The sequence below is a fragment of the Bacillus rossius genome, chromosome 3 (genome assembly GCF_032445375.1).
Source record: "Bacillus rossius redtenbacheri isolate Brsri chromosome 3, Brsri_v3, whole genome shotgun sequence".
NCBI lineage: Eukaryota > Metazoa > Arthropoda > Insecta > Phasmatodea > Bacillidae > Bacillus > Bacillus rossius.
Window position 1 is genome coordinate 119244345 of NC_086332.1, and position 288358 is coordinate 119532702.

At 37.7% G+C, this 288358-nt stretch overlaps 1 protein-coding gene across 14 annotated transcripts; it reads right to left on the reverse strand.

Moving 5' to 3' along the window:
• Positions 1-8484: 8484 nt before the first annotated feature.
• On the reverse strand, positions 8485-197731 carry LOC134531200 (alpha-tocopherol transfer protein-like). Of its 14 annotated transcripts, XM_063366846.1 has the most exons (10): positions 196797-197731; positions 194090-194242; positions 189641-189743; positions 185641-185797; positions 174913-175062; positions 150330-150458; positions 149647-149902; positions 100227-100337; positions 50393-50495; positions 8489-8826 (listed from the first exon to the last, which is right to left on the reverse strand). In XM_063366846.1, the coding sequence occupies exons 2-10, from the start codon at positions 194240-194242 to the stop codon at positions 8735-8737; spliced, it is 1254 nt and encodes a 417-aa protein (XP_063222916.1). In that variant the 5' UTR covers positions 196797-197731; the 3' UTR covers positions 8489-8734. The 14 variants fall into 14 exon arrangements, 13 of the variants coding, with proteins under 13 accessions (XP_063222917.1, XP_063222913.1, XP_063222916.1 ...); XM_063366843.1 differs by lacking the exon at positions 196797-197731 and having other exon boundaries at positions 8487-8826; positions 189641-189935; positions 194101-196782; XM_063366844.1 differs by lacking the exon at positions 196797-197731 and having other exon boundaries at positions 194090-196782.
• Positions 197732-288358: the final 90627 nt, after the last annotated feature.

Here is a 288358-nt window from a genome sequence, read left to right on the forward strand (position 1 = left end):
AAAAATTATTAAGCAATAAACATATGAACACAAATAGTAACAAGGCTTTAAACAAACCTTCATTAAAAATTTTTGGGCCAAAATTCCATGCTTTATCTAAAAAATTGGTTATCACAAACGTAACGAAGCAGCTATTCGGGAGTACTAACATGGAGTCGATAAGTGGATTCAAAACACATGTTCTGCTCTACCGGTGCTGCGATCTGTGTGGGAGTGCAGTAACTACCAAGGGTGCGGCATCTTACCTACCGCGGCTTCTATCATGGAATTACCGTAAATTTTACTCATACAAGAAACATTTTGCAATTAGTACATATTCTGGCCAACATATGTCGTATTATGTGGTTTGTGGTAAATAATATTTATTTTTTATGTAAAATGCGGGATGCTCACTCACAATCGCAATAGTAGGGCTTTGCTAGACATTAAGAAGAAGGAATTTGTTCTTGCATTATAGCAATCTGATAATAAAAATGTATTGTAAGTTTTGATTTGGTAACAGGAATCCACTAAGTAAGATAAACTCTAAATAATATTGCTTTTCTAATTAAAAAAAAATTCATGCACAACATTATTCTCAGAAATAAGCAGCAGCAGCACACGGAGAACACCAACAGAAGACTTTTGGAGCCAAATACAGTTTTAGCCAAGGACAGTTTGGGTCAAATACTGTAGGAACGAAAGAATATTGGAGCCAAAGACAGTTGTAGACAAAGACTGTTGAAGGCATTAATTATATATTATCGCATCTTGCATCCGATCGTAACATAGTGATTTGATCGTATCCTGCTTAGTAGAATGTACGTGTGAATGTGCCTCCAAATGTGCTTCATCTTTGTGAATGTACTTCATTTTTGTAGAATGTGCTTCCAAATTGGTTTTTTTTAAGGCTTTTCAAATGATCTTTTATTTTTAAGTCTTTTTACTCGTTTGTTAATGTAAATGGTTGTTGTTTTGACTCGCATATTATTTGATGACTTAGTATATAAGCAAGGCCTGGACGACGCAACTCATAGTTTGTGACTAACTACAAAGGTGTTAGGATCACCCAGTTTGACTCATATGAAACAAAAGACACGTAATTACACAATCGAAGTATCCACGTGGCTCCCAATAGTAGCAGGTGTTCCTCAGGGTTCAATTCTTGGGCCACTTTTATTTACTTTATTCATAAATGATCTACCTAAATGCTTAAAACATTGCCAATACCACATGTATTCCGATGATGTGCAAATATATATTCACGCAAAAGCAACCGATATCAATTAGTCAATTTGTTCTGTCAATGATGATCTCGATTCTGTCTCTAAGTGGGCAAAAGTTAATAAACTCAGGATGAATGCAAATAAAACCCAAGCAATATTAATTGGTTCTCCTCATAAGCTCACTGAATAAATTCCTAACAAATGCTGTAACTAACGCTCCAAAGAGTTGATATTCAGTTCTCTAACGTCGTAAGAAATATGGGAGTCCTGATAAACACAACCTTAACCTGGAGGGAGCAGATAATGCAAATATGTAAGAAGGTACATTTTTCCCTTCACTGCTTACGACGGTTAAAAAATTTTCTTCCACTTAGTATTAAAACCATGCTTGTTCAAACATTAATTATGCCCCACTTTGATTACTGCGATGTCCTCTTTACTGATCTAACTGATAAACTAGCTAAGCGACTACAGAAGCTCCAAAACTGCTGCGTAAGATACATTTTTAACCTTAAATTACGTGATCATCTAACCAAATACTACCAGCAGTTAAAATGGCTCACTCTCGCACAAAGACGCAAAATGCACATACTTATCCTTGCTTATAAGGTGCTGCAGCAGGTATCACCTCATTATATGACAGCCAGTATTAATTACCTACATAGTTACCATAGCCATGACACGCGATCCACACACAACCCAATGCTATCTATCCCAGTGCACTCATCCAAATGTCTGTCGGGATCTTTTGCAACCGTGAGTAGCAGGCTCTGTAATAAATTAGACCAAGCGACAAGGCAAACAAAAAATCTAGCATCCTTTAAGCACAGACTGAAAAAACATCTTTGTAACAACTGCTTACCATGACCACTTCGCTGCTACCCTACTGCTTGATTCTGTGTGTGAATGTGCGAGTGACTGGTTTTAATGTAGTAGCACCTAATGTTTTTTTTTTTCGGTTTTGATACTATTTGCTGTATGTTTAATTACTTTCCTTTTTATGTATGCCTATGCTTAGTTTTTAATTATTTTAAATTAGTTATGGTTGAATCTTTTGTAATAGTTAATATTTGAACATTAAGTTAAAATTTTAATTTGTTCTCTTAATATTAAGTTTATATCATGCTTAGTTGTAATATTCAACTCTTTGATGTAATTGCAGAAAAGTGGTTAAGTGTAAGAGAAGGCGTACCGCCTTAACTTCGCGACCAATAAATACGATAAATAAATAAATAAATAAATAAATAAATAATGGCACATTTACCATTCTTTAACACCGTACTTGACGAAAGATGTCCTATCGTCGTCGGGAACCGTGATGCAGCGACTACGATGGTGACGAATATTCCATTGGCATCGCAAACGACCACTTTGAGACATCAATAAAATGTGCCCCATCGTCACTGACAACACTAGAGAAAACTTCAACAGGCATGGTTCCATCAACAGAATAAACGTTGAAAAATGCAAGTGTTAGCTGCAGAAGGAACTTCGGTGAATAACATTCTACTAGCGAAAGATATTAGGTGATTCACCAACGACTAGTTGTCATTACTGAGACAAGATTTTTTGAAACAATGGTAATGTTCACCGACATGAGAAGAGAGAATGTGCTAATAATCTTTCTCGCAAAATTATTAGGTGTTAAAAGTTCCGCAATCAATTTCCAAGAAATGATAATTTGAAAAGACACTTCAAGATAAGTTAAGGCAGAAGTAAAGATTTCACTACAACAGCAAATGTTTGATTCGCTTAAGAGTACACCTTTAAATAATACTACAGCCGTTACATCAGCAACTGGTTTGAACCTGAAAGATTCGTCTCCATCAACTTAGCAACTTTGAAACTACTGCGAAAAGTCTTTTGCCATTTCTTATGATGCACGAAGACACGAGAGGAGCGAATGTATGATAAATCCTTCTCGTATGAAGTTTCGCTGCGATGAATGTAATGCCAGGTTTACACAGTTTGATAATTTGAGACGACATGCAAAATAACTGTAAAGGTGAAGCCCGTGTGCTTACTATTGAAATACCTGCATAAGTTTTGAAACCTCGCATTAGATTGGAGAATTGTATGCTCAGAAGCACATAAATATCTGTTCAGCAACGGATTGCTTTAATCCCTGGATATGAAACCTTATCTAAAACTGGTTGGTGGATTACAGGTAAATGAATGATAATGGATTCCACTTACGAAATCTGCATTTCGTAAGTCTTTGAAAAGACTACCATTATCTAAATACATTTAGTGAGTGAAAAAAAAAAAGTACTTTTCTTGACGATATCAAGCAGAACATTATCAATCAGCTTACAGATGAAGTAGCAACACACATATATTTAAAATATAACTTGTGGTTTGACATTTTGTACAGTAAGCATATCCGTTCGACGACGAAGTGAAAAAGTGCATATTTATGACAGTGAATACTCTTATTTATAATTCCAACGATGTGAAGCAATCTGTCAAACACAGTATCGAGAAAATCTGTCGGGAAGAAAAAGACTATGTGGGTAAAGTATCCGGCTGGTCTCTGTCTTCAGTAAACCGATTGGAGCTAGGAATGAGTCAGTTCAAGACAATGCAGAATTAAATGTTTATGAGATTCCTAACTTTAGTATGTGTTCTTTTAGTAGTGTAGGATTTATGTAAGAAATGTTTTGTTTGTAAATTTGATATTTTATTTGTGAACCTGTCACATTTTTTTATAAATTGAAGTGATATTTAAATAAATTGGTATTTATTTTCATTGACCATTTTCGAAGCAAGGACTTAATAATAGAATTTATCAGTAATATTATGAGTATTTTTCTAAAGAATTTTGGTATTTGTTTTTCAAATTTCAAACTAAAAAATTATTTAATTTTAAAATAGGATTTAATATGACATCATCGATTTAATCTGGGCTCGTAGTGGAGGAATTTAAGAATCTTTCAGGAGTTTCCACCCTGTTTTATTAGTAAAGATAGATTTATCAAAACTATATATTTTTTTGCAACGATAACTTATCGTACCAAGGTGATGAACCGATCGAATCAATGAGTATGTGCACTACGTGAAACTAACGCTCCTGTTAGATCTAATATGGCGGCCTCTAGGAGTCGAAAACCAGATAGCGGTTGTTACTTCTTTATCCAAGATTATGACCTCCACCATGGGAAAACAAGATGGTGGATCTAACATGGTTTGCTCTAGCAGACGAAAACAAAATGGCGACATGACAACATAATCCTTTATGACAGCCTCCAGCAGACAAAAACAAGATGGCAGATGTTACTTAATACTACCTGCCGTAATATATATATATACATTGTTATTAGTGGTGGGAGGTCAGTCTCTCAGTTGCCTCCATGCCGAAAGTATCCGTCGTCAATTTTATTTTGTCCTTACCGGGTTTTAACTGACTATTCCATGATGTAAGTGCCTTTTAAAATTAAAATTTTACTAAATTTGTAGTTAAAATTTTTTACTATATTAAAATGTGTTTTCTAATTTTGGGATAATATTTTAAGAATTCTAAGATAGCGGCCTTAGCAAAAATTACAAAGATGATGTTATTATTCAAAATGGTAGATCATTTTTATTATATGTGTCTAATATATAAAGATCTGTGTTTGTTTGCTTATATTCTATGCGTTCACGCATCGCTAATTCGATTGAGTTGAAACTTTGCCCACTTGACCTTCGAAACAAAGGGAATTTCACTAAGTGGTATTCCGATAAAACCAACTTTCAAAGGAGAATTTAATTATTTTTGATGAAACGTCATCATTTTATTGGTGGCGCTTTATTATTGTGCATGGCAGTGGGCTTTTTCATTGTTTTGGCCTTCTGCATGTCCATGGAAATTTAATATGACGCGTGAGTAGTATCGGATTATTACCAGTAAGTATTTTATTACAGTTCCTCTTTTCTATGACCCGAATACTAATTGTGTCATGCGTGTCAAGAGAGACATAAAGATAGATAGAGAAATATAGAGGGATAGAGTTACATATATTGAGATAGAGAAATAGCGAGAGATAGAAAGACATACAGAGATAGAGGTAGAGATGGAGAGATATAGAGGATAGATATAGAGGGAGAAATGGAGCGATATAGGGAGAGAGATAAAGAGATACATTATAGAAAGAGATAGTGTTATGGAGAGCTATATAGATAGAGTGATATTGTTTTAGATTTGGAGGGATATATACAAGGAAAGTTAGAGCGATATATAGAGAGATATATAGATGCTTTGTGTATGTATACTTACTTAAAACTAATTACAAAAATTTTAATGAGGTATTGCAATGCATGCCGGGGGTGAGTTATTTTTTATTAATTTTAAATTTTTTCCAAATTTTTTCCGATAATAATTACTGATTTTCAAGATGGTGGCCGTAACGAAAATTGCAACGATGGCATCATAATTCAATATTGGTGTCATGACATACTATTGGATGAGGGAAAATGTCCTCAGAGGTTTACTGGAGAATTGTAGATTAAGAATTTAAGCTTCTTTAAGGATATTTCAGGCCTCTGTAATTTTTTTGAGAAAAAAAACTGGAAAATATTTTCCTCAAAACGGGAATTTATCCCTTGAAATAGGAAAATTGTTATTTTTCCATTTTTTGATTTAGGGTGATTTAGTTTCCCTAAAACTGGAAATTGTGGCTAATTTTGGCAAATCTTTGGCCAATTTTGGGTAATTTTTGGCACATTTTTAATGTTAAGGTCAAAAGTCAAGGTCATGTTAATCCAAAATGGTCACCGTTACGTCACAATCTAAGATGGCGGACACCGACACCAACACTTACGCCTACTCCTGTCGCAGTTCCTACTTTATATTCTACTTACCTTGAAGGCTAAAAAAATCGTTGTAAAAGACTTCTTTTTTTTCATTTTTGCCAGTCTGTATATTAGTTATTAATTACTTCATTAAAAAACATTGGGCGTTCCTTGCCATCCTGTGAACTTTATCTATCACCAAATTTAATACTAAATCAATTTCAACATTTACATCACCTAATAAAAGTAAATATTTTAAAGTCAACGTATTCAAATGCGACTTTTTACTATAGCTGTTTCTTACACATTCACTAAAGAAAAATGGAAAGTTTAACATACATATCAAAATTAGTACATTACATTGAAACATACGCATATTAGCTTGAAAATAGTGCATACTTTATTTTTCCCATACTTACAATCAACATACACTGTTACATTGACATATTTTATGTATCTTAAAATGCTTCATTTGTATGCTCTTAAAGTAATATTTTATTTAATTTTACAAAATGACCTATTATAACACGTATTTTAAAAATGTGTTGCATACTGCAGAGATAACTAATAACTAGTTTAAGCTGATTACAGGGTGAATGTTTCTGAAGAAAGTCTGGAACATTACATGCGGGACAATTTCTGTGGGATGTGACACACTGTTAGACAGATAAAGAGTTTTAAGTGAGTGAGAGAAGATTAACGAGATAAATAAATTATAAGTGAATTTTAACAACTAGGTAAAAATCCATATGATGATATGTACACGAATATGAGGGCATTCTGAAAAATGAAATCCGTCGAATTCTCGTTAGATTTTTGCTTCGTTCAAAATATAGTCCCTAATTTATGTATCTTCGGCAACCCGCGATACAGCCAAGATTTGCGTGTTGCATACACACTCCGGCTGCCCTACTTCTGTGGGCTTTATTAATGCATCGTATTATTCCTTACACATTTAATAAAAAATCACGTATTTTTCATACATATAACAGTAACCATGTGAATCTTCAACTACGATTATAGTATTCTCTATTCATCCTGAAGATGCCTAGCTCAGTTTTACAATTGACCACTGATACCTGCTGTGATCCCCGACCCATAAGAGCAATAGGTCGCAACAAGAGTACTAGTGTCAGTTCGCAGAGTCGTCGGTTGTAGTTGGTATAATTTGGTTGCACATACAAGCTTACGTATTGCGACTACGACTGTAACGAAATACCACTCAGAATGAGGAAACGCTATGAGGATAAAAAACTTCTACTAAAAATGTTTTTTTTATAGGTTTATTAACATTTGCAAATTTAATAAGTTTAGTATTTTGTAAAATATGGAGTTTCTGGTGATTCTTAGTCTCAATGTCTTTTATAACTTTTACACTCTGCTAATTCATATTTTGACCATGTGTACAAGATGTTTTAAAAACATGAAGGAAACTGAAGCATGAATAACAACTCAAACAATAAAAACAATTAACTATGTACAATGTCAACTCCTTACATCCCAGGTATTAGATATTGTTTTATGGTGACGCCAACGTTTTCGTTGTGAGGTCTCGCCTTTTCGTAATTACGTTTCGTATTGGGCAATTAAAATGTTCACATTACGAATTGGAAATCAGCACATAATGAAACTATTGCAGTTATTTTTCAAAAGGAATATCGTTCCTGTAAAATGTTAAATGTCGTTACCAATTTATCTTTGTAAAAATGCTACTCGCAAACAGCTTTCAGATTATTATTAAAAAATCATCCCAAGACATCCGTACCTTCATAGATTATAGTGACTTAAATGTACAACTTTTCTACTCCTCTGGTTACATTGTGGTTTGCTAGTAACAGAGGCCGAGATTCCTACTATATTTAATCAGGTTATATCACTGTAAAAATAGTTTTCAGTTAAAAAATAAATTATAGTATTGAACATCACTAGCAATATATGCATTAAAGATCAGAAAAAAATTCGGTAAAGCGCTCAGAAGAATCGTGAAAAAAGAAAACACTTCTTTTACTTTGTTGTTTATGAATTTCTCTCTAATGCATTGCAGGGTTTGGAAGTAAGGTGTTTATCATGGTCAGAATTATATAGTATTTCCCTTTAGTTTTTTATATACAACATATTTACTTTTATGTAGTCAGTATATTTGCACGCAAACTTCACGCTGTCAAGAGGAAGTGTGTGTATTTTCTTCAAGCTCAGTCCACTCGTCACATAATTTCAAAAAAAATTTCGAACTCAAAATTATTATAAAATTTGAAAATGTTTATTAAGTTCAAATTATATGTATTGCATAGTAAAACAAAAATATAAAAAAAAATCTTTTAAGTATTTATGAAGTAGAAAAAGACTTATTTATGATCACTGGTCAACATTTACTTTAAAAAAAGTTGAAATCTTAAAACATGCATTTGACGAACAAATTTTTCAACAAAAAGTAAAACATTTTATAGTAATAAATTCGTGGTATTTGAAACATTACCAAAACGAATGGCCTCAAATGTAAAAACCATAAATTAAAAAAAATTATTTTTCTTCACTTTTAAAATAAAAATTTTCAGGAAAACAGAAAACTAATTTCAGTGAAGTAACAGCTCTTGTTCCAGTTTGCTTATAATATATTTCTTTCATCCTGATATATATATATATATATATATATATATATAGAGGTCGATGAGATTTTATAAGTTATATTATTCATGAAAAATATAAATAATTTATAACACATTAACTCTACACCATCTTTACAAACACATCGCACAAAATTACTTAAGCCTTTTTGACTCGTCGGATCTCACGTCTTCTCCTTGTCTGAACCACTCCCCGTACTCCGTCTCAAACTTGTATTTCTGTTCATCTGCAATCAAATGCAATCAGGGTGTCGTCAATCAACAAGTATGTAACACAGCTGAGACAATTGAACATGCAACTTTTTCTTATATGTTTGTAAAAGCTGAATTTATGTTATATATTTAAAAAAAAAAATATGTTGTGATAAGATTGACATTTTTCATCAGCAGTCTGCAAAAAAAAAGATTCCAAGCTACAAACCGCATTTTGAAACACACTGTTCAATAATACTTAATGTAACCCTCCCCACAGCCTTCAAGAACACAACATTCGCAATCGAGCTGTAAAGGTGCTGGTCAGATATATAGGTTAATTTTACGTCATAGATATATTGTATTGATATTTTCATAAAAAAGGTTCATTGAAGAACGCGTGTTAAACTTTATGACTAAGTGGAAACTTACACGAGACGTGTATGGAAAGTATCATTTGGTCATTATATAATATAAAACTTGTGAAAAAAAGGTTTTATTGAAAGTTTTAGTTTACTACATATCAACATCACATTTTCACTTAGTCGCCAATCAGTTCCAAACACTTTTCGCAACGCTCTACCAGTTTATTTAACCTCTCTGCATATAAGTACGCCACCTGGGAATGGAACGGACGCCTCGGCAAAGGAATCATGGACTTCGAATAAGCTACGTGTAGTCTACCTGGCTAGCATAGGCTACCTGTACTTAGGCTACTACATATAGGCTACCTGTACTGCCGTAGGCTACTACAGGTTACCTGAACTTAGGCTACACGCATTGCGTGTAGCCTAAGTATAGGCGCTTATTAAACATCTCTGGAAAAAGTTTTAGCGATATCCGTACTGTTTTTTTGGGATGAAAAGGGTTTCATTTTGGTTGATTTAATGAAATGTGAGTCAGCAATTACAGCAAAATGTACCAAATTACGATTGTCAACTGGTAGAGCATTGCGAAAAGTGCTTGGAATTGAATGGCGATTATGTGAAAATGTGATGTAGATATTTAATAAACTAAAACATTCAAATAAAACCTTTTTTCATTTATTTTTTATTTTTTTATGACCAAACGGTACTAACTTTCCGGAAACGCCTCGTATTTTCATCTATGTAAAGAAAAGAAGGCCTCAGAAGTAGCGACACCAATAATATCCATGTCGAAAATATGAAATCCGAAATAAAAACGACCATGCTCACTCAATACCTACCCACATATAAAGTGTCTGGTTTTTCTCCCTTTAGTTTTTCAAAACGTTTTAATTTTGATTCGAACGATCATTGAATTAATTACATTAATTCAATAAATAATTAAATGGGTCATGGCATTTTATCGCATTTGTGGTCATTTAAGTCCGTCAGAGGTTCATGATATGAGACTGAATAAATGACGAAATGAAAAGAAATCAGGAGCACCACAAGAAATGTCCACCACACTTTCCAAATTGCTGTATGTCCGGGTGAACCCAGCAGGAGTGCGACCAGGTCTCACTGGTAGGAGACGGGCCACCGAGGCCCTGCCAGCCGCGAGACAGCGGACCTGACTGATTGGTGTGCGTGGGAAACTACACCAAGTTCAGTATAATAGTAGTGGGCAGCTGACAATACTAATGAGGTGATATTTTGAATAAATATTCTTGACCTTGAATGACAGCCATTGTGTATCAGGAAGGAGGAGGTGGCATTGTTTACTTCCAACCAGTGGGAAGGGCGTGTAATGCAGGCAGTAGTTAGTGGGACTTATTAAATTCCAGGCAACGACGAACATATATAAACAGTTAGGATAAAGGGAGACTCTAGAGTTAACATGAACCACACAATAGAGAGAGACTTGACTGTTGCTCTACATAGTCCCAATTTCTAAGGTGGGTGAATTTTTACTAATTAAGGGTGGCCATCTTTGATTCGGATTCAAAGGTTTGAAAGTAAGGAGAAACATTAGTTAGTCCTTTGAGAAGCCCGGAGTGGATCTGTCTCACCAAATGTGCTAACTGGGCAATCACTAAGGCTGGGAGTAGATTAATGCTGTAGAGACCTTAATGAATCCTTGGCCCTGCGGAGCAACCAGGGGATTTTTGAATGATCTCGGAAGAAAGAGTCTCGTCCACTTTTACATCAACACAGGCAAAGTAGAACCAATCCGGCAGTCACTTAGATGGCCAAATTTAGGAAAACAAAAAGATTTGAAGATTATGTTTTATTTATAACTTTGTAACAAAATTAAACAAAGTTTTGTAATAGAGCTACCAGTGGGTTATTTTTCATACGTAGTCGTTCTGGTATCGAAGAAATATGCAAATCTAAAGTTCTGTGTGGACTACTGGAAGCTAAGTGACACCATAAAAATCGACAACTACCCCTTCCATGTATCAATGAGAATTAATACACTTGCTGGCATAATGTACTTTACAACACTGGTTTTAAAGAGGGCAACTGACAAGTGTAACTTCGCTCTAAGGATAAGAAGATTGCTTTCTAAATAGAAAGCGGATTATTTCAGTACAATTTGCTTCTGTTTGGTTTGTGTAATGATCATGCAGCTTTGTAAAGAATGATAGAAATTGTATTTCACGGCTTGGCTTGACAAACATGCTTAGTGTACCTAGGCGACATTATAATGGTAAGAAATATTGTTAGGAAACCTTAATAAAAATACCAAAAAAGTATTGTACAGTTCTCTTCTTACACAACTGAAGTTATGCACCAAAAAGTGCTTTATATTAAAGCATGAAGCAACCTTTCAATTTGTCAAATAATAGTCTTAACCTCAGAGAGGTAAGTAGTTTCCTAGGTCTCTGTGCAAACTAAAAGGCAGTTATTGCCTATATTCCCATTCATTGCCGAACATCTACACCAGTTGACAGGAGAGACAATTTTTATTGATGTTGCAGTGTGAAATGGCCTTTCAAGATTTCAATAACGATGTAGTTTAGTCCCATACTCGCCTACCTCCACCAGCTTGGAAAGTGTATCCCCAATAAAAATGCAAACAAAGATTGTTTGGATGCTGCATTTTCCCATGTTCAAATGGAAATGAACGCATTTTAGGCTACAATATCAACGTTTTATCCAGGCTTGAATGTCATTACTTTATGGCAAGAAGATAACTTTTAACTGTAGTGAAATCCATACAACTTTTATATTAGTATTAATGTAGGAGAAATTTATTTTTGCTTACTGAACATGGTGTACTAAGGTTATTGTTACAGTTTAGATGCCCAGATGAGCAACTCGCAATGTGGATTGAACAGGAATAGCCATATGATTGTCATACAGAGCCCAAAAGGTCATGGATTAATGGAAATGCGACGACCTGCACATTACAAAATGACAGAGAAGAATGAGGGATCCGAAGATATCCGATGCACAACTATCATCAACAGAAAAGAGAAATGTGGTAAAGCCATTTGGAAGGTGGCACAACAACAAGAATCTGACCTAGGACCTGTTATGGGCTAGTTAGAAAAAGGTACCAGGCATCCATTTTGGCATGAGATATATGCTTACCAATGGTCTGTAAAGTCCTATTGGGCCCAATGTAATACCTCAAGGATGGTGGATGGATTTTTTAAGAAGGTATGAGAAAGCCCAAATTGTAAAATTGTCACCCTGAACTACACCTCCCTAAAACTTAGTACCGTATTTGCTAAGAGACATAAATAATAGGACTTCTGGTGGCCAAATATGTATAAACAAGACACCAGCCAAGATTCGTCAATTTTATAACTAGTTAGAGTGTAGAAACTTGGTGCAGACAATCTTAAATATGCTCATTTAGAGAAGGGTCACATTAACAGAGATTTGAAAAATGATGGCATAGAAAATGAGTGGGGCTATTTTTGTGATTGCAATCGCACATCACTGGACCAGTCAATAAGAGTAAAGATGGTAACTGGTAGTTATGTCTGTCAAGGATTATTTCAGAAAGTAGCCAGAGACTTACCCTTAACCAAATCCCTTAGCAGATATGTTCATTAACAATCTAATTTGAAGATTTGGGATCCTAATATCATAGGCTGTTATTTCAAATTAACTGTATTTTGGAAATATATGCTGGGTGTTGGGATTAAAGAAAACAATAAGTACAACCTTAAAACCATAGTCTGGTGACATGATGGAAAAGCACAACAAACCCCTAGAGGAACATCTTGCCAAGGTTGTATCTGATCATCAAATGATTGAGATCGGCACATAAAATTATTTCTGATGGTATCCAGAGCTTTTATTCATGAAAAACTGTACATACTCTTGCAAATATTATATTAAGGTAGATGCTAAGTTTTCCTTGCGATGTTAAATTTGGCTCTCCCCGACATGATCTAAAAAGTACCCATTACCATGGCTACCAGTTGGAGGAGTGGATGGCACTCACACATGATAAATACTGTAGAAACCTTCGACTTGTGGCAGACCTGGTAAAGACGAGGTATAACCTAAAGGCAAACTTGACTGAATTCCTAGAGGGAGATTTGGCAAAAAAAGGCATCTGCCCTTAATTTAAAGCACAATAAAAAAGGCCATTTTAAGTTACGAAACTACTAAATTACATAGTCTGCCGCATTTCAAATAGAGAGAACAAGCTAAAGTTTTACAGCTGGGTAGATTAAAGGAATATATTGAAAGAGACATAATTACTGTTCAGGGCGAACATGTTTAAAATTGAGGCAGTTGTATGAAACAGCAAGCACTACCCATTGTCTAACATGGCTCTCAAGGAAAATCTCCTTCACTAATTTCCACTCAAACCCTTCTGCTCGTGCCTCTGAAATGAAGCACATTCTGAGGCCTACTGCTCAATTCTACCTCTCGTCACAGTACATATGTAAGCATTTATACCAACACATCTCCAGCTGACCCAGCTTGCAATGTGGCACGTTCATAATTTGGTGGCACCAATACATCCCTGTGGTGTCAATACATCTGTAAGGGTCCCTGTCATTGCCCTTTGTGTGATGAGGGTAAATTAATATTTCAGCGGGACTTCGCTGAGGACATATAAAGCCCTGGCCGACAAGTGCCCTGCAGTTGCGTTAGTAGTGAGACCAGTGAGTTCCATGGAGCGATATGAACTAATTGTTCGTCGACAAGCAACTTAGAGGACCCAAGATGATGTCAGTGAGGTGAATAAGTGTTGTGGGCCTGTGAGTAGTGGCGAAGAGTGTACACGAATTACAAGAGAGCAGTGAATTTATTGAATTAATCAATTTTTAACTTTTTTTCAGATAAACATAACACTGTTAATACCATCTTTTCTTCAGTACTTGCAATCAGGAGCTCTAGTTAAAACACATGGCGTCTTATAGAGAGTGCTGTCGCAATTTTGTTTTCAGTAATCGACAAAAGGAGTGCTAATGTCATGTAGTACACATGCCATCTGCTGGAGTGCGTTACCATCATATTAGTATATATTTTACCTGCCATAGAGCAGTACCCATTTATTGTTACTGTGGCACCCGCTAACTGGACTTTTGGGCGCCATCTGGGAAATTCGTAATTATTTAGATATCAATTAGGAAAAATTCCAAAATTCATCAAAAATTCACTTATTAAAATAATGATCGAAGCTATAGATTTCCGTCCTTGGTTTGAATCTCGGCCAGCGGTAAGAATAAATAAGCTTAAAAAATGGGAACTATTACTTAAATATAATTTTTTTTAAAAACTCTCAGTAAACATCTCGTATTAGTCTCAGTTACTAACATGAATTTTTGTTCAATGTCTGTAGCTGTATCGACTGAACGCAGGTGTCAGTTTTGCAGCAAGGAATTTATCTCGAGAAAAAAAGGTAAACAACATGATAAGAATCACTGCGTTTAAAATCCGCTACGCCAAATGATAAATTCTGATAGATGTAGCAAGTTGTTTACACGAACAGAGAGCTTAAAAAGAAACGATAGTACTTGTAACGCCAAGCCTGCTTACAAGCTGGAGAACAACAATGGATCAACTAATCTAAAGAAGAGTGTTCTGCATTACGACAATAATTTTCCTTGTCTTTAACGAGATAATGTTCATAGCTCTTCCGATCTCGACAAAGAACTTAAATTGAAGGGCGTTGATCATTTATGCACGAATGAAGACAATAACAGAATCCTTGAAATGAAAAGTGAGAATACATTCAAGCCTATTTCATATAGATCCTCTGTACTTTGAAAAAAAAAAGGACACTTAAAAGGAAAGCTTGAAGACGATGAAGAAGTTACGACATCAACGATTTCAAATTCTTACAGTAATATGGGTGAAGACATAGTGACTTAGAGGCTGATGACAAAACCAACGACTGTAAAGAAGCACCTAAAGCTGTCAGGATCGAAAGCTGTGATGAATCCCTGAAACGATGGAAACATCGTGATAAAATAAATAATTCTGATCAAGCTTATGATGAATACTGGGATGAAAGTGATCTTAATTAAATTAAGAACCGACATTCCCGGAAGATGGTGATACCAGAAGAGGTCATAGGAAGATCCTAACATATTAGTTGATCGCCTGAGACTGTTGGTGGCATCTGTTCGTAGAGGAAACTATATGCACATCGATGAAGTAGCGTACATACTTGAAGAACTGAGGGAAGCTGGCTACATACAATATTAACTTGTTTAACTTTCATTTGTATGATATTGAAAAAAAATATTATTTAGATTTAAAATATTTAAATGTTTTATTTATTGTTAATTGATTTTTAACTATGACTGATATCTCGTAATACAGCAACCTCTTAATTTAATTGTGCTTCTAGTTGTGCTTACTTTTCGTTGATTCTGCTTCTTATTGTGCTAATTCTTTGTCAAATGTGTTTCCGATTGTGCTTTCTTTAGTAGATTGTGCTTCCTTTTCGTTGATTAAGCTTCCTATTGTGCTTCCTTTTCGATGATTGTGCTTCCGATTCTGTTTCCTATTTGTTGATTGTACTTCATTTTCGTTGATTGTGCTTCCAAATGTGCTTCCTCTTTGTCAAATGTGTTTCTGAATGTACTTCCTTAGCGTTGATTGTACTCAATTTTCGTTGATTATGCTTTAAAATGTTCTCTATTTTTTGGTTTGTGCTTCCAAATGTGCTTTCTTTCGTTGATTGAGCTTCCGATTGTGCTTCCAAATGTGCTATAACTTTGCCAAATGTACTTCCTATTGGGCTTCCTTTTTTATTGTGGTTCGATTGTGCTTCCTTTCGATGATTGAGCTTCCGATCGTGCTTCCTTTTCGTTGTTTGTGCTTCCAACTGTGCTTCCTTTAAAGTTTATTGTGCTTCTGATCGTGGTTTCTTTTTTTTTATTGTGCTTCCGATTGTGCTTCCTTTTCGTTGATTGTGCTTGAAAATGTGCTTCCTTTTCGTTTATTGTACTACCGATTGTGCTTTCTTTTCTTTGGTTATTCTTCTAATTGTTATTTGTGGTTTTTATTTCTTTATCCTGTCATTTTTTATTTAATTTTTGATGAGGTATCGGACCAAGACGATCGAATCAATCAGTAAGTTAAAGAGTTATTGTTTTGATGATTTTTTTAATTTTCCATATTTTCTATGTTAATCGTTACGAATTATTAAATGGCGGACATATAGGCGCTCTGAAGGCGCTCAGGTTGAAAGGAAAAAAAGATTACTGGAACAAGGAACCAAAATTACTTTTTACCTTACAAGAGAAAATAGTCTGATACCATTCTTCTCTCAAGAAGAAAATCTCGTATTTTGTTCCGATATTATAAACATATAGCACCATAGCTTTGGTCTTGGAGAAGGTAAGGTATCGTGAACATCAATGGGTGATTTGTGTGTAGTTAAAAATAGTAAATTTTCTCCTCGGACAGCAAAGGGACCACACCAAATATCCTTGTTTCTTGTGCCTCTGGGATAGCAGAGACAAAACACACCACTGGGTTAGACAAGAGTGGTCTAAGATAAAATAAATGGTCGTTGGAGAAAAAAAAATTTGAATAACGAACCCTTAGTTGAACGAGAGAAAATCATCTTTCCTCCACAGCATATCAAGCTGGGCCTTATGAAGCAGTTGGTAAAGGTTCTTTTATAAAGACGGATAATGATTTGGATATATATGGGGAAATGCCTCACTTGAGTAAGGAAAAATTTATAGCAGGAATATTTAACGGCCAGAAATAAGGAAATTCATTTAGGATCAAGCCTTCGTATATTCCATGAATGAGGCTGAGCGAACATCCTGGACTTCATTTGTTGCAGTTGCCGGAAATTTTATAGGCCAACTAAATGCAGAAAACTATGTTGAACTGGAAAACGATACTTTTAAAAATTTCAAATCCCTTGGGTGCAAAATCAGTATTAATGTGCACTAATAATAGAGCTACCTGGATATAAAGTTGCCAGACTTATCTATATGACCGTGGTCACAATGCTATGAGGATCAGGTTAGCAAAGAGCAATAAGAATTATATAGCTTACAGCATTACGCTTTTCATTAAGACAGTAATGAGCGTAACTATATATAGGATTTACATCTATATTATTGGAGTGAAGTACTTTCGTTACTAATAAGCTGAATATACAGAAAGATACTGTATGTAATAGTCCGTGATTGCTGACTTCATACTAACAGTCATAAATATACTTGAGGTTCGTTAATTTCATAAAGGTGTTTATGCTATAAAATCTAAGTTATTATCAAATAATTATACCTATGCATGCACGATGTACTTTAAATATTAACGTTATAGAAAATACGCGCTGTAAGTCTTTCAAATTGAGTTTAGGAGTAATTTTTTTTAATTAGTGTATGTTTATGGTGCTCAAAATTATAGGATTTTCTTTGCATGAGTTGGAGATTAATTTGTTCTTTAATAATTAAAGTGATATGGTTTATGCAAGATAGTATTTAACTGTTTCGATCTACCAGTTTTCATAAAACACCAAGGTTAGGCCTGATACAAGGTTGGCCGCACTTTATGATTACTAGAGTCTAACAACAAGTAGGTATACATGTCAAGAGTCTCGAAACACAAGGCATTCTTTTTCGATACTTGGCATTTCTTTCAACCAAGTCATTTCCATTGTAAGGTATATAAACCAAGTTTACCCAAATCACTATGTCAGGCAAATAGGCCAACTGTCTCTGAACTATGCCTTATTTTTCGATACTTGGCATACATTACAAACAAGTCATGTACATTGTCAGACATACTGGTAAAGGCCAAGCGTATACCAAACACTTGACCTTCTTTATCTATACTTGTCAAACTTTTTTAAAAAAAGCCATGGCCTATTTAAGCAAACAACAAAATATTCTCAGAACTGCTAGACTTACATTATTGTGATAAACTATTTCAACCATTAAAACAAATTAAGTGATCATGTTTTATGACAGGTTTAAATATCACTGAAAAATATTTTAGGCCTACTATAAAAAGAATAGGTTTTAACAAGTAAATCTTTAGTCCTGACTAAATATTTGACTAAGAGCATTAATTTAGTACACACATTTAACTCACATCATCTAGGACACACATTAGGACACAATTCTTCATCTGGTGCACACAGTAGTACACATTTTTATTATCTAGGACATGCAGTTGGATACAAATTTGTTCATCTCAGACACAGAATAGGAACACTTTCGTCATTTCGGACACACAATTGAACTCACTCACGTTATCTAAAACACACATTGGACTCATTCGAGAAAAAATTCACACATTTGACATCTAGGAGACACAATTGGACATGCTCTTGTCAAATAGAACATTTAATTTGACAAATTTTCGTAATCTCAGACAGATAGTGGACACACTCTCGTAATCTAGGACACATATTGAACAAAAATTCCACTAAATGGACACACATTTGTCATTTAAGTCATATATCTGGAGACACATTCATCATCAATAAAAATATTTGGTCACACATTAGTTATCTAAGACACACATAAGTCATCATGGAGAAGCATTATATTTAAGTAGGTCACGAAAAAATATTGGAATACATATTTTTTATTTGAATCACGAATTAAAAAAAAATCTATATAATTGCTCAAGCAAGACCTTAATATATATTTAAAATGAATTACGCTTCTCTCAGGATTTCATGTATGGATATCTCATCCGTGCGAGAATAATCTCTCGCACAAAGATAAGAAATCAAATTCGTCAGCTCTCAACCATTCTATTTAGTTCACTCCTTGATAAGTAATATGTCTTTTCTGCTATTTCTTTCATCTTTCTTTCACCTTTGCTGTCCATATTCAGGAAATCTCGACAATCTTCTTTTGCATCACCAGCTTGAAAGTCGCTATCACCATCGTAGCTATCAGCATATACATTTAGATTACTTTAAGAATTAAGAATATTTGATGTTGAAGCATCTTCATCTGCTACAAGCATCTTTTCTGGTTGTCCATAAGTTTGATATGGTGTGAAGTGAATCCCCCATAACTTGCTTTAATGTGTCCCTTACTGTGTCGCTAGAGCCAGCTTTAGCGATGCCGAAGCCTGTGGTGTAGGCAATCCTCGGCGCTCCACCTGAGGTAAAGGCAACCCGGTGCGCACCAAAGAAAAAATTGTCAAGTGTAACAAAAGCTCTCCGATACAAACAGCGGATATGACGCCATCACAGGTATGCCATAGCCCTGAACAACCAAATGTTTGTAAGAGAATATTCTAGACCTTGATAGCTGCTACACGGGTATATAAGGGCCTGATTTCAAAAAGCAGTCACAGTTGCCCACCGGAAGATCGTGATTTTGCCTCCCTGACTCACCATACAACGTCATGTTCTACCGCTTACACTTACTGTTAAAAAAAATTACCGAAGCTCTATAAAACCTTTATTTTGGTGAAAGGGTTATTTGTAGAAACAAAGACTGACTGGTCGTGCACATATAAAAACAAAAAAAAAGAAGTAAATTCTTTACACCAATTAACCATAATTGCATTAAATACTATTTCAAAAGGAGTATCTTTGTTACAGAGTATTAAAAATTCATTTCTTTAAGTTTGTTAACATTTTTAAGACAACAGTTAAAACATATACTTGAATATGGTATTTGGGGCACCACGAAGTTAACCTTTACATTTAATTGACACTTAATACATTATCTGTAAATATAAAACCTTTTTATTATTAATTAAATTAATTAACTTAAGTAATTTCGAGGTTCCATTCCGACGGTAAACAAAATAACATTTTAGTCACGTAAAGAAAGTGTCTTTTTTTGTTTTTTGCCAATGTGAATTTTCCATGCCAAATCGGGGGGCACGGGAGTGCCCCCGCCAAGTCAAGCGCGAAGCAATCACTGCCGTACCATCCTTTACTGGAACCATTTCGCCGCATTTTCAGACCCCTATTGAGAACCTCTGGATAAGACCAGAACGCAGAAATTTGCGTCATCCAGAAAGCTATAAAATCACATACTTAAAATATAATTTCCAGTCTGTAGGTCATTTAGTTCCGAAGTTAAGCGAAAGCAAAGTTTCGCATTTATGACACTCACACACTCACTCATGATCTTCAGAATATAACTAGTACTTCCCATAAACTTAGAGAGCTGAAATTTGGTACAGAGTTAGGGTTTAATGGACACATAAAGGGAAAACTATAAAAACTAGGATAATCGAATATCTGGAGTACTGATTACCCTTATTTGAAAACACAAGAGCCCAACCAAACTATTAGAGATCGACATACTGCCTTTACAAAAAATATTCAACTTTGTTTGCCTTTTCATTTAAAGTCAAAAATCGAAGGTCTGAAGTATATGATGAAGAACCTTCAGCATTTCTCAGCTGTATTAGAGATATGGTAATGCCCCCTTCTACTATTGGTACATAAAAAAATTGTCTGTCATTGCAAAAATCCAGCGTAGTGGGATACATCTTCTAATTTAATCTAGACTATTGCTTCCCACTGATGGCGAATGCCTCCCCTTCTGCTTTTAATACGCATATAAATAAAATTAAAGGAAAACTCTGGATAAGACTAGACTGGCTTTTATACTTATACTTACAAGTTTACAAGAAGAAATAGTCGAATGATTAATTTTTTTCTACTCGAACATTACACAAATTAAATAAACAAATAACACTAAAATATTAATTAATTTCGCTCAAAATTTGTTCAAAATATAATTCATTGGACTAAGAGTGGCGGTGATACCCGCACACGTCGCTAGATGGCGCTGACTGTATTTTAAAATGCGCTTACGTTTTTTTCCGATAACCTTATATGGCGAAGTGGCAACCGGCCGCGTTACAGTCGTTTACGACATTCTTCTACTGCGCTTGAAAACGTTTGCTAGGGATTAGGAGGGATTATTTGCATTTCGTTGATTTCGCTTATTATTTCGTGAGGTTTGCTAAGGTTAATTAGCAGGTTGTTATTATAACAATTTGAAGATTTTAATAGGTTAGGAAATTTATAATTAGTGATGGATTACTGATTATTACTTAATTAATATATTTAAAAGTACTTTTAATTGCATACTTTATTTAATTGTTAGTTATTTAGTACTCTTAGTTTTCTAGGATTAATTTACAGTTAGGCAGTACTTCGAATCGCGTTCGTGTTTATAAGTAAGTACTTTTCTAGTATTCTAGGTTTAGTTTATTTAGGTAGATATTACTTCGTTTCGTTTAAAAATAGCTGTATTTCAGTACTAGGTAGGTAATACCTTTGGTACAAAGTTCATTGATAATTAATTATATTGATACTTGTCTAATAATTAAGAGTTAACGTTTTGTTTATAGTTTGTATAGATTGAGTAGGCTAAATATAATATTATCTTTGAGATTTATTTATTAAGACAAAAGAAGTCTTAAAGATATAGGTTATTATTGTTTTAGTCTAAATATTATCGGTATTTCTGATTTGTTGTCCATATACTAAAGGTCGTTGAGTTTATTTGTGATTGATTTCGCAAGATAATATCGTAAAAAATGTCGATAACATTAAAAGACGACGATGAACTTAGTGGCTACCAAGTAGTTGGTATGCCCAAAGACGGTTCTTGTCTCTTCCATTCAATATCTTTCTTGGTGTATGGTAGAACTGACTCAACTTGCAGTATCATATCTGCTATAGTTGCATACGTTGCTGAACATTGGGACGAAATGCAAATGTACACGTGTGATGCTGTTGGTAACGTATAAACGAGCGCGCAATCCTACACGAGCGATATGATGAAACCCACTACCTACGGCTCAGCTTCTGAGCTTATGGCTGCTGTAAAAGTCTTTCCCTTCACTTTTGAAGTGTATGAGAACGGTATACTAAGAAGTTCCTTTGGCGATGCTGGCCAAAAAAAGTGTTTACGTTTTACCGGTAGTTACTTAAGCGGCCACTAGGCGTAAATACCGCGCTGATATTTCAGAAACTAAACGGTCTATACCGTCTAAAATAATAAATAATGAACGCGAATGGGCAATACGAAAAACTGTTGCTACTGCACAAGAATCAGAACCGGAAAAAAAACAAAAGAAATATTTATAGTAATAAAAATCCTCTCTTAAAAAAAACTTTGACAAATAACAAAATCTAATAAAATAAATCAATATGCCCACGTTTCTACAGAAAGAAGTGAAATCCCACCAAAAACATTCTGTAAAAAAATTAGCTAAGTCTCGATGGAGCTGCTTGTTTATCTCTAAAAAGTAATGAAATCTAGACAAAGTCGTGCCAAGTCTTAGGTTCCTTACTGCGATTTCTTTATTATTATAGTTAATGTTGTGTGACTTGGCCGTTGAAGGTTACACAAGGGTACAAAACCAGGTGCTCCATGACACAATTGCACCAATCTGTCGCCAGAACCGCTACCCATTGACGATGGAAAATTGCCACTTGGAAAACGTTGATTCAATAACCAGTCAATTGTAGGCTTGATAAAGATGCGTTTTTCAATAATACTTATGTGTAGGCGAGCCTGAAACAAACAGTATAAAAAATTATTTCCAGTACAGACTGACTTCTAATCATTGATAGAAGTCCGTCTGTACGTCTATTTTATGTTAGATCGGTGGTCGATTTTACGCTCCAAAAAGAAGAGAGCAGAAGCCAGCATCTTTGAATATATATACTGTATAGAAGTCGCGAGTGGATAGGATTTACTCTACGTTTTTCAGAATCGTATGATGAGCAGCTTGGGAACTTCACCGCTGCAGTGCGCTGCCGTAACGCCCCGTATCGTCTTAGTTGTTATTTACACGTTAGAGCGCAGCGCTGTCGCCCGCTGTCATTCCCCGCACCCCTCATCCATCATTCACTGCAGCTCAACGTCGTTCTGCGGAAGGGGGAAGGGGTGTTTGAAGAGTTAGACACTTGTCCGCTAGGGACCACCACAAGTCGATGCCCTAGAGATGGTGGCGATTGCAGCGGTGAATTAACCAACTACCTCAAAACCGTATTAGAAATTTTAACCTGGGCTGGCGACTTCTATACAGTATATATATTCAAAGCCAGCATTGTCAATGCTGAATGCATGTGTTGCACAATCAACAACAGCCTAAAATGATACACTAGCGTCCAATTACCTATACCAATATGGGCTATTATCTCGCTTAACAAACAGATATAACATTACGTGTAAACAAAATTGACTTGTACCCACTAACGTATAAAGAATGTTCAACGGCCAAGTCACACAACATTAACAGATTTCATTACTTTTTAGAGATAAACAAGCAGCTCCATCGAGACTTGGCTAATTTTTTTACAGAATGATTTTGGTGGGATGTATTTGACAAGAGAGCTTTCCTGAAAACGGTGCTGTCACCCCATGGTTGCTGGTAAGGCAAGGACACTCCTCATACTCCAGACAGCTGACAGGTATTCACATAGTGAACCGTGTGGCTGGTAACAGGAACCACTAAGAAACAGAATATAACCAGAAGGATAACATCCCTAGCATTACAAATATTTACAGATGATCCTCGGTAAAAATACATTGATAACTTACCACTTGCGGTGGTAAGCGATGTTTTAAAGCATAATAATGCTGAAATTAAAGACATCGAACCAAATTGAGAAGCTGCCTTCTGGCGAGGTTACAAGAAGAAGGTCGTTCTGACCTAAGCATTAAACTAAGGACACGGATGATAGTTCAGAAAGACTGTAACTACAGCGCAAGACGCTTATGCACAAAGAGTGAAGATACAACAAACATAAAAAAAATGTAATTATCTAGATATTTTCTTAGCAATAACACATTTTGTTAATTCTTTTTCCAAAGAATTCTTGAGGTTAGATTAAAATAATTTGAACATAATATGTAAATAACAAAATAAGCTACACTGATGTTGCAGTGAGGTTACAATAAAAGTATACATAGTGTCATCACACTGCTATAAAATACAAGGTTGAAACATACAAATTTAAGAAATAAAAATTACAATAAATAAATTAAACCCAAATAAAAATGTGGAGACCTGTTCGTCAAAATAAAGGAAATTAGAAAAGATAAACAAATTCGAAAATGCCACACAACAGCTGTGTTGTGGCACAATGCTGCTCTTAAACGCTGACCTTCAAAATTGGTATGACCGCCCAAAACAAAGTTAAGTTTGGTGATAGAATATTTAGCCGAGTTCTGAATGTGATAGGAAATATTCACAAGCGATCGCTGCTGACAGATTTGGAAATTATTCTTAAACCATTTCGGAAATTAAATTTTGTGGTCAGGCAGCACTACTTGCGACTTTGCGTATACGCTATTGCGTACGAACTTTGGCGAAGTTTGTACTTCTGATAGTGGTCGATGTCGCAGATCTTGTCAGCATTGGACGGCTATCACCCTGGATTGGATTTTGATACTTTCAGGATAAACTATAGCCATACGTACAGATACGTATGTTACCTAACAAGTGAAATGAAAGTCACTATGCTGGAATCTACTCAGCACACGAGGGCACTAAAGGAAATAAGGTTCTTTATGTAAATTTCAAAGTGGCAACTACTGGGTTTACAATTGGTTAGTGTCCTACGAGGCACTCGTCCCATGAAGAATATGAGTGCACAGAAGCGACCCTCTATGGATTTCCCGTACACTTCGCTGTACATGACCAAGCGTGTGTGTGACAAAGGTGTTTTGAAAGTGACTGGTGTTTGAAATGCAAGTGCTTACGTAGAAGCTCGTCCTTACGCAACGTAACATCGGGAGAAGCTGGGATAAGTTAAGCACGGGAAGACTCGCCCGGCGGGATCGAGACTGCGGATCTACTCGTTGCTGAACTCGCCCGCGGACCGCCAGGCGCGGCACGAGTTACAGCACCGCACTACGTCTGCGAGAAACAGCGAAGGAACTCCCTGCTCTACTGTGGAGCAGGCAAGAGCCGGTGTGTTCTCTGTACCACATGAACCCGACTCTCAGGTACAGCCCTTATGTAAAAATTTTACGAGTAACACTTTTTGTTGATAAACAATTGGTGATTTTGAATTATTGGTTAAATAAAGTTGTGAATATGTACTAACTGAATCAAAAAATTATTTGAGGTAGTATATAATAAATAATAAATTATATAATTCTTGTTTGATCAATCTAATGAATAAAATTTTTATTTATTAAGATCCAAGCTTTTAACAGGTTAAACAAATGTTATATTTTTTTTACTGTGGTAAATGGTAGATGGTAATCTTTTAAAGGTACCAGTTTTAGAAATTCAATGTTAAAAAATATTTTGATAACCTATAGTTTGCATTCCTTATGTTCCTTATTAATTGTATGTTTAGTTAATGTTTTTATTGCTTAGGTATTAATGAAATAATTCTAAGTGTTACAGTAGCCATCATACATATGGTGCGATCGTAGCGAGTGTTGGTCAGCCTTTAATTAATGTGAAGAAAAACTATTGCTTTAATTTATGTTTGATATTAAGGGTTTCATGCTGGTTACATTAGTAAAATAAATTGTGTTTGTAGCTCAACGCACCTGCTCTTTATGTTCATGAATTCTCCCCAAAATCGTCCAGTTGTCGGGATAGGTAACAAGTTTTCAAAGTGTGGAGGCTCCAGTTAAAACATACTGGTTCGTCGCCTGCAACGGTATCAAAAATTCACTGGTGTAGTCAAATATTTCGAATTCTTACAGATCTCTAGCTGTTTATGCTGATAGCTACGATGATGATGAACCTAACTTTCAACCTGATGATAAAACAGAAATCTGTAGAGATGTACTAAATAATGACAGTAAAAATTAAAAGTAGAAAGAAGCAACAGCAGAAAAGACATATTACCCATCAAAGGCGATCCTAATAGAATGATTGACAATCTGAGACTTTTGATTTCGTATCTATGTGCGGAAGACTATTCTTGCACGGATGTAATATCCACCATACTTGAAGTGAAGTCCTAAGAAAAGCGGGATACATAGAATAAAAATATAAATATGTTGGTTGAACAATTTTATTAATATTTTTTTTATATTTGTGACATATAAAATTAAATCAGACTTCCAAAATAGTTTCGTTACCTAATGAAACTTAATGCTTACCCATAATAACAAATATGGTTAAAATGTGCATCTTTTAATTGATGTTTGTCCAAATATGAGTCACTTCTGTTGAATGAGTGTCTAATGTGTGTCCTAAATAACGACTGTGTGAACAAAGTGTGTTCTCGATGATGAATGTGTGTCTTGCATGACGAATGTATGCCACTTTTCTTAAATTTGCCCAATGTGTGTCCTAGACGATGAATGAGTGTATCCACTGTGTGTCCGAATGATAAAAGTGTGTACAACTGCGTGTCCTAGATTACGAATGTGTGTCTAAATGTGTTCTTAAATGAATGTTAGTAGTCAAGTCTTAAATCAGGACTGAATATTGAATGGTTCAGAATCTATTGTTTATGTGGTATGGATAAAATATTTTTCAGGGATGCTTATACTTATAATAATCGTAAAACATGCCTACTTAATAGGTTTTAATGCTTGTAATAGGTTATTACCTTAATGTAGGTCTAGATGTTCGGAGACTTTTTTCTTGTTTGCTTGAGATAGGCCAGAGCTTTTTTGGAAAGTTAGAAAAGTATAGATAAAGAAGGTCGCGTTTTTTGACTTTGTTTGAACAAAACTTCAGAAATTATACATGACTTGTTTGAAAGGTATGCCAAGTATAAAAAAATAAGGCAATATACACTTTGCCTGTTTGCCTGACATTGGACATAACCTGGCCTCATGGTCTGATACACTTGATTATATATATTACTTTGAATATTACTTGGTTGAAAGAAATTCTTAATATCGAAAAAGATGGCTTCGTGGTCTATGTGCTTGTAGTTTTAATCTTGTAATCATAAGGTGCTCCAAATACAGCCTCCATGTTAGGTATATTGTTAATGGTTTGTTTTTATTTCAGCTGGACTGGTTTCTTTTATGGAGTAATATTTCGTAGTGATATTGATTAATAAACTCAATAGAAGCTAGTGGAAAATATAATTAATTTAAACAATGTCACTTTTAATTACACTTAGCAGTGCCCAAGAATCGAACAAAGGGCGGAAATCAATTGAGTGAATTATTATATTAATAATAAACAATTTTAATGACCTTAAAATTTTTTTTTAATAGTTGTATGTTAATAATAACATATGTTCAAGTTGGATTTCAGTATGTCGTCAGCTACCTACTAAAGGAATTAGAGCCTTTTAGGACATTTTTTCATAATTAATTTAATAAGTTTTTTTAGGAGAAATTGTTTTTTTAGCATCAGTCAAGGAATTAAGCAAAGACAGGAATCGAACGAATCAATCATTGTTTTAATAACTGATTTGTAATGACATTTGGAAATTTTTAATTTTTGGGTTAATAATTACAGATTATTATTATTGTGGCCAAGATGGCTGACAAGATTGCGGACGATTTAATTATCAAGTAATAAATACTACTTCACCCTATCGGGTTGAAAAAAATTATGATGGCAACGATTTCTTGATCACTCCTAGTTACAAGTATTGAAAACAAAAATGGCTGCAGCACTCTCTAGCAGATGGTGTGTACACTATGCGACACAAGCGCTCCTAATAAAACGTATTTTAAACAAAGAGGGTGACTTGGACTTCAACCGGTTCTGCTATTATTCATTCATATTAAAAATTATTAATTCAAATATATGCAATTTTTATATATAGATTATTTAATTCTCAGTCTGGTAAATGTATCAATGGTTATATGGTCAAAAGTATATGTTTTCCTTTCAAAAATTTGAGCTGTCATGATCGTGTTCCTTCACATTGAATGTATTTTAATAAAAAATATTATTTAATATTTCTATAAGAGACATGGCACAGATTGGTAATGGATCATTACCTATAAGATAAAGTGATTCTAACACTATTTAGGAAAAAATTGCGGAAACAAAGATGGTGAACATAATGTCATCTTAGATGGTTATCTCCAGCAGAAAAAACAACATGGTGGCTGTAACTACAGGAGAGAAGAAAGTGGCTGTGATGTTTGAATCCAATATTGATGCTATAACGTCAGAAACCATGATGGTGAAAGTGATGTCAAAATTCAAGATGGCGGACATTACTAGATAATTAAAAGAAATGAAATTCAAGATAACGGCAGTCATGGTGCTGATGTCACCATAACAAAAATTGCAACGTTTGGAGTGGGGCACTTCATCCCAAGATGGTGGGAATGACATCATGATGAAATATGGCGGAATACAATATGGAGGAATACAATACGGCGGAATACAATATGGCCGAAAATTTTAGAAAACAAATGGTGAAATCAGAGATGGCCATCGTGACGTCACAATCCAAGATGGCGGACCATCTCCTTGGTGTGCTGGAGGAACTATTATATTTTACTTGTAACTGTAATAATTTAAACTGATATAGTAAATGTTTTTCAATGTATTGTTTTGTTATTGGAAATCACAGATCAATTTGTATTTAAATTGGTTAAATGTGAGAAATCTCGCTAGTAGTATATAATAGGGGCTACTGGCACACGGGTTCTGGGTGTGGATTGTGATTGTCGGTCCGCCATATTGGATTGTGACGTCGCGGCGGCCATCTTGGATGAGCGTAACGGGACACAGCGTAACGGGACACCGCGTAACGGGACATAACGTAACGGGACAAGTAGATCACGGCAGCCATCTTGGATCCGCCATTTTGGATGACGTCATTGTGTTCTCGAACATTCCGGCGATGTGTTTTCCGCCATATTGGATGATGATGTCACCGTTGCAATTTCCATTACGGCCGCCATCATTAACTTTTTTATTTATTATCCGATTTTAACGAAAAATTTTTTAAAATTTATAAAAAAAATCCAATAATAAAATTTTAATAAATTATTAATAAAAAATGTACTTTTACGACATGGAGCTCGGAGTCCTCGGTTCGAACCCGACGAGTGCAAAAAAAAAAAATGGCGACCGATCCTTCCTCAATGGTGACTGCAGACAGACTGACTCCCACCACTTTTTTTAAAGCATATATATCGTCACCTAGTATGACGTCATGTACGCCATCTTGAAAATCTTTATTTATTATCCGATTTTAATGAAACAAATTCCAAAATTCATCAAAAAATTAACGTATTTGAATTCTGTTTGATTATATCGATGTACGTCCTTGGTTCGATTCCCGGCGAGAGTAAACGGTCGATCCTTCCTCCATGAAAGCTACCTAGACTGATCTACCACCAACAATACCAAGGTATATATTGTCAACTGGTATGACATCATGTCCGCCATCTTGTCTTCATCCGCTGGAGACAACCATCTTGTTTTCGTCTGCTAGAGTGTGCCGATAACATGTAGTATAATTATCTGGTCACCATACTATTGTCCTCAACTGTTGACACTGAACATTGACCTTGAACTTTGACCTTGACCTTGAACTTTGACCTTGACCTTGAACGTTGACCTTGACCTTGAAATTTGACCTTGACTTTGAAATTTGACCTTGACCTTGAAATTTGACCTTGACCTTGAACTTTGACCTTGACCTTGAAATTTGACCTTGACCTTGAAATTTGACCTTGACCTTGAAATTTGACCTTGACCTTGAAATTTGGCCTTGACCTTGAAATTTGCCCTTGACCTTGAAATTTGACTTTGTCCTTGTCGACCATCACGGACCCGACATTTTACGTTCAGTAGATGCTACCAGGAGCTACCACCTGCTGGAGTATGCCATCTTGTGTGTGTGTGTACTCGTATTATAGAGTACATTTCCATCTGGATAATTTTATTCTAACCCGCTACAGTGCAGTAATCATTTATTACTGTGACACACGCCATCTTGAAATTTGGACACCATCTTGAAAATCCGTAATTCTAATGCTAGAAATTCGGGAAAAAGTTCAAAATTCATTAAATAATTCACTCATTAAAGTAATGATTGATTAGATCGATTCCCGTCCTTGGTTCGACCCCTGACCGATACCAAACAACTTTTATTTTAAAAAATACCACAAAAGCGACAGGTTTGAGATAATAAAAACACAGCAAGTTCTTTTAAAAAATACTTTTATTACATACATACTACACTACTACAAGTACATAAAAAACACAGACAAATTACCAAAGCCTTTTGGATTCCTCGATTCAAACAGTCTTCTTATTGTACGGACTAAGCCTTTTACATGACTTTAAATGTCTATCCGATCCGTTCATCACCACAGCCAGAGACGGACTGAAATTCATAGCACTTATATATAGTCTTATTAGCCGGTACAACACATGAGTCAAATCAATAACCATGTTCATTATACGTCTCGGTGCATTTTTTATAATGACGATGTAAACTATCGAGACGCGAAAAAAGTTTATTGCACTTATTGCACTGAAATTGTATTCTTTGAACATTATTAGAACAACCGCTTCTTTCATGTCTGCGAGCATTTGAGGTGATAGTAAATGATGCACCACAGTATTTGCACTGATGCGAAGTACGCTCTTCATTAATTGAAGTATTCAATGCTGATGTAACTTCAGCTGATGGTGGAACAGCACATATCGAAGTCTCCTCCAGTGTTGTCAGAGGCGTTGCCAACGGGATCTGCTCCAACATAGTCGGCGCCGAGGTCATGATTCCCGTAGTCGATGGTACATCCTCCATCGAGTACGACGTTAAAGTCGGTAAAGATGCCATCGAAGTCTCAAGAACAGGCAATTACGCGACTTATGCACCAGAAGAAACAAACTAGGTGATCCGTACACCGTCGACGACAGTAACAAACTGAGCGTCCTGCTGTCTAGGACTCGTTTATATACATTAACCGGTTTGAATAATACGCTAGTCAAATCAAGAACAATTTACTAAAATACTAGAGTCAAAACAACATTAAAAAAATAGAAGCACCATCAAAAAAAAAAAGGAAGCACATTTGGAAGCACCGACTACGAAAAGGTAGCACATTTGGAAGCACCGACAACGAAAAGGCAGCACATTTGGAAGCACCGACTACGAAAAGGCAGCACATTTGGCAGCACCGACAACGAAAAGGCAGCACATTTGGCAGCACCGACTACGAAAAGGCAGCACATTTGGAAGCACCGACAACGAAAAGGCAGCACATTTGGCAGCACCGATAACGAAAAGGCAGCACATTTGGCAGCACCGACAACGAAAAGGCAGCACATTTGGCAGCACCGACAACGAAAAGACAGCACATTTGGAAGCACCGACTACGAAAAGGCAGCACATTTGGCAGCACCGACAACGAAAAGGCAGCACATTTGGCAGCACCGACAACGAAAAGGCAGCACATTTGGAAGCACCGACAACGAAAAGGCTGCACATTTGGAAGCACCGACTACGAAAAGGCAGCACATTTGGAAGCACCGACAACGAAAAGGCAGCACATTTGGAAGCACCATCATCGAAAAGGCAGCACATTTGGAAGCTCCATCAACAAAAAAAAAGGCAAAAAGGAAGCACAATTTACGAGATCTAAGTCTTAGTTAGAAATAAGAAAACAAGAAATAAAAAAGTCTTAGCCGGTCAACCAATATGTTTGGATCTTTCCACGATGTGTAATCAATCTCTTCTACCACCATCTTCCTTGCACCTTTATAAATATTATGATCTCTGGTGTCTTCCGTTTTACCACCAACCTCAGGGTAACTTTCATGTTTGAGACGGTGATCATCACAAGCTTGATCAGATTTATTTAATATATCACGTCGTTTCCACCGTTTCGGTCTCAGGACACCGCCACATTCTTCGATCTTGGCAGCTTTAGGTGCTTCATCATAGTCTATGTCTTTGTCAACAGCCTCAGAGTCACTGTAACAATCACCGTAGAAGGAATCGTCTTCACCCAATTTACCGTAATAATTCGATGATGATGATGTTGAAGTGTCTTCATCGTCTTCGTGCTTCCTTTTTAGGAGTCCATCATTTTTACAAAGTAGGAAAGATCTACTTGAATTCGGCTGGAATATATTCTCACTTTTCACGTTAAGGATTCTTCCATTGTCTTCATTCTTCCGTAAATCATCAACCTCCTTCAATTTAAGTTCTTTGTCAAGATCGGAAGAGCCAAGAAAATTATTGTCGTAATGCAGATCACTCTTCCTTAGGCTAGTAGATTCATCGTTGTCCTCTAGCTTGTACGCAGGCTTGGCGCTACAAGTTCTGCCATGTCTTTTTAGGCTCTCTCTCCGCGTAAACGACTTGCTACATCGAACACAACTTATCATATTGCGCAGTGGATTTTTAACACAGTCATTCTTCTCGTGTTGTCTTTTATTCTTTCTCAAGATAAACTCTTTACTGCAAAACTTACACCTATGTTCTTTCGATACAGCGTCAGATCCCAAATCAGAATTCATATTAGTTACTGAGACTAATGCCAGATACCAATTGAGTGTTTTAAATTAGATCCAATACTTAAATAGAAATTTTTTCATATTTCATCAGCGAGAATTAATATATCTCATGCAAAAGTACTTTATGCATGTAGTTCTGCTTTTCAACAACAGATGTCGCCACATGTTGCTTGCAGGTAAATAATATTTAGTTCTTTTATGCGGGATGCGGGATGCTCACTAACGATCGCAAAAGAAGGATGGCTTCGCTAGACTCCAAGGAAAAGGAAGTTCGTCTTGCATGTTGGTGCTCCACAGATGTCTCATGGCATAATATTAATTTGACTGTGTAATTATATGTGTTAATTCCACCTTATAAAAATATTGCAAGTTTTGATTTAGTAGCAGAAATTATCGAATTAAATGTAACTCCAAATAAAATGACATGTCTCATTAGACAAAAAAAATCCATGCAGAGAGCGGTTTCTCAGAATAGTCAGAAACACTTGAAGAAACCACAGGAATGATTGCAAGAACACGGGAAAACCCATCAAAATATTGACAAGAATAATCAGGAGCACACGGAGAAAACCATCAAAATATTGACAAGAATATTCAGGAGCACTCGGAGAAATCCATCAGATGTCTAGTTAGGTATAATCAGAAGCACCCGGAGAAAACCACCATAATATTGTCAAGAATAATCAGGAGCACACGGAGAAAACCACCATAATATTAACAATAATAATCGGAAGCGCACGGAGAAAACCACCATAATATCGACAAGAATAATCGGAAGCACACAGAGAAAACCACCACAAGTTTTCTTTGATATCATAAAAATACAGAAAAAAAATATTTAAAAATAAAAATAAATTAATCAAAAATTTTAAATGACAAAAAAAAAATTAAAAAAAATAAACAGATTCTGCTAGCTTGTGAACTTCTCATTGTTGAGCAAAGATATAGTTCTAGTACAAGCCAGAATTTTATTTTTTTTTTTTAATTTTTTTTTTGTCATTTAAAATTTTTGATTAATTTATTTTTATTTTTAAATATTTTTTTTCTGTATTTTTATGATATCAAAGAAAACTTGTGGTGGTTTTCTCTGTGTGCTTCCGATTATTCTTGTCGATATTATGGTGGTTTTCTCCGTGCGCTTCCGATTATTATTGTTAATATTATGGTGGTTTTCTCCGTGTGCTCCTGATTATTCTTGACAATATTATGGTGGTTTTCTCCGGGTGCTTCTGATTATACCTAACTAGACATCTGATGGATTTCTCCGAGTGCTCCTGAATATTCTTGTCAATATTTTGATGGTTTTCTCCGTGTGCTCCTGATTATTCTTGTCAATATTTTGATGGGTTTTCCCGTGTTCTTGCAATCATTCCTGTGGTTTCTTCAAGTGTTTCTGACTATTCTGAGAAACCGCTCTCTGCATGGATTTTTTTTGTCTAATGAGACATGTCATTTTATTTGGAGTTACATTTAATTCGATAATTTCTGCTACTAAATCAAAACTTGCAATATTTTTATAAGGTGGAATTAACACATATAATTACACAGTCAAATTAATATTATGCCATGAGACATCTGTGGAGCACCAACATGCAAGACGAACTTCCTTTTCCTTGGAGTCTAGCGAAGCCATCCTTCTTTTGCGATCGTTAGTGAGCATCCCGCATCCCGCATAAAAGAACTAAATATTATTTACCTGCAAGCAACATGTGGCGACATCTGTTGTTGAAAAGCAGAACTACATGCATAAAGTACTTTTGCATGAGATATATTAATTCTCGCTGATGAAATATGAAAAAATTTCTATTTAAGTATTGGATCTAATTTAAAACACTCAATTGGTATCTGGCATTAGTCTCAGTAACTAATATGAATTCTGATTTGGGATCTGACGCTGTATCGAAAGAACATAGGTGTAAGTTTTGCAGTAAAGAGTTTATCTTGAGAAAGAATAAAAGACAACACGAGAAGAATGACTGTGTTAAAAATCCACTGCGCAATATGATAAGTTGTGTTCGATGTAGCAAGTCGTTTACGCGGAGAGAGAGCCTAAAAAGACATGGCAGAACTTGTAGCGCCAAGCCTGCGTACAAGCTAGAGGACAACGATGAATCTACTAGCCTAAGGAAGAGTGATCTGCATTACGACAATAATTTTCTTGGCTCTTCCGATCTTGACAAAGAACTTAAATTGAAGGAGGTTGATGATTTACGGAAGAATGAAGACAATGGAAGAATCCTTAACGTGAAAAGTGAGAATATATTCCAGCCGAATTCAAGTAGATCTTTCCTACTTTGTAAAAATGATGGACTCCTAAAAAGGAAGCACGAAGACGATGAAGACACTTCAACATCATCATCATCGAATTATTACGGTAAATTGGGTGAAGACGATTCCTTCTACGGTGATTGTTACAGTGACTCTGAGGCTGTTGACAAAGACATAGACTATGATGAAGCACCTAAAGCTGCCAAGATCGAAGAATGTGGCGGTGTCCTGAGACCGAAACGGTGGAAACGACGTGATATATTAAATAAATCTGATCAAGCTTGTGATGATCACCGTCTCAAACATGAAAGTTACCCTGAGGTTGGTGGTAAAACGGAAGACACCAGAGATCATAATATTTATAAAGGTGCAAGGAAGATGGTGGTAGAAGAGATTGATTACACATCGTGGAAAGATCCAAACATATTGGTTGACCGGCTAAGACTTCTACATGGTTCGCTTTGTGCAGGAAACTATTCGTGCATCAAAGAAATATCCTTCATACTCAAGGAACTGAGGAATGCTGGCTACATACAATAATAGCTTGTTTTACTTGCATTTGTATAATGTAAAGCAATAAAATAAATAATTTAAATTACACGAATTTAATGTTTTTATTTCTTGTTTTCTTATTTCTAACTAAGACTTAGATCTCGTAAATTGTGCTTCCTTTTTGCCTTTTTTTTTGTTGATGGAGCTTCCAAATGTGCTGCCTTTTCGATGATGGTGCTTCCAAATGTGCTGCCTTTTCGTTGTCGGTGCTTCCAAATGTGTTGCCTTTTCGTAGTCGGTGCTTCCAAATGTGCAGCCTTTTCGTTGTCGGTGCTTCCAAATGTGCTGCCTTTTCGTTGTCGGTGCTGCCAAATGTGCTGCCTTTTCGTTGTCGGTGCTGCCAAATGTGCTGCCTTTTCGTAGTCGGTGCTTCCAAATGTGCTGTCTTTTCGTTGTCGGTGCTGCCAAATGTGCTGCCTTTTCGTTGTCGGTGCTGCCAAATGTGCTGCCTTTTCGTTATCGGTGCTGCCAAATGTGCTGCCTTTTCGTTGTCGGTGCTTCCAAATGTGCTGCCTTTTCGTTGTCGGTGCTTCCAAATGTGCTGCCTTTTCGTAGTCGGTGCTTCCAAATGTGCTGCCTTTTCGTTGTCGGTGCTGCCAAATGTGCTGCCTTTTCGTAGTCGGTGCTTCCAAATGTGCTGCCTTTTCGTTGTCGGTGCTTCCAAATGTGCTGCCTTTTCGTAGTCGGTGCTTCCAAATGTGCTGCCTTTTCGTAGTCGGTGCTTCCAAATGTGCTGCCTTTTCGATGACGGTGCTTCCAAATGTGCTGTTTTTTCGTAGTCGGTGCTTCCTATTGTTTTTCCTTTTTTGAAGGTGCTTTCAAATGTGCTTCCTTTTTTTTTTTGATGGTGCTTCTATTTTTTTAATGTTGTTTTGACTCTAGTATTTTAGTAAATTGTTCTTGATTTGACTAGCGTATTATTCAAACCGGTTAATGTATATATACGAGTCCTAGACAGCAGGACGCTGAGTTTGTTACTGTCGTCGACGGTGTACGGATCACCTAGTTTGTTTCTTCTGGTGCATAAGTCGCGTAATTGCCTGTTCTTGAGACTTCGATGGCATCTTTACCGACTTTAACGTCGTACTTGATGGAGGATGTACCATCGACTACGGGAATCATGACCTCGGCGCCGACGATGTTGGAGCAGATCCCGTTGGCAACGCCTCTGACAACACTGGAGGAGACTTTGATATGTGCTGTTCCACCATCAGCTGAAGTTACATCAGCATTGAATACTTCAATTAATGAAGAGCGTACTTCGCATCAGTGCAAATACTGTGGTGCATCATTTACTATCACCTCAAATGCTCGCAGACATGAAAGAAGCGGTTGTTCTAAAAATGTTCAAAGAATACAATTTCAGTGCAATAAGTGCAATAAACTATTTTCGCGTCTCGATAGTTTACATCGTCATTATAAAAAATGCACCGAGACGTATAATGAACATGGTTATTGATTTGACTCATGTGTTGTACCGGCTAATAAGACTATATATAAGTGCTATGAATTTCAGTCCGTATCTGGCTGTGGTGATGAACGGATCGGATAGACATTTAAAGTCATGTAAAAGGCTTAGTCCGTACAATAAGAAGACTGTTTGAATCGAGGAATCCAAAAGGCTTTGGTAATTTGTCTGTGTTTTTTATGTACTTGTAGTAGTGTAGTATGTATGTAATAAAAGTATTTTTTAAAAGAACTTGCTGTGTTTTTATTATCTCAAACCTGTCGCTTTTGTGGTATTTTTTAAAATTAAAGTTGTTTGGTATCGGTCAGGGGTCGAACCAAGGACGGGAATCGATCTAATCAATCATTACTTTAATGAGTGAATTATTTAATGAATTTTGAACTTTTTCCCGAATTTCTAGCATTAGAATTACGGATTTTCAAGATGGTGTCCAAATTTCAAGATGGCGTGTGTCACAGTAATAAATGATTACTGCACTGTAGCGGGTTAGAATAAAATTATCCAGATGGAAATGTACTCTATAGTACGAGTACACACACACACAAGATGGCATACTCCAGCAGGTGGTAGCTCCTGGTAGCATCTACTGAACGTAAAATGTCGGGTCCGTGATGGTCGACAAGGACAAAGTCAAATTTAAAGGTCAAGGGCAAATTTCAAGGTCAAGGCCAAATTTCAAGGTCAAGGTCAAATTTCAAGGTCAAGGTCAAATTTCAAGGTCAAGGTCAAAGTTCAAGGTCAAGGTCATAGTTCAAGGTCAATGTTCAGTGTCAACAGTTGAGGACAATAGTATGGTGACCATATAATTATACTACATGTTATCGGCACACTCTAGCAGACGAAAACAAGATGGTTGTCTCCAGCGGATGAAGACAAGATGGCGGACATGATGTCATACCAGTTGACGATATATACCTTGGTATTGTTGGTGGTAGATCAGTCTAGGTAGCTTTCATGGAGGAAGGATCGACCGTTTACTCTCGCCGGGAATCGAACCAAGGACGTTCATCGATATAATCAAACAGAATTCAAATACGTTAATTTTTTGATGAATTTTGGAATTTTTTTCATTAAAATCGGATAATAAATAAAGATTTTCAAGATGGCGTCCAAATTTCAAGATGGCGTACATGACGTCATACTAGGTGACGATATATATGCTTTAAAAAAAGTGGTGGGAGTCAGTCTGTCTGCAGTCACCATTGAGGAAGGATCGGTCGCCATTTTTATTTTTTTTTGCACTCGTCGGGTTCGAACCGAGGACTCCGAGCTCCATGTCGTAAAAGTACATTTTTTATTAATAATTTATTAAAATTTTATTATTGGATTTTTTTTATAAATTTTAAAAAAAATTTCATTAAAATCGGATAATAAATAAAAAAGTTAAAGATGGCGGCCGTAACGGAAATTGCAACGGTGACGTCATCATCGAATATGGCGGAAAACACATCGCCGGAATGTTCGAGAACACAATGACGTCATCCAAAATGGCGGATCCAAGATGGCTGCCGTGATCTACTTGTCCCGTTACGTTATGTCCCGTTACGCGGTGTCCTGTTACGCTGTGTCCCGTTACGCTCATCCAAGATGGCCGCCGTGACGTCACAATCCAATATGGCGGACCGACAATCACAATCCACACCCAGAACCCGTGTGCCAGTAGCCCCTATTATATACTACTCTCGCTCACACATTTTCAATACCAAAAGTCAATTGCTGCTCTTGTCTTGTGAACCATTTCAATTCACTATTTAAATATAGTAATATAATATAATTATATAGGAGTAGTATAGGAAAGTATTTCCTGGCACACGGGTTCTGGGTGTGGTGCCGGTGCCGGTGTCCGCCATATTGGATTGTGACGTCATGGCGGCCATCTTGGATGGTTGTGACCTTGACCTTTGACCTCGACCTTGACCCCGGCGGCCATATTGGATCCGCCATCTTGGATCCGCCATTTTGGATGACGTCATGTGTTCTCGAACTTTCCGCCATTTTGTTTTCCGCCATATTGGATGATGACGTCACCGTTGCAATTTCCGTTACGGCCGCCATCTTTAACATTTTGTTATTTATTATCCGATTTTAATGAATTTTTTTTTAAAAATTATAAAAATATTCAATTAATAAAATTTTAATAAAAAATAATTTAAAAATTTACAATTACGACACGGAGTTTGGAGTCATCGGTTCGAACCCGGTGAGTGCAAAAAAAATTAAAAATGACGACCGATCCTTTTCCCGTGGTAGGTGCTGGCAGACTGACTCCCACCACTTTTTTTCAAAGCATATATATCGTCACCTAGTATGACGTCATGTTCTCCATGTTGTCTTCGATGCTGGAAGCCATCATCATTGTATCGTCGGCTAGAGTGCGCTGACGCCATGTTAGTTTAACTCTTACCCGCTAGAGTGCAGTAATCATTTATTACTAAGGTGCCCGCCATCTTGAAATTTGGACGCCATCTTAAAAAACCGTAATTATTTAGCTAGAAATTCGGGAAAAGTTCCAAAATTCATTAAATAAATCACTCGTTAATTTACATATTGATTCGATGGATTCCTGTCCTCGGTTCGATACCCGATCGATGCAATAATGTTTGATTTTATGTAAAAAATAATAATTTCAATAAACCATGTTCAACATTAGTAAAGAGACTCTAAATCCTCTACGACCATCATCCTATCAGACATCAAGACCGCCATATTGGAAATTCGTAATTTTAATGCTAGCGATTCGGGAAAAAGTCCAAAATTCATTAAATAAATTTGTAATCTATATACTGACTGATTAGATCGACTAAGCTCCTTGGTTCGATCCCTGGATGATACAAAACAACTTTAATTTTTAAAAAGTACCACTAAAGTGTCATGTTTGAGAAAATAAAAAAACACCAAAAGTTCTTTTAAAAAAACCTTTATTACATACATACTACACTACTACAAGTACAAAAAATACACAGACAAATTACTAAAGTTTTGTGGATTTCTCGATTTCCGCATCAGCCACCCACGAATTAAAGCGAGGTGGAAAGCCCCACCACTTGACGTAGGACCGTCCTTTCTTCGTTTTATAATCTTCTCCACCAAGTACGTATCGGGATACAACGTAGGCTGAATCTCTTCGGCATAGAAGCCTCCATGGATAGGTTTGTGGTCTAAATCTTCGAGGTAGTAGGTCCTAGGCTCTGATTCACGAACATGTGTCACACGGAAAAGTTCGGGACTCCAGTTCGCAGTGAAACCTTTCTCGAAGATACCTTTCTGCTTGGAGATTCGCACAATGTCGTCGACGTTAGCTTTACGCTTTCGTGGATCTTTCTTCTTCGTGTTGGAAAACACTGTTTGAAGAAGGCGATTGTCCTTTACGTCCTTTGGCTTCATTTTCGTGGTAGAATGCACAGTGGAATTATACTCGCTTATTAGTTTCGGCAAGATGTCAAACCACTTGTAATTTCCGTTAGCCGTGAACTGTCGCCACATCTTGGAACGCAAAGTTCTGTTAAACCTTTCGACAACGGAGGCTTTGACGTTACTAAATGTAGAGTAGTGTTTGATGCCATACTTCTTCATCAAAGCCTTGAAGGTTGCATTGTAGAATTCTTTCCCGAGGTCCGTTTGCAGGTGCGACGGTACACGTCCATCACGCAAAATATTGTTCATGGCCTTGGCTACGTCAGTTGCAGTCTTTGATTTGACAGGTCTAGCCCAAGCGAACTTGCTATAAACATCGATGACTGTCAACATGTACTTGAAACCTTTATTCAATCGGGAATACGGTATCATCTCAACAAGGTCCGCCTGGAATAAATCGTCAATTCCACGAACTATGACTTTGCGACGAAGGTATTTCCGTCTAGCAGGAGCATGAAGTTCGCGAGCGATTCCGGTTCGACTCATTGTATGTAGCCGGCTTCCCTCAGTTCTTCAAGTATGGAGACTATTTCGTTGATGTGCGAATAGTTTCCTACGCTAAGCGAAGCATGTAGAATTCTAAGACGATCAACTAATTCATTAGGGTCGTCCCAATATACATAGTCAAATATCTGACCACTTTCTAGCTTTTTTAAACCTTCGCCATGTATTGTTAGTTCACTGAAGAGATTAGTGAGAATGTCGATTTTTTCATGATCTACGTCTTTATATACACCACTATCTGGATCGTTATCGCGAAAATGTGCATTGGTTAGCTCTAGCAGTTTTTTGTACTCTTGTAAGTCGTTGTGAGAATATCCTTTAGGCTCCCTGCGAAACAGCAATTCGTACAGACCCGGAGTCCCGCGCGTTTTGAACTCTGATACGCGCACGATATTTCCTGGTAGAAAGTCTATTTCTTTAGCACCGAGGAACCATTTATTATGTTTTCTGTACACTCCGTAGGTCGTGTCATTATTCCGGCTCGTAAACGATATCAGGTATGGTCGGACCATTGCATTAACTTGATGTCCCTTTTTCGGTATTTTTTTCTTGTGCATGGACTCTGTACTTGTTAAGTCCTCTTCTTCTCGATCTGGTTCATACTTTCTCTTCTTTACAGTCGGCATTTCATCTTCAACTTCTGTCTTCACAATGAAGGCTGGTTCTTCCTCGTTTTTAAGTTCGTCGAGGCGACTAGTGATTGGTTTAAATATCTCCTCATTTTCCATCTCACGTGCAAGTCTGGTTCGTCTAGCAAGTAAATATTTTTCGCGAACAGACTGTATAGCTCGATGAAGGTCACTGGCCAGGTCCGACATTGTACTGGCTGAAAACTTATTGCAAGACCTCCTTATATACTTTTTTATTCGTTCGCAGAAACTTCTTTCTTGTGTTTGGCCAAATCTGAATTTGTTGACAAGTGAGACAGTGATGCTTTCAGACTACTTTAAAAAGTCCTCAGATCGTCCCGTCTTTGTGCATTCGTTACTTCGATCATGTCGCGAATGCGAGAATCCGAAGCTTCCACGCGCTGGTCTATGGCTACGAGGTACTCAAGTAATTCCTTTTTCACCCCGTCTATTTTATGAGCCAGTAGCGAAATGTATTTGCGGATAACGTCGTCATGAGACTTGAGAGCAGTACGTAAGTCTCGACTGCTACGACCGAATTTCGAAATGCTATGACTCATGTTTGGCGATAAACTGATCGAAACCTCGTCTGTACCTGCCCTTATATAGAGGCCAGTCTTTGACTATAACTAGGAATCCGTGTTCTTCTTTCCAACACAAGGAACAAATGTCTTTGAATTCCTGGAATGTCATGTCGGTGTTTACATGATCATCGTAAGCGTGGCGCAAATTAAGTTCGTCCATACGAAACAAAACTATGACATTTGCGTTGTCTCGTAGGAGATGTTTTGGAATACGACTGTACGTCTGACACAGGTAAACGCAGTCTACCTTGGCGTGTCTGCCCATGGAAAAGTACTCTTGTATTATGCCTTGTTTCTCGCACATTACATCGTCGAAAACAAACACGGAATTGGCTTTTGCTTCGCTTGGAGGTACAACATCGGTATTATCGCTAAACGGAAAATACTCCAGACCATCCACAGATCGTAGAACAGTTGCTAGGCGCTGGTACTTTGGCTGTTGCAACGACTTGGAATACAAGTAAACGTTCTCGAACCGAAGACCATTTGGTTCCTCCAGTAAACTCAGTAAAACACATGTTTTACCGCAGTTGGACAGACCCGCCATTATGCAACGTACGGCAGAAGGCAACAGTAAGCCATGTCGTGATTCACGCGCACTAAATACATCGTCTTGCGTAATGCGCACGGGCAAACACACGTCTTGCTTGACGACCTGCATTGTACTAAAGTAATTGTATAAAATCAAACACATTTATACTTTCTGGTCAGTTGTGCGTAATGACTCGAAGAGGTAAGAACAAAAAACACATCGGCGCAGGACTCGTGAACTCTCTGATAAACAATCTACCATTCGAGCTACACATTCCCGGCTACAGATTTTGCGGCCCCGGCACGAAACTAGCGAAAAGGTTAGCTCGTGGTGACGTGGGCATTAATTCTCTCGACGAAAAGTGCAAGCAGCACGATATCGCATATTCATTAAGCAAGGATCTGGAATCCAGGCACCGGGCCGACGAGATATTGGCACAGGAAGCCGAAGATATAAGTAAATCGTCGAACGCGGGACTAGGAGAGAAAATCGCAGCGTGGGGCGTATCTAAGATCATGAAGGCAAAGACAAAATTAGGACTGGGTGCTCGTCTAGCCAGCTCCATCAAGTCAAAGACTAACTCACGCAAGACCAAGAAGCGCAAGATCGGTGCAGGCGTGCAAAAAGCCAAGCAAAAACTACAGACTCTCGACAAGAAGATTATAGGAGGATTTCTTCCTTTGCTTTTGCCTGCATTGGGTGCTCTCGGAGGCCTTATCGGTGCAACGAGCGGTATAGTGCGGGCAGTCAACACTTCGAAGAATGAGCGCAAGCAGTTAAAAGAAGCACAGCGACACAATGCCAGCATGGAAGCCATTGCCATCGGTAAAAAAAACGGCGCAGGACTGTACTTACATCCTCACAAGACAGGACGAGGCATGAGGAAGAAACGAATGAAAAAATCCTAAGTTCCCTACCGAAACGACCGCTCACCAACGTAGATTTAATAAAGTACGCACGCAAACTGAAAATACCAAATTTCCGCGGCGTGTTTATGCGAGACACTTTGCCCAGCAAGCCAAAGACATGTGAGTGCGCCATAATTAATTTAGACACGTCGGCGGGTCGCGGCACGCACTGGGTAGCCTATGTAAAGACTGGAAACATGGCCGAGTACTACGATAGTTTTGGAAATTTACGGCCTCCGCCCGAACTGCGACAGTACCTGGACCGGTCCACTACATTGTTTTACAATTACGAAACGGAACAGAGGCCTAATCAAACAAACTGCGGACACTTGTGTCTTCACTTTTTAACAAATAAAAATTAGCTGACAAATAAAAAAATCGCTACTTAAGGGTTGTGCAGTGACGATAATTTATTAGTCATGTCGATAACACTTACCTTGACAGGTCACGCATCTGAGCTGCGGGCGGTTCATTTCCCGCCTCTGGATTTAGACGGAGAATGGTGTATCGGACTCGTAGATTTTCAAACGTATAATGCCATACCTAATATCGACGAAGAAAATTGCAAGATCTGCTTCCTGAAAAGTGATGGGACCGCTCATGAAATACGGTTACCTGTTGGCTCTTACGAAATTGATGATATTGCAAATTACTTCAGGGATATGTTACCACAGGATGTAGACTTTTAACTGCGTGGAAATCCAAACACTCAAAAAAGCATTCTAACATGCAGTGAAAATGTCGACTTTACGAAACCTGGCACCATAGGTACGATGCTCGGATTCGAATCAAAGGTTTATGATACGGGAAGAACGTACGAATCTACGCGCGCAGTAAACATTTTACCTGTGAATGTCATAAGAATAAACTGTAATTTGGCAAGTGGAACGTATCTCAACGGAAGACTAAGCAACATGCTGCACGAGTTTTCGCCGATGGTCCCGCCAGGATATAAACTGGTCGAAGTACCGCAAAGTATCATTTACGTTCCAGTCGTCGTGAAGTGCGCACACGAAGTCGTCGTCCGAATCGTTGACCAGCGAGGACGATTGGTGAATTTTCAAGACGAAGAAATTACATTACGTCTGCACTTGAAGCGATGGGCATAAAGTTCGTAACACCGAACAGTTATAAAAGAAATCGTATTGGTGTGAACAAGAACAGTTCTCTACCAGACATCGGTGCATTAACACCTGACAACATAAAGTATCTTCTCAGTATTGGACAAGTGCCGAATAAATATGGAAGACGAAATCCTCAACGTGGAAGATCCGGTCATTTTTGATGACAGCATTACGAAAATGGAATTGCACGAGTACCAGCCTTTCCTGCTCGGACCGTACGCACTACCATCGGAAGTACGCATTGCAGTACAGCACCAAGATATTTGTACTTTACCTTCGCAGTCATTTCTACGTATAAGAGGCACGCTTACAAAAGCGGATGGTACGCATCCGACAACGACATCAATATCCTGCAATGGTAGTCTACACCTAATCGAGCGCATTACATATGTACTCAATGGCGTCGAGGTAGACCAGACGAGAGATGTAGGCATAACATCTGCTATGAAAAATTACCTTTCGCTCACGCCAAATGAACTGTCTGCTGCAAAGATGGCCGGTTGGGCTCTCGAGGATGAATATAAGCTTCCGGTTTATGCCGAAGGGAAGTTCGAAGTTTGTGTTCCTCTGTCCATGCTTCTTGGATTCGCTGAGGACTACAAGCATATAATCATTAATTCGAAACAAGAGCTCGTACTGCTTCTAGCCAACACGCACATTAATGCAATTGTCGCCGCTGCAGAAAACCCTTAAGATGTCTCGCTAACACTACAGTCTATCGAGTGGATGCTGCCCCACATCCAAGTGAGCACCGTTGAACGAGTCAAGATGTTGAAGAACATAGAAAATGGCAAGAATTTCGATGTGCCATTCCGATCCTGGAGCCTGGAAACTTATCCTGGCTTGCCTCATAGTCAGCGTATCAATTGGATAGTAAAGTCCAGCTTCGCTACGGAAAAACCAAGATACATCATCGTCGGTCTTCAGACCGGAAGACAGCTCAATGCAGGAGTAAGTCGCTCCGTATTCGATAACTGTCAAATACGTAATTTAAAAATATTTTTAAACAGCGAAAGTTATCCGTACGTTGACATGAACATGGATTTTAAATGTGGAAGATTTCTTCTAGCATATCAAATGTATGCCAAGTTTCAGCAAGCTTACTACGGGCGGAGACAGTCACCGATACTGAGTCCCGACAGTTTCAAGAACAAGGCTCCGTTAATGGTGTTTGACGTTTCCAAACAGGATGATCGTATAAATTCAAACATCATCGACTGTAGGATCGAGATAACGACTAGCGGAAATATTCCACCAAACACCTATGCTTTTTGTCTGATACTTCATGATCGGCTTGCTTCGTACAATTGTCGAGACAAACTTGTGAAAATTTTGACATAAATACTGTTTCGTTTTCGATAATAATTTAGTTACGACCGAGCATTGCTAGCGACAAGATGTATTGCAACCTGCAAGGTTTCCAGAGTCAAAATGGATTCGTGCTCAAGGAAATTGGCGTCACTCACGACGGTCGGACTCGAACCCGAAGCTTCCGCCCCCCGTATCCTTGGAAACTACTAGACGAAAAAAGTAAACGATCGAACGAAAGGCTATGTAAATACTACCATGGCCTGGAGTGGGACGAAGGAAAAATTCTGTACCACCAAGTGAAAAACACTATTGGAGATTTACTAGTTCAAAACGAAATAATCTACGTTGCCGGACCTGAACAGAAGAAATGGCTGAGCAAGTTGTGTGACGACGGAGCAGCTGAAATCGTAGATATACAGACCAACTACGGCTGTCCTTCCCTGCGCAAGCTTAGTGCAATATACGACATGCAGCCATGTGACAAGTTTGAACGTGTCTCTACCTGTACAAACTCGCAGTTAATGCAGAAATGGCACACACAGTGTTAGTAGGAGCCTGCATATATAAATGTCGTACCTACGTACGTGTCTTCAGGTGACGTTCGACCTGCAAGAAGATGTTTACGTTTCATCCTGCTAACGTGTACGTGAGCGCAAGACCTAGCTTCAGCAGTGTCGAGTACAGCTACTGGGATTCCGGGTATCTACGTACATATACAGAAACCTGCGATGGAGGCGCTCAGCATTGGCGGTTTGCACACTTTCCTGTGTCCTACGAACCGACTCAGCAGCTGGTAGATTGTTGCGAACCTGGAAACTGTGCCGTCTATCACATGAGACCACACACAATCCTTCCTGCTAGCATCGCTGAGGTAGTCGCCTCGTCTGCATGTGCAACACCAAACATGAGCGTGTTGCAACCTGTTGCGACCTGTGATGCTTCTACGCAGACGTCCAAACGGAGTGTGTCTCGTCGTCGCAGTTCAGGCAGTGAATCTGTCCCAACTAGCACTGAGCCAAAGCCCAGGCGTAGACGTGGTCACAGACGTCACCGACCATGTCTTGTCGGAGTTGTCAACGTCGCAGAAGATGACCAGCTGGAAACCTGTGTTCCTGATCCTGTGGCCTGCGAACCAGTTGGAACCGGAGTCGACGAACCAGTTGGAACCGGAGTCGACGAACCAGTTGGAACCGGAGTCGACAAACCAGTTGGAACCGGAGTCGACGAGTCAGTTCGTGCGACATTAAAGACTTTGCTTGTGAAAATGCTTGATTCCTTAACCTAATATGTATTTGTGAATTTTTTGTAAATAAATGTGTAAAACTTGAACTCGTGTGTTTTTTATTTCTACAATTTTTAGATACCTAATAAATAATTTTCAAAACAGACAATATTTTGACTCATGTAGTATACCAGTAGACCACGGGTATATAAGCGAGGTTCAGACGACTGGGCCCACAGTTCACCTCTGGCCGCGGTGCAGTACGGACGTGCTCTCTCCATTAAGTTTTGTGAGATTTAGTTATGTCGACCGGAATAGAATGTTTACCGACAGCAGCGGGGACCTCGATGGCAGCAACGATGATGGAGACGGAGATCCCGATACCATTTGCAGAGGAGACCACAGCAGCGGAGAGCTCAATGGCTGAGGTGTCGACAGCTGTGGAGATCCCGATACCGACTGCAGAGGAGACAACGATACGTGCTGTTCCACCATCAACTGAAGTTTCATTATCAGCAATGGATTCTTCAACTAATGAAGAGCGTACATCGCATCAATGCAAATATTGTGGTGCATCAATAACCTGCAGTAGGTCTCTGACAATCTCTCGAGAGACATATAAGTGCGGCAAATGCGATAAGGTTTCTTCGCATTGTAACAGTCTGGACAGTCACAAGATTATGTGCATAGGAAACGAATCAATTGATAGTATGCTTCCATACCATCAGACATCATCATTTATTGCCTTACCTGAGACGATAGTCAACAAAAGAGCAGTAGTTAATTGCCAAAACTTTAAGGACAAGTTTTGTTTTAAATGGAGTATTTTGGCAAGATTTGTCGAGGGAAGTCATCAAAACCGTGTTGATAAGAGGTACTATGCTTTGGAGAATAAGTACAACTTCGATGGACTATGCTATCCGCCACCATTAAATCAGATAAAAGTTTTTGAGAAAAATAACCCTGAAGTCTCAGTTAATGTGTATGCGCTAAATGACGATAATAAAGTGTGTCCGATTCGTGTAACCAAACAAGAAAGAAAAAATCATTTCGATTTGTTGCTTGTGACAAATGAAAGCGGTGCTGCACACTACTGCTACATCAAAAACTTCTCCCGACTTGTGAGACCCCAGGTTACAAAACATCAACAGAAGATTTATGTGTGTAAGGTGTGCTTTAAGTATTTCGCTAATCAACCTCGAAAATCAGGACTCACAGCTATACAGTGTCTTGAACAGCACAAGATTAAATGCGGAAATAAATCTTAACCAAGACTTTAGTAATTTGTCTGTGTATTTTTTGTACTTGTAGTAGTGTAGTATGTATGTAATAAAGGTTTTTTTAAAAGAACTTGTGGTGTTTTTTTATTTTCTCAAACATGACACTTTAGTGGTACTTTTTAAAAATTAAAGTTGTTTTGTATCATCCAGGGATCGAACCAAGGAGCTTAGTCGATCTAATCAGTCAGTATATAGATTACAAATTTATTTAATGAATTTTGGACTTTTTCCCGAATCGCTAGCATTAAAATTACGAATTTCCAATATGGCGGTCTTGATGTCTGATAGGATGATGGTCGTAGAGGATTTAGAGTCTCTTTACTAATGTTGAACATGGTTTATTGAAATTATTATTTTTTACATAAAATTAAACATTATTGCATCGATCGGGTATCGAACCGAGGACAGGAATCCATCGAATCAATATGTAAATTAACGAGTGATTTATTTAATGAATTTTGGAACTTTTCCCGAATTTCTAGCTAAATAATTACGGATTTTCAAGATGGCGTCCAAATTTAAAGATGGCGGGCACCTTAGTAATAAATGATTACTGCACTCTAGCGGGTAAGAGTTAAACTAACATGGCGTCAGCGCACTCTAGCCGACGATACAATGATGATGGCTTCCAGCATCGAAGACAACATGGAGAACATGACGTCATACTAGGTGACGATATATATGCTTTGAAAAAAAGTGGTGGGAGTCAGTCTGCCAGCACCTACCACGGGGGAAGGATCGGTCGTCATTTTTAATTTTTTTTGCACTCACCGGTTTCGAACCGAGGACTCCAAACTCCGTGTCGTAATTGTAAATTTTTAAATTATTTTTTATTAAAATTTTATTAATTGAATATTTTTATAATTTAAAAAAAAAATTCATTAAAATCGGATAATAAATAACAAAATGTTAAAGATGGCGGCCGTAACGGAAATTGCAACGGTGACGTCATCATCCAATATGGCGGAAAACAAAATGGCGGAAAGTTCGAGAACACATGACGTCATCCAAAATGGCGGATCCAAGATGGCTGATCCAATATGGCCGCCGGGGTCAAGGTCGAGGTCAAAGGTCAAGGTCACAACCATCCAGATGGCCGCCGTGACGTCACAATCCAATATGGCGGACACCGGCACCGGCACCACACCCAGAACCCGTGTGCCAGGAAATACTTTCCTATACTACTTATAGGTAAAAAATAACGTTTTTCTAGCTGTCATATCTCTTTTTAGTCAAAGCCATTACAAAATCATTCGAAGATAAAAAAATATATTTATTCCTAAATTATGTTATAAAATAAACCCAACCTATTTAACTAGCTCAGCAACAAAACCTAATAAACAAGCTTAAGTAAAACAATAGGTTTTGATACTCACATACTTTACCATAACTTAGACACTTTAAAAAATAGTAAAAAAAAAACATTGCTCTCACTTATCAGACGCGGATCCCAGCAATAAAATTATTGAATGTATACACTTATACATAATTTCATTTGACAAAATTATCACGAGCTTGGGGTAATGGTTAATATGCTTATAAACCCAAAAATGTCTTATTCCTGTTATATAATCGTAACTGTGCTTACTCGTTCCGGAGAATGTAATACATGATGTGGTTCGTATTAAAAAATTAAACATGTATTATTTTACCTCATACTCTTTCGGATATATACACACACACAGAAAGTTATAAGTTATGGTACGTACCCTTAATAGACGAATTAGGCTTTATCATGCTGCTGTACCCGCTCGGCAGAATTACTTACAAGTCATCGAACGTACCATATATCCGAGACAGGTTTTGTCTTTTAGCCGTGCTTGCTAGACAGTAAGTTCTTCGAGTTATACGGTATGAACCGACGACATGGACTCTGCCTTACCACATAGGGATATACACAAAGTCACCTAAACTAAATTTGGTTTGCGAAATGGACTCTTGTCTCAACGAAACTTTTTTAGCAGGATGTCCAACAAGTTATGGTAAATACCACATATATCTGCGATATGGACGGTGTCTTGCCACCATACTCTCTAAGCAGGATGTATAGTAAGTTATGCTACTCACCATAAAGTCGCGTCATGGACTCTGTCTGACCGCCATACTCGCTCGGCAGAATGTCCAGCGGCAGGAATTCACGTAACCCTTCTACCGAGGAGTGGACATGTATCTGGAAAACACCACGCCAATTCACGCTTGGTCACTCGTGGCGATTGGGTCGCATTTTATTATAAAAAGAAAAGAAACACCTAGGTAAATTGTATTTGACCGCTTTAATCGCTCAAGCATCACTCTTACTTGGAGATGCTTATGAGTTAAATCCTAACTCCCTGGCACTACGTAATTAAAAGCACCGAGTTGGTGTACAAATTATCCAGAGGCCTCTTTATCTCGAAGGTACCACTGTGTGACAAAAACCGCCATGAAAAAATTTTACACCAAATTCTAGTTACCTCTGCGAAATTGAGAAAATTATAGAAGCAACTGAAGCTGACCATTTAGAAGACTTTTATCCATCTCGAAGACCAAAATGAAGGAAAGGATCCATTTGATTAAATATAAATGATCATTTTAGTTATGATGAAGTCGATCACTGTTATCACGACGATTATTGTGACTACGAGACCAGTTGTAGTAATAATTAAAAATCTAGAGATTTTAAAAATATTAATCATATAAAAATGCCAGCACAAGAGTTATATAACACGTCATGGAAAGATCTAAACATATTGGTCGAAATGTAAACACTTCTGCTTGCTACGCAAAATGCGAAAATTTATATATAATTAAAAAAAACATGAAATACATTTAGTGACTGGAAAATTTTGCGGATTCATTCTGCAATATGCTAAAGTGCAAATAATTATGATATTAGGATAATGGTAATATTAATTGGCTCATGGTTTATCTGGAGGACTCTGGGCCAATGGGAAATTCTCAGTCAAAAAAGTATCGAATCAAGGGAAAACTGGTTGTGACGTCTCACACGTCAGTAGCTAATGAGGGCGTCCTGTATTGACTCAAGCATGCAGATAACCTTGGAGTCTATCCTGGAAGTCTTCGAAATCACGAATTTTTGCGCCACAAACTATACTTCATGAACTAAGAGGCTTGGGCTAAATAGAACGAATGACTTTCATAACCTGAATATGTATAAAATTAAAAATAATTTATATTATTAATTGAAAAAAAAGTTATTTTTGTAACCTTAATCTTAGGGCTGTAAAATAAAAAAGATAACCAATGACTTATAAAATGGAGATTACTGTAAAAGCCATTCGAAACATTGCAATCAGTTGGAGCTAAATGCAATTGAAGTATTTGAGCTACATGGAGACAAGTGCGAACGAAAACAGCTGGAGCAGCTGTAGCAGTTGGTTCAGTTTGGTCAGTTGGAACAGTTGGAGAAATTGGTGCAATTGGAGCAATTAAAGCATTTTGAGCTATAGGAGAAATTGGAGTAGTTTTGAGCAGTTAGAGCAGTGTAGTATTTGAAGTATTTGGAGATATTGGAGTTGTTGGGGCAATTGAAGCCATTGAGCATTGGAGCCAATTTAAATGGGAGTAATTGGGGCAATTGGTGCAACTGGAGCAATTGTGTATATTGAAACTACATAGTTATAGTCAAATGAAATTGGAGCAATTTAAACAAATGGGAGACTTTGAAACCAGTTGCAACCGAGGAGGTAATTGGATCTAGGTGGAGGCAAATTCGATTTGAACGAGTGAAAATAATTGCACGATTCATACTACGATGATAATTAAGTCTAAAGAGGGAAAGGATGATCATCTGTTTGGAATCGTGTTTCCCAAGATTTACAAAAGCAGAAAGCAAATTTCCATTCATCGTGTGAATCTCTAAGCAGAAAGGCAACTTCAAGAAAGGTTTCACAGGGCATATTGCAGTCCAGAACGTTTCCGTGTGAACCACGTTTGCGAATCGGAGCAAAAGACCTTCTACTTGGAATATTTAGACCATGTGCCTATTCGCGGCGACTTTTACGCCAAAGATATTCAGCTTAAGATGTATCCCGACTCGTATTTAGAAAAGCAGATACTCACACGAAGAAACAGACGATCCTATGTTAAATCGTGGGGCTTACCATCTCGCTTTAAGGGGTATTGATCCCTAAGTTAAATGTGCTCAAATAATGCTTGCCTTGCGTTCAAGTGTTTCTTACATTAAAAGTGTATGTTCTTTTAACAAAAAAAATTATTAGCATTTTTTTATATATTTTTTAAGCATTTTGGTTGTTATTTGACTCATATTTTGCTGGAAACTCCAGCTTTAAGCGGGTTAAAAATTTTCTTGTAGAAACTTGATTTTTATTAAGAATAAAGTATATGGAATGCCATGAGATAATGATTTTTTTTTAAATTGTGCTTTAAAATGTAAAAATATCTAGTTTTAAATGCCGTTTTAAATCTCCTTTTTCAAGTTGAGAATCAACAACTTTCAACACTAAATTAAAACAAGTTATGTATCAAAATGGTAGAAAAACTTTAGCTCAGAGTATTCTTCATCATTTAACGAATACATATATTCATGGATTCTGAAGTTTAATTCCTTCAATTACTTGCTGGAGATGCTAAGATAAAAGATTGCATTCTTCAAACAGATCTAACATTCAAATACCGTGCAGTGCAGCCCTTTCGCGCCAAAGAGAAGAACTACTTGGACTCGCCATGCCTTCACCCTCTGCCCCCTCATCTTGGTTGTTTGAATGGAGCCAGACTGTAACATGACGCGCTTTCGGTGTTGGTGAATCACTTGGTCTGTTCGCTTGCGATAATGTGTGGACGGGTTGGAGGGAGGGGTGGAAGGTAGGGAATGCACAGAACAGCGTTGCCTGATGTCCTTGTAGTGGGACAGCTCAGTCACGAGCCTGTACGGCCGAGGGCTAGACTGCTGAAAGGCAAGCGGCAGTTCCGAGCGATACTGGGCACGGGGCGTTGTGCATATAAAATAGTTTTTACTAATCTTGTGTGAGGTCGTAATTTGCAACGGGTAATGAGAAGAGTTCATAATGAACTAATTAACAAGTCAAATATGTGTGGTATTGCGAAAACTTACAGCTTACACCAAACAATTAACTAAATAAACACCAATTAAATTTTTGTATCAGTAATTGCGTTCATTACTTAGGTTATCGATTGAAGTTCAAAAACAAACAAAAAATAAGTTTATGAAGGAAAAGCAATGGTTTTTTTCTTGCTTCGATAATTTTATCGTCTTTTGTATTTGCTTAGAGTCGTTTTATGTTTTACATTGCTGTAAGAGTTATTTTTTTTACATATTGTGATAAGTAGTAATGACATGTCTGATATCGAGATATTGTTAACTACAAACTTGTACGGGTCCGTCTGGAGGGGGAATGGGAAGAGACAAACGCCCAAAAACTGTAAATAAATAAATGTATTTATTGGTTAAATTTCAAACTATAGGCCTAATGCTAAGCAAAATCTGAAATGTCTTCGTCAGATATACATGGTTATGAGATGAATTAGTTATACTAAAAGTGTAATACATTCAATACAAAAATATGTACTAATCAGTTTAAATATGTCAGTTTGGAAACGACATTTTTTCTTTGCAGATTTTCAAATGACTCGAGTCACTCCATGCGCCATCTTTCAAAGTGAAAAACAACCTCAGAACTCTTAATGCAAAAAAATAGCAGTAAACTTTTCTTGATTCATCATAGCTGTGTTCTTGATTGAGTACAGTGTTTTTTAATTAAGTATTATTTATGATTAGCATTGACACAGGGAAGGGAAGGTGGTGTGTATATGATATATATATATTATATATATATATATTGTAAAATTTTAATAGAACAAAGAAGTAAGAATGTTCACGACTTAAGCCCGTATCACACGATGGCAGTTTCCTTGGAAGGTCATCCATGCCAGCTAGTATGGATGGTTTAGGAGTTGAAATAGCAGAGCGCTGGCCGTTTTCATGGATGTTTTTGTAATCGGCCGTGTTCGAATTTATGTGGATGGTTTCGTACTTGATGAATATTTTAACCAATCAGAATGAATGCCCCTAGTTTTGAAATCTGTAATTAACTTTGTAGGAACTGAAATGTTTTGATTGTTTTAAAATAATGGTAAACATAAATTTCTAATGAATTCTGAGCAGTTACGGCAAGCATTATTCGAAAACTTTTGTTGTTGAAACTTGTAATGTAAATGCTCACCCATTTTCGATCGTTTTATGAATGTTAATAAGAGTATTTGAAGTGAATTTTAAATACTCAACTAGTTGGACCATCGTATAGTTATACATAGGCCTATATTAAAATTTCCAGATGTGTTGTAGGTAGAAGATAAAACATAGTTTATATATTTTTAAAACGTGATGGCTTTTGAACATTATTTAATTTCATTTCAATTAAATTTCACTACGAGTGAATTAGGCCGTGTGTGTGATAGTTTCTTTCAGAGAAACATACCTTTCTAGCTGCCAGCTAGCAGTTTTGTTGGAAGCTTCTAGCGGAATCCAAACGAAATTTTCCATCGTCTGATACGGGCTTTACACTATGCGCGCATGATGTTACACGCCACCGAAACATTGTTGCTAATTAAAGGGGAATGTTACCAATTGGCAAAGTGGGAAAAATATAGCTCGAGAACGCACAGATTTAGGTGTTGTGCGAGTTGTTTGAAAAAGTTTGACAAGATATATAAAGTAATAAGCTAATGTGAAATAGTGGAATTATGTGGAAAAAATAATTCGATAACTATTTTATATTAGGTAACATTACTGTAAACTTTTAAAAATGAATTTATTTCTTAAAAATAAATTATTTAGGAATCCAAAAAATATATATAAATTATTTCATGATTTGCCTATTATTAAATTGTACGTAACAGGTTGTAACTTGTACTCAAGAACAATTGGTACAAAATTTTTGTTGAAATAATTTAATAGTACCCAATGAAAGTAAATTTTATACGACTCGTACACAATACGAATATAATTGGTTCAGACAAAACTTACATTATTTAAATATTTTAAGATAGGGTCTAAGTACATTATTTCATTTGTGCACACAGCTACGCTATTATTTGATACTTCCTTATCTATCGTTTGGAATCAGGACAATATTTCCAAACTTTCGCAAAGTTGCTGACGACTAGTGAAGAAATTTAAAAGTTTCGAACTAACAAAACGGAATAGGTTAACGACTCTAGCCACAAGTGAATGTTCTCAAAATTGTATTTCAATGAAAAAAATTCAAAAATGTTGGTTAAAATATGATAAGCAAAACACTAGCGAAACTATGAAACAGCGATATAGCATGAAATTTCGTATTCTCAACGGAAATAGTTATTTACAAACAGTAAGGTACAACCGAGCATACACACACACACACACACACTTATTATTGCAAATATAATTTTAAAGAATTAAATGCGTAATAAGTACCTACATGCTTGTTGCATAAGATATTGATAACTGGCAGCATTAATTAACAAACACAAAATGTATAAACGTGGAACCATTGAAATTTCAAAACACTGAACTATTAGAACAATACCTTTGTTATTTCTTAATACCAAATTGCAACTCTTTCATAATATTATCTTACGTAATGTTACTATATTATAGATAATGTAATAAACAAAACATCTATGTTTGCTTTTGCGTACTGGCGTGAATTGCGCGGGCGTTCTGTGATATTACTTTTCCTTATTTTTTTATTACCGCCTGTACCTGTGCTCGGCGCGCCAGATAAATTCAGCCTATCACTTGCTGACGCGGCGGGCGCAGTAATACAGCGGTGTTTGTTTACTTCGAAACTCAGCTAAGAGTGAACAGAGAAACGTTGTTTGTTTGTCCTTTTGCAAGGGCCTGGATTCAGTTGTCTTTTGACAGTAGCAATGAGCAGGTCGCGCATGACGCTAGTAGGCTGCGTTTTTACGAGTCAAAATGTTTTCTATAACTAGGATTGAGTTGTACAAAGTCATTAAAGAGCAAACAAAATGAATTTAAAGCATTATCACGCGTTTACCTTCGTCGAGCGAGCCACGGGCATAGAAGATAAATCGGAGAAGGTACGAGCACAAATTAAAAAGGATGTAGCCCGCGAAGTCTCTAAAAATAAATCTAAGCTGGACAGCGTTCAGAGAGGAGAAGAAAAGTTCCTGTCGAAATTTGCAATCACTGCCTTCAGCCTAATCACATCCGGTTTTTGTTCGTCAGTCTTATGCTTTTCAATATTTCAAATCAATTTCCAAATGACCACTTCACATTTAAAGGTAAAAACTGCGAGCTAAAAATAAGTTTTATGGTATTTGAATTAAGCAGCCTCAAAAACCCCGAGGCTCTACTTTTTACGTGCAAATAATGTTTTGACACTTCCGAAGTTATTCCGAACAAATTGCGGAGAAGTCATGTCGAATTTTGAAAGCAACATTAACAGATTTGCTATCAGTTTTGTTGGGAACCCAACCAAATCCCGTTTTCTGCGTCAAACGCTTCTTTTTGGCTGTTTCAAAGTAGTTTCGAAGTAACTAGTTCGAATTTTATGTAAAAATAAACAAATTGAATTCAGCGACCTCGAAATCATTCAGGGGACAATTTCTTAACGCTACTATCAATGTTGTGGTATTTTCGAAGTAATTTTGATTAAAATTCTAAGTAATGTTATTAAATTTTGACGTAACATTTAAAGATGTACAATTAGGGACCTCAGAAACCCAGCAAATACACAGTTTTCTGCGTCAAAGGCATATATTCGCCGTTTTCGAAGTAATTTCGAAGTAAATATTTCGAATTTCGATGTAACAACAATGGATTTGAACTCAGCGACCCCGAAAACCCCCGAGTACGATCATTCGCGCCAACCGTCAAACCTATTTGACTTTTGGCCAGGGAATTCGGATTTGGCCCCACTGTGCGGCGTCCAGTTATATGAGCGGTCCAGGCAAGATATGGAGATAAATAAATGGATTTATTAGTTACTTCGGGTAATATAATAACATCCAAAATGACATGAATTAGTTATACAAGTGTAAGGCATTCAATACAATGTGTACTAAGCAGTTTAATTATAGTGACGCACTGTGAAATGACCTTTTTATTTTGTAGATTTTCAACTGACTCAAGTTTTTCTATGCACCATCTTTCAAAGTGAGATACAATCTTAGATACCTCAATTCAAAAAATATTTGCAATAAATTTTATCTTTGGCAATGCATGAAATAATTTTGTTCTTTATTGAATACATTGCGTTTAAAGTTTGTTTATGAAAAACGTTTGACCGGCGATGGGATAGGGGGGTATTAAGGACATAAAGGGAGTCAATGTAACGCATTTGTGTAAACAGAAAATTATTAATGACTTTCATTCGAACGAATATTAAAATATGTAGTACTGAATTAATAGGACAAAGATTAAGAAAGTTCGTGGATTATGCCATTAACGTATTACGTCACACACCACCGAAACATCGCCGCTAATTTTTTGAGGAATATTGTCACGTGCACCTAGCCGGTGCCACCGCCATTTCTGTCACGATCCACCTTCAGAGGGGGGGGCGAGAATCGTAGCTCTTTACATAGAAACAACTCGCTTGGCATCAACTAGTCTTAACTTCATAAAATACTTTACTGTACCTAGGATCATAGGTTCGTCATCCCGTACAGGATGTCTGGTGAGAGCTGAACTAAGGAGATTTTGCAAAATAACATAATACTTAATTAAAATTATTTTATTCTTAAAGTCAAATACTCAACATCATTTTAAAGAACATTTAAATAGCGGGATTACAATTTAAAACAATAATCTCTTTACTTCCTTAACGATTGAACGACCTTACAAGAGAGAGAATGAGAGAACTTCACTAAACACTTCCCTAGTCCTTCCGAATACCTCAAATCATAATTACTACTTAAAATTAAAACAAAGATAAGTCCATACTCACATTTTCCGAAAAGCCTTTCTTGATCGATTACTTTAAAAAAATAACGTAGGGGCCTCTCCTGCCCTTGAAATCCCGAACGAACATTACATTTTAAAAACTATGACGCGTGACCCCTGACGAGGGCCATAGCCTCCGCCCGAAAGCTTGACGACTACATTATGACCTAACTTAAACTACATCACGAACGAACTAACTAAACAACTCGTGACCACAGGTGAGACGCATAGCCTCCGCCTGAGTGAGCCCCGAGTCACCACTCACTTGCGCTTAAATTCGCGCGCCCTGCCGCGCCTACCATAACAAAAGCTCGTTATTGAAGTCAAATTTACTAAACAACTAACTAGAACATCTGGGAAGACTACCCCCCCTCTACCCCAATGTGCAGGCCACACCGCGCGGCTTGTTACGACAGCGCGCCCCAGTAACTGCGGCCCGTGGCTGCGCCAGCGCGCGGCCAACCAAACAAACAAAATTCTGCAAGCCCGCAGCGCGCCGCGCCGGCCCCGTGCCCCAATTACATGGTCACGCCACTTGCGCTGACGAGTGAACAGAGCAGCCAGCCCAGAGTCCCGTCAGTAAAGTCCCTAAATTTGATTTCAACAACCCTGCAAAATTTCAACCCGCGACATAACCCTCCCCTCACAGAGCTCGAGCCCCATCGAGCTACCTCAAAATTACAAATTGTCTTTTTCCATTAAACCATAACTATAAATTCCTCATTTCACAAAAATAATAATTTTCTTAGTTCCTTGCTGTCTGAACATACATCTAGATTCTGCATAAGATTTATTTTAAAACAACAAGTATTCATAAAATTAAATGTAAAACTTTTATCTGGTTTGTTCTCACAGGAACCTTCAGAGGCTCGAGTTCTCAATTCTAAAAAAATTGTTCTGTTAGTGAAGCTCTCTTTACAAATTAAATTACTGTTCTTAGTTTCTCAGTATTCGTTAAACAATGTGCAAATTCTTGATAATTATTATTATTTTTTTTTTTCGGTTTCCGTTTATTACCATACTTCTTTCGTTCTTCAAAAAAAAATAAGTGTCCTTACAGTGTTTCAATTAATTAAACTCTTATCTCGTGAAGGTTGGTGCAACTCCTCGAAGTCAGTGTTGTCGAGAAGAGTAGCTCCCTGGGCTGGTCATCAGCAAACACCACTCAACTCCAACAGCTACTGGACTGGCTTCCAGGGCAGCTCACAACTTCTCCCCACATCTGCTTCGGAGTTGTGCCATCCTCATCACGAACAGATTACAATTCTGAAACATCATCAACAGGCATTACCATCACGCCTGACAAATACAAAACTAACTACTAAACTGCAATCGATGGGCAAGGATGCAAACACACAAAAAAATAAAATTAATTAATTCAACTGCTAACATAAAGTATCCCACCCTTAGCATAATCTAATCAGGCAAATAATTTGATAGGAAAAACTTAAGGAAGGGAAACATGACCTCCAATGATTTTCCCTAACTCTTGAGTCTTGATCTTCTCTATACAGCAAATAGTCCCCACGAAGTAACTGGGTTGAAGGTCAGTTCACATGACCCACCCATAACCTCTTCTACTCTTCTTTTCTTCTGGGGGCAACCACAATGCCCACCAATCTCTCTCCATGGTGCCGAACCAGCTATCCCATGAGAGTAAACAACGTAGTCAATAGAAGCGCAGAGGGGAAACACCAATCTCTGGCTTGTCGAGTCATAAAACTGCTTTATCTTCTTCTTCTTCTGAGTAAAAATATCTGACTAACCTTGCTTCTATTCTTCCAAACAGTAAAAGTTCATCAGGTATCTTCATGAAAGAAACATTCTAACTAATAATTCTTCATTTTTCTTCTTCTTTATTTCTGTTAGTTGTAATAGAAGGCCATGTTAGGGAGGTTATAGGGAAAAAGAGTGGCCAATTCCCACCCCATCACCCACCTAGATCATGACTAATTAACTTTTAAACTTTCTATTTCAAACAAATAAAAAAAAAACATTTTTTTTTATTCAAACTTTTAAACTATAATTACTTTTACTTCATAACCTCAAAAGCTAATCAATAATTCTAAATGAAATTGTGATTTACTGCATCCTTGTTCCATCCGATCTGTTTGTTTATAACCTTTCTTGTAAAGTATAAAATTTTCAAACATTACTAATTCAAAAAAAAAATTAAATTCTGGTGTCCTTTGAGTTACAATTAAATTTACTATTTCTTAGCTTGAAATAATTTAAGTTTTCAAAACTATTTCATTGTCTAATTCACAACACCTAAAAATCAACTCAAAACAACAAATCATCAAAATCAATAAGATCATCTGACCTACCTATCAGTACGGTGAACTTGAACTGTTCGTACACATTTATAATAAGCTATTGTATTGAAATTCCAACCTAAATAAGGTTTTAAAAAAAACTACTAATCCCTCTGTAAATTAAGAAAATTAACTTTAAAAATTAAACTTAAGGTATTAGTTCTTTTTGACAGCTACCACAACTCACTAGTTCCATTACATTACTATAACCTAAAAAGTTCTGTAAATAATGTTTATAACAAAAAAAACTCCAGTTACTGTCTTCCATAAAAAAAAATAAAACTTTACATGACCTTATTAATCTCCACTTGTAAGTCCATGGCTGCCAGCTTTCTCTTCTCTTGAATCTTCAGTCTTGGCTCTTGTTTCAGTGATCTTGTATCTTGTCTCTCGAACTCTTGTCATCTTGTAAACTGGACTGCTGCTCAGCTCATCTTAAGGAATCTGTAACAGTTTCAAAAATACATGTTAATTTAAATTACATAATTCCTGTTCTTTGGTCCTAAAAAAAATTGTATTATTAGTACACATTACCCTGAAACAACATTATTATTCATTGTTTATTACTTAAAAAAAAATGCTTTACCATAAAATCCTTTTTTGTTCTTTTCATTAGGCCTATTTATTTTCCTTCTTCTTAATTAAATTCTGCTTCAAATGTTAATCCTAACTTAAGACCTACCATCTATTTATTATTCATTACCTACATTATTTATGTTACCCTAAAATTCCCATAAGTTTCTAATACTTCCTATCAAAGACATTCTCTCTAAAAAAAAATTTACTTGTGACTCTTAACTTAACAAACTTAAAAAAAACTTTTACACTAGACTTAACTTATTATTCATTCTTAGTTACTAAATTTCTATATGTAAACTTTAGTACTTACAAACAAAAACTGCCTATTTCTCTCTACCTCTTAATCTCTTTCAATTATTACAATAATAATGTTACCTTGCATCTTTAAACTTTCTTCTTTTCAATTAAATTAGACATCTCATAACAATAAAAATTCTGCCTATACTCTTCTTATGGGTGTACAAACCAACAACAAAATTTCAAATTCTCAAGTTTCCTTATATTTAAATTATGCAATACAAATAACCTCTGTGGTGCCTGTACCCTTTTAGGCCTACCACCTTCTCCTCTCACATCATGACAACTCTTATTCCTCGGGGTCTGTATTCACTGTTACAAATCAAATATCTCAAAAAAAATTAAAAACAAATTTATTATTTTAAGAAAACAAAAATTTACATTGAATTTACTATGGAGCCTGGAAATCTTAATGTCTCACAGCAGCTAACATGACTAAATCCCATGGAACCCCAGGTTTACATAACCTGTGCCCAAAAATTTAAGCATACCAGGCTTTCCCTGCACTGGTTTTACAGCATCACACACTATTTAGGGCCCCTGATCTGCCATCAGTCCCAAGGAGTTTTCCCACAACCCCTCTCTACACAAGCGCCTACCGCATTCCTCTCAATTGGCTATCGGTTTTACGGCATTCTTTTGGGATCCGACCATCAAGTTAGGGCTAATCGAACACTAAACCTCCATACTTTCAAACTAATGTAAATCAATTAAATTTTCTCTGTAAATTCTAAAAATCAAAAAAAATTATTCCAACATGCCAAAGAAACTTCCAAAAAAAATTCATAATCTTATCTTCAAACCATTAAAATAAAAATAAATAGATTACTCTGTTTTCTCCTTAATAACTGTAAACTGTCAACAAATATCATGTCGTAAATTTTTAACTATGCTTACTGACTCTTAATCATAAAATCTCATTTGTCCTAATTAATAAACAACCGATTTCCTTAAAATCTCACTGTATCTCTCAAACTCCACTGGCTGAATATCTCAATAAATTCAAAAACAAGTATCTAAACTCTTAAAGAAACTCCTCCCCAATTATTCAAATTACTTCACCTTATTTTATTTCATTACTTAAAACACCTTACTCAAAAAAAATTAATTAATTATCTAGCTATCTTCCATTATTATTTATTTACCGAACAAAACTTTCTCCTAAATTAATTTAGTAAAATTCAATTTCACATTAGGCAAGTACACTAACTCTCTACAGCAATGTTTCTCATTTCCCTCCTTCCTAACTGAATCCAATCTTACTTAACCTCCAGGGAATTTACCTCACAAAATAACCAAAAATTTCACTGTAGTGCCTATCTGCTATAGGCCCACTACACAGGGGGCTCTAACCCCACCAACAAACTTCATTGAAATGGTACCCTATCCCATACAGGATAGCCACTTCGGTACTACCATGGGGAACTCCTGCCCCAAACTACTCACAACTCTCAGGATTCTCCTGACCCTTAATTCCGTAGTCAGCCCATCTCCTATGGTCTGCGCTACAATTCCCTTTCTTCCCAGGGACACAACGCCTCACCTTAGGGTCCCTCGCCCTAATGAAAACATTAATTTTGTCTCTCTGTTCTTTTGGAGTAAATTCCCTCTACACACAAAATCTAGCCTTCCCAGTTTTCTCAATGCTTATCGATTTTATAGTGTACCTCCTTAATAATGTTTACAAATCCCAAAAAAATATTTTTAAAACCGAGGTAGGATTTAACTAACAAAACATAAACAACTTACAACGAAACACTTCTAGCCTATACATCATACCATTCTTAAAATAAATTACTTACATACTGAAAATTCCTCTTCTCCTAAAACACACTTAAATTTAAATTTATTAAACCAATAGTCTATTTTCTTATCGCTAAGTTACCGTACAGCTGATCAAAACAAGGTCACGGCCTGTCCACGTCTCCGTATGAGCCCGTGACGTCACCGAATTCCATCAGGTGCGCCAACCCTCGCTTGCGGTTCCTCCGTTCTCCGCTAGGTCTCAGCACCTCCCCGTCACGTGTTCACTCTGCCACGTCCACTGACGTGTCGTTCTGAAACAACTCTCAACATTTTTCTAATTAAAACAAAACATCACTATAAATTCTATAACTCTCTTTTACATAAACTCTCGTTTTCTCTTTAATTCCTTTCTAACGTTTATCCTTCCCTCGACTGATTTAATTCGTACGTCTCGTCTCCTACGCGCACGAAAACAAAACAAACTTCTCTTGAAAATAATTCCTATTTACGACAAAAAACTTTATTTTAAATTATAATTCTCTTAACCTACAATCTTAAAATGAACTTCAATTAAATTAAACCACTTGCATTATCTCTAATAAGCATTTAACTTATAACGTATTCTCGTCATGTAATAATCCCCGATATAAATCTACAATAAATTCAACGACTTAAAACAACTTATCACTATAAACTTTATCCTTACAACTATCCTCAAATAAACATCTGTTACGTCAAAAAAAAATCTCAAAGACTTCCTCCACTATAGACTAAAATTCCGTAATCCTCTCCTCAAGTAAACTCTTAATAACCTGCTATCAGAAGCTGAAACTAACTTAATAATAAACATAAAAATCTACCTCTCTCTCTCTCCAGAAATAGAACCTACCCGGCGCCTCCACCATTTCTGTCACGTGCACCTAGCCGGTGCCACCGCCATTTCTGTCACGATCCACCTTCAGAGGGGGGGGCGAGAATCGTAGCTCTTTACATAGAAACAACTCGCTTGGCATCAACTAGTCTTAACTTCATAAAATACTTTACTGTACCTAGGATCATAGGTTCGTCATCCCGTACAGGATGTCTGGTGAGAGCTGAACTAAGGAGATTTTGCAAAATAACATAATACTTAATTAAAATTATTTTATTCTTAAAGTCAAATACTCAACATCATTTTAAAGAACATTTAAATAGCGGGATTACAATTTAAAACAATAATCTCTTTACTTCCTTAACGATTGAACGACCTTACAAGAGAGAGAATGAGAGAACTTCACTAAACACTTCCCTAGTCCTTCCGAATACCTCAAATCATAATTACTACTTAAAATTAAAACAAAGATAAGTCCATACTCACATTTTCCGAAAAGCCTTTCTTGATCGATTACTTTAAAAAAATAACGTAGGGGCCTCTCCTGCCCTTGAAATCCCGAACGAACATTACATTTTAAAAACTATGACGCGTGACCCCTGACGAGGGCCATAGCCTCCGCCCGAAAGCTTGACGACTACATTATGACCTAACTTAAACTACATCACGAACGAACTAACTAAACAACTCGTGGCCACAGGTGAGACGCATAGCCTCCGCCTGAGTGAGCCTGAATTCCTACATCACGAACGAACTAACAACTCGTGACCACAGGTGAGACGCATAGCCTCCGCCTGAGTGAGCCCCGAGTCACCACTCACTTGCGCTTAAATTCGCGCGCCCTGCCGCGCCTACCATAACAAAAGCTCGTTATTGAAGTCAAATTTACTAAACAACTAACTAGAACATCTGGGAAGACTACCCCCCCTCTACCCCAATGTGCAGGCCACACCGCGCGGCTTGTTACGACAGCGCGCCCCAGTAACTGCGGCCCGTGGCTGCGCCAGCGCGCGGCCAACCAAACAAACAAAATTCTGCAAGCCCGCAGCGCGCCGCGCCGGCCCCGTGCCCCAATTACATGGTCACGCCACTTGCGCTGACGAGTGAACAGAGCAGCCAGCCCAGAGTCCCGTCAGTAAAGTCCCTAAATTTGATTTCAACAACCCTGCAAAATTTCAACCCGCGACAATATTACCAAATGGGTGAGCGGAAAAAAATATAACTCAAAAACGCTTAGGCATAGGGTTTGGTGCAAGTTGTGTTAAAACGTTTGACAAGTTGTATGTAGTAATAATGAAAATAATGACAATAATGAAAACAAGTCAAAAATTGTTTCCGTTAACGAGTTGAGCTTAGGTAACATTAATGTAAAATTTTAAAAATTCCTTTTTTTAAAAAATATGAAAGAGATATTAAAATATATATATAAATAAATACCTGAATCGGCCTATCATTAAATTGAAAACATGTTTTAAATTGTACTCAATAACATTTACTGCAAACTTTTGGTTGAAACCATTTAAAAGTACCACAACGAAAGGAATTCTCTAGGAACACTCGTGCAAAACACACAAATAACTGGTTATAACTGAACTAATATTCTTTATAGTTACATATATTTACATATTTTATATTAACATAATTATATTAAACAGCCCTCATGTGGGCACACAGCTACACTATTTATAAATTACTTCCTTACCTATTGTCAGGAAAGTAGAAATCGGATAGTAACATTTAGGAATTAAGAAAATATTTGCAATTTCACGCAAAGTTGTTGACATAAACCATCATAGAAAAAAACGAATAGCATGAGAAATACTGTATGTTTTCACATTTGTAGGTATTGCCATGAAAACAAGTTTTGAACGTTGGTTAAAAATGATCCAGCACAGCAATAGCGAAACAATGAAATAACCTAACATAAAATTTCGTATTCTCCACGGAAAAGTTATTTATTTGAGGTATAACCCAAGCAACACACAGTCTAATTATTACAAGTGAATTTCACAAAATTTAATTTGAAATTAGTACGCGCTAGTTTGGATAAAACATTAATAATTTAGCAGCATGATTGTAATTTTAACACTTCAATGCATATAAACGATTTATCATAATTACTTTACTACCAGAAATAATAGATGTATTGAAGTGGCACAAACGAAATTTCAAAACACTAAACTCGTAGAACGACACTTTTTTTTTTATAAATTCTTAATACTGTAACAAAAACTACAGTATTATACAAACATAACTTGTAGAACATTAAACAAAAAATGCATTAGCCCTACATTTATCTTAATATGATAATACATCCACACACACTTTACAAATTTTTTATTATCTTATTATTTATTTTGTTACACTGTTAACACAATACCACTCACTGGTTGTGGTGTCTAGTGCACTGCACTATGCACATTATTTGCAAAATGATAAAATATCAATTAGTGAAAAAAATAAATATTTGTAATAATATACACAACCCATGAATAGCTGACATTTACTTTTGGTAGAATCATAAATAGGAATACAAAATAATAAAATTATTTTAAAACTAATATATAAATTAAACACAAATAAATAAATACCATGTATTCCTAAATTCAGTATTTACGTTTAACCGAAATAACATTCAGGTTTTTCCTATCTATCTTGGCGAGATACGATGAGCACACCGTTACAAATTTACAAATAAATTTACGTTTCGAATGTTTGCTAGCTCATAAATTAAATCAATTGTCCGGTAGAACTTGAGATCTATATAGTCTTAATACCTGTAAGTCAGTTGTGTATTTGAATGTTCGTATGATTGTGCCATTTAACACTTCAAAGAGGCTAATGAAATTATTCAATATAATATTTAAGAGCAGCGGCTTAATGTTTATTAATGTAATGTCAATGCATTCAAAATATCGATCGCAAATGTTAATATGTTACGTGGCGTCGGTATAGGCTAGCGTTAGTGACAAAGCATTAACAAAATGGCCATACCTGGACGGACGATTTATTCTTACGATAATAACGTAAAATTTCGAATGCTGGTTCGCAATTTATTATATCACCAGTCTTATGATGATATCAGGTATCTTTTTTTAAATCTAAAAATAGCAATCATTAATTATATTTTAATAGTGCAGAAATACTAAGTTTATCTTCATCACTTCCTTATTAATAAGAGCATGCATTTTCTGCGAAAAGATTTCGAGACTAGCTGAGAGTTAAAACACTAGTATTGTCTATGTTTCGTGACTGGTTCAGTTTCGTTCAAGCAGATGCTTACTATTAGTACATGAAACACAGCCATCCAGTGCGGGAGAAAACGCGTTGTGATATTACATTTCACATAATTGACTATTTTATTTTGTTTCTCCCAACCATAAATAATAATTCTTTGTAAAATAACATTTATATTAATTGCTCTATGCAATAGTGCTTTGAATTTATGACGTAGGGGAAGGTCGGGCAGTACCGGACACCTTAGGTTTTCTTTTAATAAAAATATAACTTACTGCAAAAAATGAAATGTACATATGTCTCTGGAATTGTACTTTAATTATTTATAATGCCTAATAAAGAAAATGGGCCAAAACATTTAGAAATATTAGTATTTTACATTTGAACAAACAGTGGTATTTGGAAGTTTCAGTAAACTGGAGGGTTATATCGGACAGTCATTTCCCCTTCAGATTTTTACAAAATACCGCCTGTAAATAACATTTAGGTTTTCTTACAAACATCACACTTATAAAATACAGCATCCCCTTCAAGGTCAGCACAGTTTTCATGTGCCCATCCTTTACATATGGTACATTGTATCCAATCCTCACTGAAATTTTCACCGCAAATGATACAGTCAGTAGTCTCTTCGTTTGTTGCACATGGAACTTTTGGTTGGGGTGTTCTATGCATTGATGTTTTTCTGAGATGTTTCCCTTTTAGTTTCTTAGTGGTTTGCGACTTTTGATTCACATTCAACTTGCATCTTTTTGCTTCAAGCTCATTTTTGTATGGGCTAGATGTTAGAACTTCACTTCTGTCTCCCCGTCGTTTTCGTGAGGCCAACTTGGCAACTGCACTGCTAGGAAGTGGAGAAATTTGTTCTACTACATTGAAGGCTGAAGTGTGCAGTACAGTGCTTTCAGAACCTTCCATTCTGGAGCATGATGGAGTTGACATTTGCTGTGTTGTTAGACCTACTGCTTGATCTGAAGTTGAAGGCTCTGGTGAACTCTGTCTTCGAACACACGGTGGAGATTCTTCTTGAACAGTGATTGGTAAGTCATTCAAACTAGTATGGAAATCCAAGTCTGTGAATATGCTACGGTTGAGTGGGTAAATTCCAGTGCACATGAATGCTGATTGAGCGAGTTCCATTCTGCAGACTTTTGCTAATGCATAGTTAACCAGTCCAGCTATGTCCTTGAGAGCAATTTTCAGCTTTGGATATTTTCGCATCCACAAAGAACATGCTTCATTGAAAGCATTCTTAAATGGCTTCATAACTACTCTGTCCAGTGGTTGCATTTTGTGAGTTGTATGAGGTGGTAAACTCAGGATATGGACGTGGTGGGAACGAGCAAACAGAATCACTTCTAAGTCCTTGTGACTTGAATGACCATCAACAATTAACAGTGTAGGGTTCTTTTCACTTGGCACAACTCGTTCAACAAATAATTTGAACCATTTTAGGAATCCATCTTTGGTTATCCAACCACTTTGTTGTCCGTCAAACACACTTCCAACAGGAGCATCTTTAGTGAGATCCTTATCGATGCGAACTCTGGGGAAAACAAAGAGTGGGGGAACAAACATGTCTCCAGAAGCATTGATGCATAAGAGAACAGTTACATTTCTTCCTCTTTCGCCTGATGTTAATTTCCCCACTTGTTTCTTTCCCTTTATTGTCATGACTTTCAGTTGATTGTTGTGAACACAGGATACCCCAGTTTCATCTGCATTAAAGATCCGCGATGGACTAAATGAATATTTGTCCATTAATTCAGTCAGCTTTTCATAAAACCGATCAACTTGTTCTTTATTAAACCCTGCAGCTCGCTGCAAACTTGTGGATTCTGCAGACCTTAGGCTCAAATCGGGGTGCCTCTTCATGAACTCATAATAGAAGTCTTTCCCAGCCCTCTCTTTTTGCTTATTGAAGCGATGATCAATATTTAGGTGTTCTGCCAAGTCAAAAGATAATTTAAGAAATTCATCTCGAGTTAATGGCATGAGTTGTCTATCTAAAGCTTTAACATGGTTGTATAACTGCTCCTCGTGTGCATCACTGAATGTATTACTGAAAGTACCCATGTGTGGTTTCATAATTGCCTCATTTCCCGAACCAAGTTTAATGAGTCGATCACCTAGTGTACTCTTCGGAACAGAAAATTGTTCACTTGCTTCTCTAATGCTCATTTCTTTATTTATAACATGCTCTACTGCTAATTTCATATCTTCTTCTTTCCACCTTCCCCTTCTTTTCTCCATTTTCTGCAAATAGAAAGAATACTTGAATCAGAATAGACGGGAAATTACTCTACCATTGTGTCCGATACCACCCGCAACCGTCCGATATAACCCTCCAGCAGGTTGTCCGATATTACCCGACGGACATGCCATCGAAATTACGTCATAAAATATTTAGTATTTGTCGCACACAGATGTTACACTGTATGGTAATATATAAATGGTTAGTACACAAGTTACTATACTTAAACTTATAAATATCTTACTTGTTATGTTGTAACAACCCGGCAAAGTTATCTTCGTGCAGAAGATCTTGGCCTAAAATCAATAAAACGTAGCACTACTCAACAAGCAGACAACGCACGAACTCATAATGGCGACACTGCGTGTCCTTCACAGAGACCTACGAGACAAACGACCGACTGGTGCTGCCCCTAGCGCGCACCTCTGGAAACTGGTACTGTCCGGTATCACCCGCTGTCCGGTATTACCCGACCTTCCCCTAAACGAAAAATACAATCTGTTGATTGGAATTCTTTATTGTAAGAAAATTTTATTAATGGTAAAACGTTTTTATGATATCAGAAGTGTAATGAAAATGAATTACTGTTAATAAGACATTGAGGTAATGAAATAAAATATTATTTAAAAGTACTGACTACGCAATTAAATATGAATGCACATTAAGAAATTGTGAAATACCATTATAGTTTGCTACGATGTGATATATGAAACTAGTTGGAACTGAAGATATATTGAAGTTAGTCAACTAGCTATGTTTTAAGGAGTTGAACTACAAAGACTTTTAATTCAAATTCGACGGAGAACTTGGAAAAGGAGCTGATAAACTTTGAACTACACCGATTTAACTGCGTTCTACAAGAGATGGTACTACTATTGTCTTTGAAGAGAAGTCGCAGCAATCGTCTGGAACCAGTCTGCAATGCAAAGAACACGCCCGACGAGGACTGCTGCCGACGATTCCACTTTCTTCCATCGTGCTGTGAGCTGTTTCAACTCAGCTTGTACAGCGACGCATCTTTTTGTACGTGATGTTTGAACAGCATCGTACAAAATCGTCGATATATCCTTTGATTAATTTATTGTCCAATTTTATGTATTATCAAACGGTGTGTACTCAAGTTAGTGTATTGTGTATGTAAATGTTTACTTTGAAAGTGTTTATGTAATTTTGTGATATTCCCAATTCCATCTCCACACATTGATATTATTCCTTCCCATATTACTTAATATTTACTTGTCTTGAACTAACTTAAATTGGCTTGTTGAATGCTTTGTTTGACCAATTTTAATGTCAATCTTCGGTTCATTTCTGTACTAACTAAAAGCCTATTAGAGTACTCTAGAGAGAAAGAGATTCTTGCAATTGCTTTACTCACACTGAGCTTAGTCAGAATAATATTGTTTGACTTAATTATATGATATATATCTATTAACTTATTCAATTTATCACAAACTGAAACTGGCTAATCTCCACTGATGGAAATCGGAATATAAAATCTTATATTAGTATTATCTTAAAAAGTTATATAAATAAGTATATATGTGTTAAGCTATGCTGATCGACTATGATGCAGGAATTTGTATTCATATGGTTGTAATGAAACCTGGCCAGATAGTTGTTAAAAATATAGATCTGACAAAGTAAATATTTATATTTCATGGTAGATTTTGCTGGACAGGACAATGATAAACAGTTTATGAAGGTAAATTGGCGCCCTAGAATCCGGAAGTAATTTATTACCCTATACTCAAATTTTAATATTCAGAGTACATTTAAATATTGCATTAAACCGACCAAGTATATGTTAGAAGTAGGTGTTTGTTTCTATGGGCTTTGACTTTTCAACTTTGATATGAATCGATATCAAAGTTGAAGGTGCGGAGTAACATAGAGTTCTGAACGGCACGGTGAAATAGGGCTGTCTTCTCTTGCAGGCGGCCACCAGTCACAAGGAGGAAACCGTTGGCGTGGGCATACCTTCTTGCGGTCTAATGGACATTAGAATTTTTTAGCGAACTTCATGGCCCTACTTATTAATCGTGAATAAATTATTTTGACGTGGCAACGTCTAATAAATCGATGAACGCCGGCTGCACGCACGAAAAAAAAGGCCCGTAACGCACATTGTCCCGTTTCGCTATGTCCCGTTACGCTCAATGTACGCTTGCGCCGCATCTATCTCTATTCCACTCGATCGGAACAATCATCGATTTAACTTTTTTGAGGCACATTAAACTTGAAACACTCACATTCGTTTCCTACTTTTACTTTTCCTATCATCGTTCTATCCTTAACAGAATAACACAGATTGGAAGAAGTTAAATAGCAAACATGTATAAAAGTTATAGTTAAAATACTCTCTTCGTTAAAGTAATAAACATATTTGAATTAATGAGTGCAAATAAAAGTAAATTTATCAATTAAATTGTATATTTCATTTCACTCCTTTTTGTATCCATACAAAATAGTGATAATTCAATAAAAATGATTCAATTTTATTCATAAAAGTATGCAATCATTTCATCAATATTTTGTTATGACGTCACGTTAAACTATCGTCCGTAAACAGACTTTACAGACAACCAATTTGTTTTGGATATGCGATTGTTCTCCGGAAATGTGTCTTTTTGTTACGCATTAAGAAACATTTAAATACAATGTTCCTGAGACCTTTACCCATTTGTCTAACTGTTTTTAATAATAGGTGTTGCTTAACTCACCCGTGTTTCTCCACTCTTGATGTCTGTACCAAATTTGCCAACGATTTCTTACTTTTAACACCGTTTATCAGTTTCTTGATATAAAAAAAAAGGTTGGTTGTCTAGACCAAGCGACAAGGTAAACAAAAAATCTAGCTTCCTTTAAGTACAGGCTGAAAAAACATCTTTGTAACACCTGCTTACTATGACCACTTCGGCGCTACCCTATTGCTTGAATCTGTGTGTGAATGTGCGAGTGACTGGTTTTAATGTAGTAGCACCTTTTTTTTTAAAAAATTCTATTTGCTGTATGTTTAATCACTTCCCTTTTTATGTATGTCTATGCTTGATTTTTAATTACTTTAAATTAGTTATGGTTAAATCTTTGGTAATAGTTAATATTTGAACATTAAGTTAAAATTTTAATTTTTTCTCTTAATATTTAGTCAACATCTGCTTATATAAAGCTTAATTTATAATATTCCACTATTTGATGTAATTGCAGAAAAGTGGTTAAGTGTAACTTCGCCACCAATAAAGACGATAAATAAATAACTAAATAAATAAATTTGCGCCACTTTGGCATTTTGACAGAACCGAAAATGCCGTAGACTGCACTCCAACTCTATCGCTCCGTCTGCAGTTTGGCAACAACGTAGAGGACGACAACCAAGGATGGGACGAGCTCAGCATTTCTGAGAATCGGGTATCAACACGAGTGTTTGGTGTCAAAGATAAAGATTAGACCCGGGAGTGATGGGAGGTGGGGAGGAGGAAAGGTTCGACTGACGCGCTGTCATACGGACAACAGTTAAACTTTTTTCTCATTCTTGCTCTGTGTTTCTGAAAACGACCAACAGATGTGTTAGCATCGGAAATTTATCCTCGTAGCCGAGGGCCTAATAAGCCTTAATTCCTGGATAGCAGATGCCGAAATCGAGAAAAGGTAAAGTAATCGGTTATACATATAATAGAGTAGATTTTATATAAATAATTGTTCGTAAACTTGTTTTGTTTTAGTCTTCATATAATTAAACCCAAAAAACACAAAGTGAAGTGTTATTCAATTTATAGGTTTTTTGAGCTAAAGTTCCATTTTATACCTACCCAAGATCGAATCAAGGATATTAATGATTCGAATCAATAAATATATTAATCGATACATGTTTTATGATTATTTAAACTTTTTAAGTCATTTTTTATTAATTTTATATGGCGGCCAATATGGACGACAATATGATGGATAGTATGAGATCTGACGGTTTGGTGATTAATAGTACTACACCTAAAACCGAAATGACGGCAGCCCATTCTAGCACAAAGTAAGAATAATTGACTATGAAGTATCCAGGATGGATGTAATGACATAATACTGGCAAAGTAATATACATTTAATTATAGTAAGAGTGAGGGTCAGTTTGCTTGTGAGTAGTATGTTTTGGCCGGTCCGGTCCGGGCACAGGCTTCAGGTTGTGGTGCCTGTGGTGCCGACCGACATATTGGATTGTGACGTCACGGCGGCCATCTTGGATAGTTGTGACCTTGACCGTTGACCTTGACCTTGACCCCGACGGCCATTTTGGATCCGCCATCTTGGATCCGCCATTTTGGATGACGTAATTGTGTGTTCTCGAACATTCCAGCGATGTGTTTTCCGCCATATGGGATGATGACGTCACCGTTGCAATTTCCGTTACGGCCGCCATCTTTAACTTTTTTATTTATTATCCGATTTTAACGAAATTTTTTTTTAAAAATTATAAAAAAATTCAAATAATAAAATTTTAATAAAAAATATTTAAAAATTGTACTTTTACGACACGGAGTTCGGAGTCCTCGGTTCGAAACCGGCGAGGGCAAAAAAAAATTAAAAATGGCGACCGATCCTTCCCTCGTGGTGGGTGCTGGCAGACTGACTCCCACCACTTTTTTTCAAAGCATATATAACATCATCTAGTATGACGTCATGACCGCCATCTTGTCTGCGATGCTGGAAGCCATCATCATTGTATCGTCGGCTAGAGTGCACCGACGCCATGCTAGTTTAATTCTTACCTGCTAGAGTGCAGTAATCATTTATTATTGCTGTGACACCCATCATCTTGTCATTTGGCCGCCATCTTGTCATTTGGCCGCCATCTTGAAAATCCGCAATTATTTAGCTAGAAATTCGGGAAAAGTTCCAAAATTCATTAAATAAATTTGTAATCTATATACTGATTGATTAGATCGAATAAGGTCCTTGGTTCGATCCCTGGCCGATACAAAACAACTTTAATTTTAAAAAATACCACAAAAGCGACAGATTTGAGAAAATAAAAACACCGCAAGTTCTTTTAAAAACTTTTATTACACAAATTCAGTACACTACTACAAGTACAAAAAAATACACAGACAAATTACTAAAGCCTTGTGGATTTCTCGACGTCTGCATCTGCCACCCACGAATTAAAGCGAGGTGGAAAGCCCCACCACTTGACGTAGGACAGTCCATTTCTTCGTTTTATAATCTTCTCCACCAAGTACGTATCGGGATACAACGTAGGCTGAATCTCTTCGGCATAGAAGCCACCATGGATAGGTTTGTGGTCCAAATCTTCGAGGTAGTAGGTCCTAGGCTCTGATTCACGAACATGTGTCACACGGAAAAGTTCGGGACTCCAGTTCGCAGTGAAACCTTTCTCGAAGATACCTTTCTGCTTGGAGATTCGCACAATGTCGCCGACGTTAGCTTTACGCTTTCGTGGATCTTTCTTCTTCGTGTTGGAAAACACTGTTTGAAGCAGGCGATTGTCCTTTACGTCCTTTGGCTTCATTTTCGTGGTAGAATGCACAGTGGAATTATACTCGCTTATTAGTTTTGGCAAGATGTCAAGCCACTTGTAATTTCCGTTAGCCGTGAACTGTCGCCACATCTTGGAACGCAAAGTTCTGTTAAACCTTTCGACAACAGAGGCTTTGACGTTACTAAATGTAGAGTAGTGTTTGATGCCATACTTCTTCATCAAAGCCTTGAAGGTCGCATTGTAGAATTCTTTCCCGAGGTCTGTTTGCAGGTGCGACGGTACACGTCCATCACGCAAAATATTGTTCATGGCCTTGGCTACGTCAGTTGCAGTCTTTGATTTGACAGGTCTAGCCCAAGCGAACTTGCTATAAACATTGATGACTGTCAACCTGTACTTGAAACCTTTATTCAATCGGGAATACGGTATCATCTCAACAAGGTCCGCCTGGAATAAATCATCAATTCCACGAACTATGACTTTGCGACGAAGGTATTTCCGTCTAGCAGGAGCATGAAGTTCGCGAGCGATTCCGGTTCGACTCATTGTATGTATCCGGCTTCCTTCAGTTCTTCAAGTATTGAGACTATTTCGTTGATGTGCGAATAGTTTCCTACACTACGCGATGCATGTAGAATTCTAAGGCGATCAACTAATTCATTAGGGTCGTCCCAATATACATAGTCAAATGTCTGACCACTTTCTAGCTTTTTTAAACCTTCGCCATGTATTGTTAGTTCACTGAAGAGATTAGCGAGAATGTCGATTTTTTCATGATCTACCTTTTTATATACACCACTATCTGGATCGTTATCGCGAAAATGTGCATTGGTTAGCTCTAGCAGATTTTTGTACTCTTGTAAGTCGTTGTGAGAATATCCTTTAGGCTCCCTGCGAAACAGCAATTCGTACAGACCCGGAGTCCCGCGCGTTTTGAACTCTGCTACGCGCACGATATTTCCTGGTAGAAAGTCTATTTCTTTAGCACCGAGGAACCATTTATTATGTTTTCTGTACACTCCGTAGGTCGTGTCATTATTCCGGCTCGTAAACGATATCAGGTATGGTCAGACCATTGCATTAACTTGATGTCCCTTTTTCGGTATTTTTTTGTTGTGCATGGACTCTGTACTTGTTAAGTCCTCTTCTTCTCGATCTGGTTCATACTTTCTCTTCTTTACAGTCGGCATTTCATCTTCAACTTCTGTCTTCACAATGAAGGCTGGTTCTTCCTTGTTTTTAAGTTCGTCGAGGCGACTAGTGATTGGTTTAAATATCTCCTCATTTTCCATCTCACGTGCAAGTCTGGTTCGTCTAGCAAGTAAATATTTTTCGCGAACAGACTGTATAACTCGATGAAGGTCACTGGCCAGGTCCGACATTGTACTGGCTGATAACTTATTGCAAGACCTCCTTTTATACTTTTTTATTCGTTCGCAGAAACTTCTTTCTTGTGTTTGGCCAAATCTGAATTTGTTGACGATTGAGATAGTGATGCTTTCAGACTACTTTGAAAAGTCCTCAGATCGTCCCGTCTTTGTGCATTCGATACTTCGATCATGTCGCGAATGCGAGAATCCGAAGCTTCCGCGCGCTGGTCTATGGCTACGAGGTACTCAAGTAATTCCTTTTTCACCCCGTCAATTTTTGAGCCAGTAGCGAAATGTATTTGCGGATAACGTCGTCATGAGACTTGAGAGCAGTACGTAAGTCTCGACTGCTACGACCGAATTTCGAAATGCTATGACTCATGTTTGGCGATAAACTGATCGAAACCTCGTCTGTACCTGCCCTTATATAGAGGCCAGTCTTTGACTATAACTAGGAATCCGTGTTCTTCTTTCCAACACAAGGAGCACATGTCTTTGAATTCCTGGAATGTCATGTCGGTGTTTACGTGATCATCATAAGCGTGGCGTAAATTAAGTTCGTCCATGCGAAACAAAACTATGACATTTGCGTTGTCTCGTAGGAGATGTTTTGGAATGCGACTGTACGTCTGACACAGGTAAACGCAGTCTACCTTGGCGTGTCTGCCCATGGAAAAGTACTCTTGTATTATGCCTTGTTTCTCGCACATTACATCGTCGAAAACAAACACGGAATTGGCTTTTGCTTCGCTTGGAGGTACAACATCGGTATTATCGCTAAACGGAAAATACTCCAGACCATCCACAGAACGTAGAACAGTTGCTAGGCGCTGGTACTTTGGCTGTTGCAACGACTTGGAATACAAGTAGACGTTCTCGAACCGAAGACCATTTGGTTCCTCCAGTAAACTCAGTAAAACACACGTCTTGCTACAGTTTGACGGGCCCGCCATTATGCATCGTACAGCAGAAGCCAACAGTAAGCCATGTCTTGATTCACGTGCACTAAATACATCGTCTTGCGTAATGCGCACGGGCAAACACACGTCTTGCTTGACGACCTGCATTGTACTAAAGTATTTGTATAAAAGAAGCGTATTTATACTTTCTGGTCAGTTGTGCGTAATGACTCGAAGAGGTAAGAACAAAAAACACATCGGTGCGGGACTCGTAAACTCGCTGATAAACAACCTACCATTCGAGCTACACATTCCCGGCTACAGATTTTGCGGCCCCGGCACGAAACTAGCGAAAAGGTTAGCTCGCGGTGACGTGGGCATTAATTCACTCGACGAAAAGTGCAAGCAGCACGATATCGCATATTCATTAAGCAAGGACCTGGAATCCAGACACCGGGCCGACGAGATATTGGCACAGGAAGCCGAAGATATAAGCAAATCGTCGAACGCGGGACTAGGAGAGAAAATCGCAGCGTGGGGCGTTTCTAAAATCATGAAGGCAAATACGAAATTAGGACTGGTTGCTCGTCGAGCCAGCTCCATCAAGTCAAAGACTAACTCACGCAAGACCAAACGCAAGATCGGTGCAGGCGTGCAAAAAACCAAGCAAAAATTACAGACTCTCGACAAGAAGATTATAGGAGGATTTCTTCCTTTGCTTTTGCCTGCATTGGGTGCTCTCGGTGGCCTCATCGGTGCAACGAGCGGTATAGTGCGGGCAGTCAACACTTCGAAGAATGAGCGCAAGCAGTTAAAAGAAGCACAGCGACACAATGCCGGCATGGAAGCCATTGCCATCGGTAAAAAAAACGGCGCAGGACTCTACTTGCGACCTCACAAGACAGGCCGAGGCATGAGAAAGAAACGAATGAAAAAATCCTAAGTTCCCTACCGAAACGACCGCTCACCAACGTAGATTTAATAAAGTACGCACGCAAACTGAAAATACCAAATTTCCGCGGTGTGTTTGTGCGAGACACTTTGCCCAGCAAGCCAAAGACACGTGAGCGCGCCATAATTAATTTAGACACGTCGTCGGGTCGAGGCACGCACTGGGTGGTGTACATAAAGTCTGGAAAAAAAAGCCACTTACTATGACAGTTACGGATATTTACGGCCTTCGCCAGAACTGCGACAGTACCTGGGCCGGTCCACTACGTTGTTTTACAATTACGAAACGGAACAGAATCCTAATCAAACAAACTGCGGACACTTGTGTCTTCGCTTTTTAACAAACAAAAATTAGCTGACAAACATAAATTGCTACTCAAAGGTTGTGCAGTGATGATAATTTATTAGTCATGTCGATAACACTTACCTTGACAGGTCACGCATCTGAGCTGCGGGCTGTTCATTTCCCGCCTCTGGATTTAGACGGAGAATGGTGTATCGGTCTCGTAGATTTTCAAACGTATAATGCCATACCTAATATCGACGAAGAAAATTGCAAGATCTGCTTCCTGAAAAGCGATGGGACCTCTCATGAAATACGGTTACCTGTTGGCTCTTACGAAATTGACGACATTGCAAATTACATCAGGGATATGTTACAACAGGATGTAGACTTTCAACTGCGTGGAAATCCAAACACTCAAAAAAGCATTCTAACATGCAGTGAAAATGTCGACTTTACGAAACCTGGCACCATAGGTACGATGCTCGGATTCGAATCAAAGGTTTATGATACGGGAAGAACGTACGAATCTACGCGCGCAGTAAACATTTTACCTGTGAATGTCATAAGAATAAACTGTAATTTGGCAAGTGGAATGTATCTCAACGGAAGACTAAGCAACATGCTGCACGAGTTTTCGCCGATGGTCCCGCCAGGATATAAACTTGTAGAAGTACCGCAAAGTATCATTTACCTTCCAGTCGTCGTGAAGTGCGCACACGAAGTCGTCGTCCGAATCGTTGACCAGCGAGGACGATTGGTGAATTTTCAAGACGAAAAAATTACATTACGTCTGCACTTGAAGCGATGGGCATAATGTTCGTAACACCGAACAATTATAAAAGAAATCGTATTGCAGTGAATAAGAACAGTTCTCTACCAGACATCGGTGCATTAACACCTGACAACATAAAGTATCTTCTCAGTATTGGACAAGTGCCGAATAAATATGGAAGACGAAATCCTCAACGTGGAAGATCTGGTCATTTTTGATGACACCATTACGAAAATGGAATTGCACGAGTACCAGCCTTTCCTGCTCGGACCGTACGCACTACCATCAGAAGTACGCATTGCAGTACAGCACCAAGATATTTGTACTTTACCTTCGCAGTCATTTCTACGTATAAGAGGCACTCTTACAAAAGCAGATGGTACGCATCCGACAACGACGTCAATATCCTGCAATGGTATTCTACACCTTATCGAGCGCATTACGTATGTACTCAATGGCGTCGAGGTAGACCAGACGAGAGATGTAGGCATAACATCTGCTATGAAAAATTACCTTTCGCTCACTCCAAATGAACTGTCTGCTGCAAAGATGGCCGGTTGGGCTCTCGAGGATGAATATAAGCTTCCGGTTTATGCCGAAGGGAAGTTCGAAGTTTGTGTTCCTCTGTCCATGCTTCTCGGATTCGCTGAGGACTACAAGCATATAATCATTAATTCGAAACAAGAGCTCGTACTGCTTCTAGCCAACACGCAAATTAATGCAATTGTCGCCGCTGCAGAAAACCCTCAAGATGTCTCGCTAACACTACAGTCTATCGAGTGGATGCTGCCCCACATCCAAGTGAGCACCGTTGAACGAGTCAAGATGTTGAAGAACATAGAAAATGGCAAGAATTTCGATGTACCATTCCGATCCTGGAGCCTGGAAACTTATCCTGGCTTGCCTCATAGTCAGCGTATCAATTGGATAGTAAAGTCCAGCTTCGCTACGGAAAAACCAAGATACATCATCGTCGGGCTTCAGACCGGAAGACAGCTCAATGCAGGAGTAAGTCGCTCCGTATTCGATAACTGTCAAATACGTAATGTAAAAATATTTTAAACAGCGAAAGTTATCCGTACGTTGACATGAACATGGACTTTGAAAGTGGAAGATTTCTTCTCGCATATCAAATGTATGCCAAGTTTCAGCAAGCTTACTATGGGCGGAGACAGTCACCGATAATGAGTCCCGACAGTTTCAAGAACAAGGCTCCGTTAATGGTGTTTGACGTTTCCAAACAGGATGATCGAATAAATTCAAACATCATCGACTGTAGGATCGAGATAACGACTAGCGGAAATATTCCGCCAAACACCTACGCTTTTTGTCTGATACTTCACGATCGGCTTGCTTCGTACAATTGTCGAGACAAACTTGTGAAAATTCTGACATAAATACTGTTTCGTTTCCGATAGTAATTTAGTCACGACCGAGCATTGCTAGCGACAAGATGTACTGCAACCTGCAAGGTTTCCAGAGCCAAAATGGGTTCGTGCTCAAGGAAATTAGCGTCACCTCCGGAGACAAGACTCAAACACGCACTTCCCGACGTCCGTATCCTTGGAAACTACTAGACGAAAAAAGTAAACGGTCGAATGAATGGCTATGTAAATATTACCATGGCCTGGAGTGGGACGAAGGAAAAATTCCGTACCACCAAGTGAAAAACACTATTGAAGATTTACTACTGCAAAACGAAATAATCTACGTCGCCGGACCTGAACAGAAGAAATGGCTGAGCAAGTTGTGTGACGAAGGAGCAGCTGAAATCCTAGATATACAGACCGACTACGGCTGTCCTTCCCTGCGCAAGCTTTGTGCAATATATGACATGCAGCCATGTGACAAGTTTGAACGTGTCTGTGTCTGTACAAACTCGCAGTTAATGCAGAAATGGCACACACAATGTTAGTAGGAGCCTGCATATATAAATGGCGTACCTACGTAATTGCCTTCAGTTGACGTTCGACCTGCAAGAAGATGTTTACGTTTCATCCTGCTAACGTGTACGTGAGCGCAAGACCTAGCTTCAGCAGTGTCGAGTACAGCTACTGGGATTCCGGATATCTACGTACATATACAGAAACCTGTGATGGAGGTGCTCAGCATTGGCGGTTTGCTCACTTTCCTGTGTCCTACGAACCGACTCAGCAGCTGGTAGCTTGTTGCGAACCTGGAAACTGTGCCGTCTATCACATGAGACCACACACAATCCTTCCTGCTAGCATTGCTGAGGTAGTCGCCTCGTCTGCATGTGCAACACCAAACATGGACGTGTTGCAACCTGTTGCGACCTGTGATACATCTACGCAGACGTCCAAACGGTGTGCGTCTCGTCATCGCAGTTCAGGCAGTGAATCTGTCCCAATAGCACTGAGCCAAAGCCAAGGCGTAGATGTGGTTACAGACGTCATCGACCATGTCTTGTCGGAGTTGTCAACGTCGCAGAAGATGACCAGCTGGAAACCTGTGTTCCTGATCCTGTGGCCTGCGAACCGGTTGGAACCGGAGTCAACGAACCAGTTGGAACCGGAGTCGACGTGTCAGTTCGTGCGGCATTAAAGACTGCGCTTGTGAAAATGCTTGATTCCTTAACCTAATATGTATTTGTGTAATTTTTATAAATAAATGTGTAAAACTTGAACTCGTATGCTTTTTATTTCTACAATTTTTAGGTACCTAATAGGAAAAAAAATTTTTAAATACAGACATTATTTTGACTCATGAAGTATACCAGTAGACCACGGGTATATAAGCGAGGTTCAGACGACTGGACCCGCAGTTCACCTGTGGTCGCGGTGCAGTACGGACGTGCTCTCTCCATTAAGTTTCGTGAGGTTTAGTTATGTCGACCGGAATAGAATGTTTACCGACAGCAGCGGGGACCTCGATGGCAGCAACGATGATGGAGTCGGAGATCCCGATACCGACTGCAGAGGAGACCACGGCGGCGGTGGAGATCCCGATACCTGCTGCAGAGGAGACAACGATACGTGCAGTTCCACCATCAGCTGACGTTTCATCATATGCATTCCAGACATCAAGTAATGAAGAGCATACATCGCATCAATGCAAATATTGTGACGCATCATTTACTTTCACTTCAAATCCGCGCAGACATGAAAGAAGCTGCTGTCAGAATAATGCTCAAAGAATACTGTTTCAGTGCAAAAAGTGCAATAAACTAATTTCACGTCTCGATAGCTTACATCGTCATTATAAAAAATGCTCCGTGACGTATAATGAACATGGTTATTGATTTGACTCATGTGTTGTACCGGCTAATGAGACTATATAAGTGAGACCCCAGGTGAGGGTTTTCCCTGTGTCTATGCAGGTTTTACCTGGGCCCAACTTAACTAGTAGCTTAGAGTAGAGATAAGAGTGAGGGGAGTTAGTCATGGCAACAATCGCTGCCATGGCTGGCCAATCCCTTCCTAGCACACGATGCATGTGACCCTCTCCCAGCATGGCTAATCCCAGCATGACTAAGGCGTGATAGGCTTCGGCCTGAGACGCACTTAGGTCCCTCCCTAACCCGGACCCCTCCCAAACACACTTAGTTTTTAGTTAGGTTAGGAAAAAAAAATATATATATATATGGACTTCAGTCCGTCTCTGGCTGCGGTGATGAACGGCTCGGATAGTTAGACTTGTGTAACATAATGGACCAGTATCTATCTATTCTTGAGAACTCGATGGCATCATTACCAGTATCAACACCAACCTGGATCGAAGGTCTACCATCATCAGTGCAGAGCCCGATGACAACGATGTCTACAGCTACACCTGCTCTCTCAGCACAGCGGGAGATTTCGACGCGTGCAACATCTTCTGCAGAGCAGACCTCAACGGCTTCAGAAGTTAACATGTCAGCAGTGTTACAATGGTTGTCAACAGTTCCAGTGTCATTGATGAAGGAAGGTGCATCCAACGGTGTTCCATCATCCGGCTGCACGTACTGCGAGAAGATCAAAAACTTGAAATTACGTGATTATGTAATACACAATTGTAGTAATAACTCTGAACGTATTAAATATCAGTGCAACAGATGTTTAAGCAAGTTTGTACAATATGGAAGATTAAAATGGCACCTCAGGAATTGTGATAGACTGGCTGTACATTCATCGGAATCAAGCTGTATATTTTGTAACAAAACATTGGTAAATATTCAGAGTGCACAACGACACGAAATATATCACTGTCCTTTTAATGAAGTCGATAATTCGGCTTTGTGTGAAAATTGTAGTGTACCAATATGTCGACCTGATAAACTGAATAGACATTTAAAGTCATGTAAAGGACTTAGTCCGTATAGTAAGAAGACTGTTTCAATCGAGAAATCCACAAGGCTTTAGTAATTTGTCTGTGTATTTTTTTGTACTTGTAGTAGTGTACTGAATTTGTGTAATAAAAGTTTTTAAATGAACTTGCGATGTTTTTATTTTCTCAAACCTGTCGCTTTTGTGGTATTTTTTAAAATTAAAGTTGTTTTGTATCGGCCAGGGATCGAACCAAGGACCTTATTCGATCTAATCAATCAGTATATAGATTACAAATTTATTTAATGAATTTTGAAACTTTTCCCGAATTTCTAGCTAAATAATTGCGGAATTTCAAGATGGCGGCCAAATGACAAGATGGCGGCCAAATGACAAGATGGCGGGTGTCACAGCAATAATAAATGATTACTGCACTCTAGCGGGTAAGAATTAAACTAGCATGGCGTCGGTGCACTCTAGCCGACAATACAATGATTATGGCTTCCAGCATCGCAGACAAGATGGCGGTCATGACGTCATACTAGATGATGTTATATATGCTTTGAAAAAAAGTGGTGGGAGTCAGTCTGCCAGCACCCACCACGAGGGAAGGATCGGTCGCCATTTTTGATTTTTTTTTTGCCCTCGCCGGGTTCGAACCGAGGACGCCGAACTCCGTGTCGTAAAAGTACAATTTTTAAATATTTTTTATTAAAATGTTATTATTTGAATTTTTTTATAATTTTTAAAAAAAATTTTCGTTAAAATCGGATAATAAATAAAAAAGTTAAAGATGGCGGCCGTAACGGAAATTGCAACGGTGACGTCATCATCCCATATGGCGGAAAACACATCGCCGGAATGTTCGAGAACACACAATTACGTCATCCAAAATGGCGTATCCAAGATGGCGGATCCAAAATGGCCGTCGGGGTCAAGGTCAAGGTCAACGGTCAAGGTCACAACCATCCAAGATGGCCGCCGTGACGTCACAATCCAATATGTCGGTCGGCACCACAGGCACCACAGCCTGAAGCCTGTGCCCGGACCGGCCAAAACATACTACTCTTGTGGGCTCGATGGATGAAGTATTATTTAAATTGGTACTTGTTGTGTTCGAACCGATCACATGAGAGCTTTATTAATTTTATTACTGTTTATATTTAAATCTTACTATTGTTTTTTTATATTTTTTAAATTACACGGGTTATTTATTTGATAAATATGGATTTCCAAGACGGCGGCCAAAACAGCGGTCGTATCCCAATTTGGCAGAATGTTCGACAATCAAAGATGGTGGTATTCAAAATGGTTAAAATGTTTTTTAAATAAAGATGGTAGTCATGACATCATCCAATATGACGGCTGTAGTCGGTAATTTAATATAGCAGCTGGGATAGGTCATCCAAGATGGCGACTGTGGTCAAGGATGAAGTCAAGGTGATTCAATATGGTGACCGAGATTTCACATTCCAAGATGGCGGACTCGACAAGCATAATCCAGACCCTGGACCCTGCTACCGGACATTTATAAATTTAATAATTATATTCTCGTTTTACATCTAATCTAATATCAGATTGCTTTGTATGGCTTAGATCAGGTTAAACTAAGGTACCAAATTGATTAGTACGGTAAAAGAAAATAATGCCAATGATAGTAAATTTTTTCGGGTAGGTGAATGCAGTGTATTTGGTTGCAAGAAAATATTTGATAGAATATATTGGGGTCTCCGAGCTCTGGATCCTGGGTCCATATTGTTGATTTTCGAATACCATCTTGGATTGTGACGTCACGGCGGCCATCTTGGATTTAGACATCACCATTGCAATTTTAATACGGCCACCTTATTAATTACATCACAGCGGCAATATTTGATGATAACATCAATAATGCAATTTTCATTATGGTCACCAACTTGAATTCTGAAATCACAGTTGTCATTTCGAATAATGGAGTCACTGTAGCACGTTTCGTTAAAAACGCCATATTGAATTCTGATGTCATGGCAGCCATATTGGATGACAATGACTTTGACCTTTATATTTAACCTTAAACGTGACTAAGGTTCTGACCTTGACTTTTGATCTTCGAAATTGACGTTTTCCTTTGACTTATACCTTGACTTTTGGCCTTGAATTTGAGTTTTACTTTAACCTTAACATTTGACATTGACCTCGATTTCAACCTTTGCCCTCGATTTTTGACCCTTTATATTGACCTTGACCATGACTTTGACCATTACCTGGACCTAGACCTCAACTGCCATCTTGGATTATTAAGAAATTACCGACATTTTGAAAATAATTTACGCGTAGCCACGTACAGAGTCTTTCCTCAAAACAATATTTAATTTTTGTAATTATTAGTGTTTCAGATTTTTATTCGTGTATCACATCCATGAATAATTATCTATTACTCTTTGGACTCTGAAGTTTGTTTATTTTTGTTCATGTGGGCTATATCATATAGCCTAAATGTGAATTTAATTTTCTTTCTGTGCACAATTTTTACACATAGTTTGTTTTGAATGTTAATGTGGAGGACAGGTATTTAAATAATTTTTATAATTAAAATTAGTCAGTTTACAATATTATGTTTATTGGTTTATGTATTTTTCATTGTTATACTGAGTATCCTTTATTGGTATTAATTACTGCCATATTGTAATAAGTTTGTTTATTTAGGCTAAAATGAATGTTTAAATTTTGTAACAATTAAATTGATGAATTTTGTATGAGTGCAGGGACGCTAAAAAAAAGAAAAAATGTCTTGGTGGAACCATTGATTAAGTATGGCATGATCTAGGCTTGATGCCTACTTAAAAAGTCTTTAACGTCAGGAGATGGCCTAATATCATCAAGATTTGTACTTGAGGAGAATCCTGTGACGTTTGGCTACGAATGTAAAGATAAATCATACCAATCAGGTTTGATTTTGGCTTGATTTGGCCAGTTACAGAATTGGTAAGGTCTCAGGCTTTATTTTGTCAGAGAAGTCTTCAGGTAAACCTGAAATACCTGAATAATTCCGAGCATCGTAACAAGTTTTGGATTTATTTCTGATATTTATTTGACAAAGCCTTGAAAATTAGTTTTTGGTGACTGTTAATTTGGTTGTAAGGTGTCCAAGTAATTAAACCAATGACTTACGTTACGCGTGGAATTTTTTTGTTTGAAGTTCACCATATTATTATTGGCGCAGACTAAACCGATATTAAAATCTACATAAGAATGTATACTTTGTCGACAAACCCAGAGGTTAAGGATGAGAATCTCAGTGTGACCGACTGAAGCTAGTTTTAGTAAATATAAACATGTTAGATGGTTTTCGTACAAACTGACGTGTACCATGAAAGTTTTGCAGTCATGATTATATTCAATCATAAAAATATTAATCTCAGTCATTTTTAAAACTGACTCTCCTATAGCTATGTTATAGGTTATTTTTATTACAAGGAAATGTTTGAGTAAGGTTTGTTTCAACATAATTGAGTAATGTTAATTGGTGTATTTTTCACGTACCTATATAAAATTTTTCAACCATGGTTTTATGTACAAGAAGGTATTATGAATGATGTAATCTGATGGTTTTGTTTATGTGTTATGTTGATGGAAGTATTTTGTTGCATGGTAATTCGATTTAACGGCACTATTACAATTATTTTTTGTTGAATATTTTGGGTGATTTGCATATAATAGGTGTTTAAACAGTATGATAGTGCAATTTCACAGGTACCTGTTTGTATATATATATTTGTTGCAATTAATTTTGATTACATGAATAATAGTAGGAACATGGCGCCCGTTTTTTTCTTAGTTCTGACTACAAATATTAGAAATGTATCACACTCAGATCACATAAAAACACACTCTACACTTTGTAAGTAAACGTAATTGATTTATCGAGGTGGTAGCAGTTGTGGATCACAAGTGTAGGTCTACAATAAGATGTCACTGTTCCAATTATGTTATAGCCACCACCTTGAAAATCTGTAATGTTATAGCTGGAAATTCGTAGTAAAAGTAAAATTCATTAAAAAATTATTGATTCAATCGAGTTCAGTTCTTAGTTTGAACCTTGACCAATGCAAAAAAAGGTAAGTTCAAGTTACAAAAAACTAACTTAAGTATTCATGTTCTAAACCTCAATGGTTTAGTTCCTCATCTATCAACCTCCAGTAAACTGATGATGACATAATGACCGCCATTTTGTAAACTTGTATTAATTGACCTAGATTATAAAAAAATTAACAACAATTTTTGCCTTGCGTATAAATAACTTCCATTATATGTGAAGTTAAAAGTATTTACATACGACTAGTCAAAGAACCTTAATTAAAGGGTGTTAACCAAAAAGTATTTAAAAGTGTTGGCGATGCTGGACGAAGCCGACCCGGCATGCGCGAGAGTTGCAACAAGCAGAAGCGTGAACTCCGCTGAAACCATAACCCAGTACTTGTAAAGTAGGTAGGCTACTTGTTGGAATCGCCTCAAAGTACGAAAAACGGAACGAGATTATAAAATGAATCTACCAAAGTAACATTTGAGCCCACAAAAATTTTGTACTGCAAATACCACAGTCGAACCCAGAACATATATCACAAAAAACATCACGAAATATAAGAAACAAAAATCTTCATACAGAACCACGAAACCCTCTTTTTAGGATTGTATGCGAACAATTTAAACAGGCCATGTCCAATGTCAGGCGTTTAGACCAGGCATGTCCGAACCACGAGTCCAATGATCTCTCGAGTACAGACTAAAATATCCACAAGCAACGAAAAGGAAGCGTATTTGGTAAAACATTCGTGAAAGGAAGCACAACTGGAATTACAATAAAAATAAGAAAGCACATTTGAAAGAACATTTCCAAGCACATTCGTCAAAAAGGAAGAACAGTTAGAAGCATATCCGACAAAAAGGAAACACAATTGGAAACACACTCGTCAAAAAGGAAGCACATGCACATTCGACAAAAATATGAACATTTGAAATCACATTCGGCAAAAAAGAAAGCATATTTGAAAGCGCATTCGACAAAAAAGAAAAACTTTCGTCAAAACTGAAGCACATCAAAAAGGAAGAAAATTTAACTTTAAGTACGCAAATTTTTCAATAAAGAAGCACATTTGTCAAAAAAAGCATATATGGAAGACCCGAAAAATAACACATTAAAAAAGGAAGCACATTTAACGAAAAGGACACATATTTGGACGAAAATTGAACTTGGTATAATACTGTTTCGTCAGAGGGATACAATCTCGTCACAGGGATATGACACATTATTATTATAATATTTACAAAAAAAATACAAAAATTTCTGGTTTATGTTAGAACACTATCCTTGCCGGACAAACGAGAAGATCACAAGCCTACAGAAGTTTATATTTTTTCAAGATTCACAAACTGGATTTTTAATAATTTTGTTGATTTTTTTCGTGTGCTCCTGGTTATTCGTGCCAATATTTTATTGCTTTTCTCCAGGTGCTTCTGGTTAATAATGCCAATATTTTGCTGGTTTTCTCCGTGTGCTCCTGGTTTTTTCCGTTAGGACTTTTGCAAATATTCTCCAAGGGTTTCTAGTTATTCCTGAGAAAACAATACTTGAATTAAATTTTGTATTTCGTAATGAGACAAGCAATTTTATTGAAAGTTTTGTTTGGTTATTGAATTCCTGTTACAAAATCAGCAATTAAAGTACTATTAATCATGTGGAAATCGAACAAAAATTTCATTAGTCAGGCGACTACTTTGTCATAAAACAACTGAAAATCTCTGTCATACAAGATTTCCTTTCCCTTTGAGGACTAGCGAAGTCCTCCTCTTGCGATCGTGAGTAACCATCCCGCTTTCCACAAAGAGAGAAAGAAAGAGAGAGAGAGAGAGATTGTCTGTACAACATATCAAACAAATATATTAATTACCGAGTCGAATGTCTTGTAGTCATGTAGTATTTTAGCCATGTAACCTCGTAGACTTGTAGCTTAGTAGCCAAGTAGCCTTATAGCCAGTTGGAGCTTTGCTAATTTGTATCTTTGTAGCCAAGAAGACATGTAGCCTCGTAGTCATAGAGCCAATTTGAGCCTTCTAGACTAGTTTTCTCGTAGACTTGTAGCTTCATAGCCAAGTAGTCTTGTAGTAATGTAGTCTCGTGATCTTGTAGCCTCGTAGCCATGTAGCCAGTTGGAGCCTTCTGAAATCGTAGTCTCGTAGCCTTGTAGCAGCGAAGCTTTTTAGCCTTGTAGCCAAATGCTGTTGAAGCAATTGGAGCTAAAGACAGTTGAAGTAGTTGAAGCCTATTGTATATTGGCGAATGAATCATACTGATAGCATCACATCTTACTGAGTTAAATGTTTGTGTAAATGTACTCCCTTCTTGTTAAAAGCGCATAGTGATGAGATTGTATATATGTGCCATATTCCTGTTATGAGATCTGAATAGATTGAATCCATCTGAAGAGATTGTATCCCTGCGATGAGATCGTATCCCTCTGATAAAATCATATTCCTCAGATAGAATCGTATCATACTATGATAAATTTTCGTCCAATTGTGTGTCCATTTCTATAAATGTGCTTCCTTTATTATAGTGCTTCCTATTTGATGTACTTCCAAACTTGCCTCTCTTTTTGTCGAATGTGCTTTCTTTACAGTAGATGTGATTTTTTTTTATTTGATTCCAAATGTGCTTCTCTTAAATAAAATGTGCTTTCTTTTGTCAAATGAGCTTCCAAATGTACTTCCTACATTTTTTTAATGTTCTTCATTTTTGTCAAATGTACTTCCAAATTTGATTTTTCCAATGTGCTTCCAAATACGATTCCGTTTGTAAAATGTGTTTCCAAATGTGCTTAATTTTTTTGGTGTTTTTACATAAGTCTTCCTATTTTCCATTGTGTTTCCAAATGTGACTCCTTTTTTCATTGCATTTCATAATGTGCTTCCAAAGGTGTTTCCTTTTTGTCGAATGTTTTTAAATATGAGCTTACTTTTTTATGATGGTTTTCCAAATGTGCTTACTTTTTTTCGTTTTTCTTCCAAATGTGATTCCTTTTTTATTTTACTTCAAAATGTTCTTCTAAATATGATTCCTTATTTTAATATTGTTGCAATTTGCTTATTTTTTTATCGAGGATGCTTCAAAATTATCCTCCTTTTTGTAATAAATAATTCCAAATGTGCTCTATCGTTGATTATGCTTTGAAATGTGCTTCCTTTTTGTCGAATATACTTTCAAATATGCTTTATTTATGTTCTTCCAGTTGTGCTTTCTTTTTGATTGTGCTTCAATTTTGCATCATTTTTTAATGTGCTTCCTTTTCGTTCATTGTGGATCACTAAGTCTGTACTCACACATGATTTAACTCGTGGTTCGGAGATGCCTGATCTAAATGTCTGACGTTGAACATGGCCTGTTTAAATTTTTCGTCTAGTATCGTCTAAAAATACCTTTGGTTCGGAGATTCTTGGTATATGCGCATGACTTTGTACATGACCTGTTTAAATTATTCGCATAGAATCGAAAAAAATAGTGTCTCTGGGTTCCGATTCACTTGGTCTATATGAATATTTTTATTTTTTTTTATTTCGTGATGTATTTTGTGATATATATCGTTAGTCCGGAAGAACAGAGACACAACTCAAAAAACCCGGATTTTGAGTTATGCATTGAAACACATTCCTAATCATTCATACTTTTCGCGAGAAAAACGTCACAAAACTACAGGCAGTAACCGCTCACCAGATGGTAGTAGTGCCACCTTTCTTTTGAGCAGATGAGTTTCAGGCGGGGCAAGAAGAGCGTCACATTTCGTTGTGAGTCACGACGTTCACAGAGTAAGACTGTGTTTTAAACAAGAAGAACGACATATCTCAAAAAGTTGCTGTGCAGGAGTTGTGATTTGTTCAAGAAGAGTGACACTTTATGATTTGTGTCACTGGTCGTTGAAAGTGAGTAAAAATATTACACTATTTTAAATAAAGTATACTGTTAATTAGAGATGTGTCTGTTTATGTGATTGAATTTCCTTACGGTATCTGCATCTTTTAACACGGTATTTGTATGTATTAAGAAGTTGTCACTGTTCCTGAAAATTTTACATTATTTGTCTCCCGGAATCACTCACTGGTTTAAAGTGGTTCTGTAAACATAAACTCAATTCTAAATAAAGATCATGGATGGAAGAACTTTTTAATATGTGTAGATTTTTTTTAGCGATCCGTTTTCAATTTCTATCTTGTTCGAATCTCACTTTCATATTTTATAATTTAGAATTATTGCAATGACTCTGTTGAGTTAAGCTCATTAAAACCTACTTATGAACAAATTATAATCCTGCATTTTTAATTGTGTCAGTCCTATAACATTACTAAACTGATATCATCCAATTATTAAATGAAATATATTAACATATGATATTAAAGTTAAAAGGTTCGGAAAAAAGCTATGTGCCCAATGATGTGTAGCTATTGTAATTTTTGTTTTATGGCAATGAGTGTGAGCCTAGATTGTATGTTCGTTCATCAATTGTAACAATGGCATTTCATGATTGTGTTAAGATATTTCTATCATAATTAGCATACTGTAGACTTGCAATGATATGCTTGACACTAAATTTGATTGTTTATTTCAGATAACAATGTCCAGTAACAGTCGCTGTTATTTAATACTCAGACTCTGCAAAGAGCGTGATAATGACAAATAAGAGGAAAGAGCTACATCTGGCCGTGTTTGTATGTGTCACATCGCTATAAACAAAAAAGGTGATATACAAGAAAGCATGTCCGATATTAATACGACTGATAAACATCCTGAAAAAACTTATGACGCCAAAAATACAAACTTAGGTACGTAATTATTTTTGTAATGTTTTAACTATAATTATTGACAAGAATTTATAATCAATAAAATAAAAAATTTTGTGCATTTTTTCCCGGACAATATTGGAAGGGACAGTGTGTGTAACCCTCCAGCAAATGCTTCTGGCCACAATGAACTTTACAGCAGTGATTCTGTATCAGACTGTCAAGTAATGACAGCGTGGCTGATCCAGACTGCAATGCCTTAGATCCTACAGTCTCTACATCTGACGAAACATCGAATGTTAAATCACTACAAATAAAGGGATCTGAAAATGCTGATCCCAGTAGGCTACGTCAACAAGTGGAAAAGCTACAAGGTGTGTTTTGAGACCCAGCGAAAATAAGCAGAGGGGTAGAAAAAAAGGTTACTTAATCCAGACGAGTGACAAAATAATTGAGCTAAAAGAGCGAGAAATGCTGGTGAAAGTTATACATCATTTTCTAACAGCCAAAAGGTTGTTGCAGGTAGAGAATTACAACCACCATGCAACGAAAAATGCAGACTAAAATGTTTTAGTAAGTTCACTGAAGATCAGCGTAGGAATATTTTCAATGATTACTGGGGCTTCAAAGACTTGCAAAGGCAACGTGAATTCCTGTTGGCTAGTATGTCAGAGGTAAAACTGAAATATCAGTACCTCAAAGGGGACAGTAATAGGCTTCCTAATAATGCATTTTATTTTGTTACTGAGGGTTTTCGTGGATACAAAGTATAACACATATTTTTCTCATAACCGGACACAGTCAAAATGAAGGGGACGGTGCTCATTCGGTGATAGACACATCACTTGAGCCCTAAAGTCAGGGCCAATTTATGTTCCTGAACAGTACGTGTCCCTTATACGATGCGCAAAGAAAACCGGAAAGCCCTGCAGAGTGCATGAAAACTGCCATGAAGACATAAACGATATGAAAGCTTTATCAGCTGAACTTGGCCTTCGGATAATAAAAAATACTGATGGAGAACAATTCAAGATTTCGGAAGTTAAAGTGCTCAGGGTGAAGAAGGATCAGTTTGGACAACTCTTCTACAAGACTTCCTATGAAGAAAGTGAATTCAAACAAGTTGATGTTTTGCAGTTTAGAAGAGATAATAAACTTAGCAAGGTGTCAAACATTCAGTTGCAGAAAGCGTACCAAAGAAAACAAGGGATTTCCGAAAAGAAAAAAGATTGTCTATTGTCTCTGTTGAGGAAAAAATGTATTCCAAATTGCTATGCGACATTTTATTCTAATTTGTAAATGAAAAGTCTCAATTTGTATAACAAAATAATAATTAGTAATATTTTTTGGTCTGCAGTCTGAATTGATAGTGTGGAATTTCTGAAAGTGTTTTATTAAAACTTAATTCTTAGTTTCTAGATAAAACTGTTCTTGGCATACCTTTACTTTAATAAGAAGGGAAAATAAATGTATTAGAGTATAATTCATTGTGTATGCTACTTGAAAGTTTTGACTATAGATGTGTAAGTGTTAATTGTTAATTTTTGTAATTCAAAACTGTCAGCTTATGTAGTTTGAAAATGCGTAGTTACATAATAATAATGATAATAATAATAATGTCTGCAATCAGTACATAATATTTCAAAGACTAATAAAGCAATTTAAGTTTAAATTTCTATCAAAACATTCTTTGTGGCATTTTTTTTTATTTTGCATATATTACTTAACTCAAAAACTTAACAATACCTATCGCAAGAAAAGTGTCATAAGTCAAAATAATTTTTTTAAATATTATTTTAAAAAGTATATAAACAGTTCTTCTGAAAAAATCCGACTGTAAAATAAATACAAGATATTAAATTCATAATAGGGCTTGTTATAGAAAACCTACCGTTCCAAAATTGTGAGAGAAAACATATCAAAATTAGGTAAAATTTTCAATTTCGTTTCCTGAAAAACTTACTTTTTTGAGTTGTGTCACTGTTCTTCCGGACTAACAATATATTCTGGGTGCGACTGTGATATTTGCAATACAAAATTTTTGTTGGCACAAATGTTACTTTGGGAGGCTGGTTTTCTACTCTCGTTCCGTTTTTCGTACTTTGAGGCGATTCCAACAAGTACCTACTTTACAAGTACTGGGTTATGATTTCAGCGGAGTGTTCACTGCAAGTGAGACGGCCAGGACGCGAGGCCTGCGTGCCTCGAGCGAGCAGGGACGGCCACCCACGCTTCTGCTATTCGGCTTCGTCCAGCATCGCCAACACTGTTAATACTTATTGGTTAACACGCTTTTATTAAGGTTCTTTGACTAGTCGTAAGTGAATACTTATAACTTCACATATATGGGAATTTATTTATACGCAAGGCAAAAAGTGATATTGATCTTTTTTTGTTACTGTATCCCAGACATTGGACTGTTTAATTTATAATAATCAATTTAATTACTCTGTCTTCCTGATATCGAACTGTGCACGAAAATCTATAAAATCATCCATTACATTTATTTGTGATTCTTTTGATAAATTGTGGAATTTTTTCTGAATTTCTAGGTCAATGAATACAAATTTTCAAAATGGCTGATATATGAGGATCTTAAGTGACTTTAGGCTTTTCAACGTGATTTATAAATAAGTGTGTTTAACCTAAAGTTATCTTTTTTTTATCGGCCAATTTTCGAACCAAGCACTGTAATCGATTGAATCAATTATTTTAACACCTGATTATTCTATGATTTTTTGGAAACGTCTCCGAATTTCTAGCTAAAAAACACAGAGTTTCAAGATTGTGGCCATAACGAAAATTTCCACAGTGGCATATTATTTTCAAAATGCTTGTAATTGCTTAATAATGAAAGATGGTGGTCGAGGTCGATGTCAAGGTCAAGGCCAAAGACATGGTCAAGATTAAAAGGTCATGTTCTAGGTCATAGGTCAAATTTAAAGGTCAAAGTTTAAGGTCAATGTCAAAGGTTAAGGTCAAGGACAAATGTCAAGGTCAAGTTTGTTTAGTTCAAGGTTAAAGGTAAGGTCAAGATCAAAGTTTAAGTTTAATAGGAAGTTCCAAGATCAAGATAAATGTCAAAGTTCTAGGTTAAAGGTCAATGTGAGGGTCATAGGACAAGGTGAAATGTCATCGTCGTTATCTAATATGGCTGCTGTGACTTCAGAATTTAATATGGCGGGCGTAATGGAGACATCATATCCAATACGGCCGTCCTGACGTCACAATTTAAGATGCCGGTCGACAATAAACAATCCTAACCCAGAACTCTGAGCTCGGAGCTCCTAATACATACTCCTCTTAATGATTCTAAAAATGTCCACATTGTCGTTAATACTTAATAAAATTAAAACATATTTATTTGTTTCGTACTTAACATAAATAACAATTAGGGGAAGGTTGCTATCAATGGGCCAGTTAAACGAAACTGTTCATAAAATCGTTAAATTAAATAAACTTTCCAAGTTTTATAAGTAAATGTGAACTCTGTCTATTGATAAACACTTTATAAACATGACAAGCCAAAATGATGTAAATGTCAATACATATTTAAAAAACTAAAAAAGGTGTAAACGGCTCAACGAAGGAAACCCATCTCCATCATTGGGCCAGGCAGTTGCCATGAATGGGCTGTTGTATAACAACTGTTTAACACGAAACACCTGTTAATATATTCCATTGTCAGTATTTATAGTCACATTTGGGACCTCTGTTAATTGACTGGTCCCCGCCTGAGCCAATTGGTTACTGTTAAAACTCTTTGGAAAATGCATGAACAAAATTTTATGACCAAACATAGCCTAACTATTTCGTCATTAATACATAAAAGCTATAGGCCTACATAGTCATGCAGATACTGTTTTCTGCAGATAAATACATTGAAAATATTAATACAAAACAATTACCATCAAAACCATTCTAGAAAACAGGCAAGGCGATATTCTTTTACAAATTAGTCACAGTTTTTACAAAAGAATACTTTTACCCCTTTCTTAACACCAGCACAACTTTCATGCACCCACTCCTTGCACCCTAAACACTGAAACATATCTTCCTTTATGTCCTGGGAACAGATTGCACAAAACCATGACTCTTCCTTAGAATGGGACTTTGCTGACAAAGGTGAAGGAAAACAGAGTTTGGATCTTGCTGACTTGCCGGAAATATGAAATTGGAGACGCCGTTTCTTGGTAGTCTGATTTTTCTTGGGCATTCGTTTCCTTATTTCAGTGTCTTCCAGAGTCTGTTTATAAGGACTGCTTGTAATGACTATCGCTTTCTGTGCCTTTTTATTTGAACCTCGTCTAGCGTAACTTTTTTTGGAAATGGAGATATTTTATCTAAGGAATCATGCACTTGTGATGCCAGTGTTTCAACTAATGGAGGTGATTCTTGATCATCGTTACTGGTAGAGGGTACAGCTTCTTCAGCTGAAAATGTAGTAGGATGAATGTGTCTACTGAGTGGTAAGACTGTTTCTGGAGTTTCAGTAATGGGGATGTCATCTGTTTCAAATTACATTGCTGCTACAAAATGGCAATCCTGAAACACATCCCTGTTGACTGGCCAAACTCCAGTTTTCGGAAACCCATTCACTGCAGTCCCTACTGCCGCAGCTTGTCCATATGCTTTTCCAAATAATCGAGCTATATGAAACTGAGTGACAACTTCAGGTTTGCCTTCGCTGCGTTTTTGGCGAAGGAACTTTTCAATTTCATTTATGTAATAGCTACTCAGCGGCTTAAAAAAAGACACATCAAGGGGCTGGAGCTTGTGTGTGGTGTGGCCTGGAAGCGACAGCATTATTATTCCGTTTTCACGAGCAATCTCTAATGCACTGAGGTTTTTAGTGTGGCTACAATGACCATCTAAGAGGAGCAAAACTTTCCTTTCTTTTGTAGGGTTGATAGTCTTGATGAAATGTTGCAACCAAACTACAAAAATATCTTTGTTTATGTATCCACTTTCTGGGTTATATGCAAATATAGTTCCTGGTGGAGCTCCTTCTTCCAGCCCGTTAGCAGTGCGAGAACGCTTATATATTATTAACGGCGGGACATACTGGCCAGCAGCACTCGCGCAACAAACTGCCGTGGTAGTTGACCCCCGTTCTCCACTGGCTATCGAACCTACTACCCTTTTACCTTTTTCAGCTACCACTTTCCTTGGTTTCTTTTGTACTGTTGACAGACCAGTCTCATCAACGTTAAACACTCGCGTTGCATCCAGCTGGTTTTCATCAACGGTCCTCTCTAGAATGTCATAAAAATGATGCACATTCTCCTTATTAAAACCTTTCGTTCGAGCAAAAGAAGTTGACTCTGGCTGTCGCAAACTGAGTTCGGGATGTCTCTTATAAATGCATAATACCATTTTTCCCTGCTATTTCTTTTTCTGTATTAAACCTGTGTGGGATTTCATTTGTCGCAGCAATTTCAAACGCCAATTTACGCAGATCTGTAGGTGTTATGCCAAACATGGATTCCTCTAATTTTAGCACATGTGAAACTAGTTCGTGTTCTACTTCTGCAGGTAGATCAGCAGTACTGCCTATCATTTTTTTCTGTTCAACGGCAAAACTATTCCTACCTGCCAAATGTCTCTGCAGTGTTGCCCGTGGTATGCTGTACGTTCTGGCAGCCTCATTGACGCTCATATCATGATTCCGCGCTGCAGCTAACCCGCGACTCATATCATCCTCCTCCCACCGACCGTATTTCCTCCGTACAGCCATCTACAACAGAAAAATAGGTGTTTTTGTGTGAAAATATACCTAAAACGGTTTATTAACTCCAGCATTAAATTAACGGACGCAATTGAGTATTCTACAGCTCAAATTAATCGTTGTGATCGCCAGCAAACACAGTTACCTTCATTGAGCCAGTGTTTCCTTGATTGGGCCAGTGGCCCATTCATGGTGACTCGATTTAGCTCATTGGAGGCAACTCGCACTATCCTAACCTACACGGCCATTTCTATACTTGTAAAACATTCGTTTAAACATCAATATGGTAACATAATGGGCATGAAACATGCTTTCAGTGAATGTAAGTGAAGAATAAATCATAATGAACATTTCCCTTATATTCTTGTTTCTGTAACACTAATAAATTACAATTGATATGTTTAAAACTTACCTTCGCTTATATGTGCCGTGCAGCTGCATGGAACAACTCGTGACAACTATGGCGCGTGTTTGCCTTCAAGTAGTTCACGTTACAATCAACAGAGCGCACCACTTGGCTATACGTGTGGCGATTTCGAGGAGGCCCGATCAAGGAGCCGGCCCAACGATAGCAACCTTCCCCTATTGTTTTACCAATAGGATACCTATACCATTGTATTTTAGTGCACACACAAGAAGGTGTGCTTTTAAAGGAGCGATGTTGCGTTTAAATTTTAACTATATTTAAATAATTTATTTAAAGTATTTAGCAATTTTAAAGCCATACTACATGTTGATAACCGGTCGCTTTACATCACCGTAAGGACAAGTGAGTGTATAAAAATGCAAGAACAAATAAATTTAATATTAAATGGGTTAAAAAAAATATATAATTTTTATAAAATTTAAATTATCATAAAAATTAAAATATTTGGCAAAATATATACTGTCAAAATTTTAACATTAAAAAATTATACTACATAAAATTTAGTTGATGTGTATTTTGGAGGTTTATTTAGATTTTATACTGTAACTCCATCATCAGTTGTAATTACTATTGCAAATGAAAACAAAACTGAAAATATATATTATTTAATATTGTTTCTACACACACATGCCTCTATTTGCTTAAATTAGGTCTAAATTTTAATATTACTAAGATATTTTGAACAAAGCTCTTGTAAAAAATATTACAGAACATTTTAACTATGACACAACCCAGCTAATTCCTAACTCAGATACATTGAAGTTCAGAAGAAAATCTATTTATATTTTTAGGGTTTACCACAACAATGAAATTTTCATAAAACTGAATTTTCAGTTTTTTACCTATACAGAACAGCACAGGTATTTCATATTTAACAAATCGAACGCTGTTCTGACACTTTGTCTTAATAAATGTTTGAAATATACTGTCCAAAATGTTGATTAAAAATTTATATAAGAAATTATTCACAATTAAAACATTTTACGAATAAATTAATTTTATATATTCAAACCTAGTTAAAAGTTTTTTGTTTATATTTTATTTGTGTGTTATGTGTTTTTATCATTGTATATCGTCTTCTGTTGACTGTTTGAATGTGCTTACAAATAAAAAAAAAACATTTTAGTACTTACTAGTGATGTGTAACATCTAACTCCGTTAACGAGCAAATTAGTGTGTTCTCATGTTGCAAAAACAATTATGATACGAAACTTGAACACAAAATTTGACAAAATCACACGTAGATTCTTCGCAACCGCCGCTAGAATTGGCTGCCTGAGCAGCTACGTCGACTATAAACTATATAATGTAATGGCTCCGATAAAAGTGAAAACGACTTGAAAAAATAAGAAATCACGGCTTTGGACCAGATTTTCAACAAGGAATTTTATTAAAATACTGTCCATGATGTTAAAATTCCTTACACAGATAATATAATAAAGTTTCCCTTTGGCTTTGTGAACTCTTGTCTACGCCATCCGCCGCAAATGGCCGCACCACGGTTAAATATTTCCGTTCCATAGGTACGACTTCTGTTTCATTTATGAAATTACTCCTACCAAATGCCGTATACGGAGAGCTAAGATTGTACACATCCATAAATAAATTATTGTTAGTAAACAATCATATATTCAAGATTTAAACAGCCATAAATATACAAACAAAAATTATATTTACCATTTCTGCCAACTCTTTCTTCAAAAACGGCTTAATAAGGGCCAGCAATTTTCCCGCCAGAAATATTGCATTGATGAGGTGGATACTTTTGACTCTGACTGGGAGGCAGTCCTAAAAAGAAAAATATCACAAAAAAATTTACTCTAGTAAACTCTAAATTAGAAACACTCAGTTATAACACACATATTTCCAAAATTTATTTAGGTTTTCCTTAAGTAAAAACACATGGCAACATTATACATTTTATTTTATTTATTTATTTATTTGAAATTTTTTACAGCGGTGTCAAAAGGGACAGTGAATACATAATGCAAAATTTAGGAGAAACTTAGAAAACATCCAAAATGACCTTTATGAAAGGACCAATCCAACATATGTTTGTGTGTTTTTGTGAAACAATGGAAAATATTAATCCCGTTGCCTGGGGTAGTATTCCACAGGAGTCCTATTAAATGTGATTCCATGTTTTTACCACTTCCACTATCTTGATCTTGGTGTGGAAGATAGTATGCAAACCCTTGACCATTAAGCATTACGGGAACATTAAGATAATTGTGTAAGCCGATTTTTTAAAATATGAAATTAAATTTAGTTAAACGTATGCATAAAATTTATTTGTATTCTACCCAATTTGCACCTAGGTATGCATGAACATGTCTACGACATAATTTTTTTTGCTAAGTATGTAAGTAGTATATCTCGGTATGTCCTGCGCCTGGAGTCGTAGTGTGGAGCTAGGGCCGATGTCCCCCATCTTGAATTGGGACGTCAGGCGGACATCTTGTATTACCTTGACCTAGACCTTTGATATTGAACTTGACATTCAAGATTTGCAAAAAAATTACTTAAAATTCTCCAAAAGTATCATTTTATTTTCAAAAAAATTCCTCCAAAATATCTAAAAAAATCTCAAAAATTTAAAAGTTCCATATTTCAAGGAAATATTCCCAGTTTTGAGAGAAAATTTTCCTATAAGAGTCCTCAAAATTTTCAGAAGATGGGAAAGTCAGCAAAATGGCTTAAGGTCCGCATTTACAAGCATCCATAAGTTGCTGAGTTCATGATGTTGGCAATAAGGATGCAAAGTCCACTATTTTAAATTGTTATGTAAACTTTGCAATTTCCGGCACGGCTACCAACGTAAAAAAATATTAATTATTTTGTTTTTAATAATGGCAAATATTTTAAAATTAATATAAAGATTAAATAATTTAAAATTTAAAAAATAAATCTGGCATCTTTTATTATGACGTTATGGCCGCCATCTTGAAGATTTGTAACTATCTAGTTGAAAAAAGGGAAAAAATTTATATTTATAAAAAATAAATAATAAAATTTAAATAAAATTTAAATCAAAAAATGCACTTACGTCATAATGTCCTAGCTTCGAACCCGGTAAAGGCAAAAATAAAAATGGCGACGGATCCTTTCCCCATGGAAGCCACCGGCAGTCTGACCTCCCACAACTAATTCCAGGGCATATAAATCGCCGGCTAGTGTGATGTCATGTTCACCATCTTGTTCTTGTCAACTGGAGGCCGTCATCTTAGATCCAACATATTGTGACGGACGTGAGCATGGCCGCGGTTCGCGCAGGTTTGTAGCTGGCTGGCGGCGCCGCACGGCCACTGATGTCACGTGGCAGCCGCTGACGTAAGACGTGCCGCGCGCGCCTGGTGGATTGCGGGGGCGTCGCTTCCCCCCTCCTAACCAACTATCCCCGCGTGGCGCTCCGTCTCGGCGAAGTTACCTGAGACCTGACAACTTTGGGAATTCCGCGGATCGTCACGCGAGCTGCCGACGACTTTCTCGACAATTCTGGCGTCGGGTCGGCCCGGGATGACGCGGCCTGTCACGTCAAACTTTCTCGACGTTTTAGGGCGTCGGGACGGCGCGGGGTAGCGCGACTGGCCCCGACCACTCTCGTGACTTCTAGAAGTGGCGCCTGGGTCTATATAAGCCCAGGACGCTGGCCTCGAGCGGGGTTTTACCGGGCCGACAGTGTCGCGGGTGCGGCGGAGTCTCCGGGGAGGCAAAGTCCCTGGGCGATGGTTCGGGCAGGGAGTATTTCTGGGGCGAGAGTTTCCCGGCGATAGTGCCGCGTGTGCGGTGGAGTTCCTGGGCGAGGAGTTTCTCGGCGAGTGAGTTCCTCGGCGATAGTTGAGGGGCGAGAGTGCTGCGGGTGTGGCGAGAGTCCCGAGTGAAGTTCCAAGCGAAGTGTCGAGTGTAACCTCGGCGAAGGGAAGTGCGACGGCGACGGCGGAGTGCGGCGACGGAGGTCCACGAGGGGTGCTGCGGCGAGAGTTGCGCCAGAGGTGCGGCCCAGCGAGGTGTGTGGTGTGTGAAAATCGAGGGACTGGGGAATAAACTTTTTTAATTGTAATAGATTATTAGGCATTTTTTAGAAGATTATTTGTTAATGATGTAAATATTGGCAATCAATAAAACTGTGTAGCAAAATCTTTAATTGGGCTATTAACTTACGAACCCAGTATTTTTCCCACGATGATTATTGTTTTAATAATCTTAACTATATTGTTTTCGTCTGCTAGAGAATGCTTCCGCCATATTAGTTTAATTTTTACTCACAAGAGTGTAGTAATCATTGATTACTGTTGTGCCGGCCATCTTGAAATTTGGGTGCCAACATAGAAATTCGTAAATATTTTGCTATAAATTCGGGAAAATTTCCAGGATTCATCAAAAAAATGCAATCAATATACTGATTGATTCGAGCTGTTGCTGTCCTTGTTTCCATACTTTATGGAATCAAAAAAAAAAATTACATAAAAATGGTTATTCAATTCTAGGAGCTTAGGTTTCTAGTCTACCAGCCTCCAGTAAGACGATGATGAAATATTGGCTGCCATACTGGAAATTTGCATTTATTGACCTAAGAATTTAGAAAAATGTTTCCAAAATACATTTAAAAAAATCACGTATTAAAATAATAATTGGCTCGAAGGATTTCCGTCCTAGGTTAGATTCTCGGCCAGTGGTAAGAGAAACTAAAGCTTAAAATAAACATGAATTCTGTTTTTAATAACTTTCGTGAAGTTTATGAATCAGGCTCTCTAGGAAAAAGACTGTATACAAGATAACTGTCCGTCAAAATTAATATGTTGTCATTGTGCTTACCATGGAAGACTAATTTTTCGATCCTTGGAATACCGTCCATCCAGGTCTTGTACTAGTTAGGCGTATAGTCCAAATGTCTTCGAACCACAAGGTCATGCCATTTGAAATTGTCATTCGTACATACCGGACGTCTCCGCACCACAATGTCTTCTTCGTCAATAACAAATATAACATATATTTTAAGCAGTCAAGACAAAGTCTTTAAACTGTCAGACCTAAAGTATTAAAAAAATCAATTACAAGCAATTATACAAAAGGAACATGTTTTTTGCTTATTAAAGAATCTAGAATTCCTGAAAAATGTTTAATCATGACCATGAATATTTTAATTAGTAAATTAATATTCAGAGCTACTACAGATTCGAATACGCACATTTAACGAAAGGACACACAATCACCAAAGAAAAGAACACAATACACACACAATGTGGACACAATATACACACAGTACATACAGTGAACACACAGTATACACACACGACACATAATAAATACACTGAACAAACAGCTCACACACTGGACATGCGATTAACACACTGTACACACACAATGAACATCCATTACACACACAGAACACGCAATGGACACATAATGCACACATTGAACATGCAGTCGCGAGAACTCAATCTTAATTAGAAATCATATTTCGTGAAATAAAAAATCATTTTACTTTTAAAATCCAAAAAAAAGTATTTATGAAATTATTTATTTAATTGACAGGTATAACAAGTCAGTATTGTATGTAGCCAGCTTTCCTCAGTTATTTGAGTACGAAGGCTAATTCTTTGATGTGGAAATAGTTTTCTGCACAAAGCGAACCATCAAGTAGTCTTAACCTGTCTAGCAATATGTTATGATCTTTCGATGATGCGTAATCAATCTCTTCTGCTGTCATCTTATTTGCATGTTTATTATAATTTTTGACGTGACAACGTCTAATAAATCGATGAACGCTGGCTGCACGCACGAAATTGTCCCACTACGGATGTCCCGCTACCGATGTCCCACTACATGCGTGGCATCTCTCTGGTATGTTGCGGACGGTACAGAGAACTCGGCATGTGGTGGCGTACTGGTTCGAGATTATTGTTGTGCACCGCGCCACGGGAGTATATTCGCAAGGAAATGGCGTTCTTACAAGTACGTATTATTTTAATTACTAGTGTAAATCAGTATATTTAAACAGTGTTGTATGAGTATTGTTTTAGCTGTGCAAGTAAATATTTATTGCTGGTATGATACTTTTCACGCTTTAGTTTGAATTTGTTAATTATTTGTCATGAGTTATTATTTGATCAACAAAATCACACATCGTATTATAGTTATGAGCCCACGAGCGTGTAAATATTTCGAGTCCAACAGAAAATATGCCAGTGAAAAGAAATTCAAACAAATATCGTGCGTGGATATTATAAATTTACACCATCTAAAACTATTATTCTCAAAATGGACTCGTGGCTGTGTGGTTAGCGTGGATGACTTTCAATCCAAAGGTAATCGGTTCGTATCTCGGCAGCTGCAAATTATTTTATTACTGGAAAAAATAAATACGTCGCACGCAACATTTCGAAAGTAATAAATATATTTAAATTAATGAAAGCAAATAAAAGTAAATTTATTAATTAAATTGTACATTTTATTTCACTCCTTTGTATCCATACAAAATAGTGATAATTAAAAAAAATTGATTCAATTTTATTCATAAAAGTATGCAGAAGTAGATTTTATCATACAAAAGATAGAAAAATTAAAAAAATTCTTCCTCAAAGAATATAACATTTTTAATGCCTAAATGGTTTGGTTGCAAAAACCTTTTACGACTCAGTCTCAGGCCGAATATGATATTTCCTTTTCTTCTGGATCAATAATTTCATTAATGTTTTGTTATGTTGTCACGTTAAACTATCATCCGTTAACCGACTTTACAGACAACCAATTTTTTTTTAATATAACTATCGCCCAAGTGATCATTTGAAGCTTTATTAGAATCATTTATTTTATCACGACGTTTCCTTCGTTTTGGTCTCAGGGTTTCATCACAGTCTTCAATATTGAATGTTTCAGTACAGTTCTTTGATAGCGTCACCAGCCACAGAGAAAATGTCTCCGTCATAGAAGCCAGCATCTTCACCTGCATTACTATAATAACTCGAAATCGCTGATGTCGATTCTTCTTCTTTGTCTTAAAGCTTCCTTTTTAAGCGTCCATAATTATTCCAAAGTATGGAGGATCTACTTGATTTGGGCTAGAATTAATTCCCACTTTTCACGGTGATGATACTGCCATTGGATTCAGTTTTCCCTAAACAATTAACATCCTTCAATTTAAGTTCTTTGTTGAGATCAGGAAAGCTATGACTATAATAAATTACTTTCAAGACAAGGAAAATTATTTACATCATGCAGCACACTCTTCCTTAATGTAGTGGCTTTAACGATGTCCTTTATCTTGTAAGTGGGCATAGGTTGACAAGTTCTGCCGTGTCTTTTTAAACTATCAATTTGTGTAAATGTCATTTTTTTCGTGAAGTCCAGCTTTCTTTCTCAGGACAAATTTCATGCTGCAGTATCTACAGCGGTGTTTTTCCGATTCAGTTGCAGACAACATTACATTAGCTTCTGTAACTATTGCAAAATGATTATTAAAAGTTCTAAACTGGATTAATTACTTAAATATAATTTTTAATATTTCGTCAGCAAGAGTTAATTTATCTAATTAAATAACTTGTGTCAAGTAGGTACTATTACTGCCAACAGATGGCAGCACATGATGTGTTCAGTTAAATATTATTTAATTTTTATGCGGTATGCGGGATGCGTGAATATAGCTTATACCTTGAAATTAGTTGTGGGATGTGCCTTCCATGAAGGAAGGATACGTCGCCGTTTTTATTTTTGCCCTTACCGAGTTTCAATCGAGGACATCATGATATAATAGTATTTTAATTGAAATTATATTAATATTTTATTACTTAATTTTTTTTAGCAATTTTAAAATTATTTCCGATTTTTTAACTAAATAATCACGGTTCCTTTAGGATGGTGATCGTGAAATAATAATCCACGATATCGTTTTTTTATTATTCAATATTTTTTTATTTTAAAATTTTTTCCATTAAAATCAGATAAATATTATAAATTTTCAAGATGGAAACCGCAAAGAAAATAGCAAAGTTTACGTAACAATTCAAAATGGTGGCCATGGCAGCCTAATTGTCACGGTCAAGACCTCAGCGGCTTACGGCGGCTGAAGATGCTGACTTTAACCGTTAAACTTAGTTTTTAATCAACTTGAAATTTTTAAGAAAATTTTGAAATTTTCTTTGAAAACGGTAATTTTTTTCTCGAAACTGGCAATTTTTTTTTATATTTCTTGAGATTTTTTGTGGAATTTTTTTCCCTTAAAACTGGGAATTTTTATTTAGTATTTCTTGTAAATTTTGAGTAATTTTGAGTAATTTATTTTCATATTATGAAGGTTAGGGTCAAGGTAAAGGTTATGCAAGAAAGCCGAAATTACGTCATCATTCAAGATGGTGGACATTTACCCTAGCTCCACACTTCTACTCCAGGTGCAGGACATACCAAGATATACTACTCATGTTTAGAAAAGGTAAATGCATTTATATAGAAAATATAATAATATAATTGTCTAAATGTTTAACTCACAGAGCATGAGATTGTTATACTTCTGTTGGTTTTCTCCGTGTTCACCAGTTACTCTTGAGTGAGCAATAATCTATTTACCTTCTTTTTCAACATGAGTTTTATTGAGAGTTTTGTTTTGTTATGTAAATATTGATACCTAAAGAATACGTTTATAATTTTAGTAATGTGGTGATAAAAAGGAGTCCAGTTGATATCTACGCTTAAAAATAAGATATAACATAATACAAGTGAGACTACAAGCCTTGTTCAAACTTTAAGTACTATTAGTAGTATAGGAGAATATTAACTGCACTAGGCTACAGGCTGAGTAACCAGGAGCCGACCACCATATTGGATTGTGACTTCACTGCGGCCAAAATGGATGGCCCTGACCTGTTTTTTGACCTTTAACCTTGATCTTGATCTTAACCCCGGCGACCATCTTAGATCGGCCATTTTGTTTTATAGAACTTTCTACCCTACTGGAATCGAATGCCCCACTCAATAATGTTGAAATTTTCGTTACGACCACCATCTTGAAAATCCCAATTTTTTATGGCAAAATATCGGGGGGGAAATTTACAATTTTTAACAATTAGTTAATCAAATTTTAATAAAATAATATTTAAAAACACAATTGCAATTTTCGTTCCGACAGCCATCTTGAAAATTCGTAATTATTATCAGAAAAATTTGGATTATTTTATATTATAAAAAATAATAAATTTTTTTATAAAACACTTCAACAACTTAAATTATGTCACGGCCGTCATCTTGATAAACCGTTATTATTTGGCTACAAAATAGGGAAAAATTTAGATTTATAAAACAATAATGTAAATAAAATTTTAATGATTATTAACTGAAAAACGAAATTACATCCTTGTTTCAAACCTGGTGAGAGCAAATATAAAAAAGTCGTTGGATACTTCCTCCACTGAAGCCGCCGACAGAGTGAATTTCCACCACTAATTCCAGGGTACATATCGGCAGATAGTATGTCGTCATGACCGCCATCTTGTTTCGTCTTCTGGAGGCCACCGTCCTGTTTTCGTCTGCTACAGTGCACTACCGGCCTGTTAGTTTAATTTTTACCCACTAGAGTGCCATAATCATTTATTATTACTGTGACACCCACCATCTTGACATTTGGATGCCATATTGGAAATTAATAATTATTTAGCTAGTAATTATGAAAAATTCTAAAAGTTCGTCAAAGATCAACTACTACTAAACTGATTGATTCAATAGATTCATGTTCTATGTTCGATAGTTGATCGATGCAAAAAAAAATTTATGTAAAAAATTTCAATAAATATGGTAGAAAGTCCTAAAAGAAGCTTAAAATACTCATATCAAACTTCTAGAAAGTTGATGATAACATTTGGCCAACATTTGAAAATTAAAAATAAATAACATATAAAATTAGAAAATTTCAAAAATCATCGAAAAAATCACTCATTGATATAATGACTAATTTGATTGATATCTGTCCTTGGTTCCATACAATATTAAAGCAAAAAAAATAATTAAAGCCAAAAAATATTATTAAATAAATCATGTTCCAAATAATAAAAACAGTTTAAGTTCCTTATATAAAAGCCACCTACAAGCCGATATGACCGCCATCTTTAGAATTTGTATTTATTTACCTAGAAAATTACAAAAAAAAATCAAAAATCCATCAAAAAATTGACTTATTAAAGTAATGATTGACGCAGTAGATTTCCATCTTTGGTATAATTCTCGGCCAGTGATGAGTGTAACTAAATCTTAAAATAAATATTAAATTCTGTTTCCCGTTACCTTGACGTCGATCCAAGTGTCTCCCCGGCTCCTTCAGGCCGTTATGCCTCGCCAGTGCCATCTCTTGCGTGTTAGTGCGACGCAAGTGTAGGTGACGTGCGACATATGTTTCCTATACAGGATATGACTTATTATTTTATTATAAATATATTTTTGTTTTACGTTTTTGTACATATTTTTGCTTATATTTTATTTTAATTAATTTTGTATTGAAAGGTTTTGTATTTTGAAAGTTTTTATTTGTTCACCGGGCGCCAAGGCCGTGGCTTCCGCCTGTGACCAATCAGCGCGTTCAACGGGCTCGCGGAGAGGGGAGAGACGCGGGTGCTCCGGCACGCCAGGCGGGGGAGGGAGTTAGTCGCCGCCAGGACTCGGCAGACAGCGGTCACGCGAGTGTCATCGCTCCGCGCTTGTGTGAAGGGAGTCGTGGACCCGGCACGAGAGGCGAGGGACGTGTTCGTGACGGCGCTCCGGGACGGTGAGATTGAGCGGGAGCGGTATTTGCCGTAGCTCTAGACTTTGCCATGCGGAAGTGTTTTCAGCCTTGCAGTCGAATTTGTTACTTTGTCATTCAGTTGCGTGCTCTTATCTTGTCATTTTGTCTCACGTGTGTTCTGTTGTCAATTCGGGCGAGTCGCGATTCTTTGTTTCATCCTGGTCATTCGCAGTCTTAGGTTCTGTGTTATTTTTTTCTTTTAATTTCTTTCTGGCCTGTGCAGAATACAGTCAGACAGACATCCTATCACGCGCGGGTCTTAAGGAGTATATTCTTTACCGTGGGAGTGATAGTCATCACGGGCGGGACGTCCCGTAATTTCCTTAACTGGATCAGTGCGCGGAACCGGGTTTCGACCCACCTCGAATTAGTCACAGGCGGAAACGTGGCAGACCCATGTAAAGTGTTCGGGGTCTTGTACATAAAGGACCATCAAACTTTATTAGAATTGTTTTCATTTAATCTCTGGAGACTAAGTTCCTCGGCCACGTGGCCTGAACCCCCTCTCTACCGAACCCTGAGTAGCCGGCAGTACAGCAGCATTGTCAGGAACTAGTCGACCAGACCACGACAACCTGTAGTGGAGTTTATTAATCATTCATTTTACGAAACACAACACTAGACAAGATTCCTGTCGAACAAAATAGATATGTTGCCGCGCTTCCTAGCATGGAGGTCTATTTTATTTTCAATGCATAAAATAGATTCCACCTAGTTTATGTACAATGCTATACATATTGGCCACGTGTCTTCGGGCCACAGGTCAAAACAATTTCAGGCTTATAGACCAGACATTTCCGAATCTCAAGATTTTCTTCGTCGATAGCTGATATAACATTTTTAAGCAGTCAAGACAAAATAAATGAACTGGTAGACCTAAAGTATCGATAAAATCAATTACAAGCATTTAGACCAACGTAAAAAGTCATACGGTTTTTAAAGGACCAAAAATTCCTGAAAAATGTTTTATCAAAACTGAAAGGTGGTCCGGAGATACTTGGCCCGTATGTATGGCTTTGTACATGAACGGTTTAGAGGTTATTCGGTTTATCGAAAAACTAGACTTACATGTTATGTAATGCGACAATGTATTTAATTCGTGGGACAGGTATATTGTACTGCGTTTTATTTTTTAAGAGAGAATGATTAATAAACTCCTCGAAAGGTAAAAGAAAACAGAATCGAAAATTGATTAAATATTTAGTTACACTTGCCAGTGTTAAAGTATCAAATCAATTTGTAAATTTATTGCGAATTTTTTTGGTGAATTAAGAAATTTCTCTCAAATTTCAAGCTAAATAATTACCCGATTCCATGATGGCGTCCAAATATCCGGATGATGGACACCTCAGTAATAAATTATTACTGCACTCTAGCAGGATAGAATAAAACTAGCATGATTGTAATGCACACTGTAAGACGAGTACACACACACGATAATGACCTCCAGCAGACGAAAACAAAATGGTGGCAATGTCCTCTAGCAGGTGGTAGCTCCTGGTAGCATGTACTGAACACAAAATGTCAGATCCATGATGGTCAAGGTCAATATAAAATTTCAAGGTCTAGGTAAAATTTCAAGGCCAATGTAAAATTGCAAGGTTAAGGTCAAAGTTCAAGGTCAAGGTCAAAGTTCAAATTAAATGCCAAAATTCAAGGTAAAGGTCAATGTTAAATGTCAAGTTCATTGTTCAAGGTCGAGGTCAAAGGTAGGTGGCTTCTGTGGAGGAAGGATCTTTCGTTTTTTATTTTTTGCTCTTACCGGTTTAGAACCAGAAAGGGAATCGGTCTAATCAATCAGTATTCTAATTAGTTAATTTTTTGTGAATTTTGAACTTTTTTTTCATTAAAATCGGATAGTAAATAAAGATTTTCAAGATGGCGCCTTTAACGATACTTGATACAAGAGGTGACATAATTCAAAATGACGGGTATGGTGTAAAACATTTTTATTAAATTTATTTTGAGATTTTTTTAAATATATTATTAAATTACTCTTTCACTCTCGTTAGGAATCGAACCGAGAACCGAAATCGATTTAATAACTATAGATTTGAAATAGGCAATTTTTTTTAAATTTTTTTTGGAATTTTTTCGGAATTTCTAACATAAAATTTTCAGATTTTTAAGATGGCGGCTGTAACGATAATTGCAACGGTGACGTCTTAATACAAGATGGTGGTACTCTCTCAAAAAGGTGATGATATTATTACTTCCAATAAAAAATTAATTACAAGTCCGAATATCCATGTTATTTTTATATATGGTACCTTATATAGTTCTCAGTCTGGTAAATGTCTCGATGGCCGTGCGGTTAATGGCGTATGTTTTATAACCTAGAGATAAGAGCTGTGATGGTTCGATCACAGCGCTTCCAATGTATTTTGCATAAAAAATTAGATTTAATATGCCGATAAGGAGCATAATAGCTATGGTAGGTAATGGAACATCGACCTTATGTGATGAGACAGAGCGACGCTGGCGCTCTCTAGGAACAAACAGCAGAAACAAAGTCGACGGTATCTAAGATGGCAGCCTCTGATGGAACAGAAAAAAAAATCAAGAGCGACGCTGGCACTCTCTAGGAAAAAAAAACTGAAACAAAGTCGACGGTATGCAGATGGCGGCCTCCAGCAGAACAGAAAAAAATAATAATATGGCAGCTGCGACGAAAATTTCATCATGAGTGAGTGGGGTGCTCGATTTAAAGATGGCGGATCCAAGATGGCCGCCAGGGTCAAGGCTCAAGGTCAAGGTCAAAGGTCAAGGTTACGGTCATCCAGGATGGCCGCCGTGACGTCATCGGAGATGTAGGTTCCAAGGCAGCAGAAACCGCCACAAACCACCGCCTGGCGCCTGTGCCCGGACACCCATTTACATACTACTGCTATGTGTTATGTTAAGGCTAAAATTATTTATTTATTTTAGTGGGATGCGGAGTAATCTCTAACGATTGCAAAACAAGTAAGTCTTCGCTAACATCAAGGAGAAGGAAGTGGTTTTGTATGATAGTGCACCTGAGCTGTCTCAAGGCATATTATTTTAATGATTAATGGATGTTTTTTTGTTTGAATTCCGCTGGATTAAAAATATTTTTATTGATAATTTGGTAGCAGAAATTAACAAATTAAATTTAACTCTGAATTATATTGCGTAATTTATTACATAAAAGATTGTGCAGAGATCGATTTCTCAGAAACAACCGGAAGCACTCGGAGAACATCAGCAGAAGTCTCAATAGGAATAATGGGCATATGAAGAATACCATCAATATTTTGCCAGGAATAATCAGGACATGGAGTAAACTTACGCACCTTTTCCTTAATCAATATCAGCAAATCACAGATAAATATTTAAAAATTAAAATTAAAATCTTAAAAGTATGTAAAATTTTAAAATAAAAAAAATCAAATCAAAAAATGAAAAATATTACAATAACCGCTTCTGCTAGGTTGTGAACTAATCCTTTGTTGAACAATAATAGAGTTCTAGAACAAGCCAGAATATTTTAATACATTTTTATTTTTGTTGTTTTATTATTTTTGTTATTTTGCAATTTTTTAAAGTGATTTGCTGATATTTGTTATGGAAAACGTGTGTTAGTCTCCAAAGTGCTTCTGGTTATTTTTGAGAAAACATTCTCTCCGGGAATTTTTTTACTTGATGAGTTATGCAATTTTATACAGAGTTAATTTAAATTTGTAAATTTCTGCTACCAAGTTATCAATAAAATAATTTTTTTCCAGGTGAATTTAAACAAAAAAACATCCATTATTTAGTCAAATAATATGCCTTGGGACAGCTGAGAAGCACCATAATGGAAGACGAACTTTCGTCACCTTGATATCTAGCGAAGCCTTCCTTCCTTGTGGTCGTTAGTGAGCATTCCGCATCTCACTTAAAAGAAATACATAATTTTTAGCTCAGCACAACTAGTAGCTTTATCTGTTTGGCAAGAATCGGTACTACTTACAAGTTCTTTTAAATGAGATAAATTAACATTCGCAACTCATTGTAGTCAACGACAGTTAGCGCAAAAAGTCTCTTAGACTCACAGAATTGTACCCTCGAAGCATCGTAGAATTTTAGCCTAGTAGTCTTGTAGCCTTGTGACCAGATGAAGCCTTGCAGTATTGTATGCAAGTAGCGAAGTAGACTTGTAGACTCGTAGAATTGATGCCTAGTAAAATTGAAGCCTCGTAGCCTCGTAGACTTGTAGATAAATAGGCGTGTAGACGCGTAGACGTGTAGCTTAGTAGCCGTGTAGCCTCGTTGCCCGTTAAAGCCTTGTAGTCTTGTCGTTCTGTAGTCTCGCAGCTTCGTAGCCTCCCAGTCTTGTAGCCAAATAGCAGCTAGGCCTAAGCCAGCTGGAGACAAAGACAGCTGGAGCCAAATACTTTTGCCGCAAAAGAATTTTCGGAGTCAAAGACTGCAGGAGCCAAAGTCTTTTAGAGCCCAAGACTGTTGGAGAAAAAATAATTTTTTTGGAGCCAAATACTTTTTGATTCAAAGGCTTTTTCGAGTCAAAGATTGTTGGAGCCAAAAGACTGTTGGAGCCATAGACTGTTGGTGCCAATGACTTCCTTGTGACTGAATAGACGTGACTGGCCAACGACTGGACGTACCTTGCCACTAACTTGATGTGTCTAGCTAGCAACTGGTTGAGTCTTGTCGCTGACTGGACATGCCAAGCTGATAACTGAACATGTCAACCATACCTTGCCCCTGACTTGACATGTTGGCCTAGCCAAATGTGGTCACCAATCGAATGTGTCTGGCCACTGATTGGACGTGCGCAGTTAATCAAATGTCATGTAGAACTGTCTTAAAAACACATGTCAAAGCATGGAAGACTTGCTTCGCTTTCTAAGAAGAGTGTAGAAATCCGGAAACTCTAGTAATTTACGTCATGTATTTGTTCAATTACAAATAAAAAAATTAATCTTTTATTTGTAATTTTGTTGTTTTATTGCTCGAACATGCCATTTTTTAGTAATTTTGATAAAATTATTTTTGTTTGTCTTCAGTAAAGCTCAAACCAAGGTCGGATATCGAAAAAATCAAACATTATTTAAACAAATGCCTTTTTTATGACTTTTCAAATTTCTGGGATAATAATTACGAATTCCCAAGGTGGTGGCCAAGATAGCATCGGTAACTTACTGACAACTGTTGGATGAGGAATTTTTACATTTTTTGAGGAATTTTTACCATATTTTTATTAAATAGATTAAATAAACATTTTACAATTACAAAGGATCGAACTAAGGACAGGAATCTATTTAATCAATTGGAGGCTGGTAGGTGAGGAATTTATACTTATTTTATGATTTTTCACGAACATTTTAAAATTAGATTTTACTTAAAATTACTTTTTTTGTACTAAGCAAAGTTCGAATCAAGGACAAAATTCGATTGAACTATTGCCGTCTGGTAGATGAGGGATGAATATATAATTATTTTTAGGAATTTTTATTATACTTTTTTTAATAAATATTTTTTACCTTATATTTTAATTACTGCATCGGGCAAGGCTAGAACTGAGGAGAGAAATAAATCTAATCAATACTTATTTAAATGACCGAAATTTTTGATGCTTTTTGGTTTTATTTCTGATTTTCTAGCTAAATATTACAGATTTAAATATATTGAAGGCTCCAAGTTGTTTGAAGTGGAGTCATCTAAAATTTCCTAAGAAATCGCGATCATTGACATCGAGAGGTAATATTGTCACGTTCCAGAAATTTCTCGGTGTGGCCGGGTTCAGATTTCTGTCTTTCATGGCGCGAGCTGTGGGCGGGTCGCTGCGCCCGTGCGAGAAGCGGCCTCGTTTCGTCAGCGACCGGCCGGCGGCGTGTGGTTGCCCTCGCTGCACATTCCTCATGAGTCGCGTGGGTCATCGGCCCTCGCGAGGCGGCGGTCTGCTGGCGTAACTAGGTCGCAGCGCGGTGCTCGTTCAGCGGGCTCGGGCCCTGATTGCGAAATTGGGGGGCGGTGGCCGAGATTCTCTGGAAACGTCGGCGGGGCCGAGAGGGTTTATAAGCAGCCGCTGGAGGTAGCTCGGGGCTCACTCAGGGGGAGGCTATGCTTCTCTCCTGTGGTAACGAGTCGGTTAGGATTTTAGGGATGTTTGGTTCACTCTGGGGGAGGCTATGCCTCTCGCCAGTGGCAACAAGTCGGTTAGGGTTTAGGGAAGTTAGGCTCATTGAGGCGGAAGATATGCCCCGGAACAGCAATACGTTCACGTAAAATTGGTTGGGGTCGCGGAAGTAATGTTTGAGTTGTTTTTGAAGAGGCCGGACCTCCTGAGCTGTTGTTGTTGACCTAATGCTGGACGTATAGTTTTACGTTTTGACCCTAGATAATTTAAAATAATGTGTAAGTTGTCTTTAAGGACTTAGAATGTGTTTTAACTTCGTAGAAGATTTTGATACCCTCTAGCTGCTCGTAGATCAAAGCGTTTGTAAATCAAGATCCCCTTTTAGTTCATTCAAGTTATAGTACCTAATTGTAGAGCAACTAATAAGACTTATTTTCAGATTTTCGTAGATTTTATTTATTTAGTTTAAATGTTAAAGTTAATACTTTTGTATGAGTTTAAGATCTCGTGTTATAAACGTACATTCTTTAGAATTAAGTTTTAACTCATTTAAAGTAATTCCTTCTCTCTCCAGACCTCCTGTACAGGGGGCGGAACCTATAATTTTTATATCCCGATTTGTTAATAGTTTTGATTACAAAATACCCTATTTTTATTGCCAAGGGAGTGTAGGTTTTAAGAGTTACGGAATCCCCCCCCCCCTTATTATTTGGTTTAAACACCGAGTATGTCTCACGTACATTTGGGTGGAGTTTGCCGGGTAGGATATACATGCTCCATTTGGTGGATTCATCGGGTATGTCCTACCGTTACACATTGGGTGGAGGCACCGGATATGATTGTCATACGTTACAATATTTCCGAACATAGCCGATTCCTCACGACTGGCAAGCCAACAAGCCTTCAAGCCATTAATCTGTGGTCCCATAATATTAATCTCGGACCAGCTTCCATATGTGCTTCCGTTTTTTAATTTAGTTTTGACTAGCATATTATTTGACTGGTTGCGGGTACAAAAGCGATTCCTAGGCGACAGGACTTTCAGTTTGATACTGACTACGACGGTGTAATAATCACCTAGATTGTCTCGTCTGATACATTAAGTCCTATAGCCTTGTTAACTCGATGGCATCTTTACCGTCTTTAACGACAGTCTCGATGGATGTTGTACCATCCACGGAGACCTCGATGGTTGCGACGACGATGGCGACGCCCTTAATGGACGGTTTACCACCAGCAGTGCAGTACGTGGTGGCAGAGACGACGATGACAGCTGAGACCTTGGCGACAACGGAGACCTCGATGGCGGGTCTGCTTCTACGCAGTACTCGATGGACTGTGTGTCATCGCCAGCGTCAACATTAAAAAAGACTTAAAAAGTCATTGTACCGCCAGCAGAAGAGACTTAAATTCCTGTAGTAATGTCTGCAGCAGCGACTTCCCAGCATCTGTTCCAAAACTGCGACAAGAGTTTCTCGAACAACAGTAATGTTCGTCGACATGAGAAGAGAGAATGTGCTAAAAATCCTCCTCGCAAAATGATTGGTTGAGAGAAATATTGGCCAAAAAAGTTAATATAAAAACGCACATGAAGACATGCAGAGATAGTGCTGTACGGCAGAAAGTATGGGTTTCGCTTCAAAACCGATGCATTGAAGTTCATAAGAGTATTCCAGGAATTGGCAAAACTGCAGCAACCTCTGTATCTGGTTCGGGTCAGAATGGGTCGTCTTTATCACCGCTGTATCCTTGTAGCTACTGTGATATGTCGTTCGCATTTTCACATGATGCACGAAGACATGAGTGAAGCAAATGTGTAATGAATTCTACTCGTACGAAGTTTCGCTGCGATAAGTCCAGTAGTATATAATAGGGCATCCGGGCGCAGGCTTCAGGCTGTGGTGCCTGTGGTGCCGCCCGCCATCTTGAATTGTGACGTCACGGCAACCATCTTGGATGACCGTGACCTTGACCTGTGAACTTGTACTATGATCATCAAAATTTGGAAAATTGGTCAAAATTTGTCAAATTTTGCCTAAAATCGCCCATTTACATTTTTTTGGAAAATAAATTAGTAGTTTGTAAATGGGGCTACTGAAACAGGCTTCAGGCTGTGGAGCCGGAGCCGATACCACCACCTAGGATTTGTGACACCGCGGCGGCCATCTTGGACTCAAAAATTCCTCAAAATTCCTCAAAAATGACTCAAAATGACTTAAAAATTCCCGTTTGGAAGAAAAATTTCCCGTTTTTGAGGGAAAAATTCCCGTTGCGAGGGAAAAATTAGGATTTCGAAAAATCACATTAGTCGTTTTGCCTTAGAAACCACGAAATTCCTGATATAGGCTTAAGCATCCATGTCTACAGCCTACGATAAGCCTCTGACGTCATCTAGGAGTATGATGTCAAGGTTGCAATTTCCGTTACGCCCGCAATCTTGAAAATCTGTAATTTTTATGTTAGAAAATCGGAATTTTTTTTAAAAATAATTAAAAAAATTAAATAATCGAATTAATTAATAAAAATCTTAAAAAACACTGTTGCACTTATCGTTACGGTTGCCATCTTGGATTAAATAAATGTTGCATATTTCGTTACACCCGCCATCTTGGTTGAGTACTATGTCATCGTTACACTTTATGTTATGACCGTCATATTAGATCCTATTAATGTTGCAATTACCGTTATGGTCGCCATCTTTAAATTTAGACGCCATCTTGGAAATCCGTAATTTTTTGTTAGAAAATCGGATAAATTCCAAAATTCATCAAAAAATAACTTAATAGAATTCTGATAGATTATATCGATTTCCGTCCTTGGTTCGAAACCGCTAAGAGCAAAAAAACACCAGATCCTTCCTCCACAGAAGCCACATACAGAAATACCTACCTCCACCAATAACAAGGTATTTACCATCAGCTGGTATGACGTCATGTTCGCCATCTTGTCTTCGTCTGCTGGAGATCAACACTTGTTTTCGTCCGCTAGAGTGTGCAGGCGACTTGTTAGTATAATTTTCTTTTCACCTTACCTTTAACCTCGACTGTTGGCATTGAACTTTGTCATTGAACTTGACCTTTGTCATTGACCTTGAACTTGAAATATGACCTTGACCTTGGATTTTGACTTGACCTTGAACTTTGACCTTGACCTTGAAATTTGACCTTGAAATATAACATTGACCTTGAAATTTGACCTTGACATTGAAATTTGACCCTGACCTTGACATTGAACTTTGACTTTGACCTTGACGTCCATCATGGATCCGTCATTTTATGTTCAGTACATGCTGCCAGGAGCTACCGCCTGCTAGTGGTCATTGCCACCATCATGTTTTCGTCTGCTGGAGGACACCATCTTGTGCGTACTCGTCTTACAGTCATGCTAGTTTTATTATAACCTGCTGCAGTGCAGTTATCATGTATTATATCTGAGGTGCCCAGCATCTTGAAATTTGGCCGCCATCTTGAAATCATGTAATTACTTAGCTAGAAATGCGGGGAAAATTCGAAAAGTCTCCGAAAAAATTAATTATTAATTTAAAAATTTAATCGATGGATTCCTGTCCGCGGTTCGATACTTGACCAGTGACAGTTGTAACTAATTATCAAATAAATTTTAGATCCTGTTCTTCATTACCTTTCGCGGAATTTATTTATCAATCACTCTACGAAAAACAATTCAAGTTAATATACCTAACCAACGAATTAATACAGTGCCGATTAGCCTATTATGAAAGTCTAATTTTTCAATAATCTGAATAACCTATAAGCCATGCATTTACAAAGCCACACATATAGAACAATTGTCTTCAGTCCACGAGACCGAGTCATGATATTATCAGACGTATAGGCTAGTCATTTCAGGACCGCATGTCCTTCGTCGTTAGCTAATTATATTCAATTAATCCATCGTGACATTTTTTATACAAACGAAAGGACCAAGTGACCCTGAAAAATATTTTAGTAACACCAAGAGGTTTTAAACTAGTAAATATTCAATCACTACATTTTGTACTACGCGCAATCAACAAAAAGGAACCACCGACAACGAAAAGGCAGCACCGCCAACGAAAAGGCAGCACATTTGGAAGCACCGACAACGAAATGGCAGCACCGCCAAAGAAAATTCAGCACATTTGGAAGCACCGACAACGAAAAGGCAGTACCCCGAACGAAAAGGCAGCTCATTTGGAAGCACTCACAACGAAAAGGCACACCGCCAACCAAAAGGCAGCACATTTGGAAGCACTTTAATCGAAAAGGCGGCACATTTGGAAGCACTGACAACGAACAGGCAGCACCATCAACGAAAAAGCACCACATTTGTCATTGACTCGAATATTCATTGGCTCCAACATTCATTGGCTCCATTAATTCGCTCGCTCCAATATTCATTGGCTCCAATATTTATTGGCTCCAATATTCATTGACTCCAATATTCATCGGCTCCAACAGGCTTTTGGCTCCAATATCAATTGGCTCTAATTGCTCCAAATGATCCAACAGGCTCCAAAAGGCTTCAATATTCATTGGCTCCCTTAATTTGCTCGCTCCAATATTCATTGGCTCCAATATTCATTGACTCCAATATTCATTGACTCCAATATTCATTAGCTCAAATATTCATCGGCTCCCATATTCATGGGCTTTAATATCAATGGGCTTCAATTGCTCCAAATGCTCCAACAGGCTCCATCAGTCTTTTGGCTTTAACAGTCTTTTGGCTCCTATAGTCATTTGCTCCAATAGTCATTGGCTACAATATTCATTGGTTCCAATATTCATTGGCTCCAAATATTTATTGGCTCCAATATTCATTAGCTCCAATATCATTGGCTCCAATATTCATTGGCTCCAATATTCATTAGCTCCAATATCATTGGCTCCAATATTCATTGGCTCCAATATTCATGGGCTCCAATATTCATGGGCTCTAATATCAATGGGCTCCAATTGCTCCAAATGCTCCAACAGGCTGCATCAGTCTTTTGGCTCCTATAGTCATTTGCTCCAATTGTCATTGGCTACAATATTCATTGGCTGCAATAATTGTTGGCTACAATATTCATTGGCTCCAATATTCATTGGCTCCAATTTTCATTGGCTCCAATATTCATGGGCTCCAATATAATTGGCTCCAATTGCTCCAAATGCTCCAACAGGCTCCAAAAGGCTCCATCAGTTTTTTATGCTGCAACAGGCTCTTGGTTTCTATAGTCATTGGCTCCAATAGTCATTGGCTACAATATTCATAGGCTCCAATATTCATTGGCTCCAATATTCATTGGCTCCAATATTCATTGGCTCCATCAGTTATTGACACCATCAGTCTTTTGGTTAAAAAAGTCTTTTGGCTCCAAATATATTTTGCTAGAATTCTTCGAGTCTACGAGACTACGAACCATGAGGTTACGAGTCTATGCGATTGCGAGTCTTCAAGGTTACGTGATCGCGAGGCTATAGGACTACATAGCTTCCAGAACGCATAGTTACGAGACTGCGAGGCTACAATTCTACGAGGTGCCAAGACATCATGTCTATGCGACTACGAGCCATGAGGTTAAGAGATTACGTGACTACGAATCTTCAAGTTTTCGAAACTGCGAGGCTACAGAGCTAAGAAGCCTCTAAAAAAACAAGTTTACGTGACTGGGAGGATAGAGGTTTACAAGTCTGCATAAATTACGAAGCTACTCGTCTACAAGGCTCCAATTGCCGCATATGTCTTCGACGGAATTTTCTCTTTTGCTCCAACTGCACCACCAGCTTTATGTTATAAGATTACATAGCTACTTGCTTATGTAGCTTCAAGTCTACGAGGCTACTTGGATACGTAGCTACAATTCTACGAGGTCCCAAGACTTCATGACTACGCGACTTCGAGCCATGAGGTAACGAGATTACGTGACTACGAATCTTCAAGTTTACGAGAATGCGAGGCTACAGAGCTACGAAGCTTTTAGAACACAAGTTTACGTGACTGCGTGGATAGAGGAATACAAGTCTGCATGAGTTCTTGACTACGAAGCTACTCGTCTAAAAGGCTCCAATTGTCACATACGTCTTCGACGGAATTTTCTCTTTTGCTACATCTGCACCATCAGCATTATGTTATAAGATTACAAGGTTACTTGCTTACGTAGCTTCAAGTTTACGAGGCTCCAATGCATCATGACTACGAGACTACGAGCCATGAGGGTACGAGACTATGCGATTGCAAGTCTTCAAGGTTACGTGATCGCGAGGCTATAGGACTACGAAGCTTCTAGAACGCATGGTTACGAGACTGCATGACTAATTGGCCGCGTGGCTACGAAACTTCATGTCTCTAACTGACTACAATAGCACTATTCAGTAGTGAGAGTTAATTTATCGCATGCAAAGGTACTTCCTGCAAGTAGTTCCGCTTTTCATCATCAGATGAGGTCACGTGTAGTATGCTGGCAAATAATATTTATTTCTTTTATGCGGGATGCGGCATGCTCACTATCGATCGCATAAGAAGGATGGCTTCGATAGTCTCCAAGGAGAAGGAAGTTCGTCCTTCCTGCTAGTGCTTCTCAGATTTCTCACGGTCCGCCATCTTGGATTACGACGTCACGGCAGTCATCTTGGATGGGTGTGACCTTTACCTTTGACCGAAACCGTAGGAAAGATCGCAAGCACACGGATTTACCATCAAAATATTGTTAAGAATAATCAGGAGCACAAGGAGAAAACCACCATAATATTGACAAAAATAATCAGAAGCACACGGAGAAAAACGACCTATGTTTTTTATATCATAAAATTACAGGAAAAAAATACATTTAAAAATAAAAAAATAATAAAAAAATAAAAAAAATAAAAAATACATAAACAGATTCAGGCTTGTACTAGAACTCTATCTTTGCTCAACAATGATAAGTTTACTAGCTTTCAGAGTCTTTTTATGTAATTTTTATAACTTTTTTTAAATATTTTATTATTATTTTTATTTGTAAATATACTTTTTCCTGTAATTTAATGATATCAAAGAAAACGTGTGTCATTTTTCTCCGTGTGCTCCTGATTAATCTTGCCAATATTATGATGGTTTCTCCGTGTACTCCTGATTATTTTTAACAATATTTTGATGGTTAATCCGTGTAATTGCGATCAATTCCTGCGGTTTCGGTCAAAGGTAAAGGTCACACCCATCCAAGATGACTGCCGTGACGTCCCAATCCAAGATGGCGGACCGTGAGAAATCTGAGAAGCACTAGTAGGAAGGACGAACTTCCTTCTCCTTGGAGACTATCGAAGTCGTCCTTATTATGCGATCGATAGTGAGCATACCGCATCCCACAAAAAAGAAATAAATATTATTTGCCTGCAAGCAACACGTGACGACATCTGATGTTGAAAAGCGGAACTACTTGCAGCAAGTACCTTTGCATGAGATAAATTAACTCTCACCACTAAATAGTGCTATTGTAGTCAGTTAGAGACATGAAGTTTCGTAGCCACGGGGCCAATTAGTCATGCAGTCTCGTAACCATGCATTCTAAAAGCTTCGTAGTCCTATAGCCTCGCGATCACGTAACCTTAAAGAATTGCAATCGCATAGACTCGTAACCTCATGGCTCGAAGTCTCGTAGACTCTAAGAATTCTAGCAAAATATATTTGGAGCCAAAATACTTTTTTAACCAAAAGACTGATGGTGTCAATAACTGATGGAGCCAATGAATATTAGAGCCAATAAATATTGGAGCCAATGAACATTGTAGCCAATGACTATTAGAGCCAATGACTATAGAAGCCAAAAGCCTGTTGCAGCCAAAAGACTTATGGAGCCTTTTGGAGCCTGTTAGAGCATTTGGAGCAATTGGAGCCAATTTATATTGGAGCCCATGAATATTGGAGCCAATGAATATTGGAGCCAATGAGTATTGGAGCCAATGAATATTGTAGCCAACGACTATTGGAGCCAATGAATATTGTAGCTAATGACTATTGGAGCCAATGACTATAGGAGCCAAAAGACTGATGGAGCCTGTTGGAGCATTTGGAGCAATTGGAGCCCATTGATATTAGAGCCCATGAATATGGAAGCCGATGAATATTGGAGCCAATGAATATTGTGTGTCAATGAATATTGGAGCCAATGAATATTGGAGCGAGCAAATTAATGAAGCCAATTAATATTGAAGCCTTTTAGAGCCTGTTGGTGCATTTGGAGCAATTAGAGCCAATTGATATTGGAGCCAAAAGCCTGTTGGAGCCGATGAATATTTGAGTCAATGAATATTGGAGCCAATGAATATTGGAACCAATGAATATTGTAGCCAATGACTATTGGAGCAAATGACTATAGGAGCCAAAAGACTGTTAAAGCCAAAAGACTGATGGAGCCTGTTGGAGCATTTGGAGCAATTGGAGCCCACTAATATTAGAGCCCATGAATATTGGAGCCCATGAATATTGGAGCCAATGAATATTGGAGCCAATGAATATTGGAGCCAATGAATATTGGAGCCAATGATATTGGAGCCAATGAATATTGGAGCCAATGAATATTGGAGCTAATAAATATTGTAACCAATGAATATTGTAGCCAATGACTATTGGAGCAAATGACCATAGGAGCCAAAAGACTGTTAAAGCCAAAAGACTGATAAAGCCTGTTGGAGCATTTGGAGCAATTGGAGCCCATTGATATTAGAGCACATAAATATGGGAGCCGATGAATATTGGAGCCAATTAATATTGGAGTCAATGAATATTGGAGCCAATGAATATTGGAGCGAGCAAATTAATGGAGCCAATGAACATTGAAGCCTTTTGGAGCCTGTTGGAGCATTTGGAGCAATTAGAGCCAATTGATATTGGAGCCAAAAGCCTGTTGGAGCCGATGAATATTGGAGCCAATGAATATTGGAGCCAATGAATATTGGAGCCAATGAATATTGGAGCCAATGAATATTGGAGCCAATGAATATTGGAGCCAATGAATATTGGAGCCAATGAATATTGGAGCCAATGAATATTGGAGCCAATGAATATTGGAGCCAATGAATATTGGAGCCAATGAATATTGGAGCGAGCGAATTAATGGAGCCAATGAATGTTGGAGCCAATGAATATTCGAGTCAATGACAAATGTGGTGCTTTTTCGTTGATGGTGCTGCCTGTTCGTTGTCAGTGCTTACAAATGTGCCGCCTTTTCGATTAAAGTGCTTCCAAATGTGCTGCCTTTTGGTTGGCGGTATGCCTTTTCGTTGTGAGTGCTTCCAAATGAGCTGCCTTTTCGTTGGGGGTACTGCCTTTTCGTTGTCGGTGCTTCCAAATGTGCTGAATTTTCTTTGGCGGTGCTGCCATTTCGTTGTCGGTCCTTCCAAATGTGCTGCCTTTTCGTTGTCGGTGCTGCCTTTTCGTTGTCGGTGGTTCCTTTTTGTTGATTGCGCGTAGTACAAAATGTAGTGATTGAATATTTACTAGTTTAAAACCTCTTGGTGTTACTAAAATATTTTTCAGGGTCACTTGGTCCTTTCGTTTGTATAAAAAATGTCACGATGGATTAATTGAATATAATTAGCTAACGACGAAGGACAGGCGGTCCTGAAATGACTAGCCTATACGTCTGATAATGTCATGACTCGGTCTCATGGACTGAAGACAATTGTTCTATATGTGTGGCTTTGTAAATGCACGGCTTATAGGTTATTCAGATTATTGAAAAATTAGACTTTCACAATAGGCTAATCGGCACTGTATTAATTCGTTGGTCAGGTATATTGAATTGAATTGTTTTTCGTAGAGTGATTGATTAATAAATTCCGCGAAAAGGTAATGAAAAACAGAATCTAAAATTTATTTGTAAATTAGTTACAACTGTCACTGGTCAAGAACCGAACCGTGGACAGGAATTCATCGATTAAATTTTTAAATTAATAATTAAATTTTCCGAGACTTTTCGAATTTTTCCCGCATTTCTAGCTAAATAATTACATGATTTCAAGATGGCGGCTAAATTTCAAGATGGTGGGCACCTCAGTAATAATACATGATAACTGCACTGCAGCAGGTTATAATAAAACTAGCATGAATGTAAGACGAGTACACACAAGATGGTGTCCTCCAGCAGACGAAAACATGATGGTGACAATGACCACTAGCAGGCGGTAGCTCCTGGTAGCATGTACTGAACATAAAATGACGGATCCATGATGGACGTCAAGGTCAAAGTCAAAGTTCAATGTCAAGGTCAGGGCCAAATTTCAAGGTCAATGTTATATTTCAAGGTCAAATTTCAAGGTCAAGGTCAAAGTTCAAGGTCAAGTCAAAGTCCAAGGTCAAGGTCATATTTCAAGTTCAAGGTCAATGACAAAGGTCAAGGTCAATGACAAAGTTCAATGCCAACAGTCGAGGTTAAAGGTAAGGTGAAAAGAAAATTATACTATCATGTCGCCTGCACACTCTTTAGGACGAAAACAAGTGTTGATCTCCAGCAGACGAAGACAAGATGGCGTACATGACGTCATAACAACTGATGGTAAATACCTTGTTATTGGTGAAGGTATGTCAGTCTGTATTTGGCTTCTGTGGAGGAAGTATCTGATGTTTTTTTTTCTTAGCGGTTTCGAACCAAGGACGGGAATCGATATAATCAATCAGAATTCTATTAAGTTTATTTTTTGATGAATTTTGGTATTTTTCCCGTTTTTCTAACAAAAAATTACGGATTTCCAAGATGGCGTCTAAATTTAAAGATGGCGACCATAACAGTTATTGCAACATTAATAGGATCTAATATGACGGTCATAACATAAAGTGTAACGATGACATAGTACTCAACCAAGATGGCGGGTGTAACGAAATATGCAACATTTATATAATCCAAGATGGCAACCGTAACGATAAGTGCAACAGTGTTTTTTAAGATTTTTATTAATTAATTCGATTATTAAATTTTTTAATGATTTTTAAAAAATTTCCCGATATTCTAACATAAAAATTTCAGATTTTCAAGATTGCGGGCTTAACGGAAATTGCAACCTTGACATCATACTCCTATAGCCCGTCCCACTCTTAGATTGCAGTACACGGCTTATGGCGCGCGCTGTTGCCAAATCTCTAACACATTACGAATTTCAGGAGATGCGTGTATTTGTAATTTGGATCGAACAAGAAGCATTTTAAGAAATCATATCGTAATTTATAATATGTTATACTATTACACATATAAAATTGTAATAATACCACTTTTATGTAAATTTCAAATAAAAACTACCTATTGTAGACGAAAATTTCTTATAGTTTTCTTTTCTGTTCTAAAAATCCCATATATATATATATCACATTTTCATGGGCCCGATAAATGCCGTATTTTTGGACAAGTCATGTCCAAAATGATAAATAAAATACAGTAATGGAAATTCTCGGTCGATTAAGTTATGGGAAAAATCCGAACAATTGGTTCGAAATGGGGAAGATTTTTTGAAAAACAGAAAAATCGCAACAACTCCCATAATATGAATAATATCGAATCCGTTTTAACGTATGATAACTCGGATTACCTAATGCCGAAAAATGTTTTCTAAATACATTTTTGATACGACCAGCCATAACTGCATGGGTTCGAAAAAAATTTTCACCGGACAAAAAAACGTAACTGCCTTAGTAGACACCTTATCAAATCTGTTTAAATTGTTTGTAATAATATCATAGTTATTTTCCAAAACTTTGTCTAAAACAATGTTTGATAAGATGCTTGGTGTTGAGAAGGATAGAAAAGTAATTCAAAATTTTGTACCATGATCGCTATTGAATTCCTTCGTATTTATTTCATACATTTTACATATTATGTTCAAGAATCGATTATAATATTTTTTGTTGACTAAGGAAGCCATGCATTTGAAATTGCTTGTAGGACAGAACCCCACTTATCTAAACACACGACCCTGTTTCCTCTTACGATGGCAGCGCGCGCTCTTGTACTGATAAGACACATCTTTAACAGCTATTTCCACGGAAACTGTAGAAGCAATTGAGATGGGGCTACTTTTAAAAACTAATTCAATTCATTGTGAACATTTTTCTCGCTTTCGTCCCCCATCTATCTTTAATAGAAAAAATTTTTTCCGCGGGTCAACTTTTTGATGTTTCAGTTTGTGAGAAAATGCATTTCAATATATTAAAAAAAATATTTAAGTGAAACCTGTACATTTTTTGTCTTAACATTTGTTCGGTGGCGTCCTAAGGCATTAATTTACTAATAAAAAAATCTGAATGAAATACACATGTAGGTTTTCTTTTTTTGATGTGAAACATATCGGAATACTTCAAAACAGTTCGCAGCGAATAGTTATGTTTTTTAATTTTTTCGGACACATAAAATATTGTTAAGTATTCAAAATAAGCATTGCCTGATGCGTATTTTGATTCTATACAATATGAAAAAAAGCTTGGTCCAAAAATTAAAATTTTAAATTTCGTTTGATATTTGGCAACAACGCACGAAGAAACAAGGACAGTGCTAACGGCAATCGGAGTGTGTTAGAGAGAGAGAGAATGCGCCCATTTACTTCCACACTGCAATTTAAGAGTGGGATGCTCTATAGATGACGTCAGAGGCTAATCGTAGGCTGTAGACATGGATGCTTAAGCCTATATCAGGAATTTCGTGGTTTCTATGGCAAAACGACTTATGTGGTTTTTCGAAATCGTAATTTTTCCCTCGCAACGGGAATTTTTCCCTCGAAAACGGGAAATTTTTCTTCCAAACGGGAATTTTTGAGTCATTTTGAGTCATTTTTGAGGAATTTTGAGGAATTTTTGAGTCCAAGATGGCCGCCGTATCGTCACAAATCGAAGATAGTGGCTCGGCTCCGGCTTTACATCCTGAAGCCTGTTTCAGTAGCCCCATTTACACACTACTCAAATTCCGTCAAAAAATACCAAAAATTTCATTAATTCAAAAACTAGGATTTCGAAAAACCTCAAAATAATTTTGCCTTAGAAAGAACTCAGTGTCCTAAAAGAGACTTAAGCATCCATGTCTAAAGCCTCTGATAAGCCTTTGACGTAATCTAGGATTATGACCACCATCTTGGACTATGACATCACCATTGCAATTTACGTTACGGCCGCCATCTTTTTAAAAAACCTTAGTATTTATTTTAGAAAATCGAAAATTTTTTAAAATTTCATAAAAAAATTAATTAATCGAATTTAATAATTAAAATTAATTAAAAAAATTATTTAAATATGTTAATGTACACTTACGCCATTACAAGAACTGCTTCTGTCAGCTTGTGAACTTCTCACTTGTAGAACAAAATACTATGATGGTTTTCTCCGTGTGCTCCTGATAATTCCTGTGGTTTCTCCAAGTGCTTCTGGTTTTTCTGGGAAACCGATCTACGCGTGAAGGATTTTTTTTCTTGAGTCATGTCATTTTATTCAGAGCTAAATTTAGTTAATTGAATTTCTGTTACTAAATAATCACTTTTAATATTTTTATCAGGTGGAATACAAACAAAAATGCCATTGCTCAGTCATATATATGATAATATGCTCTGAGACATATGAGAATCACTAATAAGCAAGACGAACTTCCTTCTCCTTGGTGCTTAGCGAAGCCATCCTTCTTTTGCGATCGTTAGTGAGCATCCTCATCCCACATAAAAGAACGAAGCAATATTTACCTGTAAGCATCATGTGGTGTCATCTGTTGATAAGAATCTACACTATTTTAAACGGGTTATTTTGCATAAAATAAATTAACTCTCACCACTGAATGGTTATATTGTAGTCAGTTAGAGCCAAGTAGTCTCGTAGTCACGTAAGCTCGTGTCCTGGGCGCTTCGTAGTCCTGTAGCCTCGCAGTCTCGTAACCTTGTGTTCTGGAAGCCTCGTAGTCCTGTAGCCTCGCAGTCTCGTAACCTTGTGTTCTGGAAGCCTCGTAGTCCTGTAGCCTCGCAGTCTCGTAACCTTGTGTTCTGGAAGCCTCGTAGTCCTGTAGCCTCGCCGTCTCGTAACCTTGTGTTCTGGAAGCCTCGTAGTCCTGTAGCCTCGCAGTCTCGTAACCTTGTGTTCTGGAAGCCTCGTAGTCCTGTAGCCTCGCAGTCTCGTAACCTTGTGTTCTGGAAGCCTCGTAGTCCTGTAGCCTCGCAGTCTCGTAACCTTGTGTTCTGGAAGCCTCGTAGTCCTGTAGCCTCGCAGTCTCGTAACCTTGTGTTCTGGAAGCCTCGTAGTCCTGTAGCCTTGCAGTCTCGTAACCTTGAAGACTCGTCGTAATCGCGTAGTCTCGTAACCTCATGGCTCGTAGTCGGGTAGTCATGATGCCTTGGAGCCTCGTAGACTTGTGGCTACGGAACCAAGTAGCCTTGTAATCTTATTACATAATGCTGCTGGAGCAGTTGGAGCCAAAGAGAAAATTCCGCCGAAGACAGATGCTGCAATTGGAGCCTTGTAGACTTGTAGTTTTGTAGTCAAGTACTCATGTAGACATGTAGTCCTGTAGTCTCGTATCTTCGTAGCCTCCTAGTCTTGTAGTCAAATAGCGCTAGGCCTAAGACTGTTTGGAGTAAACTACTTTTGACGTCATTGATTGTTGGAGTCAAAGACAGTTGGAGCAAATGACGGTTGGAGGCATTGTATCCTAATGTAAAATTAACGAACGCAACCTACTGAGTTGAATGTTCGTGAAAATGTATGTCCTTTACGTTAGATGTGCTACCTTTTCGATGATTGCGCTACCTTTGGTTGATTGTGCTTCCGATTGTGCGTCCTTTTCTAATATTGTGCTTCCGATTGCGCGTCCTTTTCTATATTTGTGCTTCCGATTGTGCATCCTTTTCTATAATTGTGCTTCCGATTGTGCGTCCTTTTCTATGATTGTGCTTCCGATTGTGCGTCCTTTTCTATGATTGTGCTTCCTTTTTCGTTGAATGTGCTTCCAAATATGTTTCCTTATCGATATTTGTGCTTCCAATTGTGCGTGCTTTCATATGATTGTGCTTCCTTTTTAGTTGAATGTGCTTCCAAATATGCTTCCTTTTTATTGATTGTGCGTATTCAAATCTGTAGTATCTCTGAATGTTTACTAGTCCAAAACCTCTTTGTCCTGATAAATAATTTTTCAGGGATTCTTCGTCTTCTTGTAAGCATAAAATATGTTACTTTGGTTTAATTGAATAATGCCTACACCGAGGAAGGTCATGAGGTTCGAGTAAGACTGGTCTATATGTCTGTCATTGTTTATGATCCGGTCTCGCGGTCCAAATACGTTTGGTCTATGTATTTATGGATGGCTATGTACACGAACGGATTAGAGGTTATGCGAAAAAAGTGTTAAGGTGAAGTCCGTGTGCCTACTGTTGAACTAACAGCAGATCTTGTGACTCCTTGGTTTAGGTTGGAGACTCGTGAGTGTACAAGAACAAATACAGATGTTCAGACACCGATTGCTATGAGGCCTGGACATGGAACTAAACCTAGACTGTACTTGGTGCATTACAGGTGAATGATAATGGGTTCTCCTTGGCACTGTTTGCATTTCGTGGAACATTGAAAGACTACTATTATCTTAATACATTTAGTGAGTTGAAAGACATTTGTACTTTTCTTGACTATATCTGGCAAGACATTATCAATCAGCTTACTGATGATGTAGCAACAAACAGTCCTTTGAAATATAACTTGTGGTTGGACTGCGTATATGGTAAGCCGTATCCGTTCGAGGACAATGTGAAAACGTGTGCTTTCAAGATATCGGCTGCTGTAATTTACAGTTCTGACTATGTGAAGTAGTCTGTTAAATACGGTGTCCAGAAACTCTGTCAGGAATAGGGAGACTATGTCAGTAAAGGTGATGGCTGGTCTCTGTCTAGTACAAACCGATTGGAGCTGAGAATTAGTTGTTTCATGCCAATGCAGGATTTAATGTTTATTAGATAATTAACTTTTGCAAGTGTTTATGTAGTAGAATAGAAATTAGATAATATATTTTTCATTTGTTTTTTTTTGTGATTTTTATTTCTTGAACTTGTCATTTATTATTTATATTATTAATGAAGCATCGTATCAAGACGATTGAACCAAAGACAGGAATCCATCGATCAATCGTTATATTAATGACTGATTTTAGATGCATTTTGGAATTTGTATCGAATTTCTAGGTTAATTATTGTGAATTTTTAAGATGGCGGTCTTAACTGCTCTGTGGAGGCCGGTTGGCAAGGAAACTAAGCTGCTTTTAGGATTTTCTACTATATTTAATGAAAACATTATATTTTAAGATAAAATAATTTTTTTGCATCACCCAGGGATTAAACCAAAGGGAGGAACCGATCAAATCAATCAGTATATTAATTTCAAATTTTTTAATGAATTTTAAGAATTTTCCCGAATTTCTAGCTGAATAATTAAATATTTCCAAAATGGCACCCAAATTTCACGATGGCGAGTGCCTCAGTAATATTAAATGAATACTGTACTCTAGTGGGTAAAAATAAACTAACATGGCGGCAGTGCATTTTAGCAGACTAAAATAAGATGGTGGCCTCCAGCAGACGGAAACCAGATGGCGGACATGACGTCATACTAGCTGGCGATATATATACCTTGGCATTAGGGGTGGGAGGTCAGTCTGCCCGAGGCTTCCCTGGAGGAAGGATCTGTCACCATTTTTTTTATTTTTGCCCTCATCATGTTCGAACCTAGGACATAATTGCGTGTTTTAATAATCTTTTATTACAATTTATTTAATTATTTTTTTTTATAAATTTTAAAATTATTTACAAATTTATAGCATAATAATCCTAAATTTTCAAGATGGCAGCTGTTAAGAAAATTGCAATGGTGACATGATAATTCAAGATGTCGGAAAACATAATGGTGTATCCAAAATGGTGGATCCAATATGACAACTAAGATCAAGGTCTAAGATCAAGGTCAAACATCAAAGTCAAGGTAATCCAAGGTGGTCGCCATGACATCAGAGCAATCGGTCATTGACCCGCACCAGGCACCTCAGCCTGCAGCCTGGCGCTGTACATACATTTACATACTACTAATAAATATTTTATAAAGAGGTAATTTTATAACAGATTTCAGAGGTATATGGTTTGATTTTCGGTGAGAAAAAGAATCACGTGTTCTCCAATCTATTACTTAGGAGACTGACCCCCTATAAAAATACCAAAGCATATAATTTTTCCGCCATTTTTAATTATGTTAGCCATCTTGGAGCTCACCATCTGGTTTTCGTCTATTTAAGTGAGTTGCTACCATATTTATTTAATATCTAACCACTAAAGTGTAATAACGTCTGTCACCAGTACCTAAACCATTTGTAGTCTTCGCTATATTGTCAACCCTCAAGGCCACCATATTGAAATTCTTTAGAAATTTACCTACAAAAATTCAGCCAAAGATCCCAAAATTATTAAAAAATTTACCTTTTAATATATTTATTTTTTTGGTTCGGTTACAGATTTATTTAAATTGAGTAAATATAAATCATTCGAAGAACCAGAAAGAAAAAAATGAACAACTAAAACACACATATTAATTACATACATTTTACTCTACTACAAGTTATACCAGTGTTTCAAGTTCATACAAGCAATTTATTAAAGTCTGTACCATTTCTCGATATTTTTAGTCTTACTAGAGTATAAAAAAGACCCTTTATACATCTCGAAGTCTCTTTTAAGGGCAGATACACGTTACTATTATCACCATAATGTAACAAAAATGAAAGCTCTCTATTTCGTTAAAAAGCCGTGAGTAGTCTACTATATAAAAATAAGTCGGGTTTTCCTTCCTGACGCTATAACTCCAGAACGCACGAACCGATTTCCACGGTTTTGCAGTCGTTGGAAAGGTCTCGGGCTCCGTGAGGTTTATAGCAAAGAAAATTCAGGAAAAATTCAGGACAAACCAACATTTTAAGTAGATGGCGCCGGTGCGTGATACATTGTTTGACAGCTACTCATTGTTCTCTGTTCAGTTAATTTCATGTGACAAACCGGTATTGTGTTCACCGTGAAATTGTGAAAAAAAAGAAAAAAAAATTAGTTATTCGTTTCCTAACATTTCAATTGGAAACCTTCAAATCAACTACTCATTGTTCTCTGCTCAGTTAATTTCATGTGACAAACCGGTATTGTGTTTACTGTGAAATTGTGAAAAAAAAAAAGTAAAAAAAAACATATAACGTATATTGTGCAAATTTTTATTCAATTTCAACAGCAGGCATTTGTCTTTAAGGTCGTAAGTTGAACTGTGTAAATTATGTGGATCGTGCATTTGAGGTTAAATTCACCACTCTGTCCATAGCCCAAAATGCCTAGAGGACGACGTGCCAACATCGGCCGCCGCACAAGACATGCAAGCCAGCAACAAGTGTATTCACAGAACTTAAGCGAAGAAAGACAAAACATAATAAGAGAAAATGCCCGATTGAGACAACGCGTGAGCACACGAAGATCATTGGCATCATACAATCGCTTGGCATTCCAATATGATCCCACTGCGAACTACAGTGATGATGAAAATTTAGATATTGGACCAATGACGACTATATGCCGATATTGCAATGCGTTAAAGTTCAAAAGAGAAACGGCTGGATTGTGCTGCGCAAGTGGAAAAGTCAAACTGGATCCATTACTTACACCACCACAGCCACTGAAACCATTGTTCGATGGAAGTGATCCCGATTCCAGCCATTTTCTTCAACACATCCTTGAATACAATAACTGCTTTCGCATGACTTCCTTTGGAGCTAATATCATTCGAGAAGGCGGCTTCATGCCGACTTGCAAGGTAAAGTATCACTCACACCAACACAATGAATTGCAATACATAACAACAACATATACACCTCACACTACACCATCACACGATCAGAAGTTACACCGTATTCTTAAACAAATGATTGTTTGCAATTACAGATACAAGGACAAATATATCATTTGCATGGTTCAATGGTGCCAACACCAGATGAACCGCATCAATTTCTGCAAATATATTTCATTTCGTCGATGGTGGATCAGCTGAATGTGCGGTGCAATATACAGGGAACACAACAGTTAAAGAGACGAATTATTGAACAGTTTTAAGCATTTTTTCACGCTAATAATGCTGTGGTTAATATGTTCAAAACAGCATTGGAACGAATGCCATCGAATACGCACACATTTGTCATAAGAGCGGATTGTACCCCAACAGGTGAACATGTGCGAAGATTCAATGCACCCACCGTTAATGATGTTGCTGCAATTATTGTTGGCGATCCAACTAAATCGCGAGACATTGTCGTTCAGCGAAGAAGCAATATCATGCATCGTGTAAACGAGACACATCGTTTGTACGATGCGTTACAATATCCAATCATTTATTGGCAAGGGCAAGACGGATACGACATCACGTTGAAGATGGTCGATCCAATTACAGGTACAATATTCACACACTAATTATTGCTATTATTACTATTATTGGTTTCCATTAATTATTGCTATTATTGCTATTATTCGTTTCCATTAACAATTCACTTAATTTTGCATTTTCAGGCGTACCAACGAATAAAAATCTAAGCGCAATGAATTACTATGCGTATCGTATGATGATTCGTACACATGAGGAGAATGTCATTCTGAAGTGCCGTCGGCTATTCCAGCAATTCGCTGTCGACATGTATGTCAAAGTCGAGACAGAACGTTTAGCGTTCATCCGATTCAATCAGGCAAAGCTACGATCTGAGGACTATATACACTTGCGTGATGCTATTCATTCAGATGGTGATGTTCAGAATATTGGACGTCTGACGATTCTCCCATCATCTTATATCGGAAGCCCACGCCACATGCACGAATACGCTGAAGACGCTATGACGTACGTGCGAAATTATGGAACTCCGGATTTATTTATTACGTTCACATGCAATCCGAAGTGGACGGAAATTGAACGTGAGTTGGAACCGGGCCAAAAACCGAAATTCCAGATGATGCTAACGCCAAAGCTATGTCACATCTTGATCGAATAATGGCCAAAATCAATGAAATGACAAATGTTTTCCCTGTTCCTCCAGGCACGTCCAGGAAGAATAGACCATTTGGTGGCGAAACGGAGTTCGCCGGGTTTGCTAGTAGATATATAAAAGAATTTCCGGGCACAATGTATTTCTTATGGGACTACGATTTTTGTGGTAGTGGCATGCCAAACGGAAGTATTTGGCCATCTTGGACTCAAAATTTCTCAAAAATGTGCCGCCAACTAGTAGTTTTGGCACCATTTAAAATTTTGAATTTTTAAAAATTTCAATAATGTCACCAGTCATTCTTTTACTGCAAGAATTTAATCTTATTCCTCCTCCTGTACACCCCTATTCAATCTTTTCCAGGCCTATTTCCCCAAGTTTTCCCAGCTCTAGATCCGATTTTGCCGAGTCCTTTGCCAGTCAGTCTGTGTATCGTTTTATCCCCGCCTTGACACACGAACGTCGCCTGTAATTCGCCTCCGATCCGTGACGAGAACTGCTAGGTCCTGCAAGCTCTCAGGGCAGATTAATTATAAGACCTCGCCTGACGTGAGCCATTTCACCAACGTTCAGTCACGCCTCCGGTTCCTGTAGAGCCTCTTTCCCACTGTCATCAGCAGCCCACCTCTCCAAGTTTTCCTGGGAACACCGGCCCAGGGCTTTTACCGGCCACTAACCCCGGCCAGGGTCGGCCTCTCCCCAAGGCCACGACACTAGTCCCAAAAGTACATGCTTATGCCACCTGGCGGTAGTTTTGCGAATCACTTTCCCTGGGAGTTTGAACGCCCGCTGAACGCCTGTCCTTTGGCATCTCCCGCAGTAACCAGTACCCCGTAGTTCCTTCCCCGGCCACCAGAGCGCTGGCCTAGTCTGCTCCATAAGCTACATGCTGCTACCAGCCGCCTCGCGCGAGTCGACCTCTTACTCGGTTCAGCCTCACCTCAGTAGGTCGCGCTGACATCGGCCAGTACCACCAACTTCGAGATATCGAAGTCTGCTTTTCTCGAGAAGCACCTCGGTAATATTCGGAACCTTTCGGTTCGACAGCCGAAGCCCCCTCCCCCCTTTCTTTCTTTAACGTCGCCTTTTAATTACGAGTCTCTGCTGCCCCAAACTTAATGCGCGCCGCGATTCGGGACGGACTACTTCGCATCTACATCTTCAGGATGCCTCTCAGTTTTTCTTTTAAGATGTGATCAACTATACAAGGGATAATACCAACAACAGAAGTGTTTAGGCGTTAATCAGTACGTGTAGATCTAGCTCGAGTAGTCATGTTATAGTCATCATAAATATTGAATTTTTTTTAAATCATCAAAAGTCTGTGACAGGTCAGTATGCCTAACACCCGGGCAGATCATGGAATACATCCTGTTTGGTGAGTTTTTACTACCTTTACTCCCCGACCATCATTGTGACTAGAAGGAATTTTTTGCCTATTTCACCAACTGTCTGTGAATCTGTCCTGAACATATGTGTTTCAACTATGTTCACAGACAGGGTACAAGTACCGGACCAGTTTACAAGTACCGGACACATTCCAAGGACCAGATAAGTCTCCACGGGCCGGATGACTAAGACCCTTTGACATCCCGTCAACTGTTCCACTTCGTCCAGCAACCTTCAAACCGCCAGCCCTTTTCGGACTAGCATTCAACCACGAGGTTGCTCAGATCAGACAGCCCGAAGTTTTCTGCGACTCCTTAACATGTTTATTGTTATGAACTTTATTTAAATTATGCTAAAGATCTATTTAACTGTCTAATAAGGGCCGGCCCATTCTCCTAATAATGTGATTTTAAATCTATGTTATGAGTGGTGTTTTTGTTAATCAACTTATATAATATAATGTGAAAATAATCAAAAGTAAAATAAAAACAGAGGTATTAGTGTCTAGACGCAATCATTATTTTGCCTTCTGAAACGAAAGATCCACTAGTTATCCCCAGTTATCAGGAGAGACTGAGGAGTGTAACAAAACTAACTCAAAATAACTAAAAATTTCTAAAAATGTTCCTATTTCAAAGGGAAAATTCACGTTTTGAGAAAATATCCCCTTTTTAATTCCTCAATGATTCAAAAATGTTAAATGTAAAAAGCCTTAAAATACTTTTGCGTTTGAAAGAAACCAAATTCTTAAAAGTGGCTTAAAAGTCCTAAAAGCAAGCCGCCAAAAAGTCACGAAGCCATGACCTTGACTATAAAATTTTAATTCTTTAATTTTTGACCAAAATATCGGAACCAAATTCCAAAATGTTTTTAAAAATCTGTTCATTGAAATAATTATTAATGCGATTGATTTATGACCTTGGTTCAAACATTATTCGTTCAAAAATTATAATTCCAATTAAATAAATGTTCAATAAATTATGGTAAAAAATCCCTAAAAGAAGTATAAATGATTCATCTACCAGAATCTAATTAAAAGGATTAATTCTTGCCCTTGGTTCAAAACTTGACGAATGCAAAAAATATTATTTGTTGTAAAAACACTTATTTAACAAAATATAATGAAAAAACCTTTAAACTGCCTAACATTTTACGCCAAGACTACTTACAAGATAGAGGGCAACGATGGAGCTACTATTCTAAAGAAGACTGTTCTGCATTACGTCAAAAAAAATTTTTATTGAATGAGATTATGTTCATAGCTATTCTAATATTGACAAAGAACTTTTATTAAAGGATTTTTATAATTTAATGAAGCCTGAAGACAATGGAAGTATCCTTAACATGAACAGTGAGAAGACATTCAAGCCGAATTCAGGTAGATCCTCCTGACGTTTAAAAATGATGAACTCTTTAAAAGAAAGCTTAAAGACGATGAAGAACCTTCGACACCAACGATTTAGAATTTTTACAGTAATCTGGGTGAAGACACTGACTTCTACGAGGATGCTGACATTAACTCTGAAGCTGATGACAAGACCAAATACTGAGATGAAGCACCTAATACTGACAAGATCGAAAGCTGTGATGAGGTCCTGAGAACAAAACGAAGGAAATGGAGTGATAAAATAAATAATTTTGATCATGCTTACGATGAACACTGGGACGATAGTGATATAAAAAGTATAAAAACATACATTCCATTAAGGTGACTATATCATGATAAATTAAATGTTCTTCATTGGAAGATTCTAATATATTGTTTCATCGCCTGAGACTGCTGATGGCATCGGTTCGCAGAGGAAACTATTTGCACATCGACGAAGTAGCCTCTATTATTGAAGAACTGAGGGAAGTTAGCTACATACAAAATTCACTTGCTTAACTTGCATATGTATAATATTAAAAAGTTATAATTTATTTAAATTTCAAAAAATATATTTTTTATTTCTTTTAATCTGAATTCCAACTAATACTGAGTTATCGCAATACATCTTCCTTTTTTTTATTTTACTTACAAATTTTCTTCCTTTTCGTTGATTTTGCTTCTAATTGTGCATCCATTTCGTTGAATGTGCTTTCAATTATGCTTCCTTTGTTGTTGATTGTTCTTCCGATTGTGCTTCCTTTTCTTTGATTGTTTCCAATTGAGATTTATTTCCGTTGGTTTTTATTCCTTTTCGTTGATAATGCTCCCAATTTTTTTATTGTTTTTCAATATGTGCTTCATTTTCATTGACTGTGGACCGTTAAGTCTGTACATAGGACATGATTGGTCTCATGGTTCGGATATATCTGGTATAAACGCCTGACATGGCATGTTAAAATGTTTTTCAAGTATTGTTGAAAAATCCCTCTTGGTTCGCCTAATATTGAACAGTACCTTGTTTGAACGTATTCCGTGTATCGAAAAATTAGTCTTGCATGGTAGGCACAGTCACAATGTCTTTATTTAGTTGGACATGTATCTTGTTTATAGTCGTATTTTGTAGTGTTAATGAATAATAAACTCCACAAAAGGTAATGGTGAACAGAATTTAATATTTATTTATTGTTTTTTAACTCATAACTGACGGTAAATGAAACTAAGGACAGGAATCAATCGAGTTAATCATTATTTTAAATATTAATGTTTTGATGATTTTGGAATTTTTCCCAAATTCCTAGCGAAATAATTACGAATTTCCAATTTGGCGCAAAGATGGCATCAGTATCTTACTGACGGCCGGTTAGATGAACTTGGTCGCTTTAAGGGTTTTTTCAACATGTTTTATTTAAAAAGTGATTTTTACGTCAATAATTATTTCTGCATTCATCCAGGATGTAATCAGAGCCAAGACTCGATCATTTCAATGGGAAGCTGGCAGATTAATAATGTATACATATTTTAGGTATTATTTACCATATTTTATTTATTATTAATTGAATAAGAATTATAATATTTTATTTAAATAAAAATCGAACCAAAGCCATAAATCTATTGAATAAATAATAATTTTATTGAGCAATTTTGAAATAAACTTTGTAATTTATTTGCGTTATTTTGGTCAAAAATTAAAGATATTAAATTTTACGGTCAAGGCCAAGGTCATGACATCGGTGGCTTTGGGCGGCTTTCTTTTAGGACTCTTAAAAATATCTTAGGAATCTGAGTTTTTTAAAAGGTAAAAGACTTTTGAAGCATTTGTAGTTAATTTTTTTGAAATTACTGAGGATAAAATAAGGGAATTTTCACTGAAAACGGGAATTTTTTCCACGAAATAGAAAATGCTTTATGAAAATTGAGTAATTTTGAGTCAATTTGAGGAATTTTGAGTGTAATATGGCCAAATTGGCATGCCGCCATCACCACAAAAATTGTAGACCCATAAAACTAAATTACGCTCGAACATACTTTTATATTATACTGTCGTGACTTATTTCATGTATGTTGCTAGCATTTTTCATGAGTACAAATATATTGCCACAGAAGATAGTTTTGTCCTAATAAATGGGAAAAAATTATTTTGCACAATTTTCAAGTATCGGTAGTGTTTAAACTGACCACCCCTGTTGTACTGAAATCTAATACGTTCAGATTTATTATAACAATCTTGTATCACACACTTTCAAATCTTCCAGTTTACGACGTCACAGAATTTACAATCAGATTCCTGCTTGCGCGTAACTGGGACCATGCAGGTTTCATAATGTCGCTTTGAGCTATTTTAGTGTATTACAGCGTCGCGCTGATACAGTGTTCTTTGTTCACTGTCCGAGCATATGCTTCTTCCATGCCTTCGAGCATTGGATGCTTAGGTATAATTTGATAACTTTGATGCTCGGAGGATGTTGGCAAGCCTCCGGTGGTCATAATCGATACCAGCGTTACTTTATGCAAAGATAACAGTGTGAATAAAAAACAACAAAAAAATTAATTTCAATATTTTTTAATGCCTCAGATTAATTTTTATAAATTTTTCTTAGCTACGAATAATAATATGTGCCAAATATATACTAACATTATTTAATTTGATTACAATGGCTCCAATTAGCTTTATATGAATCCAACTATTTCCAATCGCATTTTGATCGACCCCAATCTTACTCTCTTCCACGCTACGTTTCTACGTTACGGTGACGAAACGTAAGCCGTGCCTGTCTGCGGCGCCTAAACTAGCCACGAAGCCTGGGAGATAGGAAACCAGTGAAGCACCTCAGAGAAAAAAGAGAAAGAAGTGTGTGGAATGACCTGGTTAAACGCCACGAGGACGGAACTTCTGGTCAGCTTCGGCCAGTGAAGTTGAGAATGTTCTCGGCCAGAAGCGAGAGCAAGCAGTCGGTGAGGCGCCTTGCCCACCGCGGGGGACCGCCGCACGACGCCCAGTAGAAGAACACACCCGATACCGGTGCAGCCCATCGCCGACGTCACCACGCCGCTCATGCCAATGAAGTGACGGAACATAGCTTTGTGACGCAGCGCCAGGTCGCTCCGGAGAGGGCAGAGGCGAGCTAGTGGGAGACTCGTGCACCCAGCACGAGTGCCGCACCAGTCTACAGCGAGTCGTTCCTGGGGGCAGCAGAGCGAGTTTGTCTTGGGCTCACCAGTGGGCCAGTCGCGGTGATCACCCGACCACATCGCAAGGAATAGGTCACGAGTGGCGGAGCGTGCGGTGTGGAGCGTAGAGCGCGTGCCACGCTCGTTGTGCAGCTGGGACCGCCCGAGAACAAGAGGCGAGTTACACCCCGCAAGTCTGGCGGGGTGTCCAGTCATAGGTCTCAATATAACGATTATAATCGATTTCTTTTATATATATTTATTTCGGTTATGTATCGGGCCTAGTAATGATATTGTTTGCTGATAACAAAGGCTCATTGTAATAATAGCATGTAGTATTGTTTGCCTGCGTTTAAATGTTGAGTTTCGTCTTGAGCGTTGTAATTTTAAATATCATCAAAATATTTGCGTATATATAATAATAATTTTAGTCATGCATGTAAATAATGATATTTTTCAGATACAGATAATAAAGTTTATATTAGCGTTGTATGCCGTAAGAGGTGTTGGTATACCCAACAATAATTTTGAGTATTAAAAATACAGGCGTTTTAAGGGGTGTTATAATATTTCATTCGATGTTTACTAGTATGTAGCCTAAATGAAAGTCCTGCAACAGGGTTCAGGCTGAGGAGACGAGAAGCTGACCGCCATCTTGACTTGACACGTCACGGCGGCCATCTTGGATGACCTTGACCTTGAAATTTGACCATTGACTTTGAACTTCAAAATAGCCCAAATTTTACCGAAAATCCTCACATTTTACCAAAATTTCCATTTTTTTTTTGGAAAAAAATCGGCCAAAAATTACACAAAATTTGAAATAAAAATCTCTTTTCGAGAGAAGAATTCCTGTTTCGAGGGTACATTTTCCGTTTTTAGTCTTTAAAAATACCAGTGGCTAAAAATGTCCATATATAGGCTTAAGCATCCATGTCTACAGCCTCCGATCAGCATCATTGATAATGACGTCACCGTTTCAATTTCCGTTACGGTCGCCATCTTCAAAATCTTTATTTATCAACGGGTTTTAATGAAAAAAACACTAAAAATAATAAAAAATAAGTTGATAAAATTTGAATTAAAATATTAAAAAACAAATGTTCAATTTCCGTTACGACCGTTATCTTGAAAATCTGTAATTTTTATGTTAGAAAATCGGGAAAAAAATTTAAAATTTATTTAAAAAATTAAGTAATCGAATTTAAGAATAAAATTAAAAAAATTAAAAAATGTACACATACGCCATTGAGCTCGGAGTCCCTGTTTCAAATTTGGACGTCATCATGATATCGTGTAATTATTTAGCTAGAGATTCGGAAAAAATACAAAATTCATGAAAACATTCACTCAGTAAAGTAATGTTTGATTAGAAACTTGGTTCAATCCCTGGACGATCAAAATAATTTAATATGACATCAATTTAGCATAATAGTGACAGGTTCGAAAATATAATTGCACAAGTTATTTTACAAAATACATTTTACTACATATAATCTATTCTACTACAGAAACACTTGCGAAATGTAACAATTTCATAAATATTTAGTTCCGCATCGGTGTTAAATTACTAATTCTAAGCTCCAATCGGTTTGTACTAGACAGAGACCAACTAGTACCTATACTGACGTAGTCTTCCTCTTCTTGAGAGAGTTTCTGGATACCGTATTTAACCGTTTGCTTCACGCCGTTAGAACTGTAAATTACTGCAGCCGATGTCTTGAATGCACACTTCTTCACTTTGTCATCGAACGGCTATGGTTAGCCATAAACACAGTCCAGCCACAAGTTATATTTTAATAGACAGTTTGTTGCTACATCATCAGTAAGCTGATTGATTATGTTCTGCCTGATATCCTCAACAAAAATAAAAATATATTTTGACTCCAAATGCTCAATCGGCTCCAAATGCTGAATCAGATCTAAATGCTCAATCGGCTCCAAATGCTCAATCGGCTCCAAATGCTGAATCAGCTCCAAATGCACCAACAGCTCCAAAGCTACAAAGTTCCAAAAGCTCCAAAACACAAACAGCGCCAAAGCTCTAACAGCTCCAAAGCTCCAACAGCTCCAACAGCTCCAAATGCGCCCAAAGCTCCAACAGCTCCAACAGCTCCAAAGCTCCAACAGCTCCAAAGTTCCAACAGCTCCAAAGCTCCAACAGCTCCAATGATCCAACAATTCAATCAGTGCCTAAGCTCCATCAGCTCCAAAGCTCCAACAGCTATAACAGATCCAAATGCGCCCAAAGCTCCAAACAGCTCCAACACCTCCAAAGATCCAAATGATGAATCAGCTCCAAATGCTCCACCAGCTTAAAAGTTCCAAAGCTGCAACAGCGCCAACAGCTCCAAAGCTCTGAATGCTGAATCAGCTCCAAATTCTCCAACAGCTCCAAAACTCCAACAGCTCCAAAGCTGTTGGAGTTAAGAGTTATAGGAGCGTTTGAGCTGTTGGAGCTGTTGGAGCTTTGGGCGTATTTGGAGCTGTAAGAGCTTTTGGAACTTTGGAGCTGTTGGAGCTTTGGCGCAGCTTGAGTTTTTGGAGCTGTTGGGGCTTTGGAGCTGTTGGAGCTTTGAAGCTTTGGAGCTGTTGAAGGAGTTGGAGCTTTTGGCGCATTTGGAGCTGTGGAGCGGTTTGAGCTTTGGAGCTGTTGGAGCTTTGGCACTATTTCAGCTTTGGAACTGTTAAAGCTTTGGTGCTTTGAAGCATTTGGAGCTGTTGGAGATTTGGTGCTGTTGGAGCTTTGGAGCTTTGGAGCTGTTGGAGCTGTTGGAGCTTTGGCGCTGTTTGTGCTTTGGCGCTGTTTGTGCTTTGTAACAGTTGGATTTTTGGATTTGTGGAGCATTTGGAGCTGTTGGAGATTTGGTGCTGTTGGAGCTTTGGAGCTTTGGAGCTGTTGGAGTTTTGGCGCTGTTTGAGCTTTGGAGCTGTTGGAACTTTGGAGCTGTTGGAGTTTTGGAGTAGTTGGAGCTTTGGAGCTGTTGGAGCATTTGGAGCTGATTCAGCATTTGAAGCCGATTGAGCATTGGGAGCTGATTCAGCATTTGGAGATGATTGAGCATTTGGAGCCGATTGAGCATTTGGAGCCGATTCGAAATTTGGAACCGATTGAGCATTTGGAACCAAAGGACATTTTAATTTTTGTTGAGAATAACAGGCAGAACATAATCAATCAGCTTACTGATGACGTAGCAACAAACTGTCCATTAAAATATAACTTCTGGCTGGACTGTGTTTATGGCAAACCATATCCGTTCAATGACAAAGTGAAGAAGTGTGCATTCAAACATCGGCTGCAGTAATAAACAGTTCTAACGATGTGAAGCAAAATGTTAAACATGGTATCTACAAACTCTGTCAAGAAGAGGAAGACTACGTCAGTAAATGTTCTGGTTTATCTCTGTCTAGTAAGTATAAACCGATTGGGGCTTAGAATTAGTCATTTCACACCGATGCAGAACTAAATGTTTATTAAATTGTTAACTTTCGCAAGTGTTTCTGTAGTAGAATAGAAGATATTGTAATAAAGTGTATTTTGTAAAAGAACTCATGTGTTTATTTACGAACCTGTCACTATTATGCTAAATTGATTTTATATTAAATTATTTTATATCGTCCTGGGAATGAACCAAGTTTCGAATCAATCATTACTTAAATGAGTGAATCTTTCATGAATTTTTGATATTTTCCCGAATCTCTAGCTAAATGATTACACGATATCATGATAACGTCCACATTTCCGGTTGACAGGCACCTCAGTAATAATAAATGATTACTGCACTCTAGCAGGTTAGAATAAAACTAGCATGATAGTGATGCACTCTATAAGACGAGTACACACACAAGATGGTGTCCTCCAGAAGACGAAAACAAGATGGTGGCAATGTCCTCTAGCAGGTGGTGGCTCCTGGTATCATGTACTGAACACAAAATGTCGGATTCATGATGGTCGTCAAAGTCAAAGTCTAATTCCAAGATCAAAATCAAATAACAAGGTGAAGGTCAAATTTCAATGTAAAGGTCAAAGTCCAAGGTTAATTGTAAATTTCAAGGTCAAGGTCAAAGTTCCAGGTCAAGTTTAAATTTCAAGGTCAATGTCAAAGTTCAAGGTCAAGGTCAAAATTGAAGGTCAAAGTTCAATGTCAACAGTCAAGGTCAAAGGTATGGTGAACAGAAAATTATACTACCATGGTGTCAGCACAATCTAGCAGACGAAAACAAGGTGGCGGACATGGCTTCATACCAGTTGACGATATAGACTTACATTGGTATTGGTGGTGAGAGGTCAGTCTTGTTGGCTTCAGTGGAGGAAGGTTTATGTCGTTTTTTTTATTTTTTGCTTCACCGGTTTCGAACCAAGGATGGGAATTAATCTAATCAGTCAGTGTTCTAATAAGTTAATTTTGTAATGAATTTTGAACATTTTTCATTAATATCAGATAGTAAAAAATATTTTCAAGATGGCGTCCGTAACGATAATTAATACAGTGGTGACATATTCCAAATTGGCTGGTGTGCTGTAAGACCTTTTCATTACTTTTTATAGAGAATTTGTTAAATACATTAATTAATTACTGGTTTACTTTCGCCGGAAATATAACCGAAGACCGAAATCGTTTAAATAACTAAACATTTGAAGTAGGCAAATATAAAAATATTTTTTAGAATTTTTTTGGATTTTCTAGAATTAAAAATACGGATTTTTAAGATGGTGGTCGTTACGAAACATACAACGGTTTTTTTTAGAGATTTTATTAAAAAATAATTATTTGAATTTTTTATAAATTTTTTAACATTTTTATTAAAATAGGATAATAAATAAAGATTTCTAAGATGGCGGAAATGACGTTATACTAGCTGACGATAAATTTAACTTGACATAAGTGGTGGGAGGTCAGTCTGCCGATAGCTTCCGTGGAGGAAGGACCTGTCGCCATTTTTTTTACTTCGCGGGGTTTGAACCGGGGACTCCGAGCTTCATGGCGTATGTGTACATATTTTTTTTTATTTTGTTTTTTTTTATTAAATTTAAATATTTATTTATTTTTAATAAATTATAAAAAAAATCCTGATTTTCTAACATAAAAATTATGGATTTTCAAGATGGCGGTCGTAACGGAAATTGCAACATTTGTTTTTAAATTTTTTTATAAAAATTTTATTGATTGATTTTTTTATAAATTTTATAATTTTTAAAAACCGATAATAAATATAGATTTTGAAGATGGGGGTCGTAACGTAAATTGCAAAGGTGATGTCAGAGGTTTATCGGAGGCTGTAGACATGGATTCTCAAGCCTATATTTATGGACATTTTTATCCGCTGGTATTTTTTCGGACTAAAAACGGGAAATTTTCCCTCGAAACGGGAATTTTTCTCTCGAAAAGAGAATTTTTTTTTCTCACATTTTTGTGTTAATTTTTTGGCAAAATTTTTTCCAAAACGAATGGAAATTTTAAAAAAATTTGAGGAATTTTGGGCAAATTTTGGCAAATTTTGAAGGTCAAAGGTCAAGTTCAAAGTTCAAGGTCAAGGTCATTAAATATGGCCGCCGTGACGTCACAATCAAAGATGGTGAACAGCTCCTCGGCTGCTCACCCTGAACCCTGTCCCAGGACATACATTTACATACTGCTATGGTTTGTTGGTTAACTCGCTAATTTTTGTTAAAAGTTATTTTCTTCAGAGTGAGCTTAACAGATTATTAATAATACTGCTTCTTAATCTTTTCACGTCTGAAGGGTGTATTCTTTCAAAGTTTTATATTCTCTCATAGATATGAATTATTTTTATTAAAAACTCACGAGTAGAGTGAGAAGATATTTGCTGATTATGTGGCTAATCGTGAAGTCTGTCAATTGACAAGTTTATAACGAAGTTCAATGTAGTATAATTTGGCCGATACGGGCACAATGTTATTTCTATGGGACTATGGTTGGTGGCTTGCTCAGTGACCATTTTCCTTACATGTAAATTATATTTATTTTTAAAATATTTAGAATATTAATCATTAATATCGCCAGCCTACTAGTCATAATCGTCTTCATCCCAATAAACATCACCATGATCAGAATCATTTATATCTATTTTATCGCATCGTTTCCATCGTTTTGCTTTCAGAGCTTCGTAACTTCAGCTTCAGGTGCTCCTACATTTTTCTCAAGTTCGCGGAGACTAGAATTTTATGGGAATATCTTTTGTCATTTCCCGTGGAAGTGGAACGTCTTTCTTCCAGCGTCTTTTTAATACATTCACCAGCTTTAAATTCCAAGACATTAAAGAAATCTGAGTTAGTGTTGAAAGATTCAGCATTTTCGCATTCTTCGAGATTATAATATTTGTCTAAAATTTTGCCATCATTCCACTTATTAGATGTTGTAGACTCGTCCTCTTTTACATTAAATAGCTTAGTTAGACAAATATTGTGATTTTTATTCAAGATATGTTGCCAACTAAACGATTTCTGGAACTGAGTGCAACTAAATGGTTTTTAGAAAAGACTTCTCAAGGTTAATTACTTGCTTAATTAACGGGATCTGTGGCCTTTCAGTTAGTTGCAGGTATCGATCAAGAATCAATATTAGTTTCTGTGAATGTTGTTTGATACATACAGTTATTGTGTATTGAAATCAAATACTTTGAACGGAATTTAAATAATCACTTAGTGAAAAATATTTTCGTTTGTAAAAATTCATGCTCCAAGTAGTTTTACTATTAACCAACAAAAGGCGCATAATATGTCTCAAGGAGTGTACGTACGATAAAGAGATATATCTAATCTTAACCAGGGTAATTCATGATACATAATAACATTAGTAACTAACATTCATAATTCGATGTGTTGTAAAAGCAGTCACTGTTCATGTAGAATTCAGGATGCTCTCTCACTGTCGCAAAAGGAGGGCTTCGATAAGCATCAAATGGAAGGGGAATCATTTTGCTCGAAAGTGTTTCTCAACAATATTTAGCATAGTTATCGAATGAGCAGTGGATATTTTTGATTTAGTGTTAAACAATAATAAGTTTTCTGATTTGTAATAATAATTTCACAAACTGATATCTTATAATGGATCTCAAACTCAAAAAAAGAAAACTCCACGGAAGAAAAACTATAAGCACACTGAAAAAATTACATCATCGTCCAAATTGCTATTCATAGACCATAATTTTCAACGTTTCTGTTGGTTTCTGTTGACCAACGATGTTGTCACTGTGGAAACTGCTATACCAAAGAATCTTAAGGATAGCAAGCAAGGAAAAAGCGTATTCTCGGACAGTGAACAAAGAACACTGTATCAGCGTGACACTTTAATACATTATAATAGCTCAAAGCGACATTATGAAACCTGCATAGTGCCTAGCAGGATTCTGATTGTAAATTCTGTGACGTCGTACAATTGAAGCTTCGTGAGTGTGTACTTCAAGATTGTTACAGTTAATCTGAACGTGTTTGCTATCAGTGCAATGGGTATTGTATTCAGTTTCACACTACAGAAACTTGGAAAGGTATGTTAGGTATTGCAAATGACTGGTTGACCATTAACTAGGACCAAACTGTATCTTCTGTGGCAATATATATGCACACATGAAAAATACAAGCATCATCAAATAATTTATTAATTTAATATAATTCATTAAACATACTTCATTGCAGTTTTGCACTGTTTGACATATAAATATTCAACAACGTAAAATAGAAATTAAAAATATCAATATGAAATTTTAAACCCACAGAGAACAAGCCTAAAGCCGCTATGTCAAGCAGATAAACCCAACGATGTACCTAAATATGACAAAAAGTGCAAAACTGTAATGACATATGTCAAAGAAATTGTATGAAATCAACATTACGCGCCCCATTAAATCATCTAAAGAACGTATGAAATATATCACTACCATTTTATAAAATAGAAAATTCTGAGCTGTGTGAAATTTGTGATGAACAACCGCCATTTGGAACAACCCTGAAAAGACACGTCGAGAAAAGTAAAGCACATTTTATTTTCTTTAAAGGAATTCAAAAATATAATAAAAAACTTTAATTATCATACTCGCATTATAATTTCATTTGCAGCACAGAACAAATATTATTATGAAACTTGCTACCTTTACAAATTCGCTTACAATTATTATTTATATTTGCAGCTATTCACTTATTATTATTCTAAAACCAACATTTCGATAATTACTATTCACTGCATTTGATATACCGTACATGGTATAATATAAAAAATAATAATATTTTTATTATGAGGATTTCCACATACATGCGTATTTGTTACGTTTTTGTCATACCTGGAGATAGTGCAGGATCTTCTTCACCATGCTAAAGGGGTGGATTCTGAAAATATGGAAGATGGATAAGCCCTTCATGTCGAACACGGCCACAACCCCGGGCAAGAGGCCGTTCTCGGAGATGTGGAAGTCGCAGCTCATGCAGAATCCCTTTAAGGACGGCACCAGGAAGTACTTGCTGGCGGAGTAGTCGGTGAACCGGAACATCAGCACACGGTATCCTTCCGCGGTCGCCGCAGGCAGCATCACTATTTCGCTGGAACACAGGTCAGTATCCATCAATGCTGGCCTTTTCAGCTTTGGATTTAATTGAAATTATGCATGGAACCTGACTAAATTACTAGCATTTTTTTCTGGTTTAATGAAGTATTAATAACGAAAAATCTATGGAAATCTTTTTTAACTTTGTATCACCAAAATACATTTTTAATTATTCAGAAATATATAATTGATATTTATTTTATGCAAGAAAGTTCTGTAAAATATTGTGTATAAGAATGTTCAATATTTATTATTACAATAAGGCATTACAGTCACAACAACTTGCATACAAAACTTAATCTGGATTTTTGCATGCACATTTTTACATACATCTTTCAAGAAATTGTAATATCGAGAGTCAGTAATTTAACCATAAAATTTTTAACCATTCACATACAGAATAAACCAAGCTTGATCTTTACCATATATCGACCATGTCCTGAATATCTTTGCCAAGAACGTCTCTGTTGCTGAAAATCTCTGGAGTCAAAGTCTTCAAAGTGCAGTAAGACTCAATAGCTTGCTTCGTCTTCTCCACATTGTCGTAGCGACTGTGCAGGAACAAAATGAGATGGTCATCTGTTCAGAAATACCACACCAGGTTATTTTCTAGATAGAATAATTTTCACACAAGTGGTTATCATTTGAAAGAGAAGTTGAAAGTCTTTTCAAACAATAAACTTCAAACAAAATTTTACGATATAAAAATGATTATGTTTGTGTGTTATTCGCAGCTTCAACCAGTGAGAAATGTGATCCTAAATTATTAAGTAACTGAGGGAAAATCTTGATTCCGGCCATTTAAAATGGTGTTTTGTATTACACCTGCGTTTTTATTGCAAAAAAATGACTACTCTTTAGTAAAACTCTGACGCTACACTTTTAATCTTGCAATTGTAAATTTGCATATTTCTAATTTTTGGCGGAATTTTTTGTAAATTTTGAGGAATTTTAAGTCATTTTAGGCCTTGGAGGTCAAGGTCATTCAAGATGGCACCTGTGACATCACAATCCATAATGGCAGACATGGGCTCCGGCTACACACCCTGAAATCTTTTTTGATATACCTACTTTGTTTCCATAAAGAATTCAAATAATTAAATATTTAATGCAATAAAATATATAAAATTTCCTAAATCAGTTACATTGTTAAAAGTATATATTTTGGCGTCCACTATATTAAATTCACATAAAATACTTAATTCATAAGAGTTAACAAAAATGTATTTTTAATTGGAATGTATTAAAACTGATTGCAGAATGTTGTTCATTTATCTTTAAGAAACTGAATAAGTTATTAATTCTAATATATAGCATGGCATAGATATTCACAGTTATAAACAACTTCGAATTAGTTTCATTTCTAGTAAAACAATTATAATTAGAAATAAATTTCCAATGAATATAACCTGTGATATGTGTGTGTGTCCTTACTTGTAAACGGCTCAAACGTTTAAGTTTAAATAACACAAGAATTGTGGTTTTGGTGTACAATAAATCTGTCAATCTAAATCCCAAAGGTAGGAAAGAAATCGTTTCAACATTGATATATTTTTAAAATTTAAAAACATAAATACAAACAGTAAAACCAATTTTACCAAAGACATATAACATTATACATAATACATTAATATCATTAACAAAGTGTGAGCGAAGTTTTCAGTACCCGACAGTACCTAGTATGTACCTATACATCTAACCTCGGTAACGAGCAAATTCATGTGGTCTAATGTTGTTCATATTACTAACATAATTATAAAACGAAAGTTGGACACAAAAATAAATGATAAATAAAAACATTAGTTTTTAAAGTAACACACCTACTTTCTGCACCCGCTGCAAGGATTCACTGCCTGAATTGTAAACGCAGATAGCAATTAGCAGCATGAAACAACCGGATAGTTTTAACTATCAGAAACGGCTCCAATGAAACCCCGTTTTGGGATCTGATTTTAGCCAAGGAATTTTATTAAATTATACACAATTTTGATGGTTAAAATTTACAAAATATTTAAAAGTATGTATTTTCTGCACACATTAAAAAAATTCTTCTATGGTATTACAAAGTGTTTAAATGAAATATTTTAAAACACATAACACTCAGTATATGTTAAGTAGTATAGTAAAGAAGCTCCGGGGACAGGAGTGGGAGTGACACTGAGTTTGGGGTAAATGACCGACCACTATAATGTCACAGTGGCCATTTTTGGTGCCAAATTTCATCAAAATTCCTCAAAAAATACTCAAAATTACATAATTTCAGAAAACTTTCCCCATTTCGAAGGAATAATTCCCGTTTTAAGGGTAAAATTTCACATTCTTACTCCAAAGCTGCTTCCTATGGCCAAGCCGCCCTAAGCCGCTGGTGGGGAACTTTGACCTTGACATCGGCCGACATTATTGCAATTTTGTTAAGGTCACCATATTAAAAATCTGTAAATATACCCTATTTCAACGGGAAAATTTCAAAATTAGTAAAAAATTATTTTATTAAATTTTCATAAAAACGTAAGTACTTGCATCTTGGAGTCCTTGGTTCGAATCCGACGAGGTCATTCAATTAAAAAATTGTAATAGTTCCTTCCTCCATGGAACCCACCGACCGACTGACCTCCCATCACTAAATCTAAGGTAGATATTACAGAAGCCAGCTTGACGTTATAACCACCAACTTTTTTTACCTGTTAAAGGCCGCCATCTTGGATCCGACATATTGTTTTCGTCTGCTTTAGTAGGCTACTGACATATTAAATTAATTTTTACCCACTTTTTTACACGCTAGAGTGCAGTAGTATAGAATGACATCCGCCATCTTGATGACTGTCTTGGACGCCATGTAAATTTTCTGTAATTATTAAGTGAGAAATTCGGAAAAATAACTTAAATCATCACAATATTATATGTTGAATTACTGACTAATTCAATCGATATCCTTTCTTGGTTCAATCTTTGCTTAATGCAATATAAGATAATTTAATTAAAAATAACAAATATGATGCGTTCAAGAAATAAAAACCCCACAAAATAACAAAAAATAATAATTCTTACTCTACTACAGGAACACGTGTGAACAATAGCAATCTAATATAGGAGAAGGTTGCCTATCTTGGACCACTTTTTGGTTTTCTTTAGCCATAGATTTTATTAAGTAAGCAATTTAAACAAAACAGTGCGCAAAATATTCATCAATGAATTCTTTTTCACCAGATATGTAGAACTGCTCAAATATTTGACCCCTTATATGTATTAAATGTAGAAAACTAAAAGTATGTAAACGGTCCAAATTTGGAAACCTGGTGCCTAAGTTGGACCGATGGTTGCCTTAATTGGACCCTCAAAATTACCTATATAAATAGCATTAACAATAGCACAATAATGGCATAGTAAAGTAAACAAAATGTTTCTAAAGTCTATTTGCAGTTTGAACAGTAATACCTTTTGATGCTAGGCCACACTTAGGCACATCGTCTGTGTACCCAAGACTTACAGCCGTATCATGTCTTCTTCCTTTACCTCATCATACAATACACATAACCAGTTTGCATAATCTTCTGCGTATTATCATCGTGTTCCTTGAAAAGTGAACCTGTCTTCAACTTTTTCAACTGAGGCCTATCTTTAGCGTACTCCAATTCTCGTTTGTAGGGGCTGCTTGTGATTACGAATCCACTTTGAGCCTTTCCCCCTTTTTTTACCTTTCCACGAATAGACAGTAGACCAATTTTTGATACTTTTAGTAGCGGTGATATTTCTTTTATAGTCTTCTTAAATGTCTCGCAATTTTTGGCCATCTTAGGAACCTAAACAGACAACTCCAACAATAAATGTTTTAACACATACGCGAATTTAGTCAAACTTGCCTAAAACGGATCCTCTGTGAAACATAAACCTGTACAAAACGAAAAAAATATTACAGCCGAATTATATTGACTGAAAATATTAGCAATGTTACCATTCATGCTGCCTAAATTGGACCAGTCCAATTTATACGAGTCACTGATCGGTCCAACTTTGGCTACTGGTCACTGTAAGTGAAAAAATGGCGTTAAAAGAATAAAGTAATTTCATGAATTATTTTACACTATGCTATTTGTAGCTAATGAAACACACTTTTAAAATATATTACAGCAACTTTAATTACATTCTCTTATTCACTACAATAGCTTAAGTTCCGTAGTGCAATAATAACAACACGAAATATGGAAACACAAATGCGACGATCCTACTGCTCCCAATGGCTGAATATCACTGCTCGTTGTGTGGCATGACCTGGGCGCTATAGACTATCAGTTGATCAAACTCGACAGTTTCAAATGTTCTTACGTGGTGAGAAACAAGGGTGGTCCAATTTAGGCAACGGTCCAATTTCGGCGACTTTCCCCTATATTTAGTTCTGCATTGGATTGAACTGACACATTCTCAGCTCCAATCGGTTTATTGAGAACAGATATATCCTTTTTTGACATTGTCTTCGCTTTCTGACAGAGTTTCTCGATACTGTGTAAACAGACTGCTTTGCATTATAGCACCCAATGTCTTGAAAGCACACGTCTTCTCTTTGTCCTCCAAAGGATGCGGTTTCCCATAGACGCAGTCCAACCAGAAGTTGTATTTTTAATATCCACATGATGCAACTTCATCAGTAAGCTGATTGATAATTTTCTGCTTGGTATCGTCAAGAAAAGTACAATTGTCTTTCGTATCACTAAACCTATAAAGATAATAGTTATATTTCGAAATAACATCAAATTCAGATTTCGACAAAGTCGAATCCATTATCATTTATCTGTAATGCACCAAGCCAGTTTTGGGATTAGTATCATGTCCAGACGTCATCGCAATCGGTTGCTTCACATCCACTTGAGTGTTAGTATGCTTACAAATCTCCAACTTAAACCAAGGAAACGAAATAGGTGCAGGTAGTTAGTAGTCACACAAACTTCACCTTTACAGTTTTTCGTTTCTCGTCTCAAACTTTCTATACGAGTAAACCAAACATGGCACTCATCACAGCGAAACATCATAGGAGAAGAATTCTTCATGTATTAACTTCTCTAGGGTCTTCGTGCATCATGGGGAAATGCAAACGACATATCACAATAATCTCAAGGATGTCTCGTCGATGAAGGCAAACATTTCAGCTACAAACTGGATGCTGATGTAACTGCTGAAGTACCAATTCCTGGTACCTTATTTTAATGTGCGCCATTGCCATTGGATATCTCGTCAGCCACGGCGTAGATCCCTATTGAATATGTTCTGGTGTAACCAACCACACTGCAGGAAACTGGTGTAACCAACCACACTGAAGGAAACTGGTGTAACCAACCACACTGAAGGAAACTGGTGTAACCAACCACACTGAAGGAAACTGGTGTAACCAACCACACTGAAGGAAACTGGTGTAACCAACCACACTGAAGGAAACTGGTGTAACCAACCACACTGAAGGAAACTTCAACATGCGTGGTTCCACCAGCAGATAATGTAATGCCGCAGTGCTAGCTATAGAGGAAACTTCGATGAATAAGGTTTCGCCGTCGATGAAAACTTAATGGCTGCAGTACCAATGGAACAACGATGACCACTGAAGCTACATCGGCGTTTTCCCAGCATAGATGTCGTTTCTGTGACAAGATTTTCTCGAACAACAGTAATGCTTAACAAATCGAGAAGAGTGAATGTGCTAATAATCTTTCTAAAAATGTTTAGCCTTAAATAGTGTCTCAAGCAATTGACATTAAATGATAAGTTGAAAAAACTCTTAAATATACATGCAAAGGCCCTGCTGTTCAGCATCAGCTGCAACAGTGATGTATCAACACTTAAGTGTACACCAGGAATTGGTACTTCAGCAGTTACATCAGGATCCAATTTGAAGCTGAAATGTTTGCCTTCAATGACTATACATCCTTGAGATTATTGCGATATGTCGTTTGCATTTCCCCATGATGCACTAAGGCCCTAGAGAAGTAAATACATGAAGAATTCTTCTCGTATGAAGTTTCGCTGTGATGAGTGCCATGTTTGGTTTACTCGTATAGAAAGTTTGAGACGAGAAACGAAAAACTGTAAAGGTGAAGTTTGTGTGACTACTAACTACCTGCACCTATTTCGTCTCCTTGGTTTAAGTTGGAGATTTGTAAGCATACTAACACTCAAGTGGATGTGAAGCAACCGATTGCGATGACGTCTGGACATTAGACTAAACCCAAAACTAGCTTGGTGCATTACAGATAAATGATAAGGGATTCCACCTGTTACAATCTGCTTTTCGTGGAATTTTGAAAGACTATATTGTCTAAATACTAAGTAAGAATGTTAAGATGGAGGGCACTTCCAGCAACCACACTAAATTCAAGCCACCCACCTTTGATGGTCATTATTCGTAAAGAGTGTACAGAAGACAGTTCGAGGCAGTTGCAGGAATAATGTTTTGGGCGAGGAAGAAAAGGCTGCGCACTCATCTTGCCCGTGCGAGGATTTCCACTAGAGCTCCTGTAGACCATACCAGTTCCAGACAAGAAAGACTAATTAATATTAGTAGAGGCTCTTGAGCTGATGTATCGCGATGGACACAAGGGCGCGGTGTATAGAAAGAATAGCCCTGGAGACATCAACAGCGATCTTCAGAAAGACTCCAAGAACTCGATGTCGACATTTAGTGATTAACGTATCATGCCTATCCATAAGCACTAACAGAGTTCTGTCAGTAGCTACCAACTAGTGTATTTATAGCTGGACTCAGAGATGCGGGGTTCAGCAAACACTTCAGTAGTATATAATGGGGCATCCAGAAACTGGGTTCTGGGTGTGGTGTCGGTGGTGCTGACCGCCATATTGGATTGTGACGTCAGGCGGCCATCTTGGATGGTTGTGACCTTGACCTTTGACCTTGACCTTGAATTTGATCCTCAAAACTTGCCAAAATTGGGCAAAAATTGGCCAAAATTCCTCAAAAATCGCCAAAATTTCAATTTTTGTGGAAAAAAATTCCGCCAAAAAATATCAAAAAATTTTATAAATTTAAAATTCCCGTTTTCGAGGGAAAAATTTCCCGTTTAGAGGGAAAATTTCCCATTTTAGTCCATAAAAAATCCCAGCGGCTGAAAATTTCTAAAACTGGCTTAAGCATCCATGTCTACATGTTTTCGAGGGCCTAAAGGCCAACGCACCCACCTACCACCCCTCCCAAATGTGCGCCCTTTAAGGGTAGATTGGGAGTCTGCTTACTGATCTGAAGAATACAGAGCTCTTTTCCACTGAAACTTCCAGATCCAGGAAAACATGTCCCCTCCACCACTACATACATAATGTCTTCTTAGGGACCTGTAGACCAAGATCCCTACATGGAGCTACATGCAGGTAAGGGTTCAAGACAGGTGCTTCCACAGTCCAGCGAGCCCCACAGTCACCGGACATGCTTAGCAGACTGCTACCCATTAGTCATCCAGGTCTTTCCAGTACTGCAGCGAACTTTAGGTCTCATCGGCAGACTGTTCGCCGGTAGTTTGACCAGACCACCGCGCTTCAGAGTGCAGCCACGAGGTGTCCTCGTCGCCTCGGAAAACCCTCCGACCCGCCGTACCTCGGCCCGGCGGGTTTACAGCCGATTAAGGCCCGGATGCAACTGCACCCCTCTGGCGACGACCGCCATCAACCCCAGCTGGAAAATGGCAGTCACAGTGCACAGGCAGGAAGCACCTGGGGGTTACCTCAGTACATCCACCGACTACAAGGCTAAAGGGGATACCTCGCCGTGCAGTTTACAGCCCGTTTTTAGGCCCGGTCGCCCGACACCGCAACCACCATACCCAGTCGAACTCCATTTCCATGGGGCCTAATCCATTCACTATGGGACCCTTTGGGACCGATGCACCGAGGCTTGGCCAGTTGACCCCCCGGAAAGGTTTCTATCGCATCTGCTGTTGCCCGCAGATTCAGCCCTTTCACCATTTCCGGTCTCATACGTACTATGCGGCAGAGTTAGACCCGGCAGCGCCCTCTTCAGTAAAGAGGTGCTATGACCAGAGGTCGGGGTGAGCAGTCCCAACATAGCCACCACAACCTCCCTCAACAGCGGTGCCACGTGAAGGCAGAGGGTTGCCACTTGTTGTGGAGAGGCTATATAATCGCAACACACACCCTTTCCGCGGACTTGATGGTTCATGTCTCGGATACTAGAACCGGCAACAGTTCACACACCTCAAACGACAATCACCCTCCAATCAGCCGTGGATACCTTAGAGCAGGCAGAGCCCGGGTACCCGCTCTCCAGCCCGCAGCCAGAAAGGCCAAGTCCACTCCTGCCAATCCATCCATGTCTACAGCCTCTGATAAGCCATTTCTAGGAATAAGGATACCACGACCGCCATCTTGGATGATGACGTCACCGTTGCAATTTTGTTACGTCCGCCATCTTTAACTTTTTTATTTATTATCCGATTTTAATAAAAATAAAAATTAAATTTATAAAAAAATTCAAGTAATAAAAATTTAATAAAAATATTTCCAAAAAAAACTTTTACGACACGGAGCTCGGAGTCCTCGGTTCGTACCCGGTGCGGGCAAAACAAAATGGCGACAGATCCCTCCCCCCGTGGTGGCTGCTGACAGACTGACTCCCACCACTTTTTTCAAAGCATATATATCGTCACCTAGTGTGACGTCATGTCCGCCATCTTGAAAATCCGTAATTTAATTCCTAGAAATGCGGGAAAAATTTCTAAATTCGTTAAATAAATTGGCAATAAATATACTAATTGATGCGATCGATTCCCGTCCTTTGTTTGATCCCTAGACAATGTAAAACATTTGATTTTATGTAAAAAATTAAAATTTTAACAAATAATGATCAAAGTCCTAAAATAAGCATAGTTTCCAAATCAACCATCATCCTATAAGATAGTACGACCGTCATCTTAGATATTTGTATTTATTATCAAATTTTAATGAAAAAAATTTAAATTTCATTAAATAATTCACATATTTATTCGATCGATTCCAGTCCTTGGTTCGATCTCTGAACGAAGCTAAAATAAATTTAATTTAAATATCAGAAAAGTGTCAGGTTCGAGGAATTAAACACCGCAAGTTCTTTTACAAACATAATATTTATTACATAATTTCTATTTTACTACACGAACATTTTCGAAAGCCAGCAATCTTATAATCATTTAGTTCCTTAGCGGTGTGAAATGACTAATTCTTAGCTCCAATCGGTTTCTACTAGACAGAGTCCAGCCAGAACCTTTGCATACATAGTCCACCTCTTCATGACAGAGTTTCTGGATACCCTTTTTTAATAGATTGCTTCACATCGTTAGAACTGTAAATTACTGCAGCCGATGTCTTGAATGCACACTTCTTCACTTTGTCATCGAACAGATATGGTTTTGTATACATACAGTCCAACCACAAGTTATATTTCAAAGGTCCGTTTGTTGCTACATCATCAGTAAGCTGATTGATTATCTTCTGTCTGATATCGTCAGGAAAATTACAAATGTCTTTCGTCTCACTAAACGTATTTATATAATAGTAGTCTTTCAACATTCCACGAAATGCAGACTGCGCCAAGTAGAAGCCATTATCGTTCACTTATAATGCTCCGAACACAGTCGTAGGTTTAGTTCCATGTTCAGACGTCATAACAATCGGTTGCTGGGCATCTGTTTTTTTGGTTGTACGCTTTAGTGTCTCCAATCTAAAGCGAGGAGTCGAAATGTCGGCAGGTAGTTCAGCAGTGGGAGCACAGACTCTACCTTTGCATTTTTTTCGCATGATGTCGCAAACTGTCAATTCGAGTAAACCATTTAAGGCACTCATCACAGCGAAACTTCATGCGAGAAGGATTCTTCGTGCATTTGCTCCGCTCATGTCTTCGTGCATCATGAGAAAATGCGAACGACGTACCACAGTAGCTGCAAGGATACCGTGGTGATGAAGACGATCCTTTCAGACCTGATCCAGATACAGGCGTTGCAACAGTAGTACCATTTCCAGGCATACTCTTATGCACATCGATGCATTGTTGTTGCGCCGAAACCTTTACTTTCTGCCGCACAGCAGGACCTTAATATGCCTTCATGTGCGTTTTCATAATATCTTATCTGGCAAACTGCTTATGACATTTCTCACAAACAAACATTTTACGATATAGGTTCTTGGCACATTCGCTCCTCTCGTGTCGCCGAGCATTGCTGTTGTTTGAGAAAATCTTGTCGCAGTAACAGCACCGATGTTCGCTAGTTGTCAAATCAGCATCCATTGAAGTCTCCATCGAGGTCGGTTCGTCGATCGTAGTGGTTTCCTGCACATCCAGCTCTGTAGTCATAAAGCTATCTTCTGCTGGTGTTATCACATCTGTTGAAATCTCCTCCAATGTTGACGTCGTCGTCGTTGGCAACGGGATCTGCTCCACCATTGTCGTCGCTGACGTTAAGGTTTACGTAGACGATGGTACAACATCCATCGAGTTCGACGTTAAAGTCGGTAAAGATGCCATCGAGTTCTCAAGAACAGGTAATTACGCGACTTATGCACCAGATGAAATAATTTAGGTGATCATTACACCGTCGACGACAGTAACAAACTGAGCGACCTGCTGTCTATGACTCGCTTATATACATGCACCGGATGGAATAATACGCAAATCAAATCAAGTACAATTAACTATAATACTGGAGTCAAAACAACATTAAAAATAGAAGCACCATCAAAAAAAAAGCACCACATTTTGGACGCACCGCCAACGAAAATGCAGCACATTTGGAAGCACCGACAACAAAAAGGCAGCACATTTGGAAGCACCGACAACGAAAAGGCAGCACATTTGTAAGCACCGACAACGAAAAGGCAGCAAATTTGGAAGCACCGACAACGAAAAGGCAGCACATATGGAAGCACCGACAACGAAAAGGCAGCACATTTGGAAGCACCGACAACGAAAAGGCAGCACATTTGGAAGCACCGACAACGAAAAGGCAGCACATTTGGGAGCACCGACAACGAAATGGCAGCACATTTGGAAGCACCGACAACGAAAAGGCAGCACATTGGAAGCACCGACAACTAAAAGGCAGCACATTTGAAAGCACCGTCAACGAAAAGGAAGCACATTTGGAAGCACTGACAATGAAAAGGCAGCACATTTGGAAGCACCGACAACTAAAAGGCAGCACATTTGGAAGCACCGACAACGATAACGCAGCACATTTGAGTGCACCGACAACGAAAAGGCAGCACATTTGGAAGCACCGCCAACGAAAAGGCAGCACATTTTGGAAGCACCATCGATAAAGGAAGCATATTTTGGAAGCGCCATCAACAAAAATGCAAAAAGTAAGCACAAGTTACGAGAAATAAGTCTTAGAAATCGGAAAACGAGAAATAAAAACATTTCAATTCTTATAATTTAATTATTTATTTTATTTCTTTACATTATACAAATGCAAGTAAAACAAGCCATTATTGTATGTAGCCAGCTTTCCTGAGTTCCTTGAGTATGAAGGATTTTTTTTGATGCACGAATAGTTTCCTGCACAAAGCGAAATATGTAGATGTCTTAGCCGGTCAACCAATATGTTTGGATCTTTTCATGATGTGTAATCATTCTCTTCTACCACCATCTTCCTTGCACGTTTATAATAAATATTATGATTTCTGGTGTCTTCCGTTTTACCACCAACCTCAGGTTAACTTTCATTTTTGTGACGGTGATCATCACAAGCTTGATCAGATTTAATTAATATATCCCGTCTTTCCATCGTTTCGGTCTCAGGACACCGCCACATTCTTCGATCTTGTCTTCTTTAAGTGCTTCATCACAGTCTATGTCTTTGTCAACAGCCTTAGAGTCGCTGTAACAATCACCGTAGAAGGAATCATCTTCGCCCAATTTACTGTAATAATTCGATGTTGATGATGTCGAAGTGTCTTCGTCGTCTTCATGCTTCCGTTTTAGGAGTCCATCATTTTTACAAAGTATGAAAGATCTACTTGAATTCGGCTGGAATATATTCTCACTTTTCACGTTAAGGATTCTTCCATTGTCTTCATTCTTCCGTAAATCATCAACCTCCTTCAATTTAAGTTCTTCGTCGAGATCGGAAGAGCCAGGAAAATTTTTGTCGTAATGCAGATCACTCATCCTTAGTCTAGTAGATTCATCGTTGTCCTCTAGCTTGTACGCAGGCTTGGCGTTACAAGTTCTGCCATGTCTTTTTAGGCTCTCTCTCCGCGTAAACGACTTGCTACATCGAACACAACTTATCATATTGCGCAGTGGATTTTTAACACAGTCATTCTTGTTGTGTTGTTTTTTATTCTTTCTCAAGATAAACTCTTTGCTGCAAAACTTACACCTATGTTCTTTCGATACAGCGCCAGATCCCAAATCGGAATTCATATTAGTTACTGAGACTAATGCCAGATACCAATTGAGTGTTTTAAATTAGATCCATTACTTAAATAGAATATTTTTAATATTTCATCAGCGAGAATTAATATATCTCATGCAAAAGTACTTTATGCATGTAGTTCTGCTTTTCAACAACAGATGCCGCCACATGTTGCTTGCAGGTAAATAATATTTAGTTCTTTTATGGGGGATGCGGGATGCTCACTAACGATCGCAAAAGAAGGATGGCTTCGCTAGACTCCAAGCAGAAGGAAGTTAGTCCTTCCTGTTAGTGCTTCTTAGATTTCTCAGAGATTATTATTTGACTGAGAAATGATATTTTTTTTAATTTCCACCTGATAAAAATATTACAATTGTTGATTAAATAGCAGAAATTCACTTATTAAATATAACCTTAAATAAATTAACTTGACTCATTAAATAAAAAAAAACCTTCATGAAGAGATCAATTGCTCATCTGAAACCAGAAGCACTTTCAGAAAACCATCAAAATATTGTCAAGTATAATAAGAAGCACACGGAGAAAACCATCAAAATATTGGCAAGAATATTCAGGAGCACACGGAAAAAACCACCATAATATTGCCAAGAATAATCAGGAGTACACGGAGAAAACCACCATAATATTGACAAGAATAATCGGAAGCCACGGAGAAAACTGCCACAATTTTTTTTATTATTTTATTTCTTTTTCTGTAATTTAATGATAACAAAGAAAATTTGTGGCGGTTTTCTCCGTGTGCTTCCGATTATTCTTGTCAATATTATGGTGGTTTTCTCCGTGTGCTCCTGATTATTCTTGGCAATATTATAGTGGTTTTCTCCGTGTGCTCCTGAATATTCTTGCCAATATTTTGATGGTTTTCTCCGTGTGCTCCTGATTATACTTGACAATATTTTGATGGTTTTCTGAAAGTGCTTCTGGTTACAGATGAGCAATTGATCTCTTCATCAAGGATTTTTTTTATTTAATGAGTCATGTTAATTTATTTAAGGTTATATTTAATTAGTGAATTTCTGCTACTTAATCAACACTTATAATATTTTTATCAGGTGGAAATTAAAAAAAATTTCATTTCTCAGTCAAATAATAATAATCTCTGAGAAATCTAAGAAGCACTAACAGGAAGGACGAACTTCCTTCTCCTTGGAGTCTAGCGAAGCCATCCTTCTTTTGCGATCGTTAGTGAGCATCCCGCATCCCGCATAAAAGAACTAAATATTATTTACCTGCAAGCAACATGTGGCGGCATCTGTTGTTGAAAAAAAAAACTACATGCATAAAGTACTTTTGCATGAGATATATTAATTCTCGCTGATCAAATATTAAAAAAAATTCTATTTAAGTAATGGATCTAATGTAAAACACTCAATTGGTATCTGGCATTAGTCTCAGTAACTAATATGAATTCCGATTTGGGATATGGCACTGTATCGAAAGAACATAGGTGTAAGTTTTGCAGTAAAGAGTTTATCTTGAGAAAGAATAAAAGACAACACGAGAAGAATGACTGTGTTAAAAATCCACTGCGCAATATGATAAGTTGTGTTCGATGTAGCAAGTCGTTTACGTTAAGAGAGAGCCTAAAAAAACATGGCAGAACTTGTAATGCCAAGCCTGCGTACAGGCTAGAGGACAACGATGAATCTACTAGACTAAGGAAGAGTGATCTGCATTACGACAATAATTTTCTTGGCTCTTCCGATCTCAACGAAGAACTTAAATTGAAGGAGGTTGATGATTTACCGAAGAATGAAGACAATGGAAGAATTTTTAACGTGAAAAGTGAGAATATATTCCAGCCGAATTCAAGTAGATCTTTCATACTTTGTAAAAATGATGGACTCCTAAAACGGAAGCATGAAGACGATGAAGACACTTCGACATCATCAACATCGAATTATTACGGTAAATTGGGTGAAGACGATTCCTTCTACGGTGATTGTTACAGTGACTCTGAGGCTGTAGACAAAGACATAGACTGTGATGAAGCACCTAAAGCTGACAAGATCGAAGAATGTGGCGGTGTCCTGAGACCGAAACGATGGAAACGACGTGATATATTAAATAAATCTGATCAAGCTTGTGATGATCACCGTCTCAAAAAAGAAAGTTACCCTGAGGTTGGTGGTAAAACGGAAGACACCAGATATCATAATATTTATTATAAACGTGCAAGGAAGATGGTGGTAGAAGAGAATGATTACACATCATGGAAAGATAAAAACATATTGGTTAACCGGTTAAGACTTCTACATGGTTCGCATTGTGCAGGAAACTATTCGTGCATCAAAGAAATATCCTTCATACTCAAGGAACTGAGGAAAGCTGGCTACATACAATAATGGCTTGTTTAACTTGCATTTGTATAATGTAAAGAAATAAAAAAAATAATTAAATTATAAGAATTTAATGTTTTTATTTCTTGTATTCTGATTTCTGAGACTTAGTTCTCGTAACTTGTGCTTACTTTTTGCCTTTTTGATGATGGTGCTTCCAAAATGTGCTTCCTTATACGATGGTGCTTCCAAAATGTGCTGCCTTTTCGTTAGCGGTGCTTCCAAATGTGCTGCCTTTTCGTTGTCGGTGCTTCCAAATGTGCTGCGTTTTCGTTGTCGGTGCTTCCAAATGTGCTGCCTTTTCGTTGTCGGTGCTTCCAAATGTGCTGCCTTTTCGTTGTCGGTGCTTCCAAATGTGCTGCCTTTTCATTGTGGGTGCTTCTAAATGTGCTGCCTTTTCGTTGTCGGTGCTTCCAAATGTGCTGCCATTTCGTTGTCGGTGCTTCCAAATGTGCTGCCTTTTCGTTGTCGGTGCTTCTAAATGTGCTGCTTTTCGTTGTCGGTTCTTACAAATGTGCTGCCTTTTTGGTATCGGTACTTCCAAATGTGCTGCATTTTCGTTGTCGGTGCTTCCAAATGTGCTGCCTTTTCGTTGTCGGTGCTTCCAAATGTGCTGTCTTTTCGTTGTCGGTGCTTACAAATGTGCTGTCTTTTCGTTGTCGGTGCTTCCAAATGTGCTGCATTTTCGTTGGCGGTGCGTCGAAAATTGGTGCCTTTTTTTGATGGTGCTTTTATTTTTAATGTTGTTTTGACTCTAGTATTATAGTAAATTGTTCTTGATTTGACTTGCGTATTATTCCATCCTGTGCATGTATATAAGCGAGTCCTAGACAGCAGGTCACTCAGTTTGTTACTGTCCTCGACGGTGTAAGGATCACCTAGATTATTTCATCTGGTGCATAAGTCGCGTAATTTCCTGTTCTTGAGAACTCGATGGCATCTTTACCGACTTTAACGTCGAACTCGATGGACGTTGTACCATCGTCTACGGGAACCTTGAAGTCAGCGACGACAATGTTGGAGCAGATCCCGTTGGCAACGACGACGACGTCAACATTGGAGGAGATTTCAACAGATGTGATACCACCAGCAGAAGATAGCTTAATGACTACAGAGCTGGATTTGCAGGAAACCACGACGATCGACGAACCGACCTCGATGGAGACTTCAATGGATGCTGATTTGACAACTAGCGAATATCGGTGCTGTTACTGCGACAAGATTTTCTCAAACAACAGCAATGCTCGGCGACACGAGAGGAGCGAATTAGCCAAGAACCTATATTGTAAAATGATAATTTGTGAGAAATGTCATAAGCAGTATGCCAGAAAATATATTATGAAAACGCACATGAAGGCATATAAAGGTCCTGCTGTGCGGCAGAAAGTAAAGGTTTCGGCGCAACAACGATGCATCGATGTGCATAAGAGTATGCCTGGAAATGGTACTACTGTTGCAACGTTTGTATCTGCATCAGGTCTGAAAGAATCGTCTTCATCACCACGGTATCCTTGCAGCTACTGTGATACGTCGTTCGCATTTTCCCATGATGCACGAAGACATGAGCGGAGCAAATGCACGAAGAATCCTTCTCGCATGAAGTTTCGCTGTGATGAGTGCCTTAAATGGTTTACTCGAATTGACAGTTTGCGACATCATGTGAAAAAATGTAAAGGTAGAGTCTGTGCTCCCACTGCTGAACTACCTGCCGACATTTCGACTCCTCGCTTTACATTGGAGACACTAAAGCGTACAACCAAAAAAACAGATGCCCAGCAACCGATTGTTATGACGTCTGAACATGGAACTAAACCTACGACTGTGTCCGGAGCATTACAAGTGAACGATAATGGCTGCTACTTGGCGCAGTCTGCATTTCGTGGAACGTTGAAAGAATACTATTATCTAAATCGTTTTGTGAGACGAAAGAAATTTGTAATTTTCTTGACGATATCAGACAGAAGATAATCAATCAGCTTACTGTTGATGTAGCAACAAACGGACCTTTGAAATATAACTTGTGGTTGGACTGTATGTATACAAAACCATATCTGTTCGATGACAAAGTGAAGAAGTGTGCATTCAAGACATCGGCTGCAGTAATTTACAGTTCTAACGATGTGAAGCAATCTATTAAAAAAGGGTATCCAGAAACTCTGTCATGAAGAGGTGGACTATGTCTGTAAAGGTTCTGGCTGGACTCTGTCTAGTAGAAACCGATTGGAGCTAAGAATTAGTCATTTCACACCGCTTAGGAACTTAATGATTATAAGATTGCTGGCTTTCGAAAATGTTCGTGTAGTAAAATAGAAATTATGTAATAAATATTATGTTTGTAAAAGAACTTGCGGTGTTTAATTCCTCGAACCTGACACTTTTCTGATATTTAAATTAAATTTATTTTAGCTTCGTTTAGAGATCGAACCAAGGACTGGAATCGATCGAATCAATATGTGAATTATTTAATGAAATTTAAATTTTTTTTCATTAAAATTTGATAATAAATACAAATATCTAAGATGACGTTCGTACTATCTTATAGGATGATGGTTGATTTGGAAACTATGCTCATTTTAGGACTTTTATCATTATTTATTAAAATTATTATTTTTTACATAAAATCAAATGTTTTACATCGTCTAGGGATCAAACAAAGGACGGGAATCGATCGCATCAATTAGTATATTTATTGCCAATTTATTTAACGAATTTAGAAATTTTTCCCGCATTTCTAGCATTGAAATATCGGATTTTCAAGATGGCGGACATGACGTCACACTAGGTGACGATATATATGCTAAGAAAAAAGTGGTGGGAGTCAGTCTGTCAGCAGCTACCACGGGGGGAAGGATCAGTCGCCATTTTTTTTGCCAGCACCGGGTACGAACCGAGGACTCCGAGCTCCGTGTCGTAAAAGTTTGTTTTGGAAATATTTTTACTAAATTTTTATTTTTTGAATTTTTTTATAAATTTAAATTTTTTTTTATTAAAATCGGATAATAAATAAAAAAGTTAAAGATGGCGGGCATAACGAAATTGCAACGGTGACATCATCATCCAAGATGGCGGTCATGGTATCGTTATTTCTAGAAATGGCTTATCAGAGGCTGTAGACATGGATGGATTGGCAGGAGTGGACTTGGCCTTTCTGGCTGCGGGCTGGAGAGCGGGTACCCGGGCTCTGCCTGCTCTAAGGTATCCACGGCTGATTGGAGGGTGATTGTCGTTCGAGGTGTCGGAACTGTTGCCGGTTCTAGTATCCGAGACATGAACCATCGAGTCCGCGGAAAGGGTGTGTGATGCGATTATATAGCCTCTCCACACCAAGTGGCAACCCTCTGCCTTCACGTGGCACCGCTGTTGAGGTTGTGGTGGCTATGTTGGGACTGCTCACCCCGACCTCTGGTCATAGCACCTCCTTACGGAAGAGGGCGCTGCCGGGTCTAACTCTGCCGCATAGTATGTATGAGACCGGAAATGGTGAAAGGGCTGAATCTGCGGGCAACAGCAGATGCGATAAAAACCTTTCCGGGGGGTTAACTGGCCAAGCCTCGGTGCATCGGTCCCAAAGGGCCCCATAGTGAATGGATTAGGCCCCATGGAAATGGAGTTCGACTGGGTATGGTGGTTGCGGTGTCGGGCGACCGGGCCTAAAAACGGGCTGTAAACTGCACGGCGAGGTATCCCCTTTAGCCTTGTAGTTGGTGGATGTACTGAGGTAACCCCCAGGTGCTTCCTGCCTGTGCACTGTGATTGCCATTTTCCAGCTGGGGTTGATGGCGGTTGTCGCCAGAGGGGTGCAGTTGCATCCGGGCCTTAATCGGCTGTAAACCCGCCGGGCCGAGGTACGGCGGGTCGGAGGGTTTTCCGAGGCGACGAGGACACCTCGTGGCTGCACTCTGAAGCGCGGTGGTCTGGTCAAACTACCGGCGAACAGTCTGCCGATGAGACCTAAAGTTGGCTGTAGTACTGGAAAGACCTGGATGACTAATGGGTAGCAGTCTGCTAAGCATGTCCGGTGACTGTGGGGCTCGCTGGACTGTGGAAGCACCTGTCTTGAACCCTTACCTGCATGTAGCTCCATGTGGGGATTTTGGTCTACAGGTCCCTAAGAAGCCACTATGTATGTAGTGGTGGAGGGCACATGTTTTCCTGGATCTGGAAGTTTCAGTGGAAAAGAGCTCTGTATTCTTCAGATCAGTAAGCAGACTCCCAATCTACCCTTAAAGGGCGCACATTTGGGAGGGGTGGTAGGCGGGTGCGTTGGCCTTCGGGCCCTCAAAAACATGTAGACATGGATTCACCCCGACCTCTGGTCATAGCACCTCTTTTTTGAAGAGGGCGCTGCCGGGTCTAACTCTGCCGCATAGTATGTATGAGACCGGAAATGGTGAAAGGGCTGAATCTGCGGGCAACAGCAGATGCGATAGAAACCTTTCCGGGAAGTCAACTGGCCAAGCCTCGGTGCATCGGTCCTAAAGGGCCCCATAGTGAATGGATTAGGCCCCATCGAAATGGAGTTCAACTGGGTATGGTGGTTGCGGTGTCGGGCAACCGGGCCTAAAAACGGGCTGTAAACTGCACGGCGAGGTATCCCCTTTAGCCTTGTAGTCGGTGGATGTACTGAGGTAACCCCCAGGTGCTTCCTGCCTGTGCACTGTGACTGCCATTTTCCAGCTGGGGTTGATGGCGGTCGTCGCCAGAGGGGTGCAGTTGCATCCGGGCCTTAATCGGCTGTAAACCCGCCGGGCCGAGGTACGGCGGGTCGGAGGGTTTTCCGAGACGACGAGGACACCTCGTGGCTGCACTCTGAAGCGCGGTGGTCTGGTCAAACTACCGGCGAACAGTCTGCCGATGAGACCTAAAGTTGGCTGCAGTACTGGAAAGACCTGGATGACTAATGGGTAGCAGTCTGCTAAGCATGTCCGGTGACTGTGGGGCTCGCTGGACTGTGGAAGCACCTGTCTTGAACCCTTCCCTGCATGTAGCTCCATGTGGGGATTTTGGTCTACAGGTCCCTAAGAAGCCATTATGTATGTAGTGGTGGAGGGGACATGTTTTCCTGGATCTGGAAGTTTCAGTGGAAAGAGCTCTGTATTCTTCAGATCAGTAAGCAGACTCCCAATCTACCCTTAAAGGGCGAACATTTGGGAGGGGCGGTAGGCGGGTGCGTTGGCCTTCGGGCCCTCGAAAACATGTAGACATGGATGCTTAAGCCAGTTTTAGAAATTTTCAGCCGCTGGGATTTTTTATGGACTAAAATGGGAAATTTTCCCTCTAAACGGGAAGTTTTTCCCTCGAAAACGGGAATTTTAAATTTATCAAAATTTTTGTATTTTTTTGGCGGAATTTTTTTCCACAAAAATTGAAATTTTGGCGATTTTTGAGGAATTTTGGCCAATTTTTGCCCAATTTTGGCAAGTTTTGAGGATCAAATTCAAGGTCAAGGTCACAACCATCCAAGATGGCCGCCGAGACGTCACAATCTAATATGGCGGTTAACATTACTGACACCACACTCAGAACCCAGTTTCCGGATGCCCTATTATATACTACTCACTTCATTGGGCAAGGCACATGACGAGATCCTAAGCCTTCGTCCATGCCATGGAAATCGAGGCAGCACGAAGTACCTCAAAAACCACAAGCATCATGAAGTGAGCTGGACTGGAGCCCTACAATGGAGCAAATGTTAGAAACACCACAAATGAAGGTGATATTCTCAGGGTATTGAAGAGACTTTTGTATGACACTCCAGCAACCAGATCAGAGAACAGGAGGATGACAACAGTGCTTCGTCTGAAATCAAACATTAAACATTCATTGGGACTGTCTGACATGCAGAAATACATCGCAACAGGAAGAGAAACAATAATATCTACAGGGAAATGATCAACAGCTGGTGTGAGGGGGTTCATGTCAGCTCTACAGGAAATGGTAGCCTCTAGGGTTTTTCCCATTTCCATACTTCGAAGAGGCCATGAAAGTTTGTTGCTTAATAGATGGATCAACAGCAGCAAGTGTTTACTTACTGCTAATACAAGGGCAATGGCCTGGGAAGGAACTACAGGGTACTGGTTGTTGCAGGAGACGCCAAAGGGTAGGCATTTAGCAGGCGTTCAAACACCCAGGGAAAATTATTTGCAACACTGCCGCTAGGTGGCATAAGCATGTACTATCCAAGACTATTGTCGAGACCTTGAGGCAGGCCGACCCTGGCAGGGGTTAGTGGCCAGTCAGTGCTCTGGCCAGTGTTCCCAGGAAAACTAAGAGAAGGGGAGGGGGTGGAAACAGCGATGACAGTGGGAACGAGGCTCTACTGAGCCTGGAGACGTGACTGGACGTTGGTGAAAATGACTCGAGATCATGCCATGGAGTGCTCACATCAGGCGAGGTCTTAAAAACAGCCTGCCATGATATCTTGCAGGACATAGCAGATATTGTCACGGCTCGGAGGTGAATTAAAGGCGACGTTCGTGCGCCAAGGCGGGAATAAAATGATACACAGACAGACTCGTAAAAGGCTCCGCAAAATCAGATCTAGGGGCTCGGAAAAATTGGGGAGACAGGTCTGACAAAGATTGAAAGGGAGTGTACAGGAGGAGGAGAAAGTTTAAGTTCTTGCAGCAAAAGAATGACTGGTGATAGAATTTTTCATAAATTCAAATTTAAAATTGTGCCAAAAATACTGATTGGCAGCACACCAGGAATAATTATGATCACTCGGAGAAAACCATCAGATTTCTAACCAGGAATAATCAGGAGCACTCGGGGAAAACCATCAATATATATTGTAAGAAAAAATCAGGAGCACACGGAGAAAACCATCATAATATTGACAAGAATAATCGGGAACACACGGCGATAACCATTAAACGTTTTCCTTAGTAACAGAACATTACAGAAAAAGATAATAAATAGAAAATTGTTAAATTATTTTATAAATAATTTTAAAATAAAAATAAATAAATAAATTACAACAATGCTGGCATGTACTAGAACTTTATCCTATCTCGACAATGGAGAAGTTCACAAGCTGACAGAAGCTGTGATTGTAAATTTTTGTAATTTTTTTTTGTTTTTATAGATACCAGTTGACGATATATATATATATATATATATATATATATATATATATATACCTTGGCATAAGTGGTGGGAGATCAGTCTGCCGGCGGCTTCCATGGAGAAACGACCTGTGTCATTTTTTTGCCCTCGCTGGATTTGAACCGAGGACTCCGAGCTCCATGGCGTAAGTGTACATTTTTTTTATAATTTTTTTAAATATTTTTGTATTAAATTTTTATTCTTAAATTTGTTAGATAAAATTTTTTTATGAATTTTACAATGATGTCATTATTCATGATGGCGGATGTGAGGTAAAAAATTTTTAGTTTTGTTCATAATTTTTTTTTATAATTTATTATTAATATATTACATGTTTACTCCCGCCGGGAATCGAACCAAGTCCGAAATCGATTAAGTAACAAAACATATTATGTAAGCAATTTTTATTTTTTCGAATCTAGGTCATAAATTAAACCCCTTTAACCCCTCGCAGCAATAGTTCACCTAATGATAAATTTCATATCAGACAAAAAGTTTAGATAAATAACTATAAGTTTAATACATAATTTGTATGAATTAGATGTTGTGCCTACAAAGATAATTATGTTTTTCTGTCCTCCATCCCTGGTTTTTTCAACCCCTTGCAGTTATAGTTAGTGTAATCAAAAACTCTTTTATCAAAAAGATTGTGTTATTACTCCAACGAGTTATAATACAATCAAACTGAAGTGATATTTTTCGTATTATGGGAGTTACAGTGATGTGACTGTTTTGCAAAATATCTTCCTCATTTTTACCCTGTTCGTCGGAAATTACCCATTAACGAACTTGACCGAGATTTTCCACAATTAGATATTATGTATTAGTTTGGAAGAAATTTGTGAAAAACTGCGGCATTTAACGGTTTCCACAAATATTTGTATGTATGGATGCATACTTTTGAGTTGATGATGTTTTTGGGGTCTATGGACTATGAAATGAAAAACTGTATAAAAGTTTTCTGAAAGTCACGCCATGGTAACGGCTACAATAGGTAGTATTTCTTTTAAATATACCTAAAAGGGACGTGGCAGTTTGCTATAAACACAATTTTGATTATTTGTGGAAATATTAAAAAAATTAATTTTATAAGTGATATTTTAAGCCGAAATTAGATTTGTACTAATAAGGGACAGCAGTTGATAAAATAATTTAATAATTTATCATGTAATTTATTATAATTTTTTAACATTTCTGAATTTTTAAGTTCGTATTTTTTAACATCAAAGTGGCCAAGAAAGACGATATATGGTGTTCAATAAAGTGCATTATAATCTGGTAATTGACACTAGTGCGCTCTAAAAGAAAACAATCGAAGCAAGTTGACGTTTGATGCTAGCATACTCTAGCAAACAAAAGAATCTCCAATATGGCAGCATCCAATATACATGTAGATTTCGTGACAACAAATTAGCAACAGTAAAATATGTGTTGGTATAATTGGTGGGGCCGTGATTCTGCTTGTGTGCATTGTGATCAAATAATAATATGAGATAAATGGATATGTATTATATAATTATTATTATAATTATCAAACAATTTATTTCAAAATACTTTTTATTATTAAGTAACGTGTTTACTTTTGTTGAGGATCCAACTGAGGACTGCATTTTATTGTTTCGTTCTTTTTTGTTTTATTCTGTTATTTTTTTTTAGGTACATAATGTAATAGGGGTGTCACATTTAACTATAGGTATCAAATCTTAAGTGCACAGTTCAAGATAATGATCGCGAAGATGGTGGCTGTAACGTCGAAAAAAAAAAAAAGATGAATGTTGGTTACTGACCCGTTCATTCTCCTTTTTCGGAAGCCTACCATAGAACTGCCATAACCCCACTACTGTAAAAGAATCGTTAGTCATAGAATTTTTACACCTAAATAAAGCTACTTTAATTGATCTGAAATAAATAATATCGTTATTAGGTATCCAACAATTCTGATTTGAAATTATGTTATGTAATAGGTTTACTTATTCCTTTGGAATAGGTTGTAAAATTGATAAAATTAATACTTTGTCAGTTAACTATGTAAAAAAAAATATATTGAATATTTTTTTTCTAATTTCATGAAACTTAAAGTAAAAATATAAGTAAAGTATAAAATTTAACTATGCATGACGGTACTGTTACGTGATGGGCTTATACGTGCAGAGTTAGTTTCAGGTCCATATTACTCAAATACTCGATATAGTTTTTTTTCATATTGTCGAATTTTGAATACACGTACTCATATAATGCACTTTCGTTACATGACAGTGATTGTATACGTTCAAAGTGGTTGAAAATGAGTTTTGATCCATTATTATTTTACACACACCTTGATATTAAAAAGTGAAGTTAGTTACTTTTATAATGTCATATTGCTCGCTTATAAAGACTTCGCATCTAGCAAGACCAAGCACCTAGCAGGTCCCCGCGCCTGGAAGCCCCCCGCGCCTAGGGCACCGTGCCTAACAGGCCTTCGAGCCTATAAGGACCCCGCACCTAGCAGGTCCCCGCGCCTGGAAGGCCCCCGCGCCTAGGGCACCGTGCCTAACAGGCCTTCGAGCCTATAAGGACCCAGCACCTAGCAGGTCCCCGCGCCTGGAAGGCCCCCGCGCCTAGGGCACCGTGCCTAACAGGCCTTCGAGCCTATAAGGACCCCGCACCTAGCAGGTCCCCGCGCCTGGAAGGGTCCCGCGCCTAACAGGACTCCGCGGCATACAGTGGCCGGCACCATGCAGGGCTCCGAGTCGACGTCTTTTATTTTAATGTTCCATATTTTTAAGTGTTTTCTAATAAAAAAATAGAAAAATAATGAGAAAAGGAAAAATTTCATTGTAACTAGCATAAAATTTAATGTGCGGTTTAATACCTAAAGATTTCAAATGGGTATTCATAATTGCGCATTAGAAAACATCTTTCAAAGTTTTTATTGCCTCTTTTTATAACGCCATTTCGACGGTATGTGGTCGGTAACATTTTAAAAACCTACCCGTGTGTAATTTAAAAGAAAAAAATATATTCCTTTAAATTTAAAGTAACAAATCCATAATAAAAATTAGATTCCAGCATGTCTTATAAATAGAGGTTCTAAGAGTTTAATTGTCAAATATCCCGGGGGTTGTTTCTCCCCTCCCAGGCCGCAGAGCACCGACCTGTGAGCTGCGGCAGGTGCGGCTGGCGGTCCAGCCAGAGCCTGAGCTGCGAGACGAGCTCTTGCCGGGAGCTGCGCGCCTCGCCCTCCGCCAGACCGCTCAGGAAGGGCTGCTTCAGCCTCGCGCCAGCCTCCATCTCTCCGCCAGTTGCTGGAACATCCCCGGTGCCGGCTGACTCATGCCCTCCCGTTATCTGCGAACGACCTTCAACCGTATCTTTAGTAATGGGCTCCCATAGAATAAAAATATATCGAATAAATCGAAAGGACAAAACTATCGTAATTCGCAATGACATGAAAATCAGTAAGTTAAATTTAGTCATTATTCAGTCCCTTTTTACCAGCCAATAGGTGTGTTATGTTTTATTGGTGTTTAATATTATCTAAACAAGTCTAACATTTACTCTAGTGGCCTGTTCGCTTTAGCGGTAAAAGAATCACAGCTCTTTAAGCTGACAATGTAGGCGGCTATATGAGCAGGAAGATTTCTTTTCTGAAAAAATTTAAATAAAAATTCCAATACTCATTTTTTCCCCATTTCTTGGCTTGTTTATAAACACAAATTTTAACCAAAAAAAAACTTAAAAAAAAAACTATTTCAAAACTAATTAATATGCACTAAAAAAAATAAATAATTGCTTATTATTCTACAACTTACTGTTGTATAAACTTACTGTTTATACTCATCAATATGTAGGTACGATCTATGTGTTTACCACGCAAGAAGGTAGGTAGGTACCTATCCACTTCAAATCTAACTCAACACATACCTACGAATAACAAACAATGATCAAAATATGTTTTAGAGTTCTCCTAAGTAAAATCAAATGAAAAATATTAGACTACTTAAAAGTCAATCAAATTATTGCTATAATATGATGTAGCTGCAATTATTGTTATTTTTGGAGTCGGTGTCAGCCCAGGTAGGTACATAGTTATAGGTGAGGCACGCGCGACTTGTGGCGAGAGGCGAGAGCGGGCCTAGGCGGGTGTGGAGAGGGGAGCTGTCAAGTGAACACGCCGGGCCCGCGCCGCGCCAGATACCAGTCACTTCATTACCAACCGTGTTCTATATCCACACCGTCCTTCTTGCGGTAATTCCTGGTGTTTAATATTGGCTATACTTTCATATCACCGTGTGCTACATTTTGTCTCAGCATAGTGTCGTATTAAAGTTCGTTTGTTTGGTTTAATTAGGTATTGGTATTTATGTCGTTTCAAGGTCGCAGATATTGTCACAGTTTATTGTCTTATAAAAGTTAATTTGTAAATGGGTTTAATTAGGTATCGGTATTCTGTCACAGTACTCACAGTATATTGTCGTTCGTATAAAAGTTAATCTGTAAACAAAAAATATTTCTTAAAGTATTCTCGTATTATTATTGCTACGTATATTGTATTGTTTCCTTGGCTGAAACCGACTCCAAAAATAACAATAATAGTAATTACATTATATTATCGTAATTATTTGATTGACTTTTAGGTAGTCTAATATTTATCATTTTATTTTACTTAGGAGAACTCTAAAACATATTTTGATCATTGTTTGTTATTCATAGGTATGTGTTGAGTTAGATTTGAAGTGGGTAGGTACCTACCTATCTTCTTGCGTAGTAAACACATAGATCGTACCTACATATTGATGAGTAGGAATAAATAGTAAGTTTATTATCAAGTTGTTGAAGAATACGCAATTTTTTTTTACTTTTTAGTGCAAATTAATTTGTTTTGGAATTGTTTTTTAAGTCGGTTTTTTTTGGTCAAAATTTGTGTTTATTTTTTGATTTTTAGTGAATCTGAAGTACACTAACTAATTTGTCTGAATATGGGTAGACCTACTAAACGTGTTGCTCATATGAGACAGCGCCGTTTAAATGAAACAAACGAAGTCAGGGAGAAACGCCTACCTAGAGGACAATTTCAAAATAGACTTTCGAAAATCCGGCTTTACATGAAAAATGTTTTGAGCAAGGAAAATATCAATAATCCACCTTGGTAAAAAAAAATTGCAAAAGGGCAAATGTATGTTGCACTAAGTCGTGTGAAAAGTTTGGAAGGCTTAGCTGTATCAGATTTGGACGCCAACTAATTATTAAATTGACCACACGACGATAGATCGTTGACGGAAATAACGAGACTACGAAATCTCTCTTCCGACAATGAATGTCACACATAATACACCTTAAGTAATGCAATTAGAACGCTTGCGTCATGTTGCAATGCACCAACGAACGTAAGCGCCTTGCAATTTTATTACAGACAGAAATTCTGCCACAGATCGCACCCTTACTGTAAGCTGTTAAGGAGTTCCACAGATCATCATATTTGACTACGACAATTACTTGACCATAACGAAGTTACGGTAGGTGACTCAAATATCCGGATAGCCTATAAATGATTCGGCCGAGTATCGTTAATTTGCTCCTAAGAATTGAATAGTTCCGTTACTTAAGCCCACCGCACACGGTACAATATTTTATATTTGTTTGCTTACTAGAATGCTTACTGGTTTCTGTACTGTGTAGGCTACAAGCTGAGACACTAGGTGCGCTATAAGTTTCTGCTGCACACGATTCTAGCTGCCTTACTAGTTTTGTTAAGAGTATATTCTCCACAATAAATTTTTATTATGATAATTCACATTTTTTACTGCACACAAACAAGACTAATCTTTGTATGCATTTATTAAAACGAGGATTGGGTCACTATTCCACTTCTTTCCATCCATGTTTATCACGACATGCGCGCTTAAAAGTGTAAACAACCCCTCATGCTGTTTTCGTGAGTTCTGATTGGCCACTCCTTAAATATTGGAACACACCAAGCAACGAAAATAGGACGCAGTCTATTACGCAAAACCAGTAGCCCAGCTCGTACAGCTACTAGTATCCAGTTTGAATTCGAGTGAAGAAACTAGTAGTAGAGCCAGTACGACTCCTAGCTTACAATATTGTAAGGAATATTGTACCGTGTGCGGCGGGCTTTAGTCATGGATCCCATTATCAGAATCTAACAAAACTCTCATCAAACTACACTTGAAGTGTATCCTTTCCAATAAAAAAAGAATAATCAAAATCGGTTGGCGTGATATTTAGTTATTCGTCCATTTGCCGCGAACATACTTAATGCAAATTTAGGACTTATATGGTTTTCTCATGGATGCCATTGTTAGAACTGGACCAAATTGAAATGCGACCACATGGAAAGCACCAGCTTTCAAATAAAAAAATAATCGTCAAAATCTGTTAACCCAGTCGAAAGTTCTGAGGTAACAAACATTAAAAAAAAATACAGTCAAATTGAGAACCTCCTCCTTTTATGAAGTCGGTTAAAAAATGATTGTCTAAAATGTAATTGTGATACTTCAAGTAATTTACCAGTACTTAATCTTTTTAACAACAAATTAGGTTAGTTACGTAAAAAGTGGCATAAAATTAATAATGAAAATGGTTCTTAGGTAGGAACATTAAAAATACTGTGAAAAGTTGTGGGCGGTTATTTAGGTTAGCTACATAAAAATACTGTTAAATTTTGGAATCATCTGGTTAGCTACATTTTAAGTAGGTAAATGCTAACTCAATTTCAAATGATTTTGTAGTATTTTTTACTGTAGTTAACATAACATAACAAACCATCCACACTGTTTTTAAATAAGGCTACCCTAACTTAACTAACCATCAACACTATTTTAAAGTTTTTAAATATATCCAACATTACCAATTATTTTTTAAATATCACAGTATTTGTAATATGTAATCTAAACTTACCACTTATTAAAATGTAAACTATTGGTAAATGACTTGAAGTACTGCATCCCTCTTTTAGATAACGTTTCCAAGACATTTCATAAAGTAAAAAAATGCATTGTAGAATTTTTATTTAATTTTTTATCAGAAACGTATCTCTTCTTCAGAATGTGTGATTCTCATTTGAATATGAACACTAAAATAATTAAAACTCTTGCAGAATCTTTACATGAAACATCATGACAGTCATAACAAAATATGTATTTCCAAATCCTGAAATTACTTTGGATCGAATCACTCCCTTAAAACGTAATGATAGGAAAGCAAATTTAATAAAACTTTTAACAAACTGATTCACAGAAAGTGAATGTGAAATGATTAAGTTGGGTTAAAGTTAGTATTCAATTTTGTGTACACAAGAATGAATAATTTCAAGAAGTCAAATTAAAGTTTTATCAAAAAGTTATTTAGTATCAAATTTCCTATTGTACTGTTTTCAATTGACCTGCTATCCCAGTGTATTTAGTATTATTTGCAGATAAATTGAGATGACAATAATTAAAAATCCCTTTGGGCATAGCCTACAGGAGTAGGTAGATTTCTAACAACCTATTTATTCTGGAAATATTTTTGAAACTTATATAATTGTTTGGATCATTTTAAGAACTTAATGTTCATAAATATTATGTTTTTTAATATTACAAAATTATCGATTAAATATTTGCTCATTTTCCATGCACCAAAAATATTACGAATATTGTTAACTCAGTGTGTCCAGCATTTAATAGCTTAAAAAGAATTTCATATGATATGCCAACTAAGGTAATCATTTCATTTTTTGCCCTTCAAACACATTTTTTTCATTTCTGCACTAATTACGTTATCGTATTAAAATTTTATTTTCACCAAGGTTTAAGATAATATTAAAATGGTTTATAACAAATTCAAACTAATTTAATTTTAAGAAGTTTTGAATTTTTTAAAAATTAAACCCCTTTTTATACGGTAGTAATTCGTTTCATTTAACATAGTTTCAGCTAAAGTTTTAAATGAAGTTTAGGATTTACACAGTAAGGTATAACGAATTTAATAGTACATCAATTAAAAAAGTAAGAACTTTTTTAAATTTCGAACTTTGTTATTTCCAACACTTTAAGTAATGGTTGATTATACAAAAATTTATTTTAACAATAGGTTTAAGTAGTATATATTGGCCGGAGTTGGCCCAGGTTCAAGACTAAGGTGTTAGGTGGGGTCAATAACCGACCGCACAGACTCAAGGAGGCCAAATTTTACTACCTTTATTTTAACCTTGGCTTTAACTTTGAATCTTACATTCGACCTTGATCTTTGACCTCAGCCTCCATCTTTGTATTCTGCCATCTTAAAATTGAATGTCTCGAATGGTAGAACTTTTGTTTCTGTCAACATCTACAATTTCAATAATATGTCCAACAACTTGGATCTGATGTCACTACTACTATTTTTAGATTATAATAACACAGCTGCTATCTTGATGTCGTACGCAGGAGACTGTCATCATTGATGATGTTACGGCCATCATTTTTGTTTTTCTGTTCTGCTGGAGAACGCAATCTTAGAATCCATCATCTTTGTTTTTGGTCCTAGAGAGCGCCAGCATCACTCTGTCTCATGCACATAAGGTAAATGTTCCATAACATAGCAGAGTTATTATGGTCCACATTGAGATATTAAATTTAATTGTTTATACAAAAAACATTGGAAGCGCTGTGATTCGATCCATCACAGCTTTTACTTCTAGGCTGGAAAACATACGCCTAAAAAACCCAACCAACGAAACATTTATCAGACCGAGAATTAAATAAAGTATATATAATATATCACATATAATATGTATTTTTAATTTTGTATGAATAATAAATATATGTACGAGACAGACCTGCCAAAATTATTTTGTCAATACTAGCTACCTGGAGCGCTAGTTAACATACATCATCAGTAGAGCCACGGAATTTTCGCGCATTCATTTAGTCGCAAGCTTGAATGCAAACCTCCACACTGTCGCACTGTGTTCATGATTGGACCGCAGTTATCTGGACACGCCCCTCTATGACCGTGAGCCAACGATGTCCAGCTAGGAGAGAAGTAAGCGAATCAGGTAGTGCCAAATAACAAGGATAAAAATGTTCTCTCTAAGAAATCAACCAATGGGAAAGTAAACATGGGTCGAGCACACCTATAACTTTGAATTCTATCCTGAGGCCAGAGGAATCCGCGAAATTTCCGGGACTTTAATCATCAGCTGCAGACCGCTACCGTCATCCGGCTTTCTGTAATCGATACAAGGAGCACTAGTGTCATATAGTACACATTCCATCTGCTAGAGTTTGTTGCCGCCTTATTAGTTTAATTCTTAGCCGATAGAGTGCAGTATTATTTATTATCAGACAGACAACTGTCACGGGATCTGACATCTGGTCTACCGGCTTGGCCGCAAAATACAAAATCCATAATTATTTAAATAAATATTCTGAAAAAAATTCCAAATTTCATAAAAAAAATGTATTCAGTAATGATTGATTTAATCGATTCATGTCGTTGGTTCAAAACCTGTTGGAAGCAAACAAAGGTAATTTTAGGGTTAAAAAATTATTAATTCAATAATGTATTTCGAGATATACTGAAAGCAGCATAAGTTTCAAGTTTACCAGCCTCCAGTAAGCCGATCGTTACATATTGGCCGTTACCTTGCAAATTCGTAAAAATTAACCTAGATATTATAAAAAAATTAAATTTATCAAAAATCGTCTCTTAAAGCAAGTTTGACACGATATATTTCCGTCCTTGATTTGCTTATCGGCTGTTGATAAGCTTAACTAATGCTAAAATATGTTTTTAATTCTGTTTCTTATTACCTTTCGCGAAAATTAAACACAATTTTCTCTGTGAACACAAATCGATACAGGATACCTGACAAACAAAATAAATATTTTTCACTGTGCCTACCATGAAGATATAAGTTTTCGATGCATGGAACACCTTCCAACTAGTCCATGCAATAAGTAAGGCGTATAGACCAAGAGTCTCCGAATCAATAGGCCAGGTCATGTACATTGCCAGGCGTATAGATCAGACGTATCCGAACCCCGAAGTTAATATTGACCTGACTTTAGTCTTAACTACGTACATTTAACCAAACAACGCACATTAAACAAAAAATAACACGAAATACAAACACCAGAGATGCGATGGACACACAATACACACACGGTATATGAAATGGACACAATGTGAAAATCTACATCTTTTTCGTTTAATGTAAGAAGTCAAGTCTGTATTATCGTATTCTTCTGATTTGCTTGTATCCCTGTAGCAAGATCGTATCCCTGTGACAAGATCGTATCCCTCTGGCGAGATCGTATCCCCAGGGTCGGACTAGGCCGGAAGGGCCCGGGTGGCTGACCACAAGCCCGGGGCCCGAGACTAGATGATGGTAGATGGGATACTATCGGAAAATACTAAGATACACAAATTGAGATAAACAAAATATTAAATTTAATTATCAACGATGTAATAAATTATTAGGTACGGACAATAGCACATCAGGTTACCCACTACGAGTATAAAACGACCTCCTTTAATAGGCGAGTTTCATATAACTCGAGCTCTGTTCAAGGTCAAAGTATAGTAACCTTATAGATATTCCAATAATTATTAATTATATTAAACACACATTTAAGAAAGGTGTTCTTTGTAAATTGTTTGACACAAGGGACTGATATTAATTATATAGTCTCTCCTCTAACATTAATGGGCTGTAGGTTATTTTATTTTCCTATTATTTAATACGCATGTACATTACCTACTACATACCTTTAAATATTTTTTTTGTTTTTAAATTACACTTACATAAAGTAGCAACCATTGAGTGCTTGGTTACTTTGGCAATGATGTCATATTATTTGCTTTTGTATTATGTATAACACAATTCAAACATGTATATTAAATATAAGCTTTTGGATATCTCAATGAATAAAAAAATAAAATAATAAGTATAACAAATAATATATAAAGCTAGCCAATCAACATTTTTTTAAAAAGAGGAGCACTTTCAGCTAAGCAGTTAATGACTCTATCGTAAAAGCTGCTATTCTCGTCATCTTTGATTAGATCTGATTCTGTATTGTGTGTATTTCTATTCATTGCTTCTCCGGTGTGTGTATTTCGTGTTTTTTTAATTTGTGTAGTTCGGTAAAATGCGGTAGTAAAGATTGAAATCAGGTCAAGATTGACCTCGTGGTTCGGAGAATTCTGATCTATACGCCTGACGTTGTACATGACCTGGCTTCTTGATTCGGAGAGTCTTGACCTATACGCCTAACATATTCAATGCATCGGAAAAACTATATTTTCATGGTAGGCACAGTGAAAACATATTTATTTCGTCTGTCAGGTATCCTGTGTCGATTTGTGCTCGCAGAGAAAATAATTAACAATATTCACGAAAGGTAATGGGAGACAGAATTCAAAAATATATTTTAGCCTTAGTTAATCTTATTACTAGGCGAGAATTAAATAAATGTCAACCTTACATTAAGATACAATATTTTAATAATAATTATTTTTTTTTTTTTGTAATTTCCAGGTTAATCATTACGAAATTGCATGGTCACGGCCAATATGTAACCATCGGCTTACTGAAAGCCTAGAATATGTGAAACCTATGCTGGTTTTAGTATATCTCAAAATATATTATTGAATAAATATTTTTTTTTACCTGAAACTACCTTTTCTTGCATCGAACAGGGTTTGAACCGAGGACTAGAATCGATTTAGTAAATCATTATTATTTAAGTTTTGTTATTTAATTTTGTTTTTTTTTTTTTCAGAATATTTAGCTAAATAGTTAAGGATTTTCCATATGGCGGCCAAGGTGGTAGACAATCTGTCGGATCACGTGACAGTTGTCTCTCTGTTAATAAATCGTACCGCACTCTAGCAGCTAATAATTAAACTAATATAGCAGCAATAAACTCCAGCAGATGTAATGTGTACTAAATGATACTAGTGTTCCTTGTATCGATTACTGACAACTGGATGATGGCAGCGGTCTGCAGCTGATGTGTGTTAACTAGCACTCCAGGTAGCTAGAATTGACAGAATAATTATGGCAACTCTATCTCGTACATGTGATAATATTTATTATTCCTTCAAATAAAAAATATACTAGTCTTAATATGTGTGTTATTTTTATATGGCCTATTTAATTCTCGGTTTTGTAAATGTCTTAATGGGCCAACCTCCGTAGCGTAGTTGGGTGCACACTGGCATAAGGTGCGAAGGGCTCTGGTTTCGAGTCCTGGGTAAGGCATGGGTGTAAATTTGTAAACGTTTAGGTTTGTCATCAATTTGTCAAAGTCAATAAAACTGTCACACAAAACTGTCGAATAATAAGTAAATAATTAGGGGCTGTTTGGCTGGTCGGTGATGAATATCACCAGTTCACTATCATAAAGTTTCATTTGGCTCACCAATACGTTTTGTATGTTCTCTTATGTTTGCGAAAGTGACTATAGCGGGTTTATGTTGCTGCACGTGGGTCCGCCACGTTTGTCCCACATTTCCGTTCATCGACTTCAGCTACATTTTCACGAAAATACTGCTACCAAATGTCGTATACCGAGAGCTAGAATGTTTGCACATCAAAAATTATTATTATTTTTTAGATCAGGAATGTTGGTATGCCTAAGGCCTTATAAGTAAATAATGCGACCTTTGATTACTATTTACATTGTATTTTGATATTTAATTCTCAAAATGTAATTCTAACGGTTGTTTGAATATATTTAGACGTGTCATCAATAATGTTAATTTTTTTTAACAAGTATAGTGGTGATTGGCATGGTAATCAACAAACGTTCTTCAGTATATGGAAAACTTATTATTTTATGTACAATAACCGATTTGATGGAACGTATTTAACTTGTGTTGTTTTTATAAGAGCTCTATTTTTCTGAAACGAATTAAAGCGTTAATTTAAGGAGTTGGTTTATTTTTCCTTTAGAACTTTCCTCAAAATTTTGACTGATGCAATTCAGCATGTGAGTAAAGTATCTTCCTTTTTTTCAATTATTTCAATTTATGATCTGCAACTAAAACAGTGAAGATTAAATATATCTACCATCAACGTAGTCGATAATGTGTGTTTTGATTTATAAAAATGGGAACTTTTATGTTGTAACCCTTACATATACGAACATGAACCAAGTGATTCGTATTTAAGTACAAGAGCTGTTTTTAATATACCCAAAAGGAGCAATAGACGATAAGTATCATGAAATTGAAATATTAACAAAAATTGGAATTTACGATATGTTAAACTAAAAATGTGTATTATTATTTTAGAACTGTTGAAGTATTCTTATATAGTTCACTATACCGGGCTTGTTAAACTTTTTTTGTCGTCGAGGTATTTAAATACAATAAAAACTATTTTTACACAAGTTGTGTTCGTAATTGAAAAAAAAAATCACATTAGAAAACCAGTTCGCCCCATGACCGACAATTAGGTTGACAGAAAATATAATGATAAATTTAATTTTCTCTGTTAAATAATGCTTAGCGTGATACAAGTAGGCCTACTCTTAACTCAGCAACCACAAAAATATACCCGCTCGATAGTACGAGATATTTTCTGGTTTATGATTATTATTTTTTAAATCTATGTAAGACAAAAACTACTTCCAAATTAATTTAAAAAACATAGAAATATATTGTTACATTAAGAAACAAAATTAATTTAAAAAAACAGTATAATTGGTATCACAGTTTACAAAACTATTTTGTATAGTACAATAATGGTTTCAATTTTAATTTTAGAATGCTGAGGATCTTAATCGAGTTGATTACTATAAACATATTTACTTAACATAATGAAAATAATATTTAAATCAGATTTTTCACATGCAAAAAAAGGAAAGTATCTGAATGAGTGTGATCACCTGCAGTCATCGAAGGAGCTGCCGAGGAGTCGGCAGCGAAGAAGCGACGAGCGCGCGTCCAGACCGCCAGTGCAGAGCCGAGCCGGCGCAAGCGCCCTGACCCTGCTTGTACTTGCAGATCCGCCTGGGAGCAGCGCATTGTCGCCGGGTCGACGACCTCCAAACAGGTCGCGAGGGGGAGTCAGCAACTTCGCGTGATTCAGTGCTGGCCTTTCAAACTATACCGAGTCAAATAACAACAGCACTTCCAGTTAAAGACAATCTGTTGAGTTGCATGCTGTTCCTTGCTGGTTATGATTAGTCATGTGTGACATCTTAGTAAACATCTCGGTAAACGGCATTTTGTGAGAATAATTTCGTGAATGGAAAGGAAGTAAAGGAACGAAAATGTGTAAAAACCACGGTGCTGCCATCTGTGGCTGATGGCGCGAACACAAGTTCACAAATACAAAGGGAAACTTTATAGTATAAACTGTTAAGTTAAAGCTGGGATTTAGTATTTCTACAAGTCGTTTTTCACTTTTATCAGAGCCTTTTCTTTATCTAGTTTAAAATTTCGGTCTGCTAATCAAATGATTTAATAGTTCCGTATCTGCTATGACAGCGAATTCTAGAGATGGGTGCGGAAACTACGTATGATTCGCGTCCAGAAATGTAGTTTAAAACACAAGTTGCGTATATTTATCACCCTCGGCATTATTTTAAAGAATTCTACATTCAATTTTGTGTCCTTATTTTGCATTATAAATGTTATTATTGTAAACTGAAAACATATGAATTGGCGCGTTACCGAAGTTAGATGTTACACATCTCTGGCTCACTTTTTTTATGAACAACAAATGATGGGTATGGCTAAAGGCCTGGCATGTCCAAGATTTTTTCATCAGTTTTATCAGTGTGTTTCAACGACAATTCATACTTAATATTTGTAGGATTATTAAGCTGTATGGTGTTCATTGATGTTGAAGATCATTCACTGATCTACAATGCTCTGTCACAGTCAATTTTAATCCATTCTCAAACCAATTTAGATCACTCCTTAAATATTCCAGGAAATTATTCTTGGTCTATAGAGTGGATGAGTGACTTCTGGTAGTCCCAAAGTGGCCGCTCTTGTTCCTACCTCGAGGCTTCGGTGTAGGCTTTATACCTGCTAATAGTTTTAATTTGGAAGGTTGGTAGCTCCCAGAACAACTCTCTTCCTTTCCCCAGGCTCAGGACTGGCCACTTGGCTTAGTTGTAAAATGATATACTATATGCCTCCTGTGATGGAAAAAATTAATAATCAGTATTTCGTCGCCTTTGGAATATAATGAATATAAAAGTAAAACATCACTGTATAAAAAGCTCAAATTGTTTGGATGTTGTAGCAACGTTCGATATACGTGCAGCCCTTTCAAAAATATGAATGCGCGTAAAATAAAAAGAGAGAAAAAAAGAAAAAAATTTACACTACAAGGATTTTTAATATAAATACTGCCATCTTGTTGAAATCTATCAAACAGTTGATATTATAAAGTTTCCCTTTGACTTTGTAAACTTTAGTTCGCGCCATCCGCCACATATGGCAGCACCGTTGTAACGAATTCCCGTTACTTGACTTCCGTCGCATTCACGACATTACTCCCACCAAATTCGGTGTACCAAGAGATAAGATTTTACACATAAATAATTCACGATGACTTATTTTTGTACCTGCTAATGTTAACTCGACCGTTCTATGGTTTGCGCTAATCAGGCATTCACAATGATAGTAAAAGTACATTTTAGTATATGGAAACTTATTTGTCAGTTAAGCAGTACACTGGAGACTGTATAGTTCCTCCGGCACTGGTGCCTGGTGACAGTCCGTTATTTAGATTGTGATGTCACGGCAGCCATTTTGGCTGGCTTTGACCGCCATTTTAGAACCACCATATTAGATCCGCCATCTTTGATCCACCATATTAGATCCGCCATCTTGGAATCACCATTGGTTTATAAGCATTTTGTTTTCTAGAATTTTATGGCATTTTGAATTATTATGACACTGTTCCAATTTTCGTTTCGGCCGCCATCTTGAAAATCCGTAAGTATTATAAAGAATGGAAAAATATTCAATCTATAACCATTTCAATTAAAGTTCATCTGAAAAAGCACATGTGTATAACGACAGAAAGACGACAGCTAAAACACAAAGCAAGAATCAAAACGATTAGCTGTAAAAGGTATTAAATTTAAAAAAAAAATTCTCCTAATATAACCACAAATAATATCTATTACAAAAACCAACTATCCAGGTACTCGTTCAATATTCATATTCTGGAGAAAGAAGAGTCTTATTTCTATTCCTGTCCTGAAACCTGTGGCAAGAAAGGGTCTGACAAAGTGGTTACATTTTTATTTTATTATCAATCACACGGACAAGTCTGTAACACATTTTGTTCTATTTTGCGATTCCTGCCAGGGCCAAAATTAAAATTACACTCTGCTTCGGTTTATACATACTATCATAAATGAAATAAATTTACTAGACTCCTTGAAAATAACATTTTCAGAAAGCGGACACAGCTATCTAGAATGTGATAAAAATATGGGGTAAGTAAATTTTAAAATCAAAATGGAGTTTCCGTACAATTGGCGTGAACAGCTTAGAAATTAAAAAAAACCCTTCACCATTTAAAGTATTTAAAATTGCTCCAGTAGTAATAGTTAGATAATTGCCAAAATTTCTGACTGGAAAATTTATAAAAAAAAAATGCCTGAATAGTATACAGAAGCCAAGCTAAGTGATGGTTTCTAGAATCATTTTCCAGTCTTATTGAAAGAGACATTTACAGTGGAGCTTGGGACAAAAATAGAGTTCCAAGTAAACGTTGTAACCATGCAATCAACCATGAGTTCCATCTTACTTATTTTTTACATAAAGAATTTTTACCTACAACTATTTTATAAGTCTAATGCCATTTTTTCTAAGAAAACACAAGTATTTTATGAAACCCTAAAATGACTAAAAAATAAATATACTGATGGCTAGATTGTACATTACTTGTTTGTAATAAATTCTCAACTTTCAATAGCATTTTTTAATAATCACTCACTAATACATTCCTTGTTCATTGCCTGTACCATTCATATATATATATTTATTTATTTATTTATATATATATATCACATTTTTATGGATACGATAACTGCCGCAATTATCCACTTACCACATCCAAACTATATATATTTATATTAGTGGAAAATCTCAGTCGAGATAAAAGGTAGATATGGGGATAGTTTTATTGAAAAATATATTAACCGCTATAACTCCCATAATATGATTAATATCAGGTCCGTTTGGGCGTATTATATATCGTAAGAGTAATGCTATAAACATTTGTCTAAATAAATTTTTTATATGACCAACCATAACGACAAAGGGTAGAATAAAAAGGTTTGAAGGACATAAACAATTAAAACTCCCTTCGTATACACACCATCGAATCCGTTCAGATTGTTTATATATCTTATAATTTGTATCCAAAAAAATTTTCTGAAACAATTTTTTACAATACAAACCATTACTGCAAAGGTTTGGAAAAACCTGGAGTATAAATAAAAAAATTAATTAAACTTCTCTACCATGCATTCTATTGAATTAAAAGTTTTTTTTTAATTTTTAAATATTGTAAAAAATGAGTTTCAATAAATTTTATGTAACAAACCAATATTTGCAAGGGGTCAAAAAACAAGGGTAGAAAGACAAAAATAGTGATATCGTTTTTAATATAAATGCTATTTAATCCGTTATTATTTATTTTATAACTCATAAATTTTATCTTAAACCTTTGGTAGGAATAATTTTTTGTGAAACGAACTATTACCGTAAACACATGTATAATGAACAGTGCGAGAGTGTTCTTCATGTAGCATTTCGTAACGACGCACGGATACATCAGCTCTTGAATACATGTTTACAAAAACAATTTAAATCATAATAAAATGAATACAACTGTTGTGTCTTGAGTACAACCTTGTATCTCCGATGTGTCAATTCTCTTTCTTGTGTGTACTGGCGTGCGCGCCTCTCTCAGCGCGGCCCTCGCGACGCCTTGAGACAGGCCACCCGCGATACTCTGCAGAAAGAAGTGGCCCAGTGTGAAAAACCTTCCAGTATCAACAACCGTGTGTGACGTAGTATAGAGGCGGCCATTGCTCTCACCAGGGAAGACTGTTCCAGACCTGTTCCACCCCCGCGGGAGCCAAGACCAGGCCTGCCGGCGCTCGACTCGCCACTCCGTCACGCTGCGTGATCTCCGCCAGAATATCTGCATCGGGGTGTCACGTCCATGTATATCCTCAGTTGGTGATAGAATTTTACCTGACAGGTGCGGTAGGTTATAGAATTATTTGCTGCAGAGCTGCAAGAAGTGACTGAAATATTTACAAGTCCAGTAGCGAATTTGACCATTTTACATGGGACTGATACTTATGTGCCAACGTAACATAAATAAATAGACATATGGACTTCTTTCGCTTAACTGGCGGATACAGTGGCTGGAGTCGTTGAGCTTGTCAGTGTAAGGCATACAACGGCGGTGTTAACAGGAATATTTTAACTACTCCTAACATAATAGCTGCAGGACTCTTACGTTGGTATGCGTAATATAACTTAAGTTTACGTTAACTGAACTTTCGTTACCTGGAATTGGGTTCAGTATCAGGGTCTTTACACAGAGTGATGGTTACAGTGTAATTTAAGACGTTGCCTACAAACGTGTTACGTTAAGATACGTCCTTACAGATGAGCTATTGCTGGTGACGAACAACGAAACTCAGAGTGTATTTCGTATGGTAAATCAATCAATTAATAACGTGAAGCCGATTGGGACAAGTCCAGTCGACTACAACTAACATAATCAAAAACCAGGGAGGTTTTTACATTAAAACCCAACGACAGTGGGAAGCTGGTGCAAAGCAAAGATATAAAATACCAAAAAAAGAATTTTATTTATGCAAGTTTATAAAAATTTACAGTTTATAAAAAAGCTTATGATTCTCATTAGGGAAAATTCGAATGCGCTCCCGCGGGACGCGAAACAAATACAATCATTTACACATATAAACAAAGTAAGCAAGGGTAAAGCGGACATGGTGGCAGAAAACTGTAAAGTAGCAGAGCAAGTAATATGGGCTGCTAGGCGAAAACAAAACTGAAACAGAATCAAGACAGAACTTATAATGCGGCTTGACAAGAAGTGTCCAGTGCCATCGTGGCATTCCCATATACAGCCGCAGAAATGTTACGACATGCTACGGGCAGTACTCGGCGTGAGCAAAACAAACCCAAATCAATTGATCTGAAGGGTCCAAACATTGGTGGCGATTACATTTAACAGGGCAGCAATAAAAAAATGAAGGCGCGGCCACAACGCGCAAGCAAGAACAATACCTAAATACACACGTTAAGTTTCACAGCCGAGTACATACCGGAACGCAGAGCCACCACCGCAGTGACAGCCTTCGAGTCCAGAGACCGAACGACTGCGAATAGTATGCTAGGAGCCGGGCAATATATAGGCCGTGTAAACACTCCGACAGAGAGCGCTGGTGAGGCGGCGGGGTAGTGTGCAAGAGGGGGGGGTAGAAAGGGGAAGTTGGAGAGGGAGGGGAAATGAGGAGAGAGGAGGGGAAAGAAGGGTAAGGAATGCTGTACAGTGCCGAAAAACGGAGCAACTGCTTCAACCCCCCTCCCTAAAGTGTCCTTGCTCTGAGAGCCAGAAGATCCACACAATGAAGAAAGTTCATAACGTTGAAATCGGAGACTGGTGACAGCATCGAAGAGCAAGCTTAAGGATCGCCGCGGCGATCAACAAGATGTCTTTGAACGTAGTCAGATGCTACACAGGTCAAATGATGCTGAAGAACAAGTCTTCAGAACAGCTGTAGACGACAGCCAGCGTCTGATACGGAGTAAGAGGTCCAGAGATGAAGTCGGTGATCAGCCCAGAACAAGGGCTCTGAGCAGGGCGGCCCCACCAGTCGCAACCACCCAGGCATGGGAGGGGACTCCAGCAGGGAGCACCAAGTCGCAGTGCCTTAGCAGGCTGACGAAGGGGTCAGCTACGATGTCCAAGACCCGCCAAGCAAGGACAGGGGCAGCTATGGACTCACGGCAGTGCGAGAGGCACTCAGCCGGAGTCAACACGGTCGCTCTCCAAGACCCAGAAGCGGAAAAACAGAATTGAGCCTCCACGCAAGCAGAAAGCTGCCAGGCAAGCTAATTGTAGCACGATGGGCTCTCATAGGCAGGTACCACCAGTAGGGAGGAGGCGACGAACGGAAAGCCCCACAGAGACCTCTCTCGGCGAGGTGAAGCTGAAGATCGCTGGCAGAAGTCCGGCACAGCAAGCAAGGGTAACAGGGAAATAGGATGGCGCGCCAAACTAAAAAATGTAAAAGGAGCTGCAACACCGCGCACAAACCCAACAAAACACAAGCTTCAAACACAAGTTCCTAGGAACACAAACACTTAACAACAGGCCAATAGACAAATCTCATATGAAAGGTACAATAACAAAGATATACTGCAAAAAGCTTACAACAAACCCATAAAAATCTATATAACAAAAGGTTTCACCTGGGTTACATGAGCCTTTCGGAATTTAAACTTGTGCCTACAGCACCTTATGTTGACACCCAATAACTTGTCGACACAATAAGGTCCCACATAAGGAGGAAGTAATTTCACATTTAACTGATCAGCCAACTTAGGCAATTTAAACGCCCTGCATTGGAATAAATCCCCAATATTAAAACAATGAGGAGCTCTAGCCTTATTATAATTGTCAGAAACGGCCTTATGGGCCTTATGAATATTAAAGGAAACCGTGTCGAGTACACATTCCAATGCCTGGGCGTCCAGGCTGGTGTCGAGAGACGGCAAGCCCCACTGGTTCAGTAAATGAACAGTAAGCTCACGGCCTAAGAACGGGATCTAGGGTGGAAAACCAATAGCAGAATGAAGAGCAGAATTAAGTCCGACCGTGATATACTCAATGTCTGAATCGCAAAGAGTCTGATCAGACCGATAGAAAGAAATCAAGATACTTTTGAGAACCTTATTTTGCGTCTCTACCATGTTTCCCTGCGGAAAATATGCTGAACTATAGATAGGCTTAACGGCCCATTAAAAGAGAAATTCTTATAGATAGTAGACTGAAAATACGGGGCATTGTCAGAAACAATCATACATGGAGGACCAAACAATTTGAAAACCTGTTCCTTAAGCACCTTAACGATAGTAACAGCCTTCATGTTTCTAAGAGGTAATAAAATGACAAATTTTGTAAAAATATCCAATACAACAAGCAAACATACATTACCCCTCTTAGAACCTGTAAGAGGACCAAAAATATCAATATGTAAGAAATGCCAGGGGGCTACAGGAGGATCAGCAGCATACAGACCCACCTTAGAATTATGAGGCGGCTTAGAAATCTGGCAATCGAGACAAGATCGAACAATCTTCCGAACATCAGCATGAATCTCGGGCCAAAACAGGTGCGATGAAATTCTGCGAAAAGTTTTATCTATTCCTAGATGACCACCTAAGAGAGATGCATGAAAATAGGTTAACACCATAGGCCTCAAGACACCTGGAACAACAGCCTTTCGGGCTCTGCCAGGAGTTCCTGAAAAATACAACATACCACTCTCCTCGACTTAGGGAACAGCCTTCTTATCATGCAGATCTCTAAGTACCTGCTGGCAGAGAGGATCCTGAGTCTGACATTCCATGATATTAAAGTATGATTCAGGAAAAAAAATTTAAAAGCAGTAATAAATTTAGTAGCATCAGATGAGTGGGGTTCCTAGGGATCAAATTCATCGGTGCAAAACATGCGCGAAAGAGAGTCAGCAATAACATTTTCTTTACCTAGAATATGATGAATGACAAACTGAAATCGTGATAGCCTCAAAATCCAACGACCCAGCTTACCTAGCTGATGAGGATGATTAAAGAGCCAACTAAGGTCTCGGTTATCGGTAAATAAGTCAAACTCCCAGGCATTGAGATAACTTTCGCATTTTCTAGGCCGAATAGGCAAGCCAAGGACTCCTTCTCGTAGACACCTAATCGCTGCTCAGACTCCGAAAGCGAGCGACAAGCATAGGCAATGGGCCTAATCTGGCCTTCCTCTAGGTATCCTAGGATGGTTCCAAGTGCAATGTGCGAGGCATCAACCTGAACGGCAAACCGTTTACTAAAATCGGGTAGAATGAGAACTGGGGGTGAAGCCATACAAGACTTCAACACCTGAAAACACTAGTTTTAACCCAGCTAAGCATGCAGCCGCAATCAAAGAACCGCACGCGGTTCACAGCTGTCAAGACGAGGGAGAAGTTTTAAATTAGCAAATAAAATTTTCTCGTTAAATCTAGAGTTAGATGAAGCGGGATTAGCGAGGTGGGGACTTGCCGAGACGGTACCTCTTCTGATGATTCCCAGGCACCTCGCATGTGCTGGACGAGCAAACCACGAAGGGTAGCTACGGTACCGTCCTCCTCGAACTGAACAGCTTCCTCGGTCAGGACCTGAATTAGGTCGTCTCTCCACAAACGGTGTATCCATCTGGTTGCCGGAGTCCCCAAAATGCATGCAAAAAAAGAAACAAACCATACAAGACTTCAACGTCTGAAAAGATTTCTCTTGTTCGGGACCCCACTCAAAAACTGAATCCTTATTACGTAAAACATTTAAAGGCGCAGATAAAGAGGCAAAATTATTAATGAACCTGGAGAAATAACCTAACACACCCAAAAAATGTTGGACTCCTTTTAATTTACATGCCTAGGAAACTGGATGATAGGGGCAATCTTGTCAGGATCCATAAGGAAGGTACCCTGTGAAATAACATTACACAATAATTTAACAGACTTTTTCCTAATGTAACTTTCATGGGGGTTAAAAGTGAGATTAGCCCCTCGTAAACGATAAAGGACTTCAGTCAGGTGAATAATGTGATCCTCTAAAGTGTTGCTATATGCAATGATGTCATCGATATAATTAAACACATAATCATACTTGAGATCAGATAAGACATTATCAAGGATCCGGCTCATAGCCTGACTGCCCAAACTAAAACCCATAGTCACACGATTATATTCAAAATGGCTAAAAGGAGTTGAAATGTGGTATATTTACAGCAACTGGGATCCAAAGGGCACTGGTAAAAACTTTGATTTATGTCAATAACCGAAAAATGTCTGGCCTTACCTAGATATTAAAGGGCACACTCAACAGTGGGGAGCGGATAAACATCGTCCTTAGCAATTTTATGGTTCAAAGGAATGTAGTTATGTACCATACACCAGCTCGCACAATCTGTTTTATGCACTAAAAAAGTAGGAGTGCAAAAATCAGATGTAGAATGAGAAATTACACCAGAGGCTAAGAGCTTAACTACGATGTCACGCATGGCCTGAAGTTTGGGGGAGAAACCTTGAGATATTTAGTGGGGACGGGAACTTTATCCTTTAAGTAGAACTTATAGGGCAAAATGTCACAGTTTCCTTATTTAGAGGTGATGACATCAGAAAAAGTGTGAACTAGGTTGGCAATAGCGTGCCTTTGAGCAATGCTATCGGCATCGCGACACTCAAAAATAACGGAATTACTAGGCTGCGATCTTAAGGGAGTTTTCACAGAAGGAGCAACGTCAAACCGGAGCTCATGCTGGCCCACATCCCGGACACAGCTTGCCTTGCTCAAAAAATCTAAACGCAAAATAAAATTAGGTGAAAGACCCACACGACAGTAAACTTCCAATTCCAGGAAAAATGCTTAGTCTTGAAATGAATATCCACGAACTTAAATGCGCGAAGGCACTCGCCATTCGCCACACAAATATTAATCTGGTTTTCAGAAAATACACGAAAAGAAAACTTAGGAAATGTTTCAATTAAATTCTGAAGAAATGTCTCAGTAATAGCCGAGCACGTGGCACCGGTATCAACTAAGGCCGAAAAAGAACGCTCGTGAATACACACGGACAAAAAATTTAGAAAAACAGAGCTAGAGGCTTTTTTATAGAACCGACAGTAACGACCTCTTTTCCGTCCTGTCAATGGCCGTTTTCCCGGACAATTACTTCGGTAATTACCCAATCCCTTACAAGAAAAACATCTACGGGCATTAACATCAATGCGTGCCTGATCACAGTCCTCAGTCACATGTACAAACACACAACAATTTGCACAACAACGTCCTGTAATTGCTGCGCAGAACTGACAACAGCGCCCCCAGTCGAACGCCCACGCTGCTGCGTAGTCTTAGGAGGCAGGGTGGACTGACAGCCACCGGGAGGAATTACACTAATCGCGCCGCCCGCGGGAAAGCGCGGTCGCGAGCTAATGTCGAACCTACGTGGTGGCGAACACCCCACACATGAGCTGTCATGAAAGCATGGTGAAAAAGAAGAATGCTGAAGACTATTATCTCCATACGTGTGTAAAACACTAGAGTCAGCATCGTGTGCGTCACAGCCACGAAAGTCTGAGGTAGCCTCTAGGGTGTGAAATCCCCTTTCACGAACACGCGACATGGACGCAGACCTGGGGGGAGGCGAGAACTCAGCTTCGTATTTAGACACCGCTAATAACCGGGCCTCTACCTCACTACCCCAAGCACGCAAGGCATTAAAGGTGGTATGTGGAGCTAAAATACCACAGTGGGTAAGCAAATGAGGTGCAAAGTTGCCTAAAATAAGCTGTACTAACTCAGGCTCAGCGATGTCAATCTCAAAAACATCGGCATAGGTGACAACCTCATCAATATATTGAGTAACTGACTCATTAGGACGCTGAAACCTGAAAATCAAATCGGGCTTACATTTGTCCATGACACGCGGTGGACACACAGCACGAAGTACCGACATCTTAAATGTATGGAAATCTATCTTCTGTACAATAGCCTCTGTTAACCTAGACACATACACGCCAGTACACTTACTAAGCAGAGCCTTCATAAAGGTGCCAGCTGACACCTGATTCAATTTAGCGAGGCGCTCAGCCTGTAAAAAAAAATCTAAAATAGGCCTGGTCTCACCACTACTCAACACAGGAAGGGATTTAAGAACAGAGAAAAACAATTTTTGGGAAAAGGAATTATCAGGAGCCGGACTTACTTCCAGTGTGGCCTGCGCCGACGGAACACCAGACGAGACGTCACTGAACTCGCGTATGAACTGAACGAGCTAGGCGCGCATGTCGGCCACGGTATCGCTCGCGGCAGCAGGAAGCTGGTTCTCCTCAAGATAAAGAATCAGCTCGTCGCGGTGAAGCCGGTAAATCCAACTTACACCCGGGCCGCTCATGGTCATGAAAAATACAAACAAAAGCCACAGCAAAACCACTGCCGAAGCAGAGTTGCGCAGAAGTTGTAGCCGATTGGAGACAAGTCCAGTCCACTACAACTTACATAGTCAAAAAGGAGGGGGGTTTTACATTAAAACCCAACGACAGTGGGAAGCTGGTGCAAAGCAAAGATATAAAATACCAAAAATAAATTTTTATTTATGCAAGTTTATAAAAATTTACAGTTTATAAAACAGCTTATGATTCTCATTGGGGCAAATTCGAATGCGCTCCCGCGGGACGCGAAACAAATAAAATTATTTACACATATAAACAAAGTAAGCAAGAGTAAAGCAAACATGGTGGCAGAGTGCTGTAAAGTAGCAGAGCAGGTAATATGGGCCGCTAGGAGAAAAAAAACTGAAACAGAATCAAGAGAGAACTTATAATGCGGCTTGACAAGAAGTGTCCAATGCCATCGTGGCATGCCCATATACAGCCGCAGAAATGTTACAACATGCTACGGGCAGTACTCGGCGTGAGCATAACAAACCCAAATCAATTGACCTGAAGGGTCCAAACATTGGTGGCGATTACATTTAACAGGGCAGCAATAAAAAATTAAGGCGCGGCCACAACGCGCAAGCAAGAACAATACCTAAATACACACGTTAAGTTTCACAGCCGAGTACATACCGGAACGCAGAGCCACCACCGCAGTGACAGCCTTCGAGTCTAGAGACCGAACGACTGCGAAGAGTACGCTAGGTGCTGGGCAATATATAGGCCGTGTAAACACTCCGACAGAGAGCACTGGCGTGGCGGCAGGGAAGTGAGCAAGAGGGGGGGGGGGGGTTTAATGGGGAAGTTGTGGAGGGAGGGGTAGGGTTAGAGGGGAGGCGAAAGGAGGGGAAGGAATGCTGTAAACTGCCGAAAAACGGAGCAACTTCTTCAAACGTTATACGAAGAGTAATTTACTGCGCCATATCGAGAGCATAAGAGGACTGTGAATTGGTATGCCTTACGAGTAGTGTAGTTTGGTGGCTCTGGAAACAGGCTTCAGGCTGTGGTGCCGTGAGCCGTGGAGACATCTTGGATTGTGACCTCACGACGGCCATCTTGAATGACCGTGACCTTGAACTTGACCTTGACCTTCATCTTTGACCTTCAAAATTTGCCAAAATTTGCCAAAATTTTCCAACATTTAACCACAATTCCTCAAAAATCAAAAAAATTCCATTTTTTTGGGAAAACACTACCGTAAAAAAATCTCAAAAAATTCTTAATTCAAAAATTAGGATTTCGAAAACCTCAAAATACTTTTTGCCTTAGAAAGAACTCATAATCCTAAAAGAGGCTTAAAAGTCCTAAAAGCTAGCTGCTCTAAGGCGCTGACATAATTACCTGAAAAATAAGGATGCCATGGCAGCCATTTTGAATCATAACTTCACCGTTGCAATTTCCATTATGGCTGCCATCTTGAAAATCTTTATTTATTATCCGATTTTAATGAAAAAATTTAAAAATTCTTAAGAATAGTAAATTAATAAACTTTTAATAAAAAATATTTAAAAAAACACACTTTTACGACATGGAGCTTCGAGTCCTCGGTTCAAACCCAGTGAGGGCAAAAAATAAAAATGGCTACCGAACCTTCCTCCAATGAAGCAACCGGCAGACTGACTCTCCCCACCACTTATGTCAAAGTATACCTTGTATGACGTCATTTCCGCCATCTTGAAGAACCGTAATTTTATCGCGAGAAAAGCCGGAAAAATATTAAAAATCATTTAAAAATTACACAATCGAATTAAATAATAATAATTTAATAAAATATTACTTAAAAACCACTGTTACACTTATATTTACAGTGGCCATCAAGATTATACGAATTTTGCATGTATTTGTTATGCCTCGTCATCTTGGTTGAGTACGATGTCATCGTTACACTTTATGTTACTATCGACATATTATATCCTTTTAATGTTGCATGTTTTGTTACGACCACCATCTTGAAAATCCATGATTATTTAGCTATAAATTCGGGAAAAAATCCAAAAAATATTTTAAAAATCGCCTACTTCAAATGTTTAGTTATTTAAACGATTTCGGTCCTCGGTTCGATTTCCGGCGAAAGTAAACCAGTTACTTATTAATGTATTTAAAAATTCTCAAAAAAATTAGGTAATAAAAACGACTTACACCACACCCCTCGTTTTAATTATCTCACCACTGTATAAATTTTTGTTATAGATGTCATCTTGCAAATCTTTATTAATTATCCGATTTTAATGAAAAAAATCTCAAAATTCATCAAAAAATTAACTTATCAGAATACTGGTTGATTAGATCGATTCTCGCCCTTGGTTCGAACCCTCGACGATGCAAAATTTCTTAATTTTAGGTTAAAAACATCAATTTCTATAAATAAATATTAAAGTCCTAAAAGAAGCATAGTTTCCAAATTAACCATCATACAAAAATACAATACGACCACAATGTAGGATATTTGTAGTTATTGACCTAGAAATTCGGGGATAATTCCATAATACACCGAAAAAATCACACATCACTTTACATATTGATTCGCTTCTTGGTTCGATCTATGGACAAAGATAAAAATAAATTTAATTTAATTACCAGAAAAGTGTCAGGTTCGAGAAATAAAACACCGCAAGTTATTTTACAGACGTAATATTTATAACATAATTTCTATTCTACTACAGGAACATTTGCGATAATTATCAACTTTATAAACATTTAGCCCTGCATATGCGTGAAATGACTAAATTCTTAGCTCCAATCGGTGTATACTAGACAGAGACCAACCAGAACATTTACAGAAGTAGTACTCCTCTTCTTAACAGAGTTTCTGGATACCTTGTTCAACAGTTTGCTTTACATCGTCAGAATTGTAAAATACCGCAGCCGATGTCTTGAATGCACACTTCTTCACTTTTTCATCGAACGGATATGGTTTTTCATATAAACAGTCCAACCACAAGTTATATTTCAAAGGTCCGTTTGTTGCTACGTCATCAGTAAACTGATTGATTATTTTCTGTCTGGTATCGTCAAGAAAATTACAAATGTCTTTCAACTCACTAAGCGTATTTAGATAATAGTAGTCTTTCAATGTTCCACGAAATGCAGACTGCGCCAAGTAGAAGCTATTAACATTCACATGTAGAACACCGATCACAGCCTTAGGTTTAATTCCATGTCTATATGCCATAGCAATCGGTTGCTGCGCATCTGTTTTTTTGCTTGTACGCTTTCGAGTCTCCAATCTAAAGCGAGGAGTCGAAATTTTTGTAGGTAGTTTAGCAGTAGGCGCACGGACGTCACCAGTAGTATACGAATGGGCATCCGGGTGCAGGGTCCAGGGTGAGGAACCAGTGGCGCCGACCGTCATCTTGGATTGTGACGTCACGGTGGCCATCTTGGATGACCGTGACCTTGACTTTTGACCTTGACTTTTGACCTTGACCTTGACCTTTTACCTTGACCCTGGTGGCCATATTTTATCCGCCATTTTGGATCCGCCATCTTTAATCGAGTGCCCCACTCACTCATGATGAAACTTTAGTCACAGCCTCCATATCGATTTTTTTTCTGTTCCACTGGAGGCTGCCATCTTGGATACCGTCGACTTTGTTTCCACTGTTTGTTCCTAGAGAGCGACAGTGACGCTTTTCTCATTACATAAGGTCGAATGTTCCATTACCTACCATAGCTATTTTGGTCCTTATCGACATAATAAATTTTAATTTTTTATGCAAAATACATTGGAACCGCGGTGATTCGAACCATCGGAACTCTGATCTCTAGGTTGGAAAACATACGCATTTAACCGCACGACCATCGAGTCATTACCAGACTGAGAATTAAATAAGGTATATATACAAATAACATGCATATAAGGACTTGTAATATTTTTTTAATTTTAAGTAATAATAGCACCACCTCTTCGAGACAGAACCACCATCTTGTATTAAGACGTACCTGTTGCTATTATCGTTACAGTCGCCATCTTGAAAATCTGTAATTTCAATGCTAGAAATTCCGAAAAAATTCCAAAAAATATTTTAAAAAATTGCCTACTTCAAATGTTTATTTATTTAAATGATTTCAGTCCTCGGGTCGATTTCCGGCAACAGTAAACCAGTAACTTATTAGTATATTAAAAAAATTCTCAATAAAATGTAATAAAATCATCTTACACCACACCCGACATTTTGAATTGTCACCACTGTATCAATTTCATTACGGCCGCCATCTTGAAAATATTTATTTATTTATTATCCGATTTTAATGAAAAAAAGTTCAAAATTCATCAAAAAATTAACTTATTAGAATACTGATTGATCAGATCGATTCCCGTCCTCGGTTCGAAACCAGTAAGATCAATAAAAAATAAAAAAACAACAGATCCTTCCTCCATGGAAGCTACCTAGACTGACCTCACACCACCAATACCAATCCCATACAGCACAGAATGTTTCAGTTATAATTTAGTTACTTTGCAATTTTTCAAATACATAACATTTCACAATCCAGCATTCATAAACATTTCAGACGTGTTTCTTTGCAACATTTCATTTATATGTGTTTCGAAATCTGTATGAAATATAACAGTATTTCGAAAATGGAACATATTTCAAGTGATGTACCTGGTACATAGCTGAAATGTAATCTATGTTATTTACCCACAGTGCACTGTGCATTTGTTTCCGTTTGATGAGTTGTTGTCTGCAATGTTCATGTGGTTCTGTTTGTTGTGATTTTTGATCTGTAAGGTACGATTATGTTCTTTATACATTATTCGTATTAAGCATAGCAATACTAAACGTTGTATAGTCGTAAGTATTTTACATATTGCGTACATAGGATATTTAAAATATTTGCAATCATTGCTGTGAAATAAACTTCTTGATGATCCCTAAAGTTTAATCCGTATTACTTTTTTGTCCAATATATCCCGGTTATCATTCGCTTTTATGTAAGTGAATTAATATTATCCTAAAACACATTCTCCACCCTCTGCCGCAACAGTACTATCGTCTTGATCGTTATAATCTGGAAATCGGTATGTAACGAAGTTATTATTTTAAGAAATATTATTTCAATGTGTGGTTTTTAGTCCTGTTTAGATGCTCTTATACAGAAATTTATGATAAATACTATTGCATAATGCAAAGGTTAGAATGTAAACAATATGTCTGTTCCAGTTAATTTTTTTCAGATATTTTCCCAACTATATTTATATTTCGTTTGTAATAATTTAATGCATGTTTCAGAGTGGGTTTTATTAATATGTATCAATAGCCTAAGTAAAAACATATATCTTCTTGACAAAATTAGTTTTTTCCATTTGTCATTCGCAACACTGGACTATTTGCAATTCCACCTAGGTTTCTTGTGTCTATACACTTGTAATTTAACCCTTATGCACAGTTTGTAGGTATTAATGTTTGCAGGTTTGTGTCCTAACATTTAATGAGCATTTCTTTTCCCTTAGTGTTACAATGAATGCTTTGCACGGCAACGTCAGGTATTTTATGGTATGATGATTAATTTTTTATTTTTTGTTGGCTTTCTGGTCAGCATATGGAGTTCTGTAGTTCGTAACATGAAATTTTAAAAGTCACAAGTTTTAAGAAGCACTATAAAAATAGTATGACTAGTTCAAAAAATAAACATCTCCATGAGCCAACATCAGTTATTAATGCAGTTTATAGTCGTCGAAGTCGCAAGATATGGATTTTAACCAAGTTCTACGACTAGCTTCTTACGACTGTACAAACGATCTTAAAACTGTTGTTACGACTGTCATTGTAGAACTAGCTTTTACAGATTTTGTGCATAACCTTTAAAAAACATAAATTCAAATTTGTAAACTAATTCATGTTGTTAGAGACTTACTATAATTATTATTATAGCAGGTTTTTCTTAATTTACATAATATATTTTATTTATCCATAAAAAACAAGTATTTAAAACCAAGTTTTAAAAGCTCTCTTGTTTTTAATGTTAATATTAGAGAATTATAAGGAGTAAACTTAAAATAAATTTATCTAGAAAAAAATAATGCACAAAATCTATTGCTTTGCTGAAAAGTTACGGCATACTTATAAAAGACATTCATTTCATGTATGTTTTATTATAACTATAACATAATTTCACATTTGTTAGCTAAGATAATTCAATACCACAAACTAAAGCGATTTCAGTATCCACAGGAATTTTAATGACTACTTAAATTTTATATTCCCTTGCATTAGATGGGACATCATAAAATCGTCAAAGCATATACAATAGGTTACTTGAAATCTTACCATGTTTTATGCATTACGTCTGAACAAAAATGTTCATTTCTGGAACAATGGTGAGCCATTCACATAGGTGAAATTCATGATATTTTAACATTTTTCATCTTTATGTTAGGAGTATCATTCAGATTTAATATATGGATGTAAATGAAAATTAATGGCTAGATTTAGTTGTAGAACAATGATCTAACCCATTTGAATTAACAGCTAACAATTGAGAAGTACATAGGCCTATATAAAGTAAATTAATCTAAAGTACTTTTGTTAATATTGGAAGTCTGCAAAAAAATTATTAATGAAATAAAATGCTGTTCTACAATATTCACTTTATTATCAACAGATGCGATGATCACAGAGGAAGCTTCTTAAAACTTTAATATAAAAATTAATTCTTTCACAAATGCTCACAAAAGGTGCTTCTGCTTCTGTCATAGGCCTATAACTTAAATTAGTACCGTATTATAAAAAATTAAATTCCTTAAGGATATTGCAGTGATTTAACATTTAAGTCAACAAAGGGTTATAATCTACCTTAAACTATAGCGTTAGCCAACCTTCTAAGATGAAGTAAAATATCGAAGTTAATTCTTTTGAAAAAAATTATCATTGTACCTACTATGAAATTTGCTTAGGTTAATCCACATCGTGATTGCATGCCGTCTTGAGCGTGACAATATTATTGCAGGCACTACAACAAGATTTGCCCACATTACAAACACGCGTTAGATTAACATTCTACTAATTCTTAAACAGCATTTAATTATTGCATTGTATTATAAATATTGCCTTCATTAAAATTACTGGTAAATATGGGCAGTGTGCATTTAAGATAAAAACCATAAACTGGAAAATTAATCAAATAATAAATTTCCAATTTAATGTACCTAGTATAGTAACCTAAAATAAACAAACATTGCAGATTGTCATTTAATTTTTGTTTTGTTTTGGATAGATGTCAGTCTTAAGACAATTGAAATGGGGAAGATAAAGAAAACCAAAACTTTTCTTGGATATTCTTCAAGACATTTGAGGAGGTTAGCTAGACAACAAGCATTGTCCGAGATGGCAGAAATAAATTTTAGTTACCAGATCCCAGAAAACATTGTAAACCTTTTTGAAAATGGTTCTTCTAATCGTGAAGATTTAACTGAAGTTACTGCAGAATCATCAAACATATGTTATGATAGTGCGGATGATTTTGTACATACCAATGAAACCACTGATAATTGGAGCGTGTAATTTAATAGTGACAGTAATATAAGTTATGTAGATATTGACCTTTTACTAATTTATTAATGTTTTAAAATAAACTGGTGGGTTTTGTCTAGAGTTTATTTGCTATTTTCATGTTAAAAATAGTGCTTTCATGCTGTTGGTGATATCTGTGTGAAATGTCAGTTTTATTTGTTTTAGGAAAGTGAATGTGACAGATAAAAGGGAGTGAAGAGATTATGCAGTGGATGTCTTCAGGAAATGCGTATGGAACTCACATTGGAGCTCTCTTAATGCTGTGCAAAATTCTGAAATTTGTTGAAATCAAATTGAAAATTGTAGTCGTTGGTATTAGGTTCGGACAAAATTTTAATATTCTAAGCTTCGAATGTAAAGAGATTAGGAATTTTTTTTGAACTGATCTGCGATTAATGCTTGTATTTATTTGAAATTAACTACTTACCAGCTTACACTGTAACATCGATCAAACTTATCTTAAGTGGCCACTTAAATATAATAAATACCTATATTATGACTTTTATATCAAGTACCATGGATTTTTATTTAACTTATTTTCTAATTATTCTTTATATTAGTACCTGGGGTTTTGGTAAATTTTAACATTTACAAATGTTAGGCATGCCGTAGTTTTTAGAGTAGCTCCTGTCTTGAAAGAATTTAAAACATCTATTTTAGTTTAGCCTGTGTTTTCTTCAATTGAGAGACGTGCGCTCTGGTCACGAATTCTCCGGATCTGGGATCAGCTAGGCTAGCTGTCACCGGCGTAAAGAAATGTTGGATCTGGAAGGATCCGATCCAACGATAAGAGAGCTTAGCAGATCTTTTGTTGATCGCGCTACTCTGGGGATGTGCTTTGCACAGCCCTGTGTCACCTACCCTGTAGGGGTTAGGGAAACGATTTTTGTTGTATTTGGTTTTACTGGCCTCGTGCGCGAGGTTCAGATTTTTATGTGCTCTTTTCCAGATCTTCCGGATGTCCTTGGGGTCATCGGGTAATAGGTCGGGTAACGACCAAAGATTGGAAAGAGGGGTGTTAGGTTTGTAAGTGAACATTAACTCGAAAGGCGTCGACTTGTGACCTTCGTGGCATGCGTAACTAAACGCCATCTTCAGCCATACCAAATTGGTATCCCATCTATTGTGCTCGTGCGCATGAAAAGCAATGAGAGCTGACCGCAGATTACGGTTAAATCTCTCAGCGTGAGACGATTGGGGGTAATACGGGGTGGTTGTGACATGCAGAATGCCGTGCGAGAAGCATATGTTTTTGTAAGCCTTCGAGGTGAACTGTGGTCCATTGTCAGAGACTAAAATCGATGGAAGGCCACATGTTTTGAAAACATGGCTCCTTAATGCAGCAATGATGGTCTGCGCTGTAGCCATACGTAGAGGAATCAGCCAAACAAACTTTGTAAAAGCGTCTACACACACTAACAATGTAGTGTGTCCCAATTTAGACCATGGAAAGGGACCCACGAAATCAATAAATAATTTTTCCATATGTCTCTCGGCAACTTCCGACGACAAATAACCAAGTTGTGTCGTTTGTGCGGGTTTGCTTAAGGCGCAGAGTTTAGATAATTTAACTAACTCTGTGATGTTTTATGCATTCCGTCCCAAATGAAATGTCGCCAAATCCCTTGTATTGTTTTGAAAATACCTAAATGTGCGCCTAGGGGTGACGCATGATAATACTGAAAAATCATGTCGGGAAGATTTTGTGGCAAAACAATTTTGTAAGACTTTGACTGTTGTGACCTTTTTTGTAGTAAGCCTTTAGACATTCTATAATACTTTGGCTGAGACCCTGAGTTACAAATTAAAATCATGTCAGAAATATGTGGATCTGCTTGTTGGTGTTTCTCCAGATCCTGGAAAGCCAGTGGAAAATCGGTAAGCAAAGCTTGGCATAAAATTGGCTGTCCCTCTGAAGGTATTTGAATAGAGGGGTTTTCAAACACGCGCGATATCTTGAACTTCAGTTACGAAATTTTCGCAATCCAGCGACCGAGTTTCCCTAGTTGTTTCGGGTGTGGCAATAGCCAGGCTGAGATGGTCAAAACTTACATTTCCATCGTCAGCGGTGGCTGTAATAGGGGCCGAAACGTTGGAGTCTATATTCCGCGGGCACACAAAAGGAATAGGAAAACCTTGATTGAAACTGAAACAGACCTGCCTGACTTGCAATTCAGTTTTGGCCGGTTTCGGCGATGAAGTCAGAACCAAAGATAAGGTCGGTGGTTAGATCTTCCGCAACTAGGAATGGAAAATTCCAGGAATACAAATCAATTTTTACCTTAATGATCGTGGCTACTTTCACACTTAGAGGCTGCTCTGATGCAGTAAAACACCGCAAATCAGTAGGTTCAATTTTTCTAATCGCCTTATCCTGTTGCAATGTATGCAATAATTTGGTTGAAAGAAAACTTCTTACCGAGCCCGTGTCAACGAGACCTGATATTTCCTGTTTGCTAATCAATGTTTTCACATATGGTAGTACCTTAGGGATATTACCAAAAATGTTATGGCATTTTCTCTTGCCATGTTTTAATGGGTTACACATGTTTTGCACGTGTGCGTGTGTAACTGATTATTTTTTACTGTTTTCTTGTGTGATTTTGTTTTTTCCTGATACTGTTGTGCTTTGATTTATTTTTGTGTATTCTTTGCCAGTTGTGGAAAATTTTCTGGGGTGTTAAATTTTCGTTTGTGTTCGTTGACTGATTTGCGCAATCGTAGGAAATTTTCCTAGAGTTGTTGTCTGTAGGTGACCCAAACGCAGATTGGTCGGGCCACCTTCTTATGCATTTTTTTGAATTGTAGGAATTTTGTTTGTTGTTTTTGATATAGCAACGGTCAATAGTATGGCCAGTAGTATAGGATAGGGCATCCGAGGACTGGGTTCTGGGTGAGGTGCCGAGGTGCCGACCGCCATCTTGGATTTGTGACGTCACGGCGGCAAAAATTCCTCAAAAATGCCTCAAAATGACTCAAAATTTCCCGTTTTAAGAAAAAATTTCCCGTTTCCGAGGGAAAAATTCCCGTTTCGAGGGAAAATTTCCCGTTTTATTCCTCAAAAATCCCAACGGCTAGAAATGTCCTGATAGAGGCTTAAGCATCCTTAACTCAAGCCTCAGTTAAGCCTCTATCAGGATGTGACCTTGACCTTTGACCTTGACCCCGGCGGCCATCTTGGATCCGCCATTTTGGATGACGTCATTTCGTTTTCTAGAAAATTCCGGCATTGTGTTATCCGACATATTGGACGATGACGTCACCGTTGCAATTTTCGTTACGGCCGCCATCTTTAACTTTTTTATTTATTATCCGATTTCAATGAAAAAATTTTTAAAATTTATTAAAAAATCCATTTAATAAAATTTTAATAAAAAATATTTAAAAAATATACTTTTACGACACGTAGTTCGGTGTCCTCGGTTCGAACCCGGTGAGGCCAAAAAAATTAAAAATGGCGACCGATCCTCCTCCCGTGGTGACTTTTGGCAGACTGACTCCCATCACTTTTCTTAAAGCATATATATCGTCACCTAGTATGACGTCATGTCCGCCATCTTGTCTTCGATGCTGGAAGCCATCATCATCATTGTATCGTCGACGAGAGTGCGCTGACACCATGTTAGTTTAGTTCGTATCCGCTAGAGTGCAGTAATAATTTATTACTGTGACACCCGCCATCTTGAAATATGGCCGCCATCTTGAAAATCCGTAATTATTTAGCTAGAAATTCAGGAAAAATTCCAAAATTCATTAAATAAATCACTCATTAACTTACATATTGATTCGATCCGCTCCAGTCCTTGGTTCGATCCCTGAATGATGCAAAACATTTAATTTTTAATAAAAAATAATAATTTCAATAAACCATGTTCAAAATTCTTAAAGAGACTTTAAATCCTCTACTACCATCATCATATCAGACACCAAGACCACCATATTGGAAATTCGTAATTGTAATGCTAGAGATTCGGGAAAAAGTTCAAAATTCATTAAATAAATTTGTAATCTATATACTGATTGATTAGATCGACTAAGGTCCTTGACACGATCCCTGGCCGATACAAAACAACTTTAATTTTAAAAAAGTACCAGAAAAGTGTAAGGTTCGAGAAATAAAACACCTCAAAGTCTTTTACAAACATAATATTTATTACACAATTTCTATCCTACTACAGAATCACTTGCGAAAGCCAACAACAATCTTATAAACATTTAGCCCTGCATAGACGTGCAACGACTACTTCTTAGCTCCAAATGGCTCCCAAAGCTCCAACAGCCTCCAAATGCTTAACACAGCTCCAAATGGCTCCAAATGCTCCAACAGCTCCAAAAAAAGGCTCCAAATGCTCCAATAACCTCCAAATGCTTAACACAGCTCCAAATGGCTCCAAATGCTCCAAACGGCCTCCAAATGCTTGACAGCCTCCAAATGCTTAACACAGCTCTAAATGACTCCAAATGCTCCAAACGGCCTCCAAATGCTTGACAGCTCCAAATGTCTCCAGCAGCTCCAAATGCTCCAACAGCTCCAAAAAAAAGGCTCCAAATGCTCCAACAGCCTCCAAATGCTTAACACAGCTCCAAATGGCTCCAAATGCTTGACAGCTCCAAATGCATAACTCAGCTCCAAATGGCTCCAAATGCTCCAAACGGCCTCCAAATGCTTGACAGCTCCAAATGTCTCCAGCAGCTCCAAATGCTCCAACAGCTCTAAAAAAAGGCTCCAAAAGCTCCAACAGCCTCCAAATGCTTAACACAGTTCCAAATGGCTCCAAATGCTCCAAACGGCCTCCAAATGCTTGACAGCTCCAAATGTTTCCAGCAGCTCCAAATGCTCCAAATGCTTGACAGCTCCAAATGCTTCAAAAGACTCCAAATGCTCCAAACGGCCTCCAAATGGCTCCAACAGCTCCAACAGCCTCCAAATGCTTGACAGCTCCAAATGTTTCCAGCAGCTTCAAATGCTCCAAATGGCTCCAACAGCCTCCAAATGCTTAACACAGCTCTAAATGGCTCCAACAGCTCCAAAAGACTCCAAATGCTTCAAAAGGCTCCAATTGCTCCAAGAGCTCCATCTTCAATTGGTTCCAACTGATTCCTATTACTTTTATCGAACTTGGCATGATTACTAACATGTCTTTATCAGTATACATTTTGACTGGCAGTGGTAACGTTTTTTTACACCTTTAAGTTATAAGTTTTATTTAGAAATCAGATTTCGATAAATGATAGCTTCCATCTGGAAAGAAAATATATTAATTTATCTTCAAGTTTATACACATACATTTAATTTAATCCATTATTGTATGTAGCCAGCTTCCCTCAGTTCTTTGAGTATGAAGGATATTTCTTTAATGTTCGAATAGTTTCCTGCACAAAGCGATCCATGTAGTAGTCGTAGCCTGTTAACCAATATGTTAGGATCTTCCCATGAGGTATACTCAATCTCTTCTGCTGCCTTCATCATCCTTGCATGTTTATAATAAATATTATCTCTGGTGTTTATCGTTTTAACACCAACCACAAGATCACTTTCGTCATCTTGCCAGTGATTATCACAAGCTTGATCAGGATAATTTATTTTATTACGCCGTTTCCATCGTTTTGGTCTCAAACCACCATCACAGTCTTCGCTCTTGCATGCTTTTGGTGCTTCAGTACAGTACTCAATCATGTCAGCCTCAGATGTGTCACCACAATCTTCAATCATGTCAGCACCACAAACTTGATCAGGATAATTTATTTTATTACGTCGTTTCCATCGTTTTGGTCTCAGACTGCCATCACAGTCTTCGATCTTGCCTGCTTTAGGTGTTTCAGTACAGTACTCAATCATGTCAGCCTCAGATGTGTCACCACAATGTTCAATCATGCCAGCCTCAGATGATTCATCAAAGTCTTCGACCTTGTAAGCTTCAGGTGGTTCTCCATCTTTCACATTTTCATGGAGACGACTAGATATTGGAGTAAATATATTTTCATTTCTAATGTGGTTACAACTTCCTTCGTTTGTTTTAAATTTTAAATTATTATCTTGATCTAGATCAGTAATTTTAGCATTAGCTTTTTCGCCTTCGTTCCTCTTCCGCGATGTTGTAGCCCAGTCTTCGTTATCTTTATTCATCTTAATTGTACAGGTCTTGTAATGTCTATCCAAGTAATATCTTCTACCAAAGGATTTCTGACACTGACTGCAATGAAATGGTTTTTGACAAGGACCCAAATTACACTCGCTTCTCTCATGTCGTTTAGCATTCTTTCTCAAGGTAAACACCTTGCTACAGTATCTACAGTGATGACGTTTTGATACAGCAACAAATCCCGTTTCAGGATTCATATTAGTTATTGAGACTAATGCCAGATGCAAACTAAGAGTTTTAAATTAGATATATTACTTAAATAGAATTTTTTAATTATTTCATCAGCGAGAATTAATTTATCTCATTCAAAGGTACTTGTTGCAAGTAGTTCTGCTTTTCAACAACAGATGTCGCCACATGTTACTTGCAGGTAAATAATATTTAGTTCTTTTATGCGGGATGCGGGATGCTCACTAACGATCGCAAAAGAAGGATGGCTTCGCTAGACTCCAAGGAGAAGGAAGTTCGTCCATCCTGTTAGTGCTTCTTAGATTTCTCAGAGATTATTTGACTGAGTAATGATATTTTTTTTAAATTTCCACCTGATAAAAATATTACAAGTGCTGATTTATTGGCAGAATTTCAATAATTAAATGCGACCTTGAATAAAAAATGACATGACTCATTAAGTAAAAAATTCTTCATGCAGAGATCAATTCCTCATCAGTAACCAGAAGCACTCGGAGAAAACCATCAGATGTCTAGTCAGGAATAATCAGAAGCACCCAGAGAAAACCATCAAAATATTGTCAAGAATAATCAGGAGCACACGGAGAAAACCACCGCAAGTTTTCTTTGATATCATAAAATTTCAGGAAAAATAAATATAAATAAATTAATAAAAAATTAAAAAAAATAAAATAAAAAGTACATAAAATTCTAGCATGTACTAGAACTCTATCTTTGTTCAACAATGAGAAGTTCACAAGCTAGCAGAATATATTTATGTATTTTTTTTATTTTATTTTTTTAATTTTTTATTAATTTATTTTTATTTATTTTTCCTGAAATTTTATGATATCAAAGAAAACTTGCGGTGGTTTTCTCCGTGTGCTCCTGATTATTCTTGACAATATTTTGATGGTTTTCTCTGGGTGCTTCTGATTATTCCTGACTAGACATCTGATGGTTTTCTCCGAGTGCTTCTGGTTACTGATGAGGAATTGATCTCTGCATGAAGAATTTTTTACTTAATGAGTCATGTCATTTTTTATTCAAGGTCGCATTTAATTATTGAAATTCTGCCAATAAATCAGCACTTGTAATATTTTTATCAGGTGGAAATTTAAAAAAAATATCATTACTCAGTCAAATAATCTCTGAGAAATCTAAGAAGCACTAACAGGATGGACGAACTTCCTTCTCCTTGGAGTCTAGCGAAGCCATCCTTCTTTTGCGATCGTTAGTGAGCATCCCGCATCCCGCATAAAAGAACTAAATATTATTTACCTGCAAGTAACATGTGACGACATCTGTTGTTGAAAAGCAGAACTACTTGCAACAAGTACCTTTGAATGAGATAAATTAATTCTCGCTGATGAAATAATTAAAAAATTCTATTTAAGTAATATATCTAATTTAAAACTCTTAGTTTGCATCTGGCATTAGTCTCAATAACTAATATGAATCCTGAAACGGGATTTGTTGCTGTATCAAAACGTCATCACTGTAGATACTGTAGCAAGGTGTTTACCTTGAGAAAGAATGCTAAACGACATGAGAGAAGCGAGTGTAATTTGGGTCCTTGTCAAAAACCATTTCATTGCAGTCAGTGTCAGAAATCCTTTGGTAGAAGATATTACTTGGATAGACATTACAAGACCTGTACAATTAAGATGAATAAAGATAACGAAGACTGGGCTACAACATCGCGGAAGAGGAACGAAGGCGAAAAAGCTAATGCTAAAATTACTGATCTAGATCAAGATAATAATTTAAAATTTAAAACAAACGAAGGAAGTTGTAACCACATTAGAAATGAAAATATATTTACTCCAATATCTAGTCGTCTCCATGAAAATGTGAAAGATGGAGAACCACCTGAAGCTTACAAGGTCGAAGACTTTGATGAATCATCTGAGGCTGGCATGATTGAAGATTGTGGTGACACATCTGAGGCTGACATGATTGAGTACTGTACTGAAACACCTAAAGCAGGCAAGATCGAAGACTGTGATGGCATTCTGAGACCAAAACGATGGAAACGACGTAATAAAATAAATTATCCTGATCAAGTTTGTGGTGCTGACATGATTGAAGATTGTGGTGACACATCTGAGGCTGACATGATTGAGTACTGTACTGAAGCACCAAAAGCATGCAAGAGCGAAGACTGTGATGGTGGTTTGAGACCAAAACGATGGAAACGGCGTAATAAAATAAATTATCCTGATCAAGCTTGTGATAATCACTGGCAAGATGACGAAAGTGATCTTGTGGTTGGTGTTAAAACGATAAACACCAGAGATAATATTTATTATAAACATGCAAGGATGATGAAGGCAGCAGAAGAGATTGATTATACCTCATGGGAAGATCCTAACATATTGGTTAACAGGCTACGACTACTACATGGATCGCTTTGTGCAGGAAACTATTCGAACATTAAAGAAATATCCTTCATACTCAAAGAACTATGGGAAGCTGGCTACATACAATAATGGATTAAATTAAATGTATGTGTATAAACTTGAAGATAAATTAATATATTTTCTTTCCAGATGGAAGCTATCATTTATCGAAATCTGATTTCTAAATAAAACTTATAACTTAAAGGTGTAAAAAAACGTTACCACTGCCAGTCAAAATGTATACTGATAAAGACATGTTAGTAATCATGCCAAGTTCGATAAAAGTAATAGGAATCAGTTGGAACCAATTGAAGATGGAGCTCTTGGAGCAATTGGAGCCTTTTGAAGCATTTAGAGTCTTTTGGAGCTGTTGGAGCCATTTAGAGCTGTGTTAAGCATTTGGAGGCTGTTGGAGCCATTTGGAGCATTTGGAGCTGCTGGAAACATTTGGAGCTGTCAAGCATTTGGAGGCTGTTGGAGCTGTTGGAGCCATTTGGAGGCCGTTTGGAGCATTTGGAGCCTTTTGAAGCATTTGGAGCTGTCAAGCATTTGGAGCATTTGGAGCTGCTGGAAACATTTGGAGCTGTCAAGCATTTGGAAGCCGTTTGGAGCATTTGGAGCCATTTGGAACTGTGTTAAGCATTTGGAGGCTGTTGGAGCTTTTGGAGCCTTTTTTTAGAGCTGTTGGAACATTTGGAGCTGCTGGAGACATTTGGAGCTGTCAAGCATTTGGAGCCGTTTGGAGCATTTGGAGCCATTTGGAGCTGTGTTATGCATTTGGAGCTGTCAAGCATTTGGAGCCATTTGGAGCTGTGTTAAGCATTTGGAGGCTGTTGGAGCATTTGGAGCCTTTTTTTTGGAGCTGTTGGAGCATTTGGAGCTGCTGGAGACATTTGGAGCTGTCAAGCATTTGGAGGCCGTTTGGAGCATTTGGAGTCATTTAGAGCTGTGTTAAGCATTTGGAGGCTGTCAAGCATTTGGAGGCCGTTTGGAGCATTTGGAGCCATTTGGAGCTGTGTTAAGCATTTGGAGGCTATTGGAGCATTTGGAGCCTTTTTTTGGAGCTGTTGGAGCATTTGGAGCCATTTGGAGCTGTGTTAAGCATTTGGAGGCTGTTGGAGCTTTGGGAGCCATTTGGAGCTAAGAAGTAGTCGTTGCACGTCTATGCAGGGCTAAATGTTTATAAGATTGTTGTTGGCTTTCGCAAGTGATTCTGTAGTAGGATAGAAATTGTGTAATAAATATTATGTTTGTAAAAGACTTTGAGGTGTTTTATTTCTCGAACCTTACACTTTTCTGGTACTTTTTTAAAATTAAAGTTGTTTTGTATCGGCCAGGGATCGTGTCAAGGACCTTAGTCGATCTAATCAATCAGTATATAGATTACAAATTTATTTAATGAATTTTGAACTTTTTCCCGAATCTCTAGCATTACAATTACGAATTTCCAATATGGTGGTCTTGGTGTCTGATAGGATGATGGTAGTAGAGGATTTAAAGTCTCTTTAAGAATTTTGAACATGGTTTATTGAAATTATTATTTTTTATATAAAATTAAATGTTTTGCATCATTCAGGGATCGAACCAAGGACTGGAGCGGATCGAATCAATATGTAAGTTAATGAGTGATTTATTTAATGAATTTTGGAATTTTTCCTGAATTTCTAGCTAAATAATTACGGATTTTCAAGATGGCGGCCATATTTCAAGATGGCGGGTGTCACAGTAATAAATTATTACTGCACTCTAGCGGATACGAACTAAACTAACATGGTGTCAGCGCACTCTCGTCGACGATACAATGATGATGATGGCTTCCAGCATCGAAGACAAGATGGCGGACATGACGTCATACTAGGTGACGATATATATGCTTTAAGAAAAGTGATGGGAGTCAGTCTGCCAAAAGTCACCACGGGAGGAGGATCGGTCGCCATTTTTAATTTTTTTGGCCTCACCGGGTTCGAACCGAGGACTCCGAACTCCGTGTCGTAAAAGTATATTTTTTAAATATTTTTTATTAAAATTTTATTAAATGGATTTTTTAATAAATTTTAAAAATTTTTTCATTGAAATCGGATAATAAATAAAAAAGTTAAAGATGGCGGCCGTAACGAAAATTGCAACGGTGACGTCATCGTCCAATATGTCGGATAACACAATGCCGGAATTTTCTAGAAAACGAAATGACATCATCCAAAATGGCGGATCCAAGATGGCCGCCGGGGTCAAGGTCAAAGGTCAAGGTCACATCCTGATAGAGGCTTAACTGAGGCTTGAGTTAAGGATGCTTAAGCCTCTATCAGGACATTTCTAGCCGTTGGGATTTTTGAGGAATAAAACGGGAAATTTTCCCTCGAAACGGGAATTTTTCCCTCGGAAACGGGAAATTTTTTCTTAAAACGGGAAATTTTGAGTCATTTTGAGGCATTTTTGAGGAATTTTTGCCGCCGTGACGTCACAAATCCAAGATGGCGGTCGGCACCTCGGCACCTCACCCAGAACCCAGTCCTCGGATGCCCTATCCTATACTACTATGGCCATCCCTTTTACAGAAAGTACAATGCAACTTCTGTTGTTGATTTTACTTAGGTTTGTAAGAATTGTGAAATTCTGTCTGGTGTTTCGACTGCGGCTGATGTTTACTGTGAAACGTTTTACCTATTTTACTTTTCCGCACCGGAGTTCGAACTGTCGTGGAAATAGCCTGGCCTATTCTGCTGGTAGTCAACATATTCCACGTTGGTGAAGTGTGTACACAATTTATATAGCTCCGCAAAATTTCGCGGACGAGCCTGAAAAACAGCTCGTGATATTTCGGCTGGATTGATGCCGTCGAGGATCGAACTCACGTTGTCTTGCTCTGCGACTCCCAGTCGGAGCACATGTGCAGCCAGTTTAATGTCCGCTATGTAATGCGGAAGAGCTTCATTTCGCTGTTTAAAAAATCAATTAATTTTCGCGGGTCAAGTCCGTTGGTCTCTGGCAGACCTGTTAACAATCGTTCAATCGGGTTTTGAATTTTCCCGTAGAAATTGTAAAATTTACTGTCGTTTGAATGTGTAGGTTGCGTAGAGGCCTGATTGGGAACTGTGTATGGTGGCACAGGGACTGTTTGGTGCTCCTGTGTAATCCTGGCTGGCAGATTGGTAGGTCGGTACACCGTAGAAGGACTGAGCTGGCCCAGTGTGCTCTGAGGTGAGACCAGGTGAGTTTGTAGAGGGTGCGCCGGGGGAAGGGGTATGCCTTGTGCTGATGGTACACTGGACATGAACTGTAGGTATGGATTGTAAGGAAGGGGAGAGGTGGTGAAAGGTAAATAGTGGCTTAATTAGGATGCCAGGGATAATTTGTAGTTTCCAGATAGGGCCTGGAGAATGTCACACTCGTGGCGGGCTGCATCGTGGCATTCCACGTGGCAGTCTGTAACTGGGGTACAGTTGAATGGATGGACATGGCCGCCTGGGTCATTGTGAGTAGTAGTTTGGCTACCGTGGTTATCTGTGGCCTTGCCGAAGGTCCTGGCATGTTTATCTCATCTGAAGGTCGCACCTCCGGTTGCGTAGTTTCCGGGGGCGGTACTTATACTAACACTTATATAATTTATTATATGTTTGGGCGGGGTGGGGGAGGGGGGAAGGAGATAGGGCACGAACACATGTGCTCTGCGTGCGGCGCTCGCTAACCTCGGCGGAACGAGAACTCCGCTTGCTCAAAGAGCAAAATTAATTTTAACTTACAAAGAAATTAAAAATGAAGAAGGGGTCGTGCCAGTTTTAGGACTTACAATAATACTATATAAAAACTCTTAAAGTTAAACAAAAATTATTAATACCCAAAAAAAATTAAATCATGCTCATAAATCAAACCAAAGCAGACAGAAAGTAATTCATGCTAAATGCTACCAGGTGTAGCAAAGAGCAAACCACGCTCTGCTAGCATTTTGTAATGTACGATGTGCTGCAGGTAAACACTCAATAAATTAATAAGTAAAAAAAAGGCCATGGAAGCATCAGCCCAGAAAACAAAACAACAACAATAATCACAGAGGTGCCCAGATGTTGTACTAAGGAATTTACCTATAACCTACTAGGAACTCTAGGAGGCTATGTGGATCGAGGATGAATAATAATGAAATAACCAGACTGCTGGTTTGATTTATATAACTGCCCTTTTACTCAAATAATTTACTTAGATTTTTCTTTTCTTTATCTTTAATATAGAAGAAATCATTTTATTTAGAAACGTGTATGTCGACCGGAGAGGGGAGAAAACTTCTGACTGCATGAACCCAATTACGGACTGCTAATTTGGCAGTGAAATTCCATTCTAATTTGGTGTCCAAATCTTGAACGTTATTCTTGCACCCCGCCCAAACAGCGGGGTGAAGTCACGTTAGCTGGCTCCAGTAGTCAAGTAGCCAGCTCCCACCGCGGAAGTTCGCGGAAGCCATGACGAAAAAGATGAAGAAATAATTTAAATCGAAAAAACTAGCACGGGCAGCCAAATTTATAACTAAGAAAATTAAGGCATCTATGCCTTGACGGAGACTACATGACGTAGTGTCGAGTCTTGGAAGTACAACTGAGATGGACTCTCGCAAATCGCGATGCGTGATCCGTCTGACCAGATGCTGCCCGCCGAATCTTGAAAAAATGCGTCGGGGCGCCTAATTAAAGGAAGTAACTGCGCCAATCGAAAGAAGGGAGGTGGTGAGGATCCGAAGGTGTCCGAATATGCCCGAAGGGGCGAACCTGGCTGCAAAACGCTCGCAGCGCTGTCACCCGAGTTGCAGGTGGACTAAGGTCGCAATCGCAGCTCGGCTGCTGCCAAAGTCGATTGTGACAAGCTGTCTCTTATGGGAGGGATGAGTAGTGCGCTCTGGCGGCCAAGATGAGAACCTGCCTGAAGGGTCACAGAAACGTCCTCTAGAGTGCACTAGTCGCACACGCAACCAGCGGACAGAGCAAGATTAGGGATTTTTCCCACCGCTAGACTTCGCTCAGGGCACTGTTAAACAAGGCCGGATGTTCTTGGGGATACCATATACCCTGCGCGGGTTCACTGGAGGTCGATGCTCCGGGTTGAAATTCTCGTGAAGCTACAGGTGATGGATGATGGAAAGGGGGTCTAAACTTGCTAAGTTGCCAGAGAAAGGCGTCGTGTGGACCGTCCCGAGGCGTCGCCGAGGACTGTAACATGGTCCTGGACGTGCTGGCAAACAGCTTACCTATGCTTGCCTCCGAGAAATGAATGTTTCTAGCGGTGGGCTTGGGGTAGCGTTCGCTAGCACGAAAAGTCATACTGTTACAGGGAGAAAACGTGATGCCAACCGCTGCCGAGATGCTGCGATCACCAAATATCAGCAAAATGTATCTAACAAGTGCAGGTGCACTGGGTTGCAAAAGATTACATCGGAGACTACACAAATGGAAACAACATTAAATGAAATAAAAAGCAAATTAATTTTTTTTGGTTTCCTTCTTTAAAAAAAATGAAAAACTTAACTAAAAATTCAATACTTCTGCCGAAAATTATGATAAACTGCACAATTTTTTACCTAATGAGTTTTGATATTTTATTTGGAGTTACATTGAATTCGTTCATTTCTGCTACTAAATCCACACTTGTAATTATTTTCCAGGTAGTATTAAAAAAAATTAACAACCATTACTCAGTCAAATATTATACCATTAGACATCTGTGAAGCATATACATACAAGACGAACTTCCTTCTCCTTGGTGTCTAACGAAGCCACCCTTAATTTCCAATCGTTAGTGAGCATCCTTCATCCCACATAAAAGATCTAAATAAATTATGACTCAAGACAACACGTGGCGACATCTCATGCTAATAATCGGGATTACTTGTAACAAGTTATTTTGTATGAGGTAAGTTAATTCTCGCTGATTAAATATGAAAAATATTCTATTTAAGTAATGGATCTAATTTAAACACTCAGTTTTGCATCTAGCATTAGTCTCAGTAACTAACATGAATCCTGATTCGGTGTCTGACGTTGTATCGAAAGGACACAGGTGTAAGTTTTGCAGCAAATAATTTATCTTGAGAAAGAATGGAAGACAACACAAGAAGAATGACTGTGTTAAAAATCCACTATGCAATATGATAAGTTGTGTTCGATGTAACAAGTCGTTTATGCGGAGAGAGAGCTTAAAAAGACATGACAGAACTTGTACGCCAAGCCTGCGACAAGCTAGAGGACAACAATGGATCAACTAGAATAAGGAGGAGTGATCTGCATTACGACAATAATTTTCCTTGTCTTGGGAAAGATTATGTTCGTGGCTCTTCCGATCTCGACAATGAAATTAAATTGAAGGACGTTGATGGATTATGGATGAATGAAGAAAATGGAAGAATCCTTAAAGTGAAAAGTGAGAATACATTCCAGTCGAATTCAAGTAGATATGTCCTACTTAGTAAAAATGATGGACTCCTAAAAAGGAAGCATGTAAACGATGAAAACACTTCGCCATCATCGATATCGAATTCTTACGGTCATCTGGGTGAAGACGATGCCTTCTACGGTGATTGCTACAGTGACTCTGAGGCTGTTGACAAAGGCATAGACTGTGATGAAGCACATAAAGCTGTTAAGATCGAAGAATTTGTCGGTCTCCTGAGACCGAAACGATGGAAACGACATGTTATAATAAATAAATCAGATTAAGCTTATTTTGATGACTGGGACGATTGTGATATAAAAACTATTTATAATAAACAAGCAAGTAAGATGGTGGCAGAAGAGATTGATTACACATCATGGAAAGATCCAAACATATTGGTTGTCCGGCTAAGACTTCTACATGGCTCGCTTTGTGCAGGAAACTATTCGAGCATCAAATAAATATCTTTCATACTCAAAGAACTGAGGAAAGCTGACTACATACAATAATTGCTTGTTTTACTTGCATTTGTATAATGTTGAGAAATGAATTAAATATTGAAAGTAAATTTTTTTATATTTTTAACTCTTGTATTCTGATTTCTAACTAAGACTTAGTTCTCGTAACTTGTGCTTCCAAATGTGCTGCCTTTTTGTTTGTGCTTCCAAAATGTGCTGCCTCTTTGTTTGTGCTTCCAAATGCGCTGACTTTTGTTGATGGGGCTTCCAAATGTGCTTCCTTTTTATTGTGCTTCGAAATGTGCTGCCTTTTTGTTGATTGTGCTTCCAAAATGTGCTTCCTTTTTTGATTGTGCTTCCAAATTGTGCTGCCTTTTTGATTGTGCTTCCAAATGTGCTGCCTTTTTGTTTATTGTGCTTCCAAATGTGCTGCCTTTTTGTTTATTGTGCTTCCAAATGTGCTGCCTTTTTGTTTATTGTGCTTCCAAATGTGCTTCCTTTTTTGATTTCGCTTCCAAATGTGCTGCCTTTTTTATTGTGCTTCGAAATGTGCTGCATTTTTGTTGATTGTGCTTCCAAAATGCGCTTCCTTTTTTTTATTGTGCTTCCAAAATGTGCTGCCTTTTCCAAAATGTGCTTCCTTTTTGATGGGATTCTTGGTCTTTTTGTAAGCGTAAAAACATGTTACTTTGGTTCAATTGAATATAATTATCTGTCCATGAAGAAGGTCGTGAGGTTTGGAAATAACTGGTCTATACGTCTGACATTATTCATGACCCGGTATTGCGGTCCTAAGATGCCTGGTGTATGTGTATGGATGGTTTTATACATTATCATTTTAACGGTTATTCTAAGTACCAAAAAACTATACTTATATGTAAGGAATAGCGGCACTGTATGTTTAGATGGTCAGGTATATTGACTTGAGTTGTTTTTCGTAGAGTGAATGATAAATAAATTCCACGAAAGTTAATAAAAAACAAAATATGATTAATATTTAGTTGAACCTGTCACTGGTCTAGAATCGAACCGAGGACAGGAATCCATCAATTCAATATGTAAATTAATACGATATTTTTTCGGTGACTTTGGGAATTTTTCCCGAATCTCTAGCTAAATAATTACATGTTTTCAATATGGTGTCCAAATTTCAAGATGCAGGGGCACCTCACTAATAATAAATTATTACTGCACTCTGGTTGTTTTGTCTCGAAGAGGTGGTGTTATTATAACTTAAAATTAAAAAAAAATACAAGTCCGAATATACATGTTATTTTTATATATACCTTATTTAATTCTCAGTCTGGTAAATGTCTCGATGGTCGTGTGGTTAAAGGCGTATGTTTTCCAAACTAAAGATCAGAGCTGTGATGGTTTGAATCACAGCACTTCCATTATATTTTGCATATAAAATTAAATTTTATATGTCGATAAGGACCATAAAAGCTATGGTAGGTAATGGAACATCGACCTTATGTGATGAGACAGAGCATTGCTTGTGCTCAAACAAACAGTGGAAACAAAGTCGACGGTATCCAAGATGGCGGCCTCCAGTAGAACAGAAAAAGAATCGATATGGCGAAAATTTCATCATGAGTGAGTGGGGCGCTCGATTTAAAGATGGCGGATCCAATATGGCGGGTCTAAGATGATGGATACAATATGGCCGCCGGGATCTAGGTCTCGGTCAAAGGTCCAGGTCAAGGACATAGTTCAAGGTCACAGTCATCCAAGATGGCCGCTGTGATGTTACAATCCAAGATGGCGGTCGGCATCACTGGCTCCACACCCTGGACCCTACGCCCGGACGCCCATTTGTATACTACTTTTACCTTTACAGTTTTTCTCATGTCCACGCAAATTATCTATTCGAGTAATCCATTCATGACACTCATCACAGCGAAATTTCATGCGAGAAGGATTCTTCGTACCTTTACTCCTCTCATGTCTTCGTACATCATGAGCAAATGCGAACGACATATCACAGTAGCTGCAAGGATACCACGGCGATAAAGACGACCCTTTCAGACCCGATCCAGATACAGACGTTGCCGCAGTTGCACCATCTCCAGGCATACTCTTATGAACATCAATGCATCGTTGTTGTATAGAAACCTTTATTTTCTGCCGAACAGCCGGTCCTTTGCATATCTTCATGTGCGTTTTCATATTATCTTTTCTTGCAAATTGCTTATGGCATTTCTCACAGCCAAACATTTCGCGAGGAGGGTTCTTAGCACATTCTCTCTTCTCGTGTTGACGAGCATTGCTGTTGTTTGAGAAAATCTTGTCGCAGTAACAGCACCGATGTTCGTTAGATGTTGACGAATCACCACCCATTGAAGTCTCCATCGATTTCGGTCCAGCGTTCGCCGAGTTTTCCTGTGCAGCCAGCACTACCGGCATTATAGTCTCTTCTGCTGGTGGTACCACGACTGTTTAAGTCTCATCCAATGTTGACGTCGTCGTTGCCAATGGCATCTGCTCCTTCTTCGTCGCCGCTGAAGTCAGGGTTCCCGTAGACGATAGTACAACCTCCATCGAGTTCGACGTTAAAGACGGCAAAGATGCCATCGAGTTCACAAGAACAGGTAGTTACGCGACTAATGCACCAGAAGAAACAAACTAGGTGATAGTTACACCGTCGATGTCAGTAACAAACTGAGCGACCTGCTGTCTAGGACTCGCTTATATACATGCACCGGATGGAATAATACGCTAGTCAAATCAAGAACCATTTATAATACTAGAGTCAAAACAACATTCAAAATAGAAGCCCATTCAACGAAAAATGCATCACATTTTGGAAGCACCAGCAACAAAAAGGCAACACATTTTGGAAGCACCATCAACAATAAGGCAGCACATTTCGGAAGCATAATCAAAAAATCTGCACATTTTGGAAGCTCCATCAACATAAAGGCAGCACATTTTGGAAGCACCATCAACAAAAATGCAGCATATTTGGAAGCACAATTAAAAAGGAAGCACATTTGAAAGCACAATCATCAAAAAGAAAGCACATTTTGGACGCACCGTCTATCAAATGGAAGCACATTCTACTAAACGAAAGCTCATTTAACGAAAATGAGTTACATTCTCACATACATTCAACTCGGTAGGATGCGATTGTCAATTTTAAGTTAGGATATAATGTCTCCATCAGACTATGAGGCCATCAATTTTTTGTTCCATAAGTCATTGGCTCCAATAGTTATTGGTTCCATCAGTCATTGACTCCATCAGCTCCAACCGTTCCAAATGATCGAAAGCTCCATCAGCTCCAAATGCTCCAAAAGCTTCAATGCTACAAAAGCTCCAAATGCTCCAAATACTCCAAAAGCTCCAAATGCTCCAATAGATTCAATGTTCCAACAGCTCCAAATGCTCCATATGCTCCAACAGCTCCAAATACTCCAAAGCCCCAACAGCTCCAAATGCTCCAACAGCACCAAATGCTCCAAAGCTCCAAAGCTCCAACAGCTCCAAAACTCCAAAGTTAGATCAGCTACAAATGTTCCAACTGTCTACGGCTCCAAGAATCAATGATGTCAAAAGTATTTTACTCCAAATAGTCTTAGGCCTTGCGCTATTTGACTACAAGACCAAGAGTCTACGAAGCTACGATACTACAGAACTGTATGTTTACATGAGTACTTGACTACGAAGCTACACGTCTACAAGGCTCCAATTGCCGCATCTGCCTTCGACGGAATTTTCTCTTTTGCTCCAACTGCTCAAACAGCATTATATTATAAGATTACAAGTCTACTTGGTTACGTAGCAACAAGTCTACGAGACACCAAGACATCATGACTACGTGACTACGAACCACGTGGTTACGAGATTATGCGATTGCGAGTCTACATGGTTACGTGATCGCGAGGCTACAAGATTACGAAGATACCAGAACACAAGGTTACGTAATTCTAAGGCTACCTGGTTACGTAGCTACAAGTCTACGATGCTCCAAGGCATCATGACTACGAAGCTTCCAGAACACAAGGTTACGAGACTGCGAGACTACAGGACTGCGAAGCTTCCAGGACACGAGGCTACGTGGCTACGAGACTACATGACTCTAACTGACTACAATAGCATCATTCAGTGGTGAGAGTAAATTTATCTAATGCAAAATAATCTGTTTAAAGTAGTGTCGATTATTGTCAAGAGGTGACACCACATGTTGCTTACAGGTAAATATTATTAAGTTCTTTTGTGTGGGATGCGGGATGCACACTAACGATCGCAAAAGAAGGATGGCTTCGCTAGACACCAAGGAGAAGGAAGTTCGTCTTGCATGTTAGTGCTTCACATATTTCGCATGGTACATTATTTGACTGAGTAATGAATGTTTATTTTTTGAATCCCACCTGGTAAAAAAATTTCAAGTGCTGATTTAGTAGCAGAAATTCACGAATTCAATGTAACTCCAAATAAAATGTCATGGCTCATTAGGTAAAAAATCCTTCATGCAGAGAGAGGTTTCTCAGTATAATCAGAAGCACTTGAAGAAACCACAGGAATAATCAGGAGCACACGGAGAAAACCATCATCATATTGACAAGAATAATCAGAAGCACATGTAGAAACCATCATTATATTGACAAGAATAATCAGGAGCAAACGTATTTACAAGAATAATCGGGAACACACTGAGAAAACCATCACACTTTTCTTTGATATCATAAAATAACAGAAAAATATTTAATAAATAAAAATAAATAATATAAAATTAAAAATGAAAAAAAATTACAAAAAATACATAAGATTCTACTAGAACTCTATCTTGACTCATCAATGAGAAGTTCATAAGCTAGCGTAGGCCAGGCGTGGAAGCACCAGGAGCCGTGCTTTACGTCACAAGTGTCCCTGACCGAGGAGCAAGCCTGGCCCACCATCGAGGCGATCACCTTAGAGCTCTCCAGACATCCCGGTGTCCAGGAACCCGCCAGACTGGCCGGGCGACGCCTGGTTGCTGGGAAGGAAGATGCCCGCTAATTAGGCAACACGCAGCTCTCTCGCTGTGGGTAAGGGAAGGGATCCGCGTGGCTGTAGAGGCCAGCGAACCTGGAGCCGCCATGTAACAAACATGTGATATACGTCTTGTAACTAAGGAAAACTTAGTTTGAAACAATTAATCAACGAATTTCTTTATTTTAACTACTTATGTAGCTGATTTTGAATTGTAAACCCATTGAATGTCCTGCGATTACAGAATAAGAATGATGCCAAATCTATAAAGGACTATAAAATGAAAATACTTTCTAGAAAAAGTATTCTTGACATTATGGAAATGGAGAATTTTCACAGTTACTGAAGCACTATGGGTATTAATTTACTGGCGCTCTTGTTGCATTCTCGTTCTAACATTTGTTCGGGTTTCCGTTAACCTCGGGTCTCTGGTCACAGAACTTCCTGGCCAATATTAATATATCAGCCAAAAATAAATAAATAAATAAATAACATGATGCTGGAGGATTCAAGAAAGAAAACTCACCCATAGGCGGTAAGCGGCAATCAAATTACCGCATAATCCAGCTGATTAAAACATATACTTAAATTACGATGTTTACATGATGGCTGACCGATTAGGAAGAAGAAGGGGCAAAGTAACTCATCCCTTTAAGAAGAGGAGTGGATAGCGAGAGAAAAATGCACAGGATATGACGTATATGTACGTGACTTTTTTTTAGCCAAATTAAACACATCAACACAGGTAATTAAACACTAACCAATATTAAACATGATTTTAAAGTTCTTCCTCTGTTTAAAAATACATAATCTGGTGACATATATTTGCATTGTGTGCGTAAAATACCTACTCTCGTATTAAGTAGTTGACACGCAGAAGGTAAAAACTTTTTAATGTGGAAGGAAATAAATAAATAGTTTATCCTCTGTGTTTAAAATTTTATCATTCGTTCGTATGTACGCTCGACAAATATGCTTAAGTTTATAGTGTGTTTTCTTTCATAATGCCCTTCTATCAGTGTATTTCTATCCCATTACTTGTTGACTTGTAAAAATTTGCTTTTTACTGAGGACTTGATAGTTCAGTGCAAGAAAAGGTGTCAAGTGCTCAATAATAAACAAACATTTAATACGTTTTTGAACTTAACCTTGGATCGTGAACGTGTGGAATAAAATTTAGTTAACCATTATAAAAAACTTTCATCTGTTTAAAGGTCATTGTATTATGAACACGGGAATATTACTTTTTTTTTAGCAACAGCAGCTCAAAACGTTACCTCTCATTAATATTTGTTGGTCTAACCATACAGTAATGTTCTAAATATGCCAGTCATTCTAGAATTTAAGATAATTCTCTTGTAACGTAATAATTATTGGTTTTCAGTTTCCCCATACACTTTTTATACATAAATTAGACTTAGCATGTTCACCTAACCCACTAGCAATTTATTGAACACCTATCTCATATGTCTATAGGTACCTACAATTATGCATTATAGTCAATCCATAAAGGCCATAATTTGATCATAATATGGTGTGATAACCTGTGGAACATTAAGTCCTCCCAAATAAATTTAAATAACTATGTGTAGCAAAATCAAAAAAAGAGTCTTTCCTTATCTTTTTCCCAACTTCTCCGCAGAATTATAATTTTTGTCTTAACAGAACTTGTAATGTTGCATAAAATAATAAATATTTAATACTTCCATGTTTGTATTTTACCTTGGATCGTGAACTTTTTGAACTTCTTTGTAGCTCTAACATAGCTGTGCCTTACATTATCTTTAATGTCCTGACAAAAATATTAAAACACTAATTAAACGCCAGGTATGTACAAAAGAGGTGTGCTTACATTGCACTTCCAAGTCACCATCACAGATGGAATTCAGTCTCACATTTAATAAAATATAGCTCTACTTAAAAATACTTTGCGAAACAGCAATGCAAAGTAATTTTTACTGAAAAACAAAAAAAAAACACGGCAAGGTTTAAAATGTCTTATTCCCTAGCCGAACATCTTTTTCCATGACTATTACAGGTTTTTCCTGATACCAGACACCCTAAATTAGCATACCTAACAATATCCAATTCTCATCAACCTAGGGATTCAAACAGTATTATGCAGCATTTATGTTTGTAGTTGCCTCTTCTAATTATAAGGTTTACCAGGCTCACCCAACTTCACAGAAAGGAAAAAATGACTGATTGTGTAATGGTAATACATCAGTAAATGGTGGGAACCTTGACACCCCCATGTTCAGGAAAACACACCAAATATTTCTGTGGCTGTAAAGGGACGGCTCCTATGAAATTTTCTTTTCATTGTGGTTAATCAAAGCATATTTCTGTAAACATTCTAATTTGTGAATTGTATGATTTTGCTATATTTTTAACACTTTTTGTAATATTTAATTAGGGATGAGTAAGGACCTCTCCAGAAGTTGATAGTAAATAATTTTATCTTCATATCCTTACCAATGAAAAAAGTATAATCTCTTAATAAGTTAATAATTCAACTCATTTATTTCTGTACTTGTCACAAATAAATTCAAGCCTAATAAATGTATCACTAAATAACTTGACTACTAACAAATATTCTAATAATTTTCAAGAAGTATTTTTGTTACTATATTTTTGTTAGCTTTGAAAAACTGAATAGTCGCAGCACTGGGAGGTGACCACAAGTGTGAGGCAACACCCTTCGAGCTCGGGATTTCTCCTGTAGGCGTCAGCCATCAATGATAGGGTGACATAACACGCGACCCTCACAGGATGGAGTAGGAGTTATCTGCAGTATTACAAGTATACCACTATCATTGATGTTGGAAGAATTTACAGTTTACGATAGTTTCATTATAGACGTTTTAAAATGTTTTTATTTTTATTTACAATAATAGTTTAACTTTATTACATTAATTAAATTTACACACAAACATTTATATTTAAATGTTCCTAACTTATTTGTGGGTTAAGTATGAGTGGTTTTAACTTACTTTACTTCCTGTACACAAATTTCCCTTGGTTAATTTTAAGTTTGTCTCCAATTGAACATCCAAAAAAAAAAATGTAAAAAAATAATTCAAAAATAAAATATTTGTGGAATATAATTTTAAAGGGCCAGAAAATTTTTTGCAGTAGTCAAAATGTTTATAATATACGTTTCCACCAGACTTTAAAATTATGATAGTTTCTGTCACCTATGTGGCAGCTCATTGCAAATGTTCTGCATCTTCATTAAAATTGACACATCCACTTTTATAGTTCAGGATACACTTAAGTATTTAAAACATTGATATTTTATTGCTATCTTCACACCTAAGTGGCACAACTTAGTACCCAGTAATTCAAAAAATTATCTTCCCGCCTTCTTATCGACAGGAGTGGTACTAACTGTTCACAAAGATTAAAGTTGTGAAGATTAATCATGAATTTGGAGTGACATTTTAAATAAAAGAGTTTATAGTGAAGTAGTATATAATAGCCGGTACTAGATCTGGCGCTGGCGCGTGGAGCCGAGAGCCGGCTCCGCCATCTTGGATTTGTGACGTCACGGCGACAAAAATTCCTCAAAATTCCTCAAAAATGCCTCAAAATGACTCAAAATTTCCCGTTTTAAGAAAAAATTTCCCGTTTTCGAGGGAAAAATTCCCGTTTCGAGGGAAAATTTCCCGTTTTATTCCTCAAAAATCCCAGCGGCTAGAAATGTCCTGATAGAGGCTTAAGCATCCTTAACTCAAGCCTCAGTTAAGCCTCTATCAGGATGTGACCTTGACCTTTGACCTTGACCCCGACGGCCATCTTGGATCCACCATCTTAGATCCGCCATTGTGTTCTCGAACATTCCGTCGATGTGTTATCCGCCATTTTGAATTATGACGTCACCGTTGCAATTTTCGTTACGTTCGCCATCTTTAACTTTTTTATTATCCGATTTTAATGAAAAATTTTTTAAAAATTATAAAAAAATTCACTTAATAAAATTTTAATCAAAAATATCGAAAAAACATATATTTACGACACGGAGCTCGGAGTCCTCGGTTCGAACCCGGTGAGGGCAAAAAAAAATAAAAATGGTGACCGATCCTTCCCCTGTGGCGGGGTGCTGGCAGACTGACCCCCACCACTTATGTCAATGCACATATACCATCAGGTAGTATGACGTCATGTCCGCCATCTTGAAATTTGGACGCCATCTAGAAAATCTTTATTTATTATCCGATTTTAATGAAAAAAATTCCAAAATTCATCAAAAAATTAACGTATTTGAATTCTGTTTGATTATATCGATGTACGTCCTTGGTTCGATTCCCGACGAGAGTAAACAGTCGATCCTTCCTCCATGAAAGCTACCTAGACTGATCTATCACCACCAATACCAAGGTATATATCGTCAACTGGTATGACATCATGTCCGCCATCTTGTCTTCATCCACTGGAGACCACCATCTTGTTTTCGTCTGCTAGAGTGTGCCGATATCATGTAGTATAATTATCTGGTCACCACACCTTTGACCTTGACCTTGAACCTTGACCTTGAGATTTGACCTTGAAATTTGACCTTGACCTTGAAATTTGACCTTGACCTTGAACTTTGACATTGACCTTGAAATTTGACCTTGATCTTGAAATTTGACCTTGACCTTGAAATTTGACCTTGACCTTGAAATTTGACTTTGACCTTGAAATTTTACTTTGTCCTTGAAATTTGTCTTTGTCCTTGATGTCCATCACGGATCCGTCATTTTATGTTCAGTACATGCTACCAGGAGCGACCACCTGCTGGAGTACACCATCTTGTGCGTGTACTCGTATTACCATCATGCTAGTTTCATTCTAACATGCTACAGTGCAGTAATCATTTATTATTACTGAGGTACCCACCATCTTCAAATATGACCGCCATCTTGAAATCATGTAATTATTTAGCTAGAAATGCGGGAAAAATTCCAATAGTCTCCGAAAAAATCATTTATCAATTTACAAATCGAATCGATGGATCCCTGTCCACGGTTCGATTCTTAACCAGAGACAGTTGTAACTAATTATTAAATAAATGTTAGGTTCTGTTTTCCATTACCTTTCGCAGAGTTTATTAATCATTCACTCTACGAAAATCAACTCAAGTCAATATACAGGACCAACGAATTAAATCAGTGCCGATTAGCCTATATGAAAGTCTAATTTTTCAATAGTCTGAATAACATAAAAGCCGTTCATGTACAAAGCCACACATATAGATCAATTGCCTTCAGTCCATGAGACCGAGTCATGTCATTATCAGACGTATAGGCTAGTCATTTCAGGACCACATGACCTTCGTAATCCATCGTGACATTTTTATACATTCGAAAGGACCAAGTAACCTTGTAAAATATTTTAGTAACACCAAGAGGTGATAAACTAGTAAATATTCAATCACTACATTTTGTACTACGCGCAATCAACAAAAAAGGAAGCACCGACAACGAAAAGACAGCACCACCAACGAAAAGACAGCTCATTTGGAAGCACCGACAACGAAAAGGCAGCACATTTGGAAGCACCGACAACGTAAAGGCAGCACATTTGGAAGCACCGACAACGAAAAGGCAGCACATTTGGAAGCACCGACAACGTAAAGGCAGCACATTTGGAAGCACCGACAACGTAAAGACAGCACATTTGGAAGCACCGACAACGTAAAGGCAGCACATTTGGAAGCACCGACAACGTAAAGGCAGCACATATGGAAGCACCGACAACGTAAAGGCAGCACAAATGGAAGCACCGACAACGTAAAGGCAGCACATTTCGAAGCACCGACAACGAAATGCAGCACATTTGGAAGCACCGACAACGAAAAGGCAGCACATTTGGAAGCACCGACAACGAAAAGGCAGCACATTTGGAAGCACCGACAACGTAAAGGCAGCACATTTGGAAGCACCGACAACGTAAAGACAGCACATTTGGAAGCACCGACAACGTAAAGGCAGCACATTTGGAAGCGCCGACAACGTAAAGGCAGCACATTTGGAAGCACCGACAACGAAAATGCAGCACATTTGGAAGCACCGACAACGTAAAGGCAGCACATTTGGAAGCACCGACAACGTAAAGACAGCACATTTGAAAGCACCGTCAACGAAAAGGCAGCACATTTGGAAGCACCGACAACGAAAAGGCAGCACATTTGGAAGCACCGACAACGAAAAGGCAGCACATTTGGAAGCACCGTCAACGTAAAGGCAACATATTTGGAAGCACCGACAACGAAAAGACAGCACATTTGGAAGCACCGACAACGAAAAGGCAGCACATTTGGAAGCACCGTCAACGTAAAGGCAACACATTTGGAAGCACCGACAACGAAAAGGCAGCACATTTGGAAGCACCGACAACGAAAAGGCAGCACATTTGGAAGCACCGACAACGAAAAGGCAGCACATTTGGAAGCACCGCCAACGAAAAGGCAGCACATTTGGAAGCACCGTCAACGTAAAGGCAATACATTTGGAAGCACCGACAACGAAAAGGCAGCACATTTGGAAGCACCGACAACGAAAAGGCAGCACATTTGGAAGCACCGACAACGAAAAGGCAGCACATTTGGAAGCACCGCCAACGAAAAGGCAGCACATTTTGGATGCATCATCGAATAAGGAAGCACATTTGGAAGCTCCATCAACTAAAAAAGGCAAAAAGGAAGCACAAGTTACGAGATCTAAGTCTTAGTAAGAAATCATAATACAAGAAATAAAAACATTACATTCTTATAATTTAAATTATTTATTTTATTGCTTTACATTATACAAATGCAAGTAAAACAAGTCAATATTGTATGTAGCCAGCATTCCTCAGTTCCTTGAGTATGAAGGATATTTCTTTGATGCACGAATAGTTTCCTGCACAAAGCGAACCATGTAGAAGTCTTAGCCGGTCAACCAATATGTTTGGATCTTTCAATGATGTGTAATCATTCTCTTGTACCACCATCTTCCTTGCACCTTTATAATAAATATTATGATCTTTGGTGTCTTCCGTTTTACCACCAACCTCAGGGTAACTTTCATGTTTGAGACGGTGATCATCACAAGCTTGATCAGATTTATTTAATATATCACGTCGTTTTCATCGTTTCGGTCTCAGGACACCGCCACATTCTTCGATCTTGTTAGCTTTAGGTGCTTCATCATAGTCTATGTCTTTGTCAACAGCCTCAGAGTCACTATAACAATCACCGTAGAAGGAATCGTCTTCACCCAATTTACCGTAATAATTCGATGTTGATGATGTTGAAGTGTCTTCATCGTCTTCATGCTTCCTTTTTAGGAGTCCATCATTTTTACAAAGTAGGAAAGATCTACTTGAATTCGGCTGGAATATATTCTCACTTTTCACGTTAAGGATTCTTCCATTGTCTTCATTCTTCCGTAAATCATCAACCTTCTTCAATTTAAGTTCTTTGTCGAGATCAGAAGATCCAAGAAAATTATTGTTGTAATGCAGATCACTCTTCCTTAGGCTAGTAGATTCATCGTTGTCCTCTAGCTTGTACGCAGGCTTGGCGCTACAAGTTCTGCCATGTCTTTTTACGCTCTCTCTCCGCGTAAACGACTTGCTACATCGAACACAACTTATCATATTGCGCAGTGGATTTTTAACACAGTCATTCTTCTCGTGTTGTCTTTTATTCTTTCTCAAGATAAACTCTTTACTGCAAAACTTACACCTATGTTTTTTCGATACAGCGTCAGATCCCAAATCGGAATTCATATTAGTTACTGAGACTAATGCCAGATACCAATTGAGTGTTTTAAATTAGATTCAATACTAAAATAGAAATTTTTTCATATTTCATCAGCGAGAATTAATATATCTCATGCAAAAGTACTTTAAGCATGTAGTTCTGCTTTTCAACAACATATGTCGCCACATGTTGCTTGCAGGTAAATAATATTTAGTTCTTTTATGCGGGATGCGGGATGCTCACTAACGATCGCAAAAGAAGGATGGCTTCGCTAGACTCCAAGGAAAAGGAAGTTCGTCTTGCATGTTGGTGCTCCACAGATGTCTCATGGCGTAAAATTAATTTGACTGAGTAATGATATTTGTTAATTCCACCTGATAAAAATATTGCAAGTTTTGATTTAGTAGCAGAAATTATCGAATTAAATGTAACTCCAAATAAAATGACATGTCTCATTAGACCAAAAAAAATCCATGCAGAGAGCGGTTTCTCAGAATAGTCAGAAACACTTGAAGAAACCACAGGAATGATTGCAAGAACACGGGAAAAACCATCAAAATATTGTCAAGAATAATCAGGAGCACACTGAGAAAACCACCATAATATTAACAATTATAATCGGGAGCACACGGATAAACCATCATAATATTGACCAGATTAATCGGAAGCACACAGAGAAAACCACCACATGTTTTCTTTGATATCATAAAATTACAAGAAAAAATATTTAAATATAAAAATAAATTAATAAAAAAATAAAAAAAATGCATAAACAGTTTCTGCTAGCTTGTAAACTTATCATTGTTGAGCAAAGATAGAGTTCTTGTACAAGCCAGAAATTTATGCATTTTTTTTTGCGATCGTTAGTGAGCATCCCGCATCCCGCATAAAAGAACTAGATATTATTTACCTGCAAGCAACATGTGGCGACATCTATTGTTGAAAAGCAGAACTACATGCTTAAAGTACTTTTGCATGAGATATATTAATTCTCGCTGATGAAATATGAAAAAATTTCTATTTAATTATTGAATCTAATTTAAAACACTCAATTGGTATCTGGCATTAGTCTCAGTAACTAATATGAATTCCGATTTGGGATCTGACGCTGTATGGAAAGAACATAGGTGTAAGTTTTGCAGTAAAGAGTTTATCTTGAGAAAGAATAAAAGACAACACGAGAAGAATGACTGTGTTAAAAATCCACTGCGCAATATGATAAGTTGTGTTCGATGTAGCAAGTCGTTTACGCGGAGAGAGAGCGTAAAAAGACATGGCAGAACTTGTAGCGCCAAGCCTGCGTACAAGCTAGAGGACAACGATGAATCTACTAGCCTAAGGAAGAGTGATCTGCATTACAACAATAATTTTCTTGGATCTTCTGATCTCGACAAAGAACTTAAATTGAAGAAGGTTGATGATTTACGGAAGAATGAAGACAATGGAAGAATCCTTAACGTGAAAAGTGAGAATATATTCCAGCCGAATTCAAGTAGATCTTTCCTACTTTGTAAAAATGATGGACTCCTAAAAAGGAAGCATGAAGACGATGAAGACACTTCAACATCATCAACATCGAATTATTACGGTAAATTGGGTGAAGACGATTCCTTCTACGGTGATTGTTACAGTGACTCTGAGGCTGTTGACAAAGACATAGACTATGATGAAGCACCTAAAGCTAACAAGATCGAAGAATGTGACGGTGTCCTGAGACCGAAACGATGGAAACGACGTGATATATTAACTAAATCTGATCAAGCTTGTGATAATCACCGTCTCAAACATGAAAGTTACCCTGAGGTTGGTGGTAAAACGGAAGACACCAGAGATCATAATATTTATTATAAAGGTGCAAGGGAGATGGTGGTACAAGAGAATGATTACACATCATGGAAAGATCCAAACATATTGGTTGACCGGCTAAGACTTCTACATGGTTCGCTTTGTGCAGGAAACTATTCGTGCATCAAAGAAATATCCTTCATACTCAAGGAACTGAGGAATGCTGGCTACATACAATATTGACTTGTTTTACTTGCATTTGTATAATGTAAAGCAATAAAATAAATAATTTAAATTATAAGAATGTAATGTTTTTATTTCTTGTATTATGATTTCTTACTAAGACTTAGATCTCGTAACTTGTGCTTCCTTTTTGCCTTTTTTAGTTGATGGAGCTTCCAAATGTGCTTCCTTATTCGATGATGCATCCAAAATGTGCTGCCTTTTCGTTGGCGGTGCTTCCAAATGTGCTGCCTTTTCGTTGTCGGTGCTTCCAAATGTGCTGCCTTTTCGTTGTCGGTGCTTCCAAATGTGCTGCCTTTTCGTTGTCGGTGCTTCCAAATGTATTGCCTTTACGTTGACGGTGCTTCCAAATGTGCTGCCTTTTCGTTGGCGGTGCTTCCAAATGTGCTGCCTTTTCGTTGTCGGTGCTTCCAAATGTGCTGCCTTTTCGTTGTCGGTGCTTCCAAATGTGCTGCCTTTTCGTTGTCGGTGCTTCCAAATGTGCTGCCTTTTCGTTGTCGGTGCTTCCAAATGTGCTGCCTTTTCGTTGACGGTGCTTCCAAATGTGCTGTCTTTACGTTGTCGGTGCTTCCAAATGTGCTGCCTTTTCGTTGTCGGTGCTTCCAAATGTGCTGCCTTTACGTTGTCGGCGCTTCCAAATGTGCTGCCTTTACGTTGTCGGTGCTTCCAAATGTGCTGTCTTTACGTTGTCGGTGCTTCCAAATGTGCTGCCTTTACGTTGTCGGTGCTTCCAAATGTGCTGCCTTTTCGTTGTCGGTGCTTCCAAATGTGCTGCCTTTTCGTTGTCGGTGCTTCCAAATGTGCTGCCTTTTCGTTGTCGGTGCTTCCAAATGTGCTGCCTTTACGTTGTCGGTGCTTCCATATGTGCTGCCTTTACGTTGTTGGTGCTTCCATATGTGCTGCCTTTACGTTGTCGGTGCTTCCAAATGTGCTGCCTTTTCGTTGTCGGTGCTTCCAAATGTGCTGCCTTTTCGTTGTCGGTGCTTCCAAATATGCTGCCTTTTCGTTGTCGGTGCTTCCAAATGTGCTGCCTTTTCGTTGTCGGTGCTTCCAAATGTGCTGCCTTTTCGTTGTCGGTGCTTCCAAATGTGCTGCCTTTTCGTTGTCGGTGCTTCCAAATGTGCTGCCTTTTCGTTGTCGGTGCTTCCAAATGTGCTGCCTTTTCGTTGTCGGTGCTTCCAAATGTGCTGCCTTTACGTTGTCGGTGCTTCCATATGTGCTGCCTTTACGTTGTCGGTGCTTCCAAATGTGCTGCATTTACGTTGTCGGTGCTTCCAAATGTGCTGCCTTTTCGTTGTCGGTGCTTCCAAATGTGCTGCCTTTACGTTGTCGGTGCTTCCAAATGTGCTGCCTTTTCGTTGTCGGTGCTTCCAAATGAGCTGTCTTTTCGTTGGTGGTGCTGTCTTTTCGTTGTCGGTGCTTCCTTTTTTGTTGATTGCGCGTAGTACAAAATGTAGTGATTGAATATTTACTAGTTTATCACCTCTTGGTGTTACTAAAATATTTTACAAGGTTACTTGGTCCTTTCGAATGTATAAAAATGTCACGATGGATTACGAAGGTCATGTGGTCCTGAAATGACTAGCCTATACGTCTGATAATGACATGACTCGGTCTCATGGACTGAAGGCAATTGATCTATATGTGTGGCTTTGTACATGAACGGCTTTTATGTTATTCAGACTATTGAGAAATTAGACTTTCATAATAGGCTAATCGGCACTGATTTAATTCGTTGGTCCTGTATATTGACTTGAGTTGATTTTCGTAGAGTGAATGATTAATAAACTCTGCGAAAGGTAATGGAAAACAGAACCTAACATTTATTTAATAATTAGTTACAACTGTCTCTGGTCAAGAATCGAACCGTGGACAGGGATCCATCGATTCGATTTGTAAATTGATAAATGATTTTTTCGGAGACTATTGGAATTTTTCCCGCATTTCTAGCTAAATAATTACATGATTTCAAGATGGCGGTCAAATTTCAAGATGGTGGGTACCTCAGTAATAATAAATGATTACTGCACTGTAGCATGTTAGAATAAAACTAGCATGATGGTAATACGAGTTCACGCACAAGATGGTGTACTCCAGCAGGTGGTCGCTCCTGGTAGCATGTACTGAACATAAAATGATGGATCCGTGATGGACATCAAGGACAAAGTCAAATTTCAAGGACAAAGTAAAATTTCAAGGTCAAAGTCAAATTTCAAGGTCAAAGTCAAATTTCAAGGTCAAGGTCTAATTTCAAGGTCAAGGTCAAATTTCAAGGTCAAGGTCAAATTTCAAGGTCAATGTCAAAGTTCAAGGTCAAGGTCAAATTTCAAGGTCAAATTTCAAGGTCAAGGTTCAAGGTCATGGTCAAAGGTGTGGTGACCAGATAATTATACTACATGATAGCGGCACACTCTAGCAGACGAAAACAAGATGGTGGTCTCCAGTGGATGAAGACAAGATGGCGGACATGATGTCATACCAGTTGACGATATATACCTTGGTATTGGTGGTGATAGATCAGTCTAGGTAGCTTTCATGGAGGAAGGATCGACTGTTTACTCTCGTCGGGAATCGAACCAAGGACGTACATCGATATAATCAAACAGAATTCAAATACGTTAATTTTTTGATGAATTTTGGAATTTTTTTCATTAAAATCGGATAATAAATAAAGATTTTCAAGATGGCGTCCAAATTTCAAGATGGCGGACATGACGTCATACTACCTGATGGTATATGTGCATTGACATAAGTGGTGGGGGTCAGTCTGCCAGCACCCCCCGCCACAGGGGAAGGATCGGTCACCATTTTTATTTTTTTTGCCCTCACCGGGTTCGAACCGAGGACTTCGAACTCCGTGTCGTAAATGTTTGTTTTTTATAAATATTTTATTAAATTTATATTATTTAATTTTTTTTATAATTTTAAAATTTTTTTTCATTAAAATCGGATAATAAATTTAAAGATGGCGGCCGTAACGGAAATTGCAGCGATGACGTCATAATTCAAAATGGCGGATAACACAATGCTGGAATGTTCGAGAAAACGAAATGATGTCATCCAAAATGGTGGATCCATGATGGCCGTCGGGGTCAAGGTCAAAGGTCAAGGTCACATCCTGATAGAGGCTTAACTGCGGCTTGAGTTAAGGATGCTTAAGCCTCTATCAGGACATAGATAGCCGCTGGGATTTTTAAGGACTAAAACGGGAAATTTTCCCTCGAAACGGGAATTTTTCCCTCGAAAACGGGAAATTTTTTCTTAAAACGGGAAATTTTCAGTCATTTTGAGGCATTTTTGAGGAATTTTGAGGAATTTTTGTCGCCGAGACGTCACAAATCCAAGATGGCGGAGCTGGCTCTCGGCTCCACGCGCCAGCGCCAGATCTAGTACCGGCTATTATATACTACTTAGTGAATTTCGTAGATTTATTTTCCTTTATCAAACAATTTGTCATACTGTCTACAAATACACAGAATTCATATAGTTTATGGCCACTCATTGCTCAGCTCGGAAAGAAATTTTTCCAGGTCAATAAAACTGATATTATTCAAAATAGTTATTGTTGGTATATGAAAATGTTCTGTTGTCACTTCTGATTACACAGTACAACCAAAGGTACTATGATGTCCTTGGTGTGAAAAAGTTTTCACTATTGCCCTGCCATGGGCTCCTGCAGACAACTGGTCAACAAATTTCGAAAGGAATGTTACAAAAGAGTTCATTATTGATGATGCTTAGACAAAGCTGTAAAAAATCATCTCAAACTCACATTAAAATGTTAAATTATTGAGCCACCGACCAGCACGACCTCACATGGCAACGTCTGAGCGATGACTAGCCAGACAAAGCATAGTACAAAATGGGGACTACCCCAGAAACGATACTTTCCTATTGGCTACAAAGACTGTTCTTACATTTACTACTTATTTAATCAGTTGAGTTACCACGTTAGTGGAAAAAATTACCTCTTAAAAATACAGTCAAAGCTTGGCAAAGGACAAGCCTGCAATGCCACAATGTCTACTGGCACATAACCAGCTTTAAGGAGGTTGGAGCACACCATGCGGAGAGCTACGAGCAAAGCAAGAGAGCAGCAGCACATGTCTCAGGCGACCGGAAAACGACTGGGAGGCTGAAGATAGATAGCTCCATGAGTGTGCGCTAGGACTAGTATTGATGGTTACAAGAAATAATCCAGGCAGCATCTCTAATGAAATATTACACACAAACAACGGCCCTTGATTAATAAGGCACAAGAACATAACTAAATACCTAAATAGTAAACAGTGAATAGAGTAAAGCTTTACGTCTTTTCTTCGTCATCAGGGTCATTAGAGACCATGAGGGGTCATGAGAACAAAGCTCACATTTGCCCCACATGCAGAAAATCTGGGTTTGAACCTGCTGGGAATTGAACCCATATTGCCTTGCAGGTAAGTATTTTATCTGAACACTCCACCACAGTGGTAAACAATTAGTACACAAAATTAATACATGTAAATAGTAAATTTATACATTATTTAAAGGTAACACAATTATTACAACATGAAAACCTACAGGAATATATACAATTACAAAAACACTGACACAGAATATGCATCATCACTTTTCAAATCAGGATATTCGTCCACAAGGACACCATGTGGCTTGTATAGCCTAACAGTACTTGTACTTTTTTATGTGGTGAACCCGTGCATCCACACTCACGCAATCACTTTTATGCAAATTAACATCATGGTTCACATTGAAAGAGTTAGCAAAGTTCCACAAATCTCTTCTATTCAGCAAGTGTATTCGATTTAACTCGCGGTCCACTACAGAATCACGAACGTCTTCCAAAATTTTGTCGAAATATAACTTCATGGCTAATTTCTGTGGAATAACTGCATTTTCACTATCAATTAACCGAAGATGGCCTAGATCCATATCATAAACAACATGAGTTTTAATAAATTTCACAACCATGTCTGCACTACTCTGCACTACTTCCAATATTGCTGGGCAATTTGCATTGATTCTACTCGAGCCTTAAGTCTTCAGATGTGGAAAATTATTCTCAGATGACACAAAATTTCCATCTCTGTGACAATTCCATGTGGTATTTTATGAACCGTCTGTCCTAGTCCAAGAACTGGTCTTCTTGACGAACTGAGACTTACACTTAATTTTAGTGTTCTTTTTCCATTCTTCAAATGCTTTCGGTGATGATACAAATTTCAAACCCTCTTCTTGGAACGTAAGGTTTTGGCTTGTTTGACAATTCCCGTCAACAGACTTATTGCTTCCCGCACTGAAGCCACACAGAGCACACAGTTTTTCACTGTCGCCTTGAATACAGTCAGAACTATGCACATTTACTTTGTGTCTCTTCAAATTATATTTGGAAGGAAATGTTTTAAGACACTCTTCACATTTTAAATTCATTTTACCCTTCGTGTAGCCATTTCTTATGTGACGAAAGAACATTATCATTTGCAAAGTGTTTCTCACACACGTCACACTGATAACTTCCATTTCAAAATTTACATATAAATTACTGGCGAAAAATTAACCCATGTGAAAATTACACCTCCTCAATGTTTACTTCCAAATGTAAACATTCGCACTCTGTATAGCAGACGTCTCGTGACGTTATATCCTGCGCATTTTTCTCTCGCTATCCACTCCTTTTAAAGGTGGGTTTACGATTGAAAATTGAGGATTAAGACTTAAGACTTAGTCGTGTACTTACCATATGACTCTATGTAAACTAGTGGAATGGTTTATGATTGCCGTGTGTGAATTTTGACGGGTCGTGTGCGAACCATATGATTACTTAAGACTTAACAGAAATGGTTATATTTTATATTTTTCGTTAAGACTTAAGGGAAGCGACCAATCACAACAAACCGGAACCTTTCAACCAGAAGTTTATGTCTTATTATTGGACCGAGCGAGGCAGTATTTTGGGTTATAATTCGTAATTTTGTCATTTGTAATCATCATCCATTTCGAAAAATAGATATCCCATTTGTCAATAACCTATTTCAAACCTGGCCGACCATGTGTTTTGTGCTGTGATTGGTTAGAATTAACGACTTCTATGTCAATCATAAACTGGAAAATGTAGTTTTGACTTAATCGTGTGAGATGTTAAGTTATAATTCTTAAGGAAATCAATCGTAAACCCAGCTTAAGAAGCAACACCATAGATATTGACACAAGATGTCAAACTTGGTGAACAAAAATTAAAACAATACAGCTTTAGTTCCAACATTATCACTAATACATCTCAACTAAAGTAAATGAAAAAGTTTAAGGTAATTAAATATTAGTGTTAAAAAATGTTTATTTTTTATAAAGTCCTTTAAATTAATGTTTTTCCTTTATATATATAAACACCTTGAAGCACTTCACTTTACATTACAAATAAGTTTCAAATTTCTCAGAATTTATATTTAGATATGATTAAAATACAAAAACTTACATAACAAAATAATTATTTTCAAAATTCACAAAATTAAGCTTACATCATGTCCAGTTTGCAAAAAAATAAATAAAATAAAAAGTAAAAAAATCATGACAACAGGTTGAGTACATGCAACGTTACGGAGTGCAACGGCACACACTCCCCCTCCCCCCTCATCAAAACACACCCCAGCTGGCAGACGGCAATAGTGCACAAACTAAAAATAAAATAACCCATTACAATGGTAACACCGAAAAATAAAAACATATCAACATTCAACAAGATACTATTACTCCACAGGGAAGATTGACGCTAAGGGAATCAAGTACCTGCAGGTATAGCAGAGGAAGAGTTAGGAGGGGTGGTCGTTGTAGACCGAAACTTGAACCAAAGAGCAAGGCTGAGAGAAACAAGGCCAATGCAAACAAGAGAGGATAAGGATACAGCAACAATGTTAAGGTAGGAACTGGATTCAACTTGCTGGTGAGGATGTAGAAGATTAATCCCATCATGAAAAGGTGCACCACTAGGTTGCGATACTAAAAGATTACTGATATCTCTAACAATGGTGTTATTTAAGGTTAAATTAGAGAATGGAGCAAATGTCAACTTAATTACATTAAAATCAACTTTAGGAATATGTATAGTAGGCAAGGTTAAATTGAAAGTTAAGGATGAACTAACAGAACCTAATGTTCTAAAAAAAAGGGCTTACATTATCACAATGTGAGGCATTACTGATAAAACCACTACCAATTATTGGTATGGTAAACGGTGAAAGAGATTTGGTAGTTCGACATAAAAAGGTAACATCAATGGACGTATTGCCTGCAAAAATCCATAAAAAATTTGTCTTAAGGAAAAATGGGAGTTGTAAGGAAACAATAGATTTGTTACAGAATTCAAAAAACGGTTTGCCAAGGAAAAGGTTAAATTCACAACTATTGACATGGGAATCAAAAAAAGGAAAAACAGAGCGACATAGGCTATGCCATGTTTCTTACAACCAGTCAGAACATTAGAGTTAACAGGAGCAAAAAGGTTTTCTGTCAGCACTAACAGGATATCATGAACATTTAGAAACAGGTAATGATTAAGTTTCTGAAAGAAAAATGGAAAAGCAAAGACCCAGTATGACTCAAAACTGCTGTCCTTATTGGCAAGAGGTATGTTAATAACAACATTCAATGAACAATTAAAAATTGCTGTATAGGTTATCAAAAGAAACCGGAGCACACATTTGTAAGGGTAAAGAAATTAATTGTTGAACCTTTTCTAGAATAGTGATTAAACCTTTGGTTGCAACAAAACTGAACTTAATTTGCCATGTAAACTACTTTCAATAGCTTGCCTCAGGTCAGAAATTTCAACACGTGCAGTGGATAGGGCTTAGTTAATTCTAAATAAAAGAGTGTTCAAGTCAACTCGCCAATTCACTAACATAATTTTGTCATAAATCTCATGAATTGAATTATCAAAAAGCTTAAAAAATGCATTGTGGCTATCAAGATAATGTTTTGCTAGATTTCTCACAAGTTGCCGTGTTATTAATTACTCTTTCTTCTAAATGTTGCACAACAATCATATGATTCGAAACACTGGCCCAAATTTCATCCTGACTGAGTGATGCTTCCTTGAGACGTTCTTCAAAACTAATTAAGTCATCATATCGAGAGTTCTAAACACTGTTTTCAAAATTTTCCCACCGAAATCAAACAAATCGCGTTTAGTGCGAGAATGTTTTTGAGGCAACAAAGAAGTCATTGTGCTGGTCTCCGATTTATATGCATTAAAATTATCTTCAAGTTGGTGGATCACAAAAGCAAAGTTTGCATTCCAGGAATCGTTTTCCATACGATGCAAATTGTTCACTCTAATGATGTGATTTAATGCCACCTCCAATTGATTACTTTGATTTTCCAATTGTATTAAGTCAAAATTCAACACGACGGAATAGAAATTGTCCGAGAACAACAATGAATCATTGTTTTCAATTAAAATACCAGAGTTGAGAGGGTTTACTGTAACATCGCCGAGAACCAAATAGAAGATACGCGATAGATGGCTCCCCGCCCAGAACATGGTGTAGATGCCAAAATCCCGGAGCAGACCGAAAAAGAAATTCACTAAAACACATAACCAGAACAGACATGTGGTCAAATACATGTTGACCTGAGATCCCCCAAAAAAAACTGGAAAATATTAACACAGAAAAAAAAATGATTTACCCTTACATTTAAATGCAATAACAAAATACTATACTACATTATACACACAAACTTGGTCCCATGAAATAACATAAAAAATTGTTGCAACAAAACTTAAAAAATAAAACATGCCAACAGTAGTTCACAAAGTTTAGACTGCAGTTCATTCACAATGCACACTTAAACTGAAGGCTGGGAATAATACTTCTTCGAATGGGAAATATGAGCTCTCGTCACATAAACTCCCGTGTCAGGGTTTGCTAAGCTAGCTGTAACAGGGGTAAGAAAATGTTGTATCTGGTATGTACCTGACCAACGAAAAGACAATTTAGCCATTCTTTTATCGACTGCTTGATTGTAGGGTGTGATTTGCACAAAAGCAGATTTCCTGGCCGAAAGGTATTTGCAATACGATTCTTGTTATATTGTCACGTCTCACTTTCAGAGGGGGGGTTCAATTCTTCAAAAATGTAGCTCAGATAAATTATAAACTCAAAACATTAGTTAGCCATAGAGCGTTTCACTGAGGATTGAATCTTAGTAGGTGTATTCTTATACAAGAATAGAAAATCAGGATACTGAGAAAAAAATAAAAGAAAACCTAAAAACAATAGAACAATCACATTTATTTATAACAATTAATTAGAGCTGACAAATGATGAGGCACCTTCCATGTCCGCTACCAGCCTTAAATATTCAGACATAACATATTCAACTTCGGATTTAGATTTTAATATTAGTACTAATTCATTAACATTATCCTAATAATTACCTCCCGGCCACCCAATGATACCAAACTTCATTAGTTCTTCCCCAACTTCATTTTTAAAAATTATTCAGAACATCCACTACCTCGAAACTGATTTTAAAAATTATTTAGTTTAAGTTTATAACGTCATCATAAACATGAAAAGACAAGGATCATGATGCAAACAAATTACCGAGTTATACTTGAAAATAAAAAGGAAACTGTAGGGCTCAACTCATTACACGTTAATAACACCGAGATTTGAAAAACAAATTATTTAAGAGATCAAATAATACACCAGACGAGAAATTTAAAGTTAACTACGAAGAAACATGAAGGTGTGGAAGACTAAGAGTTCGGCATCACTCAGACGCCATTCGCTAGCACTCACCTAACCATTACCAAGTCACCGCACGGCCGGGCAGCATAACAGCCTTCCACAGGATTACAGCCCCGCGAAAACATTTTACATCTCTTTTAAGCCATTTGCTTGGCCGCAAAACCCCTACGGGGAAAACATCCTGACGGGAAGTTTTCCTGTGTTTTACAAACACGTAAAGTTATCACGCCTGCGTTTCCAGACAAAGACGTGCAAGAATCGCTCTCTTCCAGCCCCGCGGAGACCCAAATCAAACAAAGGTGTTACCCCATCTTAGCGTGAGGGAAACCAAGTCCCGAACTAGCGAAAAGAATTTAAAATTGTATTTTCAACAAATAAACTAATTAAATAAATTAATGATAATTTTGAGCCACGTATCAATATTTAATACGACTTTTATCATGAGACTGATTCAGTTTTTTGAGCAGGTTTGCTAAAAGTGCACAGATAACATTTCTTAACGTGTTCTGAAATTTCACTGTGCATACCTTTCCACACAAAATGTATCCTTGTAGCTTCTATAGTTTTATAAATGCCAAGGTGTCCTCCAATAGGTGAGGAATGAAAATATTCGAATACAACTGGTTTCAGAATTTTAGGCAGCACAATACGTTTATGGTTATTTCGAATTCTTGAATACAAGATACCTTAAAATAAAAAATATGTACCTTGGGAAATGCCAATTTTAAATCTGTTACATTTTTCTGCAGATCTTCATCCTCTTCCTGATGAGTCTGAATATTTTGGAAAGCCAAGGGAAAATCGGTTACGAGTACTTTACAAGTAGCTTCATCTAGGCGTTTATCAACTTGTGTATCATTAAACATATGTGAAAGGGTATCCGCAACTACATTCTGTGTTCCACGGATATGTTGAACTTTAAACTTTAATGAAGAAATTCTCATGACCTAACGACCAATTTTGCTTAGCTGACGTGGATGAGCCAAAAGCCACGATAATCTTAATTATCTGTTTCCAACATAAATTCTACATGCTCTAGATAAGGTCTGATTTTATCGATACCAAAAACAACAGACAAACATTCTAATTCATAAATGGATAATTTATTCTGCTGAAATGTGAGCGTTCTGGATGCAAATGCAATAGGGTGACTGACACCATCGAACTCCTGTGCCAAATCTGCTTCTATGGCTGAACTAGAAGCATCGGTTTGTAAAACAAAGGGTTTATAAAAAATCCGCCATGCGGAGGACCGGTCGACTCATAATATCCAGTTTCAAATTTTCAATTCCTTTTGTTGTTCCTCTCCCCATTCAAATTTCACGTTCTTTTTTCGTAAGTGATTTAGAAGGGACTGAATTTTCTCTAAATTAGGGATACATTTTCACAAATAACTGGATCCTACCGATGTATCCAGCTATACCCTTAACTTCTCTAATAGCTTTGGTGCGTTCACGATCAATGAAAATGACTTGAGAAGACATTTTGTGACCTAGAAATTAAATTTCCTGAACCACATATTTAACCTTTTGGGGATTCACTGTTAAACCTGCCTTTTCCAAACGAGATAGTACCTCATTCAGGTGTTGGTAATGTTCTTCGAAACATTCGGCATATATAAGCAGATCATCCAAATAGTTGTACACAAATTTAAATTTTATATTGTCACTCTGTAAAATTTTACGTGAAGAGTTTATTGAACTTGGTTTTGCGCAGTTGTGCTTTGTGAGCCTGCTTAAGAGCCTGATGCTTTTTTGCGACACTCGAGTGTTGTTTTTTTTCTACGCGGCACGGTAGATTGTTAACGATCTCTGTTTTTCTGGGACAGTGGCGTGATTCGCCTCCTAGGGCCTGGCCAGGTACGGGCGGTTTCGACATAGTGGCCTGGAATCTCTGGGAGCGTTGGCCACACTGGTTTGTTTCCTTTGCATTGCTGTTTCCGCGCAGGCGTACTAGCCTGTCGCGCTGGTGTCTGTGTCGCAATCTGGCAGCAGAAATGCCAGTCTGGCATGGCCGGTGGAGAGGGGATAGTGTCGGTTGGCCGCATGGTGGATGTGTTGTGAAATCGCGGCCGGGGTTTTTGCTTTCACGTAGAGTGTTCTCGACGTGATGACAATGTGAGTGAGAATTAATAAATGGGCCACCATGGGTGCGCCGAGGGTGGTTCTTCTCCGTGAGGGGCTTGAGGACTGTCGGAGTCTCCCTGGCTGGTAACTGCGTGCTGCCGTTCGGAGAAGGTGTTGTAAGTAATGGCGAACTCGTAATTCTCCTTTATTTCGTGTCTATCCTTGAGTAAAGTTAAGCATGTAGGTGTATTTCAAATTGTGTTAGGATGGCTTAACTTTTTGTTGTTTTTTTTTTCGGAAAACAGGCAGTTTGGGGTCTAGTACTGTTAAATTTGTTTCGTTAATATAGCCTAAGGATGGGTCGAGGTGTTCGTAAATATTAATCATTTCATTTTAAAAATTAATACTCATACTAAGAAGAGGATAAATTATAGTTTATTTATTTGAAAGGACTATTTATTTGTTGTGAACAGAGTAGTTTGACATTATTTATTTTTTGGTGTGAGGCTTGGGTAAGTCTAATTGTAGGATGTGTGTTTTAAATTTTTTTGTGTAATGGTGATGTTTGGTTTTAACCATATCTATTTAGGGGTCACGAGAAGGCATAGCAATATTATTTGTTTGACCATTGTATTTTTTTTAATTTGGTTATATTGATGGCCTATTCTGTATGTGTAATCATTTTCTTTTTACAGCCAGTGTTTGAGATTGGTGGTTATGTTATGTTAACTCACCCCCTTGTGATAACTAGGTTAAGAAGTCGGAAACCCATTATGATCCTCCTAGTGTAAACAAAATTGAATCAGAACCTACTTTGAGGTTAGGCAGTGTCAGAGAAAAATAACATTCATGCAACGATACTAGGATACATCAACTAATTCCAGTGAGTTTTTAAGGTAATGATTTAGAAGAGGAAGTTAGTAGTGGAACCCTAAGTGACAAAGAGAAATCATTAGAATTACCAGTTTTTGTTGAGCGAGATGTTGATTTGACTAAGATGCAACAGTCTGACCCCAGGTTAATGCCTTTGAAAAATGAAGTTAAGCAACCTTCAGGACTTAAGACAAAATAAGTTAGACAGACTAAAAAATTTTCTTTGCCTAATGATGTGTCCTACCATAACAATTATAATCCAGATGCCAAAGACAGACACAGGTATGATAAACGAAGACGAGCGGTGAGTTATAACGTGGAAAGGAAGTGTTGGTTTTTACTCCTATCCAGAAAAAGGGGCTTTCGTAGAAGTTGTTTCAACAGAGGTTTGGTTACTTTATTGTTGAGAAAAAAATATCTGATAACCTGTATCGGTTAAAAAAAGTGTCAATGTGTTAAAGTTAGCTATGAGGTAACTAATGTGAAAAGAATGAAACCATTCTTTGCTGCCTGAGTTTACTTTGTTTATTTTTTGTGTTGTCAATTGTGAGCTCTGTTCGTATTGTGTCTAGATTGTTTGAAAGGCATTACAGTATTTGTTTTGTATTTTAATCTGTGATACATGTCGTTTAGGTCCTGGGTTATTTGGTTTTATAGTGTGTCGTGTCCTGCATTTGGCCTCGGCCCCCTTGTGCGAGTGCTGCATGCTCATCCCTGAAACAAACATGGCTGCCCCGACACCGCAGGGTAATTTTACCTAATATCTATGACTAAGCTAGTTATCCTGTAATATGGTGATGCACCCGGCGCCAATAAATGGCACCTGCTGCAGAATGTAAATAATTGGGATTCATTGTGGCATTACTCAGGGAAGAAGTGGGTTCCACTCGTGTTGGGAGCATCCCGAGATTCAGAAATCAGCATATTATCAGGACACATATTATAGAAAATGCTGCAAAGGCTAAATCTGTAAATATTGACTGTAATGATAATGTAACTGACTTGTATATAAGCTTGGCTTGTACTGTACCAGTCAGAGATCCTTACCCCAGAGAAATCTGCGGAAATAAAGGAGGAACCTAGAATTTGGTGTGGTGCTTTCTGCTCTGCTCTCCTCTCCCCACCACTCTCTCACTCTCTCACTCTCTCTCCCTCTCCTTCCTTCCTTCCTCCGGAGCGGCCTTCGGGATTACGTTCTGGAATCCTTCGCTGGAGCAGCCCTTGGGATTACGCTTTAGGACCCTCCCCCTGGGGCGGCCTTTCGAGGAATACGCTCTAAGACTATCCTCCTGGAGCAGCCTTTCGAGGATTACGCTTTAGGGCCTTTTCCTCCCTCCTCTTTCTTGTTGCCCTTCCCAGCAAGAGGGCAGGCCACAGCCCCTCTCTGCCGGGAGTTATACCCGCCTACAGGAGCTGTTCGACAGTGACGACTGCGGACATCACACCCTGGGGGGGGGGGGGGTGTTCACCCCTCCTCAAGCCACTCCAGCACTGGACGTTGTTGCCGGGACACATCAAGTGATTTATCAGTTTGAGATTTGGTTTTCAAGACGCCTGTGAGAGTGTTTCAGATAACCTCAAAGCCACTCGGGCCCTCATAATGAAGTCTACTGGCTGGTGGCTACTGATGGGCATGCTGGTGCTGTCTCGAGGGGAATAAGTGTCTCATTCACTGTTCCAACCTGAGACAATGGGGGCATCACTGGCGCCCATTTCGAACCTTTACCAAAGGTGATGTTGTATACCTCATCGGTACCATTAAATTTTAAGATCCTATGACCATTGCAATAGTCAGAAATTCATGAAGGTGTTACACTTTTGAGCTCTTGCTCCTCTAACGCATCCTCTGACTGGTGTTCAGTTTTCCGGGAGTTAAAATAGGTAATGTTTTACTCAAATATGTTGATGAACAAACTAAATGATGCAGCTGGTGAGGATTTGGAGTATGACAGTGTGGTTAATACAGAAAAGCGATGATTATCCTTTAATGGAGATTTTGTAAGATGGTGTTGTGATGTGGCAGTGACCAGTCAACTAGAAAGTTTATTTTTAAATCAGCAAAAGATTTATCTGTATATTGATCAAATGGAAGCACAAATCATAGATGACCATGTGGCACTTGCCAATTGGAGTAATTCTATTAGTGTTGTTAATCAAGCCATGTCAAGAGTTTTGAAACAAGTTCAAACTAAATACACTATCCTTACTGATTACCTGAGTACTTTTGGAGAGGCAATGACAGTTCGTTTTTCAAGTATGGTACAAGAAATAGGTCACTCTTTTTAGATACAATTATTGTTAGTGGCTCAGTTAGCTAAGCAAGCTCACACTCTAACTCGTATTGAAGTTTTGGATCAATGCCACTCACAAAGATTCCTTCTGTTTGATTACGCTGGCTCTTTTACAGGAAAAATTGCAGGATTTGGAAGCTATTCTTATTAAAGATGGTTATAGATTAGCAATTAGTAGTACTAAAGAAAAGGCTTATTTCCATTTGCCTATTTGTATATGTAATGCTTTTAGAGGAAGTTTGTATTTGACAGTCAAAAACCCTATTTTACGTTATAACTGTAATTGGAAGTTGTTTCAGTTTGTTGGTATACAATTTCGTTGGAAGAATAACACATGTCACCTAGAACATGAACCCAACTTTTTAGCGGTGGATGGTGACCACCTATTGACGATCCAAGGACGTAATTTGTTGGACTGTCGGCCTTTGGAGGAGAATTGGTGTTTTGTGCCTAGATTTTCAGGAGACACCATGGGAAGTGCGTTGTGTCCCAAATATTTTTTCGGGGGGTTATGATCGAAAGACTTGCAGAACTTTGTGATTTTCAATGCTGTTCTGGGACTCACATCATGTTCATGCAGGCTGAACCAGAACGTTATTTTTTGACTCATCTTAAGGGCAAAGTGAAGTTATGGTGTTCCAAGGATCCTAACCTAACATTGTTTATAGATGACGGAGAACGACCGGGTGCTGTGGACATAGAAGTTCCGTGTGACTGTCGATTGAATCTGAATAGTAATTTGAAAATTAATGAATTGTACCCCTGTGATTATAGTCCTAAGACAAAGTTTCAACTACTCCATGTGATTCCAGCAGCCTGGACTAAGCTTAAGAAATTAAAGAATTTCCCACAGACTGCTTCCAGCCACACAGTTTTTCCCTCGTTGGAGGATTGTTTAGATGATAACTGGCCCTCTGCCATTCCTTATTTGAATTTGACGGTTACTTGGTTCACTAGATTGGACCCCATTCCCTTAAATAAACCGGTTGAAGTATTAAGTTTCATGGTCAGACATGTTCAGAGTATTGCATTATTTGTGATAGGGGTACCCTATTTTTGATTATCATTAGAAATCCATACCTTGTGGGTATTGGAACATTTCCGCTTGTAGCTGCTCTTGGATGAGAATACTATGTTAAATGTGGAACTTACTGTTATGGTTTTTATATTAGGAATTGTAATTGGTATGTTGACTTTCTTATCTGGAAGTGTATTGAACTTAAACGAAGTGCACAGAAAATTTTGAAGATATTTTCCCCAATCATGCCTGTTGTGGTTTCCACGAGTGGAGAGACTATGGACCTACGAGAAAGATTATGTAATGAAAATGTAATAAAGGCCAAATTGTCCAGTAACACTGGTGATGAATTTCTTATAAACATCACACTTATCGAACCATGATGTAAATTTTTTTTTATTTATGTGCTTTTCCTATTTATTATTGTTATCGCTGTTTGTAATTATTTAAAGATGGTACCTATTTGTTGTTTAATGAAGAATTAGCTATGATTTTTAAAACAAAGTAAGTTACGACAACTTCTTGGGCACATTGGGGTTTTGTTGATAAAGATCTAGATTTTGCTTGCTAACAAGGGATGACCCTAGGTGTCTGTTATTTTGATAAGTTGTGTTGGGTTGGAGGTTAAGCTAGGAGGGAGTTCCTTATCTCCTTTACCTCCCTTCACTACTTCTCCCAGTGTCTTGTATTGTGCATCTGAACCAGATTCCCATGGACTCGGAGAGCCAAAATTATCGTCAAACTCGGCATATGGTGTTATTGAAGAAGATGAACTGTTATAGCATCATTCTTCGCGTTCATCCTCATTACCGAGGATCTGGGACTATTCAGCCTGTACCTGGTGGTGTGAAAAAGCAACTGTTTTCCCTTCCAGGAATTGTTGTGAGCTGTGCATGACTCCTATGGAAGTGAATTCGTCGGATGACCCCAGTTGATTGCGACATGTATGTGTGGACTCTCAGTTTCTAGATGAGAAGAGACTGTTTGGTCGCAGTGGGGTTCGCGGTTATCATTGCATTGCTACGTTGAGAATCCAGTGCTGCATTTCTGTAATAGTGATTTTGGTGAACATTCTATCCTGCAGCTTGTTGCTGCCATTACGACTTTGTGAAGATTTTGAACTTCAGCTAACCACTGACACTTTTGAACTACCTTCTGGTTTCTACCTAGAAGCATATCCTCTTTTGCCCCTGATCCTCTTAAAAAGGGAAGAATATTTGTTGTTAATAACTTGTTTTGCTCGGGTTACCCTTTATTTCTTGGTTATGAATTTTGTATCATAATTATTGAATCTGTGGGGTAAATAGCTACCTAGCTACATCAATGGTTAGGCTTTTTAGTTTCCCATACCTAAATTGTTTAAGACTGCCTCTGTTAGACATTGTAAAATAACATTAATGAATGTTTAAATTAACACTTTTGTTATTTTCTATTGTTAAAGTATGTTGCTACATCAATGTAAGTTTGTGTTTTCGAATCACATAAGAATACATTTTTGTTTATTTTGTTGATAAATCTGATGCTGGGTATGAAAGGTTTACAGTATTGGCAGATGGCACTACTGGCGACATGCAGCAGAGATGGCTGGTGGTAAGGGGCGCTGCTCCGATGGTTGGACCCTGGGCTTGGAGACGAAATGCAGATCGCTCTCTGGGATCATTGCTCCAGCTTCTCCTTTGAGCTGATCTGTCACCATGCTCTGCCTCTCTCGGCTGAATGCCAGTCAAGTCAGACTAAAATGAGCTTGTACACAGTTTAAGTGAAAAACCTCAAGATTTCTTTTTACTCAATACAACTATGTTTAGTCATAAATGGAGATACAACAATTGTTAATTCATGTTGTAAGCTATGGGTTAGATTTGAGTACCTCGATCAAATATTTAAGGTGTGTTACATTTGTTATGTCATCGATTCTACTCTTTCCGGCCTTGCTATGACTTTTCGGAATTCGCTCGTGCCTCTCAGGCTTTCTTTGTAGGTATTCTAAATTGTTATCTAGTAGCATTGTAAAATTTTCTTTGAATCCATTGTATGCAAATTTGAAATTGTTATTGGCTTGTGGGGCACAAGCCCTCGTCGTCCGGAGTGATGTCACACTGTAAAATTTTATGTGAAGAGTTTATTGAACTTGGTTTTTCGCAGTTGTGCTTTGTGAGCCTGCTTAAGTGCCTGATGCTTGCTTGCGACACTTGTGTGTTTTTTTTTTCTTCGCAGCACGGTAGATTGCTAATGCTCTCTGTTTTTCTGGGGCGGTGGCGTGGTTCGCCGCCCAGGGCCTGGCCAGCCTACGGGCGGTTTCGACATAGTGGCCTGGAATCTCTGGGAGCGTTGGCCACACTGGTTTGTTTCCGCTGCGTTTCTGTTTTTGTGCAGGCACGCTAGCCTGTCGCGCTGGTGTCTGTGTCGCAATATGGCATCAGTAATGCCAGTCTGGCATGGCCGGTGGAGAGGTGATAGCATTGGTTGGCCGCATGGTGGATGTGTTGTGAAATCGCGGCTGGGGTTTTTGCTTTCGCGTAGAGTGTTCTCGACGTGATGACAATGTGAGTGAGAATTAATAAATGGGCCACCATGGGTGTGCCGAGGGTGGTTCTTCTCCGTGAGGGGTTTGAGGACTGTCGGAGCCCCCCTGGCTGGTAACTTCGTGCTGCCGTTCGGAGAAGGTGTTGTAAGTAATGGCGAACTCGTAATTCTCCTTCATCTCCTGTCTATCATTGAGTAAAGTAAAGCATGTAGGCATATTTCAAATTGTGTTAGGATGGCTTAACTTTTTGTTTCTTTCTAGGAGTGCAGGCAGTTTCGAATCCAGTAAAGTATCATTTGTTTGGTTAATTTACTCTAAGGATGGGTCGAGGTGTTTGTAAACATTAACCATTTTATTATAAAAATTAATACTCATACTAAGAAGAGGATAAAGTATAGTTTATTTATTTCAAAGGATTATTTATTTATTGTAAACAGAATAGTTTGATATTATTTATTTATGTGTGGGTCATAGTTTATCGGAAATAAACCTGACGATGTCAGATGAATAATACTTTTTTCAGTCAATCCCCTACACCCCCTGATCCAATGAGGTTAGACATCACTGTACCAGTAATACTGTTTACCCCCCCCCCCCTCCAAAGTGTTTGAAATCTTAAGATATTTTATTATTTTTATTTTGAATGACATTTTGCAGGTCTGGATGGTGTCCGAGGGCCTTCCGCCACAATATCATGAAAAATCTGATCCAATAATCGTGTGAGTACCTGTGCACCTGTCGCAGGACCGAAAGGGACTTGAGTAAATTTATATATATTCCATGGTACGCAAAAACTAGTAATTGTTTTTGACTTATGTTTAAAGGTATTTGATGGTATGCTGGATTTAAATCTATGTTAGTAAAATATTTTGTCTTAGAAAACCAATGGAATGCCGATTGCAAAACCGGCAAAGGAAGACTCGATTTCAATTTTTTAGGTTAACCCGACGAAATTCTACAACCATTCGTGGTTTTCCATTAGTTTAAGGACCAAAAATGCTGGAATCTCATACTGTGAAGTATATTGCTCAATGACACCTTTATCCAATAAGTATTGTACTTCCTTTTTCATAAGATTCATCTTGGGAGGTGCAAGATGGTAAGGTTGACTTTTGACATAACTTTAATCATTAAGTTTGATTTCGTATTCCAACAGTTTGGTAAGTCCTAATTCTGAGGTTACAACCTTAGGAAATTGTTCACACAAAGGTTTGATAGTGATATGCTATTGGTGAGGTAAATGATTCAATGGGTCATTTTCTTTATTACTATTGCTGTCTCTACTAATTTCTGCAAGGTTATCATGTTGCTGCTTAGTGTCCACAAAACATATTTTAAGGTTAGGTTGAAACTTAAAAAAATGAATTTTTCCTGCATATGTAGGACACGTCCAGATTTAGACATAAAATCCGATCCAAGTATAAAGTCTAAACTGACATCTTTAGGAACTAAACATGGAAACATCCAAGTAAAATGTGCAATTTTCAGTTTGATAGTTGCACGACAAAATATGGGTAACACATCATTTGATGCAGTGTAACACATAAAATCACTTATCTCCATAAACCTGACTAGGTTTGCTGCTTTTAACTTAGTACACAAATTATACGAAATTATGGAACTTGTAGATCCTGAATCTACGAGATCTTCTTCTTCAAAAGTACTGAAGCTTACTGCTATACGAGGGACAGGGGCAAGATTTAAACCGACAAAATTATGTAGACAAAGACGACAATCTGATCTGGGACCCACTTATAAGTAATTGGGATTCCATAGTTTCTTTGAAAATGCTGAGCACTTTTGACTTGACGAAAAAGGTGAGCATTGTATTGAGAATTATTGGCTTCGTTAGTTTTGCAGGGGAAGCCTCTCACTTTACATCCCTATTTTAAACATTTTTTTGTTTTAGTGCCCTACACTCTTTTATTACATGCCCAGGTTTTTTTACAAAAATGACACATAGGCCCATGAGGAGACTGATTATGATTTCCTGGCGTATTAGTCTGTGTTCGTGAGTTTGAGGTACTGTATACTGTATTTTCGTTAAATTGATTTTCAGTACGTGAACTAAAATAGTAGCCTACTTAAATTATCTATTACCAGAAGACTGAGAAAATGACACGTTTCTGTGATAATCCGCAAATCGGACATTTTGAGAGTGGATGCAAATCCTATCCAGTTCAGAAAATGTACAAGGCCTAGTTTTAAAAAAAAACCATCTGAAAGGCTCATGAGGTGAGTCCATCTAAAATGGTGTTAATCATCTCCTGTTCACTAACTAGTAAACGAAAGATGGCAGCAGCCTCTTTCCCCTCGTTTACATAGGCCGCAAGATGTTCACCTGGTTTTTGTAATCTATTGTAATTATTCAGCTGTAGTTGGGTCAGTAGCCTAGATGGAATGAAGAAACTAAGTATGTCTTCATTATACTGATCAAAAGAAAACATATGTGTAATGGCCGACTGTGTCCTTTCAGCCAATGGACCGAGCGTGAAAGGGTATATTACCTCTTAAATCTTATATTCATGTATGATATTACAATGTTTCAGTTAGACGATTAGCTTGACAAAATTCAGAAAGTTAGGTATATGCAGACCATCAGTGGTTGGGAAATATTTTAACATATTTTCTAGCGGGTGAGTCAATTTACCAAAAAACATTGGGCAGCGAAAAGTTATGTGTTGTCACTGGGTGTGGTACATATGATGCATTACTGAAAGTGACACGAGAATTAGAACTTGTGGGCTGTGTCACCGTGGTCTAGGTTATGTAAGGAAAATCAACCACAGTAGGATCCGAATTCACAGGAGAAGGACCTGGAATAAGTGCAGTGATAGGATGCTGATTAGAGGCAGAGGGCAATGCTAGCCCAGCAAGGCAGTCACAGACGTGTGCCATGGATGACGCATGGTTCAGGTCTTGTAACAAGGAAAAATCTGATTCTGATTTACTGACGAGTTCAAGTAGTTTCTTAACTTTGGCAAAAACATTTTTAATGAGGCAACCTGCACCACACAATACAAGAGAATGCAACTTTAACAGACATTGAACGCGTCGCTCCAAATGTCTCAACCTATTTCTTACTCTTGGTAAAGTAAGAGCAAAATTCTAATCATCAACAAGATGTGTCACTAATTCTTGTAACACAAAGATTTTACTTCAGACAAGATTAAATTCCTCATTAAGGTTGATTTTAATTGTCACTAACAGGCACATTACTCTGAAGGGCAGTGCGCAGTATTTTACGCAAAACAGCAGTTGTGGTGTTTTCACATGGTAGGCTACGCGAAAGACACTCAAAGGTAAGTTCATCGTTTAACAAGAACTCAGGCACAAAAGTAGACGTCATGGTAAACAGTTAAATTACAAAACTTATACTTAAACCAAATTAATGAAACAAAATATTGCCATCCCCAAAACATGCAAATCTCTGAGGCAGGGACACATGCAAGGAAAAATCCTACACATGCACAAGCAACACAACAAAACAAAGTGCCAGAAACACACTCTGCTACCATACTTTCTGCCATATCCATCTTTGTTGGTTAGGTTAACCTCGTGTGGGACACGTGTGTGCCTCAATGGCACTTCTTTGTATGTGTAGAGGTATACAAGTAGAGAGATTATGCCGACTGACTCATCACATAGCTCTTACAACCAACAGAACTTAACTAAATATATATTAAATTAACTAACGAAAGGAGCTGATTTTATATGAAAAAATACATGCATATTTCAATTCAGGGCATTTATTTTTTTATTTAAATAATATCATCATGCATATACTTAACTTACAATTGAGTATTATGTTTCACAAAACCTTGAATATTAAAACTTGACAAGCTTGGTGGCCCCACAAGTACACAATATTAAAATAAAATGAACATATGGCTGGTTACACCAGTGGCAATTACAATAAAAGCAACATTTAAAACATTTTTAAAATAATAACTAAAATGTATTTTATTCATTTAATGAAATGAAGGAAAGTTCCTTTCACTTGATCTTTTTTTATCATTTTTCAACGCGACGATAAAGCCGATAATGCAGATTAACCATCATGCCAAAACATGTTGGAAACCAAAAGATAAAAAAAACAACCACTTTCCTTAATTAGTAGGCAGCATCCTGAAGCCAATAGCGGAGTAAAAAAAGGCTCACTCCCGTCCCGTACTTATTGGACTACATCAAGCATGGCCTAGATGTCTCAAGCCAACCACAAGGACCGCTAAAAAAATGAACAAAAATCACCAATATTAACACATTGGCCATAAATAAATAACATGATTCCGGAGAAATCAAGAAAGAAAACTCACCCATAAGGTGGTAAGCGGCAATCAAATCACCGAATTATCCAGCGGATTAAATCAGATACTTGAATTACTATGTTTACATGATGGCTGATGGATTAGGAAGAATAAGGGGCAAAGTAACTCATCCCTTTAAGAAGCTACACCATATATATTGACACAAGATGTCAAAGTTGGTGAAAAAAAATTAAAACAATACAGATTTAGTTTCAACATCATCACTCATACATCTCAACTAAAGTAAATGAAAAAGTTTAATGTAATTAAATATAAGTGTTAAAATAATTTTTATTTTTTATAAAGTCCTTTAAATTAATGTTTTTCCTATATATATATATATATACATATATATATCTTGTAGCACTTCACTTTACATTACAAGTAAGTTTCACATTTTTCTCTATTTACATTTAGATATGATTAAAATACAAAAATTACATAACAAAGTAATTATTTTCAAAATTCACAAAATTGAGTCTACATAATGTCCAGTTTGCAAAAAAAAATTAAAAAAAAAGATCATGACAACAGGTTCAGTACATGCAACGGCACAGCAATAAGTCAACTATATTTTCAAAACAGCTATTGGACTTTGGTAATGGAAATGTACCAGTTGGTTCTGACACAAGATCTATTCCATTTCCATTGAACTTAGTACAAAACTCACAAATGACTTTGCGAACATTCTATTTTGGCAGCAGAAAACACTGATGTCAATTCGATCATCTTCGTAATCCAAGAACCAATGGTGGGATAGTCTGTCACCTGCAAATTGATTGACAGCGTTATGGAATCGGACGAAATTTTGAATTATCCAATTGAGTTTTTAAATATGTTGTATCTTTCTGGTGTCCACCACATAGACTGCCTCTTGAAATCAGTGCATCTTCTTTTGCGCACATTAATCCATCGCGATTGTGTAGTGAAACCAAGCTCGCTATCAAATATCTGATGCCAAACATCATCGAAGCTACAATTCTGAATGGCAAATCAAAAGGACAAGATGTGCTGATTCCACATATTCCCATTATTCCCTCTGACTTGCCATTTGAGTTCAAACGACTGCAGTTCCCCATTCGCCTTGGATTCTCAATGACCATCAACAAGGCACAAGCTCAATCGCTTCAAGTGTGTGGATTAAATCTGGAATGGTCAATTATATGTTGTATGCTCACGAGTAGGACATCCGAAAAATTTATTTGTTTTCGCAGAATATGGAAAGACCAAACGTATTGTTTATCCGAAAGCACTTGAAAAAACGTTTTCAAATTTAATTTAATGAAAATAATGTCTCTTATTCATACCGTACACGTAAACATGTCTGCTTTGTATATGTGTACCTACTTCAAAAAGAATTACAAAGAAAAATTGAAAGAGGCATTGCAACCCATGCCGGGCATTAGCTAGTTACTTATACAAATAAGATATGTTGTGCTAGTTATAAATATATTCTGGGTATTTTAAAGGTATATTCTGTACAGTGGTGAGGCGTGAGGTTTACATGAGGGGAAGCAACAACTCCGTTCACACCAAAAAATGATTGGGGGGGGGGGGGGGGTCTGGGGCCCTCCCCCGGGAAAATATGGATTTCAAGGTACAAAATTGTGCTATTTTAGTAGTTTTCTTAACTGAACATTGACTATTCCACAGGTTAAAAATTGACATTTTTTAAAATGAATTTTTTTTTGAAAAATAATGTTTGACTTACATTATTCTGATAATAAAATACCTATTCTACATTACTTCTATACTAAGTGGGATTGTAGTATCATCGATATCTGGTACAAAATATATAAACAGACAACAAATGGCAAAGTAAGTACTTAAAATAAAGAGAAGAACCTTATAAAAATGTACCAGAATAGTAAAAATTAAATCTTGGTATTTTTCGTACCAACACAAAAGAAATTATCTTCATACGTGATCAGAAACTCTGTTAACTGGTACGTGTACCAAGAAACTGGCACGTCAATCATTCCTGAAACGCCACTTTTTTTCTTAAATTTTTTTTCCTAGCCTAAATTATTCTAAGTGTGTAAGGGGAGGGTCCAGGTTAGGGGAGGACCTAAGTGTGTCTCAGGCCGAAGCCTATACACTCTACCATGCGGGTTTTTAACCATGCAGGACAAGGGCGCGTGCATCATGTGCTAATTGGGGTTTACTGGCCAGCCATGGCTGCAATTGGCGCCATGACTGACGCCCCATTGGTCGCCTAGCTTAAAGCTAGCTAATGTGACCCAGGTAAAACCTACATAGACACAGGGAAAACCCTGGGCCGGGTAATTCGGGGATTAATTAACATGCATTAAGCAAGCAGGTAACTACTGGACAAGAGGGAAGAAGGGTCCAGGTAAGAAGAGTTGGAGGGGCTGAAAAATCAACCATGCTGGAGTTGGCTGCTTCGGCCTTGCGGCCCGCATTTAAATGTTGGGTACTCCTGGGTTATTAATAACCAGGGGCGCATGCACCCCCAGGGGCGGGCGACTTCACTCGTCAGCCCAGCCCAGCTGCCCAGGCAGCCACAGTTAAGACAGATGTGGGCAGATGAGCCAGTAAACCGGCTCAAACTGCGGGTGCACAAAGCGAAAGGCAGCCTGGCGTTGCGCCATCTTCATCTTCCTTTTTCAGGTTAACAGCAGTGTACCTTTTAAGCCAGGGTGGGGGGAGGGAACCAACCTCGCCACCCAAAATCCCCGAGATGGTTGAAGGTCGCGCTGCTCGAGGCTACTACTGCCAGACCTACAGTAGCCCCAGCTGAAGGTCCCTGATGTCTTCCTTCAGAATTTCCGATGCATTTCAGTTCTGTTGCGCGCGCAGCAGTCCACAGCTCCGCAAGTTCCAGCCCGCAGTTCGTCTACACTTCGCATTTTTTCAGCACATCGAGCTCCCCTGCGGGCCTTCACCGACGGAACTGCTTCCTGCCACGCGCCAAGCTACATCCAGGCTACCTTTCACCCCGATAGCCGTGATAACGACTCCACAGGCCGGCCATTGGTCCGCGGACTGCTATTGGCTATTCACAGTCACTCCAGCGAGATTGCAACTCTAGGGCTGGGATACCATATCCGCCACCCGCGGGACGCGGTCGGTAGCAGTTGGCGCTGCTAGGCCGCCTCTTGTACGCCCACAAATCCCACACGCACTGCCAGCCTTCGGTTACCAAATAGGGCGCAGGGAACTCCCAGCCAACAGCCCGCGAGAGAGATGCGCACGCCACGAGAGACGACCGCAGACTGAAACGCCACCTCGCCACCTGCCGTGCCGAACTGTAGCGGACATAGCCGAAGCAGTGGGCGGAAGAATTCCACTGTCTTCTTCGGCCATGTTCGCTTCAGTTCGGCAAGAAATCGTTACCTTCGTAGCTTCTACCACGTATTTTTACAGCCAATCCCCTCCTCGAACCTTTGTACCATGCCACCCCCCTTCCGAAAGTAAACTACTGCGGCAGCCTTCCTGCTGAAAGCGGTCCTACCAGCGCTTTTAAACCTAGCAACGCTTCTAAAACAGCATGTTTTGTGTGTCAACGAGTTCTTTTCTAATAGAGCACAGCGCACAGTATTGGGTCTCAAGAAGATAGTGTAAAAAATACATACACCTAACCAGGGACCAGAAAGTTACTTTTAAAAAGTAACTCAGTTACAGTTACAAATACTCCAATGGAAATGTAACCCTGTTACAACTACAAGTTACACTACTGAAAATAAATCAGTTACAGTTACAGTTCTGAGAAAAGTAACTGTAAGTTACTTTAACAGTTACTTTGTGAAAAACTAAAAATGTGATACGTAATATTGTTATAATTAAAAGCTACTAAAACATATTGTGTTTTGTAAAGATATATGTTTATTTAAACTGAAAAAAATTTAAATAGGTCTTAATTTACATTGAGTAATTAGTTCACATTTCAAAATTGTTTGCAGCACCACACAACAAGCACTTCACAATAAGGTTATTTTTATCACTCGACCGAACTTCGAAAAAATTAGAATATGAAGGCCAGGGCAACAAAAATTATGGACTGCTCTCTAGGCTTCTCGCTTCATTAGATTTTGCCATTGCTTTCGCGCATGTGCACAGCAACGAGCACAGGTAGGTTAATTAATTAAACAGCACAGCAGTAAACCCAGAGATTAGACTGAGTAAACCCGCATGTCGCAAATATTAAATAAATGACAATCAAAATACGAGCGCAGACTAGCCAACAGCAGTTTTACAAGTACAAGAAATACCATCGCAAATAATATGCTTCTCGGGATTTTAATTCTGGGATTGAAAAAATCAACAAATCGTTGTCCGTTCAGTAAGAAATACATTTAAAAAATGTAACGCAAGAAGTAACGACAATCATCGTTACTTTAAGGCAGAAAAATGTAATTCAGTTACAGTTACTGTTACAGAAAACTTAAAATATTGCGTTACCACGATCGTTACCATAAAAAGTAACTGTTACAAATAACGTCGTTACTAGTAGCGCGTTACTTCCAGTCCCTGCACCTAACTGCCCGAGCAAAAGTAAAATACTATTCTGAATAAAATATTTATTTAAAAATATACAATGTCTGGAAACTGCCTGGGCAAGCACTGCTTGCCTTGCTTGCCCTGATGAGACGCCACTGATTCTGTAGGGTACTGGCACCTTATATGAGACTGCTGCCTAATATGAGACCCCTTGGTATCTCACCAAGGAAGTGCTGCACTCTCTCGGTAGTCAGTGGAACTCTATGCATAAGCCATTTCAAGCACCAGTAGTTCGGCTGGTGCCGCTTAGTTAATCAGTTGCAATGCTGTGACGGTCTGTGAGTTTTGTTTACGATAAAAGTTATTTCCACACCATATTAAATATTCAATACATCAGATAGGTAAGTGCATATGTATTTATTGGTTTCTATAAATAATATATAACCATTTATAGTTGCCATCACGTTATTACAGTAAAGATATCTTTTTTAGTTAACCAACAAACTCAGGTTTTTGTCGCCTAGTCCAAGTTCCCTAAATGAGACCTTTTAGAGTTACCTAATATGAGACACGTCTCATATAAGGAAACTGGTATCTCATATTAGGAAACCTATTGGTATTTATTATGTTAGATCAACATAATTGTTAATGGAAGTTTTTAAAATAATGGGATAAGTATAATATACATACAAGATTCATTTGGCTGAACGGAGCCTATATAAAACAGTGTTTTTTTTCGAACAATGTAAAATCCAAACTAAAAAAATTAATACTTTTTAGAAACATTTTTTTCATCAGAACATTGACCAATATTTGTCAACCGAAAGCTTTTTGGAATCACCCCTTCCTTCCCCTAATAAAAATAATTAGTTTGTTATGTGTAAATAATGTGTAGTCTATGTACGTATTCTTTATCTTAGTGTTCATTTGGCACCACCATTCATTTATGCACCTGCTACATAATATATTTTTCAAACATAAGTTTTCCTTTTCTCTTGACCCTAAAGTGCCCCTCTGTAAACATAAGGGCCTAAGTTTGGCTACGGCAGAGCAAAGCTTACATAAATTTTTAATCAGTTATTTTCCAGTGCCAATGTATTGTATACTTATACACATTTTCACTCAATTTAAAAAAAAACTGTTGTGCATATATATATATATTTTGCAGATGTCGCCACCTAAAAAAAGGTAAACGTGGAGTCCGCAACAGATGGTTCGTGCAATTCGACCAGTAAGAAATAAGGACATGAGCTACACACGAGCTTCGAAATACTTTGAAGTCCCTAGGGGTACTCTATAAAGGTATGTTAAAGATACTAAATCTCTTGATGAGTATATTGCAGTTCCTCTCGGTAAAAGACCGGTATTAACCCCAGAAATTGAAATATCACTTGTTGAATATTGTGTTCAGATGGATGCAAGATATTTTGGTTCGAGAAAAGCTGACATAATGCAGATGGCTTTTCAACTAGCTCTAAAAAACGGCCTGCCTCATCCTTTTTCTGATAACAAGCATTCTGCTGGAAGGAAGTGGCTTAGAGGTTTTTTGAAACGCCACCCTATTCTGTCAGTTAGAAGCCCAGATGGTACATCCCTGGCTAGAATAAAAGGTTTTAATCCTGAGAGCGTGGGAAAAATTTTTGATCTTTACGAATCTGGGTTGAAATAAATGCATAACCGGCCTCAAAGAGTATTTAATGTTGACGAGACCGGCTTATCTGTTGTGCAGCATAAACATAGTAACATAATAAGTGTTGAAGGAAAGAAAAATGTAGGTATAATAACATCAAGTGAGCGAGGAGCGCTGATTACGGCAGTTGTTTGTATGAATGCGACTGGCACCTACATACCACCAATGTTTGTCTGGCCACGAAAAAATACGAACGATAATTTCATGGATGGTGCACCATCTGGTTCAATTGGCGCATACAGCCAATCTGGATGGATAAAAACAGAAATTTTTACACAGTGGTTTGACCACTTTGTAGCTTTCACACGTCCAAGTGCTGAAGACCCAGTTTTGTTAGTTTTAGATGGACATAATGCACACACTAGAAACATAAATGTCATAGACAAGGCAAAAGAGAATAATGTAACTATTATATTCTTGCTTCCACATTCGTCGCATAAAATTTAGGCACTTGATGTTGGGTTTATGTTTCCATTGAAATCGTATTATGCGAGGAAGTAGAAAATTATCTCAAGCAAAACGACATGTGCGACAAACCCCATCCTTCTCCTCTAAGACTGACATGTATTGCGAGGCTTTTTAATGCGGCCTACACAAAAACTGCAACAATGGAAGCATCTGTGAATTCTTTTAGAAAAACAGGTTTGTTTCCGCTGAACCGGCATGTTTTAAGAGATTACGACTTTCCTCTTCATGATTCTGATGATGGGCCAATTACTTTATCATCAGAAGCTTTTTCCTCAAAAACTGCAGAACAAACTAGTACGAACGGGTCAACACCACAGCCTGATCCAACTGCAATGTCAACACTACATACTGGTCCTCCTACAAACTCAGCGCCAAATAGGCCTACTATTGCTTCAACAAGTTCTATGTTACAGGCCACTCCTTCAACAAGTTCAGCACATCAGAATAAATATTCTGCCATAACCAATCGAGAGGACAAGAAGACGTCGCATAGGAAAAAAATTGTGTCTCCGGGGAACATTATTCCTTTGCCATATTTTCCTACAGAGGAGCCAATTTTAAGGTGAAGAGGCACTGCAAAAGTCATCACATTAACACCTTACAAAGGCCAACTAAATGAAAGTATTGCTAGAGTTAGAGGTAAAGGAAAAGTAAAAAAAAACAAGAATGTTGTCGCTAAGGAACTTTTCACCTCAACAGTAAAGACCACTAAAAGATGCCAGGATAGGCCTAAGTCTGTCAACAAAACGAGGCCTAAGAAAAGGAAGACCACACAGTTGGAGTCATCAGAATCGGATGATTTATCCGATTCTTTTTCGTTGGAAGATAGCTCCGATGGGATGGATGATATGGACGACAATAATGCAGAGTGTATATTGTGTGCTGGTTTGTGGTCGGAGGACAAAAGTGGTGAAGAATGGCGTCAGTGTAGAAAGTGCTGTATGTGGGCTCATAGAACTGTGGTGCTGATGACCAATTCATTTTCCCCAGCTGCCTTAAACAAGTTTCCAAATATGTTTAAACACGAAGTGTGTATTTTTGAAGGTAATGCAAATAAACATTGTTGAATTGTGAAGTAAATGTGGTTTATGTAAAGCAAAAAATGGAGGGTCTCATATTAGGAACCCATTAAAAATTAATTTAAAATGTCATAATTCTAAAAAAAAATAATAACATTGAAATATGTAAATTATTTAATTTTTAAGTGCACAGTGTGTTATTAAAGGGCTTACAGAATATGTGTATTTTTTGTTTACAATATTATTATGTAAAATATATTTTTTATATATTTTTTTAAAAGTCTCATATTTGGAGCCTTTAACCTATAGCAAAACAACTTTTTATATGAGAACTGTTAAATACCTGAAATAGTACCCTTACTGAGATATTTAACGATGCTACAATATTTATACGATTTCGTTATTAATGCTACACTAGGCGCAATATAACTCCGAGCTTGAGCTACGTCACACATGAGAAGTAGGGACCAACACGTGTGGGGAGTCGGGTGGATGAGGAGGGGGTATAAGCAGATACGGCGACCTTTCACAGCAGGTAGAGAAAAGCAGAAAACATTGACCACTTACCACTGATGTTCCAAGTACTACCTCAGTTCTTCAACGCCACTGACTGTTCCATCCGAAGAGTCTGATGTGTAAACGTCACTGCTGTCACTGTTTGCATCACCTAACTGAACAATCACTTTATCAATTTCAATGTCAAAACGCACATCCTTATCCCAGTATTCGTTCTCGAGTGTCTTGTGATTGCAAATCGGTATCGAATCTTCTGGACCCATTCGGTTAAATATCTCCTCGAAATTTTTTTTTGCATTTGCCAAATTGCAAGTAACATTTCTTGAAGCGACTTCTCCTTTAACTTTAGCCCATATGCTTTCTATCGAATTCAAATCCGGATGGTAAGGGGGCAGACGAAGTAATGTGTGGCCACTATTTACCAATAGTCTGTCTGCCGAGTACTGCACTTGCGAAGGTTTGTGCTTCTTTATGAGGTTATACAAGTTTAGTTTGAGCATGTCGCTAGTAAAGGAAATATTCTCCTTACTTAACCACTGCTGCATTTTCAATTTTGTCTAGCTGGAGGTAGGCGTTTTATTTATTTTTAAATTGTGATTGGGAGCGTTATCTATCACAACAACACTGTTTGGTGGAAGATTTGGTATTAATTGTTCGGTGAGTCATTTTTCATAATTATCTTTATTCATGTCTTTTTATAATCCCCAGTTGCCTTGTGCGACTTCCACATTGCAAGAGCATTTGGGATAAAACCTTTTTCGTTACCTGCGTGAATCATTATTAATCTTTGACCCTTCGCGACAGGCACTAGTAAACCATTTGAGGACATGCCACTCTACATTTTATTTTTTACATGATATGACAATATGTACGACTCATCCATGTATATAATTGTGCGTTCATCGTTTCTATATTGACGCATACTCTTGAGATATTCTATACGTTTTTGCCGAATATCTGATTTTTCTATTAAAAGTAAGCACTGCGATTTGGTTTTCTGCCACATGAATCCTAGCTTCTTCAAAGCCGTCCTTAAGGTTGTATTGCTACCTTGGTAATTTATGGCATTCTTTAGTTTACGTCGTACAGTTTCGACAGTCGGCATACGTTTTTCAAGTAAGTAAAAATTGTACACAGTATGTCCTACCACAGCTTCATCAAAGGTGTCAAGTTCGTGTTTACATGTTTTCTTTCGCTTCTTGTTGGGCGTCTCGAAATGTGTTCCTTCACCAGCTTCATTCCTCTTAGCCTACCTTTTAATTGTTTGTACAGTCGTGCGAGACACACCCGTCGCCTTAGATGTTCTCAGCTGTGCTTTCTCTAGTGAAATGGAGGGTTCCTACAATCGCGCTTCATTTTCCATAAACTGCAGAACGTTATAGACAAATTCGCGCCTGCGAGTGCAGTTTTTTACTCTTAACTTTTGACAAAACTGGAGGCATTTTATGTATAAAGTTGTACTTTACTGAAGTACTGCACTAGATATGCAACACTGGCTCTGAACTAAAGTGATACACTACATGCACACAAACCTCAGATCCAAACTGTAAACGAAAACATTTAGTAAGTACCACGGATGTGTTAACGAACGTATTCGTCGGATTTCACCGAAGGACTAAGTTTTCACTCTGTGCAGTAGCGTGTAGCCCCTGTTATCAAGTTACGCATTATCTCTCACTGCCGCGCCACGTCTGCCTTCTCCAATGTCGTGACTCACATACACACATCGATTTTCTAACCGTCACCCAGGCTCGGAGTTATGTTGCGTCTACTGTGCCTAATTAGAGGGTAAAGACACGGAGATTTTATGAGTACATTTATTCATCGAATCTATATCTGACATCATCTGCATAATGATGCCATACTTCGAGCTAATGCTCATGTGAACTGGTTTCCCAACATTTTATTGTGTTTAAATTTGGGAAATGCATTATTTTACTATGCTGTATCCACTCGTGTTTAGTACTAGCTGCAGTACTCAGCGTTGCCCAGGCTGAACACAGGGTGAATGGGAACTGTTTAGAGATCAGATGTAGTTAGTAATTGTCTTCTTAATTTGAATGTCAAGTGTGCAAATTAATTTATATCACTTTCAGATCCCGACAGACGTTTTCCGCCAGTTTATAGTTATTTACCTGGTCTGTATGTAATCTAGACTCTATAAAGCAATATAGAAAAACAAAACTAAAAAATAAGGGATTACTTATATTGAAAATATTCTATTATCTAGCTAATGCTCGGGATGCATTGCAATTGCCTCATTCAGTTTTGTTTTGTAATATGTTTAAAGTAGTTACACATATACAAATAATCCATCCATGTCTCTAAATATATATTTATCTCTATCTACATCTATAGTCCTTTATATCTATGTATTTCTCTATCTGTATTTATCTCTTTATAGCTACATATATAACTCACACTATCTCTATGTATTCTATATGAGGGTACTTATTGCTTCGTTGTTAATATCACACAGGTGTTTTTTACTTGTATGGGAAAATTAAGAATGATAAGGCATCTAGTGCGTGGCAACAATGTTAATAGGCAATAGTAAAAAAACTTCTAGCGCCTGCACTTCTAGCGCCTGCGGCATTGTCAACACACACTTCGTACGTATACTGCATGTTGTATCTAACCCCCTCCAACGCATTTGATTCTAAATTGGACTTTTAGTAAGGATCCCTAATGTTATTTATAATATAATATACCCTATAGCCTTCCTCGATAAATGTACTATCCAACACTGAAAGAATTTTTCAAATCGGACCAGTGGTTCCTGAGATTAAAGCGTTCAAACAAACAACCAAACAAACAAACTCTTCAGCTTTATAATATAAGTATAGATAGCTGCCCGACCCGGCTTCGCACGGCTATAATAATGGAAAAAAATTAAGCCACATCTCCCATTTACAGTAATGGTAAATAAAAAAAATTCAGTGAAAATTTATTACAATGCTATATAATGTACCAGAGAGAAAATGAATAGCATCGATGGTTTTCCGACTCGTGCACGCAACGTACAACTGATGTACCCGTACTTCGCTACGGCAGTCTACAGGCAGATCACTCTTGCGCCGCTCATTATACATGCCCCTCTTTGTGGGTACGCCACTGCCACGCGATGCCCGTTGTCATGGAGACGCAGAAGGCATGAACAATGCAAAATCCTGTTCTCATGCAGACAAAGTACCCACTGTTGCCTGGTTTTAACCAACCATGGGATCTAATTTTCGGAAAATGTCATCCTGCGTAACATAAGGAACATTACTGTGAAATTACTGTAAAATATATATAATTGAAAAAAAGGGCAATAAAAAAACAAATTAAACACAGAGAGAGGAAAAAAGCAATAGTTTAGGTTTGCGATTTAAAGTGATAAAAAGTATTTAAATACTAATTGAACTCTAATGAGGGTACTGATTGCTTCGTTGTTAATATCACACGGGTATTTTTTAACTTGTATGAGAAAATTAAGAATGATAAGGCATCTAGTACGTGGCAACAATGTTAACAGGCAATAGCGCCTGCGGCATTAACACACACTTCGTACGTGTACTGCATGTTGTATCTAACCCCCTCCAACGCATTTGATTCTAAATTGGACTTTTAGTTAGGATCCCTAATGTTTTTGATAATATAATGTATCCTATAGCCTTCCTCGATAAATGTGCTATCCAACACTGAAAGAATTTTTCAAATCGGACCAGTTGTTCCTGAGATAAGCGCGTTCAAACAAAAAAACAAACAAACTAACTCTTCAGCTTTATAATATTAGTATAGATTTGCGGCTGATCCCAAACTATTTTTTTTTCAGATTATAGAAAATATACCACCGGTATATGACTAAACTATTACAATCATTGCTGTATGAGCAATTAATTCTACCTTGTTCATGTGTTGCTCTCATTTATACATTATTTGATTAATCGGGATAATAGAAGCAGTGCAATTGAAATCTGAAAATGTTTTGCTTCCAAGAGAAACTAAAAGTGAATAAAATGAGCGGCGACGAAAAAAAGCTCGGCTCAATGTTCTTGTCCGGGTGTGCGTGTGTTCCGCTCGCGTTCCGCGCGCGCAGCTGTACAGCGGTCCCCCCCTGGCGCGGCGGCGCGCATGCGCACTCGCAACTCGCCCGCGGCTGGCTTCCACGAAGGCCGCGCCCTCTCCGTCCAGTCGCCGGGGCGCCGCGCAGGGCAGTGGGTCGCGGCGGGAGAGGCGCTGCCGCCAGCCGGCAGTCTGCGGTCCGCGGGCCGTGATACACACCATGGAGCCGTCACAGCTTCATTATGTACTGACACATGTCAAAGCATTGTAGTTTGTAAAGGGAAATTTGGAATGGACACATTGGAGATACATTTTATTTGTTTTATTTCTTCAAGAGCATTACGTGATAACATTCGATTTTTTCCCCCCTTCTGAAGAGATGTAACTGAAAGACGTCCATTTTGTATAAACCGCTTTTGTCGACAAATTTTTTATTAATCTTTCAATAATAACAAATTTTGGGTCTGTTTTAGGACGGCACACAGTTTAACGAAATGCTGGGTTCTAAATAGTGACCGACTGCTGCAAATATTTTTTTCCTGTGTAATAATAATTATTGTTTAGCATTAAATTAATTTTTGTTTATTTCATACTGACTACAACTGTAATTTTACTGTCAATATACGTTATATTTTGGTCTTAGAAAAATTAGCAAATTGTAATTAATATTAAAACTTTGTTTATTTAATATATAAAAATATGATTGATGGTGGTGTACAAAATAATATTTGAAATGCTAACAAGCCGGGTAGTTTCAATCCGTCAACTGTTGACGCCATATATTCTGTATCGCATACTTAGAGTGGGACACTATACAACGTCAACCACAAGAGCAAGCGGTGTGACCCGGCATTCATGGTTCATGCTCGAGATTATGAAATGCCATAGCACTTTTTTGTGTTCAAATTTCAATATAGTATGGGTCTGGTATTCAATGACTGGTTTGTCAATAAGCGTGCTGCACATTATGTAAACTTTACGATTAGTAATACACACGCATACTACTGTTAACATTAGCAGAGCGTGATAGTTCTTTTGGCAGAGCGTTAAGCCAATGCTGTGTCGTCGCTGGTCTAAGTCTGGATTCTGATAGGACGGAGTTCACTCCCTGCATCACACTGCGGAGGTGTTCGCGTCAGCTAGGCGAGGCCATTCGGTCGATCCGACGCAGCTTTTCGCAAGCAAACTCAGCCTTATATGAATAAAGTTCGTGTCAAAGACATTAAGTTCCTTTTTTCTCGGAATAAATATGTCGATGAGCAGAACATTTTGTATCTTAAAACTGAATAATAACAATATAATTTAGTTTTTGTTTCTCATATATTCTCAAATGATAAAACATTTTTTTTATTTTGCCTCCAAGTGATTTTTGTAGTTAAATTTGGCTCTAACTTGAAGGTATAAAAAATATTTGAAGGCATTTGACTACATTCAGGTATGTACCACGTGTTACACGTAATCCTTTGGAAACTCTTTGACGAAATATTTTATTGTATTGTTATAATTAAATAACTGTACAATTTGTCACCAAATTCTGTAAGACATTCAAAATACCTTTAGAACTTATTTTTAATAAAACAGGATGGACTGCAGTTGTTTATTGTTCACATAAAACATTTCGCTAGTACATAATGCAGACACACAAATATTTTTAGAATTTGTAAAACTGGTTGGTAATATATATTTAAAGAATTATTTTTAACAATACAATTCTTTACATTATAGATGGGCCTTTAATCACGCCAACAAATGTCTTATACATTTGACATAGCTAATGCCTGAACTATACGTAACCCGTTGTATTGAATCCCCTTCCAACATATTTCTCTTTCCAGCAACACTTAATAAAATTCAATTTATTTAATCGCGAGAGTTTATTATAATGTTGACGGTATAGTTCTGCAAGTTTGTACTTGTTTTTTTATTTACTGATGTAGCTAATTCTATTAACCGTTTTAAATATCCAGCTATATTGTGAATAAATAATAACGTGTATTTAAACAAATGAATGGATAAGTTAACTTAATTTACACATTTGCCGCCGGCAATGTTCGTATATAAATATTATTCTGAGCGATTTACTGCAACTCAACTCTCCTGCTATTATCTAAGAGCTAAACGTTCGCAATGACAGCGAAAAATAATAGTTTCATTGGTTGCTAAGCACGAGACTTAAACGCTGCGCTGTTACAGGCCTTGCAAGGTCATCGGAGACAAAAACATGCGGCCAGGCAGGGACTGAGAAAACCCATTACCTGCGGTATGTTGGCATTCCAAAATTGGGCCAGAGACAATGGAACTGACCGGAAACGCAACCGTGTCGTTGGTGTCGCGAGAGCAGTGCCTGGCCACTGCACCATCACTCATCCCGTGCTCGGCGCGTCAGCGATGACTTGCTACACTCGACCCGCCGCGTCACTCGGGCGAGTCACAGCCCTCCTCGAGATCTCCCAGGGCCGCCATGTGTCGCAGTCTCGCAGTCACTGCCCGGTTAGTCACGGTTCCCGGAGTTTAAAATTATCACTTGCCGATGAGGCTGTGATCGGGATTCATTGGCTCGCTGACCTCAGGGCTCATTAGGGCTTTGGACTCGCCTGACCTGTAAGCTCGCCAGGCCTCTGAGCTTACCTGGCCACTTGGGTCGCCTGGCCTCTGGGCTCGCCTGGCCTTTGGACTCGCCTTGCCACCGGGCTAGCCTGGCCACGGGTCTCACCTGGCCACTGGACTAGCCTGGCCACTGGGCTCGTCTTGCTACTGGGTTTCTCCTGGCAACTGGACTAGCCTGGCCACTGGGCTCGTCTTGCTACTGGGTTTCTCCTGGCAACTGGACTAGCCTGGCCACTGGGCTCGTCTTGCTACTGGGTTTCTCCTGGCAACTGGACTAGCCTGGCCACTGGGCTCGTCTTGCTACTGGGTTTCTCCTGGCAACTGGACTAGCCTGGCCACGGGTCTCACCTGGCCACTGACCTTATCTGGCCACTGGGCTCGTCTTGCTACTGGGTTTCTCCTGGCAACTGGACTAGCCTGGCCACTGATAGCCCTCTAGATAACCTGTCCCTTGGGCTCACCTGACCACTGGGCCAGCCTGACCAAAGTAAAGGAATATTGTTATTTATATTTCTTGTATATGCTGTCACCAACTTTTTACTACAGAATATCTGCAATTTATTAAATTGATTGATTTATGTATATGTGCTGTATATACTAGGTTCTGCGGGTTCAGTTAGAGTGAAGTTCCTGGTTCTGGTCCGCTATCTTGAATTGTAACGTCACAGCGGCTATCTTAGATAACCCTACCTTTAACCTTGACTTTAATTTTGCCATTTACTTTGACCTTCAATATTTTCCTAAAACTGTCATCCAAACTCCAAATATGCAAAATTTGTTATAAATGGTGGATTTAAATACGTACGTGTGTATATTGATTCATTTTTGTATAGTTCTACATTTATTGAAGTCTGTAAGGCTTTAGACTAATATTGTAAAAGTTTACAAAACGTGTTTCAGAGAGTCAATTAATGCTTGGTAATTTTTTACAGTGTAAACAGGTTAACTGCACAACGACATTGAGTTTTGTAGTTAGTGCTAAACAGCACTTAACTTTGTGAATTACCCTTTTGATGCATTAAGGTTATTTGCCACACATGTATTAAGGCTGATGATGAATTGCTAAATTGTTATGTTCGCATAGTGTACACATTCCGAGAATTTGTCAGTTTGTAAAAGGTTGTTAGGAATCTGCAATAAACATGTGTTTAGTATCATTTAACACTCTGTATGCAATTATGCCAGATTTTACCCCTTGTGCCTTACTTATGTAATCTTTGACAAGGGAAGGGGTTACAAGAAAAATTAACTCTCACTGTCGAAATATTTAAATTCATACATAAACGAGCAATAATATTGGCGAAAATTATTAGAAAGTTAAAGTGTTCGACCCTGGTTCGATAATTCCTGTATGAAATGTGAAGGACGATTTTGATGCCATATCAAGAACAGTCAGCGTCATTTGAAAAGCAGTAGTGTCAATGTCGGCATATATATGTTTCGGTAATGTGGCATTTCGTTCACTGAAACTAACAATGCTAGACGTCATGAGAAAGGCAATTGTGCAACGTGTCCTTTGAGGAAAATAATATGCTGCGACAATTGCGGCCCTCAGTTTGAACGAAGTGATAAATTTAAGACACGTCAAAACCGGTGAAGATACTTTTTATCGTCTACTGAGAGAAAGTCACTGTTTGGAGGTTTGGACAAAATGTATGTGGTGTTGACATAAATCATTTCACTTGGACATCTGCATCGCCTGCATTGAAATGTAGCGAGATTCCAGCATCGCAGAAACGGAAACATGGTATTGTACTACAGGAAGAAAATTATGAAAAATTTCCTACGATAAGTCATGAAGTCTACATAATTCTCTGATGGATTTTCTGTTAGTTGAGCTGAACGATTAAATATTATTACTATAAACCATGATAGCAACAATAAATTTTCAGAAAATGAGAACAATTTAGAAGAATATGAAGCTCTAAGACAGTAGTTTGTGATGATGCACTGAGGCGAAAACTTTGGAAACGACGCGTTAAAATAAATTATTCTGATCAAGATAATGATGGTCACTGGAACGATTACGATAGTGATTTTGAGGCTGGTTTTAAAACGGAAGACTTTAAAAATATTAATAATAATAATAATAATAATAATAATAATGCATGGAAGATGTAAGCAGGAGCGGCATGGGAAGAGTTTAACATATAAGTTGACTGGTTAAGACTTCTACTTGCTTTGCTTAGTAGAAGAAACCTTTCGCACCTCAACAAAGAAGTCACCATACTCCTTCAACTAAGATGTGCATTCTACATAAAATTACTTGTTTTACCTGTATGAGTATAAAATTGAAAAACTAATAAATTATATTGATTTAAAAAAAATTGTTTTTCTTTTCTTGTAATCTAAATTCTAAGACTGAGTTATCGAAGTATCCTATGGTATCCTACCAGTCGTATTCCTTCGATCGTATCCTACCGTATCCCGTCGATCGTATCCTATTGTTACGAGCGTACTAGAGGCTGGGCTCGTGTTGTAACGGTTAGCCACGCCAGGCGGTTACGCGCCGTCCATTGCTGTAAGGTGTGCGACGCGTGCCTTGCCGGATTACAAGGTCCCTCGCTAACATTACCCTCCCCCCTCCCCCCTACGCAACAGGCGGCCACGCTCACAATCAGCCCTCGGATTATTGTTACTAACTCTTCAAGCTGCCTGGGAACTCTCCGTGCTCCCAGAGACCGCCACGTTTATTTACGTGTTATTCACACCATGGTTTTCTAGAGTGTCGGGACACCACGTGATTATGTCATAAGTAACAACCACTCCAATCTATTCCATAAAGACGGCCAACTTGTAAAAATTGGGTGACGCCTTTCTCCGCGGGATTTCAGAGTGAAGTGCAAGTTGAGTGAAGTGCGAGTTCAGTTAAGAGGAAAAGAGGCACCCCTGGAAGCTGCATGGAAGCAGAGCGATGGTATCGTGCATGTGTGACCGAGTAAAGCGAGGCTGTGTGTGTGGACAGGTGCGAGGTACGAGGCGAACCACTGTTGAGCCTAGCTCCAGTGAGGAGTGCGATCTGTGGACCTGGTATATATTTAAGGACTTGTGAACAGACATTAATTGTGGTATTTTAATTAGTAGTGTACTCATTATTAATTAATAAAACTGTATTAAATTAATTGTGCTGTATTTACGAAAAAATTTTCACCACCTGTAACATTTTGGTGTCATAAGTGGGATAGCCCTAATTAAAGGTTATAGGATTAATTTACAATGGATTTAAAATAATAATATTATAATCGTAACAAAATATATTTTTAATTTTTTAATATTAGTATTAGTGTTAGGAATTGTAGTTAGTTTTGAGTGTAGTTGTAGTAAATGAAGTGTTAGTTTTGGGTAGAAGTTTAAGTTAGCCTGAAGGGGAAATTATAGTGTAGTTCATATGATAGTAGTGATAGTGATAGGCTAGTAGTGTATGAGGACAAGGAAGATGGCTGCCGACGAACTTAAGAGTATAATGGCTTTCATAGCCGAGATTAAAAATGATATGAAGAAATAGAAGAATGAAATTAGGAACAATTAAGAAGAGATTAAAAGTAAAATGACCGAGATGATAGTCAAAAAGGGATGAAGAATAAAATTGATAATAGCCAATAAGAATGAAATGAAGGGTGAAATGAAGAACTGCCAAGATGTGATGAAGCATGAAATTAAGAGTAAAATGAAGAAAAATGCCAACAAAGTATGAATAATGCCATAACGACTGAAATCGATGACATGAAGAGGGGTCAGGAAGTTCTATAACAAGCCAGATTTTTTTTTTGTAATTTTTCATTATTTTTTTTAATTTTTAAACTTTTTTTCTGTGATTTTTTTATATTTTTTATCTGTGATTTTCTGATGTTAAGGCAAACTGGCGTTCGTTTTCTCTGTGTGTTCCTGGTTATTTCTGGCCATATTTTGATGTTTTTTTCCATGTGCTCCAGATAATTCCTGTGAATTTTCAAAGTGCTTATGGTTATTTCTGAGAAATCGATCCCTGCATGAAATTTTTTTTTCCTTAGTGAGTCGTACAATTTTATTTTGAGTTACATTTAAATTATTAATTTCTACTAGCAAATAATAACTAGAAATATTTTTATCCGGCGTAATTAAAAAAAAAACATCCATTACTCAGTCAAATAATATGCTTTGAGACAGCTGAGAAGCACTAATCTGCTAGACGAACTTCCTTCTCCTTGATGTCTAGCGAAGCCTTCCTTCTTTTGCGATCGTTAGTGAGCATCCCGCATCTCACATAAAATAAATAATATTTACCTGCATGCAACTCGTGACGACATCTGTGGGAAAGAATCGGGACTACTTACAACAATACCCTTTTGCATGAGATAATTTAACTCTCGCAGATTAATGGAGTCCAAGACAGTTAGAGCCAAGTAGTCCCATAGCCATGTACACTTGTAGACTTGTAGACTTGTAACCTGGTAGACTTGTAGCTTAGTAGTTTTGTAGTACTGTAGTGTCGTAGCTTCGTAGCCTCCTAGTCTAGTAGCCAAATAGCAGCTATGCCGAAGATGTTTTGGAGCCAATAACTGTTGGAGCCAAAAGACCGATGGAGCCAAAGACTGTTGGAGCCTAAATCTTGTTGTAGCCATTGACTGTTGAAGCCAATGACTGTTGGAGCCAAAAGATTGTTGGGGCCAATGACTGATGGAGCCAATAACTGTTAGAGACAATGACTGATGGAGACAATGACTGATGGAGCAAATGACTGATGGAGCTTATGACTTTTGGAGCTTATGTTTTTTGGAGAAAATGACTGTTGGAGACATATATCTTATCGTAAATTGATGATCGCATCCTACAGATTTGAATGTATGCACCTGTAAGTCATTTTATTTAGATGTACTTCTTTGTAATCGAATTTACGTTCAAAGGCGCGTCCTCTTCGTTTAATGTGCTTCCTTTACATAGAATTTTCGTAAAAATGTGCGTCCTTTTCATTAAATGTGCTCATTTTTTGTCGACTTTTGTCAGAATGTGCGTCCTTTTCGTTAAATGCGTGTCCTGTTTATACATTGCTTGTTCGGTATGTACATTGCGTAGTCATTGCGTGTCCAGTGCGTTCATTACATGTTTGGTGTGTGCACTGCGTGGTCAATGCGTGGTCATTACGTGTACATTGTGTGTCCAGAGGGTACATTGCGTGGTCATTACATGCACAGTGCGTACATTTCGTGGTCACTGTGTGTATACATAGCGTGGTTATTATGTGTACATTAAGTGTCCTGTGCGTACTTTGCGTGGTCATTGCGTGTACAATACGTGGTCATTGCGTGTAAATTGCATGTCCAGTGCGTACATTGCGTGTTTGGTGTGTAAATTGCGTGTTTGGTGTGTACATTGCGTCCAGTGTGTGTACTGTGTGTTCAGTGTGTGTACATTGCGAGTCAATTGCACATTAGAGCAATTGGAGCACTTGGAACAATTGTAGCAGTTGGAGCAATTGAAACACTTGGAGCTGATGGAGCAATTGGAGCAGTTGGAGCTTTGGAGGACTTAGAGCTGTTGGCCAGTTGGATAAATTCGAGCATTGGAGTACTTGGAGCTTTGGAACAATTGGAGCATTTAAGGCTTTTGGAGCAATTGTAGCACATATAGCTGTTGGATCACTTGGAGCAATTGGAGTTGATGGAGCAATTTTAACACTTGGAGCATTGGTGCAGTTGGAGCCTACCGTATATTGACGAGATCGTATAACTGTAACGAGCCCGTATCACACTACATAGTATTTTCGTCCATATGTGCTTCCTTTTTTAATGTTCTTCCTTTTATGTACTGTACGGGTACATGGTACCGCGTACAGCAACATAAGACTATTTATTAATTGTTTTATTATCATATATGTATTTCTTTATTAGTTATGATACTATGTTGTTGTTTAACCTTCTAATGTAATACGTCGAACCTTCAAACTACGGAACTGTCATGCTACAGCTTAGCATTCATAAACATTGAACTGACCATACTATCATCAAACCTAACCTGATTCCATATTTAACTCATTGTTGTAATTTCACTTCTGTTATTTATTGTAATTTTTGTCTCACCACAAGTATTTTATATTTAATTGTGTTTACATTGTGTTTTGAGGTGATTGTTAATCACCCACATTATTTTGTCTGTTCTTGGCTGCATTGTTTACAGCCGCAGGCTATCTTGTAAAATAGCATACCGCTGTGGGCGGAAATGCGTCCGTGAATTATGTTATGTAAAAAAAAAGTAAGAATAGGCGTCTCTTCGTCAGGGCCTATCCCGACGCCGGCCTTATCTAAATTAGCATTTTTGGCATAATCTTAGAAGATCAAGTAAATTCAGTGACTTAATATTAATTGGTAATGTGATAGCTACGAACGTGAGTGTTTGCAGCAAGATCCGGCGGTAAAAAGATAAGTTACCAGCAAATTAAGTTGAGGCTTATGCTATAAGCCAAAGGTAGCCATCTTGATCTTAGTAGCGTCCTTGGTACGGACTATTATGCGATGTTAATGTTGAGACTGATGATTATTGCAAAGCTAATTATCCATATTAAGTACATTTTTAACATCTGATGGAACAGTATTATAAATTAATATTTTTATTTCAGTGTCCTTTACAGTTCATTCTACTCAGTGGTCTTAGAGCAGAACTCCTGCAAACCCTGAGCTAATAGCCGAGGTGAACACAATATATCATAAATAAATTCTAAGATATTTATTTATTGCACTTAGATTTTTTTTAAACACTGAGCTACGATAATTTTAAATAAGTTGAAGAGTTTGAACACTGAACTGTTTATCATACATGAACTTTTGGAGTGATGATAATTTTAAATTGACGAACTTTTGGTTGAATATAAATCTGTGCCTACGTATATCCTGACAATTAAACTACATAAAAATAACCAGGAAAGCCACAATAATCCATATCAACCCAGAATTTTACTACTATACATCTACACCATATTTACTTCCCTTTAATAACACATTTAATTACCGATTATTTGCAGTTGAAGTGTTATGTTTTGTGTATGTATTTGTTTATAGTTAAGTGTATGTGTTATCGTTGTTGTCATTCTGTATTTAATTAATATGTGTTATGTTCCCATCACAATCCGCACACATCTGAATCATTAAAATTAATTATTATTCTCTAATTCATTTTTTATGTACGTGTTCAATACTCTTAATCAACCTAATAGACCCCTTTGGATAGTATAGCAACGGCGCCCAATTCATCACAGTTATATGTATTTAGCTATATTACTACCATTGGGAAACTAATATTATTGTAGCACACTTCTACTTATAAGTAATTGTTATAATACATTACTTTTACATTACAGTACTAATGTACTTTCTTTTTAGAAACTGTTTCATTTTGTCGATGAATGAGCATACATAAGTCTGTTCTCTGGATATGATTGGCTTCATGGTTCTGAGACGACTGGTATATTGTTGTGACATTCAAACATAATCTGTTTACAATGTTGGTCGCATATCGGTGAACGAAACCTCTTGGTTCAGAGCTTCTTGACCTATGCGTATTATTTTTTGCATGAACTGTTTAAAATGATCGTCGATTATCAGCGAAAAAATACCTTTTTTACTGCTGATTGGGTGTGTTTGACCACCTACTGTATGCGCTTAGCTACCAACTGTATATGACTTGCCACCTAATGTTCGTACGTGCTGAACGCTGAATACACATCCCTGGCTACCGACTGGGAACGTATTGCCACCTACTGGACGTGCCTGACCACTAGATTGTGTTAGCCTGACATCAATCTGGAAGTGTCTTACCACTAACTGGACGTGTCTAGCCAACAGCCTGAATATGATTGTACGCTAAATACATGCCTGACCACTGAATATACATGTCTGGCCACTAACTGGATGAGCCTTGGCACCTACTGAACGTGCCTGACCTTCAAATACGTGCCTGGCCACGGACTGAATGTGCCTAACCACCGACTGGATGTGCCTGGCCGCCTATTACGAGCCTGGCTACTGATAAGGCATGCCTGGTTAATCAACTGTTATGTATAATTCACTCAAAAACACACTTCAATGTATGAAAAGGACTGCTTCGCCTTCTTAGAAGACTGTAGTAATCAAGAAACGCTAGTAATTTACTTGTTTGTATTTGTAGAATTTATGTAATAAATTTTTATTTGATTTTTTGTTGCTTTAATTTTCGTACCTATAAACTTTATGATAATTTTAATTAAATAAGTATGCTTTTAACTAAACTTATTTTTTTTCTATTGCCCAAAGATCCAACCAAGGATAGGAACTAATTTAATCAATTAATATATTAATTGCAATTTTTTTTAATGAATTTTGGAATTGTTCCCGAATTTATTGCTTAATAATTACTAATATCCAAAATGGTGTCAAAATTTCAAGATGGCGATGCCACAGTAATAATAAATTATTTTTGCACTCTAGCAGGTAAAAATTAAAATTATTTGATGGTAACACACTCTAGCAGATGGCATGTGTACTACATAACCCTAGTGCTCCTTGTATAGATTACTGAAAACAAGATGGTGACAGCACTCTCTAGCAGACGCCATGTGTGTCAACTAGCACCCGGTAACAAGTACTGAAAACAAGATGGTTGTTCTGTCTCGAACAGACGATGCTATTATTCCAAAAAATTAAAAAATTACAATTTCAAATATGTATGTTATTTTTATATACCATATTTAATTTTCTTTGTCTGGTAAATGTCTTGATGTCCATGCAGTTAAAGGCGTATGTTTTCTAGCCTAGAGGTCAGAGCTGCGATGTATCGAATCAAAGCACTTCCATTTTTTTATTTGTAAAAAAAATATTTTTTATGTCATAAGGACCATAATAGCTTTGTTAGGTAATAAAAATCGACCTTATGTGATGAGACAGAGTGACACTGGCGCTCTCTAGAAGTAAACAGCAGAAACAACGACGTCGGTATCCAAGATGCCCGTCTCCATGGGAACAGAAAACCCAAGATGGTGGAGGTGTCGTCATACAGAACGGTGGAATCCAGCAGACGAAATCAAAATGACGGACATTGTGTCAGTATCGAAAAAATTACTGTGAAATAAAATCCAAGATGGCGATCATGTTATTATATTTCAAGATGGCGGCCGTAACTAAAAGTGCAATGGTGACATCATACACGTCCAAGATGGCGGGCGTAACGAAAAGTGCAGCATTTTTGAGCTGGCCGCTCGATTTAAAAATGGCGGATCAACGATGGTGGATCCAAGATGGCCGCCGGTATCAAGGTTAAAGTCCAATGTCAAGGTCTAAGGTCATCCACGATAGCCGCCGTGACGTCACAATCCAAGATGGTGTTCCTGCTCCTCGGCTCCTCAGCCAGAAGCCAGGGCTCGGAACGCCATGTACACACTACTCATATTAATTGACCAGTTCCGTGTGTATAAGTGAGTCCCAGACGAAAGGACTTCCAGTTTGCTACTGGCTGTTGCGGTGTAAGGATTACTCAGTTTGCTACACCTGGTGCATAATGGCGTAATTAGCTGTTCTTGTGAGCTCGGTGGCATCTTTACCGTCTTTAACATCGAACATGATAGAAATTGTACCATCATCGTCTACGGAAACCCTGGCGGCAGCGTCGTCGATGATGGCACAGTTCCCGTTGGCAACGTCGACGACAACGCAAGAGGAGACTTCAACAGGTGATGTACCACCAGCAGAAGAAAGTTTAATGACTACAGTGCTGGCAAGCCTCGATGAACGACGTTTCACCCTTTATTGTGACTTAAATAGCTGGTGATTCGTCGACAAATATTGCGCTTCGATGTTGTTTCTGTGACAAGATGTTTTCAAACATTTGTAATGCTCGATGACACGAGAAGAGAGCATGTGCTAAGAATCTTTCACGCAAAATGTTAAGTTGTAACCAATGTCGCAAGCAATTTGCAAGAAATGATACGTTGAAAAGACACTTGAATACATGCAAAGTTCCTGCTGTCCGTCAGAAATTAAAGGTTTCGCTACACAGCGATTGATTAATTCGCTTAAGAGTACACCGGGAATTGGTATAACTGCAGCAACATCAGTATCTGGTTCGGGCCTGAAAGGATCGTCATCGAAAGCTTGACATTCTTGCGGCTACTTTGATATATCATTTGTATTTTCCCATGATGCACGAAGACATGAGCCGAGTAAATTCATGAAGAATCCATCTCGTATGAAGTTTCGCTGCGATGAGTGTCATGTTTGGTTTACTCGTATTGACAATTTCAGATGGCATGCGAATAAATGTGAAGGTAAAGTCCGTGTGCTTACTCATAAATTACCTGCCGACATTTCAACTCCTCGCTTTAGATTGGAGACTCGTATGCTTATAAGCACAAAAACGGATGCTCATCAACCGAATGCGATGAGACCTCTGCATGAATCCAAGTCTCAGACTGTGTTCGGTACATTACAGGTAGTTGATAACGGATTCCACTTGGCGAAAACTGCATTTCATTGAATGTTGAAATACTACTATTATCTAAATACGTTTAGTGAGTCGAGAGAAATTTGTACTTTTCTTGACGCTGTCAGGCAGAACATTATCAATCTACTTTTTAATGAAGTTGCTACATACGGACCTTTAACATATAACTTTTGGTTGGACTGTGTATATTTCAAACCATATCCGTTCGAAGACAAAGTGAAAAAGTGTGCATTCAAGACAGTGAACACTCACATTTACAATTCCGACTATGGTGACAGTCTGTTAAACATAGTATCGATAAACTCTGTCGGGAAACAAAAAAAACTATGTAGGCTAAAGACCTGTCTAGTCTCTGTCTTCAGTAAACCGAATGGAGCTAAGAGTTAGTCGGTTTAAGCCACTGCAGGACTAAATGTTTATAAGATTGCCAACTTTCGCAAGTATTGCTGTACTAGAATAGAAATTATGTTCTATTTATAATAAAAAGTTTTTTTTGAAGCTGTAATTTTTATGTTAAATAGACGTGTTATTTAATTATTTTTTTTTTTGCATTGGCCAAGGATCTAATCGAGGACAGGTATCCATCGAATGAATCATTATTTTTATAAGTTAATTTTTTAATTAATTTTGAAATTGTTCCCAAATTTCTAGGTTAATTATTACGAATTTGAAGATGTTGGCCATATTGGATTATAGGATGTTGGTATCTGAGGAATTTAAGCCTCTTTTAGGGCTTTTAACCATATTTTATTGAATAAAAGTTTTTGTACACAAAATTAAATTGTTTTGCATTGCTCTGGGATAGAACCCAGCACACGAACTGATCGAATTAATCATTATTTTAATTGTAATTTTTTTTATTGATTTTTGGAATTTTTTCCAAAATTATAGCAAAATAATTACAATTATCCAAAATGTCGTCCAAAATTTCAATATGGCGGGTGCCATAGTAATAATAAATTATTACTGCACTCAAGCGGGTAAAAATTAAACTTATACGTTGGTAGTGCACTCTAGCAGACGAAAACAAGATGGCGGCCTCCAACAGACGAAGACAAGATAGAAGACGTGACGTCATACTAGCTAGCGATATTTATATATAGGCTACCTTGGTATAAGTGGTGGGAGGTTAGCCCGCAAGCGGCTTCCATGGAGAAAGGTTCGGTCGCCATTTTTTTTTTGCCCTCGCTGTGTTCTAACCGAGGACTCTATGACGTAGGTGTTTTGTAAATAATATTATATTACATTTTGATTAATTATTTTTTTATAAATTTAATAATTTTTCCCCTTTAAAATCTGATATTACTTACGGATTTTCAAGATGGAAACCGTAACAAAATGTGCAACAGTGTTTTTAAATAAAAAGTTTTGATTACAAAATATATATTTTTTAATTTTAAAATTTTTTTCCGATTATGTAGCGTAAAAATTACGGATTTTCAAGTTGGCAACCGTAACAAAAAATTGTAGCGCTTATGTCAAAATTGAAGATGGCGGGTGTGATGTAAGAAATTTTTATCACTTTTCATTTTATATTAAGAATTTTTTTAATGTTATAAAATTGCATGTTGATTTTTGCCGGTAATCGAATCGAGAACCGAAAACTATTAAGTAACTAAACATTTGAAATAAGCAATTTTTTTTTTAATTTTTCAATATTATGGTCAAGGTCAAGGTCATTCAAGATAGCCGACAGATGCTTAGGGCGGCTTGTCGTTGGGGATTTTAAGCCTCTTTAAGGGATTTTGGTTCTTTCTAGGGCAAAAGTATTTTCAGGTTTTTCGATTCCGAATTTTTGAATTTTTGTAGTCTAAAATGGGAAATATTCCCTCAGAACGGGTATTTTCCCCTCAAAATAGGGACTTTTTTTTTTATGAATTTTGTATCATTTTGAGTCATTTTTGAGGAATTTTAAAGGTCAAAGGTCATCCAAGATGGCCACCGTGACGTCACAATTCAAGATGGCGGTCGGCACCATGGTACCACAGCCACAAGTCAGGGATAGATGGAACATTTACATACTACTTACTAAACCTTAATGTTTCTTTATAAAATCCGAAAACAGCGGAGAAAATATACAGCGACTCAACACAGTTACATGGAAGAAAATACAGATTGTACTACTGCTAAACTTCTTCGGTGTGTTGAGCCCACTGTTGTGGTAGCCACTCTCTCTACTGCTGCTACTGATGGCGCCAGTACAATTAATAGTACTCGTTGATTTATAAATAGACCCTTTTGTTGTGTGTGTGTTGTAGGGACGATATACACTGGCTGTCACTATTTTTCAAAATATATATATAGACATATATATATATGTGTCAATGGTACTGTTATGCTCTTGTACTCTGACCCTTAGAAACATGCATAAAAATGTTATTTATCATAAAACACACACTCTTGGACACAGGTAGCTAGGTAACATATATCAACACATGGGGATAGAATTCAGGTTTTTATTATTAAGAATAAAACGGCTATTCATCAGGGACAACTAACATAGGTGTAGAGATAAAAATCAATATTAATATAATTAGATAAAAATCACAGAAAAACAATCCTAACGATACTGAACATGACTCGTGGATATGCGCTTATGTAAATTAAACATCAGGAAAATACGTAGCACACATGAATCGTTCACAAAAGTTCGTTAGTGTAAGTTCAGGAAATCAAATGATGTTTTTACGGACGCATTCTTACATAAAAGAAAATAAATGTTTTAAATCATAGCATAAATAATTAGTATGATTACTATTTATGTTTATATTTGTGTTCGTATTTGCCTTGGCTTAACTCAGTTTATATGGTAGAGACACGAAACTAGTACACCCATTTCACCTCTGGGTATCACAAAAAAAAATAATAATTTAAATCTTGGAAATTTCAATTCATTACTTAGTGCAGGATAATTTACACCTTTTACGTGAAAACTAATCAGTTTGTAGTCAAATCGAAGTGATTCACGAAGAAATTACATACAGCTGGGTATGTCAATGGGCGATACAAAATGAAAGATCTTTACTTACAGATTTTCACTCCTAATAACATATCCGTCAGAATATGCCCTTATAATCTTACACATTATTTATTTATACGTCGTTTAAGCTCATCCTGAGTGTCGGATGGCATAATCTAGCTAGCTATCTTTCAAATTTAAAATAGGCCTCGCGCCTTTGCGTCGGCATCAGACGCCTTCATACAACCATTCTCGTATTAATTAAGACGTTCTAGACGCCTCACATCTAAAACACGGCCTCTCATTGGCCGAAACCAAAATCGGTTAACGTAATTTACAATATAAATACTGTAAATAACACTTATTAATACAATTGAAAACACAGAAATGCGGTAAATTTAAAACGAAAATTTCCAACAATGAAAATTTCTTAAGTAATACCCCGAATAAAATCATCGTTAATTCGTTAAGTTCATTAGTCCTTAGAGGGGTATACTCAATTGACTGTCCATATAAGTCCATTTCAGGTCATAGAGCATAGCTCTCGTATATAGACATACATAATTAATAAAAATATATTTAAATAACTTTTGCGGGCGAACAATATACAAATTAAATAATAAAATTTCATAATAATAATAACAATCAAAATAATAAGTTTTAATAAATAATAGTATCATTAAAATAAATCATTACTTTCTGTGCATTATGAAAATAGTAACAGCACAAGATGTATTTCCATAATCTACATTCTATAAAACAGATGAAAGTTTATAACGCGTGACCTAAAAGCAGTAACACAAAAAGTAATAAGCACGAATGTACTTAAGGACTCTTACTGTAAAACACGACAAACATAAAAGATAATTCAGTAACAATACATGGAAATTGAAGTATTGTTATGGTTGTTGTGATATTTAATAAACCTTTAAGAGCATTAATAATAACATTAAATTGAATGCATCTAGTTATGAAAAAAAATATCTCATAAAAGGTTTGTGAAAACTTTAAGACAGTTAAAACTAAGCTATAAACGTTAGGTAATAGAACAATAAAAATAATCATGTATGAGGTTGTCAAACCAAGTAGTAAATAAACAGCGGAATATAAAATTATGAAACAGATGTCCTATCAAAAAATCTGGCTACTTTTAATTAATTCATTATGAAATGTTTTTTATTTTAGATCAAATACGGATTAACAGACAAATTAAAATCCACATATAAATAAATGATGAAATGAAAATATGTTACAAAATTTTTGTGAGTTTAAATGTTTGTGAATATGTTTGGCGACAGTACTGAATACATTAGTTTAATTTATTGTGAGGCATTCAGAGTTGGTCAACCTAATAGTAATGAAAACGTTTAAGAAATGTTAACTAAAACAACAGAAGTTAAGATATAAAATGAAACTGGTATCCAGTAAGAAATATTTCTCTTGGGGAATCACAACTATAAGACAATTCGTTTGTTTTACGTTTTTTAATTAAAAGAATTTAATAGTTCGTTTGCCGTCAAAGTTACTAACATCAACATTAATCACCAGCCTGAAGACACGCACGTATAACTTAAAACAGAAGAGTTAATTGTGTTTATTTATGATTTTATATACCGGTACAGCATTAGAATTTATGAAGCGATGAATGCTACTATAAATAACGCAAAACTGGATAAAAATATATAGAAAATATTGATAGATATTTTCCAGGTGTATTGTATTGAAACTTTATCACATTGAAATTAGACACTGATAAAAAGTAGTCTTAAATGTTATCGTGTTTGCAAATCATTTAAATTTTACGAGAGTATACTAAACTATATATGAACTGCCATAATTCAATTGGTGTGATAAAATAATAAAACAACAGTTTAGGACTTTCACCCAAGAAAAAACTCAGTACGAGTGTCGCTTAGGCCCACAGAGTGGCCGCGAGCGTCACCTGGTGACTCTACCCGGTACTGTGCCCGGCCCGCTGCGCTGGTAGACACGACCGCCGCCTGGTGACTCTACCCGGCCCGCTGGTGACGTCACGCAAGCAGAACTGTCTCCCGCGGCGCCGTGCTAAACCACATCCTGCCCCGCGCCGTGGTTCTGCATTCGGCACCCCTCTCCCCTCGCCGCCGCTGCCCTGAGCACAGACAACCGCAGCTTCCTTCCTGGTGACGAGGCGAGCCAGCCGGCAGCTCCTCGGAGTCCTGGTAACAACAACATTCAAGTACTTGATGGTTAACTTATATTCCAAGCTTATTCTTGTGAACTCATTTTCCAAGTGAGTGAACTTTGTAGGCGTAAATTAAAAAATACAACGATAAATTTATGACGATTCCAGGATAATTTGTAAGGAGCGTTCTTCGTAAATTTCAGGTGAAAATATTTAGCAGAGCGAAAAGCCAGCAAGCACCCTACTGCGCAAGGACGGCGTCACATTCATTCGCCGGTGTTTGCCCGGCCCAGGTTTGTGT

What these genes read in the sequence shown, in the direction of transcription:
- LOC134531200 (XM_063366843.1), bottom strand. Translation starts at nt 194,130, where the DNA reads ATGCGAGGTGCCTGGGAATCATCAGAAGAG. An exon ending in AGCTCCTTCGATGACTGCAG is followed by an intron (nt 175,063 to 185,640) that starts GTGATCACACTC and finishes GGGATGTTCCAG; the next exon opens with CAACTGGCGGAGAGATGGAG. An exon ending in GTCCATGACGCGACTTTATG is followed by an intron (nt 8,827 to 50,392) that starts GTGAGTAGCATA and finishes ATTTGATTGCAG; the next exon opens with ATGAACAGAAATACAAGTTT.